The following is a 284,463-nucleotide window of genomic DNA, read 5'->3' as shown; positions in this document are numbered from 1 at the left end:
GCCATGGCCCCTAGGGGGAAGTGGACAGGCTTCCCACTGAAGGGGAGTTATTTAGCCTAGCAGGATGGCCGCTTTTCCTATGACTTTTTTCGGGGGATATTATACATTTGTATTTATATTTGAAAACTGTGCTTTCATTCAGTCTTCCTGAAAGACTTTACTTCTGTCTCCTCGTGCTTCACAAAGTAGCCCTTATGCTGCAGGCTAGATTTTCTGGAAGGTTTCTCTTATTTTTCTACCAAATAAACCATGGCTGCATTTTATTTTCCTCTCATCTCTTTGCTCCTTTTTGGCTTGCAAGGCCGTGGGGTACTAGGCAGGTCCAGAGTCCTGTGGTCCTACTTGAGCTGCTTGCTGGGTGCTTCTTTGCAAAGCAATTAATAGTGGCTGAGATGGAGAGTTTTGGGGTAACAGTGGGGCTCTGTGTCTGGGCTGTTCTAGTATTTCAGGTTTTATGGTGCACTGTTGCATTGTAATTTGGATAAAGATAGCCACAATTTGTCCCTTTGGTTTTTTAATTTTCTTTTTTAGGTACAACGTTTCCATGAAATAAGAACTAATTTTTCAATTTAGTGGAATTACACCCTTTTAGCTCCCCTGGCTACAAAATTGCAATGAAATCAGAACAAATTGTTCGGTTTAGTGGGATTTTATCCTTTTCTTTATGCTGGCTTTGCTTGTGTTAGGGATTCAGACACTGTTAAGACAAATGCTTAGTTTTCTGGGAAAAAAAGCACCAGGAACCCTCTTATACTTATTTACCAAATCTGAAAAGCCCACAGGGTGAAAAATGCATGTGAGGGTGTGAAAGTGGGGGAATAGAAGATTTCGTAAAAATTAATTGTAGACATCCTGCAGCCATTTGAGACCATCTCTATCCCAAACCTTTAGTGAGGGAAGTCACTAAGTGGAGGACACCTTTAGGTGAGACTGCAGGTAGACGTGGGACAGACACCTGGGACAGGGCTGGAGGGGAAATGGCATCTCCCTGTACTTGCAACTCACACTTCTTGGCGTGCTGAGAAGGAGCAAATTGAACAGCTGTACTAGAGCCACACTGCTATCTGCTTGCAGAGATTTTGAATGTGAACTTTGGTCAGTAAAGGTCTATTAAGGCATATAAATGCAATAATAGGATTTGCAGAGCTTAACAGTATCAGCACGGGCTGTGTGTTCGGCAGAGTAAAGCTTGTAGCTGAGTGTTTCTACCAAGTACATGTATCTGGCTTGACTGCTTTATTAAGAGGGCATTTAGGTCTATTATTTTGAGGCTGTGTAAAGTAACTGTGAAGTCCAAGATACCGGCTCTGAGCACGGGACAGGCACTGAGCTGTCTCCTTGCTGCCGCCTCCTCCACACGGAGCACGTGGCCGTCTGCCAGACCGGCTTTTGGACAGGATGTGTGGCAATAAAATATGCTTTATAACCAAACTCACTCGTTCCGGCTGTTGTGATGGGCTTTGGTGGGGCGGGAAGGGCTGCATGGTGGGGTCCACTCCTGCCCCACACATCCTCATCCCCCAGGTCCAGGCTTTTGCAGTGTTTCTGTGCGATGCATCCCTGGGGTGCTTGGGCTGGGAGCTCTTGGCACAGGGGAGCAATGCAAGTCCCCTCTCTTGTAGCTGTGTTGCCCAGCAAGGTGGAGACATCCTGGTTGCTTGTGTGACCCCAGTGAGGGGTTCTGAGGTGCCAGCAAACATGGGCACAGCACTGGTTTGGACACAGCATCCTTGCTCATGGCTGAGCCTGTCCCTCCAACTCCGACCCATCCTGGATGTGCACTGCTTGTTCAAAGCAGGGGCTCTGTGCTCCTTGCTGCTTTGGGATAACAGCAATAAAACAGGTTATTAATGAGGATGTGCTTTGCTGGGATCCTGGGAACTGACACCTGCATACAAGGAGCCAGCTGGGGGTGCTGGGGAGGGCTGGATGAAGCCCTGTATTTGATGAGGACACACTGCATCCAGGGCTTAAGGTTGGCCCTGCCTCTGATGAACTCCTTGTGCTAGTTGTGGTGTCAGGGGATTGTGAAGTGGTCACAAAAATTCTCTAGAAATGAGGTCCAGCCCAATACATCTGCAACCACAGACAACTAAGCCTGAGAAAACGGCAGGAGCGAACCAGCATGTGTGAAACATGCCCTGGTGTCTCTGTGGCTGTGGAAGTGAACACTGCACAGAAGAGCTTTTTCCCTTTAAATGCTAGGAGGCCATTAGGCTAAAACAGGTTAAAATGACATGGCTGTGGTGGTGTTCTCGTTTGCCCTAAAATTTACCCAAAACCCAGGGTCTGGAAGTGCACCAGAGTTTGTCCCCTGCTCAGGAAGGCACACGTGAGCATGGACACAGATGCACGCATGTAACCCCATGTGTGCCTGTGCCTGCACACACACAGGTGTTTGCACTCTGCTTCCAGCTTTACTGCCAAATGCTGCTTCCCAGGAAAACAAAGTGGCAGGGTTACTCTTGAGGCAGGTGTGAAACAGATGGCCACAGCGCTGCTACGGTGAGACGGCACCAGGCAGACACCTCTGAGGAGATTCCCTGACAGAGGTGATGAGCTGGGACCTGCAGCACTCAGCGGGCACCAAAATTCCTTCTTCACAAAGGACCTGAATCTGCAGACCCCAGCTGGGACAAGAGATGTGAAGAAGAAGGTCTAAGACAGTGCAGCAGTGAAGCAGCAGGAAGGAATTTGCACGGCTGTACGCCTGGGCAGGGAAAACCTGCTGCTTTGCCCCATGTGCCGAGATAAGACAGTATTGATGAAGGATGTGCTGGGGTAGTAGGTAGGCGAGGGCTGTATGAAAGCCCGCCTAGACATAAAATCAGTCTGCAGGGAAGGAAAGAAAGTTGCAACAATGTCAAGCTGAGCAAAAAGTTAGGAAAGCGCAGCCACCCTGGAGCAGAAAGGCTTCAGTGACAGCAGAGAGCAGCCAGGCGAGACAGAAAACAGAACACTGCCAAGAAAGTCTTGAGCCCAGGCCAAATGATTAACTCAAGTCATTAGCTGGTGGAGATGATGCTCTGGGGGTGTGCCAGCAGCGGAATGCTCTGGGCTGTGGTGCCAGGCGGAGCTCCAGCAAGGCTCACCTGGATAAAGGCACACCAGCTCCGTCCCTCCATGCCATGTCCTTGCCCAGCAGCAGGAGCTGGCTGTACTGCAGCAGCCTCATGGGGACCAAGGGCTGCTTTTGGGGCTGCGCGGGTGTTAGAGGGGCTTTGGTTTCCAAGCAAAGCTTCAAGGTGTTTTTTGGTGTTCTCTCCACCAACACTGCTCTCCTGAGGTCTGCCATGGTCTTCAGAGCAGAGAGGATGTGGGAGAGCGGCTGGTGGGCAACAGGGACTCTCACCCTTCCTGCCCCAAAGTATTTCCCAGTCCTGGCCATCTCCTGGCACTCATTCTGTCCTAGAGGGCACAGCCCAGAGCTTCCTCTCAACCTTTTTTTTGCCTACGTGTAACTCCCAGGTGTCCTCCTTCCCCCACCTTTTGTTTTGCTGTCTGAAGATCCTTGGCTTTGGGGTGTCTCATGCTGCTATTCCTCCTTCCATTTCCCCAGAAACCGAGGTCCCTCTGCTTGTCTCCAGTCCTTGTCTCCCCATTGCAGATCTGCTCCTGGGCTGTGGAAAGCATCTGCTCTACTCTGAGGATGTCATGTGTTGGGCCAACCTGAGCCCTGACCCAGAGCTGCAACAAACCAAGAACTCCACAGTCTCCCTGCCCATTGTCAAAGAGCCAACAGAGCAGTGAGAGCAGCCCCCAAGAGTTTGTTCTGTCCCATATGCTTGTGGATCTGTCCACAGGTGAATTTGTTGCGCAGCCTCACTGGGCATCCTTCCCTGCCAAGCCTGACGCAGGAGATGTCAAGGAAATTGCTGTGGGCTGCTTTTTGTACAGGTCTTCGAGATGTCCCCAGCCATCCCCTCTGGAATCTCTGGACAGGTTGCAGAGAGGAAGGCAGAATGATGGCAGGGAGTCAGGGCTGGGGGCATCCCACCCGGCCACTGACATCTCCGTGCTATTTGCAGGAAGCATCTGGCTGGGAAACTGCAGCCCAAGGGTGATGCTGAGGAATACATGTGTTGCATGGATCCTGGGAGATAGTTACTTGCCTAGGAGTGTAGAGCAAGACACAAATGAAGGCTCTTGGATCTGCTGCTCATCACTCATGGTAACCTCTGGGCAAAGCCGTGCTTACTAAATTTTCCCCCCTTATCTCCATTTAAATCAGAATGACTGTGTTCACTCAGCTAGAGGAGATCCAGTGGGGCCCTGAGCCCCACAGTCTGCTGTGGCCTCAGTCCCTGTGCTACACCAGGACTGGGAATATGGTAGGAGCTGTGTGAGGCTGCCACAAGCCGGGTGTTGCAAGGGGAATTGAAGCAGATTCAGTGCTTGCCCAGAATTTCCCAACAAAATGAATGCATCCAGGCCAGATCCCACCCCAGAGACTGGCTGTAGCTGGAATTTGCTGAAATTCCCCCTTCGCCCTTTCCAGCTCCGTAGCTCAGAGGTGGAAGGCAGACCACTACCAGACAGCCTGGGAGAAGCTGTCCCAGGGGCTCCTGCAGGCCATCAGGTGTTAAGGAAAGCAGCAGCATGGTCAGTGCTCCCTGAGGAGAGCCCAGGGGTGAAGGTGATACCCACATGGTCCATTTACATTTTCATGTGTTGGATTTCCCACAGGGAAATTTGTTCCTTCTGATTTCCACTTTAATTAACAACTGCATTATCGAGGTTTCTGCAGGAGTGAGTGCTCATGGATGCTTCATGCTTTATCCTGTGGTGTCCTTGGGGCTGGAGCTCCAGTGCTCCCTAATTGCTCAGGAAGAGGTTTAAATGAGTCAGTGCACACGATGCTCTTCCCTCATCCCCACTAAATCCCCTGCCAGCTTGTGCCTCTGGGAACCCTGGACCCTGAAGCATCGCTGTCTTTCCCATCTACACCACCTCTTCTGGTTCCTGAGGCTCAGTTCTGTGGGGGGGATGGCTGACCTTCCTGAATGCCACAGGGATGCACTTCAGAGATGACTACACTTTTCTTAGAAATCTTGCTGACCCCAGTAGAGGGGGGAAACTCACTACATTCCCCTTTCACAATGCAGGCGGAAAGCCCCTTTCCTCACTCTCTGATGTTCTTCCTGGGGAGCAGAGGCGTGTGAAGCAGCTGTGCTTTCACCCACTTGGCTCCCAGACAACTGTCATGAGGAAGAACAACCTCCCTTTCCTGCCCATGTAGTTGGAAGGGCTGTGGGCAGCTCAAGGGATAGGGGGCCCCTGCAGCCATAGGTGGCTAAGAGGTTTAGTCCCAGATAGATATATTCCCAACTCAGCATGCCCCTTTCGGTGTAGAGCCAGTTGAGAGCCAGCACCAGGCAGGAGAACCTTGTGCCAGGGAAGTGGTGGCTGGGGGCAGGCCTGCTTGCCATGGGGTGCAGGACCCAGCAGTGCCTGGAGGGGAGTCCCACAGCACGGGACTCCCAGTACCACTTGGTTGTGCTCCAAGATCTGTCAAACACACTGAACATGCAAGGAGGTGTGGGTTTGCTGCCAGGCAGCACCCCCAGTACCTCTTGCCAGTGGGTCAAGGCTCTGCTCTTGGGACCCACTCTTTGCAGAGGGCTCCACACCATCAGACCAACCCCCAGCGAGGAGCTGGCTCTGGGTTAGGAGCAGTTCTGGCCACCAGCAACCAGGAGCTGTCAGCCTCCCTGCTGTGACATCTCTTTGGCAGCACTCTGAGGAGATCAAGTAGAGACCAGGTTGCAGAACCAGCCTACATCCCCAAACCTGCAGGGAGCCCAGGGCTGATGGCAGATGCTAATCCTCCACCACCTAAACTCGCCTTCTGCTGGCTTGTGAGTGTCAGCAGGTGCTGACTGAAGTTAAGCCGGCACATCCTGTTTGTACTACTCCTCCTGCCCACCAGCCCCTGCCTGATCCCTTCCCCACAGTGCTGGTTTACCAGGGCACAGGAACAGACAGAGGCAATGCTTTCCTGATGGAGGGGATCACCTCACATATCAAGCTGGTGATGGTGCTGGTGCCAATGCACGCATACAGCACCATGTCTGGTGGCATGGCTGGAGTCTCCTCTTGCTTCTTACCATGGAGTGGGGAAGGGGCAGAGCCTCTCCTACTGTTGAGAGGAGCAGAGGGACTCACTGAGGTCCCTGGGTCCCAGCTCTGTGCCTTATAGCTGGGTAGATATTTGTCCACAGTGCTCTCCACTGAGGTGCAAGGACAGTCCTAAGCTTGAGCAAGGGAAAAGGTGCAGGCATAGGGACCCTGCTCCAGACTTTGTTCACCTGTGTTGTTAAATATTTCTGCTGTTGTCAGTGGGAATTTGTCTGTGTGCATCTGGTGCCTTTACATTTGTCCTGCCCCTGGGCCCCTCACAGAAGACCCTGACTCTGGCAACTCCAGCCCCCAACCCCCTACAGAGCAGCTGCTGACAGCAGTGAGCCTTCCATCGTTCCTTCCCTGGGCTGACAACCCCAGTGCTCTCTGCTTCCCACAAGGGACTGAAGCAGCCTGGTTTAAGGGACATCACTGCAGGTGGCACTGGCACTTGCACGGTGGTGAGTCACCATACCAAGGAGAAACAACCCCCGTCCCTGTGCTCCTGTGAAGATTCAAAGCGGGAGTGCTGGTCCTCGCTCTCGGCAGTGCCCACGCAGCGGGTGAGCTGCTGGCAGCCCGCACCATGCACACAGCCTCCACGGGGGATTTCTGCTCTTGCATGGAGAAAACCTGTTTACAGGAAGCTCTGTAGCTGCTTTTGGCCAAGAACTTATTTTCTGGGACACCTGCAAATCAGGTTGTCTTTTGGCCTATGAGATCTTGGCCCTGGAGAGGAGTGTGCTGACTGGGCTCTTCTCTCTCTGCTGGCTTTGGATATGCCCCCACACAGGCACCAGGGAGGGCAGGGGAGACCAGGCCCAAGCAATCAGATGGGGAGACTCTGGGGGGGAGACAGACATCACCCCTGTAGCAACATATACCCCCAAAATGGGGTTGAATCAAGTTCTACCCCACATAGCATCAGAGGGTTGAGTCTATGCAATATTTAATGTGAATGTCCTGGAGTTGTCTTGGAGAAGAGACTGGGAAATGTGTGGGGTGAGATGCCCCATGCACCATCCCAGGGCCCTGGGGTGCTTTCACAAGGTAAAATGACCGTGGATGTGCCTGGTCCTGACCAGCATCACCTGTGGCCTGAGTGCTGGCAGAGAGGGCAAGAGTGTTTGGCTACAGGGCTATGGAACAGCTGGCTGCAGGGAAAGCAGCTGCTGGGATGTTCGGGAACTGCTCAAAGATTAAAATCCAGCCTGTGGCAAGACTTGTTGCAAACTCCCAACCTTCTCCAAAAGAAAGTGAAAGTCATAGGCTGGAAGGATATATAAGCAGCGGGGAGCAGCAGCAGAGCACAAGGAAGCTGTGCAGAGCTCACCCCTCCTGCCCGGAGCTCCATCGCCTCCAGCCCATCCTCTGCCAGACTCAGCAGCAAAATGCAGCGGCTCCACCTTCTCTGCCTCAGTCTCCTGGTGCTGGGATGTATCCTGGATGGTAAGAGGGGACCTCTCAAGCTGCCTTTCTTGTGAAGGAATGAAGGGAGAGAATTCAGTTTCTTCTCTCTTTTGCATTTCCAGCAGACTTTTAGAGGGACAAGTGGCTGGGGCTCTATCACAGCCCTCCTGCATCCTCTTCTTGTAACCTGTCCCACAGGGACTTTGTCCTGCCCAAAGTCCATACAGGAGCCTGTGGGGCTCTGGGGCTGGGATGGTGTGTTTGGGAAAGGCTATGGAGCAATCCTGCCTCCCAGTGCCCTAGCCCAGCTTGCACACATTGGGCTGGGATTGCCTTGGTCCCATTCTCCCCAGTACACCAAGGGAACATTCCTGTCACCCTGTGGTGTGGGGCAGCCTGGAGGCAAACGGCAGGACTGGGAGCCAGAGGGAAGGTGTCTGGTAGGGCAGGGCCCATGTTTGAGGGGTTGTTGCTGTTGGACATGGGGGTTGCACAGGTCACAGCTGTCTGGTTGGGTGACATTAGAACCTCTGCTCTGTGGTGGGAAGCTGGGGGTGGCTCCAGACGCCTTGTGGTGTTGCACCAGACCTTGCTGCTGGGTGCTACAGACATCCGTGGGCGCTGCCAGCCTTGTCAGGCATTAGCAGTGAACACAGCATTTGCTGGGAGGGTGACTCTGGATCTCCTTCTCTGCAGGGAAGCGCAGACAGGTATGTCCTTCAGCTGTCACAGGAATGATCCGTGTGGGGGGGGCTGATGGTGGGGTGGCTGCCAAACCTATGATTGCTTCAGTAAATAAAGCTGAAGTCATCCCCAGCCCCTTGGAAATGTGTGTCTGTACTGCAGCACCCTGAAGAGGGGTAAATAAAGACCGCCGTGTCCTGCCTTGCTAGCCAGGGTGCAGGAGGGACACAGGCATGCCGAAGGGTTGCCTTCTGCCTGTTTAGTGTTCCCCATCTCCTTTGCTCTCTGTTGGAAGGGGGCAAAGGGCTCCCAGCACCGGGATGTGAGCACAATAAAGATGGTGCCTGTGTGCCCAGCCGGGGCAGCGTGCAGCAGCATTCCTGCAGGCACCGTCCCGCCGCAGCCCCTTCACCCTCCAGGGAAGCTGGGAGTGGTGCAGCTGACCTCAGCCTGCATGGTGGTATTTTTCCTCCTCCAGTGCATGGCGGGAACAACGTCCTGGACTGCTGCCTGCGGACAAGAGAGACACCCATCCCGCGGTGGATCGTGCAGGATTATCGGCTCCAGCTGGTGCAGGACGGCTGCGACATCCCTGCTGCCATGTAAGAACCCACGTGGTGATGGTTGAGGGGCAAGGCCTCGTGATGGCCAGGGGATGGACATTGCAGGGAGGCAGGGTTGGAGGCAGAGCAGGATGGAGGAGGGACATTGAGCTGGATTTGAGGGCGAAAGAATAGGGAGAGTAGCAGAAGAGATCCTGGAGGTCCAGAGGCTCAGTCAGAGGGGGAGCAGCTGAGGGGGGAGAGCATGGGACAAAAGCCAGGGGAGAAAGTCATCTAAAGGTAGAGATGGAGGAGGGTAGTGAGGTAGGCATTGGGTGAGAGCTTGAGCTGTTTTTGAGCATCCATGGGGTGTCCTGCTCACTACATTTACTTTTTCTCCTCATGGGCCTGGAAGATTCATCACCACAAAGGGAAAGCTCCTCTGTGCGCCCCTCCATTCCCCGTGGGTGATTCGTCTCCGAGAGAGGCTGGATGCCAGCTCTGCCCAGAGGGTAAGAACCATCCCTGTTCTCAGCCAGGCGTGAGGTCACCTGCGGCGGGGGTTATCCACTGCCAAAGAGGCTTTTCCAAGTGCGACTGGGCTGCTGGGAAGAGCAGGGACATGATCTACTGAGCCATGAATAATTTGTCTTGGTCTCCATCCCTCCCCCTTCCAACTGGGACCAGTCTGTCTCCTCAGCAGTCCCTCTTCCACCCCAAATAAATGCATCCCTGGGACTTTTGTCTACCCAGTGTCACTCTTTGAGCCTGGTGTGTGCCATGGCAAATGGCACCGGGAGCAAAATCCCTCCTCACTTCTGCCCTGCAAGCTTGGAGTCTGCTGCTTGTGCAAATTCATGGGGAGGGCTTGTGATGAGTTTGGTGGGTGCTTTGCAAGCCCTGACAGGTCCATCCCCACCATGGCTTGTCCAGCAGAGGAAGGGACTCTGGCCAGGCTCCCGCCCCAAGGAGCACACTAATACCAGTTGGGTTTTTCACTTCCCCAGGCCAAACACCAGGGCAAGTAGGTCCCAAAGAAGCCCTTGGCTTGTCCCAACAGCTGGAGTGGGACCAGCTCCCAGCCGTGAATCTGATACTAATGGAGCCAACCTGCTTCCACCTCCAGTCTCAGGGCTGACCCTCCTTGAGACTCATTCCAGTGTGTGGGGCTGGGCAGAGCCCTGTCTGCTCTCACTTTTTCACTCTGTCCCTGGTGTGATCCAGCAACCTGTGTCAGGCTGAGCCAGAAGCTGCTGGACTCCATCACCTTTGCAGTCTGGAAGCTGCTTGATGGACTGATCTGCGAGGTGAGCTGGGGAGTCTCAGACTTCCCTTCAGCACAGCAGCTGTGACCTCCAGCTCTAGCCTGACCTCTTTTTTTCCATTGTGAGCCACAGCCTGCAGTCCTTCTGCATCCCTGGGAAGGGTTGCCAGCACAGGACAGTGTGGGGATAGAGGGGAAGGATGGAGAGGTTCCACAGTGGCCATGCATTGTGCTGATCCTCTCCAAGCACAACCCAGATGCCCTTGGAAAATGCATGGCTGATGTGGTTCCTCTCTCACTCCTGGATTCCCTGCACTGTTTCCCTTCTGCCTTTCCTTTCAAGGGTAGAAATAGAGCCACTAATGTGCAGCAGGCAGTGATGTGGCTCTTATCCCCTGCCCCATGACCATGCCTGGAGGTCATGCTGCTAGGTCTGTTATTTGCTGCTAGGTCTGTTCATTGCAAAAATTCCATGTGTATACTGCTTCTTTACTCTCTTTTTTTATTTTTTTTATTGTGCTGTGATTTTGTTAAATAAAAAGAAAAACCAGCAGGTAGTTTTCACGCCTCGTGTTTGAGCCTGAAATGTTTGAGCCAATGTGGAATGTGTGGTGAGCAGACAGCACTGCCTACTGTGCTGTAGTGGCAAGGGGGCTGTGCTGGGATGTGGGGAGAAGGAAAGAGGGTTCATAGGGGTGAGAGACACAGCAGCTGGGCTGCAGGTCTCTCCTGGGAGTCTCTCAGCACAGTGGCAAAACAAGTGCCCTGTTCTGCACTGCTCAGCCAGGCTACAGGAGCAGGTCCCTGAGGAAAGGTGTGCAGGGATGGGGTAGGAGGGAGCATGCCAGTGTTGCATCATGCAGCCCGAACCACTTCAGTCCTGCCTGTGCAGATGCTGGGTTGGAGCTCTCCATCTCTCAGCTTCCACAGGAGCATGGGACATGGAAGAAGAGCTGCAGGAACAGGAGCTTTGTGTTTGCAGTAAAGGGAAACTGAGGAACAGTGTGATTGATTACTCCAGCAGGTCAGTTCTTGCTGGCAGCTGGGGTGCAGGTGAGCAGAAAGATGAGCTTTTGGGGCAATGGAGCCTGCTGAAGACACCTACTCCTGGGCACATCCATGGGTAAGGCACAGATGGCAGCCCCCCAGCTCCTGCCACTCATCAACAGTAGGCTGAGAGACTGTGGCCATTTTGCTCCTGAGCCTTGGGTCTGCTGTGCACTCAGACTAAGGTCTTACTGTCTCAGACTGTCCTTATGTCCCCTTTTGCCCAGGCCATGTGATGTTTGAACAAGGCTGTTCTGTCCAGCTGAAGCACGGGTGGAACACACACAAGTGGGATTTGTGTGTCCAAGAGGCAGGCACCACCCTCTCCTCCCAAGCACCACTGTGTGACTCTCCACATCATTAAATTAGTCGGGTTTGGTGCTAGCCAGCATGCCTGGGCACAGGTTGGGAGTGAAATGGACCAGGACTACTCCTGAAGGCAAGGGAGAGCATGGCCAGCAGCCCTCAGGGAATGGCATCCATAGTGGCGCAGTGGCTGGGCTGTTCAAGCCGGGGAGTGCCCAGGTACCTGATGGCTTTTTGCTGACACCTCTTGGATGCAAGCTTAGTCCTGTCCCTTCTCCTCCCCTGGTTGCCTGGCTCACTCAGTTGGTGGCTTGTTTTTCTTTCAGGTGTTCTCCCCTCTGGGGTCCTCCTCCCTGGTATCTGCCCACACTGCCCTGGGCTCGGATGTCTCTGAGCGTGACTCTCCCAGAGCACCAGCTCTGTCCCAGATCATTAACTATAGTGACAGCCCCAGAAATTCAATCTTGGGCAGAAGAAGGAAGAGAAGGAAGGCTGGTATGGGAAGAGAGGCCAAGACAAACAGTGTGAGTGGGAAACAAGGATAACTGGTGCTGGCTTGGACAGAAGCCTTCCTGCTGCTCGCTCAGTGACCTGTGAGGGGGCCGTGACTGGGGAGGGGGAGGATGTTTGGCATGGATCTGCTCTGAGGCTGAGCTGCTGCAGCTGGAGCGGGTCCCTGTGAAGGGCAGGGACTGCCAGAGGGGCTTAGCCTGGGGTGGATCAGATTCGTCCTTGGCTGCAGGCTACCATGACAAGGAGAACAGTGTCCTGGACCAGGGAAAATGAGGGAGAAGGGGCTTGCACTGATCTCTGGGATGCTGGAAGCAGCTTAATCTATTTCCATAAGAGTTTGAGGGATGTTTTGGCTAACCAGCCTGTAAGAGCACGGTTGCAAAGCCCAGGGTTCCCATCTCTCCTGGGAGTAGTAGATGTGTTCTCCTCAGAGCAATGCAGCTGCACACCATAGATCCCTGCTAGGTCCTTGTCTGCCATGGTTCTCAAGTGGATGTTGATCCAGATCCCAGCTCTGGCAGCATGCTGCTCTTACCCGCCAGGGGAGGACAGGAGGAGATGCTGCCCTGGACCAGGTACGTGATCCTCGCTCCTGTCCCTCCTCCAGCCCTGCAGCAGCCTCTCCCTCCAGTCCAGAGCCCAACTCCTCTTGGAAATCTGTCAAAACCAGACTGGTTCAGTGCTCAGTAAACTAGGGAGTGAGTTTCTCTGAATCAAAATGTCAACGATCGCTTCAGAAGGAAGCAGCCACTTTCCTTAGGGAAAGCAGCTAGTCACTGCCATGTCAAAAACATCGGTTCCCAGCCCAAAGCTAGTTTCAGTAAAGAAGTCCTCCTGTTTTTCACTCCCCAGACATGTTTTTTCTGCTCTTTTCCTACCCTCACTGCATCCTCAGGGATGGGTGGTGCAGGACCAGTATCCACTGCAGTACAATGCAGACATGCCCTCAGTAGCTCTGGAGTTACGAGCAGGGATTACTTTGTCTCTGGAGCATTGACTGAATCACCTGTAGCCCTTTATTCAGAGCTGGGACCTGTATTTCACATGTTGTGGAGTAACAAGGTGCTATAACTGCAAAGTTTTCACAGGGATCTGGCAAAACAGCTGCTCTCTTGGTGACTGTGCACAAGGCAGGAGAGGAAGGACAAGGCTGCATCTATGCAAGCAAACTGAGCAGGCTTTGGGTTGCTCCCTGGCAGCCAGCACTCACAGCTGGGATCATGAGAGCACTCATGTACATGGCATGGTGAAAGCAGTCTTGGATGCTTCACAAGCTGAGTTCAAGGGGCACCAGACACAGCAGGCACAATCTGCTGCAGTCCCAAGGTGTCTGACCTGGCACAAACATACCCAGCTGGGAGGTAGGATTGAAGATTCCGTGGCAAAAGTGCCCATCTGCTTCTCTGCAGCAAGAGCAAGGCACCAAGGTAAATGCTATGTTGGTCTCCCTTAGTGCCCTAATACCCTTTCCAGGTGCTTTACTGGAGCTGTTTTTGTCCCTTGCCTCCAAAGAGATGGTGTATGGGGGCTTCTTCTGTCGCCAGCATCCCCCATGTGTTGCACATGCTGCTTCTGGAGTGACTGGGAAGGAAGCGGCTGCATCCTCCCCACACGGACCTGCAGGCAAGGTGAGCAGCACCACAGAGGCTAAAAGCTGTTCTGCCTCTCACAGCCTTCGCTCAGCTTCTTCACAGGACTCCCGGCTGCGCAAGAGTCAACAGGAGTTGTGGACATGCCCTGGGCACATTTTCCAGTGCAGGGGCCAGTTGTTCCCCATTCTGGTGGTCTCCTCTCCCTTGGTGCCAAGGCAAGGGGCTGCTCTACCTTGGCACAAGTGCCAGATCCAGCTGGCAGGGGCTCAGGGACCTGTCTGGATTTATGTGAGGAGATGAGACCTGTGGATGGTTGGGAAGGGTGGGAAGCCAGGTGAGGAAAAGCCCCTTTAGCCTGTTCCATTTTATTGTTAGCTCTTGCCTAAACAACATGTGTGGATGATGGAGAGGATCCAGAGCTGGCATCTCTCATCCTCAGGCCCCTGCTTGCTCCCCCCTCATTTCCAGCATATCATCACCACTGCTGCTTGTCTGGACACTTTGTGCTGAGATTTGTCCTGTGGGAAGATGCCAGCACTTTTAGCCAGGCTGTGTGGTTCCGAGAAGGAGCTGGTGCCATTCCTGCCATGCTCCTCCTGCAGCTGAACTCTCCCTGATGGCATTGCCCAGCCTGCACCTCCATGGCCTCATCCCTAGGACTGGAGCATGGGATTTCCCTGGCCTGAGCTCCTGGAGTCAAATTGAGCCCAAAAGTTGTCTTATATGGAGACCTTTGTGCCTAGACAGAACTTGCCTCTGCTTTGTGTTTTGAGAAGTAGCAGGAACTACGGCTCATTGCAGTGTGGGCTCAGCCACGAGCCAGTCACAGCTTTGCCCAGGTCCCAGAGCTCAGAACACCCTTTGGAAAGGGAGGAGGGATCATCCTCTCTGCTTTCAGATGCACTCATCTTCTCTCTATGCACAGTAGCAGTAAAAGCTGGAGATAAGGACAAAACCAGGAGGACAAGCAAAGAGAACACTTAACCTGCTGACAGAACGCTCTGGAAAGTACCTGTTACCCATCCCTCCGGAACAAGCAGTAGGCAGTGACAGGAGGCTCGGTGCCATTTCTGTGGCCCTCCCCACCTCTCCCTCCTGTTTTCCTGCTTAGCTGTGCCTCTAGGTAAGGCTTTCTTCTGCTCTCCACAGTGCCTGCCCAGCCATAGAGGGCTGGGGGGAACCTATACTCCCTTCTTTTCTCAATTGCTCTGCAATCACAGCAAAATGGCCTGATTCAGGGCAAAACAGAGCTGTTTCTATCAGAGACTAAGGTGAGGGGTCACCACCACCTCAGACTGCAGGGATGGGACTTGGAGGGGCTAGTAAAGATCTGGTTAGCTCTGCTTGGGATGAGAGGGATAGCCATGGGGCAAGAAAAGATGAGAAGATTTTGGACCTTCTCATGAATCTGTGAAATTGGTGTGCAGCCCGAGGCTGGCTGGGATGCATCATACCCCTAAGCATGAGAAATCTTTCCTTGTCCATGGTGAAAAGGGAAAGCCAGAAGCTTGGTGATATTAAGGCAGACCCAGGGGCTCTTCCTGCAATCTTTCTTTAGATCTAACAAGCGCGAACCTCTAATCCTGCTGTCTCCCTCTGTCTGCTTGGCCCCCTGCTGCCCAGTTTCTGCCCAGTTTCCTTGCATCCTTCTGCCCTAGATAGATTTCACTGGCACAGTGACTGTTCTGTGCCTGTCCAGAGGATTTGGTAGCTGTGCTGTGTCAATGCAGATTTTCAAGGTGTGGTGTTTCACAAGCTTCCTGGCTTGGGAAGTTCACCTGCTGCAGCCTTTGGTCATTCCTTTCTCCAAAGACATTGTATTCTTTCCCACTTTCCCACAGAAAGCAACATTTTCTTTCTTGCAGATGTTATGGCTGGGAAAGCCCCTCCTCTGCTGGGATGTGCATGGACTGTCCCCACACTGCAAACTCACAACTGTGTTTACATGGACGCTCCTTAATCCTGTTTAAATTATCAAGCTGTGACTTTCTGCTCTCTGTGGGAGGGACAATGCTCCACAAATGCGAGCTGCTGAGGTGGTCTTTGGCAAATAAATCAAGTGCTTTCCTTGAAAGTACCTGCAGCGTATAGTTTCCCACCTTTTCATTTAGCTGACACAGCTTTTGGAAAGGCACCAGGCAGCGTTTACGATGATGGATGACAGCCACTGCACTGCAAAGAACAAGAGCAGAAGTGTCCCGGATACGCTACAGCTACAGATTCAGCCTCTTCTCACAGTGCTTGGTTTCATTTCCCAGCCACTGCATTGTCCTCTGACCCTGCCAAGGACAGCTACCCCAGGGAATTCCCAGTGTCAGAGCCAACAGGGCTGTGGGTTTCATCGCCTGCCTGGGGTGAAAGCAGGGCTGAAATCTGCTGTGTTGAACCCAGCTGCTTCTGAAGGCTGTGTCTGTACTGTGTAATGGCTCTTTGCTGAGCCTGTGGGATTCAGCTGGCTTCAGGAGGGCAGCAGGTCCTGGAGATGCTGTCACTCAGCTCAGCACTTCTCACTTTGGATAGGGAGGCTCTGTCCTGTTTGCACTGCTTTGTCCTCCATCTCAGTACAGACACTTGCAGCAGCAGATACTTTGCAGCTTGACAGAGGATGGTAGGAGGGATGCTCTCTACCTCTCTAAACTGCTCACTAGCCCTGCTGCCAGCAAATCCAACACAGGTGGTTTGTTGCAAAAAATAGCATCTCCTGGCATGACTGTAGAGCTGGTGTTCAAAACTGAGTTACTGCAGACTGAAGCAAAAAATCACCACAAAGAGCCATTTGTGAGTCAGCCTCATACCAAGAGGTGCTCAGGCCCCCAGCCCAACTTGGCAGCTGGTGCTGTGCTAATGGGAGAAGTGGGGGTTGTGTTGCAGCTGTTGGGAAGAGGAAAAGGGGATACATGTCCTGCAGCTTGCTGTCACTGCATCCCGGCACCATCCCCTTCCCTTTCAACAAGGCCAGCTGCTTGATTTTTCTCTGAGATTTCTCTATTGAGGATTTTGGACATCACTCATGAGTGGTCCTGTAGTGCATGAATTGTAAAAATCCAGATGGCACAGCTGGACTCTGGAAAGGTGTGCACACCCTTGGGAGGGTTGTGGAGGGCAGCAGTGAGTTTGATCAGAGGTCTGGATAATGTGGCCTCAAACAAAAGGCTGAAGGATCTTGAGTTAATCTTGCTTCCAGGAATGGATGACACGCTCTCCAAGTGCACAGATATAGTGAAGAGAAAGTGAAAAGAAGTACTGAGTTTAATTCTGATAAGTTGAGAAACCACAGGGGTTGGGCTTTGGGGGAAATTCCATTTAGCAGGAAGAGGCGGATGAAGAAATGCTGCATGTCCACTGCCCGAAACTTCTACAGTTATACCAGAGCTCGTAAGAAACTGGAAGTAGTGCTGGCTCTGGCTCAGCATAGCATGGGTTAGATGACCCCAGGCAGTCCTTCCTAATCCTTTTTTTCCGCCCTGTTATACTGTCCTAACAGGTTCCTAGGGGGTGAGGTGGAATTTCTCTGCTGTACTTCTGTACATAGTACATAGTACATACATAGTACAGCATAGCTGTACTTCTGAGGGCTACATGAAATCCTTCACTTCCCATGACCTTGGGAGCCTCTCTGAAAGGTGGAGAAGGGAGGATGGAGTTACACTCTGAAGCCCCCACTTACTTGTTGGATGCTTGATGTGAGGCTGCCTGTGGTCTCAAGAAACCCTTGGTCCTGGATGCAAACCCAGGATCTGACCTAGTGCCCATGCGACGAAGGTGCCTTGGGAGCATGGGGAGAGCTTGCCAAGCCAGACTGAAAGAAACAGATCTTGTGTGTCTTCCATTAGCAGTACCTTTGAAGTGGAGCAAGCTGTGCGGTGCTAATAGCAGAGTGCGAACCATCAGCAGTGAAAACCAGCGTTCTTGTTGTCACCATCTGGGCCACATGCTAGGCCTTGGCAGGCTTGGCTCAGTTTCACCAGCATAATTTGAGTTTGGGCTTGAGAAAAAAAAAGAAAGCAACCCAAAGAGATAACAGAAAAGAACTCTTCAGGGCGAACGTGGAGCCAAGGAGTTTAGCATCAAACGCCTTTTGAAAGCAGCTGTGCAGCCTTGCTCAGGGATAAATAAAGGCTGGTTTGAAGCTGGAGAGCTAGCTGGCAGAACACACTGTTCCCATCTTGCCAAACACTTCCCAGACCACCTGTCCTCGCAGGGCTGGGTTCCCCACAGAGCTCTCATGCTGCTGCATGCTCTGGTGGAGTGGATGGGTGTATCGCCAGCATCCTGATGCTCAGCCCAGGCTTGGTGCAAGGGCACAGCTCAGGCTCATCTTGAGGGGGAAGCCCTTGCAAGGCTCTTTCTCTCTCTGGAGATCTCAGAGAGATGGAGACCATTCCACTTTGTGGTATATCCTCACCCTTATGATGTTTCCAAGATTTGGAGTGGCAGGCAGCTGTGAGAGTTTGGCTGGCAGGAGATGGGCACTGCCTGGCCCCAGGGTAGTGCCAAGCAGAGGCCATGGTTTTGGGTTGGTGCAAGGTCTGAAGCACTGGAGTCAAGGGAGTTCTAATCAAAGCAGGCCCTCAAGTCTCTTTGCTCAGTGCTCTAACAGAATAAGGAAGGACTCAAGCAAAAAAATATCTGGAACGAGATCAGAAGCCAGACACTCTCCTAAACAAAGGAGATGCATGGCCTTGGAGGAGAAAACAGACATGTAAATAGAGACAGAGGGGGCCAACAGAAGGTTGGGTTTCTCTGGAGCTCATTTGTCTTCCTTGTGCTGCAGCTGTCTAAAGTAAATGCTGGGGGGCTGTGGTGTGCTGGAACAGGCTGGGGCCATTCATCATGAGCTGTGCCGGCAGTTGGGACAAATCCACGATGAGCAGAACCTTCCAGGTTTCCAGAGGGCTCTGCCTTACTTGCACCACTAATTTTGAGGCTGCAGCCTTTCTTGTGCTGCATGCAGGCAAAGGTAGGGAGAGAAGTACTTCTTGCAACAGGGCATTCACCCTTGTGAATGTGACCCTGAGGTGCTTTGTTCCAAGGACTCTGGCTGGGCTTCAGGAGGGTCATTGCCCTCTCTGTTTCCAGAACCCCTTCAGTGCACTCTGGGAAAGAATTCCTCCTGGTCCAGATCTTGTCCTTCATTGACTATGTCTGCTTGTACTTACACAAAAGCCTCTGGGTCAGTATTTTCCAGACTGAACAGCCCCACTCTGCTCAGCATTTCTCCCTCTTTTCCTGCTGCATCTCTCCCTCTCTTCCTGCTGCATTTCTCCCTCTCTTCCTGCTCTCCTGTTCTGGACAGTATGTGTGAAGGTGGATGGCAGGTAGTTCTGCAGGGATTTGATATGGAGCTGCTACAATGGGCTTTCTTTGACAGCCAGGAGATCAAGTCTTGGTACAGCTCTGGTGTGAAGAGGGTCTGCAGCTCCATGCCATGCTTGCATGAGCCATCAGGGACAGCACAGGCAAAGAGCCAAACAACAGAACTCCAAAATGAGACTTTTTCTCAGCTGCTTGCAAAAGAAAGCGGGAGGAGGCCACAGTGGCTGGGTTTTTGAGGGCTTCCCTGTGGAGCAAAGGGGCTGTACTGCTCCAGAACAGCATTGTCCTTCCCAGTTTTCCTGTGGGATACCCCTGTCCAAGGATTTCCAGGCAGAGGCTTATCAGGAACCGGAAAAAGCCATCAAAGAAAGTCATGCTAAAGTCTTCTGGGACAGAACTGCCGAGAGTGCACAGGGGGAGCTAGGGAAGTCTCTGAAGTATGTAAGATGTACCAGGCTGGTATTCCTAAAAGAGCACAGCAGCAAGGAATGGAAAGTCCCTGGCTGGCTCTTCTGTGCCTGATAAGGCAGACTGGCTCCATGCCCTGCTAAGGAAGGACTTGCTCGTGCATCCTTTCTTACTGGAAGCAGAGGGGAGAGTCATCAAGATAACAGCCAGAAGGATGGGAAAAGAAAAGGCATCCCACTCCAAGCACAGCCATTGTGTTAGCCAAACTCCTAAATTGTTGGAAAGGAACTATCAAACTGGGCAGCATTGAAAGCTACTAAGCCCCTGAGCTCCTCTCTCTTCTTGTAAAGCTACCCCTGTAGCATTAGAAGTGCATTGATCCCCTGGAGACCCTGAAGGTCTTTTAAATCCTCCTTCTTCTTCAGGGAGGCTGGCCCAGCACCCCTAGACAAACTTGGTTAGAAACATCCCCCTCGCAGCCCACTGCAGCATTGCCAGGGTCAGCCCAAGGGCTCCTGTTCCATGTGCATCCCTGAAATGCTCAAGTTGAAGTTTAAGAACAACAGCAGTGCTCTTTTCACACTGTCTGTGGATAATCCATTGAGGTCTCAGCACAGGGTGCTGGTGGGGCACAGCCAGGAGATGGACAAACCCACCACAGGTAGGTGCACGTGGTTCCCACACAAGCCCCACCTGGGGAAGCTCCTGAACTGGTGACTCCTGGGCGCTGGGAGCAGGTGGCAGGGAAGGATGGCTCTGGATGCCTCTGTGTCCGCTGATTTCTCTTACGTACCTAGTAGTGGTCTCAGCTGGAGAGAGAGACAGAGCGCGAGAGCCTCTGTCCTGACCCAGCACTGCTGCTCTTGGGCTCTTTCCTTCATCCTTTGCACTGTGAAATTTCACGTGATGCCTTTCACATCCTTTTATTCTTGTAAGAGGTATATACTGCCGCTCCTCTGAATGACCAACTAGGCTCATTAACCTGTTCTCACCTTTCTTGTTGGTGTCTGCTGACGAGCCCCACAGGGTTCTGGGGCAGCTGCCCTGTAGTTGCTGCCCTTTCTAAGCATCCTGCTTGCTGAGCCACACCTCACCCTACAGGGGGCTGGGATGAGAGCTACCAGCAGAGGTTTTCCCTGTCCTTCATCCCCAGGACGTCTTTACCTACCCAGCATTTCTCACATCCTGAGGAAGTGGCTGCAGACGAAGAAGCTTTGAGTGCTGTCTGGGAGGGAGCGTGCTGGTCCTTTGACCTCCTGTGCTACGGGAACAAGAGCTCTTCTGGCTCTCTGCCCTGCTCTAGCAATGCTTAACCCAATGTCCCTGACTCCCTGAAAAATCCCAGCCAGCAGAAAAAGGCAGCCACCCGCTGGGAAGAAGGAAGGCACCATCAGGTCTCTTCTTGTCTTTGTTCAAGCAGGCAAAGTCCAAGGCTAGCTGTCACACGGAGCCATTCCAGACTGTGGGTGTGTGGCAGCACATCCTGGAGATCCACGGAAACTGGCAGCAGAGATAAAAATACTGGAGAGAACTGTGCCTGAGGGCATCCAGTGGGGATGCAGGGCTCAGGACATGATGCACGAGGTTGGGCTGTTTTTTTGTGAGCTTACCATGATGGGTACTTCCAGTTCCCTGCAGTAGAGAGCCCTGGACCACATCTGTGCTTACTATTGGCTGAAAAATGCTGATGGGTCCCTCCCAACACATTTCAAGTATTTTGTGGTTTGGTTGCTGTTTGCGGGTTTCAGTTGGTTTGTTTGTTGGTTGTTTTGGTTTCTTTTATTTAAAAAGAGAGTGATTTCTGTGGATAGGGGTGCTTGGGGTGAACACGACAGGACTCAGAGATGGGCACAAAGTAAGAGGCTGCTCTGACAGATGCCTGCCCTTCCTCTAAATTTCTTGCAGCTGCTGCTGCATCCCAAACACCATTTCTGAAGGGACATGAGGGTTTGTGGACATGCTGTGGGAAGATGCCCCTTGTCACCAGCAAGCCCCAGAGAGGAGGAGCAGCCCCAGCAGAAGAGATTGCTTCCTGCCTGTGTCAGAGAGTTTATCAGACAGATGTAGCTGCAGCTCTGAGCCCAGGAGCACCTGGGTTGTGGGAGAATGACACTGCCAAGCTCTGCTCCACAGTGACAACAGGCTCATCCTTTTACTGTGGCCCTGCTACGGTCTCTGTGTGCCACTCACTGTCCTCCTCCTTCCCTGTGTACAGGAGTGGCAGAAAACTCTTCCATTCACTATATGCCTGGTCTGTTTAGATGAGACTGGGAGGGCTTTAGGGTCTAGTGCGGGTCTGAGTCTCTGGACAGCACCTGTGAGAATAACAGTTCCTGTGTGGCTTGGAGGGGCACACATGGTTGGCACATCCTGCACTTGAGTGCTGATGCTCCATCTGGTGTGCAGGAACCACAGCCACGGTGCTGAGTGCTGACACAAGCCATGGGAAATGCCACAGTGTTCTCTTCCCCCCCCTACTGTCCTAAAACCACAGGAAAACACTGTTACAAGCCTCCAGGCCAGGGTAGCCCTGCTTTGGTCATGCAACGCTTGTCTTTGCTGAAGCTGCCGTCTCAAGGAGTCTGTGAGGTGCTGGGATGGGTCCACAAGCCTTGCCTCCTCCCATAGCTCCCTTCTCACACAAACACAGAGAAAGGAGAAGGCATCTGCCAAACTCCCACCAGCACCAGCAGTGGCTGCAGGTAGGCAGTGGGAGCTGAGCACAGGTGACAGCCACATATGCCCATGGCTTATGGTGAAAGAGCTTGCACAGGACACAGCAAGCACGGGAGGAACCCAAAATCTCCATCCTGGTGGGTCTCTGCTACTCTTTTTCAAGGTTCCCATGCTGGTACATGAAAGCTAATGTCAGTTCAGAGCTGACATCACATCAGAGCCCTAGACACATTCCGTACTGCCATCGCCTGGCTTTTATCCCTCCTGGCACCCTCCTGGAATACTTGGATGGTGTCACAAGGCTGTGCATGGCCTCCTGTACCTGTGAGAGGACACTGAAAGCCACTTGGTTTGCAGCCAGGCATGAGGTGAGGCTAGTCTGCTTAGCCTGCCCCAGGTGCATGCCAGTGAATACTTCCCAGCTAATCAAGGATGTTTTCCAGTGAGCTCCAAGCCATGCACAGCTAACGTCTCACACCAGTGCCATTTACCTCTGCACTGAAATAAGCTGCTGATTACACAGCAGTAGATTAAAGGGCTTTCAATATCTTTATTGATATTTCTGGGTACAAGATACAAAAACTTAGCCTGGAAACTGTCTTCAAAGAAAACAAGAAGTGAAGGTAAATCTAAATGATAAAGGGAGAACTTGGCATCTTATCCTCCTTTTCACAGTCTGCTCAGGTTTGCAGATTACACAGCCCCGTGTACATCTCGGTAAATACAACGAAGGTTCATTTCCTTGCAGTGATACTCGCAAGCCCCACACCTTGGTCTTGTCCTCTGTCTTCTTGCACTGCCAATGGTAATTTGTCCTTTGCTGCTGATGGACTGTGTGGCTTGGAGAGGCTTGGCATGGCCACAGGCAGAGGGGCAGTGGGGAGTTGCGTTGTCTCCTTGCTGTTCTTAGCAAAGATGAGGAGCACAGGAGAGATATGAGACATCAACAGCACAGATTCCAAAGATACAAGGAAGCTGGGCTTCCCTTGGTGTGACAAGACCCAACAGCTGGGTGGGCAGCAGCCCCCTCTTGCCCCTTGTGGGGTTTCAGCTGCTGCCCATCACCCCGACATCCAGTCTCCTTGTCTTTGTGGGGCTTTTCTTACTTTCTGGATCTGAGCTGTGCTTTGAGGAAGGGTATCAGAATTATTATACCAGGGGAATCACAGTACTGGTCACCATGGGCTGTGCTGGAGCCTGTGCAAAGGGAACCCGCACTTCCCTTTGCAGCTGATGTTCCAGCAAAAGTGGCAGATCCTTTCAGGTTTTTATCTTTGAAGTGACTGTCTTCCTGGAGAAATGAAAGCATGACCTTTTGGGCATCAGCACACTTCCTCTGGGCTCCAGATCCCAGTTCTAACACTTTTATAGGTTTCCAGCCCTGCAGAGCAAGGAGCACTGCAGAGGTAAAGCAGGTCTGTAGATCACCTGTCAGGTCTTCACCGGGGATCCTCATGCCACAGCTTAGGGACTGCTGCTTTTAAAGGATTGTGATGCAAAAAGGAAGAGAAAGAGGTTATTTTCTGCAGAACTGGGCTCTGGAGCAGAGCCAAGCTCCTATGCTTATGTAATAAGAATAAGCAAACAGCAAAAATCCCACAGGAAGGGGAGGCCACTAACCCACAGCAGGATCTGAGCCACTAACAGCGCTGACTTCTTCCTCTTTCCTCCATCTGAGTCTTTGGTTTTTGCTGGGTTCCCCTCCTGCTGGGCAGCAGCAGGCTGCCTTTCTAGCAATGGTAGCACATGAGTTGTACTGTGCTTCCTTCCTTTCACCCATCCACTGGGCCCCGAACCCAGCAGCTCTCTGTAGCCAGGCTGCAGGCAGCAGTCTGATCTTCTCCACTGTCCCAGTGCCCCTGAAGACAGAGTGGTGCCCACTGCAGGGCATCAGGGCTGCACAGGTGACAGCAACTGAAGCAAACGTCCCCTTGTACTGGAGTACTCTGAGCATCATTTCCGGCAGGTTTTGGCCCAGGTCAGCTAGCCTGACTCCAAAAGCAGGCGTCATTCCCAACCAGAAAGCAGTCCTTGGCAGAGCTGGTTTCTTAGTGCAAACGTAGCTGGAGGGTCCTTGCCCCTCTCTTTGCAGGCCTGGGGGTTGGTTTCTGCACGATGCTTCTCCTGGGGCTCTCGGAGTGCCATGGTGGGTTATTGCCTTTACCCTGCTGAAGAGCAAGGCCAGATGGGTCTGCAGAGGCTCATCCCTCAACTCTGCACACAGCAAAAGCATTTCCCCAGCTCCTTCGGCTACCTTGCCTGCTCATGCGTCTCATCCATCTCCTGCTGGGGGATCTGAACAAGCACAAAGAGGATGCCCGGCCCCACAGTCCCTGCAGCCTCTTTAAGTCTACCACCAGTGCCCCATAACATGCCAAAACCCTGGAAAGGCCACTGGGAGAGAGGTACAGGTCCTTACCCTCAGTGCAACTCTACCAGAATTACTGAAGCATTGGCACCTTCATGCTTAGGGGATTTTCTCACCTGGCAGCACAAGCTGAGGGATGTGGATGACATCACCCTGCTGCAGGTGGGAGAGGACATGGCTCCCAGTTTGCTTCAGCCCCTGGTTTGCTGGCTATCTTGAGACCTCTCCTGACAGGGCCCAGCCCCCAGGGATCTGAGACAGGGCCTGAAGTAAGACCAAGGGGTGGGAGGGTGGCTGCTGCCCATGGCAGCCTGTCACCAGTTAGAGATGCCATGCAGAGGCAGGAAGCATTTGTTTGGTGGAAACCATTCCCAGAACTCTGACCCTACAGGGGAGGACCAGAAACACTCCCAGGACCTGGACTGGAAAGCTGGAATCAGGCACACATCAAGGCAAAGATATGACAGCCTCAGACATGGGGACTTGTTCATTCCTTGGGTTAAGAGCAGGGGTCAAACCCTCCTGGTACTGGTAAATCTCATCTTCAGGAGTGAAGTGGCCACATCTGATCTCAACTTGTGTTCTGCTGCCTGCAGAGACTGTGAGTTTCACCAAGGGATGAGGAAGCCTCAAGCCACAGGGGTGTACCAGACCCACACCATCCATGTTGTCACTGCTTCTGCCCTGTTGTCCCCATGCATCAGCACATGCCAACACAAGGGTTAGCAGGAAGCCCAGCTGGAAAGGGCCAGAAGGGCTTTTTACCTGCTTGGCTCATGAATCAGTGGCTATCACAATCTGTCACTGGCTTGCTGCCCTGAGCCACAGGCTGCAGACTGGCTCTCAACAGCTCCCTCAGATTCTATTCCCCAGTCACACTCTTCCTTTCATTTCCTAGTTTCCTCTGTGACTATAAATAGCCTTGTGAGGGACTTGTCAGCCCTTGTGGAAGAAGAGGCAATAATCTCTTCCTGAAGGAAGTGGCTAGGAGACCCAAAGGATCCTTCTCACCCAGGTGTAAATGATACCAAACAATGTGCCTGGGAGGAAACTGAGGCAGAAAGGGCAGAGGAAGCTGTGAGGAGCAGGGCTCCAGAGCCCTTTGTGGAGGGAATACAGCTGCTGCCATCAGTTAATTAATGCTTGGCGGGGGCCTGCCACTGGGAACCCCACTGCTGGGAGTTCATGGTGCTCCTGTCTGAGCACTGCTGAGCTCTGGGGCCACAGGCTTGCCACAAAAGCAGGCAGCATGCTGTGAATGGCCAAGAGTCCTGTTGGGGGTCTACAAGGAGTGCTTTAAGTGGGATGATTTACTGCTTCCCGTTTGGCAGCTTGGCACTGGAGATGGCTGCCATCCCCTCCAGCTACCCAGAGGTCTTTATTCCAGAAAATATTTGTTTTGAAAAAGCTGTCCTTGTCCCCCAGGTGAAAGTACCCACTGGGTGGACTGGAGGTCTGCAGGAGGATCTGCATCCAGCATCCTTACCCTTGGCTGGTGTTAGGAGCTGCTGATCCTGCAGCGGCAGGGGTTTTACCCTTCCACAGAACCTCTTCTCCACCCAGGACAGACACAGCTGAGATGACACACTTTTCTCTTGACATTGCCTAATTGGCTTGATTTGTCCATATTAAACATTTACCATCCACAGTTAGCTCCCTCATTAGCTATGACACATCATGTTTAACCACACAGCAATATTGCAGCAATGCCAGGGCCAGCAGCAAACACTCAGGGAACTTCTGCACAAGGATAATGCAGAGACCATGAAAAAATCTGTGTCTGAAATCAAACTTAAACAAGCCTGGGAATACTTCTGAGCTGGTAGAAGACCTTAGACAAGACATCCCCATGCACAGCCTTCATCCCTGCCTCCTTTATTTACACACAGCATAATGGCTTGTCTGTGGACCTGAGCACTTGCAAAGAGGAATTAACTTGCATTTGGTTCACAAACCACAGCCTAATTAATTCCCAGCAAAGCTTCCGGGCTTCACTCTGTGGCTGTGGATGTTCAAGGTGCTACCCAGGGTTAACCAGATGCCTCTCCTCCCCACCCAGGGTGCTCAGTCCCACCGGCATAGGGCAAGGGATGGGTCTTCCAGGACCAGGGAGAAACCAGGAGGGTGGGAAAGGAAAACAATTTCAGAAATGACAGAAAAAGCAAGATGAGGAGCATGCCGGGGTCCCTGCTACCCCCAGCGCCACGCTGAAGCAGCCTCAGGCCCGTCACCCCCAGGGCTTTTCCCTGAGGGCTTTCTCAGCCTCCTCTCACAGGGATGGACGCAATTTCTCCAAAGGCTGATTTTGAAAGCAATGTTTGCCATCTAGTGGGAAAACAGAGTCTGTGTATCTCACTTGCCTGCAGAAGGATGGGGGCTGTGGTTGTTTTGGCAGTAGTTAGGGGCCACACGCCCCCTTGCCCATAGCTGGGCAGCGGCTCCCAGCTGGGAGTTCCGGGGAGGAGGGAAATTGGAAGAGGTGTTGCTGGTTTAGCTTCCTGCGGGCAGATCGCCAGCCATAGATGCCTGCCTGAGTGTGGATCCCTAGCCCAAGCCCTTGGAGAAGTCCCTGGCTGAGCTGCTGCCCACTGTAAGTGGGGAGCTGAAAGAAGTGCTCTGTGGTAGGGGGAGAAGCACCATGTTCTGGATAAATGTTGCCTTTCAGGTCAGCAAGTCCCGTGGGGATTGGTGCCTTCCAGATTGGCATCCTCCCAGGCCTCCCTCTTCCAGGTTTGCATCCTCCTGGGGATCAGTGCCCTCCAGGTTGGCGTCTCCAGCACTCCACTGGCAATCAGCACCTTCCAAGTCAGCATCCTCTCTGGCATCAGTGCCTTCCAGGTCAGCATATGTCTGGTGATCAGGACTTTCCAGGTTGGCTTTCCCCTGAGAATCAGTGCCTTTAAGGCCTGCCGATCATCCTGGGGATCAGTCATCATCCCAGGAAGGGATCCTGGAGAGATCTGACATTTTTGGCACCTTACCACCTCCCGATCCATCAGCACAGAGGTGACTATGCTGGTGCTGGTGCCTAGAATTCATGCGGAGCTCAGCTGCTTCCACATCTGGTGGATCTTCCAGTGCAGAGCAAAGGCTGGGAGTTGCTTGGCTGTGTTGTGAACCTGCAAAGCCACATGAGACTCCCAGAGGCACATGTAACTCTGGTCCATCATACTCAGGATGCGGAGAAAAGCCCAGCTGTACAGAGCTCTGTCTGCCCAGTGCCTGCTCCATGCAATCCCAGAAACATGGGGAGCACTGGAGTGCCCCAGGTGGTTCAGAATTTCCTGCATAGGGCTGGGCCGTGCTGTCCATAACCTCTACTTGTTTATTCTGCCCATGCAGACAACACAGCTGATGTGGCAGTGGATGAAGGGGACCACAAGGTGCAGCTGGTGGGAGGAGAGTAGGTAGAGAGACTGCCCAGGGAAGCTCCCAAGGTGTGTCCTGCTCTGTTTTGGTCCTTGCAGCCGGAGGAGAAGATGGAGATCCTGCCACGGGGAAGGGAGGAGATATCTCCTCTGAGCAAGCGACATGGCAGTACCAAGGAGCTGTAGTCCTCGTGTTGCACAGCAGAAATGTGTGCATGGAGAGCACACAGCACGTGTCCCCTAGTGCTACCACACTCCAGGGCAGGAACACAAAACACTGGGACCTCTTGCTTGGACAATAGAACTGTTTCCAGTGGGGGGAAAAAAAAAAAAAGCTAAAAAGCTAGCAGGAAAATTGCAGGCTGCTGCTGCTTGGAGCAGTGAGCAGCCATTTCCCAAGAGCATCATGAGCAGCAGTGCTTGGGCAGAGCTGTGCTGCTGGTTGTTGTCTCCCAGCATCTCTGTGGCCACGTGCTTGGCATTTCCCATCTGTGAAAGACCAAAAGCATCCTAGAGGCAGGGAAGGGGCCAGCCCCAGCAAGCAAAGAAAGAAACAACCCATATTTGGAGGGAGAAGCTGACAGTGAAGTAGCAAGAGATGTCTCAGGTGTCTCCCTTCTCCACATCTGTTTGGGTGTCAGCACATCTGGCCTGGCAGGTGATGTCTTCTCTGTTTCAGGAAAGATGGGCAAGGAATTTTCAGGCCTGTGGCAGCTAGAAAGGGAGGCAGATGAAGAAGAGGGAGCATGGGGGCTCGCAGGGGTCTCTAATGGGTTGAGTGCTTGGATCTCTAGCAAGTTCCCAGACAGAGGTATCCACATGCAGGTGAGAGGAAAGCCATGGTCAGGGTGAATGCTCAGCTCTGCATTTTTAAAGCATTTGTGTTTGGATTCACTGCGTCTCTGGGCATGGTTCCTGCTATTCCTACTCTCTCAGTGTCTGGGCAGCATGAGATGGAAGCAGCTCCTGAGGGGGATGCAATCCTTCTGGAGATGCCCCACATTCTCCCCAGTACTCTCAGAACCCTCACTGGTGACAATTCAGGCTGTGTCTCCTCATGTCAGCTGTGATACCACTTACATGAGGACTGGATGCATGGGTCACACCCAAGATTTGTTCCCAAACACAGTCCTTGCTCTCTGCCCATGGGCTTCTCACCCTTCTGCACAAGTCAGCCCCTGCACAGTGAGCATCTTTGATGCTTAGGATGGTAACTGAGTGTCCAAACTACCTATCCATACATTCATCTATAAATCCATCTATCCCTTCCTCTCTCTGAAAACCAATCCATGCATCCATCTGTACATCAGCACATCTTCTTCCCTCAATCCATGCATCCTTCCTTACCTGCTGAACCCCTGACTGTGTATGTACCCTTTGCTCTCTACATCACCTCATGACACGTACAGATGTACGTTTCAGGGCCTATGTCTCCCACATTCTGCTGAAGCTGCTTTTACTTCTTTCCTTGGCTCAGGATTTGGCAGAGAAGGAAGCAGAAGCAGCCATGAGAGGTAAGTTGAGACTGTTTGCTTCACAGTCCTATGCAACTGGCCTCCTCCTCTGCAAAATGCGGGCTGATCCTGCCAGCGAGGCAGGGAGAGGAGGAGGCTAGTCCTGAGGGCTAGCTCAGAAATTTGGCAGGGTTGGTGGCAGTCAAACAGCCCAGGCAGAGCTGCACAACCGCCCACAACCAGTGCCCTGCTGCAAAGGCTTCTGCCAAAGCTATAGATTTCCCAAATAAGTCCCTGCATGAGACATGATCTGGCCACCCTGTGCTGGATGGAGACAATGGACATGGACCTCTCTGCATCTCTGTGCTGGAGACCTTCCCCGGTGTGTGGCATTGCCTGATGGAAATTTTTTAAACCAAGTATATCTGAGGCCATGTTCTCCTGCACTTTTTTACTGCTGGGCTTGGGCTGGTCCCTGTTCCATGCCAGGAAGCTGGACCCATCCCTGTTCCATGTGGATGCAGTCCATGGGCCGCTTTGACCTGGCACATTCTCAGCATATACAGGCCTGGCTTGTACCAGCTCCCCTGGCGATCTTGGCACAGCATCCACTTTGGGGAGGGTGGGATACAGCAGCAAAGGCAAGTTTGGATGTGCCTCTGCCTACTTGGGGCAGGGTGCGTCCAGGCAGGGCTCCAGCTTGCAGCAGGAAGCCTCTGCTTGCTCAGCGGCTGTGCGAGCCACCAGAGAGCCCAAGCCTTGGAGGAAGTGCCCTGGCCCCACAGTGGGACAGGGAGGTGCCGGCACTGGGACTGGTCTCATGGTCCCTTCCTGTTTTTCTTCTCCATGGCTTGAAGACAAAGTTGATTTTGGCATCTGGATCCCTCTCCTTTATTCCAGATTGCTGCTCACCCTGGCCCTTCCCTTGCATCTTCTCTGGTCCACTGGAAAGCCCTGTCTGCCCATGTCCAGCACCAGTGCATCCTCACCTTGGGCATCTGGGAGTGCAGCACCCAGCACCAGGCATCTTTATTACCCAAAGCACAGGGTTTGTGGCTTTCTTTGGGTCCCCAAGGCCCGTGTGTCACATTTACAGGCTGCTGGGGCAGGGAGCTGAGCCATGGGGCATCCCAGCAGGCAGCTGCAGTGCAGGCAGGCAGGACTTTGTGGTGGCATGTGGCTCCCTTGCCTGCTCTTGGTATCTCCAGCTGCCAAACGGGTGGCAGGTCATGCATGACTCCTTGCATTAGAGAGGAAAGGGCAACCACTGCCTTGATCCTCTCCACAGTGGCAGAGGGGTGGGATCTGGTGGTGATGAGAAGAAGCTTCCAAGCGGTACAGGCTGCCAATGCCATGCTGGGGACTGAGTAGAGACAAGGGTGACCATGACAAGACAAGGCTGACTGTGTGACACATCAGAATGTGGGTTGGATGCTGGGGACCACAGCCCAGCAGGGCACAGCAGTGTGATATACCTGGAGCTGTCAAGCTGTGGGATACCCCTGGGAGAGGGGATGTAGCTGCTGAGCCTGGAATGTGCTGAGTGTCCCAGTGCTGAGCCTGAGGCAGGATCTGGCTCCTTGCACCTCCCCATCTTGATGCCCTGCCCTACCTGTCCTGTGGAGAGCCCTGCTCTGGTCCAAGGACAGTGCCACAGCAGTAGCACACTGTAGAAGGCTGACCCCCATCTCTCTCATTCACGGTGTCTGTGCTTATGAGGGACACTGAGGGGCTGGAACCCCACAAAGCCAAGCATGGAGACCCCTGACGACCCCACACCCAAGGGCACCCAGTGAGGGCAGCAAGGAGCCTGTGGGCACATAATGCAATGCAAAAGGCACAGCCTGCCCCAGATCTCTCCAACCCATCCCACATAAGGACCCTTTGCGGGTGCCCCAGTGCAGGCTCCCTCTGCATCGTGGGTTCACGGGCAGCCCCAGGACCCGCGTGGGTCCCCACCCTGCACTGGCTCTGCTCCCTGTGCTCCATGCGTTGCTGCTGTCTGAATTTCCACCAAGCTCCATCTGGATCTCGTTGGGCTGCTGGCACTGAGCACCAGGGTCGGGAGGTGCCAACACATGGAAGCCATTAGAGGGGCCGGGTCGAGGTGCGGCAAGGGGGCCACATGCAGAGAGAGGGGGCTGTGCAGAGGGTCCTGTCTGGGCTGTCATGCTGGTGAGGGCAGGGGACATGTCCCACACAGCTGCCTGTCTGCAGCTTCTTCTGGCCCTTAGCCTCGGCATGGGTCTCTCTTAGCCCCTCCAGGCACCTGAGGAGAGGGCTGAAAGTTTGGGAAGTGCCTGTGCACCTCCTGCAAGGACCATTCCCGAGCTGGCACTCACCCCTCCCTTGGCACAGCATGATCTGCAAAGGGGTTTTGCCTGGACAGTGCCAATGATAGCATTGGCATATCCCCTTTATTGGCATCGCTGCTCCGTCCAGCCACAGCACGGGGGATTGGGGCAGAGGGAATGGGCAGGGGGTGTTCTCTTCCACCTGCTGGCAGCTGGTGGGGGGTGACAGGCAGGGATCAGCACCCCTCGGCTGGCACTGGTGCCCGGCACCCCCGGGAGCCTACACCCATGGTCCCCCTCAACACTAGGCAGTGAAGTGGGGCTGGCTCAGTGTCTTATCCCCATTTGTTTAGCAGCGCTCGGAGGTGGAGCTGGCCTGTCACCCTGAGCCTGAAGTGACTCCAGCTGACTCCTGGTGGGCTCAGGCAGTCCAACGCTCCTGGGAGCAGAGCCTCTCTCCTTCGGATCCATCCTGCAACCCCAGGGTGTTGGGGGCTCCGGCAATGTCCACAGCTGTGGGGTGACCCAAGAGGCGTGGGGTCCATGGGGGCCAGCAGTGGCATCAAGTCCCACGCGTGGGCAAGCGGGTGCAGGGAGCAGGGATCGGCCAGGGCTCACTACAGGATCTGAGCTTCTGCAGAGAGAGAGGACAGGGGGTCAAGGGGGACACTGGGGACACTGACCTGCCCCACATGCTGCACTCCCTGCCCCACATTCCCCCCATTCCCCCCCCTGCACCCCGACTCACTCGGTAGTGCCTTCAAGTGGGTGGCAGCAACCAGAAAGTTGGGTTTGGTCTTGTCCTTGCCATGTTTCCTCACCCGGAGCCTGAGGATGAGAGCAGTAGTGGCTGAAGACCCCAAGCAGCCCCCCATAGCATTTGGATTGCCCACATTCCCAGTGATTCTGCTCTGTGTCTCCACCCAGCTGTGCCCAACTCAGTTTAACCTCTTCAGTGGGTCAGCTCCAGGGCTACAGCAGGAATTGGTCACAAGTCAGAATAGGATTGGGATGGGAACAGGGACTGACAGCAGAGCAGGAGCATGGCATGGAGATCCCATGCCAGGATGAGAGAGGACCCAGGGACAAGATTCCCAGGGAGCAAAGGCACATGGAGGGGTGTCTGTGCTGACTCTGGAGCATGAGAATCCCCAGCAGGAGCCTTTGGGCAGATAATAAAAGCAGCAGCATCTTGAGGGGATTCAGAGAAAGGTCCCTTGGATCTGGGCTCATTGGAAAGAGCCCAGGCCAGGCTGGGCAGTACTGGTTGTGCTGGGAAGAGGCCCTGGTGTGGCACAGGGGCAAGGGGAGCATAAAACACCCTATAGGTCATCAAGTGTGTTTTGGCAGGGACCCCAGAGCAGGGCTGGGGGATCACAGGGCACTCCATGCTGAGGGTTCAGGATGGGATGGGATGGGATGGGATGGGATGGGATGGGATGGGATGGGATGGGATGGGATGGGATGGGATGGGATGGGATGGGATGGGATGGGATGGGATGGGATGGGATGGGATGGGATGGGGACAGCCCCTCCTTCTCGAAACCCAGCCTACCAGATGAGGATGGTGATGACAAGAACAGCAGCCAGGACAAAGAAGGCAAAGATCCCAAGGGACACCAGGACAGCCATCTTCTCCAAGGGGTCACTGTGATCTGGGACAGAGAGACTGTCACAGCCAAGGGATGCCACAGTCCCCCAGGGGGATCCTATGGCACGCTCCTGGACGCTCCAGCAGCCCAGCCACACACAGGCATGGGGCAAGAGACCCTTCCCATTGCTCTCAGCCACACGCATGCTACTCCTGCCCACCACCCCCAGCTCTACTCACTGATGGGCTCAGGGTTGGGAGCCTGGGAGGGCTCCTCAGCCAGGCTCTCCAGTCTGGCATCTGTAGTGGTTTCTTCACTTGCTGTGGAGGCCAGGTCTGGAAGAACAGAAGAGATGGAAACACTCACCAAAAGCATAGGCAGCACCCCAGGGACCCACAGAGAGGAGCGAGGAAGGGTGTCCTTGTGTCCCAGAGATCCCACGAGCCCAAAGGTGTCACCAAGGTGCTAACGGTGCTCCGCTCTGTCCCAAGCCTGTGGGGGACAATCTCCAAATGGCATCAGCACAGCTGTAGACTGACATGGGCTGTCTACAGAGGTTTTGTCCTCCTGCAGCTCTGCCTCCCAGCCTTAAGTGGCCTGGGAGTTGAGACTCGCTCTGGTTGATATTTGGGGGAATGAGTGCCATGGGGAAGGGACTTAGGAGGGGCTTTGGGGAGGGATGGAACAACAGCCTGTCCCTCTCTCACCTCTGACTGGTGTTGCCCGGGCCTCGGCACTCCACTCACTCCAATTCCCTGCATCCAGGAAATCCTTGGCACTGACTTGAACCACATGCTCCAGCCCAGCGAAGGCATCCGTGATAACCTCAGACAGATTCACCGTCTCTACCTGTGCCAGGCAGAGGGGAGCTGTGGGGCAGGCAGGAGCATCCCTCACTACCCTCCCTGGCCCCATGCACACCTCACTCCTCTGCGGGCCCTGCCTTTCCTTGCACACTTACCACGGACCAGGAACGGTGGATGATGGGTCGGTACTGGAGACGAAACCTTAGCTGGAAGTGGGGTTCCTTGGGCCAGGAGGAAGGGTACTTCCAGCTCACGTGGAGCCGCCGTGGGGCCAGGGGGATGGGCTCCACCACTAAACCCTCGGGAGGGTCCGGCTTAACTATGTGGGAGAGGACAGGAAGCCCTTGTCACTCCGCACTGCTGTGCACAGGGGTGTAGGGTTCCCCACTGCCACCCACAGGTAACTGCCCAGCGATGGACAAACAGTGGGACAGACAGATGGGCAGACAGGGACTCACTGATGGCCTGCATGGTGACGTCAAGGAGGCGGTAGTTGAAGCCCAGGGGGTTCACCTCGGTGATGTTCAGGCGGTAGGAGCTCCAGAACTCTGACCTGTGGACGGTGCAGGTGCCGGGGCGGGACGGATCCTGCAGGCACAGCCCCATGTGCCCGTTCCTGTTCCTGCAGACAGGGAGGCAGGGTGGTGACACGTCCTACCCACCCACCATGCACAGTTTCCAAATGCAGCCAAGAAGGAGCCATGGGAGACCCCCATGCCAAGACCGTGGTGGGGGAGGCAGCCCCTCTGGCTCAGCTGCACTTATCCTTCCAGAGTCTGGCATGTCCCTCTGGGCATGACAGAAGGGATCCCCATCCCAGCTCCACACTCCCCTGGGAGGGTCCCTCCCTGAGGAAAACCCTTCTCCCAGACTCTCAGGCTTAGGTAACTGGCTCCCTGAAGCTCTTGCTTTGGGGTCCCTGCTGAAGACAGCAGCAGAGCCTCTGGGATGGGGGCCAGTCCCTGGGGAGCAGGAGCAGGGTGGGAGTCAGTCCTACCTCCGCTTTTCTTCGCCTGTCAGCGATTTCTTCCTGCCATGGAGACAGATGGGAAAGCAGATGATTAGAATGAGGGGGCAGCACAAAGTGAACCCCACCACGACCCAGAAGAGGGACAGGGCTCCACACTGCAAAGCAGCCCCCCACTCCCACGTTGACATACACATGTGACAGCATGGGGGACAGAGCTAAAACCATGTCCAACTCTTCTAGAGAACAGCCTGGCAGCAGGAGCTAGGGGTCCCAGGGAAAAGAAATGGGACCCCCTTCCCTGCCTGGGGTTTCATCAGCAAAGACACGGAGATACTGATAAAAGCAGCTCCCCTCTGCCTGGCTTCACCCTCCCCCTACAGCCCCCCTTGCTTCCACTCCCCTTCCCTGTGGACCCCCTGATACTCCACTCAGCCCCCTCCCCACCAAGCCCTCAGCTCCTGCAGCTTTCAGCAGGGCTGTGCTTTATGAGCTCCTTTGGACTTCAAAGCCGCCCGCTAATTTGGCTTGCAGGGATAATTAGAAGCAGTGATGCTGTCAGGGCTCCTTTCATCCCAAAGCATGCCGGAGTGTGGAGGCTTGCAGATGACCTGCTTCTCTTTTATTGCCCCTCTGGTGCTGGCAGAGCTGTCAGAAGGGAGGGAGCCTGCCTGTGCCAGGTCCCCAATGTTGCTGAGACCCCCACTGAGAGCAAGCAAATGCCTGGTGCTCTGTTCACCCCAAAATAGAACCTGCTCTGGGGTGCAGCATGGTCCTTGGGGAAGAGCGATGGCCAGATGGATTTGGTGGTTATCCTTGGCTGTGACCCAGAGCTCACACCATAACTTCCCCAATCCATGCCCTGTGGGGATACTTCACCTGTATGTGGTGATGTATCTGGTGGGGAGGAAGGTCTCCACAGTGGAGGTCCAGGAGCAAGAGAAATTCTCATAGTCAGACGCTCTGCAGGACACAAAGGGGACTCCAGGCAGGTCTGGGGTCCGGGGGAAGCAGCAGTCAGCAAGGCGTCCCCCATCCTGCAGCCCATCCAGCACACAGGGATGCCTGTGTCAACACAAAGCCCCCTTTTGGCAAGCCCCTGGCAGGGGTGCACACACCACCCTCCCCCTGGAACAGCCCGTGCTACTCACGCCCCAGACGCAGGGACACAGTGTGCAGGAGGCCGCCGTCCTCGCCATGGCAGCTGTATGTTCCCATGGAGGCCAAGCTGGCACCTGGCAGCACCAGGGATCCCTGCTGGATGGCTGAGCCCTCTGGCAGTGCTGTGGCACCTGCTCGTCTCCACTGCACTGGTGAGCTGAGGAGGACACCAGGCAGGCTGCGTTAGGGGACAGGGATGGCAGGTCACCCCAGGCCCACCCTGTAAACCATCCCATTGGATAAATCCCTAGGTGTGCACGGAAAATACTTACCCAGCACGGACACCAGGGCATGACAGGTTCACGTCTGTCCCCAGCTGTCCATACTGCACTCCTGGAGGGACACACATCCTCAGATGGGTGTTAGCACTCCATGCCACCCCATGCCAGGGCTGGGGGCACAGGTGGGGAGCCCCTAGGGCTGTATCCCACAGTGGGCACTGGCTGTGGGGTCTTGCTTCACACAGATACCACCGTGGAGGTCTAGTAAGGACTGGTCCCAGTTGGGGCTGGGCAATGAGCAGATACAGGGCAGCACTGGCCACAGGTTGGCCATCACTGTAGTGTGTAGGGCTGTGTTTCATGTAGCCCTGGTAGGTCTGATCCTGTCTGGGGGGAACGGGGTGCCCTCAGGGTCCTTATGCCTGGGACATGGTGGGGGTGCTGTATGGGGGGCTTGGTGGGGGTCTCACCTTCCTCTCCCCAGTCTTCAGGGATGGCAAAGGAGGCTGATGCCAGGGTTGCAGCGAGGAACACCATCACCCTGCCCAGGCCTGGGATGGAACTGCGCATCTGGAGGAGGCAGGGAAGGGGAGGAGAGGGTGTTATTCTCTTCAGTGGGGCAGCTGGCATGGTCCACAGCCCACAGCATTCCTGCCGGGCCATGGATTCTGCATCTCACTCTCATCTCATCCCATCCTGCTGGGGACAGAACAGGAACTGAATCCCGGGACCCCAGCTGGGACATCTGGCAGTGTCTGTGCCACAGTCACACCTGGTTCCTGGCTCCTGAACAGTCCCCACGCCTGGAGCGGGCATGCAGAGAGCAAACACTGACCAGGAGCTTGGGGCTGTGTGGGTTGGCGGGATTAAGGGTTCTTTGCCATTGCAATCCTGTGCTGGGAGTCTTGGCTGGCTCCCAGCCCCCAGGTGGTCCAGAGACCTGTGCATGTGCAGCTGGGGTGGGAAGGGACCCAGGAGAAATTCTGGCCTGTATTTATGTGGCAGGTGACAGCAATCTGATCTAAACAGGCTAACACAGCCAGGGAGAGCAGGGCTGTGATAGCTCAGGTTATTCCAAGTCCCACATCACTGCCCAGGCCTGCACCCACTGTGAGGCTGGTCCATGTAGGTCTCCATTTGTGGGAAAATGGCCCTGAAATCCCTTCCTCCCACTCAAAGATCACCAGCAGGTCAGGGGTGAGAGGGGCAGGGGATAAAGAGTCAGGGATGTGCACCCAGCTCTTCATGGGTCAACCCCTGCCACAGACTGAGTCTCCCTGCCACCATGACCCTTTCCATCCCAACCTACACCACTGTGCCCACATCAGCCAGTGTCACCCTGGCCAACACAGCCAGCTTTGCCCTGTCCTGCCCTACCACCATCACCCTGTCCATCACAGCCAGCAGTGCTCTACAATATCCACCCCAGCCAGCACACTTTCTGTGCCAGCCAGCACTACCCCAAAGCATCTGGACCCTCCTGCAGAGTCCTGCATCAGCAGGACATATCAGCCAGTGTCACCCTGTTCATCCCAGCCACACCACCCTGTCTGTGCCAGCCAACATCACCCCAGGGCACCCATCCCAGCCAGCATCACACTATCCCTACCAGCAGTGCCACGCTGTCTCATTCAGTCAGAAATGAATCATTTCTCCCTAGAAGACCCCCCTGCCCACCCCTCACAAATGGACAGGCCTGTTTATTTACACCCACACCATTAGGTTCTGCTCCCAGCTGCAGGCAGGGGCTGAGGGCACAAAAGGCAGTGTGAGCTCCCTGCCAGCCCCAAGTGCAGGCATAAATCTGTAGGCATAAATCTGTGTCCCCCTGGGTTCAACAGCTGAGACACTGGAGGGAGGGATGCTCCAGCCCAGCAAAACACCCCAGAGCAGCAGCCGGCTCCCCTCCTGTGGTCGACTGCCCATGGCCACAGACCAAACCGCCTGGCAAAGGAAACAAGAGCTACAAGGCAATCTGCTGCAGGGGGGAAGGCGTGCGGCACCCCACATCAACCCCGCTCTGAACATGCCAGGCAGCCTCAAACACAAGCCCCAAACGTAAATAATTTCATGAGACTGTCATAAGCTTTTCCTACCAAACCACCCTAGAAATGTTCCCAAGAAATATCAGTTAAAAGGTCTCTGCCAAAACTATGCTGGTAAGTAACTGGGAACATTTGGCCTGAAAGTAAAATATTTTGGTGATGGGGAAAAAAAAAAAAAAAAGGAGACAAAAATGAGTGTATTAAGTCTCAAAAGCAGCAACCAAAAATAACTCCAAAAACCACGTGGGCCAGAGTGAAGGAATAGCTCTGGGAGGAGGCGGGGAAGGGGAGTGGGTGTATGTGTGTGTGTCAGGAAGAAGGGAGAGTGTGTTAATATACAGAGAGAAAAAATAGCTTTAAAATAAAATAATTTCTTCTCCTGACCTGTCTTTTCACTCAAACACTGCAGAGGGTATCCAACACGTCTCCATAATGACCCTAGTGGTTAAGTCTAGTTAGGGACCTCTCACCTAGACCCTAATCCTCGTGGTCCGTAACTCTAACCCTAAACCTAACCCTAACACCACTCATCCTGATGGTCAGTCCACATCCTCCACCCTTCATCACCCTTTGTCCCAGGGTCCTCCCAGAGCTCCCCACCCTCACCCCAGCACCCCATGAGCTCCCCAGCCCCAGAGGGCCACCCCTGCCAGCACAGGATGGGAAGGCAGCACCGAGCCCCTACAGACATACACTGACTCAGTAAATGACCCACACCAGCACTGCCAAAACCTATCCTTGAGAGAGCATCGCTGCAGAGAGAAGCAGCAGGGCAAGCCCTTCCTTGCCTGCCCAAAGGCCACAAACAACAGGGGAAAGAGCCACAGAGCCGGAGAAGATCCAGAGCCCTCGTCGGCACCAGGTGCAGAAGCAGGGCAGGGGGCCAGAGGCTGCAAGACAGGCTGCCCAGAAAGGATCCCCTTATTTTCTGACACCAACCTCCCCGGCCAAAGGAAAAACAGGTGTGCAAATGAACACAAGTGTGAGTGGCCAGGCCCATCTTCCTTGGTGGCTCCACGCCCCCACAGATGGGCACACAGGCAGAGAAAACATCCCTTGATGCTTGCACCAGCAGTGACCTGGGGACACAGAGTCCTGGCACAGTGGTCCTGGAGCCAAGCTGGGACAGAGGGAACAATCAGAGCTTTTCTTCTTCCCTTCATGCTAGTCCTGGCCAGAGAGATGCCTGCCGCCAGCCTGGGGCTGGGCGACATCCTGATGCCACGGCCAGGGTAGAGGGACCCAGCTCAGCCTGGGGGTGTGGTTTGGGAAGGGCAGCAGTGCCAGACCATGCTCCCTCAGCACGGGATGCTCCTGTCACTGGCATAGCCAGGGTCACCAGGCAGCCTGTGGCACCCGGGGATGTGAGCCAGAAATGCAAAGAGTCACTCTCCATCCCTCCCTGATCCTGCTGTTCTGCTGGGCACCACTTGAGCTCATGCAAAAGCTTTTGGGCAGTGGTGGGGAGAAATCCTGACACAAGCCCCTTCCTGCATGCAAACTGAAGTGCTGGAAGCCAAAATTTCCCTCAAAATCACGGCCATGTGCACTGGCACCGATGTCCATGTCAGGTGTGACAGTCCCCTCGGCACAGCTGCTCTGTGCCATGCTCTGCCGCGGCCTGGCAAAGCCCAGCACAGATTCCTGGGGGAAGCCAACTTTCCATTGTGCTCGGTGCTTTGAAAGACGTTGGGTTTTGTTTTCTTAGTGTTTTTTTGTTTTGCTTCATTTGAAGTCGATCTTCAAAGCAGATGGGCCACACACAGAGCTGGGATGGTGGGGACAGGGACAGAAGCAGATGACACTGTGCCTCAGGGCTGCAGATGGCAGCGTGGAGACGTGGGATGCTCCCCACGGAGCACAGAAAGCTGGGGTGCCTCCTTAACTCTTCCCAGCGTGGTCGGGGGCAGCATTGCTGCAACAGAGATATGGCAAATAACCCAGGAGCACTTGGCAGCTCTGCCTGTCCTGTACCAGGCCCTGATGGAGTCACCCACCTGCAAAAAGCAATGGGCAAAGGCCCAAAGCTGGTTCTAATGCCCCAGAGATGGCATCACTCTGTACTCCTCCTGCTCCTGAGCTGGGGGAGCATCCCTGGCCCTGTGCTACCAACCCTCCTCTCTGCCAGTGACTGCCATAGGAAACATGTCCTACGTTGAAATGCGGCATTTCAAAGCAGCAGGAATTCCTCTCTCCTTATTTCCCTGTGGGGTTGGGAGCAGTGCCTTGCTAATAATCTCTCTGCTCCTGGTGGGAGCACCATGCTCTCAGGAGCCATGGCATGGTCTGAGTATATCCCCGTGGCCACCGACCTGGCCAGGGACCTGGAATTGCCCCATCCCTGCAGCACCAGTGACTTCCATCATCGCTGCATGAACGCACGCCTGTGAGGTGGGGGAGCATCAACTCCACTGCTGGATGGTCCCCTGCAACAGCCACCCATCCCCTGAATGCTGCTGGCACCCTCCCTGGGTGCCCAGAGAAAGCCCAGCAGTGGATGCTGGAGGGAAGCATGTCCCCCACCACCTCCAGGGCCACCAGGGCCGTGCACCATCTCCAGGGCTACCAGCAGCACCTGAGGCAATACCTTGCCCACCTTGGGCACTGCAGGCGTGATGCTTTGTGCACTCCCCCCCGGTGCCTTGGGGACCTCAGAAAGGGCTGTTTTCCTCTTCACCACTTTGGTGGGGTGCATGGGCCCCCATGCCTGCTGTGGTGGGGGTACCATGCCATGCTGGGCTGTGCCAGAACACAGACATGCACAGCTGCAGCCAGTGCAACCCCAGCACACTGGAATTAGCCCAGTTAAACCAGTAAAACCAGTTGGAGTCTTTCCCTGTCAGGCCAGTGCAGTCCAATAAGTCTGGTGCACAGTCTGAACACAGGACTAAACCCAGCATAGTTCCGAAGCGGGGCTTAATTCAGAGCAATGCAAATATGGGATTATACCCTACTCAGCCCAGGAGAATTAAATCCCACTCAGCCCAGGAGGAGAATTAAATCCAGTGCAGTCTAAATGTGTGGTTAAACTCAGCCCAGCCCAGGAGTGGGGCTAAACCCAGCTCAGCCAGAATGTGAGGCTGGAGCTAGCACAGGTCAGACATGTGGTTATGCCATCCTAACGTGGGGTTAAATTTGGCACAGCTCAATTCAAACACAGGGTTAACCTCAGCATAGCCCAGTCATGGGGTTACACAGTTCAAATGTGGGGCTAAGCCAAATGCAACCCGGGAGTGGGGTTAACCCCAGCTCAGCCCAAACACAGGGATAACCCCAGCATCATCCAGGGAACCAGTTATCTCCACAGTCAGATACAATGCACATCTCCATCCAAACTACACCAACCCCCTCCAACATCCACTGGTGACACCTAGCTGACCACAGCCCCACTGGTGTCCAAAGCCAAGCCCAAACCCCTCCATAACCTGAGGGTCACCTCTCTCCTCTGTGGAGCCAGCAGCTGCCAGCAGCTCCTGGTGCTGGGGGGCCCCTACGCGCCTCAGCATGCCAGCAGCACCATGGAGGTCAAGCTCTGCTCTTACTCCAGCTGGGAAACTCCCACCCCAACGCCCTGATTTCCGCTCTCCTCTGCTCCATCCTGCGGGAAGAAGTCTCTGGCTCCCGGTTGTAACTGGAGGCATCGGCAAGGGCCAAAACAGCGAGGGCTCTGTTAGCAGCCAGCAGCCCTGACACTGTGCCAGCTGGCAGCGCTGCATTCCGAGGGGGGAGAGAAGGGGCGCCCCCTCTCCATCCCCATCCCCACACTCCTCTCTCCGAAGCCACGTGCCAGAGACATTCCTAAAAATAATCTCCCGGCTGTAAAGAAACCTAGCAGTGCTGTAGCTGTAGTGCTGGTGGGTTTCTTTACAGCTTGGAGATTATTTTTAGGGTGGAGGCATGGAAGTTGGTGGGAGGGGGTGCTGCATCCCACTGTCCTTGGCATATGGTTGCAGGACAGGGATGGGTACAGTGCTGGATCTGGGGACACGGGTGGGACCTGCCAGCAGAGAGCTGGGCCACCCTGTGATTACAGCAGGGTGGGAAAGGCTTTTTCTGTCCCAGGAACATTTTGGGATTTGGGACATTTTTCTGCTCCTGGGCTCAGCCCAGCCTGGCAGAGAATTCAGTGAACACGCAGCTCCCAGTACAGCGGAGAAGGCGCGTACCAGCCTGCAGCCTGCCCCCCAGGACCACCTGCATCTCCTAGAACAAAGTTCCCCCATAAGCTGGCCCTGGAGCTGATACAAGGGCGCATGCATCCATATATGTAGGGACAGACATATGTGTACATACCTGTGAATGCCCCAGGCACACCCAGCTCCTTCTGATGCTCCTGATGAACTCCAGCCTGGGGCTGGGAACTCTGATCAGGAGCAGGGCCCCACAGCATCCCCCATACACGATGCTCCCCCTTCCCTCCCCCTGCTCCAAAGCTGGCCAGAGCCCAGAAGCCATCAGGCTCAGCTCCATCCCTGAGGCATGAAGGCGCATGGGTCAGCCAAAACACAGCAGGGCCAAAATAAACAGCTCACCTTACACAAATGCTCCCCCAGCTAGCAATTTGCTGTCAGTCCTTGTGCAAAACAAAATCCCTTTTGGGCAAGAGAGGGATTTCAGGAGTCATTAAGGACCACCTGGGCAGCCAAATAAAGCCATCACCAAGGGGTGGCCCAAATAAAGCCACCACCAAAGGGTGGCCCATTAACCTTTTGTACACCACCAGCAGAGTCCCTGCGGGAGCGGAGCGGGGCAGGGGGATAGAAATTGCAGACCCCCGACAATGTGTGATGTGGGGATAATTGTGCCAGTCTCCTTCACCTGGTGGGATAACCATGACCTGCCTTCTCCAAGCTTGGAGCCAACCCTACCTGCTTTCACAGAATCATTGAATAATTAAGGTTGGAACAGACCTCTAAGATCATGGAATTTGCTATGTGGAGGCAGCTCAGGGGAGGCAGGAGGGTGCAAGGCACATGGCAGGAAGAGAGGCTGGGAAGACACCTCATTGGGGGCAGCATCTGTGCCCCCACACCACACTTCTTATCAATCAGATGGCAGTCCCCAAGCCAAAAGGAGTTGGAAACATGGCAAAAAGTGGAAAGACAGGGAAAACCTGGGGGCTGTAGTACAAGGCCAGAGGATGGGGGCTGAGCCCTGCCTAAGTTGAGAAGGTTGGAAAAACACCGTCCGGCTCATTTTTTGCTAGGGGAAAAAAAAACGGGCCAAGTTCTGAAAGATTAAGTGTGATCGTATCCAAGAGGGGGAAAGCAGGGCCATGCAATGAGTGTGCTGACACATCTCCTTCCTCAGAGCTGGAGAGAAGCCCCAGCCCAACTCGGGGCCAGCTCTGTTTACAGGCTCCTATTGTCTCTCTTTTTTCATTTGGATTCCCCCCCTCCACTGTTATAGCTCAGAGTAAACAAAAGCAAGCAGCCTCTCACTCCAAACATTTCAGCCATCCCAAACTTTCTCTGGAGGGGGGCTGCCCATGGAATTTTCCTCATCCAAAAGAATTTCGAAATGTTCCCGTTGCAGCCTGCTCTGACTGGAGGCCAAGACAGCTCCAAAATTCTTCACGAAATGCTTGAGTTGCCCTGTGCATTGCCACAGCTCCGGCTGTGCCCCAAAGCCCCCCGATGCACAGGGATATCCTCTGGCTTGGCCAGAGGGGCACAGAGGCACATCCCAGCCTCCATAATTCCCCACAGCTCATCCCATTCACCTGAAGTGAAACAGCAGGCCTTGGTGAGCCTGGATCCTACCTTTTCATATTTTAAGCTGATACTTCAGTTCTTATGCTCCAAGTCAGCAGTGCTGGTGCAAAGTACTTGGGTGCACTGGGGGGTATGCATGGCAGTGCACCTCAAGAAAACACAGTATTTCCCTTTGCAGGCAGCACCTCCATAGCACCAGGCAGAGGGTGCAGAGCTCCTCCTGGGAGCAATCAGTGGCACCTCGAGCACCAGGAGCGCAGTTTGCAGCGGTGATGCCTCCTCAGTGCTGCCGGGTCACCGCATGGGCAGGCGGACGAGGAAGGGATGGTGCGCTGCACACATCCCCGAGAATGGAGTGGGGGCACAGCACTGTGCCCTGCACACCCCTGGGAGATGGGGTGGGGAAGGGAGGACAAAAGGCACTACAGAATGAGCCGAGTGATGGGTGCCACCTAAAGTGTGCTGCTGCTCCCTGGCGCACAGCATGCTGTCAGGGTATGCACCCTGGTCCCTTCTGGGAGGTGGGACCCCAGCGTGGTCAAGCAGAGACCCCCAACAGCTCTCTTGGCTCTGGCTAAGTACAGATATGAGATGAAACCCATGAGACCCTGGCCATCAGGGTGCCAGCACTGTGCAGCCTGCTGGTAAAGGGGACATCGGAAGCAGACCCTGAAACAACTGGAAGGGGAAGAGCCCAGCTAAAAAGCCCCACAAAAAAGCCAACAGTTGCAGGAAGGAGCACCTAAAGCTCAGTCCAGCATGGATTTGGATGTCAATGCAAGCCACTGGAGTGGCCTGCCATGCTGAAGTTCCTTGTTTGCTTTCCAGAACAGTCTCTGAATGGGTGTCACTGGGTAGGTCGTCCTGCAGCCCAAAACACACCCCGACATGCTGGAGAACCCCCACATCCTCCCTCTCTGGGCACATGCAGATTTTGGGGACTGCAACCCCTTGATGAACATGCTGTCACCTCAGGAAGGCAAAACATTGCTGGTATCTGCTGCACCTCCCACCCACAGCATCCCACCCGGGATGGGCACCGAGCCCCGTGCCACCACAGCAGCACTGGCAGGGAGGAGATACCTCAGCTCCACGCTGGGCTGGAATCTTGCTGCGGGACAGGGCTCTGCCGGGTGCCACTGCTGCCTCTGCACCATCTCCCTGAGCCGCCTTGCTGGGTTCTCCTCCTCCACAGAGGTTGCTCAGTGGTTTGGCGTGGGAGCGGTCCTACCCCCCCACCCCCAGCAGCCCCCTCCCCTATAAAGGGGCCAGGCAGTGGCTGTGCGGGGAGCAGAGCCCCCGACACAGCAGATGGGGTTTGTAAAGTGAGGCTCCCCCAGGTGTGTTTGCCTTGGCCAGGGCTCAAGCCTGTCCAATTAGAGCTATAGAAAACATATCTTACAAAAAAACGAGGGGGGAAAAATAATCCTCTCCCCTGTGCTGGGGCCCAGGGTTTGGCCGGGGTTTCTCGGCAGGCCAAGCACAGGCGATACAGGCTCTGCTGGCAGCAGCCTGGGGAGGGCGGGATGTTTGTGGATATTAAAATGCACTCGTAAAGTAGAATAAAAGGGCAGCCTTGTTTCAGAATGAGTCTCCGAGGCTTTCCCCTCTCCCGTCATGCTTGGCACCTGGCCGGCAGCACGAGCAGCTCCCCCTTCCCACAGCCCCCTCAGCCATCCCCAGCTCACCCAAGGGCTGAGGTGCTGTCAGCGAGACCCCAGCCCTCATGGCGTGAAGCTCATCATCTCCAGGAGGGAGCAGATTTGGGAGGGCCCCCCTCTACAGCTACCCATACCGGGTCATGTTACGGCTGTGCTTCTGCAAAACCCACCCTTGCACATCCCTTCCTCAACGCCTCCGCAGCTCCCTGCTTTCCCTTGTCCACTGCCCTGCCTGCATGGAGCCAAGGCTGCCTGGCCCCAGCTGCTTGGCAGCAGCCACATGGCAGCACCACTGGTACTCCACTGCTTGGCCTCTCCCTGCCTCCCTGCTGGAAGTAAAATAAGCTGGATGGTCTTGTGGTCAAGGCTTAAAATTATTCACAGGCACCCAACACCCAGTGCCCACTCAGAATGAGGCATGCCATTGTCCCATGGGGCTCTCCACATTCCCAGGGACCCCATAAATCTCTGGAGAAGCCCTCTCCTTGGGATATGTCCCCAAATCCATCCCTGAAGCAGGATGCTGCCTCTCCACAGCATCGCCTCTGCCTCCATGCTGCCATGTCCAGCCCTGGAAAGTCACAGCAGCAGGCTGGGAAGCAGTTGCAGGCACCAGCCCAGCAAAGGTGGCCCCATCCTGGCCCACCTGCTCAGCTGGAGATGCCCAGCACACATCTGGCTTCACCACAGCCTTCTGCTCCCCTTCCTAGCTTGTTAAGGAGGGGACTGTGGGCTGCGAGCCCAGACGCACCCCCCCATCCATCCCTGACCCCATCCCTCTCCCTTTCCCCTGTACTGGCTCTCCAAGCCCCCGTGCCCCTGCCCCACGGGGACCCGAGGCACATCCCATCATCCCCAGCCGCGGCCCAAATGACTAACGCCCCGGCAAGCGAACCGGGTGCCGTCGGGGCGAGCAGGGCCCGTCCCTTGGCCGCTCTCCCTCCCCGCAGTGGTGAAATCACGTCTGGAGAAAGCCCGGGGACTGAGGCGCCGGGGGCCCCCCCGCTGCTTCCCAGCGAGGATGCTGCTCCCCGCCTGCTGGCCGGCAGCCCCCACTCTGCAAACCCCACATCCCAACAAAGGGGTGCTCCAGGCATGCAGCCTGCAGCACAGCTTCATACCTCATCCCCTCCTCCTCCTCCTTGCTCCAGATCCCACAGCAGCATCCCAGCTGTGGAAGTGGCTGTGAGATGCGGAAATGCAGCAGCAAGCCCCAGATGCTCATAAAAGTGCTCCCGGGGAGTGGGCAGGAGCCTCTAATCTCCCTCTAACTTCTGTAGACGCGCCAGAGGCTGGGGGGCAATCGGGGATGGAGGGGGTACCCCTCTTGCTGACACACCACCCCGCCACGGCAGAGCAAGCTGGCTCATGGAAGGAGCTGATGGCTCGGGCTGCCTGGGACCAGCCCTGGGCAGCAGCAGAGGGGACAGGGAGGGACGGGCCACCAGCACTCGGCCTCGACCTGGCGGGCGGCACGTGCCGGCTGCGACGGGGCGTGACTGCCGCGGCTCTGTGAGCGCCTCCGCCGGCACGGGAGCGCGGCTCCGCGTTAGGGTTTAATTATCCGCCTTCCTCCGCAGCCCGTGCTCTCCTCCGCCTGAACCGCCATAGGGACCCCGGGAATGTCGTCCATCCCCTCCTGGCCGGGGCTGCTGGCATGGAGCGAGCAGGGCTGCGGCGGGGAGCTGGCTGGGAGCACGCCGAGGCTGCAGCTGGGGGCTATAAAAAGCACGGCTGTGGTATGCAGCGAGGCACTGAGAGGGGAATAAAATAAAATCAGGTGGTGGATGAGTCGGGTGCTTGCTTCTGCACCAGGTCTGGCGACCGTGCTGCTCCCCATCATCCCTTCCCTGTTCCCTGCCCGGCTGACAACCTGGTGAGGCTGGGGCAGAGCGGAGAGCTGGGATTTGGCAAAGGGTGGAGGACGCACGGCTGAGTTGGCAGGGAGTGGAGGGGGTCAAGGCTGGGGAAACAATCGCTGGCTCGGGTACACGGGCTCCTGCCCGGGATGGAAGCATTGCAGCCACCCCTTGCCCAGCTCAGAGACGCCAGACTCGGGCATTCAGGTTTCTGGCAGCTCGTACTGGAGGATTAACCGTGCGCTGATTGACGGCCAGAGCTGCCTTTGCCAGGAGGAAGCCCCACCATACCCCAGCACCCGGATCCTGGTGGGGACCTCATCCAGAGGGGACAGTAACGCCGCAAGCTGGGGACAGAGAGGGCTCCCCTTGGGCCGGCAGGAGCTCCCTGCTCAGGGACGTGCCGTGTTTGCACATGTCTGAGCAGGGGAAGGTCAGATTAATTTTAAACTTGAATAAACAAGGAGAGAAGGCAATGCCAGAGCTCGCCCTTCCCAGTAGGGATGCCCAGCAGCAGAACATAGCACCCGCAGCACAGCTCTGCCCTGCCCAGGGGTTCACATCCCCCTAAGAGAGCTGGAACAGACCCACACCCGGGGGCCTCCCTTTTCCACAAGGAGCTCCCAGCTGAGTCAGTGCTGGCAGCAGGGAGAGCAGCTCCTGCTTAATTTTGCAAGATTCCTCTGGTCTCCACGGGGAAGTACCCACTCTGGGACCCCCATCCCACTGGGAACAGTACCAGGGCTTGCCTGTTCCCTGGCCACAATGCACAATGCGGTCTTGGGAATGAACAAGGAGGAGAAAAGAAAATGGTAAAATTGTTTGTAGGTCAAGAGGAAAATGGAAAAAAATAAAGTTTGTGTTTTTCATGCCAAAAGGAAAATGAAAACCAAAACATTTTGTTCTAAATGATAGGCCTTGTTTAGTTTTCAGTGGTTTTACTTTTTTAAAAAGGTTTGAGCTAAATCGAGCTAAATTTGTCTTCCAAACATTACCTTGGGGCAGGGAATAAAATAAATTGGAAAAAAAAAAAAAAAAAAAAAAAAAGGATAAATCAAAACATCTCATTTGGAAAATGTCAAGAGCAGAACTCCACGGCTTTTCCAGCCTGGGAGAACCGCAGCCGGGCGCTGAACCCAGCCTCAGTTCACAACTTGTGACAGCCTCCCCGAAGCAACTTTTTTTCCCGGAAAATAAAGCAACTACTGCACCAACTGATGGCTGGCATGGCTTGTGCCCTGGTGCCCGGCTCCCATCAGGGATGTCCCCACTGCCCATGCTGGTCCCCAGCACCTTCTGGAGCATGGAGAGACTCTGTTACAATCGGCAGCCATGCGCATGAGCCGAGTAAGAGCTGAGCTGCTCTCCAAAGCTCCTCTTTAAATGTCTTTTCTATTAGGTCAGCATTCCTGCGTCGACCAGGGAAGGTGGTTACGGCCGGCAGCCCGGCACACAGGCTCCTCGGTGCTCGCTGCTGGCTCTCCGACAGCAAGCAGCCTGCCCACGCTATTAAATTACTGAGAAAAATGGATCGTTTCAACAAAAATTAGGTGCAGGAACCTCTCACACAGTGGCAAGGCGAGCTGGTAATTGGACATTCATAGAACTGGCCACAAATGCTGCCTCTGGCTCCACTCAACCCTCCTCTGGCTGTGGTGAGGGATGGTAGAGAGGCATTTGCTGCCATCCCTGAAATGCTGCCACTGATGGAGATGCAGCAGCCACGTTAACAGCAGCAATGTGAGGTCCCCCACATACCCTAGGAGGGTTAAATGCTGCTGCACAGCCCCTCTGCCCTTGATAGGTGGGGAAAATAAGTCAAAAAAGCTCTCAGAGACCTTTCCAGGCACTGGAGGAAGAAAGTTCTCCATGCATGGCTCACCCACCAAGCACCCTATTGGGGACACATCTCATGGGGACATAGTTTGGGGATGCAGCAGGACATGCTGCCCCAGCACCATCCCACTCTTACAGCAGCACCCCAGGGGTGAAAAAAAGATGACCTTCCCCACAGGCCTTGCTTTGCTCAAGTCCTTCATCTATCCATCCCGGGCACAGCATCAGCACCACTACTGCTCCAGCTGAGATTGAGCTTGGATGATGAGCTTCTCATCATCCTCCCAGACTACTGAGTCCAAGCCTCAGTGCCTTGCTGAGCAGAGCTCTCCAAGGCATCTCCAGGGCAAACCACCCAGCTCCAGGAGCTGCCAGGGAACCCAATGCATATCTGCAGCCTCCCGTTGGGAAGGAGGAATGTGGATGTGCAGTAGATACTCTGAGAGACCAGTCTCTCACACTGACTGCTCCCTGTGCCAGCACAGGCACTGGGGGGGCCTCATCTTCCTTGTTATGTACACTGTTTTTTGGATGCTGGGGTGCAACGACTGTGGGCACAGTCCCAGTTGGAGAGGGGAAATGGAGCTGGGCAAAGGATCAGGGAGGCCAGAGAAAACAGACGCCTCCCCTGGCACAGCCATGCTCCAGCCGTGAAGCTGCAAAACTCAAAGCCAGGATGGGGTGGAGCAGCCTCAAGGGAGCCATGAAACAGCCCGGCGGGAGCTTTGCAGGAGCTAAAAAAATCAAAAGCAGCCGAAGCACCGAAGAACCCCTGGGGTTGCGTGTTGGCCCTTGCAAGACAAGGATGGAGCAATAGTTGGTTGGGTCCACCAGCTCCTCCTAAGCCTTGAGGCCTCAGGCAAAACTCATGGAAAGCAAAGACTCCTGCAGACCTCCCCAGCAGCCAGGGGCTTGCCCTGTAAGGAAGTCTGGGGAGGTGCCAGCTGGCCTGGGCACCCTGCGTGACAGCAGCTTTTGCAAAACCAAGCTGGGACACTGCGGCCGGGCCATCCCTGGAGACCTTTGCAGGGCCGTTGCAGCACAGCTGTTGTGAGCTCTGTCGCAACACTGGCACGGCACTGGGCTGGGCCACAATGAAGACCCTTCATGACAGCCCTTTCTGCTTTTCCCTGTCTATTTTTGCAGGAAGGTAAGAGCAGATCTGCGCCTTTCTCAATGTTACTGAATTCAAAAGGCCCTGATACCCATGCCAACCCTAGAAAGGGGCTGGTGATGTGCGGATGGGACTGTTGGTCTGCCCAGGATGAAAGCCTTCTGTCCCAAAGGAAGCGTATGGTGAAAGCACAGGAAGGCAAAGGAAACAGCTGGACAGGCCCAGCCACGCCAGCCCGGGGGCTCCAGGGATGCTGTTCCAGCCCCACTGACTCCCACATGCTCTTCTGGGAGGACATCCACATCCCTTAGGCTGCCAGCAGGATGGTAGGCAGCAGCCCTGAGGCTGGTCTGGAGCTCCCCAAGGTGGGACAACACTTAGCTACAGCTGAGCACAACACTCATCAAAGTCAGTGGGTCAGAAGATCCTCCCCAAACTGCTGCAGAGATGATGGTCCACCAAAGCTGGAAGCTTCCTCCTTCCCTTCTTCCCCTAACTGTGTCATCAGCACTGGCTTCTCAACAACGGTTGGCATTCCTTGTTTACACTTTGGGAGGTGAAATAAACCAGAGGATGCCCAAATGACTTTTTTTTTCACCATCAGAATTTCATTAGATGATGAACTGAGCTCTTCCACCTCTCCCTATACGGCAATCTCTGCGGGTCCGTAACAATCTTCATTAGGCAGATTCTATTTTGGCTGTCTCCATACTGAAAGGAATGGACCAGAGCTGAGTAGTCTCTGAGGAGCCTCAGGCTGATTTCCAAAGTGCTTTCAGCATCCTCCCTTCTCCTGGGCCATGCACTCTTTGGCTGCATGCAGGCCATTGCCACCTGCCTGGGCCAGCCCCATGTCTGACCATGTCAGATCTCCTGAGGTCCCTCCAGCCTCCTTGTCCTCCCCAAAAGCATCTTTAGGAAACATGTACGAGCAGGTGGATGTGATCTTCCCCTGCATATAGACTCTTCCAAAATTCCTCAAAAGCCTTTCAGCAATGACCAATGCCTGCTGGAGCAAGCCCAAGCTGTGCTGATCAGATGTGACCAATGTGACCACAGTGAACAGTCCTGGTAAGATGGAGGCAAATCAGGTCTTGACAAATTTCTTGTCCCTCTTCTCCTGGATGCCCCCAACCTAAACACCAGAGTGGGAGGAAGTATTTGTCAGCTTTTTTTTGCCACATCCCAGGCTTGTACCACTAGAGAGAAGGAATTGCACCTTCCAGCCCAGCCATCCACCTGTACCGGAGAGCTTGGCAGATGCTCCAGGGGGTGCTGTGACCTTTCAAAAGAGCCCAAAGTTCACCCTGTCCCACTCCCATGCGAGGATGACTCAGAGACCTGGGAAGCAGCCAAACTTGAGAGATAATTCCTATTTACACATTGATCCTTGACACTGCAAACCTGCTACTAATCTTCAAAGGAATTTTTATTTTTCCATGGAAAAGGTGCATGGGGAATCTGGCTGTTGGACAGACAACTGCAACAACAACTGCAACAACAACTGCAAGGCATCTGTGCCCTTCCCACCTTCACAACCTGGATGGGAGAAGAAAACCATCACTAGGAGGTGCAGAGAGGTTTGCTAGTAGGAACTTGGGTCATAGGGTCATGACATCCCCAGCCAGAGAGATTTGGTGATTTTCACACATTGCGATGCTGTTGTAACCACAGGAACACTTAGAAAAACCAAAAACTCTCTAAACATCCCAGCAAGCCACCTCAGACATCCCAGGGCTAATCCCTAATGCTGGCATTGTATCAGCATCCCAAATGCTGCTGAAGCCCCAGTGTGTTGCCTACAGGGAAGAGCTCCCATACCATCCAAACACAGTCCTTGACGATATCTTGGGCAGGGGCAGAGCCACCCTCTTTCATGCCTAAACAAGAGGAGGGGAAACAAGCTGTGAGAGATGCCGAAATTTTCCAAAGGGAGAAAAGCAGAGACACAAGCCGGCACCTGCCCCCTCCTGCGGGAAGCATCTAGCAAGGGGTTTTCCTCTAGAGCCAAACCCGCGGGAGAAGAGGAGGCAAGAATCCTTTGGCATGCTTAACCTAACGAGGAAGCTATAAATATAGCAGGGTAAACACCGGAGAGGGAGAAGAGGTCTTGAACTAAAAGCACAATGTTGGCACAAACCCACAGGGGAATAAGCTCTCCAGGAACGCATTCGGCAGGAAACCGGAGGGAGGTTGAGGCCTGTGTGAGCAGGAAGAGCCTGGAGTTGCCTTTGAACAAGAGCAGAGTAGAAAGAAAGGATTTGAACTGAGTGCTCAGCTAGTTCATGGCAGGTGAGGATGCCACGCGCTGTTGCCATCCGTGAGGGTTTCCCCACTCAGGATGGTCCAGGTGAGCCGTGTGAGAGGGGCAGGGGAGGCAGGACACCTTCATGTGGGGGCTGCAGGTGTGGGCTGCCTGGGTGCCCACCCAGCATGACAGCTTCTGATAAACCCAGCAGCTGCAAAGGGGAACTGCTGCTGCTGCTGCCACGATGAAAACGGCGGGGAGACTCGCTGTGCCGTGAGTCATTCATTCATCCTTCACAAACAGGGCCTGCACTTGGCCAAGCATCCTCCTCCCCCCGCCGCTGGGACAGCTTGCTGGGACAGGGAAAAAGTGGCTTATTAGATATAATCAAGTCAAGTTTTCCCCTCCCTGTGAGGTTCCTCTTCCTGGAATAGGAAGCACAAGGCCAGAGCTGCTTTTCTTCCACCTTCCTGCAGGCTCTGCCTGTAGCTGCACCCTCCAGGGAGCCCTCCCCACCACCCTATTGAACCCCACACTCCCTGTTCACCCACTGCTGGTGACACCCAGTCCTGAGCACAACCCTGCTGTCACCAGTCAGACCCTGTCCCCCACCAGTCCCACTTTGGCTGCCAAGGTCAGTTCGCAGCTCCCTGGAGAGCAGATATTGCCCCTTTCATTTCCTCCCAAAAAGTGCCAGGTTGGTGGGGCAGAGGGTGTATGGGTGATGAGGGGGCATTGTGGCCATATCTCATCCTTGTCCCTGCCACAGGAGGGCCTCCACGAGCTCCCAGCTCCCTGTGAAGCTCTTCTCCCTGTGCCAGGCTGGGATGCCATGTGCCTCAAGTCACAGCACACGCAACCTCGCTGCGACCTGCCCTCCTATAAACAGCAGAGTGCAAATGCACCACCTCCTGCTGCAAACACAACAGCCAGACATGGGGCAGTCACCTCCTGGCACACAAAGTGCTTGGCCAGCCCCAGAAGTCTCAGCTCTGGCTATGCCACCAATGCTACTCAGTCCAACACCATTTTGTGTGCATGGAAACACATCTGTGAGCTGCTGCAGCTCTGGGTTTCTTCCCATCCATGGGGACCAGGCACAAGGCACCCTCGGGAGTCTCAGTTTGCTGACAGGGATGTCCAAGCCAAGCTCAGCCCCATGGCCCTCTCTGATGGTCTTCACCAGCCCAGAGGCAGAGCTTGGAGGGGACCTGGTGGGTGGGTTACACAGCCAGCCTCTGACAGTGGTGGTGGGCACAGCCCAGAGCTGGGCACTCATCACGGCTGGCACAGGACAGAGAAGCTGGGATTGAGACAGCATCCCAGGGCAAGGAAGGACAAGGCAGGCAGAGCCCTGCCAGCGCCCGCGCATGGGAAAGCGCCTCTCTCAGCGCCTCTCCTAATTGGGAGCAGCTTTTCCCTGGACCCCCCAGGAGAAGAGGGGGCCCTGTCAGGGGGGCGCTTTGCCTGGCATTCCAGCCTTTCCAGAAAACTCCCTTCAGAGACAGTAGGGGTGGCAGTACGGAATGGGGGGAGGGTGGTCTGTGGAGGCTGGAGAAGGGGCTCAAACATCCCACCCCAGGAACATCAACCCCTCGAGCATCCCCGGGCAAGGCGGAGGCGCGGAGGGCGGAGAAGGGGAGCAGCACTGGGTACCCACAGGCAGCCGGGAGGGACGGGGAGGGCAAGTCCCTGGCAGCTGCTTTGCGAGGGGACACAGACACACAGACATCCACACACACCCGCACAACTTTCTCCACCCGGGCAGCAAACAGCTCCGGGAGCCGCCTGACCGCAGCCGCGCGTCCCTCACCGCGAAGTCGGGGCGGCGGCGACTCGTTCCCCTCGCGGGCCGAGGAGCGGGGTACTGTTCCCTACCTTCCTGCGTGGCGCCGCGGCTATGTGTCCATGGCGCTAGCGGAGCGGGAGCCGGGCCGGGAGCGGGAGCGGGGCCGGGAGCGGGGCGCCCGCACCGGGCTGGCTGGGGCCGGTAGCGCAGGCGGTGCGAAGCCGCCGGGGCTGCCGCCGCCGCTCCATTGGAGCAGGGCTCTGCCAATCTGCCGCCGCCACCCCGGGACGCTTCCTGCCTGTGAGCCGCCCCCCGGGACCGGGAGGGATCCGAACCGTCTGCCCGCCGCCTGCCCGGGGTTCGCGGTCCTCCCCGGGGCTCCCCGTCCCAGTCCGGCCGGAGCGCTGGGATGGGGATCCCACCGTGGCACATTGATGTGCGGTGCCCTCCGGAGCGCGGGTCCTGAGGCTCAGGGACCCCCCGAGAGTGCACAACCCTCGCCGGTGCTCTTGGAGGCCAGCACCTCCTGCGTTCACCAACCGTGCCTGCCCCCATCCCTGCATCCCGGAGGAGTGGAGGCAGATACGTCCTGCCTGTGACTCAGTTTCCCTGGCCCCTAGGCGGGCCGTTTCTTTGGGGTTTATTATTGTGGTGGTTTATTTGATGGGGAACATGCAGGGTTGAAATCTGGCCGCGGGGTTTGTGTCCCTGAGTTGAAGAAAAGGCTCCTTCCTCCTCGCAGCTTGTGGTGTGTGTTTGCATCCCTCTTTTGCAGGACACATCCACCACCCAAGCTGCTTTCTTTCCCTTGGAAATGGGTTTCGTATGCCATTTTATTGTGGTGAAAATTTTCAAGAGGAAAAAATTTGTTGAAAGTCTGCAACCGGAAACCAGCTGGTGAAGACCCACTGGGAAATTTCCTCTCCGGTGGCACCTGAGGCCAGGTCTGGTTTGGGATTTCACTGTGTGATGCCATCAAGGCACTGCTGGAGCCCTGGGATGGATCCAGTGTTTCCCTCCTCTCCAGACAAGCTGCCTGTGCAGAGATAATGGACACAACTTCCAGGTGTGTGCAGCACCCAGGCAGCTCTACTTCTGCTGAAAAAACAGAAGGCTCTGTAGGCTGGCAGGAGTGAACAAGGTCACAGACTCCCTCTGCAACCCTACAGTGACAAATTGATCCTTGCCCATATCCAGGCACGTCTCTGAACCCCAAAGTAACAAAAAACTACCTGCTGCTGTCCCATCCTATCTCTACAACAGCACAGAAACACACCCATGAGCTATCCCACTTCCTGTGTATCCATATGGTCATAAACCAGTGTTTCCCTTCATCCCAGCTCTCCCATGCAACCCCACTGTATCAGACTTCGGGAGAGGTGGAGGCTGTGTGTGAGCAGTGCCTGTACTGGCTGCACTGTGAGTGTTGTGCTCAGTCATGGCTGAGGCTTGGTGCCCACATCGCCCAAGGAATAGCCCAATGTGGCACATCTGCTTGTGGCTGGGGCTACTGCTTCACCAGCCACATGTGGCCAGTGCCATCCCGCCTGCACTACAAGAGCTGGTGCTGTGCCAAGGCTGGGGATGTCCCTCCTTGAGGCAGCTCACGTGGCCTCTCAGGTGCTTTGCAGGAGGGTTCTGGTTCCACCAGCCTGCACACATCTGCTCTCAGCTAGAGGCTCATGTGGATTTTGGGAGCCTGGGGATGTAGGAGGGGCTCATCCTGGGCAGAGAGAGGTTTCCTCCATCCAGCTCCAAACTTTCTCCTTCTCACCTCCTGATACTGCTCTGCTCTCTTCAGCCTGCGTGAGCTGAGGGATGCCGAGCATCTTCCAGGATCGGCCAGCTCCTCTGGAAGGAGCGGAGTTGGACGGGCTGCAGCACGCATTTGGCCCTGGGTCCTCCCCCAGGAGCAGACCCTGAGCTTTCCTCAATGCCTCGTGGTGCTCGCAGTGCACTGGGAGCTGGGCTGCTTGGCGCCAGCGCTGGCTTGGAGCCACGCGCTGCTTTCTCTGCCGCTGCAGTGCTGGAGAACTGAGCCGAGCCGAGGATTCGGGGAATCCCCTAGCTCTGCAGGGCTGGGGCCACCCTTGGGGGTGGGAATCTGAGAGCAGAACTTGATTTGGAGGGGTCTCTGTGCAGGGGGTTGGAGCTGGCACTGTCAGTGGTGTGCTGGGAGGAGGGATGCAGTGGGGATCTGGAATATGTTGGGCCACCAGCTCTGAGCAAAGCTAGAGAGCTGCAATGGTGGGTGAAGAAGGAGGAGGTTTGACAGTGATGTGGGGTCTGCCAGATGAGCAGGGCACTTCATGGGGCTGCATGCACCCTGGGGTCCTTGGGGCTGGACCTCCCCGGCACAGAGCAGCTCTGACATTGCAGCTCTTCCCCTGCTCCATCCTCAGGCTCAGATGAGGATCATGAGCTCCACACGGCTCCCAGCTCCTCCTTTCTGCCATGGCAAAAGGACATATTCAGGCTGTCTGCAGCATCCTGTCCAACAGCTGGTCTCCCTCTCAGCAGCCCAAAAGGACTGAATTTAGGCACCTTTCCTTCTCCTCTGAGCAGAGAGGACACGTGAGCAGATGTCTGGGGGTGATATTACACTACCATGAACCCATGCAGGACAAGCTGAACTGGGCCATCAGTCCACAGCTTCTTCTGCCTCGCTCCTGCTGTGTGCTCAAAGATGTCCTGAGCTCTTTTGCCAGGAGGAAGAAGTCACATCCATGAACTGGGCTTGGTGAAGGGATTGAGAGGTTTGGGCTCATGAGCTTGAGAGCTGGAGCTGGGCCAGACTTGAAGTGAGACGTGTCATGCTGATGTGCAGGTGCCCTCTCATGATGATGTGCTGAGGGACAGGGACACTGGTCCTCAGCTGTGCTGGCTGAGTTAGCACTTGCTGGATTTCTGCCTGCATGATGTGAGGGGAGCAGATGGATGGATGGAAGAGGACTATGGAGTGTGGAGATGACTGCATCTGAAGTCTGTGGTGTCCTCTCATGGTTTCTGTGCAGAGGAGACTGCCACAAGGTATGTCTCCTCAAGAGCAGGCCTGGCTGATGGTGTAAAGCCTCTCCCGGTGCTCATTTCAGTGCTGCCTGTCTGAGAATGCTCCACAGCCCTGTAGCCTGGGCAACGATGGGGCGCATGCCCTGGAAGCCAACCCCAGTGACATTCCCTGACATCCCAGAGACACGGGTGATCATTCCAGAGGCGCAGGTGCCTGCTAGATGCAGGGCATCTTGGGGCAGTGGGGCTGTGCCCTTCAGCACCAGCCTATTTGCCTTGTGTGGGACTTGCCCTGTGAAGCCTCCTGCTCAGTGGCTTTGCTCTGGCTGGCTTGGCATGTGTCCAGGCTCTGGCTGACGTGCTGTGGGCATGGCCCTGTCTGAAGTGCAGGCTTGTTGTGTGTTTACCCTGGCCAGCCTGAGGTGTACAGGAAACCAGAGAGCTCTGCTCCCTGGCTGTCACTTTATTTATTATGGTCACAGCTTGGGCTGCCAACACTATGAAATGAAGGTAGCAAAAACCCCAAGCGCTGCAGCACAGTTCTAGCCCTGCTCTGCTCTGATTCACCCTGCTGTCCTGGAGCTGGGAGCAGTCCTCGAGCGAGATGGCAGGATGCTCAGTGCTGTGCAAAGGTGATCCTGTCTGAGACCAGGGTGGATTTTCCCAGATGTGTCCAGCCACACTATACCAGGAGAAATTCTGATGGATGCCCAGATCAATGTCACATCATAGTCATTACCTGCATTAACATCTGGATGTCCCAGCCTGGTTACATCCTCCCTGGCTCTTCACTTCTGCTCTGCAAAACAGTAGTGAGCATTGCCCTACGTCTCCACAGCTGCTGCTCCACGGATTTTCATCCATCTCTGTGTCTTGGGGTCACCCTGAAAGGAGATGTGGGGAACACTGCCCAGCTGCCACTGCCATGTGCAGAGCCTGGGCTCACTCTCTGAACCCCAGTTTTTTGTTGCCCATGACTAGCAGCTTCCCACAGCCTGTTCCATCCCTGTCACCATGGCAGGTCCTCATCCTAGAGAGGACACCACGGTGGTGACTCTGGTTGCTTTAAGGGTGGAGTTGAAGGTTTGGAGGCTGCTGGGGACTAGGAATTCCTCTGTGTGGGGCTGGGGACAGGTGCCTGTGTGGGGACTTGAGCCATCCCAGCTGCTCCCAGCACTGTGCAGTGCAAGCATCCAGGAGACACCATGTGAAGCACTGCATGATGAGAGACACGGGCAAACTTGCAGCTGAAGAGAGAAGCAGAGAGAGGCGACTTATACACATAGCTATTTATAGGGACTGCCCTCCTGCCAGGACCTGACTGGCAGCAGCAAGGGCTGGGCTGGCGTTTAGGCAGCGCAGTCCAAAACCACCAGCCAGCAACCTGGGGACATGAAACAAAACCTCCCAGCCCTCAGAGGGCTCCTGGTCCCCACAGGGTCACATGGCTTGCTGGACTGCATTGCTATTAAAGGGAGAAAGTGCTAGTGAGCTGATAAACAGGGGAAAGTGAGCCAGCTCCTGAAACCATGGGCAACTTGGCAGCCCTGCTCCTAGAATAGACAGCCGGGTGCTGGAGCCTGCTAAGTGGGACCAAACACTTGATCTGAAATCATTGACACAGGGTTTTGAGTCACAGAGAGTTAAATCTACGAAGGGCAGAGAGAGATCTGCCTTTTAAGGAGGATTTAAGAGCTTGATATTAGTTTTGTTGTATTTAGGCATCTTAAATTTCCATGTTTTCCACCAAAATAAAGTCCAGGCAGACTTTCACTGAAGGACCATGGCAATATTTGAGTCTGACTTTCTGAAGACATTAAATTCATCGGGTGTGACAGCAAGCAAAAACCAGCTAACCAACCAAAACCAACCCAGAGAGGTGGAACATAAGAATTTATTTACAAAGGAAAAACGGGAATGTTCTGGAGGGTGGATTTCTCTCCTGTCTCTGGGCAGCATCACCCTGGTGCCAGCTCTCAGCATCTGGATGCTGCCTATGGAGCCCATCTCCTGGGCACTGTGCAAGGAGACCCTGCCCACAGGCAAGGCTCAGCTGCTTCCCAAAGCCTTCAGTGACGCTCTGCAGGCTGTCTTTTCTTTGCTCAGACCCGGGGATACACCAGTCACATTCCTGCTCCTCAGCCTCATGGCAGAGTAACTCTTCATCTCTCCAGCAAATCTCAGCAGAGCTGAGATGCTGCTGTTCCTGCTGATGCAGCCATCTCTGGAATCTGTTGACATCTGTGAATCAGGGCAGGATGGGGTCTCTTCTTCAGCACCTGCTCCTGGGGGCTGCTCCTGGTTTGTGGCTCACATGGGATGGGAAAGGTCTTTATGCTGACACGGAAAGTCACATTTCTCCTGCCCTCGCAAGCCCAGATCCATGCCTCTGGAATGTGGGTGATGCTGCAGCATGGAACACCGTTGGGAAATAAGGATAAGATGGGGAGACTGAGAGCCCTGCGCTAAAAACCCTCTGCCCTGTTGGATCCCCGGCTCCATCACGTAGTGGTTTTGCTGAAGGAGGAGGTTTGCCTCGGGGGCGGGCATGGGGCTGGTGTGCGCACATCCCGGCGGGACCAGCAGCCCCCAGGCCGGGCCACGGCGTGCTCAGCTGGGGCTGGGCGACTGCGGGGGGAGACGGAGCAGTCCCCGGCGAGGCCCGGGATGCAGGCGTTCTTGCCGGCCGCGCTGCTCGGACTGCGGCTGCCCTCTCCCGGCTACCGAACAGGACTGAGCTTCACTTCCCGGGCAGCATCCGCCTCCTTTGGGCTCCCGGGCTGCTGCAGACCTGCGGCTCGCAGCCCTCTGTCCCCTTTCCCTGCTCCACAGGACCATCAGTACGCAGCAACTCCAACCCGTCAAACTGGAGCTTCCCCGGGCGTTGTGTTTCCTCACTTTTGCTGCTGAGAAAGTCACGGCAGGAGCGGGGACAGCATCAGGCTTCAAATGGCCAAACGCTGCTCCTTTCCCTTGATGACAAAGCACGCTGGGATGTCTAGAGCCAGCCGTGCCAGCGAATCACAGAATGGTTTGTGGTGGAAGGGACTTTTAAGATGACCTTACTGCAACCCCCCGTGCCCTGGGAAAGGTCACCTTTCACTAGGCCAGGGGGTCAAAGCTCATCCAACCTGGCCTTGAACACTTCCAGGGGCAGGACATCCACAACTTCTCTGGGCAGTGCCTAACCAAAGATTTCTTTGTAACGTCAAATACAAATCTCTCTTTTAGTTTAAAATCATCCCCCCTTGTCCTGTTACTATCTGCTTTTGTGAAAATTTCTTTTTTATAAGCCAAGCTCCCTTTAAGCAGTGATGTTGTGGTGGCTTGTTCTGCAGAAGGTGACAGGTACATCTCTCCTCCATGCTCCAGGTTTCCTGGCTCCCTGGTGCTCAGGGGCCCAGCAGTGCTCAGGGATGCAGTGGAACCCTGAAACAGCCAGAACTTTGGGGCCATCTGTTAGGAGTTTTTGTTCTGAGAAAAACCAACCAACCAACCAACCAACCAACCAACCAACCAACCAACCCCCACCCTCCAACCCCCCAGACACAACCCCCAAAAACCCCCAACAACAACCGCCTGAAAAGCCAAAGTTTTGGAAGTAAAAAAGCAGGAAAACTATGGTGGTAAGGGCAGTGGTGCTGTGTGGACTGTGACAGGTGTAATTCTTGTCCCAGGCAGAACATGTTTGGGTTCAGGGGCAGGCAGCCAGCACAGAGGATGTCTGTGAGACAGAGATTTCCTGAGGGGGGCCAAGCCATACCCCATCCCCATTCAAAACTTCACCAGGATTTTGAATTTTGCTGATATATCCTCCAAGGATGTTCCTTCAGGCGACAGCTTTCCAATCTTTAAAAAGGGATAAGCATCCAGTGGGACCCCTGGGACAGAAGGAGCATAACAGTCCAGGACATCTGCCTCTATAGCACAGCATCATGAGAAGATGGACCTTGAGGCTTGAGGCACCGGGAGAAAAGAGGAGTTTCATATTTAACAGTAAGCATCCCTTGAGCAAGGTGTAAATGGAGAACAGACCACCCATACAAGAAAGGGAGCAACAACCCCCCCTGAACCAGGGGGAGGTGCTGTGGGCTGGAGATTTACGTGAGACACCAGGAAAGCCTGATGTTTCTTTGTGTATCACTGGATTCATGCTCGCTCCTCGTGAGAAGTGACATCTGTGGAGCAGTGGGTGCCACTTGCAGTGGCAGGAGCAGTATGGCAGGGGTGTAGGCAGGGAGGAGGGAGGCAGTAGGGCAGATGAAGAAGACTGTGACCAGAAAAGAGGGATTTATGCAGTATGTCAAAACCCACTATCTCAAGTAAGTCCCTGGAATACAGCTCATTGCTGGAAGCTGGTCTGGGCCTCCTTCTTGGAATCAGGATGAGAGGGTGGAGTGGGAGAGGCGGAAACACCCCTGCTTAGGGAATTTATCTGTCCCTCACTGAGGGGCTGCGAGAGCCTCCCCAGTGCAGAGTACCTGCTGCAGCTGCCAGGGAGCGTTCCCCAGGCGAGGGTCCCTGCAGACATCTCACAGCAGGGTGGCATTGTTAGCAAATCCATGGCCGTTCAGGGAGTCCTACAGGCTCGGCGGCAGCCGAGCAGCCCAGCCTGGGCCTGTGGGTGCAGTTGGTCGATTGGGAGGATCCTTGCAGCGCATCCAGAGCAGCCGTGCGAGGGCAGCACAGACCGCCGAGAGCAGGAGCAGCCGCAGGAGCACCAGGAGCCGACCAGAGCCTGCACAGCCGCTTGGCAGCAATTCTCCGCAAAGGTCCTTCAGGACCTTGCCCGGTGCTCCCCCCATCACCAGTGCTTGCTCGGATTGAGGGGCTGCTGCGATTCCTGCGGCTGGCTCAGGAAACATTTTATCTCCTTTCCCTGCGGTGCATGAGATGCAGTGACCATCCTGATTGGGTCCACTTCGCTCGAGATGTGTGTCACTTGCCTTAGGCTATGTGAATCCTGCTCATTCACTAGGGAAATCAGGTTGAAAATGGGAAAAGACATGAGAAAAGGAAGCCAGATGAGAAAAGGAAGCCAGGGGAGCCCTGATCACCCAGAATTTGCCCTTTGCACCAAAAGACCACATCTCTGCATGACCCTGGGGACAGGGAGTGGAAGTTTTTGCCACTTCCATGCTGGCAAAAATCTTGAGGGTGCTGGGAGGGGGTATCTGCTCAGCCCAGTGCCCCCTCAGAGCCCTGTGGAGGGAGGAGAGAATGCCCAGGATGATAGAAGCATCTCCAGTGCGACAGGAGACCAGCTTTGCTCCTAGAAGGGATGGGGAAAGAGTCTGGGGCTGGGGAAGGTGACAGGGCAGAAGACACGTGGGCTGTAAGCTGCAGAGGGAGCAGCAGGCTTTTGGGACCAGCAGGCAGTCAGGAGGGTGAGAAGGTAAAGGTTTGTATAGGATCCTGCTGCTGATCTGGCAGGTATTCCTCACTGGAGACACTGTTCATTAGAGACAGGAAAGCAGAGGAGGTTTTCCAATATTTCCCAGCTCCAGATGGTGTCTGAAGGACTTTTCTCCCAGGAAAAGATCCCCGGTGGCCACTGAAACTGGACTATCTGCATTTCTGGAAGGAGAGCCAGGACTGTGAGAGGATACCTCTCAGAGGCCATCCCCCTGCTCAGCCCAGACTGATCAGGACCCAACAGGCTGTGATGGGACTGACGCTGCTGTCCACATTTGCCAAAGAATACCAAACAAAGGCACTAAATTTGGGCATTGGATGACTTTATCCCTGACTCAGTTACCAGGAACCATTCGAGAAAGACCCATTCTCCCCACTATAACAGCAGGCAACAGCACCAGAGGGTTGTCCTATTCCGGAGCCCAGATAAGTTGTGGGTGCTCCATCCCTGAAAGTGTTCAAGGCCAGGTTGGACAGGACTTTGAGTAACCTGCTCTAGGGGAAGATGTCTCTGCCCATGGTAGTGGGATTGAAATGAGGTGGTCTTTAAGGTCCCTTCCAACCCAAACCATTCTATGATTCCATGATCCTTCTGCCAACTCGAACAAGGTTGTTCCAGTTTTGGAGGAGCCATTGCACCAGGAGATCATTTACCCATCAGCCACAGATAACCTTGGTACCTGCTCAGGTTATAGAGTTGTGTGGAATTGCAGCAACTCCTCTCTGGATTTGACCTTCCTTCCTTTATAGTTTCTGGGAATATTCCCTCTCTTCTGAAAAAGGGCTCTTGGGAATATGAAGTATTTGAGGATACGGGTCTGTGTGAATCTAAAAACATCTGCAAAGCAAATACCAGCCCTTCTCAGTGTGGCATGCAGATGGTGAATCACCGTCCTCCCTGCTGTGATGTGCCGTGGTCATTACACAGAGGCTCCTGCCCTGGCTGGTGGGCTCAGGGATGAGGCTCGGGGACAGGGCACAGGGCATTTCTGAGAGCTGCCAGCTCCAGAAAACATGTGGGCTTCTAGAAAGCCAAGTCTGATGGTACACATAGGCTTTGGATGGGTGAGCTGGGAGCACAACTATGGGCCCATGTTTCCACTGGCATCTGGAAGGGGCTGCAGTGGGGTCCCATGTCTTGATCCTCTTCCCCTTCTCTGCTCCTTGACTTTTTTCAACCCCCAGCTCCACTGAAGCATAAAGTAGTGCCCCATCCTGCAAAGCCCTCCCCTGAGGGAGCCCAAGCCAGCGGAAAAATAGACATTTGCCACTGCCCCTGTTCTTAAATCACAGCCTTGTCCATGCTAAAAGCTCCAAGGTGATTCACATGCAGGTATCCCTTTATGTGCAAGCGGTTGATCACCCCAAGTACCCCATGAAAACCAGAGCCACCACTCTTCTCTCGGGCATCTCGCTGCCTGGCATAGCCTGATAACTTTGCTCATCCCTAGGGTTTGCCAGGCACTATTCAAAGGACCTAAACGTGGGGCAAAAAGCTCCTACTGAGTAGGTACTCTCAAAACTCTGGCTGAGTGTCTGAGACTGGGGAATTCCCCTGTCCTCCCCTTCCAGGTGATTTGCAGATCACGATGACACCCAGGATAGTTTATTCTCAGCAATCTGATGCTTTCTCACTTGAACATACTCCCATGCTGAGGGAGTGTTCAGCAAAACACACTCCTGGAGGAGAATCCCCTGAGACTGCAAGAGTCCATGGGATTTATCTCTGCAACTTATAAAAGTTTTACTACAAATCTTCTGGCCCAAGCGAGCCAAGAGCTTGCTCCATAAATTACTATCAAGCTAGGGATTAGGAGCACTAAAAACAGACATACTTCGCAGCTGAAAATAAGGCACGGCACAAGCTTGAAGATTTGTTCTGCCTGGAAGTTTTATTGCACCGAAACTGTATGAGATAATGTGCAAGAAAGAACCGCTTAGCGGATCCATCTGCTTTTGGACACATTCGCCTGCTCAATCGCTCTGGAATGAGGCAATGAATCCGTGAAAGAAAGTGGAGTAAGATGGTGTTACCCAGTGCAGTTAAACTTTCTCCAGACAAAGAGAAGGGCTGCCCTGTCCCCTCCCAGCTCTTCTCTGGGGATGCTCTGCGGGCCAGGTGGTATTTGGGGTTGCTGACAAAGGAGTGAGCCCCACCAGTGCTGGTGCCATGTGTTCCTCTTGCTGGGCTGGTTTAGCCCACGGATGTAAACAGGCTTTGAGAAAGTATTCTCCTTCTGTTAAGGCTTGGCTGTATCTCCAGGAGTGCCCAACTTCTCCTGGCTAGGTGTTTGAGTCACCCTGTCAGCCTCCAACCAGCAGGCACACAAACAAATAGAGTGCAAAAGTTGTAATGCATGTAAGATTTGTAATGTAATGCAAAAATTATAATGTCTGCAAAGTTGTTCACAGAATCACAGAGTGGCAGAGGTTTGCAGGGACCTCCAGAGCTAAACTTTGTTTAAGCAGGGCCCCCTAGAGCTGGTTGGCAAGAACAACATCCAGAAGGCTTTTGAATATGTCCAAAGGTGGTAATCCACTGTCTCCTTGGTCCGTCTGCTCCTGTGGCTGGTCACTTGGACAATAAAAGAGTGAGTCCTATGTTCCAGTCTGTGCCTGTTCCAATTTGTACCCATTGCCTCTTGTCCTGTCGCTGGACAAGTCTCTCCCAGCTTTTCATCGTAGGAGACTTGATCCAATCTCTTCATCATCTTGTGGCCCTTTGTTGGACTCTCTCCATTATATCTCTCTTGTACTGGGATTCCAGAACTGGACACAGGATTCCAGCTGTGTTCTCACCACTGCAGCTCCCTTGACCTGCTGCCAGCACTTTCTGTAATGCAGCCCAGGATAAGTCCTTTGCAGCAAGGGTACACTGCTGGCCAGTATTCAGCTCGGTGTCCACCAGAATCTCCAGCTCGTTCTGAGTGTCCCCCCAGCATCCATCCATGCATGGGGTTGTTCGTCCCCACATCCAGGACCTTGCACTTCTCCTTGCTGAACGTCATAAAGGTCCTGTTGGCCCCTGTCTCCAGCCTGTGAGGTCTCTCAGGATGGCAGCATGATCCTCTGGCCCTCCAGCCACTCCTGCATCAGGACTAGAGGAGGGTGAATTCCTCCTGCACACTCCCAACCTGGATCAGGGGCACCTGTGAGGAGTGGGATGGAGTATTGTGCTGCAGCCAGCATGCAGCAGGGGTGAGGCTGGTTGGACCCCATGCATGTAAGGTGTGGGTTTGCATGAACAGTGGATTCCTCAGAGACAGAGCCATGCTGGCTGGTTGCATATTGAAGTTCTGTATTTTTGTCAGAGAACCTCTGGTGGCACTGACGGTTCTGGGAGCAAAGCCCCCCCCTTTAATCAGCCTCACTGGGGTCCCCATGACAGAGCGGCCTCCACAGTGTACACCTTAGGCCAGAGGACCCTGCTTTCACAAAGAAGAGCAGGAAAGAGAGCAACTTAGTGACTGCCTGTCTGTATGTCCCCAGTTCCTCTGCCACCCATGTCTAACTTTGCATCCCTTCAATGTCACTGGGGCTGAGCTGCTCCAGCAACAAATCAGAGGGGACAGCAGACATGTGGCTGAGACCCCAGCCCTCTAGTGAGGGTCAGCCCAGGCTGGTTAATATCTGAGGCCATGTTTGAAGCAGCTTCTGAGGAGCACTGAACATGCCCCAACAGGAGTTACCTGTCTCAGGATGAATTTGGGATGTGAACCAGGACACAGGGGAAGGTGAACTGAAGCAGCCAGGGGATATGCAGCTTAATTGAGCTGCTAACAGCTGTTAATTCTGTTAACTTGTCTGGGACAGAGACAGCCCTGTCCTGTCACCCTGCTGAATGTGAAAAGTGTGCTGCCAGCTTTGCTGGAACCAGAGCTCAGGAAATGTGGCACTGTTGGACTTCAGCTGGGCTGTGCTGCCCCTCAGTGCAGAGGAGCCCAAGTATTGATCTGTGGTGGTCCCGTTGGTCACATCAACAGGACACAAACATGCACCTGATGCACAACCCCATGTGCACCCTCGTTGTGCATCTGGGTGCTTTGTGCCATAGGGCAGAGGAGTAGGATGAGCCACCCTGCTCTGCAAACTGTGTGCATGTGAAGGGGAGGAGAAAGGCAGCAAAGGCTTTGCTGGGAGAAATTTATCAGTAAATCAAACCACAAGCCACCTCCCATCAAGAAAGCTGCCAAGCGTCCTGTCAGCTCCTGGAGACTGTGAGCTCCTCCTGCATGAAAATCCAGTGAGCAGCAGAAGGAAGACAGGTCTCCTACTCTCCTACTCTCCTACTACTGGCCCACAGACTGCCACTGTAGCCCCAGTCCCACAGCAGCACTCAACCAGCTGCACAGACCCCCATGTTGGCTACAGCACTTGCTGATGCTCCAGGGATCTGCAGCCTCAGGTGTGCCCAGGTGTTCTTCAGGGCCACCACGAAAGGGCCAGCCCTGGGAACACACCCCGCACTGAGACCAAGCTGTGGCGCACGGTGAAGCCATCTGTTTCCATCCTGCAGCTGCTGTCCTTCCCATTGCAATTTACTCGGCCTCCTATAATTTATTCATCCCAGGATGCAGCTTGTACATCTGCAGTATCATTACTGGAGATGCCATTAGCTTTAAAATTTTATAAACCTCTGTGCAGGTGATAAGTTGAAAAGTTAAAGAGGGTAATTGTGGCAGGAAAGCAGGGGTATTTGCTCAGTGTTCATCTCACACCAGAGATCCAGGCTCTGGAGGGGATTTGGAGGGAGATCAGCAGACTGGTGTGAGCGAGTGAACTGCTGCCAGCTCCCAGGCAGCTCATCCAGCTGTGAGCCCATCCCTGCTGGATCCATGCGCTGGGCAAGGGACCTACAGGCATTTCCACATGTTTCTCCCTCCCGCCTCCTCGGCCACACCATTTCCTCAGGTCAATGACAAGAGGGGCTGCACACCCAGATGTTTTCATCTGGATATGTTGCTCATGCTTCTGTGATGGACTTGACAAGGGACTGGCAAGAGTTAGGGCAATCCTGAATCATCTGCCTGCTGGCTGTTGTTCTGGATGCTTCAGGACTCTCCAGGGAGCTGGGAGAGCCTCCACCATGTAGATACTCAACACTTGCAGCATGCCTGGGTCTCCCAAGCTGCATGTCCTGCCTGCAGTCCCCTCCTGCCTCTCTGCTTCCTCACCAGGTTCATGTGCCCTCATTAAGGACCACAGCAATAAAGTCACGCTGGGCAATTTTCCTAGAAAGTTTCCACGGCCTGGGTGCAGGCATGCACCAAAGGTTTGGCAGGGAAGCAGGCATGGGAGCCTTCACCGAAACCCTGCACCCTTTGCAGTGAATTAAGAGCATGCTGATCACTCCTGGCAGCTGGAGGTCTCTGACAGCAGAGCTAGGGGGATAAATTCCCTCTCCCCAAGGCCAAGGGAGATATGTGTACAAGGATGATTTACAGGCTGCTCACAAGGAGTGTTGAGCTGGAAGGCTGCAGGGAGCAGGGTCAGTGCCAAGCAGGTTGGGGCATGGAGAAGTTTGAGGGGTAGTGGGAGGGAGTGAGAGCTGAGACTAGGAAGGGAGCAGAGGAGACAAGGTCCCAAAGGTGTCCTGCAGTCTGCAGACAGCTTTCTCCCTCCGTGCTACGGGTGAGAGAATCCCAAATCCCCCCTCTATCCCTGCAGCCCTGCTCAGTCTCCTGCAGCCTGAGGGCTTGGACACTGTTGTCTGTCCCCAGAGTATGGCCAAGGCACAGGCTGCTGTGAGCGCTGGGGACAGGGTTTTGCTGGCACGAGTCTATCCCATCTTGTACATCTTTTCCATGCAGGCTAATGAAAGCAGGCTGTAGCTGGGTAATTTGACTTCTACCTGTCCTTTCTGTGCACCTTGTCAGTCCCTCATAGACAGCATCACTCTGCCTCTCGTGGGTCGCTGTCCTGCAGGGTGGGTCCATCACGCACTGCGCAACTGCATTATCCAAGCCCTGAGTCCCCACCTGAGCTTTGCCAGCAGCTGGTGGCAGTCCAGGTTCATGTTTCCCAGGATGCTCAGCCAAAAGGAATTCACAAACCCTTGAGCAACAGGAGGGGAATGAAGCATGGGAAAGTCTGGAAGGCACATCAACACAGCTGAGACTGACCAGTTCCCAGCTTGTCCTGCTCTCCTGATATAGCCAGATGGCCTTTTCCTTCCCCAAATGACACCTACACATACATTAATTTTGCTGGTGCCCATCCCTCTTCACTGTGATTTTCTGTCTCTGGTTTACTGTGGGAAATTAGCTTGAGATGGGACAGAGAAGCCTAAAGTGGCTTTAAGTAGGAGGAGGGGCTCATTCTGCTGCCTGCCTTAGGTAGCCATGGGCTGTAAGCACCATCATTCCCACGTTCACAGACCTTACACTGTTGATACCAAAACAGCTCAGCCTTTCTGCCAGGTCTTACTCTGCTGCATAGTTCACAGCAAGGATCTTTTCCTGGTTTTCCCCAAAAAGTCCTGGCTTCCTGGGGAGAGACAGTGAACTCCTAGCAGAGCCTGGTCATCTTCTGCGGAGTGTAGTCCTCTTAAGGACTTTACAACCCTCATCAGCATGGATGATCCTGGACTTGACTCCATGCATCCTAGGAAGTCATGACAAGAATACAGCCCTGCACAACAATTTCTTCTGGAATGTGAAGACCAAGCAAGGCTGCACTCAGTAGCCAATTTTGGCAGACAAAGCTAGCTCCTTGCTCTTCTGCTGCACTGGCTTCCTTCCCCCTGTGCTGCTCAACTTCCCTTCACTGATACACCAGGATGAAGTCTTCTCTAACTGTTCCTGACTTCAGCATACTGCCAGGTAAACAGTGTGGAAATTAGTGGAGACAAGTAAATAATTTGTAAACAATCATTTATTCATTACTTTCCCCTCCTTTCCCTGTGCAAGCAGATTGTGAGGTGCCTCAGAAGCACTAGCAGTTTGGAGTGAATTCTCTTGTAAGGCATTTCCCACTCCCCATGAATAACTTATGAACAGATCAGAGTGAATATTAAGGGCCTGAAAATCCTGAGACTTGGGCTGCTGAGCTGAGTGAGTACCGCTCCAGCTCCTTGAGTAGACAAGATATCTAATGAAACAGCACTAAGTGGATTCACTGTGCTGTAATTAAAGGGTGTGCACATCTGTTAGTCAATGGGCTGCCTGTCAGGTAGGGTAAGGTAGCCATGCACCAGGGGATGGCATGCCTGAGAGATGTGGCCTGTGATTGGGATACCAAGTCTTAGCATTTACTCTTGGAGTTGATTCGCATTGCACAGTACTTCTACTGAGCTGTTGATGAGAGGCAAACATGACCCGACCAGCTGGACTGGGTTGATGTAGGAGGTTCACAGAAAAGTTTTCTGAATAGCCTCACGTGTCTATAAATTACCCAAGCATTGGTAGAAGGCACGCACGGAGGGTTTAAGCCCCAAACCGACAGAGAGCACGAGGATGTGCTGACTTCAAACAGTCCAAAGTTAAGCTTGCACTTGGCTTCAGTCAGGTGCTCTGTGATGGGCATTTATCCACCTTCGAGCTCAGCCTTTGTGGTTTTTTTTTTCAAAAGATGATTATAATTCATTCAGAGAAAGGTTCGCAATCCCCTGCTTGGCTCCTAAGGCAAGAATTCAGGTCAGTGCTACATGAAACGGGGGAGGTGGGCTATGGGCTGAAATCTCTTTAGCTCTTGCAGAGCTTGCTCTCAGCCCTGTACATGATATTCCTCACGTCCCAGGCCTGGCAGGACCCACTGCCCAGGGTGGTGCTTGTAGAACTGAGGGCTATGTTGATCCTAGGTACATTTTCCAGTGTAGGCCTCAAGCATCTCCCAGTGTTGCAGCAAGGTCAGGAGCCCTCATGGCTTGGGACATCACCAGTATCCTCTCTTGAGGCATTTGGCACAGTGTCTTTCATGCCACCATGTCTGAGACATCAGGCCTAATAGGGACTAGGTGATCTGCTGCCATCGTTATAGTAGCTTGGAAGTCCTGGATATGATTTAAACCAGGGGTGAATGTGAGGCACAAAGCTATGGATCCATGTTCCAAACACCTGGGGTACCCAGCGGATGCTGTGGGTACCCCCACAATGCCACAAGTCTCCTCTGGGCATCCTGCACCACATCTTCTGGCATGGTACAGGTCTTCCTGCACCCCTGAGCTTTGCCATGGCAGGCTGTGTGCAGGCAGCCCTACCAAGAGTACCCACAGAGCAATGCAGAGGTCTCCGGAGCAGGCCAGGGGACCATTCCCACTGCTGGGATGGACCCAAAGCAGCACACAGCTTGAGGCCAGCCCCACTCCCCCTTGCCGGATCCCCCATGCATCTGTAGTCCCTTCCCCTCCCCAACAGCCCCGTGCACCTGCACTCCTAGGCGGAGTGGGATTTATCCTGCCCCAGGCACTCGGTGCAAGGGGTCAGCCCTCATATAAACCTCTCCAGCACCGGAGCCCGGGCCAGCTGCCTTGCTCGCGCCCACAGGGAAAGCCTCTGCCCCTCGGGAGAGTTTTTCTATCAGTGCCTGAGGTCATTCCCCAGGCCAGCACCCACCCTGTTGGGTCCAGAGCATGACATGGTGGCAGCAGGGTGGGGATGGGTCTGTGCGCTCCTGGCCCCCGCTCCCCTCCCCACACCAAGGACTTTGGGTAACCCCCGGTACGTGGGAGGCGGCATGAAGTCATTCTGGTCCTCCAGCGAGCCCCTCCAGCTGTCTGGAGCCAGATTGTGGGATGTGTCTGGTGACTGACGAGACCTCAAATCCACATTTGTGAGAGATGATATCGAGAGTTTTAATTTTTTTATGAGCGAGTGGTCGGGGGGAGGCAGGGACTCCCAGGGCGGCTCAGAGGGGAGGCGGCAATGCATGCATGTGCGTGTGTGAAACACGTTTCATCCCACAGACCCCTTGCTGCAGGAGTCCTGCACAGATAAAACCAGCATCCCATCACCTTGGAGTGGCAGAGACCAGCTGGGGAGGAGGCTGGACAATGGCAGCGAACAGAGATGTGTCGGCAAGGCTCAGAGTTGGCTCTTGGATCAAACCCTCTGCTCAGTCTCTCCTGCACATCACCAAAGTCCCCTCTGGGCCTTGCTCATGGGGTCACTCCAGCCTTGGGCCCTTCCTCAGTAGATGAGTTCCTGGAAAGCTTTGTGGAGCTGGTCTCCTTTCCCAAAGGAGAGGCCACTGAGTGGAGTGTCTCCATGTGACTTCTTCAACATTCAAAGTTGGTTGAGATGCTGTGGCCACTTTCAGGTGCCCTGGATGCTCCTGGAGAAGCTGCTCTCCTGCCCTGCAGCCCCATGAACAGTATTTGGTGTGTGCTGATCGTTTCCACAGGAATACCCTGCCTGCAGATTGCCATGGTTTAATCCCATCTGACCTTAAATCCTAGTCCTCCGTGAAATCTCACCACACCACTGAGGAGCGGGTCAGTCACCAATGCTTTCCAGCTGGCCAGAATATTGCCTGGTCTTTCATCAGGCAAGAGCAAGGCAAAAAGTGACCCCAGGTGAAGCCATGATGCTTGCTTCCAAGTGCACTGTGTCGGACGGGATCCTTCTGGGAAAGGACCTGGAGAAACCTGTTGGCCAGGAAATCTTAGAAGAAGGCACTTGCGTGCTGCAGACCCAGCGTCAGTGGCTGAACCTGTTCCTACAGCTACCTCAGGTGACTTCCAAAAAGTGAGGAGCTGGCAGCCATATGCCGTCAGTGTCCCATGGCCAAGGTTGCAAAGGTGACCACCAAGGTCACACTGTGCCATTCATGACTGCAGGGTACTGCCTGGCTCTTTCAGTGGGAAGATCCTGTCCCTTCTTCCCACAGACAGTGGGGATGGAGGAACCTCTCCTCGAACTGGCCAGAGTGCCTGCATGCAGTGACTCTCACCCGGAAAGGAGGAGGGGGGCTGAGGCCTCTTTGTAACCCAATCTCGTCTGCATGGGCCCCTTTGTTGTTATTACATTTATTTATTGATCCCCCTTGGGAAAACCTTAGCGGTGCTGGACTTGCCGGGGCTTTATTAATGGGGATAGGGAGTGAGGGGAGGGAAGGGGGGGGCTGAACAGAGCCCTCAGACCATCTGTTCCCACCAAAGGGATGGAGCAACAATAGCCATGTTTATAAAACTTCTCTGCAACTCATTGTGTTTGTGAAAGGAGAGCTTCCACATCAAAGGCCATTTCCGCTCCCACTGCTCGGGGGCCCCTCCATCTTCCAACATCCTGCAAGGATTGCCCTGTCCTGGTCCCTTCTCCTCACAGCCCTGGACACATGGTGACGTGATAGGGGCATTACCCACAGAAGGACCACCATGACTCGGGACACCCCACCCGAAGGGAGTGTTCATCACCTGCCCATATCTGCTGGTCCAGGGGGACTTTCCAAGGAGGGGTTTCTCCTGCAAGCAATAAAACTCTGTCGTAAGGCATTGGATAGTGTTTGCCAAGCACTGGTGTTGGGAGCAACAATATGTCCAGTACTGGAGACCTGTCTCCTGGATGGTTTCTTTCAGTCCACTAAAACAGCAATGTTCATGAAGTTGCTTTGGTTTTCCTCAAATTTCAGATGTGGGAAAAAAATAAAGGAAGAAAAACAAAAAAAGGAAAGGAGTGGGGTTTGGCCACGTCAAAGCTGGCTGATGGGGTCCTTCATAATGAAACAACTGTGTTTGGCTTTGCTTGAGGCTTGTATTAGATTATCTGTTACAATCAAACATGAAATAAAGACCATTAAACAGCGATGAAATATTTTGACTGAACCAGTATGTTGTTTTTTTCTTCCCAAACTGATCTTTATGGACAAGATGAGGGTTTAGTTCTGGCTCAGATCAAAGCCAAATGCCTTCCTGGGGACTTGGAGTTGTCAGCCATATCCTGACCACGACTTGATCCTGCAGCTGGGACAGGCTGCTCTGGGGTGAATTTGCAGGCTGGAGGTTTGGGGCATATCCAGGCTGTCACACATCCCCAGCATGACCCTGAATGATGGCATGTCACCTCCTGGGACTGCATCTCCTTCCCCATTTGTTGGTGCTTTATGGCAACAATTGTCTCCATGGAGTGATTCATGTGTGAGCTGGTAACTCTGCTGGGGTTTGTGACCACTGGGTGTGAGGAACACAGAAACTTTCCCTAGGGATGTAGAAATATCTCAGTCCAGCTTTGGACAAAACTGAGACCTCTGGAAGGTGCTGCCAGCCTGCAGGAGGGGACTTTGGGAAAGGCTTCTCTCTGTGCCATCTATTTGTGCAAGGACCCGATTTCCAGCTGGCAGGACAGGCATCCTGACAGCACGCTGGTGCTGGGCAGGGTTCAGGCTGTCTCACACCTTTCAACCATCCCTTCCATCCTGGAAGGAGGAAACCTTCCCAGAGACTGTATGACGCCTTCTCAGGAAGCAGTCCAAGTCCCTGTTGGCTGTGTCCCCTTGGCCAGGCTGCTGGAGGAGACCTGAGTATGGTCCCTGATCGCTTTTGGCAGGGCGTAGGGAGCATGCTGCTCTCTCCCAGCACTTAGCAGCTTCCCTGGGAACCATGCAGGAAAGGAGGAGAGGAGCCCAGACTTGTGGGAGACACTTTTCATTTCATGCCTAAGCCACTACTCCACTGCTCAGCCACATGGCTCCATTAAGTCCCTTTCTGGCTGTCTTCTTTCCATCAATCACCCCGTCTCTGCGAGCAGCCCAGACACCGGATCTGGGTTATAAATAAGACAATCAATCAGTGATGCTATTAGATAAACAGAGTGGCAGAAGCCAAATTAATGCTTGGCTTTTTCTTGAAAGGGAGGAAAAAAAGAGTCTATTGCTTATTAGAGGACCCTGGTGTGGTCTGGTCTCCACGCTGCAGCTGAGCTGGGTGGGCTGTGCTTGGCTGCTGTGTCTGTGTGTAGAGAGGTTTGGGATGCTGTGAGTAGATAATTCATGTGGGTCACCCTGGCCGGAGCAGGGAGGGGACTGGGGCAGACTGGAGGTGAGCAGGGAGGTCATAGCACTTGGGCAGTGGTGGGAGATGGGAAAACAGTGGCAGGAGCTGCCCATCTGGGCAGTGAGAAGGTTCCAGGACTGGTCTGGTGGAGAGGGAGGGCATGAAGCTGCAGGCAGAGGTGTCTAGGGATCAGGGACACAGTGCCAGGACAGACATTGAGCCAGTCAGGATGGACGTAAGAAGGAAGAGCATCACTGCTCGGAGGCTTTTCAAACAACAGGCAGTCACTTCTGGAGATGAATCAAGTCCTTGTCTGGAGCCACCAAGGAATAAGATGGTCCAAGACTGTCATTTGTGGTCTGCTGTGACCATCTGTCACCTCTTGTTGCTACAAACCTCTGCCCTACAGCATTGTGATGGTGCCCGAGGCTGTTTTTACCCCCAGGGTCCCTACCTGCAGCTCCATCTCCTTCTCTGTGTGGTGGTGGCTGATTAACCCAAAGCTCCTGAGCTCACTCCTGCACCAAAGATATCAGAGAAGAGCCTTTCCTCGTGGTGGGTCCTTGTTGCTGGAACTGTCCCTCCTGCCGCTGGGGAAGAAAGCCCCGGAAGGAAGGCTACAATCTGCCAAAGGCATCCAGTGTACAGGAGACATAAGCTCTGTACAGGAGACATAAGGTTTTTCTGAATCAATACCCCGTGGTTTGGGGTGGACACCTGTATTTGCTGGGCTTGACACTATTGCAGGTTGAGGACTGGGGGAGTCTGGGCTCCTCCAAATCAGGCTGACTCTGCTTACAACCCCCACTCCTCACAGATGCTGCCCTTCACACTTTCATCCCAGCAACCACCTTTACACCAGCTCCTGCTTCTTTCATCTCCACCTGACACTTCTGTTGGTTGTGATAGAGGAGGGTATCTGCCCCTGAAGGACCAGGTCTACCCCTGTGCAAATAAGTAGCAGCCCTCCTCTGCCAACTGGCTCAATAGATCCCACCTGGCATTTCCATGAAGCTAAGCAAGCTCTTAGCTCAGGTCTGGCAGTGCAGCCATGGGTGTGCTTTCTCAACAGCTGAGCCTGCTTTCATTCCCCATTCTCACCTGTGACTGTGCCAGACTGATTCTCTGTCAGAGCCAACATGCACAGCACGGTACCCACTGCTCCTCCTTCATCCACCAAAGCATGAGACCCCATCAAAGGCTGCATGACGCATTCCTGTCAGCCTAATTTGTGATAAATAAGCTGGCTGTTATCCCCTGGGAGCTCCAGGCTCCTGGGAGGCTGATGTGGGAGCAGGTGGATTCTCTGACTATTGGGTCAGGGAGAATGAGGTCTCTGCTAGCACCCGCCTCAGGGAAGGATGCAGGAGGTGCAGTGATTCAGTCCCGTTCCACTGCTCAGCCCCTTGCTCAAGCAAGGGGGGTTTCTGCTTCCTCCAAGGCTTCAAGTCCAGGAAATAGCTCCTGCTTTCCAGTCACACGTCTGATCCCTCTTTCAGAGCTTGGGGAGCTCCGTGCAAGGCTGCTCTCGCATCAGCAACAGCCCAAAACAACACCTAAGGTGGGATTTACTGCCACATATGTGCTGGGAAGATGCAGGGACCCATTGCACCCGGGTGATATATTGGATTTCAGGTTATGTGATGCACAGGTCTCTCTGAGCATTGTAATTCCCTCTTTCTTCCTGTATGGATTTATACTGCTAAGTGGATGGATTTTCTGCTTGGCAGGGATGCTCCCCTGGGATCTTCCCCAGTTTGAAACATCTCTGCACATCTGTACATAATATTCCTAGGGCACTTAACGAGTGGGCTTTTACAACACCCCTTGCTTTATGGACTGCTGCTTAACGTGGCCAGGCACCACAGAGGGGCCGACAAACAGCATCCCGGAGCCAGCAGAAAGCCGAGTACCAACTCCAGGTGCTGGGTGGTGCCTGGGGCTCTGTGTGAAAGCCACTGCTCTCAGATGGCTTCTCACACAGCTGCCCCTGGCAGGGGGAGCACCACTCCCCTGGTCCCTGGAACAGCTTGAGAGGGACAAGTTTCTTCTGCTTAATAACCTGAGACAACATGCCTCTGGACCAGGTATGGAAATCCTGGGTGGAGATGAAGGCAATCTGTCTGTCTGGGGTGATTCCCCCTGGCAAGGGCTGGGCCTGACATTTTCATCTCTGCTAAGAACAGTCCCTTCCCCCTGCCCCAAAGAGCCATCTGCTATGGTAGATTACCCCAGCTTTTAGCACTGTGAATCCATAATTAGTGCATAATTAATTACCAGATGTTTTTAACACTAATGAAACATTAATAAATGACGGAGGCATGTTGTCTGGTAATGGAACATTAACCAGTGAACCAAGTCAGCGCTGCCGCCGGCATGGCCGAGCCAGAGACAGGTCTGCATCAGACTGAGCTCTCCCCTAAATAAAGCCCCAACATGGTTAAAATCACAGCAAGTGCCTGGTGGGAGCAAGTGACTGGCTTGGTGCTGCCTTCAGGCTTTGCAGAGCCAAGGCTGTGGCTCCTTCACCTCCATTCTTCCTTCCTTCCACCCACTCACCCATCCATCCACCCCATGCATGTGTGCATCCAGCCAGCCAGCCAGCCAGCCAGCCACACACCCCTCTCCCTGGTGTAGAGACTTAGTTGGGGCAACAGACAGGTGATTTTCTAAAAAATGGAGCTTTTCCCCCAGGCATTGCTTGATGGCATCTCTGCTCCAGGTGGTGCTCACAAGCAAGGCACATGGGGAAAGGACAGCCTCCAACGATGTGCTTTGCTGCATCCACTGCCCCCACATTGGGTCCTTGTGAGCCCTGCTCTGACAGAAGTTTAATTCACAGCATCTGGGCCAGTGACATTTTCCTAACATGAAATTATTAATCAGACATGGGAAGTGCATTAATTGTGACTACGTGCCACCTCCAGCCCCCAGGCTGCAGTGGAGCACAGGCAGATCTCTATCCTCCTGCCTGCCTGAGAGATGTCAGGGTGCAGCCAGAGCTTGGGGACACATGGGATCCTTCAGGGCCCATGAATGGGGAGAAGTGGCACCTTGCTGTCACAGCACAGGCGTCACATGGGGTGGTGACAACCATCCCCTTTCCCTCACCAGGGGCTTCCAGGGCGGGCATCCCCCTTGCACCTTCTCAGGATGTCCTGAAGGCCAGTTTTCAGGTCTCCCATCCCTCTGGAAGATGGGGCTGTGGTCTCAAACCCCAGGGTAAGCTCCAGGGGGTGTGTGTGTGTCCCCCTCAGCGCTGTTCCCATGTCCTCCCCAGCTCAGCCAGCACCACACACGGAAGCAGGCAGCCAAAACCTCCCGCTCCAGATGGAAGGGAAATAACACCCAGAGCCACCAGTCATCATGAAATGAACATTTAATGAAGACAGTCTCTCCTGGTGCGTGTGTGTGTGTGTGTGTGTGTGCGCGTGTGTGCGTTGTCTCTGTGTGAGCTTAGTTTTATCCCCTCTATTACTTTTTTTTTTTATTCTTTTTTTTTTTTTTTATATATATACATCTATAAAAAATTCAAATACAGCATGTCAACAGTGGGAATACTAGGACGTACGGTATTAAATACTGCGCTTGGGTCCAGGCAGGGCCAAGAGGAGGTGTCTTTACAAAACAGGACATCGGGCAGGATGGGGAGGAGAGCAGAGCAGGCACGGGGACAGCTGGGGACAGCGGGGGACAGCAGGGCACAGGTCTGCAGGGCTCCAGCTCTGAAGGCAACAGCAGAGCTATTCTGCTTTTGTTGTAGAATGAGACAAAGACATTAATGGGGATGATTCCCTGTATCCAACATGGTTAAAAGTTTGGGGGTGATGTTGGGATGGGGTTGGGGGTGGCGAAGGCTCCTGCAGGGTGCTGTGGAGGGGGAGGTGGAGGGACAGCTCTCCCAGGTGCTTGGCAAGGGGCAGGAGGGTTTTATTGGTGTTTCACTTCTCTTTTTTTTTTTTTTTTTTTCCATTAAAACCCTGCCAGCTCCCAGCTCCACATGGCACTTGTGAAAGCCACCAGTTCCCCCCTCCACCATCCCCTCGGAGGGGACCAAGACCCCCCCTGATCCGTGCACCCCTCCAGCTTCGCCACACGGTCGAGAGCTCAGGGGAGCGAGTCCAGTCCTTGGGGGACCCCCTTTTGCCATAAGGGGGTACACAGCTTGGAGCATCATTCCCCTCACCACCCCCCCGTTTTCATATCCCCTTTTCTCGGTGCGCTGCCGGGCGGGCGGCGGGCACGTCTTTGGCGTGGGGGGGTTAGCTGTATGAGCGGGGCCCTCAGCTGCGGCGCGGGGCCCGGGCTCGCTTCACTTCGCTGAGGAAAGGAAGGGGCACGGGGATGTGTCTCCTCACTCCGGGCTGGGAGAGGATTTTGCGGCTCCCCAGGGGACGGCAGCAGCTCTGTCCTCCTCCGAAGTGACGGCGAGAAGCGTGATACGTCCTCAATGTGTGCAAAATCGAAGAGCTAAGAGACTCAACCCGGGAGCGGGGCGGCGGGGCGGGGGCGGTGGCGGCGGTGGGTGGTGGGGAGGCGTCTGCGCTGGGCTGCGGTGGATGGACAGATGGAGATCTGCGAGCAGGGAATAGAAGGGTCACAGTCTCGCTCCGAACTCAGCTGTGCCCGCTTAGTGGTGGGACACACCGAGCAGAATTTGGCCTTCTTCCACAAGGGAAATTCAGCCAGGTACCCAAACACACCATTTCCACCTCCTCCTCCCAGGGCTGGGCCCTGCCCACCCTCCCCTGGCTGCATGCCACCACCTTTCCTGATGCCACCAGTAGTGTCACACATGAGATGACACTGTCAGAGGGGAGCAAAGAACCCCTTGCCCACAAGAGGCTTCTCTTTGGGCACCAAAGGATGCGTGGCATATCCTTTATCTCCCGAAAGTGACACGTGTGGCTGCTTCCAGGATCCATCCCTGTCCTTGGGCAGTATGGGGACAGTGAAAGGGCATTTGGGTGTGACACCCATGAGACAGCAGCCCTGGTCTGTAGAGGAGAGGGGCATTTTGTGGCTCTCCAGGCTGTCAGCTCCATTCTAAGCCAAACTAAGGACATTTTTGAGATGCAATCTGAATTTTCTGATCTTGGACAATTTTTCTTTCATCACTAAGCAAAGGCGTTAGATTTCCATATGGTTTCTTTGCCTCTTAAAAAAGTCAGCAGTGAGGATGGGAGAGGGCTGCTGAGAACAGGACATCAAAGACCGACCACCTTGCCAGCTTTGCTTGGGAAGCCATTTTTGGGATCTCCAGCCAAATATCCATCTGGAAAAGCAGTCAGACTGGGTGCATTTACAAAAACTTCAAGAAAACCCCAAACGACTTGTTCTCAATGCCCTTCACCCATAGCCTGGCTGGAGTATCCCCTTTCCAACCACACTAGAGGGCTGAGGGTCCCCATATCCCCGCCCAATCCCAGCACCCACCTCCTGCCTCTTATGCCTCCAATTTGGGAGATACTCACTAAATAAAGAGGACACTATAGGCAGCCACGACCAGTCCAGCTGTCCAACACACTGCCACGGCCCCGCTGCCCACCACGGCCCCCTTGTCACAGATCTTGGTGGTGGGTGGTGCCATGAAAGAGGAGGTGCTAGCGCTTGTTGTCTCTGCAAGGAAGGAGAGTGGACGGTGAGGGGAACTGGGATGCCCTGGGATTCATCCCATAGGAGCAGCCCTGCTCTCCAGCTGGTGTGGATAGGAGCTAGCCCCAAATTGCCCTTTTCAGTGCTATACCATGCTAGGGCTGAGGTGGAGGGCTGGGATGATCCACGGGCTGGTGTGATCCATGAGACTTTCCCTGCCATGAGAGTGGCTTGGAGTTGTTTGTGGCATCAGGTAGAGCTGAGCATCCTTCTCATCCCCATCCTGACCAGCTGAGCCACTCTATGCACCAGCTCTGTGGGATTTTAGCTAAAAGGTCATGATGAGCCACTAGTGCTCAGCAGAAAGCATCCCTCGCCCACAGAACATTTCAGACACAGCAGGCTACATCTGCTGGACTGGCTCACAGGGTTTGTCCTGCTTTGTACTGGACCAGATGCATTGTCTGTCCCTGCAGAGAGCTGCAGGACTGCAGGGAGTGCTTGAATAGGCAGTCATGCTGGGGCAGCTTTGGCCATATCCAGATGGCCCCAGTGTGCCCCTGGCCAGACTGTCTGGGCTGATGCTGGGAACCAAAGAGTGTCTGTCTCAGCATCTTTCAAACTCCATTGAGGTGTCACAGTGGGGCTCAGCCTTGGGGCTGGGATGTCCCACATCAGACCTGCCTGGCTGCACCAGGCTACAGGGAGGTGTGTGCAAGGAACACGCGTGTGTGTGAGGGACACGTGTGCCGGCACAGGGAGTGGGCAGGTGACATTGGAAGGGGCATTTGCATTTAGCACAATGCAGGTGGCAAGAGAAGCAAAACCAAAACACTGACAGCAGCGCTGCTGCAAGGTGTTCCTGGACTCCTTCTGGGGGTTCATCCACCTGGGAATGGTGGGGGGGCCTGCAAATCCCTGCTGCTGCCTCAACATCCAGGTGGTCTACCAGGTGCTGTTTCTAAAAGGGGGGTTTCTCTGCACAGGAGTCAAGGAAACCAGTGCAGGGTCTGCTCCATCCCTTCTGGGAAACGGAGGGCTGATAACACCCATTTGGACACAGTCCCAGCTCTTTCCTAGAAACAGAGACTTGTTAACTTAGTGGCTTTTATTTTGAATTGGCATCCCTTGGAGCCACTGTGAGGGATCGGAGATGTGGAGGGGGTAAGACTGGAGAGGGGAGGGAGGGCTGGAGGGGGACAGCACTTCAGGGAATAAAAACAGCAACAGCAACAACAACAATAGTGATGCAATGCCCAGCTTCATTGTCCCACCCCAGGTATCCTGGTGAGAAGGAGGCTGGACCCAGGTGAGCTGGGTCAGCATTCTTTAGGCCATGGTTGCACCTGCTGACAGGGCCACAGGTGGGGGCGAAGTACAGGGTGAAGGGCTGCTGCCTGCTCCCCAGTGTTTGGGGGCTGTCCCTGGCTGGGGACAAAGCCTGCATGGAGCCAAAGAGGGGATCCCTCAGCCTGGAGTCCTGGGCTCGTCCTGGATGAAACCTGTTTGTACTGGGAGGGGGCTCTTACCTGTGATCTGGGCCTCCGTGGTGAGATGCTTGGGCTCCTCTGTCCAGGGGGTGGCATGGACAGCCACGCTCCAGTCACTCCACGTGCCGATGTCATTGTCTTTGGCTGCCACCTGGATGATGTACTCCTTGCCAGCGTAGGCGTCCGTGATGGTATGTGATGTCCCATCTGACAGCTCGACCTGAGGGCAGCAATGGGGACAGGAGGGTGGTCAGAGGAGCCCCCGGGAGGTGTAAGACAATCAGTATATTTAGCTCGGCTAGAGGATGATAACAAGACTTTTGCAGCACTTTTGGAAACACGAGGGCATTGTGGGCAGAGGCACGAGCCCAGGACAGGGATGGACAGTGAGGGAGATGCTCCAGCTGCAGCTGCACGGAAGGTCTGGAGACCTGGTTCCACGCCCAAACTCACGGCGTCAGAGTGGAGTAGCTTCCTCTAGAGGTCACCAGAAACTAGCAGATGTGTGCGCGGGCTCCCTCGGACATGTTAGGGCAGCTGGGAGCTGGATATTGCAGGCAGTGGGTGGGGTGTGCAGCGTGCTTTCAGGGCACCACTGCCAGTGCTGGGAGGAGGCTTCCCCACCAGCAACACCTCTGGCCAGCCTGCTCCCGTGCCTGCTGGCATCCCGTTGTTTTGGCTTGCATCCCTCCAGCTGGGCCCTTGGACAAGGATCAAGTTGTGTCCAGACGTCTTTCCTAGAAACCATTCCCTCTGTCCTGTTGTCACCACTGTCTGAGCCACAGAAGATCCTGCCGTCCTCTCTGCTGCAAAGTGCAAGGGCTTAATCCCATTTAACCCTCCAAGGGATCTCTGATCCACTTGGAGCTCGGCTCAAGGACAGAGGGATGCAGGTGCTCAGCAGAAATGCACCCCCATGGCATGGACAAAAGTGAGCAAACACAGGTGGCTGACAGAGGGGGAGGGCTCAGCATCCAAGTCACCGTCCAGGGATGAAGCTGGACTTGGCCTCAGGGTCCTGAGGGTATGGAGGGGACCAGGGCAGGAGTATCTGGCAGAGGCTAAGTGGGATATTGCCCTCTACCCCACCTCTGAGACAGAGGACCAACATGCTGCCCATTTCAGTAACCCCTGTGGTGCTGTGTGTGGTGTGGGGGGCACACAGGGGACTCCTCATCTGCTCTGCACCCTGTCCAGACACATTTCTAATAAAGATGCTGCAGGATAAGGGGTGGTGCGGGTCTGACACAGCCCATCTGCAAGCACCAGTGCCCAGCCAGGGGCTCATGCTTGAGCAGAACACGTTTCCCTTCATGGGTGGGGACAACTTCACGGTGTTGCCCATGTGGGGTTCTCCACATCTCCCCAGCCACCCAGAAGAAGGTCAGGCCCAAAATCACCCTGTCCCAGGTAGCACCAACAGCCCAATGACCAGAGGAAGATCAAAACTTCTGCCTGGTCCTTGAAGAAGACGGAGAGAAAGGAGAGGAGAGGAGAGGAGAGGAGAGGAGAGGAGAGGAGAGGAGAGGAGAGGAGAGGAGAGGAGAGGAGAGGAGAGGAGAGGAGAGGAGAGGAGAGGAGAGGAGAGGAGAGGAGAGGAGAGGAGAGGAGAGGAGAGGAGAGGAGAGGAGAGGAGAGGAGAGGAGAGGAGAGGAGAGGAGAGGAGAGGAGAGGAGAGGAAAGGGAAAAGAGAAAAGAGGAGAAAGAGAAAGGGAAAGGGAAAGGGAAAGGGAAAGGGAAAGGGAAAGGGAAAGAAAGGGGAAGGGAAAGATGCATCACTGGGGTGCCCAGGAGGTACCTGGGCCAATGCACCTGTGGGATGAGGCTGCCCTGGCAGTGTGGCTGTACACACACGAGGTCTGGTGTGCATGCCAGATGGTCACTGCCATTACCCCACTGCTTGCAGGAGTACCTTAAAAGCAGGAACCCACCCTGAGAAAGAACCAGCCCGTTTCCAGTCCCTTCAGTGCAGCACGTGCAACACCCCAGCACAGAGGAAATCCCTTTGGCATGAAAGCTGCAGCCCCCTCCACGCTTTTACAGCCACTCTGGGGGATTCCTAACAGGAGGAGGGGCTTTCTTGTTCCAAGTGAAAGCCTTTCCCTCCCTATTCCCACTTCCAGGGCTGCATCCAGCCTTCCGCCCAGAATATCGGAGCCCTTGGGCTCTGCACTCCCAGCTGCTCCTGCCACCCGACCTGAGCCAGCAGGAGCCTCACATCTGGAGCACATCTGGAGGCAGGCCTGACTGGTCTCCCCACAGCCACCGGGAGCAAAGGGCCTCCTGCTGCCGGCGAGGCTTGAAGTGGTACCAAACCTCAGCAGTGCGGAGAAAGGTGTGTGTCCATCTCACTGCTGCAGGTTTGGGGGCTGGATGGGAGTCCTGCCTCTCCTTGCACCACCAACTCAGCACTGACCCCCACGGTGCTGGTGGGATGCAAATGGGAATGCCAGTGGTTTTCACTGCAGGCTTGTGCCAAGCTGAGACATTCCTAAGCACTTAACCATCAACAGCCAAAGCCCAAGTCCATCCCTACCATCCAGGGGACACTTCTCCACCATGACATGGGTCTCACCATCAGGTCTGGCCTGTTGGCATGGGGACAGCTACTCAGGGTGTCTGTTAAGGGGACCTGAGGTCAGAGCCTGCCTGGAAGGAGCCTGACATTGGGGAGCAGATAAACACAGTGACCCCAGTGGGGCTCCATGCAGGGTCTCCCTGAGTTTCCAGCTAGCTGAAGAGGCTGAGTCAGCCCTGCAGTCACAGATGCTGCCTCTTTTGTCAGAGCAACAGGGTCAGTTCACAGGTCTGGTCCCCAGCAGTCTATACCCATGGGGGGCTATAGGCAGGTCCCATCCTGGAGCAAGGCACAGACCATCCTGCAGGAAAATGGTTTTGGGCCATTTCACTCTCAGGTGAAAACTGAAATCCTGTGAAGTCTGGGTAGAGGGAGGATGGGATAAAAATAAGGAAGGTACCAGTTCCTCACATGCATCCTCCAACAAGGGGAGGGTCTTGGCTAAGGCACATCCCACCAGCCCCACCCAGCTCCAGCTCCCCTCAGCCCGGAACCAAAGCCCAAGCTGGACCAGCGTCCCCAGAGGCAATGGGCTCTTGGCACCTACCACTGCAGAGGAGGCAACTTCTGCACCCAGTTCTTACAGGGACAGACCTTCACTGCCCAGGCACCTTGGGATGGGTAGGCAGGAGACCCACGAGGTTGTGAATCACCTGGTCTGCTTGGCAGGGCACCTCCCTGCAGTGTGGTGGCACAGTGAGGCTCTCTCTGCCACCCAGACCTTGGGATCTCTTTGGTGGCATCCAATGTGGATGGCAAGGCTGAGGGAATCAAGTTAAATTAACTCCTAATGCTAATTAAATGAAACAAAACCTCACGGGCTGAGCTGCCAACTCCCTGCTGACTTGACTTGCTCTGTGCTGGCTGGGTGGTGGCTTGGAATTGGAGAATGAGGACAGGGCATTGAAAGATGCTGGGCTTATCCAGCTGGTGTATGACCCTCTCCAAGACTTTCAGGATCCTCTGAAGCCCTGGCTCCTCCCTGGCACCTGCACCAAGCAGACTAGCCCCACTAAAGGTCCTGCTGACCTGGCCAGGCTGCTTTTCCATCAGGAGCATTTTCTCCATCCCAAGAGCCCTCCCAGCCTTCCCTGGGGAGCAATTCCTGCCTCTTTCCACCCACAACCAACCGGCAGCTGAGTGTTTGTAGGTGGTGTGTCACAGGCACAATAGGGTCAAGTCTGTGCCTTGCCTGGGCAGGGGGAGCGTTCCCCCAGGACCCAGACTAGAGGATCTGGAGGACTTTCCTTGTGGGACCTGGGAGGATGTTGCCCTAAACTCCACTTTAACACAGCAGATAAAAAGAGAAAGCACAGACGACATCATCCATCTCTCCCCACACACACACAACCTCTGGATGCAGAACCTCTGAGCTGGACAGCCAGAGACACATCCAGCATTTGTCATGGTGGGGAGAAAGGGACTGGGTGGGTGCCCATGGCCCAACACAGAAGTGCCACAGCAAATGGGAAAGCCCACAGGGATCAGGTCCAATTAAACACAGACAGGGAGAGACAGAACAGGGAGAAGACACACTGGGGAGGCTGTGGGGGGACGGATGGACACACAGCATCAAAGGCAGAGGGAGAAATTCCTTAATCCATGTCCTCGCCACACAGAGACAAAAGTTGGAGGAAGGCTGTGCATGTTAATTTTTTTGGCTGGGGCGGGGGTTTGCGTGTCTCTGCCTGCTTTTGTGCACCTGCCAAAAGTCACTCCGGCTGGCTGTGAAGTGCTGCCCAGATTAATGAGGGATCAGTAGCCAGTGCAATGCAGAGCTATTAGCATTGTGGAAAAAAAAAAAGAAAAAAGAAAGAAAAGGAAAAGAGAGAGAGAGGAGAGAGAAATGAAAAAAGCCCTTGAATTCAGATGACAGCTTGCTGAGGACAGCGTGGGCTGGGATCCCATTCCCTGCCATGGTCACATACCCCCACATTCCTGCTTGGAAAGATTATGGAGCTGCTGAGTGCCCACCCACAGTCCCAAGTGCCAGGATGAGCACATGGGCCAGCGCCACATTGATGGGATGGGGACAGGCACTTAGGGCAGGCTGAGGGGAGGATTGCCCAGCACTTGGCTTTCCCCCTGTCCGTGCTGGTCCTCCCTGCACATGTGCTGGAGGCCACAGCAGCCATACACACCCCAACACAGAACACCCATGTGTGCCCTAATTCCAGTCCCTGCCTGCAGACTGGTGTCCCTGCCTTGCAGTGCTCGGCACAGCAGGAGTTAAGGAAGCCACTCCCCTCTCTGAGCTCTCCTCATCCTGCTCCCATGACCCCCAGCCCACCCTGTCAGGGTGCCCTGGCAGTAAAAAAGGTCACCGTGCTTTGTTCGCACCCAGGCTCTGCTCCTGGTGCAGGGTGACCAGGTAGCAATTACGTGTGAGCAGGGTGATGCACAGGCAGCTCTGAAGCCCAGATGGCCTTTGGAAGGGGATAGGGCAGGGGGGCAGGGAAGAAAACAGCCCTGGCAGCTGGGCTGGGGGCTGGTGTGTGTTGAAAGGAGGTGGAGGGGGAGAAGGGGGGATCAGAAGCCTCCTTTTCTGCATCCCACATGAAAATGTGCTTTCTGGCTCCCCTGTGGTGACAGTGGCTCTGTTTTCCATTCCTTGACACCTCCTGCTTTCCAGTGCAGCTCCTGGTGTGGGAAGGGGGTGCTCCACTGGCAATATGGGGATGAGGACCGGCACCCCTCTGTCCCAAGGCAGGGATGCACCATCTCTGTGTGTGACAGGACAGCGACCATGCAGCTGTCCCAGGTGCTGTATCAAGCCTAGATGAGTCTGCCTTCCCCAAAATAAAAGGAGCACCCTGGCTACTGTAGGGTGAAGCTGATGTGCTCACAGAGCCTTTGCCAGCCACAGCACACATAGAAGAAACCCCTTCTAAGAGCACAGCCTGGGTCTGCCGAACATCTGGCATTCTTGCAGCCTCCTCCTCTGGATGCTACTCGAGTTATACTGGATGATGGAGGAAATTGGAACTCGGATAGGGAGGGGACACCCCAGTGGGCTTGATTTCACAGCCACTTTTCCCCACAGCAAGAGCCAGATCCTGCCATTGGGCTGCAATGAGCTTTGCAGGGACTCTACACAAACAGCTGCTGTTTCAGGTGCCTTCAGTCCCTGTGAGTGCAGGGGAATCCCAGCAGGGCTTCCACCCGTCCTGGGGAACAGGATAAACCAAAAGCAGGAGTAATGCCCAAGCAAATTGCCCCACCACTGGGAAGTTTGGGATGGTCACTGCGAACAGCCAGTGCAGCTTGAGAAAAGATGTCACCATGAGGAAAAGAAATGTTTTGCTTTCTCCCTTTCAAAGCCATGCCTGGAGAGCAAATAGGTCTGACACTGATTACTAACAAAGGCACCCCCAAATACCTCCTCCTTCCACAGAGCCTCAAGAATCAGCTGGTACAAGCTCAGACAAAACTTTCTACCTGGACACTGGAATAATTAAAGGTTGGAAAAAGTGAATGATTCCCTCTTATTCTCTGCCAGCCAGGTAGTGGAAGAGCCACTCCAGCAGGGTCTGAGCTGTGCTCTCTGCTCTCCTGAAAAGGCTGTGGTGCTGCACAGAGCCCAGCCCTGCTGTGGGTCTGGGAGGGTGAGCTATCACAGAGCTCTGCAGTCCGGGCTGTGCCACACCAGATGCAGCTGGACAAATTCCTTTCTGGCTCAGAATAAACACCATCTTTGAAAGCAGCAGCTGTAACCACACCCATAATGGGAAATTTTCTCCAGATGTGGTGGCCCCCTCCTGCCAAGTGACAACTGTCGGAGGTCACTTTCGCTTGTGGCTATGGGGAAGATGGGATCAGGGGTGCTGAGGGCACTCAGCAACAGCTCTAACCCACTGGGCACTGCCATGCGCTGCCTGCGGATGCCTTCACCATGCTGATGCAGTGGGCTGGGGGTGAAAGCAGCTTGTGCATGGGCATGGCAGGGCACAGACACCTGCCTGGTGTGGTCTGCATGTAGGCAGGGAAAGTTAGGCTTGCCAGCACCTTCCTACCTCCTTGTAGCTGTGTGAGCATGGAGGTGAGGACATGCACGCATGAGTGCTCTGCTGCTCAGTGGCACCTTCACAGCTGCCAGGTGCTCAGTACTTTTAGGTCACCAGCAGTTTCCAAGGGGGCTGAGAGCACCCAGGCAATGCCAGCCAAGGGTCCTGAGCCTGCTCTGTCCCAGAAAAGGTGATTTCTGGGCATTTCCCAACCCCCACCCTCCTCTGAGACATTCTCTGCTCCAGCCCTGCCTGCCCCATGCTGAGCTGCGAGTGACACTATTACGGCCTCAGTATTTTGCTCCCACCTATTAATTCTTTGGATTTTTCCCCCCTTCTTTTTTAATCACTGACTTTGCAGCCAGGAGGGGAAGGGAGAGAAATGCTGCAATAAAAGCTACCAGGCGTGAAGTTGTAACCCAGCTTGCTCAGGGTGACCTCCCTGCCAAGGTTGCCTTGCAAAGAGGGGGAGTGCAGGCAAAGCAGCAGAAGCACGGGGGGATGCAAATGGGGACAAAGAGGCTCGCCCGCTGCAATGTGACATTGCCACCGCGCCGGCGGGGGACGCTGCCGTAGCAGGCAGTGGCACTTATTGCCTTCCTCCCCAGCTTGCTCCATCCCTCTCCTTGCCCCTCACAGGCAGGATATGCGGATTAGCTCACACTTTCAGGCTATTTCAGGCTGCTCCAAGGCAGGAACTTCCAGCGACAGCCTGTGAGATTCACCGCTCTGACCAAAAAATGTTGCTTTGCCCTGGGAGATGAGCCCGAGCCCACCCTGGTAGCCACTTCCGATATGGGTGAGGGAGGTCAGTCCAGGGGACAATGCCATCCTTGCACCAACACTAAGTACTTGGCGATACCCAAAAACTTTCCATTCCTGTCCCCAATCATTTGCCTGGATCTGAGCAGGCACAGATGTCTGCGTGGGGATTTGTTTTTTGCCCCAGCTCCTAAAATCCCGTGATGGTGGGAGCGTTGCTGCTCGCACTCCCAGAGAAGGATGCTTCCAGCCTTTGCAAATGCTCACCAACATGGCCCTAATGCTTCCAGCACAGAAGAGGAAGGAGAGAACCCAACCACATTATTAGCTTTAAATATCTCATGACCTTTTACTGCAAATCTCAAGATCTGAGGCGCAGCCTGCCTCACGGTTCGTTAACATTTCATGTTGTCAGCGCGGCCAGTGGGTTCAATTAGACTTCACGACGGCATCTGCAAATTGCTGGCAACCCACAGGAGGAAATCCTCCCTCGGTCTGGCCACCAGCTCTGACACTGAGTAAGAAATACCTTCTTGAGCCTTGCCACATTCCTGGGATGTGCATCGAGCAGGCAAGTGCTCAGCGCACGTGATCTCTCTCCAAAAACTGTGAAAAGGGGGGATCCTGCTCCAGAAAATGCCATGGGAGGGGAGCAAATTGGGTGCAAGACCTGCCCTGGGCTCCCCAGAGATGCTCAGGATGGTGTCTGGCCACCCGTCTGCATGTAGGGGTGAGCGTGCAGATGTGCTCGGGGAGATCGCATGTGTGAGTGCAGCAATCGCTGCTGTTGCGAGTTAACTGAAGGAGCCTGTAAAACCAGAAACAGGCTATTAGCAATCCATTAGGAAAGGGTATCCAGTTCCAGCCTAGGTAAGCCATTAGAGGAACATCTGAGAGCATTAGGAGAGCTCGCTTGGGGCCAGGATGGGGCTATAAAACAGAAGAGGAAACCACGCTAATCTGGCTTGAATTACAAACTTAAAAGCAGGAGAAAAATAAAGGATACCCTAAACATTTAATGTTTTATATTTAGGAGACAGAAGGGGAGATTTTGCCAAAAGGAGAGAATAAAAAACCTGTTTAGGCTACAAATATCCATCTCTCTTCTGGCAGCAGAGAAACCACCAGCCCCTCTTCCAGAAAGGGAGGAGTGTGATTTTAAAGTTGCTTGAGTTTCAGAGTGAGCTCGGTGCTGGTGGGGTGGAGGGGAGTCTTTGGCCACATGATGTGACACGGCTGCATCCCCAACAGCTGTGAAGTGCTTGTACCCAGGTTCAAGGGAGCTGCTGTGAGGTGGCACGATCCAGCACATGCTTCACTGCATGCCCATGTGGAAACATCATCATCATCATCATCATCATCATCATCATCATCATCATCATCATCATCATCATCATCATCATCATCCCTCCATGGTAATAATTCCCAGAGCACATCACTGTAATTCCCAGAGCAAACTGCAACAGGAGAGCTGCTAAGTGGTCTGGGGAAAGGCACTGCTGAGCAGGGGAAAGGGACGCTGGAGCTCAAACCCAATTTGCAAAACCCTGGGGAGGGAATGAGGGTGTCTCCCCCACTTCTGGGTCAGCCCCAGAGATTGCTTCATGGTGTGGGATGCTTGGGCCAGCCATCACCTGACTTTCTCTGGTGGAGGGAAAACTGCATTCATGGCCAGCTCACAAAGTGGTGGTCTCGATAAGATCCACTGCTCCCGCCACTGATGGCTTCATCTTCTGGTGCCAAGCCCTGGCATTATTAAAATCCTGAAAGAAAGAGCCTGGAAGAAAGCAGACACTGATTGAATCAGGCCCTATGGTATTCGACAGCTCGACATCCATCTGATCCTATTAGTGCTCATTCGGTCCTGCCTGCCGAGGTGCTGTGCATAAATCAGACCCTGCAAAGATAACAGGAGGTGGAGAGGTGAAAGAGGAGCTGCTTCTTCTGCCAAGAAACACCACGTGTGAGCAGGGCCTGCATGGATATTCTGTCTCTGGGCAGCCTCCAGTGCTCCTTTGTGGGTTTTCTCCTGCAGGGATGCTGGGCTTCCCATGGGGCTGCCAAGTACAGGCTTAAAACTCACGGCTGGTGCAGAGGTGGGCTGCCATGAGGAGGTAGGGATAGAGCTCAGCCTGTGGACCTTGGGCCGACAGGGATGTGCCAGAACATGAGGTTACCCAACTCCTCCGGACTGCTGGCAGGGACTTCTCCTCTCCCTACCGTGCTCCAAGCTGCCCATGGTCAGCATGCAGGTTGTGTGGGCACAAAAAGCAAGGGCTTCTCTGTGCCAACAGCCCATGGGGACAACAAGAGTCAAGATGGGGGGCAGCTTGTGACAAGAGACCTGCACCTCCACAAGAATTAAGACTCCTATGCAAGTGTGGCATGTGGGACCACCTCATCCTTTCTCAGGATGTCCCTTTGAGCTGTGACCCAACACCACCACTGCAGGACAAGAGGCATAGATGAGCTAGACTTGGCCCTACCAAACCATGTCCTCCCCTCTTCTGTCTGGATTTGGGGGAACAGGGACATCCTCGAAAATGACAAGTAATAAGTCAAAGAAAGAGTGCAGGGAGGCTTGGGCATACTCGCAGCATGCTGACATTGGTGGGGTTAATTTTGGGTACAAAAACCTGCATTTGGAGGGTGCCCAGCTGGGCTAAGCAGGCTGAATGTGCCAGTGGGGTCTGGGGTCAGAGCAGCTCCAGCTGCTGCAGCGCTGCCTTTCTCTGGTGTTTGGGAAACGATTGAATTAGGCATCGCAAATAATTCATCTGATGAATAGTGGCAGTTTTCCTCAAATCATCCACAAATCAGATTTTTCATTACCCAGCCAGAAGGGCAGGGAGTCAGAAAACAAGGCTGGCACCTCACTCACTGAATGCTTGCACTTGCTCACTGAGCAAATTATTCCCCAAACACTCTTCTCCATCCGTCAGTGATGAGGAACATGTCTCTTGCAAGGGGATATTGATTAAAAGCAGTGCCCACGACTGCTGTACCTTCCTGAAATGCTGGGAGGTGAACCCTTCCCAAGCCATCCTTGCACCCACCAGGAGAGCTGGCACCTTGAGCTCTCTCCGCACCTCAGGGTATCTCTATATAGAATAAATTAAGTTCTTACTGCCCAAGAGCTGCCTTTTCCAACTGGTGTGGCCCTGCCACCAGTGTCACTAACACCTCCATGTATTTCCCACCATCACTGCCTGTCTGAGAGCACTGATGGAGAGGCCATGTCATCCCCTCAGGGCTCTGCATTGAAGCAACTGACATGGCTTGACCCTGCAAATATGGTACCCCACACCCAGTGATGGAGGGACCAGGCACTCTGAGAGTGTTGAGGTGGAGGTAGCCCAGTGGCTATCCCACCATTTTTGGGTGCAAACCAGGGTATTTGGCTGGATCAGGCTGGGGCAGGGTAAAAACATCAGCTTTTTCCACAACAATTGCTCACCTTGGGAAAAAAATGATAATGTGTTTGGCAGTTCCCATTAAATCTTCCCCTTCTTACAGAGCTGCTGCAGTTTGAGCATTTCTTCCCCAGATGAAATAAAATACCTAGAGAAAACCAAAACCCAAACTCCCTTTCTTACCCCTCTGGATGCTCCATAGATGGTCTCCCACTCCTAGGAGGGAAGCAAAGGGCAAAGAGGCAAGCAGGAGAACCCTCTGATTTTCAGAGCCATCAGCAAATGCTGCAATCTGAACCACAACCTGTAGTGCTGCCTCATCAAAAAACTCAATCAAACACAAAAAGTCACCAAGACACCTTGCAGAGCCATGAGCCAAACCTCCCATCCCCTGTCCCACATGTTTCTCTCCCCAGGAAGAGCTGGCTGAAGGAAAATCCCACTTAGCTCTTTGATGCAGGTGCCCAGGGACCCAGTGCTGCCTCTTAGTTGACTTTATTTTTTTTTTTAGGAAAACTCTTTATTAAGAAAAGCACCTAATTGGCTTTCAACTGGCCCAGCTTGGGCACAGAAGGGATGCTGGATGAGCTATGCCACAGTAGCAGCACCTCCTCTCCAGCCACAGAATGCTTTCCCACACAACTTGAGCATACGATCAGCACACAGAGGTACAAAAAAAAAAAAAAAAAAGCCTGCTTGTTATCTTCCTGCAGTAACAAATGAAATCTTTCCTCCAGGCTACCAAGGACTTCACTGACTACTTTTTTTTAAGAAACAAGAAATAAAAGTAAGAAATACGATAACATCGCAGCAATAGCTCTGCGACTGTGCTCTGAGTTATGGTGAGCGGTATTTTATCTCCAGTTCAAAATCTAAATGTGGCAGAGGCGCATTTAAATGTGGTGACATTTATACTTTAAATGCCTTTTACATCTCGTTGGCAAGTTTTATATAGAACATATGTATGGAAAGTAGATAGGGGCCATGGATGAAAATGCGGAGCAGGGAGAGGCTGCAGAGCCATTTGTAGGCAGAGTGTGAGCCACAAGAAAGATGGAGAGGAAGAGAAAAGGAACGAGAAAGAGAAGGAGAGGAACAGGGTCCAGGTTGCCTGGGCAGTAAATATACATCTTTTTTGTCCCAGAACACTTGTTCATAATGCAGCTTGTTCCCAGTCACCAGCTCGCCCGTCTCCCTCCCATCCCAGGCAATGCAGCATCACTCACGTGTTGCCACTGGTCCAGGATGAGAGGCCGATACCGCAGGAAGAACTTCAGTGGGAAAGATTCAGGGTCAGGCCAGGATGAGGGATTTTGCCATGACACCTCCAGTCTACGAGGGTTATTGGGCACTGGTTTGGCCACCACACTCTCCGGGGGGTCTGGCTTTACTGGAAGAGAAGAAAAGAGGGTGGTTGGCAAAGCTTTGCATGTGGCATCCTTCCTTTATGCCCCTTGGCAAAGCTGACTGGGCTTTGCACCATGTGCTTTCCAAGAGGAGCAGCCAACATGCTTCCTTTTCCCAAACTAATTAGATGCAAATCACCTCTTGTTGTCCAGGTCAGTGGTATGGCTGTCCTGGCTCAAAATACCACCATTAAGGCGGTGACAGCACCGGAGACACATGGAAACAACTGGGCCAGGGCAGAGAGCATCCCTCCTACACGGGGCTAACTGGATCAGGGTGAGGAGCCCACCAAGCCCAAATCCTGCACTTCCCTTGCAGCTGCTGATTTCTGTGAGTCTGACCCACATTCAAGCCCACTTACCTCACAGTAATCTGGCAGAGTTTGGCCCTTGGGTTTAGGGCTGGGGTTTTGAGGATTCAAGGCAGTGGCACATCATATTTGCTAAAGGGGAAGGATTGCCCTAGTCACCTTCCACCCTCACTGCCCTTCTCTGCTTTTGGGATATGGGGATATTTTCTTGCTACCTGACACGTATTTCAGGTGAATATTAATTGGCTGTGAGCTATGCAATGTGCTTTGATGTTGCAGCTACTTCCAGAGTGCCGGAAGCTCATCACAGACAGGCTGTGATGAATGTCACTGCCTGTTGCAGAGCAGTCCTTGCTCCTTGCCAAAGGTTTGATCAAATCCTGACAGCTCAAACTCCCAACTGCAATAGCAAAGCAGAAAAAATTTGTGTATGCCCATGCTTATCCTTTAATCATGGACAGGAAGGAGCTGGACACAGGGAGCTGGGCACACAGCTGTGCCAGAGGTGGAAGAGGGCTCTCTGTGCACTCTAAGAATAGCAATGCACATGAGTTCTCATGTCCTGGGAAGGCCCTTAATCCCCTTCCAAGTCCACATGCAGGCAAATGGATCCCTCCTGACCTGAAAATTTCTGGATGGAACAATGGTCCCCTGGCTCTGACTGCCTCGAGTAGAAGCCTGTCAAGATGTCAGCATCAAAGTCTCCTCCCAAGGATGGAGGAGGGATGGTGGGGCTGTGGGGAGCCCCCTTCTGCCTGGCAGAGCTCCTGCCCTGCAGTCAGAGGTCTTCTCCATGCTGACTCCAGGGTTCACCTGCTGTGGGTGGGAAGTGATGTCCTCACAGGGGCTTTGCTTACCCTGAGAGAGGAAGGAGGTGGTGAGTGAGCTGCTCCCTCACTAGCCTGCCTGCCTGCAGCCCTGCCCTGTGCGTGAAGGGCATCCTTCCCTCACTCGGGATCAGGTGCTGATGTGTGGCCAGTCTGCTGCAAGTGGAGCCGCATGTGAGCTGGTCACTGCCACCCCTGCTCCAGAATGATGGTGGCATCGCAGCAACTGTCCCTGCAGCACCACTGCTTGCTCCTCTCAGGAGAAACCAGCCTGTGACGCTTTGAGAACACGCTTTCTTGTCCGCAGGTGAGGCAGAGAGAGTGCTGAAATGAAGGCACAGCCTGACTACCTTGGTGGGATGTGTTTCCCCCGAGACACAGCCCACCACTACCTCTCTCTCCCCAGCCTCCTCTTGCTCAGCACCCTGGCACACACCCTGCTTCAGGTCTTTATCACCATCATCTTCACCACCATCCTGGCTTTCACCACCTTCCCTCTGTCACAGCGGGTGCAAAGAGGGCTGGACAGCTTCCTCCTTCCCCATGTCACTTCATGCTCAGAGGATGCTCCCAGAGGCTCTGGGGGTGGCTGGTTAGCTGGTGAGCCTGACCACGGGTGCCTAGTGCCACCTCTTAGCTCCCACAGACTCCCTTCTGTGGCAGGATGGGGCACAGTTTTCCATTTGCAGCTTTATCCTCATCAGCAGGAACACTTTGGTGGGGCTGTGCTGCACTGAGCTGCTCCAGATGGCTCTGCAATTCCTCCACTCACTTTGAATCCCAGGGCTGGGGCTGGACATCAGCTTCCATCGACAGGGACTTGGAGTCCAAACGCATACGGAGAAGTATAAATCCAGCATTGGCTCAGCAGGCTGGGTTTGCAAAACAAAAGTCTGTTTGGCTGAACGAATGCAGATGACTGTGAGCTGCAGCTCTGCAGCGAGGAAGTGGGAAGGAAAGTGCTGGGCTAGGGATGGATGCAACGGATACTCCCTGGGGTAACACAGGGGGCCTGGCCCTGGGTTTTAGTACGCCAGCCTGAAGGGATGATTGAATTCAGTTGGGCATGGCAAGTGTGTTTGGGCAGCAATGAGAAAAACTACTGTGACTGCTACAGGAAGTCAGAAGAAAAAGTGCCCTGATGCTGAGGTGGGAGTCACCTGCCCATTTTGCAGGGATGTGACCCCTAGCCCCTCTCCTGCGAGCTGGACATTGTTGCTGATGCACGGAGGAAGGCTGCCCTGGCTTCATGTGTGTGTTCCTGGCTTCTACGAGCCTTCAAACAGCACTGCAGGTTAACAGGAAAACCAGGAGTCCCTGGCACCTCCTCATGTGTGCCTCCACCCACAGGACTCCTGCCCAGGCCAGAGAGCACAGCAGGGCCAACCTCTCCAAAACCACAAAGCCAAAACTGTACCTGCCATGTCCTTCCATGGCAGTGGGGACACAAGAGCCACAAGAGGGGACCATACATCCAGCAGCCAGTCCAGAGAGGATAAACCTATGTCTCTTAGGACAGACCTCATCTTGCTGTGCTCATCACGGGAAACACCTGGGCTAGTCCCACAGGGGCCAGCTGAGGAGTGAGGGGAGTGGGCTGAGTCCAGCTCCCCAGTTTCTGTATGACCTTGAAGGAGTCCTTTATGTCCTGCAGACAGGGATGAGTGCTCCTCCTTCCCCAGCCTTTGTCTGCCTCCATTCAGCCTGCACATGGTGAGGCAGGGGCTGTCTGGCTGTACATCAGCCAGCATAATAGAGCCCTGTCCTCACCGAGGGCCTGCAGGCAGTAACATAATAAAAGCAGTAATAGTAATAATAATAATGGATGATGGGCATTAGGCTGAGTACTGGTTAAGCGGCTATAAAACCAGATGTAATATTATCCTGCAGAGCTGAGGGAGCATCATCAGACATTCCTGGGAAGGGGACTTGGCCAGGAGGCTACTCACAGCTCTTCCCACTTGGTTTTTGGCTCCTGTGTCTAAGCAAGGGCTTGGAGTGCAAGAAGAGCATCAGAGAGCAGCTTCTCCTTAAGGCGCTGCACGCTCATGCTTAACTGTGAGTCTTTAGCTATCCATCGCCCCTGGCTGTTGTCAGACATGTCTCAAAATGAATCTGGCAGTTCAGAAAGGCAGCTGGGACCCTGTGGCATGGAGAGGCCCGTCGCCCATCCCGTCTCTCCAGCAAGCACTAAAATGGATCCCTTGCGGCCATTAAATATCCCCTGGCATTTTCCATGAGCAGAGGGATATTAAACTCCATGTCTTAGCCAAATGTCAGTCCAGGTAATTTAATTCTGCCTCCCTAAGTAGTATGAATTGAACTGACCTTCCGCTTAGGCAACTGTATACCTGTGTTCAAAGACTCCGAATTTCATACAGACATGGGCATCACGCAGCTTCTCTGAGATGCTCTGCATCTTCATCGCCCCAGAGCTGGAGTTGGAAGGATCAGATGACCTTCCCAAGGTCACACAAGGGCTGGGCAGCAGATTTGGGAAAGGCATCCACACCTGCAAGGCCCCATCCAAGGCTGCCTTCCTCCTTTCACTGCTGTGTGTCTTCTCATGTTTTCCCCCAGGATCATATGAGCAGAAAGGTGCTGAGGCAGGATGCCAGTGTTCCTGTGGGGTGGTGGTGTCCCAGCTTTCCTGGGGGTGCAAAAAGCAGCTCTTGGGCTGAAACACAAGTGAGGAAGGTGGTGTTGTGTCCTGGTGGGCCAAAAGTGTTCCCATTCTGTGCCAGCCATTATGAAGGAGGTGGCAGCTCCTGACACACCACCTCACTCCTCCCTGGCATCATCCTCTGCCTCCAGGTCCTCTCCCTTACAGTCCCTTTTCCACCTCCTCCCTGGGGCTGGAGCCCTGATGTCCGTAGGGCTCTGCAGGACCTCCTCCCCCTCACCTTTATTAATATCAATACTTTTGCAGAAGATGTAATTATGGAAACAATTTCCAGGAGCAAAATGAGGAGGAAGGCAGTCCGGATCTGCTACCAGTGGGAGATGGGGGCCAGAGGGCCGGAAAAGCTTTTCCAGTTATCATTGAAAATGACAATGCAGAGTGACCCTTCGCAGTGGCTGCTAATAACCAGCACGGCACGACTGCCAGCAAGGCATGTGCTCAGGACAGCAAAAGAAAGTACCAGTCATTTTCCACTCAATTAGAGACCATCTTCAGAGCGGCTGGGGAAGGGATTTTCTGCTGGGGGCTCCAGGGACAGAGAAAGGAGTGAAAAAGCAAAACCAAAGGAGATCACTCCTTTCCAGGCAGGCTTTTTGTGCTTGCCCAGGCTGGGTGGGTGGTCTGACCCAGCTGAGGGTCTTCTCCTGGCTCAGATGGTGCTGGGAGGGAGAGATTCCTTGCCCTGCACTGCTCTGTCCTTGGCTCTGGGTTACTCTGTCCTCAGCAGGGCAGGAGATCAGGGCTACATGGCTGCACTTTAACCTCCATGCAGAATGTATCATGTTTTTCTCTAGGCTAAGGGGAAAACACACAAGGCAGGCTCTGACAACCATGGCCCAGGGATTCCAGGAGAAGCATCACACAGGTCCTGGCTGACACTGTCTCTTCATTGTAGCAGGATGTGTGCAGATATTGCGATGTTCCCACTCAGCATTTTTCCAACGAGCTGAAGCGGCAGCTTTTCCCCGAGCCAAAAGTTTCCACCCTCCATCTAGCAAAGGAAAACCCAGCAAAACCTCCAAGATGAGAGATCATCGGGCCAGCTGAGATCCCCAGAGAACCTACTGGATGCTAGATCCACACCTCCAGCGCCCCCCATGCTGGGACACAGTCCTGGATTGCAGCTGCAGAGAAGACAGCTGGAAGAGACACTGAAGCTTCCACGGGGACCGCGGGCAACCTGGGGCAAAACCGCGTGGCAAAATGCAGCAATGCAGGGCACTTGTTTTAACACCAGGATGGCACGAGAAGAAGCTCCACTCGGGGTAGGTGGCTGTTGTTCAGCAGCAGCAGAGGCTCTAATGATCTGCTAAGCCTGTGACTGCCTGCTTCAGCACGCTGTCACCACCCTGCCTGTGCCACTGGTGCATGGCACCCATGCCAAGTCCTGAGGAGGAGAATTTCACAGTCATAGAGAATATGGAGATTTTAAGGCCACTGGACACTGAAGTGGTTATGGAAGTGGGCTGGTGCAGGACATGGCCCTTCCTATTGGCATCAGCCCATCACCCCTTCCCCAGGTGCCACCCTGGAGCCAGGTGATGCTGGGTGGTCTGACCTCTCACGGCAACTGCTGACACGTGTCCAGGCCCTCTGCACCCTTCCAGGCACTCATGTAAGAGGCAGCACCCTTGCTACGGGCTGGCCTGGGGCAGCGCTGGCCTCTGCTCACCACTCCTCTGACCTGGGCCAAGTTCAAACTGTGGGGCTGGATCCAGCTTTGTGCTGGTGTTGGGATGCCCGAGGCTTGCAGCTGGGTGTGCTTCCCCAGGGGAGCTGCCCTTGAGTGCTGGATGGAGGACCAGATGTTTGGGAAGCCAGGCAGGGCATGGGTGGGATACAGATGTTACAAAAGGGTGCCCTGAACTCCTGCAGGAGGGAATGCAAGGAACTTGGAAAATGTAGCTTAATTGCTGTCCTGGGACACGCAGGCTGGAGGTTACCTTCATTTTTAAGGAGTGTATCTTCCACAAACACAATTTCCATTTAAAGGCACCCGAGTGACTGAAATTCCACCACTTCCCTGCTAAGCTCCCTGCCTTGTTATCAGCATTCCTGATGCACTGATGAACACAAGCTTCAGGTATGGACCATGGCTGCAGACACACGGCAGGACAGTCCCTGCTCCAAAATTGTTTCCCTGCTCTGTTCAGAGCTGGTGCTTTGTTCGATATTTTCCAGGATTTGGAGTACAAAGGGAAAATCTGGTATGGCAGTGGAGCTCCTCTTATTGCACTCCAGCACTTCCAGCTTCTCCATGCTGGGATGCGTAGCACATTGGAGGCAAAGCCCAACCACTGGCTGCACTTCAGTGATTCACTTATTTGTTTTTCTGGTTCAGTACTTGCCACATGCAGCCAGCAAATTGTTTTTCAGCGTATTCCTGAACTCCATTCTCTCCTATTTTTCCTGTTCTTTGAGGATGTCACAGCACCAGCTGTAATCCGGCTTTGGATGATGGCAGAAGTTCCCTGCTTTGCTGTGTTTGGCACTGGACTTCTTGGTTCATGCCCGCCCTTCACAGTCAGAGGAACATCTCGGCCGTGAGTCTGGACATGGTTGGGAAGCATCCCTGTGGCACAGCCTGAGACACGGACACCCCAGGCCACAGGGCCTGCTGCTCCCTGCCCTATGTGGCACAGCCTCTGCTGTCCTGATGGGGCAGTGAAGGGGTGCAGAAGGAGGAATAGGGTTTTTAGGAGCATATTAGGTAAGGGCTGGGGGAACTTGACAATAGGAGAGCTTGATCCTAACTAACGATGAAGGGAAGGTAATGGGACATTTTAATTTCTCTTCCAATCCTAATTCCCATGGCTCTGCTTCCAGCACAAATACCAAACCTCTCTCTCTTTAGGGACACTCTGAGGGGTAAGAATGGCAACGCCATTTGGACCACACAATTTTCACAGCTCTCTGCCCTGACACATGGCAGCTGCTTCCCCAGCATCCCAAACAGGAAGGAACTCAGCAACCATGGGCAATCTGGACCACTGGGGGTTGGACCACGCATGGCCCCAGGCCACTGATGTGACCAGCATGGAGGCTGCCTGTGGGCATCCTGCCTGGCTCCCCCAGGATGCTCAGGCGCCACCAAGGCGATGAGAATGAGAGGGACACAGGGAGGATGCTTAGACCCCGTCTCCACAGATAGGCAGAATCTCCACTTGGAGAGCCAGTCGCTTCCCAGCCCCATCTCTCCAATGGACAACACTGTTTGCAGAGCAAGCCAACCCCAACACCGCCCTGGAGAGGCCAGTTGCTGCCGTGGAAGTTACCTATGGCGAACTCGTCAAAGGTGAGAGTGGTGAAGTTTTTGCCCAGAGCATTCGTGACTGTCAGAGTCACCTTGTACTTCACTGTCGAGAAGAGCTGGAGGTATCTGATGTGACACCTGTTTTTGGGAACGGCATCTTTCTCACAGACCATGTCTTTCGTGCCGTGTCTGGAAAGCAGAGGTGAGAAGAGCTGTTACCTGTGGATGCACCCAAGCTGCTGGAGGAAGGAGGCAGACTGTGCAGCTCTATCCCCGCTACGTCAATGGTCCCCATGCACCAGCCCCTGCTGCGGCCAAAGGGCTGCTTTCTCCTGACAGGGAATTGTGTGGGCTCCTGTGTATGAGGTTTTATCCCAACCCTGCACAGAGGCTTCAGTGAATGTCCTCATGCCGACCCCAAGGAAAGAACGGGACCCTGCTGGGGTTGGGTTTGTGTCTGCCCCTCCCACGAGAGAAACAAGGTCTCCTTTCTGATGGTGACACAAGCCCCAGAAGGTAAGGCATGGCACCAGCCCATATAAAGGCTGTGCCAAGACTTGGGCTCAGGGTAGGGAATGATGCCATGCCATGGCCAGTTCTAGGTGAGAGACACTGCTGCTGCCCAACCACAACCAGCTTACTGCAGAAAAGAGCATGGATGCGCCAAATGTGCCAAAAAACAGTGGGCACAACATCTACTACAGACAACTGGTGCAGAGAGGATGGTCTTGGGAAGCAAGGAAAGGACACATGGGAGATGGGGATCTTCCTGGTCCCCTCTAGGGAAATTGAAACTTCCAGTTTGTGTGTCCCTGGAACATCCTCCCCCAGGCCCATCATTTTTGGGACACCTATACCATATGCCCAGCACAGGTCGGACCCACTGCCCCAAGACTTCGTGGCTCTACTTGAGACCTGCTGCAGGCTGCAGGGACTGAAACTCACCCCATTGCACCCTTTCTTCCCAGAGACTTACATGACAGAGATGTTGAATGTGTTGGGGATGTAGGTAGGAGTGGGCAGGTGCCAGCTGCAGTAGAAACCCTTTGGGTAGTTGTTGGATCGGCACATCAGCACTGGCTCCTTCGGCGGGGCTGCCAGGGAAAGAGAAAGAGTAACTACCTGCTGAGCTGGGGTCATCGCCACGTTCTGAGCAAGGGGACGACCTCCACTCCCAGCTGCTGCCTGCTTGGGAGGGGAGAGTTTGCAAGGGGAGCCTGGCCTGTGTTTATACTGCTGGAAGTATCTGGGGGGTGTTTGTCCCATGTCTTCTGCTGAGGTCCTCCATGACACCTTGCTTTGGGTTGGGCTGAGCAAAGCTCACCTTCTCCTCAGGCAGCTCACTGCCTCTAATGAGGGATGGAGTGATGGAGAACGTTTGCAGGTACCAGGGAAAATTGTCTTCAAGGCTGTGACAGAGATGTTGGTGATGAGGAGGAGGTGTTTCTCTCTTGACCCCATTAATCTACTCCTCTCACAGCTTTCTCTGCCACATCCCTGGGGGGTGATAAACTTACTGAGGGATGATCCTCCAAATGATCAGAGGTCACCAAAGGGAGGAAGAAGGACCACTGGCAAGATGGGGAGAAACAACTTGAAACCAGCTGAGAAAATCCAGCTCTGCAGGAGGACTAACAGTGTTAACACTTTTGGCACGGGGCAGAACATCCCATCCCAGGGCCTCGCCTCCAAAGAGACATAGAGGCAACAGGAGACAGGACGAGAGCATCCAGCAGGAGCAGCCTTCCTCTGGCCTCGTCCGCTGATCCTAGAGGTTAGAGGCAGAAGAGGATTTTTAACCCAGTGAAGTGTTCACACTGCACTTGGCTTTCCTGGACGTATATGCAGTGCACTCTGCTCTTTGCAGGAGCATAGCCAGAGCTGCAGGAAAACTCTGCAAAAGGCTGAGGGACAGTGCATGCGAAGAATGAGATGTGATACCTTTTAGCTGATAAATTTTGCCCTTGTTGGTAAAATTCTTACCTGATCTGACACCGAAGTCAACTCTTCTTTGTACCCAGGAACTTGCATTGATTGCTAAGAGCAGCACCCTGGCACAGTGCCTTGCCATAAAATACACTCTCTGGGCTGGATGTGCACCAGGATTCCCCTTGGAAATGCCGTGTGAACCTGTGGTGTTCCCTCTTTCCTTTCCTTTGTTAATCCTCATCCCCATCCATCCACTGGGAATATCCCAGGATAAGCTCTTCTCTCCAGGCAGGGGGTTTGAAACAAACTGAGCAGACCTGGGAGCCTCAGCATCTCTTCAGCCCCACAGCCCAGGTGTCACTGGCACGACACACTCGGGGGCACATCTGAGGGGATGCAATGAGCTACAGCTGCGACTGGAGCCTACAGAGTCTATAGAGTCTACTACAGAGGGGAAACTGAGGCACAGGGTTTGCGCACCCTCAGTTGATAAGGGAGCCGAGTGCAGCACAGCCTGGAAGCAGGGAGAAAGGAGCAGAGGGAGAGGGAACAGAGGGGCCGGCGGGAGGGAAGGCTGTGCGGCTTCGCTCCGAGTGTTCCTTCTAATGGCTGTTTCAGCCTTCAGCCGACAGACGAAGGCCAGAGCCTGGTTAATGAGCCTCCCGGTTAAATTATTCAAGCAGGCCCTCCACATCAAAACAGAGTGGCTGATCGCAAAGCCAGAGACAAGGGACTGGTCCCTGCTACAGCTCCATCCTCGTCCTCCTCCCCGCAGGCTCTTTAACCCCTTCCCTGCCTCCCCTGGGCGAGGCAGGAGCAAACGCAGCATTGCCCTTTGCGGGGTGCAGTGGGGGGTCGGGAGGTGTCCCGGAGGGGCTGAAGGGGTGCAGGGGGCTTGGGGACAGCCTCTGGGTGCCGGGTGACCGCGTGGTGGCACTGTGGGCTAACAGCACCTGCTCGGCACCCGGCAAACCGGGATGGGGCTGGAAAAACTGCTTGGGGATGCTGGGAACACTGGGGATGCCACCGTAGGTGGCTCGCCCACTTTGCTGCTCGTGCTCAGCTGTCCCGCTCGGAACTGGGAAGCCGGGCAGAAGCAGGCGGGGTTTTTTCGAGCGTTCCTGAAGTCCTGCAGGCCTCCCCCCCCCACCTGCACGGCCCCAGAAGCTGCACTGCTATGCGCCACGATTAGTCCGTCTGAGGATAATTTATCTCCATTGTCTCCAGTATCGCGCCGGATCTGGCTCTTTGTGATGTCTGCTAATTCCTCCTCTGAGGAGGCTGGGGCGGGCTCACTCCTCCAGGTTCATTTTGCTGGGAGAAGGAGGGAGGGCTGCCCATACTGTCTCCCGCTTCCATCCCCACTCTGCAGCAGCCTTTGAAGATGCCCCATTTCCACAGCACTGAATGCCGTGAAAATCCGTTCCTCTGCTTCAAGGCTGGGCCCCAACTCCAACCCCAACCCTTTGTGTCCAGCACGCTCCACCTCTCACCCTCTGGTGTCTTTCAGCAAGCCAGAGGTGGAAGGAGAGACTGGGGAAGGGGGACAAAATGATCCTCCGAAGGGATGCTGCTGTATGAAGCCTGTCTCACCCCAGCCTCTGCCCTCTATTTCCGGGCAAACACAAGCTGTCCCACAGCGACACTCCTGCAACCTCCATCCCTTCAGAGAGCCGTCAGTGCCAGAGCCATAAGCGTCCTGGGAAGGAGTTGTCAGGCAGCTACCCCACTTTCCACCTTGATGGGCAGAAAGTTCACCCTGTGGCAGAATGTGGGGCCAGGACAGTGTGCCACGTGGGGCTGTGACCATGGCAGCACACGGGTGATCACGGCCACCACTGCCAGGCACCAAAGGAGAGGGCTACAAACCCCTTCTCAGCTGCCTTGCTGCATCAGGAGGCCTCTCTTTGCCCACCCAACCATGGTGTCTTCTCCAAGCTGGTGGCAGGGTCCTCATCTCCCTATGGAACATGGTAGCCTGCAACCTCGGTCCTCTCCCCTTCTCTCCCAGGAAAGGCACTCGCTGGCACAGCTCATGCTGCCCATCAAAGGCTCTTAAAGACAGCAAATAAAATTGCAGGCTCCAATCGATCCGGCACTCTGTAATGCTGTCTTTGGAGGTGGGCCAGCCCATCAGGCCGACAGAGAGAGCAAGAAAGGCAGTGGAGGAAAACAAAGCCATCAGGGAGCAGCATTAAAGGCTTTTTCTGCCCTGAGGTTTTGGGCAGTGCTTCTGGGTGTGGGGTGTCCTGCTCCAACCTTCTCCATCCTCCCTCAGATGACATCCAGCTCTCAGCACCCGCCCCACATCAAAAACAGCCCAAACAACATGTTGAGCTACTTGGGCACTTCTCCCTGGGCTCCTGCACACAGCCTCCCTAATTCTGGCAAATATTTACATCCCTGTCGCTTCATGGAGCTGCTGAACTCTGTAAAGGCAGAGCTCTTTTCCTTTCGCCACAAACAGCGCCTGCCCTCTCTAATCTGTCTATTAACCTCTCGCATGGCAGGGAGCCACTTCTCCCATGTGCTCTGCTGATGTCCTCTCTGAAAACCCAGCATGTTTAATGCCTGGCTCTGGCAGATTCCCAGAGGCTTGGGCTGCAACCAGCCTCGCTGCAAAAGCTCTGGGTGAGGGGAAGAAAGGCTCAGAGCTGAGCTCAGAGCTGAGCACATCCCACCTGGGCCCATGGCTCGCAAGCCATGAGATGCTCCAGCAAAATCTGGGGCTGCCAGCAGTGAAAGCTGGTGCCAGGGTCATCATCTCTGCAGATCCCTGAAAAGACCAGTGGCAGGGAAGGAGCTGGCTTTCCCACCATGCTTTGCATTCATTTAACTCTGTCTCTCCATCTTGTTGGAAATAGCTGTCACTTGGCCAGCTCCAGCACTTCTGCTCAGCTGGGGACAGCCCCACGAGTAGTCCTTGAGGATGAAACAGCTCTGGATACACCAGCACAGACACAGATTTTTGTTCCCCTCCTCATCTCTAAAGCCCAGTCGTCCTTGTACCCTCAGTCCCACTGTGCAGGGGAAAAGTGTGACCAATCCATTCTGGAAACCACTAAAAATGATCTACAAGAGCTTTTCCTAGCTCTGCTAGGTCATGAGATAATGGACATTAAAATCATGACACTTTTATATATAGAAAAGTTATTTTAGGTCACTTTTAGAGGTTTCTGAAATGGATCAGTTATAATTTTCCTCTCCTGCTGAGGGCTGAACGTACTAAAGATGCCTTGCTCCACAGGTGGAGGGATACAAAAAATAGCGCCAATAAAAGTTTTAAGAGGCCTCTCAAACACTTCTGTAGGAGGTATTTTTTCTGGTGCACTCGGGGCACATTCAGGCATTGGGCTGATGGGGGATAATGAGCCCGTAGTGTGCTTTTGGGGTCACCTGCATAACTCATCATCTCAGTCTTGGGCCAGCAAAGACTCCAGGGTCCATGACAGCAGCATGTGCTTGTGCTAGAGGTACAGCTGTGACAGCCTGCCTGCACATGGGCAGGACCCCCCTGCTGCCCCATATGGGGGGACAACACCACAAACAATGCTGTTGTGCAGCCAAACTCCTGCTGTTTGCACCCCAGTGCACGCGGCAGGACCAGATCATCACCCAACGATTTTTTTCACACCACAGGTGGTGGGTATGTACCAATACTTTAAAAAACCACCCAAGTGACCAAAAGCAAAGCTGCAGAGGCTTGGACAGCACAACAGGAATCCACCTGGGCAGAAGATGCCAGCACTGAGCACGTGGGCACAAGAACAGCAGACCCCGCACGTCCACACACGCTTCTACACAGATGCTTTTGTCATGCACATGCTGGCTGCCAGCACGATGTATTATTTATCCAACGCTGCTTTTCTAAAAGCCTGTTTGTGTATGAGAGGCTGGGAGGAAACAACAAAGAAAACAATGATGAATAAATCATATTTCTGCTGCCAGGTGGATCAGGGGAGCACCCGTCTGCTATGTGCCACCTGTGCTGGAGTGCAGCGTGGCTGTGGCTGGGGACGGTCCCTTCCATAGACCCAAATGTTTGGGTACAACTGTGTTTTGTTGCTGGAGAAAGGCAGGGAGGTGACGCTTTGAATTTGCTCCGATTCCCCTTGACCATCAGTTCTTGGATAAGTGTGAGGATGAGAAGGGGTGCAGAGGACAGCAGTGTGGGGGTACATAGGCAGGTGATGCTCCCTGTGTTCTGGGAACATCATGCTCCTAACCACCACTTGTCAAGAAGGACAAAGGAAGGGTTTGTTTTTGATTTGCTGGGTTTTTTTTGTTTTGTTTTGCTGTTGGTTTGTTTGTTTGTTCTTTAATTAATTCAGCAAAATTCATTTGAGAGAGAATTAAGAGAACTCAGGGGTGCAGGGGCCCAGGGTGTGATGGGTTTGTTCCTTACTGACCTCCTGAATGACCTGGGCGAGTGGTGGAGACAGGTTTTATGTCTCTCCCTTTCAGTCTAAGCCACCCTAAGCTTATCAAGTGGACATTTTCAGGAGAACATTCCTTTTCCTTGAAATTAGACACTGAAGATATATCCCTCTGGAGCATGAGTATACCAGCTGAACACCAGAGTTGCCCACATTCAGCCAGCACCTAGCCCAGTCCTCATACCCAACACTGCAGCACCTCCCCGGTAGCTCCCAAAATGGGCCAGGGACACCTGCAGCTGTAACCAAAGTCCCCTGACCCTGCTGCCACCTAAGAGCCATCTCCCCAGCCTCAAAGAGAAAGAATTTATTCCCCAAGAAGGTGCTGGAGAAAAAGGTGGACTCAGCAACAGATAAATTTCTAAAAGGCCCTGTTTTACACTGATTGGGGCTCATAAACCAAGCTATGGATTTTCTCATTTCCCTTGCAGAAAATTCAGTGAGCATGGCAAGAGGCAATGCTGTAAATTTTTGGGCAAGGCATTACTCATAGAGAAGAGAAGAGAAAGCCCAGCATCCCACCTTCAGCCAAAGTGGCAGGGCAAGCTCCCAGTGTGATCACAGGCTCCCTGGAGTTTGCTCCATCTTGCACTGCATGAGGCAGTGCTTTTTTCCAGCATAGCAGAGCTGCTCCTGAAACCTGATCATTCTTCAGCCTCCAGAAAATTATCAAGCAAACCTCACGGCCTTGATCTGTGAGAGGAAAGAGCAAGAGCAGAGGGGCTCTGGCAACCCTGGCATGAGGCAGGCTGGCTGTCTGGATTGGCAGCCTTTGCTGGAGGTGCTCCCCAAGGTGCAGGATGCTACAGGAAGGTTATTTAGGCAGGAGAAGCCATCTGGCATCCTGAAATGCACAGACCTTCTTGTTCCCACTCCCTCCAGCAGCGCTGGCGTTTGGCAGCATTGCTGTCCCAGGGAAATGCCCATCCTGCTGAGCACATCAGCACCCCAAGCCCAGCTGTGCTCCTGGAGGTGACTTTATTCCCGTGGGGCAGCATTCTAGGCTGGGTGCCTTAGGGAATGATGCGCAGCAGGGATGCTGGATGACACCACCCTTCACTTCACCCCACACCACAGCAGAAAGTCCCTTCTGACCCTCCGATCCTCCACCAGAAACCAAAGAGCAGCTTTGCTCTGAAACAATATTAAATATTGAACAAACGAATGAAAAACCTGTTATCTGGGATAATTGTGAGTAAATAAAACATTTAACCAAACCAAATGCAGCTGTTTCCACTTGGAGCCGGCACAACAGCAGGGAAGCCAGCTCAGCTACTCTGCATCCTCGTTACGGCAGCTGATTATTGTTTTGTGTATAACAGTAGCACCGCCAGTCCTGGAGCGGGGCCGGGGCCGCGGTGCTCGGTGTGGTACCCCTGGGATGGGTACCCCGGCAAGGCGGGATGCGGCAGCACAGCAGCGCGCCGGGCACGGGAAGTTCTCTGCAGCGCTGGGGTTTCCTCTTCAGCCCAGGGAGTTCACGGCGAGGCCGGCTTTCCTCCCCCAACACCTCTGCGAGGGGATTTGCATGTAACATAAACCATTTCAGAGCCAGGTCACCGGTTCGCACATAGCCCCGGGCAGTAATGACCAAACCTCGTTACCGGCTGCTCTGGGATTGACTGTGCCGGGCCCCCGTCCAGCTCCTGGAGACCTGGAGAGCGGTCTGGGGTGAGGGAGTGTGCAGCAACCGAGGGAAAAGTGCCGGCAAACGGGGCCTTAGGAGGCTCTGAGGATGGAGACCATATTCCTGCCCACAGCTCAGGGCTGGAGCATCCCAGAATGCCAGGCTGCCATGGGCAGACGGTAGGGAAGGGGGAGCAGGGGGCTGATGTGCTCTCAGTTTTTGCACATTCACAGGGCTTTCCACAGCTGGGATTTGGAGAGGAGAGCTTCATGCCCTTGCAGCTCCCATCCAAATGCTGGGCCTGTCTCTTGTGAAATAGCTGGGAAGGATGAAGGGCATGAATTATGTGGGATTTTCCAGTCCCTGCCAAAAAAATTTCTCCTTACAGGGGACTATTCTCCTCGACATGGGGCTGGGTGCACCGTGCCAAGGCAATCCAGGGGGAAAATGTTCTTTCTAACACATGGGTCCCCCAGCAACTGCTCCACACCCCGAGGAGCTTGTGGTTGGTGCATGTGGGAGCACATCACAGCCCTGGTCTCCAGGGAGAAGTAGCTGCCTCCCTTGGTTCTCCTTCAAAAAAGGCTTGACCAGAGCAGCCTGCAGTCTCCTGACAATCTCCTCCAGGAGCTCAGCTGGAAAAGCCATGGAGAGGAAACATCCCTGTCTGCTGAGAGGGAGGGCTGTGCCTTCCTTGTTTTGGTTGTGCAGGAGGAATGTAGGGTGCTCTCAAGGGTTCTTCAGGTATTGAGGACCCCAAGAGTGCCCTGCCTTGCACTGTGTGCAGAAGAGAACTCAGAACCTCCTTCTCCCTCTTTTCCCAGCTGCAGGCAGAAATTCCCTGCACAACCTACACCATGCAATGCCCCTGCCCCCTCCATCACCTTATTTAATGGCTGCAAGAAAGCAATCCATCTTCTCTCCAGATGGAGAAGACAGGGAAAATACCAGGTGTGATCAGACACAACTGGGACCATCAACAGCTATGTATCCTTGGCAAAGCTGTCCCACCAGAACTCCTGGAAGTTGTATATTTATCCAGGAGGAGCCTCTGGAGGGAAGCTATGAGCACTTTGTCATGCACTGAGCAACGAGCTAGCCACAAATATTACCACCAATCAACCAGCGGGGGAGAGTGGGCTGCCTCTAACAGGCAGTGGCTCTCCAAAAATGCCTCCTTCTCTCTTCATCCGTCTTGACATGCAGTCTGGATACATCCCCTTCTCTGCTCTCCTCTTCCCCAGTGAGGGAGGTACCTGCTGACAGAGAGGCCTCTCTCCCCACGGGGAATGGAGAGGAAGAAGTAAGAGATTTCTGACTCTCTGCAGGAGAGAAGGATATTTCTGGGCTTCTCCTGTCTGGGCAGGAGGAGCTGATGGGAGTGGTTAGTAAGCAGACATATCCCCTACCCACTTTCTTCTCGCACTAGCACTGGCTTTTGCATGAAAAGTTCCTTCCCTTCAGCATTTATTGAAAACCACCCTCTCCTTTCACCCACATGTTCTGCTGGGGAGTATGTTGCAGTCTGTTCTTCTACCCCCTCACAAGGCAGACCTCATGGTGTCCTTGAGCCTGTACTGACGCTTTACCTCAGATTCAGTCAGGACAGGGGACTTAATAGTGGGCATCTGTACCACACACTGCACAGGCAGAGCAGCCATTTGCTCATCCTGTGTTTGGCCATCCTGGTTGCATTTGGGTTTGCTCATGCAGGCTCAGCATCCCCTGGTCAGCAACTCACATCCTTGGGGCTGCCCTTCTGCCCCACTTGATCTCCTGGTGAGATGCAACTCTGCTCCTGGGGCTGATCTGCATCCTGTGCCTGTCCCTCAGCCCCAGGGGCCATGCTGTGAGTATATGAGAGCCCTGTCCCCCGTAATGCTGGTGGCTTTGCCCAGTTCCATGTTACTGTCGCAGTCCTGCTGGGAAACCAACTGCAGGCACCTCGCAAAAACAGCTGGGCTGGAGCCAAAGGAAATGCTGGAGTTGGGTGTAGAGAACTGACACAGAAGGAGCTTCTCCCCATGCTGTTCCCACCCCAAACATGTGTGAGTCCTCCCAGCAGCAGCCAGCCTCCTTTGGTATATCCATAGAAGCCACCTGGCCCACCCCACATGTGCTTCTGCATAATACACCCTGGAAAAATCACAGCACTGGGCCATAGTGGGGATGGAGCTGAGATGGACACCACAGGGGGTGGCTCCGGTTTGTGGTGCTATTCTGGCTGCTCAGGGATGATGATAGCCCATTAGATAGTGACAGACATTTGGGAAGATGCCAAATTTATCATAGGAAATGAGGTCTCCGCACCAGTCCTTAGCTACTCACTCTCTGGCTTTGAGAAAATACCAGTCAGAAAATACTGAGTAGGGGTGTCCTAGCTCAAGCCGCAACCCTCTCCTGTGCTGTTGGTACTTTGGGATGGAGGCAGGAAGAGCATCAGTCTCTGCAGCTCACCCAAAATGTGTCCTTCAAGCAGATGAAAACCAGAGGAGTGTGACATTTCTGGAGGCATTGGGCTGCCATACCAGCTCAGCTAACAGCACTGCTCAGCTCAGCTAACAGAACTGCCCAGTACCACTGCTCTCTTTACTAATGTCTGTATTTTTATCCTCAGGTCTGAATCAGACCCTGGCCTCATTCTTTTCTTAAGGCACTGGGGTACTTGGGATGATGTAAGTCACACAGCTCCAGACTACACTGCATTTGGAAGTAATAGCTGCATCCTTACTCAGCTGGCTTCAAGGAGGTCCCATTATCCAGCCCACCCGTAAAGAAATGGAGCTAAGAAAAGGCCCTTTGCTTTATGAAAATGATGCTCATCTTCCTCAAATCCTGGCTTGATGCTTAAATCCCCCCAAGCAGCAGAGGGCAAACCCCAGGGGATGTTTGTGGCATGTGCAGACAGGGCATCTCCAGCAGCTCAAGCTCTCACCGTGTGTGAGAGCCTATAGCATTTGCAAAACAAAACGTGAGGCACAAACCAATTCAGTTACTCACAGCGCCTGTTTCCACTTGCTCTAATCACCACCTTCGCAAGCAAGGTTGTTTCCATTTTGTTCCCCCCCTACTCCCCGCAGCTCCGCTCTGCAGCAAGCACCTCACTAAATTCCCTTAATCTCCCCTTTAGGTCATACGATATCTTTTAATTCTTTAATCAATTTTCCTCTGGACTCCCTGTAATTTATCGATGGTCTTTTAACAATGAAACCCCAGAAGCAAACACACCTTCCCTGAGAGCATCGGCACCGGATCACCGGCAAGAGCAGCCTTGTTGCCAAGTCTGCCCTGACAGCGATAACCTGGATGCTCAGCACAGCCTCTCCCTCCTCACGGAGGACAGCAGCCTGTCATGCATTCTCTGACTTGCTTACAACAAAGAAGAAATAACAAGCACTTATTGTCATATGAAAATATTGTTATCAGTGTTTTAATTATTTCCTGAGGAATGGTGGGAATGCCCAACACTGAGCTCTCCCACCGTGGGCAACCCTCTTGCACACTCCAAGCACCACGGCAGGGAAGGAGCTGTCACCCAGATGTTCACAAACCTTTTCTGGGCAGGATGAGGGGGCCAGGATGCTGGGATGGGCACCATGCACAGGTAGTTGTGGCCCTGCTGCTTCTTTGGGGAAACACCAGACTGTTCATGCAGTGGCACTGCCCAGCACAGCAGAAGATGCTTGGGAGACCTGGGGCAGAGGAGAGAGGAAGGCACTGTGCCCAGATACCCCACTGATGGTCTGGGACTGATTTCCGGCTGTGTTGTGGTCTCTGCAAGAGGCTCAGCAATGGATCAAGTAGTTTGGCAGGGAAGCCTAGGACTGCTCTTTCTTCCCCTCCCTTTCTCACCCTCTCCAAGGTCAAACAGTCCTGGACTCTCCATAAACTGTTGCAGGGGCTCCAGGGGATTTTAGGAGGCATTTGCTAGGATTTCAGCAGACCTGAAGCGTGACTTCACAGGGATGGGGGGGAAATACCCTAGAGCTTTGGAGAGAAATGTTATTAGAGTCACTGAAGGATTTTGCTGTGCTCTCTGAAGCGTTGCACAGAAAATTACAGGTGAAGAGCAAGCCCTGTGGTCTGGACCTCGCCAGCAGCATAAGAGTGCTGTAGTGTCTATGAGTGAGCCCCATTTCCCTGTCATGGACCAGGAGCACACTGCAAATGCCTCCTGCAACAGGGACTCTCCTCTCGATGCACACAGATGGCTCAGAATCCTTCTGAGATGAGGTGAGCAGCTGGGACAGGTCTGAGAGCCAGGGCTTGGCTGCAGATGAGAGCTGCAAGGATGTACTGGCAAAACCAGACAGGGCAGAGCAGTCTGGGTTTACCTGATAGCTTGCCATCCTCTACTGGAGCAGAAAAAACAGCTCTGACTGGGTTAATGCCAATGCATTTAGGTCTGTCCCATGGTGTATAAGTCACCAGCAGTACAGGAAGGAAGGCAACAGGCCTGGAATAAGTGGGGAAATGCTGTGGTGCTGCCAAAGTTTCGGTCCTTTCCAGCAGTGACATGAGGCTGAACCCGGCCAGGATCCAGCACAGGAAGATTTGGGGTTTGTCTGCCTCAGGGAGTTGCTAGAGGCATTGCATCAGTACCTGCCCCATGCCCAGAAAGTTGTTTGCATTTCTGGAGAGCAGATCCCACAGCAGCACCCATGGCTTTATGGCAGAGCAGCTCAACCATGGCCTAGCACAGTGAAACTCAAATGACTTTTGAGGTCATAACTCACACATACATCTCACTGGCTGTCCATCCTCTTTTCTGCACTAATATGGGGTGGAAAAGCAAGAACTGGGCCAGGACCCACTAGGCAGATGCACTATCTTTGTTTCACCCCCATGCTGATGCTTCGCTTGGACCCTTGAAGAAATTGCAGCTCGAAAGCAGCCGTCACTGTGAGCCAAATGGGTTGCAAATATGTTGGCATGTGCTGTGTCATCTGCAGTGGTTAATAGGATCCATTTTCCAAGGAAGGGGAAAAGGAAGAAGAGGAGGGGAATGCTTGAATCAGCAAAACAAACATTCACCACCCCTTCCAAAGCACTACACCCAAGGCAATAGATTATTTATGGAAGTTTGGTCTGGAGCAATAAGCTGCAAGGGCTTCTCACAACAATGCAGCTGGATTCAGATGTCAAACCAAAATCCTTAGCACTTAATACCTTCAAAGTCTGTACACAGAATGAATGCGTTGCTGGCCCCGTGGAGTTATTGTGAGATTTGTCTCTCATTTCACCAGCAGCCCTGTTAACATACTAATTCCTGCTGCCTCGGAACCGGGCAGGGGACCTCCCTTCCTGGTGGCACCTACACCATGCCCCAGCTCTGAACTGGTGCAGGAGTTGCCTGCCCATGTGGTATTTGCTGCAAGACTTGGGAAAAGTGATAAATGGGAGAAAGGCATCCTGTGCCACCTTACAGTCACCTTACAGTCAGTCATCTTACAGGGAAATGGAGGCACAGAGCAGTCAAGGGACAGCTATTGAGGATGGAGAGGCTGGCTGAGGATGGAAAGGCTGACTGAGGATGCCTGTTAAATCCCTCAGCCCAGAGTGCAGTTTCCTGATGAACCCCAAGTGCTCAGTCACCTCTGCAGGCATTTGAGCACTGCTGGGCTCAGCATCCCTGGGTAGCTGAGCTGCCCAAGCCCCTGTCTCCTACCTGGCCCCAGGCAAGGCTGGGAGATCCCTACTCGCCTGCCCGGCTTCCCTGCAGCCCAAGCAGATGTTCTGGGTCCTGTGTCCCGGGACAGATCCTGGCTTGATTTATTACTGGACGTGACTTCTGGAGTTTGTCAAAGGCACCCGCTCCCCCTCCCCTGACTTTTCCCACACCCTTCCCATTTTGTTTTACATTCACTTTGTGGTCTCCCCACCATAGCTTGCAATAAACAGAAACTCATTTCCAGTATAAACAACTGCACACTCTGCCCCAGCGAGCCGTACGACCCTGCCTTTCCTGCTCCCCATGCCTGTCTGCTTTTGGGCTCTGGGAAAACAGTCTCTTTCTTCTGCTTTTTTTTCACCCCCCCAGCCTCCTGGCCCTTTGCATTTTTTTTTTTTTGTGAGATTTATAACGTGCCAGCCAGAGCTGGAGTGGTCTATCCTAGTCCACATCACGTATGTGCTATTAAAAATAAAGCTACCAATAGATCTCGGTAAGGAAAACCACCTGAGCTCCTCCTGAGCTGAGGGTTTACAGGATGGGGATGTTGGCTCTGACATGGCCAAAAGTCTTTCAAGATGTGGGACGTCTGTCAAGGCAGGATTTAGAAGATTGAATAATGGAGAGAAGATGTGCAGGGCAGATCTTGCCCTCCCAAGCCCTGAGTCAGGAGAGATGCCAGCCTGATGGGAGCCAAGCCTGAGAACTTTGCAGGAATGCCATGTTGAGCTGGATAGTCACCTCTCTGAAGGGCTGGGCTGATGCTCTCAGTTGCCTTTATCTATCTTTAGCCACCTGGAAAGGAACTGGTTGGGTCAAGCAGTCTGTCTCCACTCTTGCCATGCTTGATGGGGACAGACAGAGACCTGGGGAAGGCAGTCTGAATCTGTCCTTTAAATGGGGTACACACCTGTGTGCAGTGTTTTCACAGAATCACAGAATGTGCTGAGTTGGAAGGGACCCACAAGGACCATCAAATCCTGCTCTTGGCTCTGCACAGGATAGCCCCAAGAATCCCACCATATGCTTGAGAGCATTGTCCAAATGCTTCTAGAACTCTGTCAGGCTTGGTGCTGTGACCCCTTCCTTGGGGAACCTGTTCCAGTGCCCAACCACCCTCTGGGTGAATAATCTTTCCCTGATATCCAGCCTAAACCTTCCCTGACACAACTTCAGGCCGTTCCCTCAGGTCCTGTCACTGTCACCACAGAGAAGAGATCAGTGCCTGACAAAAATGCATAAAAAAACACCGGGAAGAGCTCACAAAGGCTCAAGAGGATTCCCTGCCATTGGAATTCTTTATATCAGGGCCGAAAGCTTTCCTCGCAGTTCTGCTGCCCTTCAAAGAGGGAGCTATTCAGGGCAGTATCCTGCCCTGCAGGGGCCACACAGCAGGGCAGGCAGCACTCTTGGGCCCCTGCACCCTCCTCACATCCCACATCACAGGGATGCTGCAGGGGGTGCACACATCTGCCTTTTCTTTCCCATGGCACAAAGATATTGGGGTCAATCACCTTGTAATGCTTGGGGACAAAGTTGCTTGCTTGGCCAAAGCTCTTTGGTTGCAATTTTCCTCTCTATTACCCCTCTTTTACTCTCTACTGCCCTCCTCCTAGGACAAGCCAGCCCAGGACCACCAGTGGCCAGAAGTTAGTCATATAATTCTAGGCAAGGAGCTGGTCAAAGCAGCCAGTGGTTTAATTTTTGCTGGGAGATTAAGAAAAATGAGGAAATTAGGTGGGTTAGTGAAAATCTGAACCCAAGTGGTTTAGCTGGAGAGAATCCCAGCATTGTAAACTTGCCTCTAAGAGGGCTGGAAATATCTTTATCCCTGTTGCAGATGCTGTCTGACACCGTGTTCATACTACCACTGGCTGGGACTCACTGACAGCAAGGCTTGTGCAGCCCCAGACAGCTGGATTTTGACTGTGCTGCATCTCTGTTAGTTTTGTCCCATGTGGAGTTTTCCATGTAGAAATAAGCTCCTTGAGGGGTTGTGCAGAGCACAGGGGTGATGGTGAAGGGCTGCAGCACTGCACTGGGAGCTTCACATCTACAAGAAGGTCGCGTTGATTTGGAAAAAAACCCCACATGTTGGGGGACATGTGGATTTGGAAAAAAGCCCCACATGTCATTTACAGGGACATTAAACCTGAGTGACTGTCTCGGTGCAGAGTCTGAGTGCAAGCAGAGACTGTGGTACCACACAAGGCAATGGGGAGCTCCCAGCCACAGCTCCTGGCACCTTGACCACTTCCATCAGCCATTCCAAGCAGGTGAGTTTGCTCATCTTGCCTTGTCCTCAGAGAGAAGCTGATGCTGATCAGGTGTGTAATGCTCCCAGGACAGCCCAGTGGGTTGGATCCAGGATGGGCGGGTGTCTCTGTTCACTGACTCTAATCCATGAGTGTGCTGGATGGAGCCTTACACATGCTGCTGGATGCCAAAACCAGGCTGCGAGCTGGTCCCACAGAAGCTGTGTCCTCACAGAGGGAGGGGCTGCTCCAGGTGGTTTGAATTCCCTTGAGCAGCAAGTGACAAGAGATCTGGTAATGTGGATCCATCTTGGTGCAGCCCATGCTGTCTGTGCAGCAGGTCCAGCAGACGGTCTACACATATTTGATGGGAAAGCTGAAGGGCATGGGAGGTTTCCTCTGCAAAATGCCCCGTTCTCATGGAAGCACACAGAGCAGGAGGAAACACACTAAAAACTCCACATACAAAAATCCCTGGAGTGGAGAAACCCTTCTGTTATGTGCTGAGACCTTTTCTATCTTGACAGCTTGGCTGTTATCTCGGCATCACATCTCCGTTTGCTGATAGCACATGATGACACAGCTCCATGTCATGATGAGGGCAGCTGGTGTTGCAGGTGGCTGTACCCATGGCAGGAGAGCTACAGCCAGCGACAAGGAACTGCACAGGCCTGCCGGATTCCCTAACAACAAATCCATACCAATGGATTAGCTGTCTATGGAGACAGTTGGTAGCATTTCATCACCCCTTCACACCCCATTGATAAAAGAACTCCTGGTATGAGGGGTGGCCAAGAAACTGCTCTGCTCCTCTCCTCTCCCATGGACAAGCAGCTGAAGCTGTCCCGAGCTGACCTGAGACCCTTAGCCTTTGTGCTGTCCACCCAAACTGAGCATCCCCAGTGCAGTTAATCACTGCAAGCGTCGGGGCAGGAGACAGCCGAGGCCACTGAAGCCCCAGCACAGTTCGATGACCCTGAGGAGGAATGCAGCTGACTCACACCATGGGAATCTGACCTCCATGGAGGCTGTGCAGCTGGCTGAGATCATGGATATCCATGTCCTGGCAACTGTGGCTCCCAGCAGAGCTGCAAACAGTACTGTGTGCCCTTGTGGGTCACGGTGGGTCCAGCCTCTCACCTCACCACAGTGATCTTCTTTAGGCATCCCAGTGTGCGCTGCACATCGTGGCCCAGTGCCTGCTTCCCTGTCCCTGTCCCTGCTCAGGAGCATGGGCAGCAGTCCTGGCTCTCTCCAGTGTGATATTTCCAGCTAGGAAGTGCTCTGAGTGTGCCAGCTCTGCTGCCTCTGATTCTCCTCCAAGTGACCCACAGGGTACTGTTAGAGCTGCTGTTATGGTGATTTTTATTTAAATCAATGTCTTCTGTGTTATCCCTGAAGCGCTCACCACTAATAACCTCTCATCCTCTCAGCATGCCTTCCGTGGCGGTCAGCTTTGCTTTGCTCTGCACAGAGCTATGAGCCCTCAACACTTCTCTGCAACTCCGCCTCTGCCCATGCCTCCTGGGAGAGAGGCTGCTCCCACCCCAGGTGCAATTCAACCCCAGCAGCAGTCACAAATACCTACGGGACTCCCAGCTGGTATTTAAGTTTCCAGACATTGTGATGGGAGGAGAAAGCTCTGAAAAATCTCATTTCCAAAAGACTTTTTTTTAAGTGCCAGCCCCATGTGGGATCTGATAAGGCAAATCCCAGCGTATGGGTTGAATAGCAGGTTTCAGGTCCAGCATGTGGCTTTTGAATCCCAACATTTATCATTACTGTTGCTGGAGAGAGTAGGGGTTTCTCTGTCTGGAGTTTCTCAGTGCAGAGCATGGAAGAAGTCTGGGTCACCTGGTCACCTACACCAGCAAAAAGAGGCAGGGGAACACCCCAGGCTCTGATGCAGTCCTGCTAACCACACAGGGCACAAAGAAACACCCTGATTTACCAGCATCTCCAAATTAAAATAACAAATCCTTACCCATTTCATCTGAGCACATATAAGTCCTTTTCTACCTTAGATGAAATTTTTGGGTATAAGCATGGCTCAGCCTGACAACCACAGTGTGACAAACCTGGGGCTGGGGACTGCCAGGATGAGGCACAGTCCTGAGGTGACCAGACATGGATCCCCCATGGGCACATGCTGCAAAGCCAATCCTCACTGCCAAGCACCGTGCCAGGGGTGCTGCAGACCCCTGTGGGAACGGCCCCCCAAAATAAAGCACCATCCACCATCTCACTTCCTCTGTCTTCCCTGGCCGCCCTTCCCCAAATCCCTCCCCAACAGCTCCCCCCAGGCTGCAAAAGCCAAAACCAACAGGTGGAAAAAGTGAGGTGTAAACCCGTTGTTGTGATGGCAGATGGGCACATTATGGATTTCCCATGTCAAAATAATGGATCAGAACTCGTGCTGCCACCCTGGCTCCAGAAGAGCACCGCTGCTCCTGCCCATGGTTTATGTTCGATGAAACTGAGTTAGTAGCGTTTTTATCTGTCAATTAGGAACCATGAAACAGTTATTAAATAGAGTCAGAGCCCTCCTTGCAGCTCTCCTGGGCAGTGCAGGAGACACATAACAGCCTGTAATGAAGCATTAAGCAGCAGCAGTTTTGTTTCTGATAGGATTGAAAATGATAAGCCAGCGAGGCATGGCTGGGTAGGGGGAGCAGGTCCCCGCCTCAGAGGACACATAGTAGCAGCTGCTATGGGGAAGTTCAAGACTGAAATTTCTGCCCCCTGCCCCAAATAAAGTCTCTGCAGGACTGCCATCAAGCTGCATCTGCTTGATGGGGAAAAAGCAAGGGCCTGAATTTAATTATTTGCTTTTCCTGGTGCAGCCCTAGATGATTACTGTGGAGGCAGGAGGGCCTTCAGCTGTGAACAGCAATGTTATCCCAGCCCCAAGGAGAAAAAAGGCTGGTTAAGACAAGTTTTAAGAGACAGGGACTGGGCTGCTCATGGGGAGGGAGGTAACACAAGCACAATCCACTTCTGGGGGTCATCAGAGTCCACGGAATGCCCTCTCTCTGCAGATGCAGATGCCCTATGGCATTTTTCAGTATGAAGCACCCAAGCAAGGTTAGGATGCCTACTTGACCTCAGGAACTATATCGCCAGGATTTGACACAGGGAAAGGCCAAATTCTGGGCAGAGTGATGGTAGTCCTGGCATGGGAAGCATGGAAAGAGGCAGAGGTTCACAGTTGCAGTGCCAATGGACACATTTACCTGTCTCCTTCCCACCCTTGTGTCTCAGGGTTTGGTAAGCCCTTGCTCTGCCCTGTTAGCTCTGCAGCCACACCAGCCCCAGGGGGCTCAGAACAGCATTTTCTCACCCACCCACGGCGAGAGACCCACCACCTCCCAAGCCACTGCAGGCAGGGCCTGTCTGCACCAAGGGACCACCCAAATGGGTACAAAACAAACTGTCCTCCCAGCACCTTGCCCTGGGGAACACCACAGATCTGGCTATGCCAAAGGCTTTCAGACATCTGTGGCTGCTTTGCAGCCTGTTTGTTCACAACAGAAACAGGACAACAACAGCAGGGTTTTTTTGCTTCTGGTGATTTTAAATGAAAGGTTGAGTTTTCAGTGCTTTTCCTTTTGGAGCTCCCTCTGATTTAATTAAAAACCTCATCAGACCAAAATAAAATGAGCAAAATCTTGAACACAAGTGCTCAACTCTCTAACAATATACAACAAAAATTTTCATCTGGCTCTGACTTCCAGGGCATTTTTCCAAAGTTGCCAGTGAATAGCAAATCCCATTCATTTCTTCTTTCCAGGAAAACCACTTAGGAATCTGAAGATTAGCATCTCCCAGTGTAGTGGGGGGCTCCTGCTAGCTCCTTCTCCAATTGCCACCCTTCAGGGAGCAGGAGGGAAGTACACTGTGGTGTTAGGCTGGCTCACTATAAACCTACATCATCCACCCCTCTCTTCCCAGGGACTTTTCAGAGTTTCAGTGTTTGTAAGAGACCAAGGGACTCCCGGACAGGTTGCACCATCACACCACTATGTCCTGAGTCCTGCCATCACAGTATTCCCATGGCAGTCTTCAGTGCCTGGCCTCCAGGCTAAGCCCTGTCCTTCCCTTCCAGCCACAAAGAATGAGAGGGAGACCTCACCCTGGCAGAGATCTGAGCTCTTCCTGCATGGAAAAATGTAGCTAGAGTAACGAATTGCTCAGGGCTGCAAGGCAGTGATGGACAGGTTTCAGCAAGGCAGAATGCTGGTGGAGAGGATGCTGTGAGAGAAGTATGGAGGGTACAGTGATGGGCACACTTCCCTAGGGAAAGAGCCTCCTCACACATCTCCTGTCCTGCTGCATGCCCATGCCCTGGGCACGTACCACCAGCATGAGGCTCTCTAAACTTCACAAATAGACACAGACTTGCTGGGTATTCACTGCTGCCAAGCCATCTCCAATGCCTTCTCCTCACCAGGATGAAGGAGATGCCCAGAATATGGCTGAAGCACTTGTGCTGCCTCTCCAACCTGTCTGCAGAATAAAAGTGGGAAAGAACTTGAAACGGCAGGAGAAGCAACATCTGCTGTAAAAGCATAGGAACCCAGGAGACAGGAAAGGCACAGACCTGCGTCTGCACACACCAGGTCCTCTGAACTGCAAGCTGCTTCCTTGAGACAATGCTACCTTGGCCCTTTCCCATCCGTTGGGATGGATTGGTGCCCAGAGCAGGATTTCCATCTCTGCAACACAGTGGGATGCTCACGGCTGCAGACAGCAGGGAAGCTCCATGTCACCCAGGCTGAATTTCATCCCAGCTCCCACTGGGAGCTGTGTGCAAGCCCCTGGAGTGGTTCAGTACCACTGGAGCTGTCACACACAGCTGGGCTGGGCTGCAGAAGGGAAAATACAGCAGGGACAAGACAAGTGGGAATTCCTGCTTGTTCTGAGTGTATGAGAGGTTTTCAGCTCCCTTCCCACCCTGACTGTGCCTGCAAGGTGGCCAGGATGCAAGGCCACTCTGGTTTGCTGAGGAGAGGCACATCAGTATCCAGTACACCAATGTCAGAACAGGCGGGTAAGGAGCAACCCAAGTGGTTTTCCCTACTCTATCCCGAAGAGGATGCAAAATTAGGGCCAAAGGCAGCCCAGGGTCCTTGCAAAACACTTACCACCCTCACCTGGCTGGGAACCTTGGACTTTGCAGCCCTGAAGCAGTAGGATGTTTCCCTCACTGCACCACTTCAGAACAGAAATAGAGGCCCCAGGTGCCCCTCAGGGATGAGTATTTGCTTTTGGAAAGCAGCCAAGTGGCTAAACCAGGCTGGAGCCTAGTGCTGGTGCCACAGAACTGATCAGGCAAGAGACAAACCTGGAGCAGTGGCAAGGGCAGGAAGACCTGAGGGGGCTCTTTGCAGCTGTGGTGAAAGGGCTTTGCAAATGCCTCTATCCTAGTGTGAGCATCCTCCAGCTGGCAAGAGGGGCTGCAGGCTGACCTGCTGTCCCTGCCCGCTTTGCACCCAGAAGGGATTCTGGGAGCGAGGGGAGGGAAGGTGGGCAACCCCTCCTCCTGCACCTCCCTAGCTTCCCTGAAATTTGCCCTAGAACAAACTCTCAGGGATTAGCACCAGCCATATCCTGGTGAGAACAATATTAAGGGATTATGAGATTAGAAATACCATTTATGCCTAGAGGAATAACTCTAATTCTTATCTGATTGTCTACAGATGTCAGCAATCAAAGCGCCTCTTTCATGCAAAGCAGGGAGCACTGTTGGGGTGGTAAGTGAACATGACTTGGCCCCCTCCTAGCACGAGGAGCCAGCTTCTCCTGCTGATATGTGCCCCGGATCGTGTTTGGCGGCAGCTGCTGGCACGTCAGTTCCTTCGTGGGGAAAAGCTGCTCATCAGGAGCCCTGTGCTGGGCGCGCATCCCCCTCCTCTTGTGTCTCTGCTGGGCTGTGCACTGAGGGTAAACTCAGCTGTGCCTGCTGCTTGCAGGGTGCTGGTGGAGAGCCTGGGGGAGTGGGTGCTGCTTTGCTCACAAGCAACACCACCCTGAAACTCCAGCTGCAAGCTCACCACAGCCCATTTGCCACCAGCTCCTCCTGCCCATTTGCCACCTCTCCTCCTGTGGAGACACATGGGCTGTGTCTCCATGAGCCATGTCAACACTACAATGTGCAGGGTGCATGGCCCCCCTGAGTGATGCAAGGCTTTTCCTGCTCCCGGAGGCTCAGACAGCTTGAAAAAGAGACAAACTAATCAGGTCTGACCCCAAACCTGTGTGCTGCCCCACTGTACTCTCAGCATCTGCCTCACACCCCGTTTGAGGGGCTGGGATTGTTGGGGCTGGAGCATCACTGGCTTTGTGGCACAACTGCTCCTGGGCTGGCCAAGCACTTTGTGCCAGCTTGCCTGGGGAGGCAGCTTGTAATGGGGTGACCTGGGAGGCTCTGCCCAGCCATTAAGGAAGGTAAGTGCTTCTGGGCATGCTGTGCCAAGCTCCTGTCTGCACGCTGGAGGCAGAGTTCGTGCCGTTTGATGGCACATTATCTCCATTCGGCTCCTCATCAAAAGCTCTCTGTCAATCCCTCCTTCGAAGGAGGGCTGTGAGAGCTTTCTGTCCTTCATGCTAATGCTTACATGAGTATCTCCATCCTATCTCTCTTCTTCCTTCCCTTTCTCAGACCCAAGCCATCTCAACCCATTTTGTCCAATCTGCTTTTTCTGCCTTGCCTGTGCCTTGCAGACACCCGAGCACTTAGGCAACATGTCTCTCCTCCCAGCCAGGAGCACAGCACACAGAAAGCCAAGGCATCATGGAGCTGAGATGGAGCAGGGTGAGGAGCACCCTAACTGGGGACATGCAGCATCCTCCAAACACCCCATGTCCTCCTGTGCTGCAGGTTTTTCCTCGCAGCCCTGATCTGCACCACCAAACACCCGAGCCACATTATCCGATGAAAGAAACAGCAACCGCGCAGCTAAATCTGCAAGACAGGGATATGCACCTTCCTTAAGTCACTCACTTGAAGGCCATGGGAGAAAATTAGTTCATCTCACCTGACCTCCTGGGTTGCACAGGCCATTACGTCCCTCCATTACCCCTCTATTGAGCCCAATAACTCGTGTTTGACGGAACAATCTTTCAGCAAGGCAGCCAGCCTTGCTCTGCAGATAACAAGCGACAGAGGAGCCGACACGGCTTTTGGCAGTTTGTTCCAACGCTTAATCATTTTTTCTATTAAAAATATGAGCCTCATTTCTAATTCAAACGTGGTTGTGGCTCAGCTTCCAGTTATTGGCTCTAGTTCTGCCTTTGCTTGCTGGTTTACTACCCAGTATCTTCTCTGCTTGGAGGTAATTACCAAAAGGAGTCAAGGAATCTTTCCAGCTTCCCCTGAAGTCACTGAACAGACTATTTTAAGTCTTTCTCCTTTTGGCAGTTCCCCCTGGTCCCTTCACATCTTTTTTTACTCCCCTGTTTTCCCAGGGTCCTTCTCAAATAACTTCTTTGATAACATCACAGGAACGAAGCAAGGACCTAATATTGTCTTTGTTGTACATATGCAGCACTTGGCAGAGCTGGGTCAATCTTGGATCTAAGAGTCCCCTTTTTGGCCAGTCTGTCCCAACACAAACTCACAATTTGGGGCACCTCCATCCTGGCACCCTCCTGCAGGATCTGTCTTCTGTGCTCTCTGCAATTTTGCTTTTTCGTCTTAATCAAGCCCTGGAGGTGTGTGGCAGCACAGACCTCACACTGCCACCATTCCTGGGCAACTGCTCTGCTCACTCCAAGTGGGAATCATCCCTGCGTTTTCCTTGAGAGACAGGGAAGTGGGAGTAGGGGATGCTGCAAAATGATGCCTGCGACGACTGTGTCTCACGGTGTCTCACAGTGACTTTTTAATGCCCATGAAAAAGCCCACTGCTCTTTTCCACTTCTGGACAAAACCCATGATGGGCTGACACAGCAGTCCTCACACCACCACGGTAAAAATCACATCCATGAAGACTGCTATGGCAGCTAAAAAAGTGAGTGCTGCTTCCCCTCCTGAGCCTTTGAGGGCGATGGGAGAGTTGTTGGTGTGGTTATGCTGCTCCAGCAAAGCAAGAGGGGGTTTGCAAAGGCCATGTATCACCACTGACACTTGCAGCAAGGAGCAGCCTGGTGCTCCTGCACAGAACAACCCAGCAGCGTAATCACACCTGCTTTGCATTCATGTGAACAGCAGGACTGCCCACAGTACCAGCTCCTCCCTCCATGCTCTTTCCTCTAGGAATGTTGGGGTTTCTGTTTTGGACCTTAACTGGCCACTTAAGTCCAATGCTTCAGGTCAGCAGGAGGCAGAGGAATTCCCCTCTCCCAAGAATTTATGACTCTGGGAGCAGAAGAAAGCAAAAGCAAACCCACATGCTGGCCAGGAGAGGGGGGAGGGATGGGAGGAAGGGCTGGATGAGGAGGCTGTGGCAGAAAGGGGAGGTTGCCCATGGCTGACACATCCAGCCCGGCTACCTGTGAGCTGTCCCACTCCATGGTGTGAAGCAGGAACAAGCAAAACTGTGTGACCAGAGTGTGATGCTGCCCTGGGGTGGGCTGCAGTGGGTTGGAGTCCTGACATTGGGGCTGTCCAACCTAGCACACCCCATTTGGGAAGCCTTGTTAGGGTCAGGATGGTACTGAATCATCATACAGGTTTTTAAGCCAAATTCTGTGGCCTCATAAAATTCCTCCCCAATCCGTGTCTTAATTTCCCCTTCTGCCTTTTCCTTTAGACCCTGATGTTTGTGTTTACCACCAGGATTGGGGAGGAATGGGAGGTAGCTTCCCTGTATTCCCAATGCAGCACTGGAGTCCATGTCCCTGGATTTCAGAGAGAGCAAGAAAGAAAGAGGAGGAAGAGGCAGGTGAGGCAAAAGAGCCTTTCCAGAGGGCAGCTGCACCTGGCAGGCAACTCAGGGAGGTCAGGCACAGAGGGAAGGGGAAGCAGCTTGGGTCCATATGGACAGAACAGGGATGAACTCTGCACTGGAGGGCTGAGCAATTATTCCCCTAAAAAAGTGAATGATACCACATCAACTGCAAAGACATCAAGAGATGACAAATTCCAGCTCATCCACCATACATACAACATATTTCACAGATCCCTGCTTCCAGCAGGCACTGGCTCAGACCAACACAGGTTGAATGGCATCCAGAAAGCAGCCAAAAGGCAGAGACCTGCTTGCAACCCTGTGCTTTCCTCCCTGACCAAGAGGACAGGATGTAGCCATGACACGTAACAAGCCATGCCATGCAAGGCTGCTCCTTGGAACATGTGGACTTGGGGCATGCTCAGTACAAAGGCACTCACATTGTCCAGCTGTGCAGAGGAAGAACATCCAGGGTTGGGAATGCTCTAAACAAGACAGCCCAACATGAGCAAAAATGCAGCACCAAGGTCTGAGCTACAGCTCCAAACCTCCTCATGGTTTCTTGGCGTGGACCCATTGAGTGATCTCCTGTCCACCAGCGGTGAACCTACTCTTCCTACACACCCAAACTCAGCTACACAGGACATCGAGTTTCCCTGTGAACCTGACTGTGGCCCAGTCTGGTTTTGCGATCACTCTCCTCCACGTCTCCCATCTGGGGCAAACGGCAGCGCTGGGGAGCCACTGCTGGTCCCTGCTGACACAAGGTTCTGTGCACACACTGCTGGACTCTGCTCTTCATGTCCCCAGAGCAAGACCAAATTTCCCCATGTGGTTTGGCACATTGGCTTATCTTTGATCACTTGCTTTTGACAAACAGCCCTCTCCCTCCCCTGAATCACCAGCTGCCAGGCTGCCCAGGCTGGTACCCTGTGAGCTGGTGGAGAGAGGGGCACAGAGCCTGACATTAGCTGTGCTCGGCAGGCTGTGTATGGCTCCCGTCAGCACAGAGAAGACCATCCTGGAGAGAAAACAAGCAGCCGTCACCCTAGAGATGGTATCATAAACCATTTTAATAAGGCATTTTTCTCCCCTTCTCCACCACCCTAACTCATGCGAACACTGCCTTGTTCAGTTGGCAGAAAATGATAAAGACCCCCAGGGAGTGCAGGAGGGGGAGAAAAGGGACATCTGTTTAGAGCATTTCTACTGCATGGCTCTCCCAGGCTATTTCTATCTCTTCTTGTCAAAATTTATCAACTGCGTAATTGTTTAAACAGCATTAAAGTGCTTGTAGCAAGAGCAACTGGAAATTGTCCTGCAGTTGCCTCTGGTACTGATGCTGACAGCTCAGGAAGGGACTGGGGAGAGAAGGGACCCATTGGGCATGGGAACTCTCTGACTCCTTTTCCGGGGGGGGGTGACACCACCCTGTCCTGCTAACAGGAGGAAAATAATCTCACTTTATCCTGGTGCGCTTCCCTGCTTTCCAGGCCCAAAGCTCTGCTCCTTCTCCTCTGCTCCCTCTCCTGACCTGCTGTTAGCACACATTTAGTCTGCTAAATTATTTACAGCAGACGCATATTGGTTTGGGAAACCACAGCTAATGACAATGTCATTCACACTGAAGTACCCTGGACCTTGCCCTGACCCTGCTAAGCCCTTGGCTGGCACCTCCCTGCCTGCCTGGGCCCCACCGTCATTCCCAGCCACCTCCAGAAGTTTCAGAGAGAGATGGAAAAGCTTTGGATATTGGGAAAAGATGAGACTTTGCTGCTGCCTGCCATCTCCTCTCCTTCAGATATGAGGGATGTGGCTACAGAGGATCCACTGTGGGGTCTTCCCATCCCTGGTGAATGGTCTTCTCATGCCTGGCCTGGGTCCCTGAAAACATGGGCACATGTGGGCAGTGACAGGCAGGAGTTATGCCCTGTGCTGGTGACACTGGTGGGGTTTCTTCTTTCAGCACCTTCTGGGAAGCAAACAGTGATCTTATATAAGTACCAGAGGCATTTGGAGCTGTGGTGGAGAAAGGAAAATAGCATTCCCATGTGGAACATCCACCCCTTTGCTCACTGCCCCATGGCTGCAGCGACAGGGGGTGGCTGTATCCCGGCCTGTTCCTCCCCTCCCAGGATGCTGAAAGCTGCAGACACATTGCTGGTGAGCGGCAGGAAGCTTGCACCAAATATTTTGACAAGGGGCACTTAGGAGCAGCTCAAATAAAATCCTTCCTGGAGCAGAGGCCAGTGCAAACAGAGAACCAGTGTGTGTCCCCTTCAGTCCCCAGAGCAGTCACAGTCCCCACCCATGGCCACCCTCCCCCAGCCAAGGAGGGTTTGTCTTCTCTAAGCATCCCTAATTCCCGGCACTGAAGAGCAAGGGTTGTGGGAAGCTGTTTAGACTGGACTTAGGATTCTTTAATTATGGAGCTGTTTTTGTCATGTTAGGCAGGATAAACAAATCTCAGGAGAGCAGAAGGAGGCTGTGCTGCCATCCATCCTGGACATGGGATGGTGCTGCATGCAGCCTTCAGTATCTGTGCTAGGCAAGGATGGGGAGGGTTTTCCAGGAAGCTGCCAAGCCCCAAAGCCCTTTTTCCTTTTCTCCTCCAGCCCAGCTGGAACCGGGCTCCCTCTCAGTCCTATCCCATCAGCTTATTCCCAGCCCAGCTGCAGGAGAGGATGCACAGTGAGCCCCTGGGGCTCATTTCACACGTAGGTCCAAAGCTCAGGATCTCACATTCACTAAGAGGGTTCTTGCATCTTAAGCAGCCTCTCTCTGATGGACACTCCATCCCTGGCTCTGGCTGGTCACCGGCAACCCTGGAACTCTGCCACTGGAGGAGGATGGCAAGGGGGTGACCACCTTCTCCCCTTCTCAGTGCCCTTGTGCTGCATGATGCTCCTGCCATGACTCTGGTGGAGCCATGAGCTCTCCATAGCACCCAACGCAGCACGGGCTCGGCGGTCAGTGGAGTCGAGTGTGGGGCCACATCCCTTCAGGCTGGTCACACTGGCCACCTCCTGGGCATGCTCTCCCTCAGACAGCTGCTGGTGCTGCTGTCCTGAGCCGTGGCTACTCAGAAATGACATGTGATGCTCTGCTGGCCCCATCACTACATGTTCCTCGCCATCCCCAACTCCCCTGCGGGAAGGGGGGAGCCGTAAGGATGGGAGAGGGGATATTTTTATTGTTTCTGACACTGGCTGCCCCAGATTATCATGTTTTACGTAGCGAGCCAAGGAAGCATCACTCTGCTATGCTGCAGCTGGGCTGGCTGCCCAGCACAGCGAGGGGAAGGCGGAGAGGAGCAGCAGGGCGCGGGTGTGAGCGTACGAGTGTGTGCACACGTGGGCCACGGGGCACGGCTTCATTCAGCCCTTCCCGCTGCGGCATGCAGCCTGCAGCCCCCCGAACGGGGTGGAAAGGTCGCCTGCTGCCTGCAAACGTGTTTGTTTTTCTAGTCCGGCTCCTAATTCGATTAGGACTAATTGCATTTGAGAGCGTGGTGGGGTTTTTGGGTGGGTTTTTTTGGCTTTCTCCCTAAAGAACCGGGATAATAATTTGCATACTGTTACCCGGTATGCCTTTCCAGCTCTCAGCCGGGCCAAGACCCGAAATCTGGTCACAGGCAGCACAGCTCATCCATTGAATTTTCCCAGCCATGAAAAAACAGCACAACATGGGAAGGCCTGCACACCTTGTGAAATAGAGCCAGATTTCAATAAACGAAGCATACCTGCAAGCCTGTTGACACTCCCGTTCTGTGGCTCTCAGGAATCGGGGGGTGATGCCTGACTGTGAATCACCCCAGGACCACTGCACCTACCCAGCCCCCAGCACTGCCGGCACATGGGGGAAAAAACCCTTCATAGTAATGAACCCAACAGCCCTGGGGTGCCTCTCTTGATTCTGGAATACCAGCAGTCATTTAAATTTATTAGCTCCACCCTTTGGTCCATGTTCATGTCCATTAACATGTAGGTTTGGTCCATGTTAATGTAGTCCTGCCTCAAGCAGTGCTTGGGCACAGCCTTGGGGTTGCCCTTGTGCAGGACTATCCCCAAAGGGCAGGAGCACACTGGGAGGGTGAAAGGGATGAATCCAAGGGGCAGGTGCTGTTCCCTGCCAGCTGGCCCTGGTACGAGGGAATGGTCACAGTCATGTTTAACTTGTTGCTCCTGAAATAGCCTAAGTTTACATCGCCATGGGAAGGGATTGGAAGAGTTCAGAGGGGAAAAATCCATCAAAAGGGCTTTTTAAAAAAAAAAAACAACCAAGCTCTGGATCACAGATCGCTGGACACAAGCAAGGAACTATCCACATACACTCCCACCAAGCCCATGCTTCTTCCTCAGCATCCAGGCAGGAGCACCAGCCTGACTAGAGGCACCCTGATCCAAGGCAGAGGCATCTTCACCACTGGCTGCCAGAGCCAGCCAAACTTCTGCTCTCCCAAGCTAGCATGTCATCAGTGTCCTGCAGTTTTTTCCACCCAACCAACCGATGGAAGCACGCGGGCACACACCAGTCCCTAGCACTGGCTTCCTCCACTGTTTAGCCAGTGCCCATCACGGGATGCTCATGCCTGCCCTGGTGGAGCCAGAGGTGCACGTCTTACCTGGAGAGGTCATTACCTCCTTGTTTTGCTTCTTTATTTTGGATAGGTGAAACAGAAAAAATGTTTTAAAAATAACAAAAATAGATGCAGACTTGTAGTACAACCCTCTGGTTGCAGCTGGAGCCCAGCTGGGAGGAAAAAGACTTCTAAGGCAGAGAAAAGGGAGGCTCTGATTATTTATTAGTGGCCGATGTTTGATTGCTTGCTAATCAGTCCAGAGAACACTCAGGCTCTCCTGGCCTCCCCGCTCACATGTGGTTCCTGTTGCTTTGCCCCTTTCCCCCTCCCTCTCTCTGGTTTTGCTATGTTTGTTTTTCTGTTAATTTGGTTGTTTTTTCCATGTCATTTTCTGTCAAACCGCATGTTTTTTCCTCTTTCTCTCGCCAGCCGCTGCAGTGACAGACATGGAGGAAGCAGGCTGGCCTGGGACTGCTTGTACTCTGCCAGTCCCTTTCCCACATCCATGGCCTGGGAGGCAGCAATGCCCATGGGGCAGGGCTGGGGCTGGCACCAGGCTACAAGATGCTAGGCCACCACTGCGGCATGGAAGACAACTCCCCTGCCTGCATCCCGATCTGTGCCCCTGCTGCTGGAGGGGATTCTGCTGTATTTCCTCCCCTGTGCAGACCCCATCCCTGCTTGCACTCCACCCCGTCAGGCTGTAGCCTTTTTGGGCAGCAGGATCAATGATGAAGGTCAGATGGATGTCTCCAGGGCTTGGGCATCCCCAAAGCAGGACGGAAGGGCAAATGGGCAGAGGTGCTGGGCCAGGATAGAGATAAGGAGGTTAGAAAGGGACAGAGGGATGGGAGTGGAAGGAGGGTGCCTGCCCTGGCTGCCTCCCTCTCACCCTCCCTTCTTTGCACACAAGGCCTCCCCACTCCCATGTGCACTCTCCGGCTTCTGGCAGCCTTTCCGACGCGCGTTTCCACTCCTCTCTGGCCCATTAGCAGTATTTTTATAACATTCTGTAACGCACAGAGCCGTGTGCCAAACCTCAAGAGTGCATTATTTCCCAACGTCACTGTTATATCCACCCCCGGGCCCTCCGGCTGCGTGTTTCCAAATGCAGAGCTGTGGCTTGTGGGGGCAGCCAGGAGCCCGGCACCACACTCCCAGAGCCTTGCCCTCCCTCCTGGCCTGCTCCTGGTGCTCAGCCCTGGCCTCAGGCCAGGGATGCCTGGTGTGTCAAAAGACCATGTCCTGCTTCTGGCCACAGTTGGGCATCTGCTGTTCTCAGGCTGCAGGGCAGGTGATCACTGGACATAAACACCTGGTTGCTCTCCTGTGCTTCACCTCACACTCACCTGCCTGAAAAAAGGGGCAGACCAACAAATCACTGGTCAAAGTGCCCTGGAAGAGGTTTCCCCTGGAAAAGTGCCAGCTTCCCCCAGGCCAGTTGTGCTGAGGATTCACGCCTTGTAAGTGGCTGATCTGGGACCTTCAGCGATAGACAAGCCTGTGGGCCCTTCCTTCTCGCCATCCCTGGATGCACACTGTCCCAATGCATGTGCACCAGTGTTCCCATTTCTGCAGTGGGCGAGACAGCCCAGCTGCCCCCAGCCTCTGCAGGGTGCTGCTAGGCTCCGAGGCACATCCCCCATGATGTGGACCTAGGTGTCAAACCCTTCTCAAGGACCAGATGAGCTACCTGTGCCCTCCCTCCCGCCTGCTGAGCCACACTTATGAGACACCTTCACACACTTGTGCCTGCACCGTTATGTAGCATCCTGGCCCCTTCAGCATTAAATCCCCACCCCAGATATCCTCTTGTCCCTCCATAGCCACTGGCATATCTAACCACAGCTCCCTGCTCCTTGTGGGCCAGAGCCATTACAGATAACACCATTGAGAGTGGCTCAAATGCAGTCCAAACCTGGTGCTGAAGCTTCCCCATCCCTTCCAGGAGCTCCCCCTTTCAGCACAATCTGATCCCCTGTAGCTATTTCCTAAGCTGTGTTCCAATTCTCATACTAATCCACATTTTCTCTGGTTTAACTCATAATTTCCCATGTGGCATCATAGCAAATACTTCACTGAAGTCAAGACAGATTACACTGACCACATTTCTGGGCTTAGAAAACTGGTTCCCTTATCAAAGAGAGCTATCAGGTTAATCTGCTGTGATACATCCCTGGCAAGCCCCCCTTGTGTTTTTTTCCCATTTTCCATTTGTCTCCACGTCTTTAATTGCTCCCTCTTCCAAGTGCACCCCGCGGCCCCACTGTGCTATGGGGTCAGGCTGTCCGATCAGGACTTTTCCTTCTCTCAGGCATAGGAGACACGTCGCACTGGGTACCACCACTGACCTCTCAGCTGCTAATGAGCCTTGCTAATGAACAGATGTCCTCACATGGGGATGAGGTGCTCCCCAAGCGTTCAGGGCATTGTCTTCTTTGACGGTGCCTCCATAACAGTGGATCATCTCCATGTTTTATGCTCCCTCCTCTCCCTTAGCCTGTGCTGCCTTGTTCATCGCTGCTCAGACCCGGTGGGGTTCATGTGGTATCGGGCTCTGTCGAGCTTACTTTTAATCTCCCCTGAAACCTGTCTGCAGAACCAGCTCTGCTCTTCTCTCCTCGTTTGCTCTGCATTTATACGGCTAACCCCCCTTTTCATTTCCTCTGCAAGGTCTTGCTCAGCTTGACTTCTGGCAGGTCTCCCTTTATCCCTGTGCTCACTGACCCCCACGCCAGAGCTTGCTTTGCTAATTGACACCCTTTCCTGATCCTCGACCCTTCTCTGCTCCCTCTCCACATCCTTCCTCTGGTGTTGTATGCTCAGGAGCACCCCTGCGTTGCCTGGGGGCCACATTCCAGGTACCATCATTTATTTAATGAGGTCCCCAGCACTTCTCCACGTGCAGCCCCAGCCTCTCACTCTCACTGCAGTCGTCTTTCTTGTTGCCCCAGTAAAAGAGAAAAATGCAGGCACAGGCCTGTTTTCATTTAATTTCCCATGCAATTGAAATGAAATGAGTCCAAGATCCCTCAAATCCCAGGTTTGGGCTCCCAATGCACTCAGCTGCAGCAGCTATGCTACCACAGGGCCATGCTGCAGATCTCCCTCGAGTCACCCTTCTCCATCTACATGCCCAAGCCCATCTCCATTCCCTCCTGGGATGCTCCCAAACCCACTCCTTCGCGTGAGTCCACACACCTCCAGGGAATCAATCAGTCATGCCCAGCAGAGACAGGACATTTGGGGTGGGGTGGGGGAGAGAGGGGCTGGGAGTGCAGTGCTGGGAAAAGAAATCCTGCAGAGAACATTAAATTACAATCCAGCCAATTAAATTAATTACCACTAAAAGCGTCTCACCTGATTAGTTCCTTGAACAGTTAATTGTGTTAACAACACCAGACATGTGTTTATTTATTTGTCACCCTCTCTCCTGGGACCAGTGGCCCCAGCAGTGTCCAACTGGGTTTCTCAGCTGCCCAGCGCTCAGGGGGCTGTGAGTCTCCAGCAAGTGGGAACACACAGTAATAGAAAACAGCAGGATTTGGGCTCTAATGCTGAGCAATTCCCACGGGTCCCTGAGTGGATTGACAGGGATTACTATTAGCGAGCTGCTTAGCAGATGGAAGAGCCATTGCAAAATCACGGTGATGCCACAGCTGCAGAGGAGGTGGCTGGAGGCTGCAGACCTCTCCCCACTCCCCCTGTTTCCTGCAGACCCGGGCTGCAGCCCTCTGTGCACTGGCACAGCCTGAGACCTCTCCATAGATGGGATCTGGTGAGCACATGCCCAAGCAAAGGAGCTGTACAGCCTCCTTCTGCTGCTGCCTGCACCGGATCCAGCTCCTGCCTTTTTCCGGCTCTGAACTAGCTGTGAACACCTCCTGACCAGACAATGCAGCTAAAAAGCCCCTGACTCATTTGCTAGGCAGCAGCAGTGGCCATTTTGCCTGTCATACTCCCAACCCCCACACCTGCTCACTTGCCCTGTGCTGACTGCTTCCCCTCACCTGCTTCTCATATCATCTACCAGCTCCTTCCAGCACCCCTTCTCCTTGGCCAAGACGCCAGGATCCATCCCACATGACCCTAAATGAGTTGGACACTGAACAACATTGCTAAAATTCAAATCCCTCCTCTAGGTGCAGTGAACCCCTCATGCCTTATTTTCAGGGCTTACACAGACCCTCCTGTGACCCTCTGTCCCTGGACCATGGCCTAGGATGGAAACACCACCCCGGCTCTGATGCAAGGTGCAGAAGGTGAGATAAGGAATAGGAGAAGGCTGTTCTGTGTCTTCCAAACCTGGGAACATACACCCACCTACATACACCATGACACATGCCTGGATGGTGGAGCTCCCAGCTGGTGCATCACAGTTACCATCCTGCAGCCGGCTATGCCGGCTGGTGCTCCCAGACACCCACGGCTGCCAGTTGCATATGCCGTGCTGCAAAACACACAGTTGCTATCAGCTGTACAAACACAGCAGCCCTCAAAACACACAGCTGCTATCAGCTCTCAGCATCATGTGAAATATAGCACAACTCTTATCTCCCCCGCTGAGGCCCGTGAATCGGCACATCCCGTGCTGAAGATACGCAAAATGCCGAGGAACAAGCAGCTGTCCTCCAGCACGCCTGTGCAAACCCAGGGATCACCAACACCTTTTGGTTGCTCCTCTGAAACAACCACACTGCAGTAATGCCAGCCAGGACTTGTCCTTGCTGACAGAAATCCTCTCTGACTGCTCCTTCCATCTACAGAGATGGCTGTTGTGGCACAAGGCTGGATGGAGAAGCTACATCCCTTCTCAAATTATTCCTGAGGCACCATTTAATTTACTGGCTTTGATCCAAGGCTTGGGGCAGAGTGGCTGATTCCAGCAGGGATTAGTATGCCATGAGGACCTCATATGGTGGTGTGCAGCTATGTATGGAAAGTAGAGGGGTCAGTATGGCAGGAGAGGGGGCTGTGAGGAGTCAATATGGGAGCAGAGACTGCCCCCCTCCACGTGACATGCTGGGGTACTCACTTCCCACCTTCAGGTTGGTCTGGTATTTGAGGTGCCAGGAGGAGCCCTCATAGCAGGAATACTGGCCACTCTGTGACAGGTCAACATTCTTCAGGATCAGGTAGGACCCGTTCAGGTGGGACTCATCGATGTCAGTGCCGTTGACTGTCCAGGTCACAGCTGCATCCCAGTCCATGGAGCCACACTTCATGGTCACATCCGCACCTACGCGCTCGTACTGGGTGTGGCTGTCTGTGGGAAGGAAGAGGAGAAAAACAGGTGAGCTCAGAGCCTCTCAGCACAGCTGCCTTGGAAATAAGATATTACCATCCCATCCATTAAGTAAGAGAAGGATTGAGGCGTGGACTGACACTGTTGTTGGCCAGGGAAGTCCAAGTTCTTCTCCTGTCCCCAGTCATGATTTATTTTAGGCTAGAGTGGAAAAGTGATCAAATACCAGGGGATCAGTATTCATGGACCACCTCCACCCACAGGATGGTTTCCTCTCACCTTTGTTATGGAGAACACATGTCAGGGGTGCAAGTATGGCTCACCAGCCAAACACCTCCCAGCACAGCCAGGCACACAAGACATTGCCAGTCCTGTATCTAAGTGACTTGTTGCAGGACAAAAATCAAACACACACATCAGAAACTCCCATCAGAGATACAACAGAGCCCCAGGACTTGCCACCAGCAAACTCCATGTGTTCACTAGCACAGATGGGAAGCATGTAACTCTCCCTGCAATTCCCTATCCAGGAAACCAGATAGGAGGATTGCAACCTAACCATGCTGTGGAAAGGCACAGCTGCTTGGTGCATGCAGTGCTGTTTGTCTCTCTCTGGGTTTTCTTTTCTTTCCACAATAACATGATGCCTTGCTGAGCTGTTTGATGTAGCAGCTCACGAGTGGGGCAACACAGCTCATTGGGCACCAGCTGCCTAATTGAATTTTGTCAGGTTTCTGGACAGGAGCTGGAGCTGACATTCATTAATGATCCTTAGCAACTGAATATTTCCCGTGTTGCTACACTTGGCTGTGCTGAGCTGCATGTGGCAAGGATAAAACCATGTGAGTGTGTGTGCGTGACACAGGGTGAAGCAGCATGGAAGGATGAATGGGGATGAGGCTCCTTCAAGGCTTCATCAAACCTTTGTGCACAGACAAGGGTGGTTCAGTTCTCAAAATTCTCCTGGGCTTCAAAACCACGTTTGACAAGGTGCCTTCCAAGGAAACTAAGCAGCCCTGACACATGGGGAAAGTCCTTGCGAGGATTTATAGCAGCTAAAGTCACGAGACCAAAGCTGTCAAATATAGCAGTAGAAGATGTCACTGCTGAAATGACATCTCAAACCCAAAATGGAAAGCACTGTAACCTGAAAGCCATGAACAAACCTGTCCCCCTGCTGTTTAGGAGCACAGCACCACTGGAAGCAGGGCAGAGGAAGGAAACTGGAACAGCTAAGGTTGGAAACAGATCCCACGTAAGGATGGTTTAGTAGACTCAAACCCTTCACCCATAAAAGGAGACAACCAAGCAAAGATGTGACAGACACCTTAGCAATGGCGAGTGACATGAAGAGGACAAATAGAGAAGGACAGCTTGCTCTTTCTCCTAATAAATAAGGGGGAGCAAAACAAGCAAAAGAAAGTGGTCTTTTTTTTCACAAATTGTGATTAAATTACAGAAATCTATGTCCATCAGATGCTGTTGATGTCAGCACTGAAGGGGAGAACAGTGAGTAAATGAATCCATAGCACAAGACATGACCTAAAACACTGAGCTGCCCAGTGAGCCTTGGGATACAGATGGGAGAAGCACCTCCAAGGCTTCTCCTCTTTTTTCTCCCTCTCCAGATGTCAGCTCTTGGGTCCCATTGATAGGTGGAACCACATGGGCACGATCCAGCCGTTCCTTGTGTCTAAGCCCACATCCCATCTGCAAAGCTGGCTCTGGATGTGTGCCTGGCAGGTCTCACCCCTCCTGCAGATGGTCTGTCAGGACACCTGCTCCTGAGAGGAATAGAGCAACTTTGGGGATGTTATCCCTGCTGGGAAAGGGGGTGCTAAGGACAGGGACAGACTGGTTTGTAGTGAATAAGATGCTGGTGGAATGCCTCAGGACCATTTCTGACATTAGCCAAGGATGGAGACCTTTGGGAAACTGTGCTGATCAGAAAAGTGTATTTCAAGGGCCTTAAAAAAGCTGGGAGCATTTACTGACAGGCAGAAAGAGGGAAGAACATCTAAGATGAAGCATCTGTGTGAGGAGGGGTAGCTGGAATAGGAGCAGATAGACAGATAGGCAGAGGTGGAAGAAGACAGTGGATGGATGGATGGATGGATGGATGGATGGATGGATGGATGGATGGATGGATGGATGGATGGATGGATGGATGTGTGTGTGTAACCACAGACAGATGGACAGCAGGCTGGATGGGCACAGATGGGATGGAGGGAAGGAGGAATGGAAGGACAATGAATGGGAGCAGTGCTGGGTGGATGGCTGGCTATTTGAATGGCTCTGGAGGTGGATGGATGGTTGGATGATGAATGGATGGACAGACAGTTGACTAGGCACATGTGTGGATGGATGAATACAGATATCAGAGTTTCAGAAGGAATTCAAGCATTTTACTGAAGTTCTCCTCTAATTTCTTTTATTGCATAAGGTAAAGAGGTTTTGTCTTCCCATTTCCTGCTGGCTCACACGTGACCATTGACAATCCTGTCCTTACAATGGGAATTCTGCTTGGCATAGACACTGAAGACATTGCACCCCCCACCAGCCTGGCATGGAGAAAGGCTCAGTGCAGTGATGGACTCACAGACCTGCCTCCTTCACCTGGCTCCTGCCTGCCTGATGCCTATTTCCAAAGGATTGAGATGGGGGAAAGCTCTGGGATGCTCATCTCTACCTCTCAGGACTGTGGCTGAGAGTTTGTCTGTAACCAGTGGCTGAAGGACTAAGTTGGGAAGGAAAAAAGTCACCTTGAGTTATTTCCTATTTGTCCTTAAAATGGTGTAAACACACTGGCATTCATCCAGAAGGGCTGAGGGAGCCATTCCCGGAAGACAGGTCTTTGAAAGCGATGCTCCTTTCCAAGGCAATGATTTAAGGTTCCTGACGAAGGAGAAACCCTAAACACACCTTCAGAGGAGGCATTTCTCCCAGCAGAGTTTGCTGATGATCTTACTGGAGTAGAGACAGGTCCTCATGTCCTCCCTTGTTCCATGCCAGACGTGGGAGTCCCACCCAACCACAGTGATGTGCACATGGTGAGGCAGCCCCTTTGGGAAGGGGCACCATGGGGACAGCTCCCCTGGAATGCTGGAGCAGCCCTGTCCTGCATTGAGAACACCAGTTCTGCTTTAGGATGGGGATGGGCAGGGGTGACCAGAGCTCTACTGGGACCCTCAACTTGCTGCAGGCTGGGAACGGGCTGGAGCCCCTCCAGCCCACTCAGAGCTCCACTGCTCCCTTGAACAGGGAGGAAAGGGAGGTTTGTCCACACTCCTGGTCACTGGTTACACATGGGATCAATGACCACAATGGTGCCTGTGCTGCAGGGCCAGCCCTTTTGCATGGACATCAGCTGGTGACATGGATGGCTGAGGGCTGCAGCTTGGAAGATTTGAGCTGGACATGAGCAATAATCTTTTCTCCTGGAGAGTAACAGGGTACTGGGACAGGTACCCACAGAGAGGGTGGATCCTCATCCATGGAGTTTGTCAGGGCTCTGTTGACAAAGCCATGCCTGATCTGGTCTTCTGCTGAGGACAGACCTTTTCCAAGTGGAACACTGGACTAGACACTTCCAAAGGTTCCTTCCCAGCAACACAGATGTGATCATTGGCTAGAATTGACACTTCAAGATGCTGTCCTATCCCTATACCACCCTGCTTTTCCAAAGTGTGCTGCCTTTTGTGGTGGCTGGTTAGCATGTGGTATAACAGACAGAGGGAGTGCTCGGTAAGACAGCCCCTAGTACCAGAGAGCTCTGTAGGTCAGGGGGAGAAAAGAAGCCTCTCCCTGGATGCTTTGTTCTGTTACGGTAATCTACCCCCATTCTGCTTCCCCAGTCGGCTGTTGGCCGCTCCGCCCCCTTGCTACCATGTACGTTCCATGCCATAGAAAGCTCTCCACTCCAGGCTGCCCCCATTGGCCTCTGCCCCTCATCACTCCCCCAGAGCTCCCCCATGGGTCCCCGTTCCCTAGTGCCGCCTCTGTACTGCCCCCATGCCCTCAAACCATTGGTTCCTGGTGCTAGCCTCACTCCCGTACTTAGACCAGAGTTCTGCATTGTTCTGGGTCTTTTGCCTCTAGAACCCTTGTCGGGGTCTCCTCCCCCCGCCATATAGCCCTGAGGGGAGACACGGGGTTTCCCTGCCCCTGGTCAGCCTCGTTCCCCATGGGTTGGTTTGTGTTCCCCTGTGCGGGCAAGGACCCTCGGGTCCCGTGACTGTAACAGTTCCTCGGCAGAGCCCCGGCCATGCGGCTGGGGAAATAAACATCTCTGAAACATCTATCAAGAATCTGTCCATATATATTTCTTTTCCACGGGACTCCTGGTTTGATATAGGCGTGTTACAGTATCCCCACTGTAACAAAATGGTGGAGAATTGTGAGCAGAACGATCCCCGATCCCTAAGCGACTGATTTGTGTGAGTAAACCCTGGAATCTTTGGATGCCTCTTCTTGGTTTTGTTTTGCTATTCCATATCTAAACTATGGAGGAACCGTGGGAAGACTCTTGGCTTTCAGAGCCGCATATGGACATTTATCTTAAACTGAAAATGATTCTTGAACAACAATTTGTAAATTTTAGCTTGATTCAAGCTCAGAAAGAACTGAAACACTTCCTGGCATGGTTGTTTAAGAACTTTTTCTATGTTTCTTGGGATTTAATTCTTACCAAGGGCTTTTGGAAGACCGTTTGGACCCAGTTAATTTTTGAGTCAAAATACATGCCGATGGAAGAATATTTTCGCAAATATTATTTAATTTCCGGGACTGTTGAGCAATGTCAGCTGTGTCCTGGTGAAGGGAAGCCTGCCTCAGGGACTGTGTTACCCCGGCCACGTGCACCGAGTGCTCTGCGAGCAGCAGCGAGGCAGATCCCACGTGCGGGTGGAGCCACGCGAGCCACAGTGTCGGCGGAAGGAGGCGTGGCGGGACCAAGTGGTGCCCGCCCGGCCCCGCGCAGCGCGTGGTGGAGCGAGCCCTGTGAGCGCCCGAACGAGAGGGGCGGCGCGCGGGCGGCGGCTGGCGGCGGTGCGGAGCCGTGCCCAGCCGAAACGCGCGCTGGAGCAGGGCACAGGGGGGCCATCGCTTGGGGGGCCCGCCGAGATGCAGCGCCTGAAGCTGCAACCAGAGGAGGCGACGCACGGAGAACTGAGCAGCGCGGCCCGGCCCGGCCTGTGCGGCCCCCAGCGTGACCCTGGGAAAAGCACACAGGCACCAGCAGCCCCGACAGTTCCAACATGGGAGTGACCGAAAGAGAGAGCAAAGACGCAGTGAGACAGAAAACAGCAGCCACTCGGAAAAAGGAAAAGACCATAGTAGCTAAGAACTTAGGGATAGTGAAATGGTATAATGTTAAACAAAATTATGGTTTTATAACAAGATGTGATAACCAGCAAGACATATTCGTGCATAGAACTGCTATTAAAAAGAATAACCCTGAAAAATGCATCCCAAGCTTGGGAGATGGAGAGGTGGTGGAATTCAAAATCATACAAGGTAGAAAAGGGTTACAAGCATCGCAGGTCACTGGGCCTGATGGTGTTCCTGTAAAAGGCAGTATATATGCAAAAAATCGTAGTCATGTTAGACAATATCTCCATTGTAAAACCCCCCTACAGTCTCCCTTTCCTAATCCCACCTTTCCCTTTTATCCTATGTCCTATTACCCCCAGTGTATTCCCAATCCGTTTTTTCATCCATGGTTTCCCTCACAAAACCATGCCTTTGCCAATTGTTTCCCCAAAAATCCCTTTCCAATGCCGAGTGGGGGATGAAAAGGGGGAGGGAAGAAATTAGACCTTCTCCTGCCTCAGTTTCCCCACAAAGCATGCTCAGAGAGTTCTGTCTCCCTTCTGTCAGCCCTAAGGTGTCCCACAGAATCTGTTTGGACATTTAAAGACTCAGGAAGGAGGGTGGCTTGTTTTGTTTTGAAACTGTTCTTGTTATGTTTATCCAGTTGTCTTCATTCTCCTTTTATTAAAGTAAAACGGGTGAAATGTTGGGGTCTCCTCCCCCCGCCATATAGCCCTGGGGGGGAGGCACGGGGTTTCCCTGCCCCTGGTCAGCCTCGTTCCCCATTGGTTGGTTTGTGTTCCTCTGCGCGGGCAGGGACCCTCGGGTCCCGGGATTGAGCAGTTCCTTGGCAGAGCCCCGGCCATGCGGCTGGAGAAATAAACATCTCTGAAACATCTATCAAGTATCTGTCCACATATATATTTCTTTTCCACGGGACTCCTGGTTTGATATAGGCGTGTTACAGTATCCCCGCTGTAACAAACCCTTCACAGCGTAGAAGCAACAAGCTGCTCCTGTGGAGCTCTGTGGGAAGACCCTTCCTGTATCTTTGCTGCCGACTTATATTACTGAAGGTATCCGTGCGTTTGTGCGTGTGCGCATGTGTGAGCGTATGCAGCTGACCCTGATGAGCGGCTTCGCTTTGGAGACACCGTTTAGAGATTGATACACCCCGCACTTGGGCACAGAAGCCAGAGAGCCAGAGGGATAGCCATAACCTTTTGGGTCAAGTGACATCAAAAGGCTGTGATGTCGTCATAGAGGGGCTGTGTTGCTGCACCCAACCAGCAACATGCCTCTCAGCATCCAAGCCAGCCAAGGGCCACATCCTCTGTCAGGCACAGCACGGCTTATGACTTGAAGTCCCAGATCTAGAAAGGAGCCAATCATAATCCATAATGGGGGCAGAAATTACATCTTTATCCACAGCTCTGCAAAACTGCAGTGGGGGGAAGATGGGAGCCAGTAGTGGGATAAACACACACAGCTTCCAGCAATGAACCTGGGGCAGCTTGGTGAAATGAGCTGTGAGCTGCTTTGCTGCACTAAGAATGATGACTGACAGCTGGATAGGTCCTGCAAGTGCAACAGGGACCAACGGGACAGCAGTCCAGCAGAGAGATGTGGAGGGAAGATGAGACAAAGCAGCTGAGATGTGGGGCCCATGAAAACATATTTGATGCTTTCCAAACCCATCCATCTGGAAATCCAATAGAAACCTCATCCTCATTTTCCTCCTTAATGAATCCTGACCTACATCAAAACTGGAAGGGCAACAGCACAGGGAAATCCTGCTAAAAGCTGAGGACTGCCCTGGCATGCACTGTGCTAAAAAGGAGCAGAACTCCTCTTGGGACTTTCCATCTCCACTCCTCTGCCTGTGCTCCAGCAGAGGCTCCCACCCTGCCAGCATGGGCAGCTGCCAGCCATGGCAGGAATGCTGCTGGGCACTGGCATGTGTGGAGCCACGGATGTGGCACTGGGGGTCTGTGCCCAGACGCCTGAGGGGTCACTGGAACAGCGAGCAGAGGAAGTGGCGAGGATGGTTTGCATTCCTGGCACCAGCGCTCACCACAGCCCTTCAGTGGGGGTCTTTCAGCCAGGGTCTGTGGCAAGACAACATCCAGCAGACACACACATGGCCAAAACCACCCTTGCTGTGACAGCGATTTGTGGGCAGACTGGGACAAATATTCCCTCTGAGTGCTCTGCTGAAATGCACTGCAGGGCTGTGGCTTGTGTAAGCAGAGAGCAAGCAAAAGAAAGGCACTGCAGCATTTTTGGGGAGAGGGATGAGCACTCTGCAGGTTGCACAGCCTCTGGCTCTTTCCTTCTTGTGCAGATGGTGAAGCCAAAGCAGTGAGAAAGGCCAGGTCCCCGCTTTCTCTGATAGGACATGGAGCACTTCTGCAGTGGGACAGAGAATTACATATGTGCCTTTGGACAGAGGCCTTCACATCACCCCACTGGGCCTCGTATGTCCCTCCCACAGCTGAGAAAACAGCCACAAATAATTGTCTCAGCAGCTAATTAGCTGTCTGTGTACACAATAAATCATACATTTAATATTTACACAGTGCCAGGGCTATGCCAAGAGCTTTCCAAGCATATAAACCAGAAGGGTCTCTCACTCCACAACTTCCCATGGTAAATGAGATGAATCAGTCCACAGGAGATGAGCAGGGAGCCCCAGAGGATGGAGGGGGCAAGAGGACAGAGAGATGTCCTGATCAGCCTCCAGATGAGGATGTTCCTGGCCTCCTCCAGCCATGGGACAGGGTAGTGGCACAACCCTGTGGCCTCTCACTTGCTTCAGGACCCATGCCCACTGGCCTGAGCAGCACCAACTGTGTCCAAGGAATACCAGTGGCTCCACTCCCATGTACAGCCTGACAGCCCCTGAGGTCTGCCCTTCTTGAGATGAAGCAGTCCCTGGCCCTGGAGAGGGTTTCCTGACACCAGCTTCCCGAAGCATACCCCACTCTTGATCTCCTCACATCTATTCCCTGTGATGCCACTTGGTCTTTGCACAGCTTTTCTTACCAGCAGAAATCTTCCTTCAGGGAGAAGAAATTTCATGCTTAAGGAGGCACTTCTTCCACAAGTGATTTAAAACTGGGTACATCTTTTAAGGAAACAAGCATAATTAAGTGTCATTGATGCAGCCAAAGATATGGACTGTTCCAAGTTAATTTTGTCCATTAATGAAGAGTTGCAGAAAGCAGAGCCCGCATTTGTTTGCTCTACTTTGGTAAATCCCTGGAGTCAGCAGCTTTGCTCTTGACAAGAAAAAATAATTAGAAAGAAACTTTAATTAAGAGATAACAGATGGGTGCTAAAGGACTTGTACTCAATCACATCATGACAGCCTGGAAGCAGACCTTGGTTTACTTCAGGAGTGTTGTGAAGGAGGGACTTGACCCCTCTGATATGCTTGGCTCAGGGCAAGATCCAGGGCAGGAAAACCTCTTCCCTCAGCCTGGATGTGACCACAAATCATCCTCCTGTGAGCGTTGGCAAAGCTCTGCTGCCCCCAGAGAAGTTCTGCTCCAGCTCTTCAGCAGCCTCACCTTTCACCTCCCTCTGAAGCTGCATCCCAAATCCAATTGGTGATGTCCATCATGGCATGACAAGGGCCTTCGTGGCCCTTCTAGCTGCTCAACTGCACAAGGCTGGTGCCTCTCCCATGAGCCTTAATACAACATCTACTAGGTCTTTCTGAGGATGAAGGGACACATTTAGTATCAAATGTTGCATTGTCACAAATGATATCCAATTCATGGGCTCCCTCCTGGACTTGATGGTCCAGCAGTGGGGAGGTGTGATGCCTGCACTGCTATGAGCTTGACATGCCATTGCCCAGGCCGAGCTCCAGGTGACACAGTCAGGATGGCAGCACCATCAGGATGGTGTCACTTGCATGGCTCATGCACAGGGGCCAGCAAGGCTGTGCAGTGGCAGAGAATCAGCACCCTCAACAGAGAAAACACAGTGCTAAACCCAGCAGGAAACCAGAGAACAGAGACCCACTGCTGGAAGCAGAAGACACACAGTCTCACAGCAGAAGTGAGGGCCAAGTCCTTGCTGCAGGACTGGTTGAATCAACACCTTTGGTTTGGTCTGGTCTGAGTGGGATCTCACCAGGGCAGAGTGTGTCCTCCCTGTGCCCTATTATGTCTGTGTCTTCTCCTGGTACTGCTCATTTTCATCAGCCCCATGTTGGGACAGAGCCTCTCTTGCAGCTCTTTAGATCTGACATATCACATCAGCCCAGAACTCCACACTGGCAGTGCTCCTGGCTGCAAGCCAGAAGGACTCCGTGTCAGAGGCAGCCTTGTTTCCCTGCATGCCATCAAACCCAGCTCTCGCTGGGAGTAGTTGGAGCTGTACAGTGATGTGCTGCCCCAAGCACAACTTGACCCTGGTCACAGGGGACAAGCAAAGCTGAGAACAGCAACCAAATCCATCCTGCCTCTGTAACAGAGTCTCCTCAGCCATGCATGGGCAGGAGACCACAAAGGAGCTGCCCTTTCCTATGGCTTTGGGGTAGGAGTGAGCTCTGCCCAAGGATGCTAATGCTGCTGTGCACCCATCTGCAATGGTCGCATACCTCTATCATGGATCATGTTGTGCTGGCCCAGCCAGAACCAGGAGAAGATGCACCTCTGCTGCTACTTCTGCTTTTCTGTCTCAGCTGCTCTACAGCAGAGAGGTCTGGATTCTTTTGGGCTGATGATCTTGGCTTTTTGGGTTTTTCCACAGGAGGCTTTGTTCTTGCATCCCAGGAGGGGACCTGGGTTCATGTGTTGATCTGTCTTCCAGAAGATCTTGATAAGACCATCACTTGGATGTCTGTCCTAGCTCTTCTAGTCCAAGTGTCCTGGGACTCCAAGTGCTCTCCTTGCTGCAACTTGCTGAGCTGTGACACTGTTTTCATCCTAAAGCAAGGCTGAATGGGACCTTTCCCCCTTGGCTTCCTTGCTTGAGACGACTCATCTTGAGGAAGTGCAGTTGCTTGGCAAAGCAGCAACTCCTCCAGTTCCCTGCAACTACATTGGGCTGCTCCAGCATGTGGGGTGGTATGTAGGGAAAGGTGTTTGGAAGAACACAGGAAATGGCACTAAGGGGAACCAGCACACAAGCAGGAAAACCCCACCAACATCCTCCAAGCTGGGCTCACTTGAGCCTTCAACCTTTGCTGCCCGATGACTGGTGCTAGCACCACGGGTGAGTTAGAGGCTTGTTTTTTTGTCCTGCTTTTTCATGCAGACAGGACAAATAACTCCAGGCCACAAAAGAGTGCTTAGATCAGGCTTTTCAATGCCATTTAGGGAGAAATCAATACGATTCAGAATTAGGTGCCCAAATCAGAGCCATAAACACAAGAAAAGCTCATTGTTGTCCAGCAGTAGCGTGAAGACGCCTCTATTTACCAAGGTTTGGGGAGGTAGAGGTGGGGGCAGAGCCGGATAGAGACATCAGGGCGCCTCACTCCCCACCAACCTCAACCTGCCTTTCCAGCCCGGTGCACAGAACTCCCTATCCGTGTTCACCAATGCCCACGCGCCCGCCCTCAAATAACAGCCTTGCTCCGCTCAAATATACTGGGGGCGACCGCTATTTGTTCACATAACAACCCAGCTCCTGCTTCACCTCACTCAGGGCTGCGGATTAGTATCAGGCATTGTGCAATGTTTTTTTATTAGCACAGAATTATGGAAGTCAGAGGCGTAAAAGACCTGTTGGGTCCCACTCAGTCCATCCTCCTTCTGCCAAGACAGTATTGGTCCCTGCAGCATATTTACTATTTCTCCAGTCTAATTTTACATACTGTACAATCTGTGCAGTGCCAAGTTACGATCCCTGTGTGAGAAGCAGAGCTCTCAATTTCCAGGCTCTTGGGTGTGTAAAATCACAACCGCGATGCTAAATTAACTTTTTTTTCCCTTGCATTTAATCATTTAATAGCTCTAAAATTCAGCCCCTCAGGCTCTTTCTGTCTGTCTGTTGGCTTGGGTTCTGCCTGCTGTAGGCCAGTGGCTTGTCGCTTACAGATGTAATGCTCACGCCCCTGGGTGGATCGGCAGCAGCTGGGCTTGAAGCTGGGGTAACTACAACTTAACACATGAACTTCTGTGGCTTGAGGATGGAAAAACTCCTCTGCTTTTTTAACCACAGGTTCATCCTCCTCTTTACTGCTCAGCCCCACAAGGAGGAGGCACAGAGTGCACTGCACACAGGGACAGGACTCAAAAGCATCACGGAAGCTGGACTGAGAAATCAACCCCTGTTGTAGCACCCAGACACGGGGGACAGGGCATTCCCTGGGGCTCCCAACAGAAGCACCACAACTTTTCTCTCCACCTGTGTGAGGAATGAGACAACTCTTTGTAGAAATTAAAACAATTTATTAAAACAGAAAAATTGGAAAAATTGCAAAAAACTAACAAAATATAAAAATTTGGGATCCTAATGACTCAAGAGGTATGCCCCAGGAGCGCAGGGATTCAGGAGCTTTGGCTTAAGACAGCTCTGAACCTCAGGTAGAGAAAAAAAAAAAACAAACTTGCAGTTTAGGCTGGTCAAAAAGAAATCTATTTCTAAAAGCCCCTAAAAAGGGGTAGGTTTCTCCAGCACTGCCTAAGCAAGCTGGAGAGGAAGGGAGACTGAGAGTGGGCATGTCTTTTTGCTCCCTTTTATAGCTTTTGCTCCACCCACAGTCCGCCCACAGCCCACCCACAGCCCACCCCTTTGGTTCAAGGTGATTGGTGCTCTCCCTTTGACAGACCATCTCCGTCCACCAATGGCTCCTCCTGGTTAGAGGGGTGATATTAGTTGAGATAAGAGTCATGGAGCTTACGGGGGCTGGGCTGTTTGTTGCAACTGGGGTTTTTAAAATCTGCCTTGAAACCAATGTACAAGTAAAACATAAAAAAATACATCCAACACATCTTAAAACACTTGTAAAGGTATACAGTAAACACAGGAAGACCATAAAAACTTGATTAGTGTACCTGGACTGATGGGTTGATTTTAACATTCAATTTAAAAATATTAAGCTCAAATTAATTAAAGCACTTAATATGCAAAGACCAAGCACAAATAGGGATTTCATGTATGACAAGCTGTAACCTGTAACCTGAAGGTTACACCTCAGGGCTCATTTCTTCCCAAAAGAGGGATTTCTTACCCCTGCACCAAGACTTTTCTTGTGCACATGGCTAGAATAGCAGAGGAACTGAGCTGCTGCCAGGGCAGCACAGTGAAGAGGGTGGGAAGAATAGATGCTGATAAAATGGGAACCATTTTCCCAAGTTTGAGGGGCTTTTTGACCCAGTCACCATCACTCCTCCAAGTAACCCTTGCGTATCTGGAGCCTGGTGCTGATTTCAGAACAATATTAAAAATAAGGCACTCATCTTCTCTCCCCTGCAGGGGCTGTATCAACAACCAAGACAAGGCATTGGGATTTGCACTGGTAATAACGAGATACTGCATTTGCATTTGACACCTTTCACTCTGAAGGATCCTCAAGCAAAGATAAGCTTGGAAAGGATCACCGGCACGTGCCGAGCCATGTCACAGCCAGCAGAGCTGCAGCCCACCCATCACACAGAGTACCTGCTGGGTGCAAGTACCTCCTGGGGGAAAGATGGGCACATATCAGACCCATGGCATGCTGGAAAGAGCATTACTTACACCAGAGACACAAAATAAATAGCTGAGTATAGCTAATGGAGCACTACAGACCACACAAAAACACCCCAGGACAGAGCTCCTGGATCTTGAGCAGAGCTGGGAAGCAGGCTCCATCTTGGGGCTGAATGCAGCTGGGACTCTGATTAAGGGCTGGAAAGTGTATCTGAACAATGGACATCATGACTGCAGGTTTATGGTCCCCAAATGCTTTCTGAGCTGCTTGTGGGGGCCAGCACTATTTGGGAGCCCCATAAATCCACAGCCTGCCTGAGTATTTACAAATTACTCTGCAGTCGGAGAGCTTTCAAAGGTGGAAGTGCCTTTGGATTTGTTTCTGGGCAGGTAGGAGAGATGGGGTTTTCTGCACACTACACAGATGATTCCAGCAGCAGGAAATTGATCCATGAGAGAGCAGGGGACTGAAAGTGCACGGTGCTTTGGGGCATACAGACAGAGCCTTTGCATGCCTTCTTGTGCAGATCATAGCATCATGGAACGGTTTTGGGTTGGAAGGGACCTCTGAAGATCATTAGTCCAACCTCCCTGCCATGAGCAGGGACAGATGTGCACATACTACAGAATCATAGAATGGATACCTCTTGTTCATCTATCTGCAAAGCACAGTGCAGAAGCTCGCAGGGGATAACACCACCTCAGAAGAGAGAGGCTTGAGACAAGGACAGTAAGCCAGGAGCTTTCAGCAGGGTTGTTCCCATTCTTGGAAGGATCACAGAATGCTTTCAGAGGAGGAAGCATGCAGGTCCTTGAGGGACTGTGAACTGAGCCAGTTCCTGCCTAGCCTGCTCCCTTGTTGGTGCCCTAAGCACCAATGTCCAGCACCTTTTCCAAAACCTGTGAAGAAGATGCTCTTAACCAGCTGAGCAATTCCAAAGCAGCTCCCACTGGCTGGCTGATTGCCTCATCATGCAGAACCCTCATGGCTTCATCATGCAGAGCCTGAAAAAAACATGCTGTAATTTCCATTTGATATTTATGGAAATGCTTCTGGAAATACCTTCTCCTCCTCCTCCTCTTTGACACAGCCTTTCCTGCCTGTCTACCCACTGCCATTCCCTCTCCATACCACTTTTGTTGCCATCCATCTGATTAAACTCTCAAAAGCAGAGAGCAGCACTGCTTTTGGGAGCCCAGTCTGCCTTTGAGAGCATCTCCTAACCTCCAATAAGTGATGCTGCCATTTCAGAGAGCCCTCAGTTTGGTGTGATTTTTTTCATTCCCTGTGTTGGGGACAATGAGCAAATGTTCAGGAGCAGACATTCATTCAGTATAACTTGAACCAATTGCACATTATTTCCTAAATTTCAATGTTTAAAAGCTTTGAGTGTAGCAAAACAACAGCTAAAAGGCCAGTTATGTATCATTGACTGAAATACAAGTAAGTGTGCCCCACTCTCTGGAGAGCTCTTGAGTTTGAAGCAGAAGATTTTAGGGAAGTGTATTTTCTGAGAGTAAGAGTCTTCAGAAGCTCACCATGTCCAGAGCTCCAGTCATCTGAAGGCAGTACTGAATTACAACTATTATTAGCACAAGAGATACTTGAATTCTGGAATTTCTGTAAAACGTTTTGAATTCAGGTTCAGAAGCATTTAAAGGACTTGAGAAAATATCTTTGGCTCCAAGTCAGAAAAGCACTTAGGCAAGGCCTTAACTTTGAGCATGTGTTTAAGTACCTTGCTGACTTGGGGCTTTTAACCCCGGCGAAAAGAAATCAAAGAGGAAAGAAAAGCAAAGGAAAAAAATTCTGGTGTACACGGAAATCTCCAGACAAGCCAAAATAATAGAGGAATCTCTTCTGGAAAGTAAGAAAACAAAAATTAATAGCAATTTGCTTTAAAATTAAACACTAGAGGAAGCTTTCTGGAGGAGGGGGGAGAAAGACTCCCAGAACAAATGGAGTATTTCAATGTAGCCTAACGCCAGCTTCACTCTCTTGCCTCTTCAGCATTCAGAAATTATTTATTGCGGAAAAAAAATCCCAAACTAAACCCAAAACCTGCTTCCTCCTCCCATTTCCAGGCGAAGTGCAATGGGAGAGAAAAAAATCTTGGCTTCGGCAGTGAAAAAAACATCTCTGAAATGAGTCGGCTGTGAAAGACTGTCTCCATCAGGAGGGAGGAAGAGGATAAAGGATGAGGGAGTGAAGGGTAGTAATGAGGAGGAGGAAATTGCCCAGAGGCAGAAGCCTGCAAACAACCACATGCACTGCCTGCGAGGGGGGAATACGTGAAAGTCCTTAAGGAGAGAAAATCAGTGCAAATCTATGCACACATGCATACAACTACAAGCAGCGAGCGGCTCTTCCCCTACCTCCAGTTCGAGATCATGAATAGGAAAACTGAAGCACAGCAATAAGAGGATGCTCTGCAGCCCACCCAGGGAGAGCGGCTGCAGACAGCAACGGGAGAGGGGCCACGGGAGCGGGAATGGGCGAGACGAGATGCCCCGGCTACTCCCGGATCCGGTGCTTGCAGCCCCTCCCGCAGCTCTGGCATGGCCAGGGCAGGCCCAGGGTGCCATGAAGTTGAAAAATGCTGCTCTGCCTCCACCAGGGTAAAGGTCCAAATTTACAGATATTCTCTGTTAAAGAGGAAAAAAAGCCCCAAAACAAGCAAGTTCCTTCCTTCAGAGGAAAACAAAGGTTTTCATGTGTTTTAGGGTGTTTTTTCAAAATGTCTACGCTGAGTTGTGCAAATAGCTTGCAAAACATTTGCTTCTATAAGGGGAAGGGGGGATCAATTCAAAGGGAAGAACCTAACAATTTCTGAAAAATACCAAAAAGACAAACTTCAGCCTTTCCTTCCCCTATGCTTCATCTCTTTGTTATCTCCCCTGACAGAGAAATATGATTTTGTAAAACATTTAGATGTTGATGGGACTTAATTTCCAACAGGAAACGGCTCCCCTGAGGATTTTGCCCATCAGCTTTGCCCAGGACAGATTGGCAGCAAGCGCATCTCTCCCTGATGGAGGTACCCCTCATGGGAAGCACAGGGGATGGAGGCAGCTCCTCCTCAGCACTCACGCTGTCACACTGCCTGCAGCCCCCCAGGGATGGCCACCCTGTCATCCACTGCTTGGTGCCGGCACCCAGCAAGATGCAGCACCTGCCAAAAGGATCTGACAACACAAATGAGTGAGACGAATTAGGAGAGCATCATTCTCCCTGCCTTACACATGGAGCTGAAGTCCCCAAAGCAGATGAAATGACTGGCCCAGGAGAGTTGTTTTCATCAGAGCTAGGCTCTGGTTTTCCTCCTTCCCTGTGATCCTATGGCACCTGGTACATTGACACCAGGGTTTGGTCAGGCTCTCCTGACCCTGCTGAAATACAAAACCACAAAGCACTGAATTAATTTCAGCCAGTGCCTTTTTATTCACCTGGGACCCCTGTATGGCTCTCAGGATGCCTGCACTTGGGCACTGCAGGGGTGGCTTGTGGGGCTATGGAACAGCTGCTGCCGTGTGCACCAGTGACTCCCTCTGAGGCACCAAAGCAAAAAGCCTTCCATAAATACTGGTTACACTGAAAAACTCCTCAGGGCTAAGCAAGTTAAGAAAAATGGCGCAAACTCACTGGAGGAAGGAAAACACAATTAAATCACCCAACAGCCCGTATCCACTAATCCCTTTTGCTACCAGGCTTGACTTGAAGGTCTCTGCCAGCTGACACCCACTTTCCACCCCTCATCCAGCCCTGACACTGCTTTCCCAGAATCCTGGAAAGGTTTCTGGGCTCACATGTCGAAAAGAAAGCTCCCCACAGCCCTGGCTCCCAGCGCACAGTCACAGCCCAGCACATTGTGCAGGGACAAGCCCATGCCACAGCACAAATTAAAGGCACTGAACGTTTTCAGGAGGGCTCGGTATTCACCAGTCTGGGAGACACATCTGCAACATCAGGTAACAGCATTAAAAGAGCTGTGAGTGCTCGTGGCGGCTCTCACTGTGAAGTTCTTCATTCTGGAGCTGTGATTTAGGGCAGGATGAAGAATGTGATGGGATTAAATCTGTCTACCTAAATCCTGAAATTTTCCTTCTGGGTTTACATCTCCAAGTCCTTCTCATAGATCAATAGAAGGATGCTTGGGCCCATCTCTCTGGAGCTGCCAAGAAGAAAATTGCAAAAATATGGAGGAAGAAATGCATCACGGATACAAAAGCCCATAGACTCAGAGAGCTCCGTGGAACAGACTTGCTCAGATTACAGAGTTAAGGGGATCACTAACGCAGAGGTTGGGCTGTCCACTGGCTATCTTGCTCAGATGGGGGAGACACTTGCACTTTAAAGTGACTGATTCAGCCCCGCAACCTGCTCCAAATTTCCTGGGAGACAAGGCACATCCCACTTCTTAAACAGCACTTCTTGGTGGCCCAGGGGTGAACTGACCCTGCTGCCATGCAAAAGACATGAACAGCACCTTTGATAAGGTTGAGTCAAGCTAAGACAATGTCAATACCCAGAAAATAAATAAATAAATAAATAACAAATTTTGAAAGGAAAAAACCAAAAGGTTAGAAAAGCCCCGACCCTATACAGACATGCAGACAGATGTTTCTTCTAAAATGACATGACAGCTTCTGAAAGTCCCATGTTGCTACTATTCCCCCTGGGATTTTCCTTTCTGTCTACCATGCTGCCAATGCAGCAGCTAGGTAACTTTTGAAGAGCACCAACCAGCAGCGTGAAAATAGCTGCAGTGATTATGTTGCAACACTTCACTGCTTCCCTGAGCTGCAGCTCCCTCCTCCACTGTTGGAAGTACAATCAATGCTAATTAATTAAGGGCCAGAGCCTGCCAACCATGGTCGCACCAACTTCAGTGCTGCTTCCTGAATATTCAGGGATCACGCTCCATAAAATCAAGGATCAGCCTCCAGCAACCGGGGTTGAAAACAACAGAAGCTCTCTTTGCAAACCAGGAGGGATGGACAGGTATGTCTGTGTCAGAGCTGAGACCTGGAGGAGTCATCTGAGCCAGGGCAGACCCCAGTGAGCTGCAGCTGTAAATCAGCAGTTAGGCATCCTGCAGGCATCCCTAAAGGCTCTCCCCCCAACAGGAACCACGGAGTTGGCACAGCTTTTACACCCAGCCAAGGCTAAGAGGAGGGTGCTTGTGTGGGGCCAGAGACAGAGCATGAGCACCCTACAAGACAAAGGATGAGCAAAGCCCTTTCTCTTAGTGCCCAAAGTGATGTGCCCTGTGATGCGTCCTGTGATGCTGGGAGATGGGAAGGCAAGGGCTTGTGTCAATGGACAAAGATGGAGAGTCTCCCTGAGAGCAAAGGGGACAGGGAAGAGTCACAGGAGAGTGAATGGACTTCAGTGGATCACCAGTGGGAACAGTACTGGAGCTCACCAGCAGGTGAGCCTGTGGCTGTGGCTCCTAATCGTGCCAAAGGGCTTGTGTGATGCTCTGAAGGTGAGCAGTGGGGAATCCAAGCTCCTGATCTGCCCCTCCACTCTGCCACACAGAGGGACCCTCACACAAAGGAAAAACACACGACCCTGTGCTTTCCATCATAGGGGTAAAACTAATTTTCAAGTTTGCTGAGCACAGGAACTTATGCCATGAATATGACCACCAGGCTCGTGCCTTGCTGCAGCCTATGTAATGCTGCACGCCCCTCAACAGCAGGAGTTCCTGAAGGGCTCAACAGCCTCCTCCCACTCTTCAGCAACATCACTGGATTTTCATCCCTTTGCACCCAGACTCTCCAGTTGTCCCAGCAGCTGGCATAGGTTGTGGCAGGTCTCCAGGCTCACAGTTATGACCAGACATGGAGGTTTCTATGGGAAATTGCAGGAGAGGACTAGACAGACAGACATTAGCTTCTGTATTTAATGCACTCTCACTCCCATGTGCCTCAGTTTCTCCCTTGCACAGCATCCTGTCAGTTGGAGCAACCACACCACAGCACAGGCAAGCCACAAACTCAGCAGAGTCCAACCTGCCAGGGCTTGTGGTTTGGCTGGAGTCAGAGGCTCTCTGTGACTCATCCTACAAAATCTCAAGTTCGTGGCTATGGCTGGAGAATCCCATTGGGAGCACTCCAGGCTCAATTTACACTCCCTCTGGGAGTGGATTTGTGCATAAACAATGCAGATGATGAGCAGAGCTCAACCGCCTGGTTGAAGAATATCGTCACTTGGATGGATGAATGGATGTGGGGCTAACGAGGACAAGCTCTCGGCAGTGGAACCCTGTGTGTACACTCTGCACCACCCAGGTTTCCAGGAGGTGCTGCTGTTGTGAGCCTGCCTTCATGCCACTCACAACAGGATAAGACCCTGATCCCCCTCTGCAGCTCTGTTACCTCTGTGAGGGATGCTCCTCAACTTCCTTGGCTTTATTTCAGTTTGGATCCTGGAGGCAGCAGGTGTAGCCCTGCTACAAGCAGCAGAGACCAGCTGAGCACAGAGTGGACCTTTCTCCAGAGAACAGAAGTGCCCTTTGGAGGAGCAAAACATCCATTCTCCTCCATCTGTCTTCAAGCAGAGCTGTTATTCAGCAGCACACCCAAGGCCTGGACATCAGAAATGCATGCACACAAGGGCACACCTCATTATACCTCTGCAAATCCAGCAGGAATCAAGAAAGACAGGCCACATGCTGCAGCCCTGCTTTAGGTTGTGCATCCCAGTCAATTCCTCAGTGTGATGGTGCCAGCTCTGCTCTGCCTACAAATCACAGAGGTCTTGGCTGGCAGAAGTCCTATGGGCTCCTGGCCTTGCAGGTCAATACTCTCCAGCATCAGCTCTGTAGACCTCTGCCTGTTTTGCAAAGCTCCAGAATAGATGACTAAGAAGAGCCTGGCTACTGGCAGATGACTTAAATCTGCGAGCACAGGTCTTCTCCAGAGGAAATGCTGCAGGCTTTGCAAACTGAAAAAGCTAGGAAGGTCAAATGCGTTGAACCTGGGATGAAAAGCACTACCTTTCTGTCAACTGTGTGCACCCTGAGGTGAGGTTCTGCCCCATCCATAGGGAATTTTGAACTGAGAAGTGGATGTGTCTTGCCAGGTACTCTCTCCGCATGCAGATATTTTATCCCCTTCCCCTTGTGCCCTAAGTAGAGACAAAGCTGTTTTATCCCCATGCTATGAATCACTGCCATAAATCCCTTTCCCCAACACCAGCCTCCCCAGTATGGGTCTAATCAAGGGAAAGCAGTGCAATGAGGCTCCAGACTGCTCAGCTTCAATCAGCATGTGCTAAGAGCCGAGCCTAGATAGCAGCGTTTTCCAGCAAATTGTACACCAAGAGATCAATGGTTCATACAGGACTAACACTGCTGTAACCCCTCCTGCCTCCATCACTGTCAATTGCCTTGAGGTTTCACTTCACTTCTCCACCTGATGGGCCTTCCTGGAGCAGTCATTACAAGGTGACACACATCGCTTTTCCCCTCTGTAACGAGCCTGCCACAGCTCCTCCTCAATCCTTCTTCTCTTTCTCCTTTTAATAGGCCACAATTATATTGGCTTCTCTGCATGGATCCACCCCATTTAGTGCTGCCCAAGACTGCTTATCCTGAAAGATGCTCTTTTCATCCACAGCACAGACTGCATATCTTGCAAGTTGTTCTGTGTATTTTTTACACTCCAGCATCTGCTGGCCTGATTAGGAATCTGGTATTTCCCTTTCCACAGAAGCACAGTGTCTGCTCAGAGAAATTAACCCCACCAAGGACTTCGATTAAAGAGGTTTGTGGATGTTGTGTCCCAGCATCTGCACTCCTGATAGTGCTTCATAGTATCTTTGCTCTATTCCACCCCACCTGTTCTGTTCCACCCAGAAAATCCTCTCTGAGGAAGCAGAGATGATTATGCTTGTACTCAGTGTCTTGCTGCGCCTGTGTTCCCATTATCCAGGGCTTTGCTTGTTCCCAGATGTGTCACAGGTGGGCTGAAGACAGCAGCAAGTGATTCCATGCCCAACACTACAGCTGGATGTGCAGGACCTGAATGTCTCAGCCTTTCCTGACCTTTTGGTCCTTGGGTTCTGCCACACACAGCTGTATTGTGATGTGTCCAGGGGATGATTTGTAGCACCCTCTACTGAAGCTCTGGGCTTCCACAAGTGATGCCCAGAGCTTCCCCCAGGGCTGCCATGTTTTGCTCTTTGAGCCTGACTGGAGATCAGCTTTGCAGTCCCAGGGCATCCAGGACTTCAGACACTGGAAACTCTTCAAATCAGATAAACAATGAGTGGTACCTTCAGTCCAAGTTCTGTTGGACATGTGAGCTGGTGGGAGCAGGCTGTTCTGGAAATGTGAGATGTCTCACTCACTGGGATGGCCACATGTGACTTCCAAGGAGAGACCTTTCCTTTTGGAGCTTTTGGAGGCTAATTGAAGCCAAATCCCTGAAGCACCAAAGGTTTCCAGCCCACCCGTCACAGTTTTATGCGATCTTCCATTTCTGGAAGCCTTCAAGAATGTAAAGAAAGGGTGAGGATTGCTTCCTCCTCTACAAAAGGAACTCTGTGCTAGGACAGGACGCAGCCCTTCTTCAGCAGCCAGTGCTCACACAAAGAACAAGGCCCACGGTTATTCCCTCTGTCCTGGGGTAAACCTCAGCTTCCCAGGGTCTGAAAATTTGTGCAAATGAGATTTTGGCTTCTATCAGCATTTGGAGGCTCCCAGCTGCCGTGGCAATGTGTCTATTTACAACCACGTGTCCGCAGTGGAAGCCATGCTCCTGCTCCACACAGCAGGGCAATGCCATGGTGAGAAGGAAATACAAACCCTTCCTCTCAGCCTCTCTCCAACAAGCAGGCCTTGTTCAGCACTGGGTTTCAGCAAGGATTTGGTGGCAAGGACTCTCTGGCTTATGTAGATGGTCCACAGATTTAGTGCTGCCCCCTCTGCACAGCCACAGCCTGGCAGGTCCAGCCTCCACCCCACAGGTTGTGGCATCATTGCCCTATGTCAGCAGTAATCCTCCACTTGAAGCTTCTCTAGATGTCTGGGTGGACTACAAATCCCATTCCTCCTCCTTCATTGCCTGTTGATGTGTAATGAAGCCTAAGTGACTACTGAGACATGTTTTTTCCTTGACACTGGCAGAACTAATGAGTCCTGGCAGACTGTGATCCTCCTGGCAGTTTCTTCTTCTCACCACAGATATGAACTATTTTCACCAGTTCTGTGGGATCACAGGCTTGTCCAAAGTCTGATAGATCCACACTCTTAAGAAGTGTTTTCTTTTTTCTTTTCTGTCTTTGATTCTTTTACAGATTTGTGATCTGCTTCAATACACAGGACCTATTTTTGGGGAAGGGTTCCCTTTTTTGTTAGCATCACAGATATTGCCAGCTAGGTTTCCTTCCAAGTTCCTGGATGGCTCAAGAGGGGCAGATCTCCACTTTACTCCAGAACTCCATCAGCTCCATTTCAAACAACTTCTTCCATTTCCAGAAAGTGGCAAATTCAGTTCCAGCGCCTCCACATAGAACTGTACATGGAAAGCAGGCAGCTTCTTTGCTATATCCACAAACTTTGATAACTTGCAAAAGGCAAGACTTAAAAGCCCTGAACCACCAAGCTGTGCTTCCTCTCACCTAAGTGCCAGTCCCTCTATTTTTCTTCCTGTCCTTCTCTCCCACTCGCCCTTCAGGAACATCTCACCTCCTGCATCTGACAGCACTGAGCACAATGGGACGTCAATCTTACTGCTGACCTGTGGCTATTTTTCAAACACAGACCCTAGGTAAGAGCTGTGAGGTCTCCAGTCCCTGTCTGATGGGCATGAGCAGTACTCCCACAGCATGTCCCAGCAAGACCAGCCACACTGCACCATGCACCAGTGACTTTCTGCAGTGCAAAATTAACAGACAATGCATGGAAATGAACCTTCTTGATTTCCCAGCTCCCAGGGGGGAGGATCAAGCCTGGGATGTGTTCCCTACAGGGCTACCCTGCACTGCTGGCTGGCCCCCTGTGGGATGCTCGGCTCTGGACCCTGTGGAGTGATGAGGCAGTGGGCAAGGAAGCACAGGCACTAAAAATAGGCTGTTTGCGGTAGGGGCTGACCACATTTATTAGCAAGCCTGTGCTCTGGCTGACCACAAGGTCAGCTGCCAAGAGCTTGGCCGTAATTCACTCTGTGTCTGGGCAGGAAATCTACTTTAGCTCAGGGGGATGTCCAGTAATAGGAAAAGTTGTTCCAGGACCTTGGGCTATTTCAGCTATTTTCTTTTATTTTGCAGACAGAGAACCTTTCGGGAGATGCATCTTGTGCTGAAAAAAAGAAAAATAAAGCCATGTGCTCAGGGACAGAAAGAGGGGTAGAAATGGAAAGGGGAGCATGCAGATGTTTGTGCCTCTTTGGGTTTGGGGTTCTTCTTCTTGACAGGATCACCTTCACCAGGGAAGACCAGAGTAACAAAGGGGACCCCAGAACGTGATGGGCTCTTAAACACCCTAACAGCATGCAGCAGAGTCTAATGCATTGCAGCAGGGGTGTCCCTGCAGGTGGGGTTGCTGTCTCTGCTGCTTCCCTGCAGCTGTGGGTTGGCAGGGAAGATGGGGAGGCAGTGGGAAAACCATCACAGTAATGAATGCTCAGGGATGGAGTTGATGGACCTTCCTTGGAAAGGCATCAGAGGGCAACTTGAACTACAGCCAGGTTGTACCTCTGGCCAGCAAGGGATGGGCCAGCAGACTGGCCCCCAGCAGATGCAGTAGGAAAATGCTGATTCCCAGTGGGTGGCCATGAGCTTGGGCTAGCTTAGCTGTGAGCAGCAGTGAGCAAGGCAAAGGAGGCAAAGAGCAGATGCCTGCCCTTGAACGGCAGCCTTCAGAATGATTTAAACAGGCTCTGCTGAATGGGGCTGCAGTTTGGAGCGAGGTTGGTATTTTCAGCCAGCTGGATAATGAGAGCATCCAGAGTTATAACAGGAAGGATTAAAAAATGTAATTGCTAATGGGGAATTAATTGTTAATGGGGAATCATCATTGCAGGAGGGTGTTCCCAATGTGGCCCCACAGGGATCTGTTCTTGGCCAATTGCTAATCACTCGTCTTATCAATTATCTTGAAGGCAACATAAAACTGTTGCTGGCAAAGTTTTCTGGTGACACAAGGGCTGATGTACATAATGGAAAGGATGAGTCCATCACACACAGAGTCCAGAGCAGCTAATATATGAGCCTTCCCTCGGCAGGAGCATGTGTTTTATGCAGCCAAACACAAGTCCATTCATCTTCAGTGGAGTAATGTAGGTCAGACTCACAGAATGCAGGACGGTGTCCCAGGGACAACAGCACCGATAAGGTCTTGTCAGGAGCCACATGGAGATAAAGTGCCAGTGTGCTGTGCTGAGAGCAAAACTTGGCCAGAGGCAAAAGGAAGTGTCACGGGAGGTAGGAAGGTGCTGTGTAATGAGAAGAGGGAGTTTTTTCCTGAGCTGGCCCCAACCTGAGCCTGGAAGAAGGCACCACGTCCATCCTCCCAGCTCAGCACACACAGTCAGTCCCTTTGACCTTGCCTTCCCCAGTGACTGCCTGTGCCCTGGTAATTACAAAAATTCCAGACCACTCTGTTGCACACTCAACTCACCCTGGAGATTGCGTGGAAAAACAAACAAAAAATGACAGATGTTTGTCATGTCGCTTAATGCATGACTGAAGGACACTGTGATAGTGCCGCAAGGGAGAGGAGAGGAGAATGTACTAACCATCTCCTACACAGCAAATCCAGACAAAACTCCAAAATCAAAGTGACTAATTTAAGCATGCCAGGCAGAGGGCATGTCCTGGCATGGGTTGGCTTATGTGGAGGAAGCAGAGTACAGAAAGAGCTGGTCACATCTCTGTCAGCCAAACAATGCAACAGAGACAGGGTTGGGCAATTTGAGAAGGGGAGAGAGGTTTTCCTATCTATAGTTGGTTTCTCTTTGAAAAGCCAATTTGCATGGCTTTGCTGTGCATTTTGAAGACTATTTACGGGTCCAGGCTTTGTCTTTGCAGCAGCATTTCTAATGAGGCACGTGCAAACTGGAGCCCCCGGGAAGCTTTGCAGCAGAACCGACTGCAAAAGATTAGTGTCAGGGCTTAAGAGAGCAAGAAAGACGGGAGAGTAACGAAACAAAATCTCTCTTTTCCTCGGCTGAGGAATGATGGGGGCTAATTGCTTGTTGCTGGTGAGGAAGAGAGGAGATGGGAGCTTCTGCTCCTATCAATAAATTAACCCCGGCATGTGGCATCTGAAGTGCATTCATTTCCAGAGACTTTTATCTCTTTGTCTCCTCTCCTGGGTGAAAACATAATTATTGTTTAAACATGAGTTAATTCAGCAAGGTGAGGATCAATAAAGCAGAATTACTCCTCTTTTAAAAACAAAGAAATCTCAGTCTGGGACAGATGTGGACATAATTCTGGCAGAGCTGATGGATTGGGAAAATGCCTTTGTCGCAGCAAGAGACTGGGGAAGCAGAGCTCCCTCTTTTCAGGACTGCTGTAGGCATCGGGTCTAATAAGAACAGATAAGTCCAGCAACAGGCAGTCATAGCATTCAGCAGCAAAAGCTGAAATCACCCATGCATGTGCACTTTGTGGTCTGACATGTGGTTAGGCATCTCCACCATGTACACACTTCCCATATAAGAGCTTGGGCAAAACCCCAAGGCTTGTGCTGTGACCTCTCCCGGATCTTTGGAGGCACCCAGGCCCTGCCAGGGAGAGGGTCTCTGCACTGCAGGGACCCCCACCAGCTCTGCTCTCACACAGTGGAGGCCTTGGACAACCAAAGGTGTGAGTGTCACGGGAGATAGCATCACATCAGTGCTCAGCTGTCCCCACCACCTTCCTCCACTCTGAAATACATTGGCCGCAACCACTGCCTGAAGAACAAAACATGGGAAGGAAAACTGAGCTATGCACAACAACGGGAAGTTGATTAGAGAGCTAGAACACCTCTTCTATGAGGAAAGGCCAAGATAGTTGGTATTCTTCAGCCTGGAGAAAAGAAGGTTCTAGGATGACCTTATAGCACCTTCCAGTACGCAAAGGGGCTACAAGAGACCTGAGGAGGGACTTCTCACAAGGACATGCAGTGACTGGACAAGGGGTAATGGCTTTAAACTGAAAGAGAGTAGGTTTAGATTAGGTATCAGGAATAAATCCTTCACTCTGAAGGTGGTGAGGCACTGGTGAAGGTTGCCCAGAGAAGCTGTGGATGTCTCATCCCTGGAAGTGTTCCCGGACAGATTGAATGGGGCTTTATGCAAACTGATCTAGCGAAGGCGTTGCTGTCCATGGCAGAGGGATTGGAGCTTGATGATCTTTAAGATCCCTTCCAACCTAAACCATTCTCTGATTCTATGTGGAGGGCACAAGGCTCTCCCGTATGGTCTTCAGCCTGTTCTGCCTACTCTGTCCTCTCCCATTCTTCCTGCAGCTCCTGTCCATCCCTCCATGCCAGCTGGATCTGTGCAGATGGGGACAGCCCTGAGACTGTCCAGGGCAATACCCATCGCTGCAGCCAGTCTGGCCCAATCTGGCAGCCCCATCTAAAGCTGCTTATTCATGCGCTGGGGATGACACTCCTGGACATGCTCTTCCATTGCCCCTCTGCCCTTCCTTGAAGCAGGACACCCCAAACCCACTGCCAGAGCCAGAATATTAGTGCCAGCCTCAGAGTATCCCCCTGGGGCTGCCCTGCTGGATGTCTCTGGTCTCCCATCACACAGTGTCCATCCCCATGGGTAGCTGGAAGTTGCAGTCCCCAGCTGTGTCATGCAGGTGAAACCTGAGCAACCTGCCAGGGATGCAAAGCAAGGGAGCTCTGTCACCCCAAAGATCACAGGAACTTCAAATCCATTGACTTCTGAGCCCCTCCACTCCCTTCCCCCAACACTGGAGATCATCCCGGGCTTCCACATCCCAGACAGATGTCCCCTGTGCTCTGCCAGCTCCAAGGAGAAGGACCAAAGGTGGGCAGCAGAGGGGTTAATACATGAGCAGCCTCACCTTTACCAAGGCTGATGCTGCTTTTATTAATTCATGTGGCACTTTGCAGGACGCTCCAGTAATCACCAGGGTGCATATGAGAGCCAGGAGAGGGTGGCCAGGCTCTCTCCGTTGTGCTCATGCTCACTTAACAGCTTGTCACATCCTCCTCACTCAAGTATTCAGTGCTAATGCATCTCTTAAAGTGCTTCATGAGCTATTAAAGTCAAACGTGCCTCAAGTGCATGATAAATGGACTCTATGCCAGCATCTTCCCCCCACTCCACCGGGTCCCTGCCACCAGTGGGATTAATCCATCCTCCCACCCCATTCCTGCTGTGCTTTTCCAGCCCAAGCGCCCCGCTGGTGGGGGATGAGCTCTGGTGTTGGCTGGTGAGGAGAGGCTGCAGCAGGGCAGGTGCAGCACAGGGCACAAGCTTTGGGTCTCCAGTGTGGGGCAGACACTCCCCAGCTTCACCTGCCTGCAAGCAGCCTCTCTAAGCCCTGCACAATGGGGTGGGCAGGAGAGCAGAGCATACCTCAGTGTTTCTGAGAGGTGCCCAGGAGGGACACACAGTGCCTCTGGGGAACAGATTGAGGACAGTCCTGAGAGCGCCCTACTAGCCTTCCTCCAGCTCTTGTAATGTATTTTCTGACCCTGTGTCCTTTTTTTGTCCCCCAGTGAAGCTCCTGCAGATGGGAAGATCCCTGCCTCACTTCTCACACCCTCTTGAGGCACTTGTTGATGCACACAGGCCTCAGCAGCTTCAGTTTTGAGCTGGTGACCCAGACACCTCCCTCCCAGACACAGGCAGGCAAGGGAAACAGGAGGGACATGAGGACGTGGGAGGCTATGCTGCCAAACCCTTGAATCCTACTGGATCACAGAGCAGAAGGTGACAGTCACTGCAGCTCTGCACCAGCTGTCAGTGGCAAAATGCGTGGTCCTGCTTACTGGTGAGGAGCAGCATTTGTTTCTGTCTAGACAGCGCAAGTCTGTGCAACCCTGAGGTACTTGGCACTTGTGCATTTTGTGCATCTCCCTGTACAACAGGTCTGGGCTATTGTTCCTACAGCATAGCAGGAAGCAGCATGGTGCACCCAAAGGATGCTCTGCAAGTCCTATTGCTGGGTCCTTCAAAGCTTCCCAGGTAGTGGCCCTACAAGCACAGCAGGAATGAGCAGCTTTGCTTCTCTGCAGGAAGCATCACACCATCACAAGCAGCACACAGCTCAGCACCCAAATGCTTCGAGCAGGCACCCTGGGAAGGGGTAGTGGACCTTCCTGCAGCACCAGCCAGCAAGCTCCTTCCATGTCCAGAGGGTGGCTGTCCCCACGCAGTGCAAATGTGCTGCCAAACCCTGGCTGCTTTGTGTCCAACCTGGCAGCTTCTGGCAATGTAAACCCACCCAACTGGATTTAGGGCAGCTCAGCAGGGCACTCTGGCTGGGTTCCTCAGTTTCACAGAGCCCATAGATGTCTTTACTGGAGTTCATCAGCAAAATCCCCCTCTAAGATCCTCTAAAAGCAACTACAGACAGGCTGACTGCCAGGAAAAGCAGTGAATTCTAGAGGTTCCCCATTTTGTCCCATTTTTGCAGGGCTGGACTCCACAGCAAGATGCAACCATCCCTGATGACCTTCCTGCTCCTGCCTAGACCCAGGATCATGTGGGGTCCTCCAGCTCCCAGTGCCACCAGTGACTTTAAAATTTAATCTCTCTAAAGCCACCACTAAAATAAGCCCTGAATCCTCTGCCAACCTGGAGAGATGTGAGCTAGTGGTGGGCCCAGATATGTGGTGGCTGTGGGGATTAAGTCATCCCAAGGAGGTGAGAGCAGGATGAAGCATCATCCATCACTGTCATGGGGCAGGGCGTCATGGAGCTGTCAGGGGTGATTGGAGTTTGGAGCTGTCAGATTGATGCTTCCTCCCAACTCTTATCCCTTCATGGGTGGGCTGCATAGGGCACAAAAGAGTGGGGGAAGAGGTCCAAAGCAGTGTCCTGGCAGTAGGGACACAGAGAGGTGTGGGCAGGGCAAGGGGCATCAGCAGAGGGAGATGCAGGGTGCCCAAACCCCACAGTGATGGGCTGGAGGGGACACTTGTCATGGAGAGAAGTGATAACATGCACAGAAGCAATATCAGGCAGACCTGGAGGGTGGTCCCAGCTTTCCCCAGGAGAGAGGCTGGAGGAGCAGCATTCCCATTTCTCAGGACCCCCAAGACCTGGGAGGCGTGAAGGACTCACCCTGCTGGCTGTGCCTCTGGGCGTACACCACCACCACCACGGCGAGCACCACGCAGCAGGCTGACGGGACAGGGTTAGCCATCTGTGGAAACAAACACAGGCAGGAGCAGTCAGGGCTTGCCCCCAGTGCTGAGAGCCCTCAGCGATGGGACTGCAGGAGATGACTGTAAAACCAACTCCGTCACAGCCAAGGGGAAATTCACTGCAAAATGAGGCATTTTGCTGGCGCACGCTTCATCACTCAATAGCCTGTGGCCCTTTCCAAGGGAGGTGCCTGGAGGTGATGATATGCTTTGCACAAATGTTCTATCTTCCCCATCTCATTTTCAACATTTTTCTTAGGAAAGCCAGCCCCTGGTGCCGGGCTCTCCTTGGCAGATACAGCATCCTCCTAGGAGACAGCACTGCCTGCAAGTGGGTTGCAGAGGGGTTTTGAGGAGATGGGAGCACACCGAGGTAGTTCACAGCAGCAGGTGGTGTTTAGGACACGCAAGATGTTGATCTCAGCACAGACCTCAGCCTCAGCCACCTGCCATCAATATCTTGATGGGCCACAGTTGTTCCCCACCTCTCTGGGCTGGGAGAGGGGCAGAAGCTACTCCTTCCTGGTGAGCTGTGCCATGTCCCAGGGGATGCTGTGGTGCATGCAGGGAGGTGTGGAGGGGGTGACAGCTAAGAAAGCACGTAATGAAGACATCCTCCCTGCACCAAAAAGCCCCTCCAAGGGTGGACAAATGGCAGCAAAAACAAGGATACCCTGCACGGCCCTGCCAGGCTGGAGATGCTCAGTCTCTCATTTTCTTGCTGCCAGGGCTGGTAGAGGAGACCAGAGCCAGGAGGGAGCTGCTGGGGACAGCCATGGGGATGCGGGCCCACCCACCAGGAGGTAAATAGCACCATGCATGATAAGCAAATTCCACCTTCAAAACCATTTAAACCTCCCTAATCTCCACTGCCGTATCGGTAACGTGCACAGGATTGCCTTTTAATCTAGAACATGAGTATGGGCTCATTAGTCAGATGGCATCCATTTAAACCGAAATAAAGGGGGAGCTCTATTGGCAAGAGAAAAAAAATCCAGCAAAACATATTCCATTACCCAACACGACTGTTGCAGGAGCCCAGATGGCCTCTGGTTCACAGCAAGCCTTTGCAGGGCTGGAGGGGAAGACAAGAGCAGCTGGGTGGGATTTCATGAGCAGATTTCGGGGTGCAGCTTGGACCAGCCTGATCTCAAATGCCTCTCAGGGGCAGGGGTGCTGGGGGAGATAGTGGGTCTGAAGAGGACAAGGCTGGAGATGGGCAGAGAAGGGACCCACAGCCTTCACTACTGATTTTTGGGTGCTAGGTTTGGGCTCAAAGGGCTGGCAGCAAGAGCCATTCCCAGTGTCCTGGTGCTGCAGGGACATGCAAGCCCCAGACCCTGCTGCCAGCCCTCACAAGTCACCTTGAGCAAATCACTCTAACTGCCTCCCCCGTGCCTCAGTTTCCCCCATCTGTAAAGCAGAGATAATGAAGGTGACCTTCCTCTGAAAGCTGTGGGCAAGGATCGCTAAGTGGTGATTACAACATCCTTATCACTCCCTCTGTTTCTTCCCTCCTGCTCCTCTTGTGCCTGCTCTCCACTGCCTTTTCCATGCGTCCCCTCTGTGCATGCAGCATGGCTCCCCAGCAGCCACCCCACCTGTGCTCCAGCTGCCATCACAAGTGGCAGCTTGGGGAGTGGGTGATAGCTGGAACCTGAGGTAGGTGGCAATGCCACATGCCAGGGCACTGCTGGCATGTGGGACCCTGAGCAGCTTGGAAACCACCTGCAAACCAGGAGCCAACTCTCCCTATTTACTCCCAAATTTACTTTCCACTGAATATTCCCTTCCTACAGCTCTGGAAGTTGATGGGTGGCACCAAGAATTGAAGCAGGCAAGGAAACGGGGGCCAGAGCCTCCCTTCACCACAGTCCAGATATCCCCAGCTAGTGCAGCCACCCCATTTCTGGGGACAGTGGCAATGACAGGAGGCAGGACAGGACCCTCCAGCAACCAGCCAGCTCTTTGGAAAGTGTGAGACGTCCTCGATGTAGCCTTTGGCTTGGCTCAGTGCAAATACCATCACCAACCCTCATGCTCTACCTCCTGGCCCTGCCAGGGAGCAAAGCCACCTGCTGCCCTCCCCCTGCTGCTCCTCCCTCATCTCATCAGCTCTTAAAATAATTGCTGCTGCTCCTGCCCACGTGCCTGGGCCAGCATCGAAACAGACACAGTTATGTGGCAAGGAAAGGTTCCTGTCCTGAAACACTGATCGTCTCAAGGGATACAGGTGGAGTAGGAGAGAGAGAAGGACCCAGGTAAGATCCCTGGGGATTCTGTGGCATGACCAGGACACAGGCAGAGGCTTCCAATGACAGCACAGAGAATTCACCACTCAGCTGCTCTCATCCTGGAAAACCCCATTTCTTCTTAGAGATGAGCCCTGTGACCAGGCAGTAGCATAGCTATTTTAGTACAAAAAATCTAGCCAGAAAATCAACTTTTTCTCACTTGAATTGCAATTTTCCATGCAGTGTTTACTTTGTTTGACTGTTTTGCCCAAAGCCATGTTGATTTTTTTTTCCCCAAGCACATAAAAAACCTTTGCAATTTCTGCAGATGCTTCTAATGCAAATTTCTGCTGCCGTATTTGCTCACTTAACTATTTCTCTAGCAAAAGCCAGCACCCCAGCATTCGGAGTGCACAGGCCAGTGAGCAGCAGCTCACCAGGTGTGCAGATTCCTGAGCTATGTCCCGTGCCAGCAGGGAGCAGTTCACAGGTGATGGAGGGGAACCACATATATTACACAGAGAAGCCAACAGTGGGAAACTCAATCTTGTGCGCAAAAGGTAGATTTTCCTCCTGTAATGAATCATTTCTTGGAGGTGGAGAGGAGAGAGGAGCCTGGGCAGAAGGAAGGGTGGAGAGGGAACACATGAAGTGGTGGACCAGCAGCTCTGGAGCCATCCTCCCTGTCCCCAGCTTCCTGTTTTGGGAGAGATTAAATCGCTGATCTTTCCCTGCCTTGTCCTCTATACCAAGGGTAGTGAGGGCATCAGTCATGGTCACTCGCAGCAGAAGACAACTCAACGTAGAAATGAATAAGGTCCCCTCCAGCAGCTCTCAACCTAAACCAAAACATGTTTCCAGTCATGTTTCCTGAGCTGGATCAGGACTGAAGGGGCACAGCAATGTGACATTAGCTGCTGTGGTGGGATGGGGTGAGGACAGTGCCAAGGAGGCACAGCAGGAGCAAAGGGGATTGTGTATCCAGGCAAAAAAGTAGGATGACACTTTCTACTGAACAGTCCCAGTGTCCTCTTTTGAGCAGGCAAAGGGATGGATCCGTTGCAGCTGTCCCTTTGTATAATCTCCAAAGCTTTGGTAATGGGGTACCAACTGGCACCTGGAAACAGCAGCTCCAGGGCAGGCTTGTCCCTGGCTAGCGAGGAATGTGGGCTGCATCTCAGTCTCCCACCACAACTCTCACCTGCCACAGGCTGCTCTCAGCAATGATAAATAAATAAAATCTCATTCTAGAAGTGTGTGGTTGCCATGAAAGAAAAGTGGTAGTTTCAAAACCTAGTGTTTCCATGACAAAGTCTTCCGTCAAGCAATTCCCCACCAGGTGCTGTTATGGGGTCTGGCTCTGAAGTGGTGAACTGGGGGAAAACAAACTCTGTTTAGTTGTTTCTTTCTCCTGCAGCCTTGCCCAGAGCCTTCCAAAGGAGCTTTGCAGCACCTGTCCTGCAGGCGCCTGTGGCAGGCACCACGGTGTGAGTGCTCTGCCCACAGCGACTGTCGATGGTGTGGCACAACCTCTGCTGCAGGCATGGGCTGTGGATGGAGACACCTGTGCTGCAGACACTGTCTGTAGCTGCTACAGTTTCCCTGTACTGCAGACACCCACTGCGCATGCTGGGGTACACCTGTACGGCAGATGCCGAGCGTAGGTGGTACTGCACACCTGTACCACAGGCGCTGGCTATACGGTGGTACTGAACACCTGGAGTGCAGATGCTGACTGAAGACACTGCAGCCCACCTACCCTGCAGGACAGGTCACAGCCTGCCTCTTCCTGGGGTGTGGTGCTGTGCCTGTAGTGCAGATGCCGACTGTAGCCATTACAGTGCCCCCGCACTCACAGCAGGCACCTCCTGGGCCCCAGTGTTACCGAAGGAGAAACAACACCCTTACCAAAGCCACTCTCGACTCCTCAGTGTAGGCCTTTGCTAGAGATCCCAACACAGCTTCCCCCAGCCCCGGGGATCCAGGGTGCCTCCCACGGAATGCCATCCCTCCCCAAGGGCAGGGTGTGATGCTGGTGTGAGCAGTGAAGCACTGCAGCCGGCAGGACACCCTCCAGCCCTGGCTTCCCAGGGATTGCACCACTTGTGGGCAGCAGTGCTTGGGCACCCGAAAGCACTGAGTGCTGTCTCCTGCTTTCAGATCATCCCTGGCAGCAAGGCAAGGGAAAGGAGAGGAAAAAATAGTTGTCACTTAATGTCAGACACTTGCCAACAGCCGTAAAACCTTCCGGCCTTACAGTGCCCTGTCAGCACTAAACTCCTCTTTGCTGCCTAAGAGGAAAAGAGAAAAGAGGGACTTCATCATCTCCTTCATACATGCTATCAGAAAGCCTTATCTGCAGAGACAGAATGCCCAGTGCTTGAAAAGCTTTCTTAAATCTAATTTAAACCCCCACTGTCAATAGAGCAATTAGCACTGCCCTGCTGGACCATGAGTGCCACAGGGATGACTAGGGCCAGCTGAAACTAATTCACTCCTGGCTGTCACGGACCATGACTTTCCTCCCTCCACCCCCTCCCTTTCTGGTAATGAAGTGGTGACCCCAAGGAAGAGGATACCCTGGAAGAAGGAGCACCCCACAGCAGAGCTCCTTCATCACTGAGCTTCTACCATCCCAGTGAGCACTGCTGGACCCCTGGGTGGCTGTGCACACCCTCCTGCCCTTGTGGTCTAAAAGATGGACAAATGGTGGAAGGATGGTCCTTACAAAATGTCCCAGCTGCTTTGGTTGAAGGTGTGCCCCTGAAGGCAGCTGTGGACTTGCAGAGCTCTTGGCTCCAACATACCTGCTGAAGGTTGCTCCACCTTCCCTGGATGCCACTGGCAGGGTGTCTCTGTGTTAAAAGCAATGACCAAAGCTGCTCCCCATATCCATGGGGATGAAGAAAGCAGCTCTTCAGAAGCCCAGATGAAATCAGAGCTACTTTGCAAGGGGTAATGCACAGTTTAGGAGCTCCAGGGGTAGCTGAGATGGTCTGGGGAGGAAGAACCCATGAAAAAGCTCAGGCTGTTTGAGAATCTGCCAAACTGGCAAGTTGGCACCCAGGACAGGTAATTTGTTACTTCTGTGGATCATGGCAACATGCTCCCACTGGGGCAGGGAGCTGTAGAAAGACCAGCAGGGTGCTGAGAGTCCCAGGAGTGAGGTCATCACCCTGGAGCTCCAGGGGCTGGGGAATTCCTGCTACAGGAGCAAGGTGGGGTTCTCTCAAACCACACCTTGCTGCTCTTCAAATTGGTGCCCTAAAGCATCAGGGCAGTGCAGTCCACCCCTGTCCCTGGCAGGACAAGGGACACACTGGGGTGCTATGATTCCTCCGTGGCCTGAGGACAGGCAGGAGCGCGATGTCAGGAGAGCATGGGACATGTACAATCGATGGGAACCTCTCCAGTGACCCTGCCCAGCAACAGCTCCCAGTGCCACATCCATTGCAGGGCAGTGTTGCTGCCCATTCCCTGTTCCCTCTTGGAGCCTTGACGGGGGATGTTTCCCACAGCCCATACCTGTCCTCACACCTCCCACCACGTGAACTAGTTTTTCTGCGAGTGGAGGGCAGCAGTCCAAGACCAGCCATCTGCTCCAGCAGTGATAAAAGCCAACGCAAAGAACAGCGTACTAATAAAGCATTGCACGTCCTCAACAGTGGCACTGTGAGGAGGCACAGCAGGGCAGGAGGGGGCTTGAATCCCATGGTAGAGGAGGAACATTGTCCCAGGACTGTTCCTCAGGGACACGAGTGCCACCTGGGCAGGAAGGTCAGCTGAGCTGCCATATCCAAACCCCACTCCTCCACAGCCCACAACCACCCCTGGCCAGCCTCTGAGATACAGGAAAGCTCGGACCAACAATGGGAAATGTAATTTTCCCTCTCTTTTTACTCAACTTTCCTCTGCACTGAGCATTTCCTGGCTCCCTGCAGAGAGAGATTGCAGGAATCAATCGTATCTTTGCTTCTATTAAAGAACTGCCAGAACCAGTGCTTTTTGTCTGGAGCCTCCGTTAAAATGAGGTCCTGAGCAGTGTTCCTCCATAGATGGTGAAATGTCAGGGATAGACAGAAGAGATCAGACAGAGAAGGGAGAGAGACTGGAGATGGGTGATGTTTGTGGTTCAGGTGCTTCCCAGTACTCCTCTCCGGAAGCTGGAGAAATCACCTAAGATGGGCGTATTTGGGAGCAGATCCTGCTCATTCTGAGTTTCCAGGCTGTGGTTACTGTGGGATGGAGCTCTTGATGTCATGCTGGTTTTCAGTACTTCTATTCCCAGCCTCCACCCACAAAAACAGAATATTAATGATGCGGAACAAAACCTAAACAACCCCACAAAATCAAAACCAAACTCACATACACTGAGCAAACAACCCCAAATACTTCAGGAAGGTCCTGCTGTCTCATGCCAGGTTTGGTTTGTGCTTTCCAGACAAATGCTGTCAACATTTCTTATTTTTGTCTGCGGGGCTGCATTGCCCTTCAGTCCCCCTAGGATTTTGCTCACAACCCTGCTTTCTGCCTTGGGGAGACTGTAGCGAGCCTGCTTTATGAAATGCCCAACATCCCTGCAGATGCAAAGCTCCAGGGCAGAGAGAAGCATCCTAGTATTAAACTCTGGACTGTGGCATAGTCATGTGCTATCCAGAGCAAAACAAATAGGAAAAGGAGGACAGACAGGGCTTGTCCAGATTTCTTCTATCAGCTGGATGTCCACTACACAGCAGACATGGCATAGAGGAGCACAGTGTTTCCCACGGTTACTGCTAGGAGGGATTTTTGGGGTATGTCTGGCCACAGCAGCTTTAGCATCCCCCTCAGTAGCACCTGCAGACACAGGTTCCACAGGGCTTTGCTTGAAACATGAAGACTGCATCTCTTGCTAGCCCAGTCTTGCTCCTCTGGAGGTCTATTCTCTGCAGCTCCCATGCAAGGGGCTGGACACAGTGTGGGCACTGTGTCTGAGCTCCCTGGCACTGGGGTGATGTGAGGTGAAGAGCACGGCACTGCTGTGGAAGCACAGGGGCAACCAGGGAAAAAGTGCCAGCTGCCACCCCAACCCTGCAGCTGCTGTCACCCTGCAGGACCCCCTTCCTCCAGTGCAGGCAGGGCCATGCTGGCTTGGCCCCAGTAAACCTCCTGGTGGTGATGTCCCCAGGCCAGGGAAAGCTACAGCTCATTCCTGAATCAACACAGGCATCCAAGGACTGAGGCCACAGCACTGCTGCTCAAAAAGCAGGACAGGTTTGCTTTTTGCCAGCATGCTGAGACAGAGCTAGAGGAGGATGAGAGCCTGAAGTTGTGTTGCAGGGGCTCAGGGACATGAGCAGGTTTGGAGTGAGGAGCAGTGGAGGAGACCTTGGCAGATGTGTTGTCCAAGGAGGGAAGAAGAGGGAAGGGCTTAGCAGCACTGTGAGAGTAAGCGATGGAATACCCAGAGCTTCTCCGGCATTTTAATTTTAGCTTGGCTTTTTGTTTGGGCTTTCTTTTTTTTTTTAAGTTGTTGGCACAGAGGAAGCCACTCCAATGACTCTGATGCTGCCTCCCCAGAGACGCCTCAGGATCATGCAATCATAAAATCCATAATTTAGGTTGAACAAAAACCTCATCGAGTCCAACAGCAAACCTAACACTGCCAAGTCCACCACTAAGCCCTGTTCCTAAGTGCCATATTCACATGTATTTTAAATACCTCCAGGGATGGTGACTATGGCTTGTGTTGCTTTGTTTCATCTCTCCTCCATGCCTGCAGCACAAGTTGGCAGGAGGATGGGGTTGGCAGGACTCAGGCAGCTTCCAAGGCCCAGGGAGAGAAGCAAACGCTGTTGGAGGCAGACAGGGGCTCAGGATGCTGGGAACTGTGTGGTCCCCACGGGTCCCTGCTTGCTGTCCTTCCCTGTCCATGTTCCACAGGAGCTGCTGGTGTCCCCACTAATGCCTCTAATGCCTTCAGACCACCAAGTGGCCTGGGGTCACTGGCCCACAAGCTGCTGTGGGGACACAGGCCAGTGCAGGCAGCCAGGACATATGTGACAGTGAGGACATTTGTCCTCCAGCTGCATATGGGCTGCCCCCTGCCTCCTTCCTCACTGCAAGAACGCTGCTCAAAACCTGGCCAGGAAAAAGCAGACTGGAGAGAATTGCAGACAGATGGGGTTTGGTGGTCATTGATTCATCCAGTTCCATCACCCCACTCACCCCAGGTGGTTTCACAGGTGCCTAGTATGTCCCATGCAGCCTTCTGGGATCTGTGTCCATACGTCACAGAAGCACCCAGTTCTGGAAGCGAGCAACTGAGGGGGGGAAAACTGAGGCATGTGGGTTTTCTGTAATACTGTGATGACAAGTGAAAAGGGTGGCACTGAAGGGAGGAACTAATCCCACCCTTCAGTGAGAGCAGCCCATGTTGTGTCCAGTGATGCTGGAAGGGGGCTTTCTGCTGCCAGCAGCCTCTTTGGTAGGCTCAGGGATCTGCCCCAGAACTGAGCCTAAGGCTGGCAGTGGGACTGGGGTGATGTGCCTGCCCTCTTCTGCTTGCAAACACCCTCCTGGGAAAGCAGTGGATAGAAGTGACCTCTTTTTGCTCTTACCCCCCAAATGGCCCTACTCACAGGCCAAGCCTCACCACATGGCAGCAGCTGTCTTGGCACCACTGCTGCCTCAGTCTACAGCAGGACCTCACTGGCCCCTGCCCCCTTGCCCCCTGTCAGCTTGGCATTGCCTGGATGCAGCTGGTGGAAGGGGAAAAGCAGCCATGAGAGGCAGAAGCAGCATTGCTTAAATGGGCTGCGGGCACCCCAAAGCCCCAGGCTGGCTCTCCTCCCCTGGCCTCCAACTGGTGCCTCTTTGAGGGGCTCTGACTGCCACAGCCTGGAGCCGGCAGAACTTGTGGGGTGAGATCAAGGGGCTGCTGAGGACCCCTCTGAAAACCCCTGGGGATCCTTGACCTCCCTAGGATCCAGCCCCATACCTTGCAGACAGTGTTTGCTGAGGGAGAGCAGAGGATGAGGAGGGAGAAATGGAGTTGGCTAGACACAGCTGTGCCGAATAAAAGTCAAGAAAGTGTCTTGCCCAAAACTACAGGGAAGTTTAATTATCAAGGACAAAACACCATCTGTGTGTGCAGACTGTGACCTCCTGCTGCCCCCGGGCTTTAACAGCTCTTAAATTAAAATGTTTGTTAGGGTGTATTCCCTGTCTGACATCAGGGAAGCAGTTTCACTGGGACAGAGAGGAGGATGCACTGAGACCCGTGCTGGGGTGGTGTGCTGGGCTCGATGGTGATGGGGGAAACAAAACACCCTTTTGGAAAAGAGGATTCCCTCCAAGCATGGCTCTGGCAAGCCCAGCATCGCTGCGTGTTGCCACTGGCAGGTGAGGCGTGTGTGAAACTGTATTTGGGTCTCAGCCTCTTTCCAAAAAACCAAAGCCAAGAGGATGTACACTTGGAGGAAGATTTTGCCATGTAAAGCCAGCAGAATTAAATGAATACTCAGTAAAGAAGAGGTTGGATTAAAATCCAATTTGTTTTCAGCCCTGCAAGGGAGCGAAGATGCGTACCGTGGTACCAAGTCCCAGAACTGATCTAGGGATGTCAAACCATGCAGTTCCTTTCTTTTTTTCTTTCATTTATGGGATACAGCACCCAAGGTGGACACACCATCATCTTCCTACCTACCAACACTGAAAGCAGTCTGAATCCAACCTGGCCATATAGGAGAAAAACAACTCACCTGGGAGAGGTCCCACTTTGCAAGATCCCAGAAGCTTTCTTCTCCATCCTGCTGCCAGTATTCCTGCAGCAAGGCACTTTTTCCACTAGTAAACCCTCAAAGCCAAACACTAAATATGAATGCATTGGCCTCTGGGATCTGCCATGAAGACTCACATTCAAGGAACACAGATCCAGGCCTATATTCATCCTATGGCAGTTCTAGGGGCTGTGGGTCGGGAGGTGGCCATGCTACCAGACTCCAGGAGTAAGCAGGGGAGTGCTTGATACTCCTCTTGCTTGGTCCCACACTCCCTACACAATCACCCTGCCCCACCAGCCAGGCTCTCTCTGGGCTCTCAGGGCCCTCCTGTCCTTCCAGGCCACAGAACCAGTGCCTATCTCTCTTTTATGCCCCTGTCAGGTCAGCCCCTCTCCAACTCTGCACCAAGTTCATATGCCTTAAAACTATTGGGACATTTTGATCCTGTGCTCAAGACAAGTACCAGTATCAAGTCTCATCCTGTGCATCTGCCTCTCCTCAGGCTCCCTCTCCCTCCAGCAAATGCCCCATCTCTTCCACCCCTAAAATCACACCATGGCTTTGCTCCTGCTCACCTTTGCAGGCAAAGCAGCCAGGGTATGAAGAACAGCCCTTGCAATGCCAAATTTGACTTGGAAATCCCTTTGCCTAGCTGCACCCCAGTGATCCCCATCCCAGGAGGTTGGTGTGCTTCAAACCTCCTGCCTGGAGCCTGCACTCATTCCTCCCCTCTCTTGGGGGCCAGGCAGCAGGCAGGAACCAAGGTGCCACCCCTGCCTGGCCGGCTGTCTTCCACCAGGTGTGGCAGGACAGATGTGAACCACGTGTGCCTTTTGTCTCAGGACCCTTCCTGGAAGCTCCAGCACTGAAGGAAGAGAAAACCATCAGCCAAGAGCAGCCATGGAGTCCCCAGAGGCCTCCAGCCCCCTCCCACCCTCTGGCTCCACTCCATCCACTGGGGCAAGACTCTGTTTAGGGGAGGGCTTGTTTTTTAATTAGAAAATATTCATCAGCATTTAAAAATAAAATAATAAAAAAGTGTCAACCAGCTGGGGCCGCGAAAGCTGGGGCGTTTTTGGCTCCTGACCAAGCACTTTGATAGAAAGGCTTTTTGGAAAATGCCGTAGAAAACATTTAATTTCTCCCAAGGCCTGCATATGGGGCTCATCACTTGCGCATATTGCACAGGAATATTCATGTGTGCTGGCCTCCTGCTACAGGATGATGAGGGTTCACCGGTGCAGCATGCAAAAGGGGCTCCTTCCCTTCCCTTCCCTTTATTTTTTTTTTTCCCTTTGCAAGAAGAAAGCACAGTATTTCACTTTCAATCCCTGAATATTTGTCAATGGCAGAACAAAGGAAAAACTGAGCCAGAGTCAGGTCTGCGTGTACTCATCAGCTCGCTGCGCTCACCACAGGGTAGAGCCACAGATGAGCAGCAAATGTGGGGAAACAGATTTCTACCCCTGGTTTTGCTGCTTTCTGGTTGCTTGAGCCCATTCTGATGCTGCCTGGATGGAGAGTGGGAGCCTGACTTCCACTTCCCTGGCACAGCAACAGGTTTCAGTTCACATCCCAGCTCTCCATTCCAGGGACATGGAGCTGGCTCATCCTGGACTTGCCACTGGGTATATCCATTAGCTAACACCCTTCTGCAAAACTCAGGAGGACTGAAAATACTCCACTGTGGCCATAGAGCAGAGCCTGACCCAGCAAGGGGATGACTGGCATGGCTTGGGCCCTCATCTCCCTCCAGTGTTGCTGGCTCCCTCCCTTTACCCCTCAGCTTCCGTCTCAGCAGGATTTGCTTTTCTATAACATGCCAGAGAGCTCTTCTGGAAGGACCAACTTCACACCGAACATCTTCTCACCCTCTCACTGGGATGCTCCAGCAAATGCTCCCTTTTTCCCCTCGAGCCCCCTCTTTCTGTAAGTCCCCACCTCTGCCTCCTGCTCTGCAGCCTGCCCACGGTGTCTTCTTTAACCTTTTCTAAATCATTTGTGCTCCCTTTCCCCAGCTCTGGTTGCACCCCTCAAGCTGCTCTCCCAGCACAGAGTGTACCAGCCTTGCTGGAACAATTCTGACTGGCCTGAAAAAAAGCTTCTTCCCAGCAGAAAAAACTCAGTGCACTAATTAGGAGAAACCCTGGACAAGGAGAGGGGGTCAGAAAAGAAACCATCTGATCTGACTATCTCTGTGGAAGTGAAGTCAAAGACAGCTTGGGAAGAGGGCACAGCTCCTGCTGGGGTTGCAGAGGAGTCTCTGAGCAGAGCAGCCCCTTTGTGCAGGGCTCAAATGGTAGTTCTTGCAGACACTTGGGAAAAGTATTAATAAAAAATATCTACTGAATCTTCAAAACAGGAATCACACCAAATTAGTGTGCACACAAGTGTGCACACACACACAGACTTTATTAATTTTAATTTTTTTTGGGAACCTTCCCCAGCTGGAGAGGAAATTTGATACCAAGTGTATGCCTAGATAGGGTCTGCAAGATCTACTATGGAAAAAAAAATTAAATGGAAAAAAAGAAGTCCTTAAATCACATCTGGAGCACTGTGCCCAGTTTTGGGGCTCATGTATGAGATTGGCAATGCTAACCTCCAGCAAATCCTTGAAGGGTGGTGATGAGGCTGAGGTACATGGGGATGAGGACAGGTTGAGAAAACAGGGGTTGTGCAGCCTGCAAAGTGATGGTTTTGGAGGGATCGAACAGCAACCTCACAGCATCTACCTAGAGATTACTGAGATGATGGAAACAGGCTGTTTTCTCCATGGTGGGAAGATGAGAGACAACAGGCATGAGCTGCAAGAGCTGCAACAGGAGAGGTTCAGGCTTGCTATAAGGAAGGCATAGTCTCATGACAGTCACCTGCTGGAAGATGAACACAGACAGGTTGTAGGACCTAAGCCTGGAGGTTTTCAAAACCCAAACAGGTGAAGTAAACTGGTTCACACTCAGTATTCACCCTTCCTGGGGCAGGATTCTGGACTAGAGACTTCCCAGGCCATTTCTTACCTGGTTGGACAGATGAGCATGCCATTGCCAAGAAAAATTAAATATTATGAAGTCCCCTACAAATTCTGATGGGGATGGCCCTGCTCAGTGCTTGTTTTAAATATTGGAAAGCAAAATCTGGGTGAGCGCTTCTAACAAGCCCTCTGCCTGGAGCGGGACGTAGACCATGGAGACCAACAGAGACTGCGGGACTGCAACGTGCCAGGGCCAGATCCTGTGCTCAGCTCAACCCCGCTGATGAAATGGAGACCAAGGAGATGGCCGTCTATCCCTTTTCCAAACTTCCTTCTGCGGGGACTGCCTTGCATGACACCAGTAAGTGATTAACGAGCGGCCAAGCCCGTCAGCACGCAGCCTGCGTGCATGGGCGCTTTGCATGTGTGCGCACCGCTCCCCGGGACTTGGCGGGGAGGGGAGCTGGGGAGAAGAGCGCTGACAAGCAGATGATTAATTGAAATGCAAGCGGGAGGAAAAGCAATGTCCGCTAAAACTATCAGGCGTCGCGAGCATGGGAAAGGAACTCAGAGACGCTGTCTCCATCTCTGCTCCGCACGCATGGCGCCTCCCAGATCCAAGCTGCTTGCCAGTCCTTTTCCTGGCTTCTATTTTTGCAGGTGCAATTTCATATTTGAAAATAACCATGCTGCACACGCACATATATATATATATTTTTTTTTTCCTTGCCGTCCCCCCGGCTCATTGCACACGGAAACGGCAGCGATGGGAGAGCAAACCTCCCAGTCTGCAGCACACGGCAGCAATTAGGCATCCAAGTGCTCGTTACCCCACGCCTCGGGGTGAAGGCGCCCACTGCCTGGGCTCTTCACACTGTCTGCACCTTCCAAGTGGTGCAGGCTCGAAAATACACACATAAAGTCACCAGTTTATGCTAAAATAATAACAAGAAAAAAAAAAAAAAGGAAGTGAGGAATGAAATAAAAGAGTCTGAAAGCTCATGTCTGGCTCAGCTCCGAACTCAAGAGTCCATAAATTATATCCCAGTGTTGGAGCTGGCCTGATTGCACTATCGGCAAAAAGGGCAAGAAAGCTTCTGTTCCTCATCTGACACAAACAGGCTCAGCTTAGGTCACCAAATAAATAGAGTGAAGATGTAATGTGGTACATGCTGTTCCCCTGAACCATGGCTGGGAAAACCAGAGGGGGAAAGCAACAGGAAAGGCATATACTAGGGGGAAGTCTGAAGGGGCAGTGAAGGGATTTTGTTATGGTGAAGGTCAAGGACAGAACCCTGGAAATATCCTGCCTCCAGCCTCTTCTCTGAGGAGAAGGACCAAAGAGAACACTGAAGGGTCTTTCTGTAGAAAGGAGAGGATCCTGAGCTTCAAAATTTTGGGATGGAAAATCAGGGATGCGCACTTGCTGATGGCTTCTTGATGTAACCACAGTAGAGATGACAAACACCAGATCCTTGTCTGAGTGAGCACTGAGCAAGCGAGACTCTACCTAAAACATGACCTGAACGTGGGCTGCTGGAGTGTGGTTATTACCGGGTTTGCTTGGCAAGCTGATCCCCAGCCAAGACAACTGGCTCGAGAAATTAACTTGGTGAGTTGTTCAGCACTTTGCTGCCCAGGTAACGAGTGGACCTGTAGGCGATTGCATTGAAGGACTTCACAAACTGCTTGTACCGTTGACATAGTTTAACAGACTGCTGTTTATGAGACAGAGCAGTATTTAAAAGACACATTTCTCTCAGAGCCGCACATAAAATTTGATAGCTAAATAGCTGTAAATGCTACTGAAGTCTGACAACTCAAAGAGGAATCAAGGGTCTGTCATGCGGAGTATCCGCCAATACACCCGGCCCTGCAGAGCCAGTGAGACTTCCAGTCTCATAAAACCTTTTTTATATTGGAAGTGAGAATTTGTGCAGCGCATATGAACTCTCTTTTATTGGGCTGGTGTGATGCTGAGAAAATGCAGTTAAAGTTGTACAAGTTCTCCTTGGAGCGCTATCGGGGCGCCTATAAATCAAAAGCTTTATCCTGGAATGGGTTTACTAAATAAACCTTCTTTAATTTGGGCTCGTGCTGAGCAGCAGGACCACAGCAGGAGCGGGTGCCTCCCCTTGTCAGTGCCCATTTGCACTGCTGGAGCAGGGACAGCCCTGAGTGAGAGGTCTCTGGCACGTCTCCCAACTCTCGGAGCCAACTGGAGCATCCCAGCCACAGAGCATCCTCCAGAGCCTAGCACCATTCTCCTCGCTCCTCTCATGGGAGTTTGACCCTCCCAAAACACCCGCGACCCCCCACAATGCTCCCTGCTCACAGTCCCAGCCCAGCTGCTGCCCTGAAGCCGGTCCAGATCTCCATGCCTATGCAGCTGATTCACAGAGCTCCTGGGAGCATCCTGGGTTGGAAGGACCACAGACCCACCTTCAGCACCCAGTGGAAATGGAGAATTTCCGAACCTTCACAAAGGCCTGGACTGCTTTGGTTGAGGAGGAAGATTTGGGCCAGCTCCCTTATTCCCCAAAGACTCCTACAGCTGCATTAATTATTTCATCTTAGTCTGGCTTCCTCATTAAGCTAACCTAGACGGCCTGTGGCTGAGTGACAGTGAGCCAGTCTGCAAGAGCCCAAGCCAGCAGTGCTGGAAACCATGGGCTTGATGTGATTTACGTGGACTAATGTTACACATATCTCAAACAAGCAATCTTCAGAGGACCTGAGGCTGCTGTCTGCGTGGAGGAAAGCCCATGCAGAGTCGGCAGCACAGCAATTGGACCAAGGCTGGGTATCAGCCCCTCACCCTGCACTTAGCCAGCAGGGTTGAGCCTGATGGTGGGAGCAATTCCCTCACGGATGCCCTGAAGGCACAGAGAGTGGAAAGCCCCTGCACTGCTGCCAGTGGACCTAAGTGTGACACAAAACATCTGTGTCAAAGCAAGGGCCGGGAAGCACAGCTCCTCCGGCACCGGCCACGGGACAGCCACTTCACCCCACTGATGTGGCTGTGAGTTCAGCTAATTTTGGAATCGGGCTCCCCTTGGGATGTCTGGCTTTTGTGGGCTGTAAGAATGATGCTTTGGGGCATTACACAGATCCCCTTTTTCAAATACTGCCAAATCTGAGGCTTTTGTGTGAATCCACTGTATTCTGCCGCCTCTGCAAACAAGTGTATAGAAATACAAGACCTCAGCCCCTTGGAATCCTCCAGGGAAAATTCAAAGCAATGAAGAAATATGAGTTGTTTTTCCATGAAGCTATTGCAAAAAGAAAAAAAAAAAACCACCCTGAAAAACCCACATTACTTCAGCCCAGTTTTGCCAGCAGTACAGGTCTTTTTCCCACAGTCTAAGGAATCAACACATTTTCAAATCACTCCTGCCTATGGTATTGAATATCAGAAAAAGATTGCCTTTCACTCAGCAGCTGTTTTGGGACACTGAAAGAAAAGGCAAGCAGTCTAAACTTAGCAAAATATGAAGAAAGCCTTCGATGCAGTTAAAAACTAGTCACAGGGACTCAAACAGGAAAGAAAGGGTCTGCAAGGGGGGCATGCGAAGTGTTTCAGGGTTGCAGCATCCTTCCACAGCCCAAATCTCTCATGGTAGCATCTCAGCACTGCTCCACTCCTACAGCTCCTTGTAAAAACATAGGGACATGTCCAAATTTCCCCAGGAAAATCAGCACTTACCTCCTGATTTCCAGACCTTCAGCCTTTCTGACACATAAATGCTCTGGCATGTCTGTTCTGCCAGTGGGGAGTGGGCAGCTCCAAAAATAAACCAAGCAGCTCAGTGTATTAAGAGGAAACCCAAGAGATGTAATAGCAATAGGGGATGGAGGATTTGCTGAAATAAGTTTGCCCTGAAGCACTGGAAGGAGAGAAGCCTTGGTTTCCCACAGGCTTGTGCTATTTAATACCCCCATGCACCCAGCAATAGCTCCAACCTCCTCCTGTGAGTACTGTGTTCCCTGTCTCATCCATAGGGATGCGGCTAAAACCTCAGAGCTTTCCTGAAATAAGGGCACGGATCTGGGCGCTGACTCCAGTGGCTTTCTCAGTCTGTCAGACCTGGGTGCCATCAGCCAGCAGGACAGCAAGCCTTCATTGGAGAAGGCTGGAAGTCCAGCAGTCACAAGAAGGAGAGCTAAGGGAAGAGAGATGAGGAAGCCAAACTTGGCAGGTATCAGCGCTCAAGTTGGGTCATACAGCACATCAACCATGGCTGGACATCCCCAGCGATACCCTTGGGCAAGGGAGCAGAGCCAGGCACTGTCCCATCCTAGACAACCCCTGGTTCCCACCTGGCCCCCACAGAGCCACAGAAAAGTCTTAATGCCACCAGGTAAGCAAACAGCAATGACCGCCAGGCTTCTAACAAAGACAAACTGCCTCTCTCCTTCCTCCCAGATTGCAAGCAGATGTGTGCTTAAATTACCTGCTGGTGACTGTGATGCTTAGCGAAGCGCTGTGGTCTAGGAGCAGAATGAAGAAAAAAATGTGTGAATAGAGGGAAGGGAGGATTAGCAAGAATTCAGCTGGCTCTGGAAGGGCAAAGTGTCAGGAAACAAATGTCACTTCCATTGCAAAACGAGCGTTCGTGGCACAAGGGAAACCCTCACATTGCCGGAGTCAGTGACAAAATTAAGAAAGTTTGGGGAAAGGCTGCAGGGCTGTGTCTGGGCTTCCCAAAGGCAATCGCTCGCAGCCCACAGCATGCTAGAGGAGCAGCCCTGCCTGTGTTACACGGCTGTGGCTTCCTCCTCCAAAGAAACTCTTGAGGCCTGTGTACCCAGCTGCCTGGGTACACCCTGACTCCAGACTGCTTGACATGGATCCTGCCAGTGTTGGCTCCTGCGCAGGTCTTCCTCCTGTTTCAGGAGTCTCCCCAGTGATGCCATGGGAGTGCCCATGAAGCTCCTGTGCCCAGGAGGGTGAAGACATCCAGGTCCCATCTTGGAGGGGCTAAGGACAATGATAATAGAGAAAAGGCCTGGAGATATATCCCCATCATGCTGGTCCTCTGTGATGCATAAGGAAAATGGGCTCTGCACCAGCTCTGCCCCTACTCAGAGCCTGCTTGCACTCTTATCAATGACAACTATAAGATGTTATAACTACGGGATGCTGCCCAAAGCCTGCAGTTTCAGGGCACATCATTGCACCAAAGTAAGACTCCAAGCAATGAGTCCTTAGAGGGCTGGGATGTGGGTGCAGGACAGGACAGCCCTGACACCGTGCTTCTTCTGTGAGGGCAGCAGGTTGCTGCAAGGATACACAGTCTTTAGAAAAGCATCCAAGGAGATGCCCCATCTCCCAGAAGTGTCCTGCACGGCAAGACAACGTTCTGCAAACTGAGCCATAGAAATCAAGCCCAACCTGCTCCCCTTCCCCCTCGCTGCTCCTGGCTTGCTCTCTGCCGAGCCCTTGTGGGTCACACGTGGCGTCCCACTTCCCAGCACAGCTCCACCGGCTGGAGCAAAGAGCAGAGTCAGACCCAAATTGCAGATTAGTGTGTTGGGTTCATGCACGGGAAACAAAAGATTGGAAATCTCTGAAGTGCACAGCTGGAATCCACACCCTGACCATGTTTTTGTGAGATATCACGTACATTTTTAAAAGCTATCTGGAGAGGGTTCTGCTTTAAAACAGTCTGGCGGCTGCTGCACTGACACCACCTCCTGTCACACTGACCAGGACCTTCAACTGTTCCCCGTCCCCCACAGGCCATGCTCATCTGTAGCCTTCAGCCTTAGGTTATGAAATTATTCAAAGAAAGGATTAAATGTCCTCCTCTGCATTTGTTCAACACCAGCTGTGGAGGGAGGGTGGGAAAGGAAGGACATGTGACCCAGAAAAATCACTGTGGGATACTACCTGCCAACACCCTGAAATGGTGGTCCCCAGAAGCCCTGGTGTTTCTCTCTCCATCATATGTATGGCCTCACAAGGTCACTGCAAGGGGAATGCCCACGAGCAGCCATAAGATACTCACGTGGCACCATGAGGAATATGGACTGTGGAAACACTTACCTCCCCCTCACGCCACAGATGTGGTTTCTTCTCCTTTCAAAGCTCCCGCAACAGCAACCATATGATGAGATTCTAAACTATGAGATCTTTCTTTGCCATTTTCCATGTTCCAGGCTTCCAGGCTAAATGTGATCCAAGGTAATATCAAATATCCTTGTAGGATTCTTAGGTTCTCTGTTCTTCAACACCACTGATCTCCAAGAAGTCCTCCAACATGCTTCAGGAGTCTAAGCAAGGGTTTAATTCCCCTTAGGCCTCTGTTTCTTCCTTGTTGCCTCTTCTTCTCATCTCTCACATTGTCTGAATTGCAAGCTGACCCCTCAGCTTAGCTCTTCAGGATGTTTGCTTCACTTTGATTCAGAACCTCTCACCTGTGAGCACTTTCTGCCTGCACCGCCAGCCAGAAATGGCAGTTCTGCCTATGCCTGCTCCTTTCCAGGCCTCCTCTGCCCCAAAGCATCATCCATGATAATTCTGCAGCAAGCATTCCCTCCAGGGAAACATGTTTTGCTCCATTCAAACTGACTGACCTCGGTAAAGTAGCAGCTCGTCCATCCTCCCTGCCCCTTTGTTTGGTAAAGGAGGATTGACGTGAGACATAGCATTTCCAGTTAAAGTAATTAGTTTAAAGGTCCAGCATGAAATTAAATTCCAGCATGGTGACATGCCACAACCAGCCTCCTCAGGAAGGGAATGCTTTGGGACCCTCTCCAGTGATGGTTCCTTAGGGACTGTACAGAAGGTGCAATGTGCTGATGCCAGGATTCAGCCCCGACAGCGCTCTGTGCACTTGCCTTGATGGAGCATGGAGCAGGACACCACATTCCATTTGAAAAAACACTCCCCCATCCATACAGTAAATAACAGAGCAGAAATACCCTACAGTGCAGCCACAGGCTCACCCCACACGGGGAAGAGCCAAGCCAAGCCAACCTGGCACAGCAAAACTGTGAGTGAAACCCCCTTCCAGCGAACACAGGGCCGAGGATGAGATGCTGAAAGAACGTGAGTCATTGAAGGAAGGCGCCTGCTTTTTCCAGCGCATGTGTGGAGTTACTCTCACCTGAAATCAGTTTTTGGACAGCTAGCGAGCGCATTCTGTTTCAAGTCAAGTATGCCTCGGTCGCTGTCCCAGGCAGGGAGTTATCTCAGGGTTTATTAATGGGGAAATCCACTGCACTGACATGCCTGAAGCACTGGGGTGAGAGCAGTAAGGAAGGAGAATCAGCAACACCTGCTCTGCTTGTCCCTAGGGAAATGATCAAAAAAAGGGCAAGACCATTGCCCACAGCCAGGGATGCCCAGAGTTCTCTGGATGGCTCCAAGCACAGGCTACCCTCCCTCCCACACCTAGATGGGAAACCCATTAAACACTGCAAGCAGTGAAGCCTCCACTGCTCCTCCCTGGAGGCATTTTCACGGTCAACTTGAGGAAATTGTTCCTGATATCCAGCCTGAATTTCCCTTTGTTGATTTTCAGTTGAGCAGCGGAAAGGTGGGAGCTTTAATGAGACAAGCGGGGCCGCTGGAGGGGAAGGAGCCGTCAGTTTGAGCAAGGCAATGCACAGAGCTGTGGTTTAAGTGAAACAGCTATTGCAAAAAGCCCAGAATCCTACAAACTTGGGATGGAAAATGTCTATTAGCTTTCCCAATGGACTAACATGAGATTGTTCTCCCATTTTCTAATGCTTCTCCCAGTCCAGCTATTTGATTGGGACCAGAGCTCTGCAAAAATATGAAGGGCTCGTTCATTTTTTTTTTTTTTTAAAGGAATTGCTGTATGTGGAATAAAGTGTTGGACTTTATGGACAGATTTTCTTGTTTCACCAAGGGCAAAGCTTTTGCTGTTTTGCCTCCTCACACAACTTCTTCTGCCCTGCAAACCACCACCCCCCTCCAGCCTGAACTCCTTTGGTGTATGAGTCAGAGGGCATAATGTGCACAGCAGAAAGTCACTAGCAAATTGTGTTTGAAAGTAAGAGGGCTTTGGGGTGAGAAAGAAACACAAAACTGCAGACAACTGCTTTCTGGAACATGACTGCTGCTCAGCAAGGTACCTCATGCACTTCCTCACATGAACACAGCATTATGTTGCACAGCAAACCAGCACCGGGAGAAGTTTAATGGATGTGAACCCAATGCCACCCCTCACTATTTTTTCCACCTCTAATTGAGGAAAAGGCTTTTCATCAGCCTGTAAGACACTGCAATGCTCACAGGAGCACGCCTGGGATGTACAGATGTGTGAGCAAAAGGTATGTAAAGGAGCAATTGTGCAGTCCAGTGGGTTTGGCATGACATCTGTTGCTTCCAGCAACTGGGACATCAGGACCTAAAAATCTAGCTTGAGAGATGTGGTTCAGCAAGCAAAGAACAATGGTTGGGTCCAGGAGCACTGGGCCCCTCTGCCTCACACACCTAGAAAGCGTCAGGACTGTACAATCATGAATCCCAAAAACTGGCTGCCTGCCTTCCAGGCCAAACAAAGTTCCCAGGCTGTGATGCACCATTGCAGCCAGACCCCTTTCAGTGGGCAGGGCTTTACCCAATATAGCCAGACACCCCCACAGAATCATGGAAATAGAGGCATCACAAGAACACCAGAAGATGTTTGCCTCAATTGCACACTTTTTTTTAAATGTCAGATGACTGCACAGCAATAGAAAGGCTCTTTTCCACCCTATTGTTACAGACTTGTAAAGGAAAAGTGGCTGCAAGCTCCCCGGAAACATCAGGCTCTCTTTTCCTGAAGACCTGCCACCTATAAGGTTTTACCAGCAGAAAGGGGAGCAGACTGCTCTTGGTGGTGCAAAGTGAGGGGGTTTAGGTGGGCAGGAGCCCTCCCACCCCTTGCACCCATGCTGGGCCAGAGTAGAGCATTGCCTTCCGAAAACCAGCACCTGACTTGCCTTGCAGAGAAGGGCAGAGGGATGGCACCTGCACATGCTCTGTCCAACAGTAACACCAGGATTTGGAAGCTCATCAGGGAGCACATTAAACCTGAGCAGGTTTAACCTAAGGTTTCCCTGCTGTAGCTCTCCCAGTGCCCTTTGGTGTCACAGTAATGACCTTGCAGGATAAGGGTTCAGCACACTGGCTGCGAAAACTTCAGTAAGAGAGATCCACACCAAAACATTAGAGAAATCCTACCTCACCCTCTCTTTTTTTAGCAGCAGGACAAACCTAAGTGAAGAGCAATGAAATAGAGGTTTTTTTCCCCCCCATGTACTTCCTAAGCATCAGGCAAGAGAGCACATTGCATGGAACATTGCAAGTCTGGGATGTGGCAAGGCACCAACTACATTTTGTGTGTTGCAAAGCCACCTCCTCTGTGGCAGCTTTCAAAGCATACACTCCGACCTTGGTAATACCTTTTACATACTGAGTCACTGCTGGCATGGGAAATACCAGGAGAAAAGGGCTGGGATTTCAAACATTTTAATGCATGGTTGGGTCTGCTGAGAAGTTGGACAACCCCAACTGCCAGCCTGGCCCTCCAGCCCTCTGCCACTCTTTATTATGGGCACAAGGCAATGAGATTGAAATGATCTGAGGGGATGTAAAACACTGTCTAGGCAAGAGGAGGATGAGGATTCAAAGGAGGATGAGACACACACTCTGCTCTGTGGTGATGAGTGGGTGATTCCCCATTTTTTTATCAGCCACTTCCAATGGAGGATGACTTGGAACAGGACAGCTCCCATTTTTCCTCTTACAGAAAGAATCAGAAGTTCATGTCCTTTGCCTGTGAAGGCAAACATCCCAAAAATGAGGGGAGAGAAGAGAGGAGACTCAGCAGAGGCTTTTTTACTGGAGGGAGCAGAGATAGATGGGCAGGCGGATAAGAAAAGAGAGGAATCCTTTGCACATGACATCCTACTCCATCTGGTCCCTTCAGGCTGACCCTCAGCCTGAAGGTTCATGCCCCTGAGACACTTTACCAGATACATAATTTGATTCCTCAACTCTCTCCCTTCTCCCAGCAAGGGAATAACAATTTCCTATAGCCCCGATTTGCTAAATAAAATACTCCTTGATGGCTCCTCGCAATAACATTTGCACAGAAAACTGACGTTCTTCCTCCTCCCATCAGCCCTGACACTGTTTGTTTGTGAGTTAATAACTTGAACACTTGGCTGAGCTATTGATCCCTTCTCAGAATGATTCTTCAGTTCAAAATACACACAAAAAATAAAGGAATGAGATTGCAATGGCAAAATGGACTTGGTGCTTGCATGTGGCCCCATGTCACTGGCATCCCAGGGGGACTCAGGTCCTTCCCAGAGGCTCACAGTACCTTCTGCAGACAGAACCATACAAAGCTGGATTTATTTCTCTCCATTGTCAAGGAAGAGATGTTGTAGCTTGCAGGTAGAAAGTTTTCATGACCCAAAATTATAATTTAGCTTTAAATATTCATGACCCAAAAGGGGCTTCAGAGAAGGATAGCTGGTGCAGGTAGGTGTCCGTGCTAGAGACGTCCAGCAGCACCCCTGCGTGGGTACCATCACCTGCTGTTACAGGAAAATACTTCAGAGCCCCAATTCCCCAGCTGAAGGAGAGAGGGTAGGTAGGCTGCAGATCAGTCCCTCCACCCAGGGCATGGTGCTCTTTGGGCTTTTGATGTATTAGACAGGACCTGGCATTCCAAAGGCAGAGCAAAGGCCCAGGTTTCCTCCATTCCCTCCTGACAGCACTCCTTTGGAGTAGATCCCCCTCCACCACCCACCCTAACAAAACCTGATGAAAGGAGACATTAATGTCACTGCAATGCCCTCGTCCTCCTTAACCACTCCTGTATCAGCAGGGCATTGCACCACCTCTCCCAGGGGAATCCTCCCCAGCCGTGTTTTCCTTTGCAATCTGTTTGCATACCTCTGGCTAATTGTTCTTCAGAGTGCTCTTTTCAGTGTAGATTTTCATGGCAAATGATCAATTTTTCCCCAGTTGCATTTTTTTTTTTCCTTCAAAGCCTTTGATGTCTGGGAAAATAACAGGCAACCTCAACACACGGCTGAGCATCAGGCGAGGGCTGGGAAGCACTAAGCGGAAATGCATTTAGTTGTCTGGGTCAAAAACCATTTCCTTTGTTAAATGATTATTATTGTTCCAAGAGGATTTCAGTGGGAATTGAGGGTGCTTAGATAGATGGATTCACAGGTTTGCTGAGCTTCTATAAGGGTCTCTATATCCTCCACCATAATTCTACATCATAACTTCCAACACCAATAACTCTTCTATGACTCCCAACAGATATTCCTGTGCCTTCCAAAGCAATAACTTCTCAATGAACTCCAGACCTGCCAAATCGACTGTTTTCCCCCCGCGGACGCCTGCTTTTTGGCCCTTCTCACCGCCCCCCTGGGAATCTTGACCCATTTACCTCTCCTTCTGGTTCCAAGCCCAGCGCAAGGGGAGATGAGATCAGAAAGCGATCTGCCTCGGACGTCAACAAATAGCTCTGGCACTAAAAGCTTTCAGTCATGTCCCATTTTCCTGACTGCTCTCAGCAGCCGAGGATCCAGATCTGGACCTGCTTGCACTTCTGAGCAAATCTTCCCTCGTCACATGCTGCCCTTTCTCACAATACTCATTTCTTTCCACTCGTACCTGAAAATTGCTACGAGTGTTGCAGGTCTCCCCTGGAAAAATTACCTATGTTTTTCACTGGGGCTAAAGAATAAACAATCAAATAAGAAATAAATTGTGATGCATTTCTCAGGTCACCAAGCCTCCCAGTTCACCCGTAAGAGCATTGTGCCAGGCACAGAGACACTGAGCTGCTACCTCTCTGTGCACTTGATCTTAACGATGTGTTAATTAAGCTAAGGTTAGAGCTGCTTGTTACCTTATTATTTTTAGTTCTATCACAGTAATGCTCAGTGGTCTCAATCAGGAACAGACTTTTTTCCCTCCCTCTCTCCTTTAAAGTAACAAATTATTTCAAGATCCAGTAAAAATAAATGCACACAAGCAGGCTCTGCTCTTTTCCAGGGGATTTTGCTCTGCGAGGGAAGAAAGATTTCAACAGTGTGTTTGAATCAAAAATGAACATATGCAAGAACGGAGGAATGACATGCATCAAAAGTTGCCCTTTTTTTGGTTGAAAGAGGGTTTTTTTTAAACAAAGAAAAACCCCAAAAGACTAATTTTGCAGCACTAGGTGCTGTGAACAGTCCGTTCATGCTGCATGGTGAATATTGAGCGAGCTACAAAGCTGCCCAAAGGAGGACAGAGGAAGGATAAGCAATTTGGCTCCAATTTTGGGCTCTCCAGTTTCTATTCCACTCACAAATTGCTCCAGCTGCTGGGGCCAAGTATGGCCAGCCTTGTCTCAGGTCATCCCCACCCCACAAGCACACAGAAAGCAAGCAGTGCTTCTGTATGAACAACCAAGATTTAAAAGACAGCACTAAATTTGCTGAAAAGCATGTTAAAGGAGCATGCCCTGGAGTAGATTCACCCAGGCCAGGCTGCCTTCAAATGGGTACAATGAGCTGCCAGCTCTCATCAGACCCATGATGAGCTGCCATAGGCACTTAATGTGGGGAGGAGGTATTGGAGGGGCAGGAGCTCTGTAAAACATCCTAGTCCGAGATCAAATGGAGTCTAGGAGGGAGAGGTAGCTGGAGAATGCCACAGAGGAAGTTCAGCCCGGTCTTCTTCACACCAGAAGGGACGCAGGTGCTCATCCTCAGGGGGTGACGCTGCTGCCCTGGGAAACTGGAATAGCATTCCCCATTTCCACTCCCTCCCAGTCAGGGAGAAATGAGCCACATAAACCAAGAATCACAGAACCACTAAGGCTGGGGAAGACCTCTTATCTCATTGAATTCAACCATTAGGACCTCTCATGTAGGAGGATCCAATGCTTCTAACACTGTGGGCACCTCTGACCACCGTGGCTGCCAGCTTCCCCTTACAGGTGTCCTCAGATGTTGGTGTAGGAGCCCTGCTGTGAGGACAGGCTTGTGTCACACTCCCCAGCTGCACTCCAGTGCCCTGTGGATGACCTGGCTCTTTAAAAGATGCCATCCCACCCACACAAACTGATTACCAGGAAACAATTAAGCTGATGACGGACCGCAGGACCACCATGGAAAAAGTGTAAAAGGGAGCCACTTGTTCCCACAAAGCCCAGTTTCTGCAGGGGATTTGCAACCCAACTTCACATCATTTTTCAAACAGGAGTCAGGACTCCTCTGGCCTGGTTTTCAAACAAAGTCAGCCTATGTCTTTTCTGGTTGCTTCTGAAAACAACCCAAAAATGGAAACTAAGAAACCGTTAGTGCTTCCCTGCCCTGTGCTGAAACTATCACTTCCCTCTGCATTCAGTCCTGCTATCCTCAGGAGGAAAGAGCTGGTTCTGTCCCCAGATTTAACCCTTGACTTCAGAAAACTTCCAAAAGGGAAAAATGAGCACCTCTTTTGGGGATAACCCATAGGAAAATGACTTTGGAGAGGCTCAGTGATGCTTTAATGGATAACAGAAGAAATGGCTCTGGGAACTGGGGTGAGAGAGGACCTCTCTGTCTCCTAAAGCAGCAAGTCCCATTGGTGCTGGTGCTCCAAAGAGGCCTTGCAGCACAAAGCAATGCAGGCAGACACACAGCAACTTACTTGGAGGCTCTGGCATCCAGGCTTCGAGCAGGAAGGCGCTGCACAACTGCACTAATTATCTGCTGAACATCTGTCTCTCCCCTACTATCGCGGGGCCGGAGGAGTCCTCCTGCATAGCTGAGGATTAGCGCTGGAAAAGATTTTGTTGACTGTGTGATTTTGCATAGGAGGGGGAGAGAAAAAAATCCTCAGATTCCTTGGAAGGGGTGGGTGTTTCAGGGAGAATCTCTTGGATGAAGAAGGGAAATTTGTGGTCGAAATCAGAGACCTTCCGGGAACAAGAAGCAGAGGCTTGCCCTGATGTGGGCTGAGGGATTTAGTCCCTTGCTCCAAACTGGGTGGAGCAGGAGCTTTGCCCCTGTGGTCCCAACACTCCAAGTAACACCAGGGCATCTATTACAGTCCAGAGGGTTCTCCTGTCACGGCACCCAGCCTGCTCCACCGGCAACAGAGGTTAATCACCAAAGACCAATCTGTCAGTGGCTTTCCAGGGACTGCTTCACTTCCCTGGGACAAAGGGGGATTCTCAAGTTCACCAGTGGCTCCAGCATCTAGTGATAAAAGTAGTAAGACTTTCAGTTGCAGTGTGGTACCTAGGGGAGGTTGTGCATCCTTCTCACTGTCTTGGCTGGGATGCAGTTCTCCCAAAATCCCTCTATATCCAGGGAGAGAGGCAGAAGCACAAAGGACCTTGGACAGGCTCCTGGCATAAATCACCCCCTAATAAACTGAGGAGCCTCCTTCCTGTAGAGGCGAGGGAGGGGATCTGGAACTGCAGGAAATGGGACTGGGTGGTGGGAATACATCCCTGATCTTCAGCCTGTAACCCACCAGCTTCAAGAGGAAAAAACTGCCCAATTTCATATGACATCTACCATCCATATTAATGAGGTTTGTAGAAATCTGTGTGCAAAAAGCCTCACAGAAGCCTAAAAACCAAACCTGTGGTGAAGTGAAGCAAATTCCCTGCTGTTTAATTAGTACAAATGTCTTGTGAGCTGGGAACATGTTTTTTTTTTTTTCCTTTCAAGACTCTCAGGGGCCAGAAACTTGCACAATAACACAAACAAAACGTCCCTTAAAATCAACTGGTGCTTCTGGCCAAGCAGAAATGGTTGGGATTTCCAAATATGGCCCATGGGAACAACAGCCCAGGCATTCTCGGGAAGCATCTCAGAGCCTAAACTGTCTCCCAAGAATAAAATCCTTCAGTCCAGTGTGACAAAAGAGCCATTGCATGACAGTCGCTATCGCAGCAGCACGCGAATTAAGCAATCAATCAAGCGAGCAATGCCTGGGAAAAGAGCAGCACACAGGGCACATCCTACCAGCAGCGGAGCAGGGCTGGCCTGGTTGCCTCCCATCACACGTGGGCTATTGTATCCCTTCTCCACCAACATCACAGCAAGTGGGGGTTTCCCTTTGGTTTTTGCTTTCTAATCCAAGTTTGGGGAGCAGAACCCTTTCTTGGAGAGAACACAGGTATCCAGCATTTGTTTTGGACTCGGACGCCGTATAAATCAATGGTTATTCTGCGGGGATGTGACAGAGCAAAAAATCAGACGTAAAATTTGCCAGACGGCAAGAAATGAGCTAGAAATTGTTGCCGTCTCTCCTGGGTCAGGGAGGGAATCCTGTCTCAAAGGCTTGGGATTGCATGTGTGCCGCCAGCTTCCCATAATGACATTCCCTGGAGCAAAAAGGGAAAGAAGACTATTTAAAATCACCCATGACTTATTGTTTTCCATCTCTTTTAACTGGTTCAGAGGACACGGCCACTGCCCATGCACCGATTCAAACACCAGGGTATGATTTGTGGAGCCCAGCTGTGCCACCCTGAGAGAAGGACTGAGCACCCAGAGGCCCAGATATATTTGCAAACAGATCGGGCAAATGGCTGCATGTTTGTAAGTGTATTTTAAAAATCAGATCCTGTTGGCAGGCAACTCTCAGACAGCAAGCAGGGCCAAATCCCATGAATAAATTGCTTGGAGCGAGTAGTTTGACGCGCGATTATTCATAACTAATGCAGTCCTAGTAAACAGAAAATGGAGGCCAACTCTGCCTGTATAGACACCAATGACCTCATCTATTTTCATCCTATTCACAGAGTAAAATAGGAGCAGAAGAAAGTTACCACCATCCTCTAAAAGGGGAAATGGAGGTTTTTGGAGAAACATATTCCCAACAGCTCTGGAGTGCAGTGGGAGTCTGGAGAGCAAGGACCCAAGCTGAACTCAGAGGCAGAGCAGAAATTTGGTCCCACCAATGCAAAGACACAAATAAAGCCAACCAAATCCTTCTCCCATCTCTGATCAGCTCTTGCTCGGCATTGTGAAGAGCACAGCTTGCCTGAGACAAGAGGAAAGCCGGAGCAGCAGAGGGGGCACGGCACCCCTAGGGTACCCCCGCAAAGGTGGGAGCTCTCCTTCCACTTCCCAGCCAGCATTTCAAAGAAGGTTATGTAGAGTTTTTTGGAAGCAGGCAAGCTGCAGTGCAGTCCCCAACCTCTCCATAGTGAAGTTCTAAGCAAAACAAACAAAATAAACAGGGAAGTGAAGAGGGAGCAACAGGCTGCTCCCCCACCCAGCTCAGCAATTGCAGGCTGCTCAATGCAACCATCAAACAGTGGTTACAGCAAGCACAAGACACAACTCTCATGGTGTTTTCATTCAGAAAAAAAAACATCAGAAATCACTGCCAGGGCATACTGTACAAAAAAAACCCACCCATCCTGACTGCAGATGGGAAGGGACCTTCATGAAGTGCAGGTCTGCTAACGCTGATGTGGCCGCCAGAGCAGCAGCTGCTTCCAAGAAGCCGTGAGGCTACAAACCAGAGCACAGACGTGCTATTTCTGCCACATTTCCTATGTCCTTTAAGAATTACATTTATTTCAATTTGGGCAACACGTAGGAAAACTGTGAACACGGCTGTGATCATTCTTCCCTTGTTTCCTTTCCCAAACAACACAAATTTTAAAGGGTTTTGCTTGCAATCTGCTTTCACCCTGAAGAGGCCAGCTCAGCACCTCCAGAATTTACCTTAGGGAAAACTGGAGCCATTGACCTGAAGACTGCAACATTCATCTTGAGCACAAAGGGAAATACTTCTGTAAATGACAAAGAAAATTTATTATGCTGCTTACAAGTTACAGCCCATTAAAAAAATTGCCCTGATTTGAATCATTGACTTTTCAAAATAAATACTATTCTTTTATCAATAAGCTCAAAATACAAATTAACCACAAAATCCTTTGGAAAAAAAAAAAAACATAAAAATTATTTCTTTACACATTAATAACATTTATTGATTTAACTACAAGCATACGTCCACATCTGTAATTTCACCATATTGCACATCAATAATACTCTACACTTTTTTCATATTAAACTGTTCCCATGAAACCAAACTCCTAAGTATTCCCCTAAAAAGGCCCTTGCTATTCAAATGCAAAATGGTTACATTTCAAATTATTAGCACTAAGAGCATATTTGGTTATGCAGACTGGCATTAATGATTCATAAAGTGAATGGGGCAGCAATGTGGGCATGTCAGAAAATAGAAACACTTTTATTTGTAGCAAAACCATGGGAGTTTTCTCTGTCTCCTTTTGCTATCACCTTCTTCATGTCTCAGACCCCGAATTTATTAAGCACCCAAAGCAACCTGGACTGAGCTTGGCACTGCCAGCTCTCTCTGCCTTGTGGTTTTGGATGAGGCTTAGCATGTTATAATCTGTTTATTAATGCTTTGAAGAGGGGCTGATCAATGAGGAGGAAAAACTGGCAGATGATAACACTATTTAGTCTAATAAAGAATATGATGGATAGGGGAGACCATCAAAGTGAGTGGCAGTGCCAGGCATTGAGGAAGCATGGCGTGATGACAAATGCAACACACTGCATGCTGAAAGGGAGATTTTGAACTAACCACATACATTGCTGCAGCCCAAATTAGCTGAAAACAGGCAGCAAAGTGATGTCAGCCTTTGCTCTGTGGCTGCAGCTAAAATGGCAAACAAAATGTTAGGTGATATATAAAGACCCAGGACTATATGTGACGCTGTAAATCAACTATATGCCCTGACCTGGAACATTCTGATTAATCCTGGATATCCTGCATACAAAAAAAAGTCAAGGGTAAAGAGTATCTGTTCAGAGACAGGCAATAAAAGCAATGAGATGCAGAGAAAGAGTGGAGCCTGAGACTTTAATTTACAAAGGAGGTGGATAAACAGGAAGAGAAAGGAGGTGTAGAGAGCAACGAAAGGGAGCTGATAAATGCTCCTTGAATATGGGAAGGGCGGGAGAGTCTACAAACTAAAAAGGAGACTTCAGGATGCTTTATTGGCACAAGTAGCACCTGGTGCACAGCCAGGCCTGTGCCACCTCCAAGCATCCCACAGATCCACAACCAGGGACAGCTGAGAACAAAAATTAAGTGCTTTGATTTCTAAGAAGACTCATAGGTGTGTGGTGGCACTGGGAGTGGGTGAAGGAAGAGCCATGCTGGGAAAAAGAACACCAAGGTCTGGAGAAACGCCACCACAGTCAGCACAAGGTCTTATGAATGAGATCTGTATCCAGACAGGAAAATGGGACCTGGCTGGACAGAGCCAAGGGTCAGCCCATGCTCTGCAGCAGGCAGGCTCTCCTGAGCACCTCTTTTGCATATTTAGGTATTTAATTAGATATTCCTCTCTCTTCTCATGTCTCCCTCAACCCTTGATGAGGAGCACCACTTGCAGCACATCATTATGAATGCCACATCCATACAGCTCTCCAGGGCAGCTGCTGCCCACGGTGGGGAACCTGAGGCAGAATCTCCAGCTTTCCCAACATCATTGGGATGCTCCTCAACACTGCGCTCCTCATGTTCACCAGCTGCATCCTAAAAGCCACAGTGCCATGGGGCAGATGGGCAGACACAAATCCTCGTGTGTCTCTCCATCTCTCCCCTCCCTGTTTTCTGAGGTCTGGTGATTTCCCAGCTGATGAACACATTACCACCTCATTCGACAACGCCTCCGAGGCACTCACGTTTCAGGCCCCGGTGAGAAAAAGATGAAGTATGAAAATCCCTTTCCTTTCCAATCCAGTCCTCCCAGCACCGGCCAAGGAGCAAATACAAAACGCCTCGGAAAACACACAAAAAACACCGGATGTGAGAGGCTGTGCCGAAGTCGCACCATCTGCAGGTGTCAGGGAAAAAGGTCTCCTGTCTCCCACGCCAGGCTGCTATCTCCATCCCACAAAGCCTTCCCATGAGAGGTTAATAGCCAAGGATGATCCTTTCCCTCCACTGGCTTGTCAGTGAACTGGACCAGGTGGAGAAAGGGGAGGATTCGCTTAGCCATGCCCATTGGCACCAGTATCTGGAGATGATACCTACTCTGGAAGCCTTCAAATACATCCATGCTGACATAGAGAGCTGTACATGTGAGCCCCCACCCAAATATCACCTCGCCATTCAGCTACAAGCATCACTGGGGAAAGCAGATTCTCCTCTCCCTACCCTCAGAAGTGCAGCAAAGGAAGGGACAAAGGTCAGGGCAGGAGTTAAACACTAACCCCCAAGGCACCTCCTGGTGACATCCCTGTCAGCAAACAACTGTATTTTTTTTTTTTTTCAGATGTGCTGCAGCATGTTAAAAGCCTTGAGACACAGCAGGAGCTTGTCCCACTTCTGCAGCCAGTGGGTCCGAGCCCCTGTTTTGGGGTATTGTTTAGGAAAAGTGAGACAAGCATCCACATAGGTGAGGGAGAGAAGGCTGGTCATATTCCAGTATAAGGGAGCATGTGGGACAACCTTCATCTTCATCTAAGATCCTTGGGAAAAGGCTTCAACTCAGCATCTCAGGCCAAGAGAGACTGATGCTTCTCAGGAAAGGTCACAGTCTCTTCCCTGAAAGGCATTTTGGAAAGGGAAGGGGATTATAGCAGTTGTGGCACTGTTCCTCCCTTCAACACTCTCACAAGCTCAAGCAGAGCAAAAAACCCCACAGCTCTGCTCTACACTGGTGTTTCACCCCATAAATAGAAATGGGCTGATCACACCAAATTCGTGCAGGATTTTGTGGAAAGCGCAAAAGAAAATGGGACAGAGGTTTGTTTAGTGGTGACAGCCCAGTCCTGCCTCTTTGACATTTGCTCCAAACCAGTGAACTGCACAGCATTTGAACTTTTGTTTAGACAGATAGGCCTGTGTATTTAGAAATCCTTGAAACTCATCCATCTGCAAAGACAGCAACTCTCCATAATGCAAAAGCTCTAACCGGGATGCTGAGCTCAGCAGATCTCTCTACAAATGATTCCTATTAAAGTAAAAAATTACAATGCAAGCGTCTACTTAACAATCCAAGCCTGACCAAAAAAAAGAAAAAAAAAAAAAGGAATTAAAAAAAACATAATATTGTTGTGCCAGTTATCTTTATAGACCACTGAGGAGCTTAGGGAACACCCGTTCTCCATCGCCTGCCGGGTGCCCAAACTCCCTCAGAGGAACGCACCCTCCACTGCACCCAGGACCATCCTGATCAGGATCTGCTCAGCTCTTCAACACCTCTAGAAATGGAAGACCCAGCTTAATTGCCTGGCAGTCGGTTTGGATATCTACCCATCTTCCCCATGAGGATCATTTCTCCTGGCACCCAGCCTGAAACCTCCCACACTGTGTTTTACCCCCACAGCTTATTGCCCCAGGGACACAAGGGCTGGTTTCTCCAGGAGATTTTTGCATCTCTGAAAGTTTACAGCTTTTTTGGGCTTTCTCTTCTCCAGACTGAACGCTTCCAGACCATGGCCTTGGGGATGTGGGACATATATAGGTTCCCAACCGTTTTGTACACCACCAGCATCAGCAAAACACTGAGAAACTCATCACAGGTGATGGGTGCAGCCACACACCAGCAGTGGTCCTGATCTCACCAGCAAGGACAATGAGGCACAGCTACCAGGAGCAATGGAAAAACAAAAAAAACATCCTAACTAAAAGCCTAAAGACCACCTGAGGCCAGAACGAACTGAAGAAGAGCCCTCCCTGTGGTTTCCCCAGATGGGCCAGGAGGGTGGGACGTGCTGAAGAGACCCCGTTGGCGCCACGTCCTTTCTCCCTCTCTGCACACCATGGCAGCAGCAGAGTGCTCAGCTCATAGCTCCCTGCCCCCCACAAAGCCGAAACCAGCAGATTATCACGTTAACACTTCAAATGTTTAATTTCCTGCTCCAATTACATTGGTTTTGCAGCAGGAGAGGCAGGAGGGGGGAACAAGTGAAAACAAGCTGGGTGTTTTCAACTAAACCCAGAGCGACCCCGAGACCACCAGGCTTTCCCTTCATCTCCACAGACGGGGGGTCAGTGCTCAGGCTGACAAGGTGGCTGGATGTAGGCGTGGGAGCCACCTGAGCACCGACCTCTCAGGCCAGCAGTGCAGTCCCTCTCCATCCCACAGCCAAAATGAAAAGATCCTTTTGTTCGGCGATCTCCACAACACTGCAGAAACATTTGCTGCACCACAAGAAAAGCAAGACAGCTGGTGTTGGCAGAGCAAAACGGTACCCAGCTGCAGAGAGGGGCTGAGGGAGCATCAAGGAGAGAAAGGGAATAGAGCAGAAGGAGGGCAAAAAACAGTGGGAATAGGGAGGGGAGTGTACCCGAGGGCAGGGTAGCTATGGAGTGAAATGCGGAGGGGCGAAAAGCACTGAGGAAAACTGAGGGAAAAGGAAGGTGAGAGCATGTAAAAGGGAGACAGACAGTAGGGAGAAAGGGGGAGAGTGCAGAGAAAGCAACAGTGTGGAGAAGGAAAGAGGGAGAGTGAGGTGGGGAAAAGCACTGAGGAAACACCAGGCTGTGGCGGCATGCAGGCTCCCGCAGAGATGCCTCTGCCTGGACACTCCCCTTGCCACATCCACCGGCTTGCTCAGTACTCCCCAGAGGAAAAGAGATCTGGAGGAAAAAAGATATCTCAGCCCAGGTGACTTGCAGGAGAGCAAGTGGAGCTTGAGTGGCTTTCAAGAAATATTAAAAAAATAAACTCCTCCATGAGCACTCACTCAGCCTGAAAAGTCCCAGAGGCTGCTTACAGGAAAGAGTGGGGCTCTGGGACTCAAAATCCCATGGAAAACACCCAATTACCCCTGGTGGGAAGGCAGAGCCCATCATGCTCAGCTGGGCTGGGTCAGGGGATCTTGGTTGCCTGCAGAGCTGGGGATGCTTTCTGCTTGGAGCCCTTCCAAGGGGTCATCCATGGCTGCTGTTATTTATAGCTGGCTGAGTGTGCACACCCTGCACTGAGCTCACCCGAGCGCACAGGGAAGGAGGTGAGAAAAAAGGATTGACCTTGGGGTCAAGGCCAGGAATAGCTGCCAGTGGGCAGAAATAGCTAGTGCCATATTCGGCCCTGGTTCTTCGAGAGCTCCTGGATCGGAACATGGTGTTTCCAAGATTTCAGCTCCGGTCGAGATAGGATTGATTTCTCCTTTGGACTCATGTTCCCCCAGCAAGACCCCTCCATAGCCGCTCTCCAGCTCCAAAAATCTGCCGGGTGGATGGAGCAGGTGGGAAGGGGCAGGAAAGCAATCCAGCGGTGGGGAGGGGATGACTGACCTCTGGAAAATGTGCTGGAAAAGCAAGGGAGGCAGGTCGCGAGGAGGGACGGGTTTCAGCACCTGCTGCGGCAAAGCCTGACGCTGACCTGGGAAGGGGCGACGCAGGGGAGCAGATTCCAGAGGATTTTGGCAGCGTGCAGCTATCAGCATGCAGCTCGATGACTCCTTTGGGTGCCTGCGAGAATCTCAGCACATGAGATCAACGTGGACGGTGTGCAGGCACGAAGACCATCACGTGTGTGCCTCCGTCTTCCCTGGAGCCTGTGAGCGCAGAAACCACCTCCACACCCACACGTGCGGGATGTGGGCACCCTCCCCGTCCCTCTGATGGGATGCACGTGCATGGATGAACACACGTGTCCTTTCAAACATGCCAGCACAAAGCCTGGTGCAGACCAACACATGCAGCCCACATGCAAAGGACTTTCCTGGCTGCCCTGGCGGGAGCCGCCTGTAAATGCCCTGAATCCCAGCACACCCACGTTGCTTCATGCTTGGCTGTGCTGGAGCATCCTGCCCTTTCAGGTCAGGGAACAAGGGCTGAACCCTTCTTGCTAGGATCACTGCTGGTTGTGGAGAGGTGAGAGACCATGAGAGTGGGAAGGTCAAATCCTGCTCCCTCCAGCACCAGCACCCAAAGCTCAGGCACTGCCAAAGGCAATCCAATACCACATCCAGGGGCTAACACTGATGGGTTAGTGGAAGATGAAGACAGACAGGGGAGCATGGAAGGGCCTGTACTGAAGGCTGAAAGCAGTGAATCACAGGTGAGCCGTGCTAGCTTGCTGGCTACCTGGCCTGCAAAGGAATCGCCTCAAGTTCTCTGCAAAGACAAGATCCTCACTCCCTACTGATCAAACAAGACATTTGAGAAACTCTTCTCCCAAATACTCTGTGTACTGCCCTCCCTGGAGAGCCTCTAGCCATCTCCACGGTGTTGAGGGAGGGATGCTGGTGTGACTGCATGACACTCTCCCTACCTGCTCCAGGACAAACACGACATGTTCCTTTGGCAAGGTCTCCCTGCCACTGACACAAGGCCCTCACCCTGTTGAGCACAGAAGGGCTGAGATGCAGAAAGAACTGTCTCCTGGCTTCTTTTCTGAGTTTTGGATATGGAGGGAAAACCAGGGCCCATCTGGTCCTGCTCCTCAGCTGGACTGCCACAGCACAGCACTAAACCGGTTCTGTGTGCTCCTTCTTCGCAAGAGCTCTGGAGGATCCATCAAGCACCGCTGACCAGACCACTGCACAACAGATATCCCCAGTGTCAGACAGGGAGAATATACAATCCCTTGCTCCATTAAGAGCCTCTTCTTAATTTTCTGATCTGGATGCTGTTCTTCCCAACCCCTTGCTGCTTTTGGGTACTAGCTGAGTGAACTGTGAGGAGCTGGGCAGGGCAAAGCCGACCAGGTAGGGAGGCAGCCCGGGGAAGGCACCCAGCCTAGGGGGATGTGTAGCATCAGACAGCTCTCACCAGGTGGCAGTAAGTTGTGCTCACATGGCTGGGGAGTGAAAGAAGAGCCGGAGAAAGCAGAGAGGAAAAATCAGAAAAATAAAACATGCTCTAAGCAAAACGTTGGGTAGAAAACACACAGCACTTGTCGAGACTTTCCTGCCTGCTGTGAAAAGGCACACAAATGCAGGCTTTTCTGAGGGGTGGCTTGCACGGGGCTGGAAGACACAGTTCCTGCAGGTGTCACCCACCACCTCCAGCTATCCCATACTCCTGTGGCATCTTCACACACAGGTGTGCAGTGTCCCACTGGATCCACATCCTACAAAGTGGCTGAGACGTGGAGCAGGGAGCTGCCAGGAGCACAGAAGAGGTCTGTAGCATGCACCAGATAGGGGAATTCCTCTGTCCAACCATGCCACACCAAAGCCGTATGATCTAGTGCGTGGCATTCCTGCCCATGGCAGGGAGCATGGAACTGGATGATCTGTAAGGTCCCTCCAAACCCAAAGCATTCTGTGATTCTATGAGAGCCCCCTCCTCAAACCCATCCAGGAGCGGCCGTATCCCCTTGAAGCTTCTCCTGTTTGCAACACGCTTCTAAGCCCAGACCACGTCAGCCCAAAGCCCCGGAGAGAACAGGCTTAGCTCCAGAAGAACCGTGCCCTAGTGGGACCGGGACAGGAGCAGGGAGGTTTGTGCGCGTACATCTGGAGCACAGCCAGTCCCGGGAAGCCCGTGGAGACCTCCCTGCCGCTCCAGCATGCAAAACTCAGCATCTGGTCTCAGGGTGGGTTGCTGTTTTTTTGGTTTGGTTTTTTTTTTTTTTTTTTTTTTTTGGTTTAACAAACTACTCTCCAGCCATGTAAGGCGAATCCCCACCGTGCCCAAATAAGCTGAGTATTTTTGGCTGCTCTCCCTGCAGCCTTGGGCTGGCCTTTGGGAAATGCATACCCTCCGGCCCTTCGTGCCCTGGTAATTGAAGAGGCTGCCTCTTCTCCGCGCCAGAAAAGGGATTACAGGACACGCTTAAGGGCTTGAATTCATAACCTTCAGCGTCCCCCGGAGCTGGGGACCCTCCCGCCTGAACCGCGGCAGCGGCACCACTAGCCGGCAGCACTGCCAGCATGTCCATCCCAGGCATCCTAAGGGCCGGGCGAGTATTTGGGTTTCAAGCTGGGACAGAGCATGCCGACCCTCTGGGCTGCTCGCAATTAACAGCTTCTGAGGCTGCACGGAGACAAATTACTATAATTTAACAAACAGACGTTATCTTAAAACGAGTGCCTTACCCAACACCTATTGATTCCTGCTCCCCTTCCAAAGAACTCACGGCAATTAAGTTGTCACATCTCTAATACCCACGTAAAAATGAGTCAGCTCCAGTGTCTCCCAGAAAACCTTTTCCGTGCAGGATTACAAAACCCAGCTGCCGAGTTTCCTTTTTACTCCTGAATTAGCCAGAGATGAAATTTATCTTGGTGGTAGACAGGAGAGCTTTTATCTGCACCCCTCTGGCTGCCATGCAGCTCACACACAGCTCATGTTTTACCTTTCCTCTTTCAGACTGCCAGTGGTTTTGTCCTTCATAGGCAGGGCATCAGGGAAAGCCGAAGATTTGTGGGCTTGCAACCCCTGCACAGCTGTGGGTTCTGCTGTCCCATGGGTGGTCCCTGCCCTGCTGGGAGTGCTGCTTGACTGGGACACAGGCTGAGCAGCCCCAAGTGCATTGCATTGGCATGCTGTGCCTCAGTTTCCCCACTGACACAGACTGAGAGTTTGTGACACTTTTACCAAGCAGAGAAGCAGCAGCGTGAGTCCCAAGAACATCGGTCCCGGTTTGAAATCCAGGGGGGATTTCCTTGCTGAGAGCAGCTGAGGTGAGTGTGAGAACTGCTTCCTCCTCCCTCAAATGGCCAATTAAACTGCTGTTTTAATACTCAGGCTGGGATCACCACCATGACACACCATGTTTCTCTTGCTCCACAGTGGAACAGCTCAGGGGTTTATATGCTCAGGCAAGGCTGCTCCCCTGCACCCTCCCAGGGACCCCATGGAGCAGCCAAAATGCTTCAGAGAGATGGAGGCAAGGTGAAAAAGCCCTGGCAATTCAGTAGCATCTCAGAGTAGGATTGATTCAGTTCCAGAATAGCCAACGGTGCCTTCACATCCTGAGGGTTTGCATTTCCAGCACCCCAGACCAGGTCAAGAAGAGGATTCCTATCCCACTGCTGCTCACCAAGAGACAGGGGAGGGCAGATGAGGGATAAAAACAGCACAGAAAAACAGCAGCAGGGTAAAAAGCCAGAACAAGACTGTGATGCCAGAGATTAGGAAGGGATCTTTACAGAGACTGGGAAGCTAGACCTTAATTACATGCCACGCACTTGGGCAGTGAGCCACCAGCTGCCGTTCATTTCACCGATGCAGCGGATAGATTTGATAATCCCTGTCATGTAGTGGGGATAATCTTCCCCTCTCCATCTCTGGACACTTATTTCACTGCAGGGAGAGTTGCAGCCAGCTCTGCAGAGAGCCCTGCACCTGTGTGCAGAGCCAGGGAGGTTTAGGGGTGTGGCTACAAGCACCCAGATGGGTGCTGAGCCCTGCAGCAGGGGTGCATGGCCCTCCCTGTGGGTCCCCAGTGGGAGCATCTCACCCCAAAACCTCCTTGCAAGAGGGGACTCTGTCTCTCACCGGTGAAGCCAGTGTCATTTATTGATAGTGTCCCTGTGAAGCAGGCAGGGACTGAACGAATGCATGAGAAAGGCTCTGCAAAGCATCATAAAGGCAAGAGGAAAAGCCACGCTCATAAAACACCAAATGCCAGGAGTTAATAGGGGGCACCAGGAGTGCCACAGCTCTCTCCTCTGCCCTGGGAAGACCTCGAAGGAGCTCAGCTTTGCAATTGTTTTACCCATGGCTTGAAACCCGACTATCCCTCTCTTGTTCCTAAGAGGACAAAGTGGCCCCCAGCAGCAGGGCTGGGTCCCTACTGGGGCAGGCATGGATCAGAAAGCCCCCCCCCAGCCCCCAGCTCCCATCCTCTCTGGAACGTCAATCAGGCACCTGCCAGCGCAGCCAATTCACTTCCATTTGGAAAATGAAAGAAATAAAATGAATCGTTTGCTTAATTTGAAAGGGTGGCAGGAAGCAAAAATGCCTTGGGCTCGTGCCAGCGTGCGGAGCTCTGCTCATCCGCAGGGTTGAGCTGGGGCAAACATCAGCCTCTTCCCTTCTTCTGTCTGCTGGGCCAAAGAGCCCCTGTCCGCTCCCAGTCTGCTCCCACCAGTCCCCATGCTCCAAAACTGGGCAGCAGCTGGCAAGCACAGGGGTGCTCACAGCAGTGATGCCCCCCATAAACTACATCTGAGGGCCACGGGGACCAGTTGCCCTCAGAATTCTGTCCCACCACTGGAAGGGTGAAACTACTTCCTCAGGGGCACCTGGGGTTTGAGCTTTTCCTTTTTTTTTGCGCTTTTGACCTCTTTGACTCCTGCTGGTACCCTGCACAGCACAAGGCAGGAAAGAGGGAGCAAAGGTGGAGATGGAAATAACAGCAAAGTACATGGTAAAAAACCTCCCAAAAAGCCATGTCTCTGCATCCCTATGGGCTCTGCTCTGGAAATGCACAACCTCCCTGCTGCCCCAAACTTTCAAGATTTTGGGGACATCACAGGAAATTCTCCCTGTCTCAGCTGCACTCAACTCTGGGGCAAACTTCTGCTCACCAGAGCTGGCCTCATCCTGGTGCTGCAGCCCCACAGCCTGTAGGATTCATTCCTGCTCTGTCCCAGGAAAAGCAGAGAGAGCCACCAGGAGAGGACCCCGTTCTCCAGCTGACTCTCTGAGACAGGACTGAACACTAGGCTGTGTCCTTCCGCCTCCCCAGTGTGTCCTACTCACATGAAAGACACAAACATCATCTCATTGCTTTTTCCCTCTCCACCCCCCTACTCTCCCCCCCTCCCGAAACAAAGGCGAATCCCCAAATCCCAGCTCCTTCCTGCCAAAGACACGTGCACCTGCAGAGCAGCTGATGCCAACATCCAGAGCAGAGCCAAGCACAACAAATGGGCTAAAGAGCCCTCACTGCACAGAGACCAGCTTACAAAAACAACGGTATTTCACCCAAACTCTATTAAACTGTCCTGGGTTATTGCTTCGTTTCCTTTCCCACCACTGAGGATCAAATGAGATTTCTGTGGCTACACAAGAGATGCTCTCACATCTCTACCTTCAGCTGCCCCTTCTGTGCTATGTGCAGGGTGAAACTCACTGTGGGGTGGCACAGCTTTGCATGCAATTAATTTCCCTTCCAAGATGACTTTTTCACACTGGAAAAAATACAGCCAGCAGCACATTCCCATGCACAGTAACCCAACGGGGCAGCCAAACCCACTGCAAGAGCCTGGAGAGTCCTCAGTGCTGGGGCCTCCTTGCAAACCCTAAAAGATGGGGTTACACAGGCTTCAGAGCCAAAAGGGACTGGTGTGATGCTGATACCCACCAGCACAGCCCTGACACTCTTCACCACCACAGCACCAACCCTGATATTTGTGCAGCAATTAACAAGGTATTAATCAAGGAGCAGGACACTGCTCCCTTCCCCTTCCCTGGGGAAGTTTTACCTTCAGCATTCTGGGTTTTCCTCTGGCAGACTTTTAAAGCCAGCTGCAAACTAGGCTCCTTGTTTACAAGTCAGAGGATTTAAGAGCCGTGCAGGAGATTCAGGGCATGGCTCCCATTAATTTCACCACGTTTTACACATCTAAGCCTTAGCCATCAGTTCCTACCAAAAAAAGAGGCTTGCTTTGAGGCAAAAAATAGACGAGGAAAATGAACTTTACTTCCAGAGGCTTTTCAAAATAGAAATATCTAAAATGCAGAAGTTCTTGCAGGTACTTGCCAGGCTTTGCAAATAGATAAGGGCATCTGGAAACTAAAATCTCAAAAATTTCCACTGCCTGCCCTGTCCCATAGTATCTGCACACACCCCCCCACACAAGCTCAGCCATCAGCAGCGTCTGGAGAGGAAACGCAGAGAAAAAGTCCAAGAAGTTTAATGAACTGTCACAGCTTAACAAACTAATCCCTGCTTATGCTCACCTCATCCCAAATGAGAAGCTGGGGAAAGAAAAAAAGAGTACAACATGAGGCAGCTATCTCTTATCTGCTCCATTGCCCAGCAAGGGCAGAGGATTGAGCAGAGGCTCCTGGGTCATGGCGAGGCACTGCCTGCTCCTCCTCAAGGCACGGCCAGAACTGAGCAAACACCTAACAATAATTTCCCATGAAGAGTTTGCGTCTGCTTCCCAGAAAAACTTCAGCTAAAGGTAAGAAATGTGCGTAGGAGCAGTGTGGCTTACAAAGCCCTCATGGAAGGATGGCTTTGAATTTGGACATGAGCATGCAGTGGGTGCAGAAAGTCCCCAGTGCTGTTTGTTCACAGCACTGGACTTGCCCTCTGCAGAGAGCAGGACGGCAGCTGAGCAAGCAAAGGTGGAGCCAGAAACAAAGGACAAAACTGAGGAGGAGGCGTTTTCCTCCTGCTTCCACTGAGCTCTGGAAAGATCTGACAGAGGTTCTGGGGAGAGCCCTGTGTCTCCAGGAAAAGGTAAACCAGGAGCCACTGGCACATCAGCTGTCCTCCGTGAAGCTGCAGGTAGCCAGGCACCAGTGTCCTCATGCCCACAGGGCTGGGTGTCCCACCAGAAACCAGAAACAGGGATGTGAGGCAAGTTCCTCCTGGGCGAGCTGCTGCTGAGAGATGTAAACACTTGCTGGCAGGAGGCACTGAGTGAGCATCTCACAGCAGTGCAAACAACAGCAAGTAGCATTTTCCTGGTAAAGCAGCACCCAGGCCTTCAATCAAAGCTCAGGGCTATTTTTTCTTAGGCCCTTTACTGAGCTATCAAAAGGCTTGACCTCTCCCATCTCCCTTCTAAACACATACACAACTGACTTCTTGTCCCCAAAATCCTTCCCCTCCACATGAACAGCTTCCTGGCCATTCCTGGAGCAGAAAGAGGAGAAGCTCATTGTGTGAAATATCATCCACTCCTGACCAGCAGCTCTGATCTTCATAAAAACCAGTGCCTGCACACAGCATCACAGTGTCATAATGTGGGCACTGTTTGAGAGATGCCTGCAGGACAGCTGGTACCAAACTGGAAATGACTGCAGTGACACCCAGGTGAAGGTTTAGCTGAACAGCAAAGCCTGGGTGCAGATGCTAAATCAGTTGGTAATTCTGTATTCCGGTGAGAAGGTGGGATTTGTCTGGTTTGGGTTTTTTTTTTTTTTTGTTGTTGTTTTTGTTTTTTTTTTTTTTGGCTTCTAGGTAATACTTTTCTGACATGGCAAAGAAAACCCTGGTTCCATGTGATGATGGCTCGCTTTAAAGTAGTGGAAATACCACATCTATTGTCAATCCATCTCACACGGGTGACATTTTGTCTCCCCTTTCTGTACAAGTTTATAGGAATAGCTTGAAAACTTTCAAGAAAAAATAGAGTGTACAGAACAGCACAAAAAGGGTGGAGCTGAGGAAGCTGGTGGTGGTCCCTCGGGCAGTGGCGAGGAGGTAGGAGGTTAGGTCACATAGCACATATTTGCTTTTCACATCTTCTTCAAGAAGACATCAGTGGCTTCAGCTCAGGCCCCCAGCGCTGCTAACACAACACCCTGAAGAAATGATTCTCTGCAGGAAAGCAAACAGGGTGAATGGGATCTACTGCCAAACCCTTACATCTCACAGTGGGAGAGAGGGGAGACCAAGAGGAAATGAAAAACAAATCCCGGAGCCAGGGATGTGCCGAGGGGTGGCTTCAGCGTGGTGTTGTCTTTGTCAGGCAGGGTGGGCTCTGCGGGGGTCACCGTGGGAGGAGGGGATTAAGCACTCACATCCAGACACGGCTCTGTAAAGGCAAGGGAAACGGGCAGATACTCTGTAAACCAACAGGAGAGCAGGGCAGGTCTCACCGGGGGGGTTGTATCCCCGTGGGTTCCACAGCTGGCGGAAGCACTGGTGGGACCTGGAGAAGTTTACGTGTTGGTGGCCTCCCTGGCAGCCAGGCTTCCCACAGACACAACCCTGTGCCAAGGGATGGTGCCTACCTGCTCTGCTGCAGCCAGCCTAGAAAGAGTGAAAGGGATGAACACAGAGAAAGAAAGGGAAGGGGAAGAGGTGAGGTGGTAGCGTTAAAATATAAATTAGATGAGACAGCTCTGTACATACTTTTAAAACTACCCAGATAGAAAGCCACATGTAACCAGGTCCCCACATACCATTAGCACATCACTTATTAACTACCTGTTAATGAAAGGCCTGCAGATAGCACAGTCCCCTCTCCTATCACTACAATGCTTTTCAGCCAGTCCTCCTTCTCTTTCCAATTTTATTGGAAGAAATTCCTCCAAAAGCTAACATCCGAGAGCTGCACCTCAATTTCTAGGTTCCTTTCTTTCAGCCAAAGCTTTAAAAGCAACAAATACAAGCAAAAGCAGCTCCACAGCAAATTTCCATCCAGTCTTTTTTCCATGCAGGACTTGCTGTGCACCAGTGAAAGCCCAGAGCCCCTTTGGAAACTTGCATGTAGCTTCTCTCTCCAGCTCTGCCCACAAACACACATTGAAACCTCTTTTTATTTTTTATTATTTTTTTTATATCAGGAAAATTATTTGCAAACTGAGCCCTAGCTCCCTAAAAACATGATATGTCTCTTGTTGTTTTCTGAAGAAGATTCAATGGGCCAGCAAGCTGTGTGCAGAAGTATTGTGTTTTCCCCCATAACCTCCGTGGCTGACTGCCTCTTGTGCTGTGAATAAGACTCCTAGAGAATAATTCTGCACTGACGTTGCAGAATACTACTGCTAATATGTGTGTCTTCCAAGGATGACTATCTGTACTGCCCTCGTGTCATTTCAGAGAAGCAACTTGCTCTCAGGATCCAGCAATAATTTCAGCAAAACCACAGGCACAAGAGATGCAGTTTTGGACTAAGAAAGCATCTCATCACTCCGCTATTTATAAAACTTTTAAAATACATCTACAAACATAAAAACACCACCCCCATGCTTGCACACATACCCCCTTATTTGATCAGACCTCATAAAAGACCAGTTGCTATCTTGGAAAGTAACTTCCTCGGGAAGACAAACTGCCTGTAGTAAATCCCAGGGCCAGCACGGGCAGCTGCCCCAGCGTGCTGTCTGCGCGGGGCTCGCCACTTTGTGGAGTCTCGGGACAAATGGGGCAGGATTTGAGCGCTCTGCAAAGCAGGAAAGGAACAGAGAGAAGCCATGAAAATCTCACAGCGCCTGCTAGCCTGAAGATGGGCTTCATGCTGGGGTTTCGGGGTGATGGGAGTCAGAATGAAAAAAACCCACAACCCATGGATGTCAGCGGGCTGTCAGTGTCCCGGAGGCACCGCCATAAAACCAGCACGCAGGGAAGGGCTCGTCTGGACAGCGGCAGGGCTGGTGACAAACAAAACAATGCGCCGGGTGACAGCGGAGGGAGACAATGCCCCTCTGCGCAGGGAGGCTGTCAGCAGAGCTCCTCCTGCCCCGACAGCCTGGCTGCCAGCGAGCCACGCCAAGCGGGACGGCAGCGACGGCGTGTGCGCTCAGGGGCGGCACCCCCGCAGGCGGCTTTCCCCCTGAGCAGCCTGGGGCCGGCTGCACTGTGGTGCCGTCGGACCGGCAAGGGACGCCAGCGGAATGACGGAGGGCCAGCCCCAGCGCTCGGATGCTCGGGTGAGCCTCCCCAGGCTCGCCGACGGAAAGCGCGCGGAGCGCGGAGGGATGCCTGTCCCGGATATTCGGCGCGGGGAAGAATGCGGAGTTCTTGGAGCGGGCATGGCCACCCGCAGCTGTGCAAACAGCCCCGCTGAGGAGGTGACTTACCTTGTCCCCCGACTGAGATCGCAGACCGCCCGCTTCCAGGAAGCCTCTTCCCTTGCCCAAAGACAGGACAAGCAAAGCCGAGGGCTGCTTCCCAGCGGAAAGCTGCTGTCTCACAGGTCAGAAAGTTAAATGAGCTGGCTGGGGTTAGGACTGAGCACTGATAGCCACCATCAGCCTGATCCAGCCCAGTACGCAGCAGCTGCTCCTTGATTTTAATTTATCCCCACACTCGAGGTGAGTTTCTTTGCCAGCAGAAAGGCAGCAGCAGTGGCTGCAGACGAGCGGTTTTGCTGCGCTGCTCGGGTCTCAATGCCCCGCTGCAGCATCTCCCCAGCGCTGCAAGCCCAGGAGGGATCCCGCATCCAGTTGGACGGGCAAGAGGAATGCAAGGCCCCGATCCAGGAAAGCACATACTGATCCGTCAGCACCCGAGTGTTCCTGACCCCTGTCTTCCAGAGGAAACTAACTTCAGATGGCAAGAGAGGGAGGAAGGGAGAGTGATCAGCACCAGCTCTGCGGAGAATTGGATACCCCAGCACAGGCTGGTCAGAGGTCACACTGGAAAATGCCATTTTGGAACCTAAATGCAATCCTGAGTGTCAGCAGGTCCCAGCATGGTCTCTAAAAGACCATCACTGGTGCTGCAGGCAGTAGAGAAAGAGAAAGGGACAGCCAGTGATTGGAGAGGTATGGGCCATGCTCCTGCCTCCACCACAGCTTCCCAGCCCTACCCTTCCCACCTTCAAATAGGGAAAATACTACTTTTCTCCTGTTTTGCCTCACTGGACTACCTGCTGTGGGTAATAGATGGAGTCTGTAGGCCCTACAGTAAAAAAAAAAAAAAAGGTGGAAGGGTTTTGAATTCCACATTTCCATGGATTTTTCAGAGATGGGGGTGAGGGGTAGTGGGGGGGGTGGACAGCACAGTCTCTAAATCTTTATTTCCTCAGGCTCCTTCAGCCTGTTTCCTCCCCAGCTTTTGTGCTACTTCAACCAACTTTTATTTTTGGAAAAATAAATCAGAACAAATGGCAATAAATACAGGCAGGCTTAGAGGGAAACGGCTGGGATTGCTCCGGATCCTGGCTGCGATCTGAACAATGCTGAAACCCCAGGGCCCATTTCTGCCCAGTGGCAGATGTGGCCCATGGTGGGAGATGTGGACCACAGTGGCAGCTCCACCAGATGACCCTCCTTTCCTGGGCAGGGAGAAGCTGGTCCAGCCCCAGCTGGGAAGGGGCTCTCCCCAGGCTCCCAAGCTCGGTGTGACTTTTTACTGCATGCAGCTATTGGATCCACGTGGGCAGAGGAGATGAAGAGTCACAAGGCTGTCCAGGAGCCGCCACAGCAAGGAGGTCATGGGGTGTTGTGGCTTGGCCCTTGGGATGGAGCCTGGTCTGGTGGCAGCAGAAACCACCAGCTGCAGCAGGCTGTGTGGATGGGGGCTTCCCTTCTCAATATCCCTGGGAGAAAGGGGGATGCTCTGCAACGCTCATGTGAGGCTGAATTCAGGCTTTTCAGTGTTAGGACCAGGGATGCTGTTCTATCACAAAGCATTAGCTTATCCAGAGCACGTCAGCCCCCACAGCCAGACAAAATCCTACTTCTCTGAGGGCTCTCATTATCACATGAATCTACATCTATGATGTTTTCCAATGTCTTGGCTTTGAGAGCTCTCAAACCCTTGCAAATGGTAGCTAGCAATGGATGAGAACCTCAGGCAACTAATGCCTATTGATAAAATGTAATAAATATTCAAGCTAATCAGAAGGATAAAAATGAGAGAGGGAGGAGGACCCTGCAACACACTAGTTGTTGCCTGCCTGAGAACACCATCTTAAAATGATCCAACAACCAAGCCATCACAAATAACCACAGCTACAATCACACCAGTCTTTCTTCTCAAAGCTCTTTTACAGCTTTGAAGATCCTCCAGCAAACAGCGCACTGAAGTGTGTGCTAAAGATAAAGGAAAGAAAAAAAAAACCCAAATCCCAAGAACACAAGCCCTTTGCTCAACTGCAAACCTGACCACAAGGAGACAGCTGACCCATGAACCCGACACCAAGCAGCACATGAGCTGATGGCCACCCCTTGCTGATCACCATAACCTCAGCATGTGTTTACTTCACTCCCATCTGTGATAATCTCTCTGTTTGTCTTCTCAGCCTGGACTGTGTAACAGAAGCTGACAGGAAAAGAGAAATAAGTCACAGCCACTACCCTGAGCCCACACTACTGGCCACCACTCCAATGGCACAAAATACTTGTATTTCCCAAGGAGAGCAAGATGAGTGAAAACAGGAGAAAGGAATAAGCCAGGCCACACAGAAGAAAAATGGTCAGGAAGAAAGACGGACCAAAAAAGCCATATTCTTAGGATGGGTTTCAGGAGACAACTCTGACAATCATACTTTACTCCTGGAATAGGTTGCCCATTGAAGTTTTGGAAGTTCCATTTCTGTAAGTGTTCAAGGCCAGGCTGGATGTGGCCCTGAGCAGCCTGGTCTAGTGGAAGGTGTCCTTGCCCATGGCAGAGAGGTTGAAATGAGATGATCTTTAAGATCCTTTCCAACCAAAACCATTCTGTGATTCTATGATACCAAAGTCAGGGATTGTCTCTTACCAGATCAGCTGGTGTTATCCCTGCCCTGGGGCCATATATCCTTCATCACAGAGGGAGGTGAGTGCCACCTTGGTGCTGGCAGACTCACCTGAATTTGTTTCCAACAACAAGGACCAATGCCACCACCATCCCCTGCAAAAAGTCCCACAAACAACCCTATTGTAGCAGAACAGAGGGTTAAAGTTGCAATTACAGAATTGGTAACACGGTTACCCAAGAGAAAAATAAACCAATTACAAAAAAAAAAAAGCCAAAAACACAATTCCAGATTATATTTTACACTCAAATTCCTCCTTAATTGCTCCAGTGTCTCAGCCAGTTTGCAGGGGAGGAGTGGGGACTGGCAAATTAGCTCCCCCCAGGGCTGCTTCCCCCTGGGGAGCTTTCCCAATTTACATTCCCATTGTGTTCTTTAATTAGTACATTCCTACAGCTTTTCTGAGAGTCCCAACACTTCCAGGGCTGTGACAGTACTTTATAAATAATAAATCGGAGGGAGTATTCACTGTACCCTGCTTCACTCCTCCCAGTGTCCCAGCCGGTGTCTGGCAGCTTTTGCAGGGACCACACACAGCCTAGAGCAGCCCACCACTGCCAGCCCTAGAGGCAGCCTTTGGTGAGGACATCAATAACCTCTTTTCATCCTCCCACCTTGCAAAACGTATTTGGGGTCCTGCTTCCTGCACAGGATTCTCCCAGAGGAAGAATTTGGACTTCATGACATGCCCCTAATGGGGTGCCAATGCAGGTGAGAAGGGCTGAGAGGAAAGCTTGAGAGAGGTCCCTGCAGCCCTCCGTCTGACCAGGATGATGCCCAGAGGCAGCAGTGGACCAGCCAGTCTTTATGACATATTCAGGTTCCACCTGGAGGCCTCCCAGACCCAGCATCAGCAAGCACGGAGCATGCTGCTCCTCCACACGAGGACACGAGGACACAGGCAATGCCCTCCAGCCCAAGATTCCTAGCACCCTAGGGACACATGAACTTGTCCTTAGGGACAACAAAAAGGGGAAATTTATTTATTTATTCCGCAGCCTGTGCCTGTGCCAGGAGCAGAGCCCAGGACTCCTCGTCAGGCAGGAAAGCCTCCAGCACCTTCAGCCTCACAAAGGTTTCACACCGATGATCCTAGAAACCAAATGGCAGAAGAAGCCCGAAGTAAAGGGGAGACAATGCAGCCAAGCCATGAGTCAGAGCTGCAACCCAACGTTTTCCCAGGTCTCATTAGGGATGATTTATGAAGGCTGACACTATCGTTAACCTCTGACCATGTCCCCACTGCCTGTAGGGCATTTCGCAGCTTGCCTGCGACTGCCCAGCAGCAGTGGGGAGGGGGCAACTGAGATTTTACCACCCCTGTTAATGCAATTAGGTGGTTTGAAGTAACCCATTGGATCATCTTACCTGCAGCAACTCGGCCACTCCACTTGCTCCCAGGACAAGCCCTGCACATACTGCGTGCTTGCACACACGTGCAGCACTGCTTGGCACAGGCATCGGGCACTAATAACCTGCCATTTGCAACCCCATCTGGTTCTGACATGTCCATTATTCAAAGGCTTTTGGCAAAGACCTTGGGCAACTCATTTGCAGAGTCCGGGTCAGTTCACAAGCTCATGAATTCCCAAACTATTTGCTGGCCGTGCTGGTAGCCAAGCTGTGAATAGGTTTCTGGCAGATTTGAAAGGAGCCAGTGTTTTCTGAAAACACCTGCCCTCAGAGGCTGCAAAAGCCCACAGATTTCCATTCCTGCTTAAGATGCATATCCAGCCCTCTGTAAAGCTGTAGTAAGATGAAAACCTGACTTGTCTGCCACTATAGAGAATTCCCTATTTTTTATCAATCTCATGGGAGATCGAGTGACATCAGTCCCTGAGCCAGGGGTGCAAGCCTCACCTCACCTCACCTCACCTCACCTCACCTCACCTCATCCTTGCCTGCCCCCCAGGGCTGGAAACCGAGCAGAGGAGAAGCATCTCCTGGTCTGGAACCATCCTCAGTTCCTTTGCCCAGCCCCTCTCATCCCACAAAGGTGCAATTGGCTGACTGCTTCAAACCAAGCCCCAAACCCAGTGATGCCCTGGGAGCACAGACAGCAGTAGCCTTGGATGCTCCTGGTCCTACAGCTACTGCATCAGGATAATACACCAGCTGAAGCACGAGGATAGACCTGGAAAAAGCACACTTGGCACCTTTATTTTCAGCCCATTCATATCATGCTTTGCTCTCCCTTGACCCACTAGAGCTGCAGACAACTGGGGTTTGCTGCCTCTCACGTGCAAGGATGCAGCGAGCTTTTCCCTCGTGCCCTGAGGCTGAGGTTCCACTCTCCTCCCAGCTGCTTCGCTGGGGCAAATCCTCACTGCAGTCTGTTCAACCAGTGGGCAATCCCTCCTTGCTGCAAACAGCAGCCCACAAGGCTCCCGGAGATCAGGCGGCATCGCACACCCGCTCGGAGAAGCAGGAGGCACAGACAGGGGAATACGAGACGTGATTTACTCGGAGACAGCTCTGTGCTTTTGGCAGGACTCGAGGGCATTTGTTTTGAAGCTGTGTTTACATGCCTTTGATCAGACGTGTTTAACTTTTCTGGTGCGTGACAGCAGCAAAACAAGTTTGAGACAAGGATAATGAAACACATTGTGCGCCCGTACATGTAAGCGGCTACAACAAGGCTGCACACATCAGCAACTCAAACTGGAGGTGGGGGCGGCAGGGGGTGGGTGCCAAGACGGGGAGATGCATCATGATGATGCCAAACCAACAAGTTGAAAATATAAAAAGAAAAAAAAAAAACCACTAACCCAGCAACAACAGCTCAATCTCAGCTCTTGGAATTGGCCACGTGAAGTCTGTGAGGAGCTCGGGTGCAGAAGTAAAACTCCATCCGATGTTGCAGGGAGCTTTTCCTGAGCAGATAAACTGCTCTCATCGTGGGTCAGGGGTTGCTCTCAGCAGCACCACAGGGCACCTCAGGTATGGAGCAGCCCCTGCTTTTTCCAACCTCTGAGGTTCATCAGCAACTCTCAAAGTCGAGCGCCATCTTTTAAGAAACGCCGGCACAAGAGCAGAGAGCAAAATAGGAAGGCAGCTTCCAGAGATGCTCCTAAAATAGCTGCTCTCTGAAATGCTATAGGCACACCTGAAATGCTATAGGCACAATTAGCAAGGATGTATCTACGTGTGTATAGACCAATAACTGGATCATTGAACACCCAGTCATCATTTTAAGCCTCGTAAGGCAGTAAAAACTCTCTCCCAGCATCCTAAGGAAAGGCAGAGAGTACTGCCGGCATCCTTTTAGCACAGGAGAGTGCAGGGTCGTAAACGGGGAAATGTTTCCAGGCACTGCAATGTAAAGAGACCCACACTGAACTGCGAATGAAGACCCTGTGAGGCAAAGCCTCAGTACAGGGCTGATCCTACAGAGATGTTTGGATAAAATAAAGCTATTTTTGAGCTTAAAAGAGACATGGCGGAGTGTGGATGATCCAGCCCTCTGCTAAGGAGCAAACCCAAGCATCTTATCCCTAGTAGTATGCTTAATTTACTAATGCAGAATACCAGCAGAGAGTCTTTATAACACAGTCCCATGCTGACCATGCTCTGGGATGAGAGATGCCACCATCTCTTTGTGCTTAGCGCAGCAAATGAGCAGAGATGTTGGCACAAGAGGTTTCCTAATGGCATGCCACCTCACTACACAACCTGTCAAGCCAATGCAGGCTTAAGCAGTGGATCTTAGTTGGCAATAGTGGGGGAAGTGAATACTCAGCTGTGATAAATATTTAACGTGCTTTTAGTCCTGAAGAAGTGTAGCACTGAGGCGATCATCCTGTAAGTGAAAACCAAGGCTGATTAATGGGGAAGGTACTCCCATTTATGGGAGGTTAGGATCAATCCCAATTCTCAGCTATTTGTTGAATCTTTAATGCTCTTTTTCGATAGCAGAGTTCCTTGGTGAAGGGCAGCATCCTAATAAGGCTGCTTTAACAGCAGGGATGTTAAAAGGAGTATAAATAAAAGACCCTTTTAAAAATAAACAATGAGGTAAAAAAGGAAGGTTTAATGTGGTCACTACTGTGGGCTGGCTTGGAAAAAGCAGTTTTCAAGCCCCCACTCTTCTTTGGAGTCTGGATTTACTTCTTTTGGAGTTTTCTCTGTCATCTCAGAACTGAGCCCAGGGTTAACCCTCAGGCCAAAGTTAAGCTGTTGCTCTGGGAGGGAGGGGCAGTCAGTAGCAGTCCAACTGTCCGTGTCTGACCTTTGCACATCCTTCATTCCATGCTGAAAAGGTCTCCACCTTCTTCTACACCTCAGCCCTCTTCTCAGTTTCACCATCTCATGCTCTAATTCTTCTCTGGCCTAAGCAAGGTGCCCCCATACCACCTTCCATCTCACCAGTCACAATTAATCCCCTGCCTCTGTAGTTATATCAGCATCAACCCCTCCCCCCCTATGCTCTCAAACACTTCTTTCTCCAGAGTGAGTACCCAGGGTGAGCAGGCAGCTTGCACTTACAAGGCATTTGCCATCTCCCATCAAGGAGAGCATCCCCCTTTGTCTCTTTTGGGTTTTCCATCGCATCGTCTTCCGGTACCCCCGCACTCCCATGCTTGTTTCCCCCAGTAAATCTCCTGATTTTCTCACCATCCAGTAGGACCAGCCTCGCCTTCATCAAGCAAAGCTCTCCCTGCACATCTCTGCTCACTAGCCATCCCTCCCTTGCTGGCAAGCAGCACGGAAACAAGACCACAGACATCAGCCTTGTAATGAAGATGAAGAGCCACACAGCCTTGCTGGCCCTCTCCATCTGCCCTCACCTTTCCGGTTGCATTACGCCTTATGTTGTTTCTTGTCTGAAACTAAACATCAGCTCCTTCCTGGCTGTGCTGTTACTCTCACCCCAGCCTTGTGCTGGGGATGTTACAGCATGAAAGGGAGGGGATGAAAAGTGAGCCGGGACAGGGGACAGCAAGAGGCAGTGGGGGAGAGAGTGTATTCACAGCAGCAGTGACCAAAGATGCCAGAGCCAAGTGCAGGCTCCCTAGAATGACAGGTGCTGGTACATCCCTGATGAGCCACTCTGACTCCATCAAAGCATCAGCTGGAACAGATGTGGCTGTCTGAGCTGAGAAAGGGTGCTGGCTTCTCCCCAGAGTGACAACTGGGATGACAAGACAATGTCACCCACAGGCAGAAGGTAAGAACCTCTTTGGCCCCTAAAGCCCTCCCTCCTTCTCCACACTGCAAGGGGACCAACCTTTAACATCCCTTCTCTCCCTCTAGCCCTGCATCTGCTGTGGTGGAACAAAAATGTGGTCCCTTCAAAAATGAGACTGGCCCAAAAGCAGGCAGCATGGCCAGACAATTTTCCTCCAGGGCTGCAAGTGCTGGAAGAATGAGGGAGAGGACTGCAGCCTCTCACAGCTGTACACCATGCCACACACACAAGAGATGTGCACACACAAGGGATGTGCACAAACAGGGGATATGCACAAACAAGGGATGTGCACATCCCCTTCTACTTCCACCACAGACCATTCCTCATTAATCATCCTCCAGGATCATTCAGCATCTTTCCCCCCAGTTGCCATCTCCACTGTAATTGTCTTTCCTTATCCACCACTGTAAACAGGGATAATGAATCAAGAGATGAGGTTAAGCCTCTGCTGGAGATTAACCTGCCGTTGTCCTCAGTGACAACAGGTGCCAGACATCTGTCCGTGCCCTGTGACAGTCCTCAAACACACTTCTCTGTGTTGCCATAAGACTTTCAGGGAGATAATATGAGACATCCTCCTCTGCCCAGCTTTAGCAAGCTGTCCCAGGCCTGCCTTGTGCTCCTAGCAAAAAACCCAAGGAAGCAGAAGCATTGTACTGTGTCCCTGCAAGGTGCCAGAGACAGAAGCTGGGATGCAACCTGCTGGCATTACAGGAAAAATCAGCACCAAAGAACCAGCCAGGCCCTCAGGTGGACAGCGTTATACCCGATGCCCCCATGGACTCTGCACACCCACCCACTGCCAAGCATCACAGTCAGATTCACCGCGTGGCAATGCCAAGCAGAGGAAGGATGCTCTCATCCCAGGGAAGGCACAACCAAGCCCTAGGCTGCAGCCAAACTGCCCAGGTGCTCTGGCTTCTCGCCCTAAACCAGGATACCCTTTGGCTGAGCCACATGCTTGGGAAGATGATGCCTGTGCAAATGTTAGAGACAGGGCTGCTTTTGTTTACAGGCTGCTGGCAATGGCGCTGCACACCCCACATCCTCCCCTGGCCAGGAGCAAGCTCCAAGAAAGGAAATTACACAAGCCAGAAGGTTTGATGGAATGAACCCATTGGGTGGCTTGAAGATAGCTATTAATGGAGAGCTTTCTCTAATTGCTTTTGTATAATCTGGGGCTGCTAGGCGGAACTGGGTAATAAATGAAATCCAATTACATTTTCTCTCAGTATTTATTTTATTAAGTAGAATTCATCAGCTGATGAAGGGCCCCTCGAGGTAATGGCTCATGACCTAGTGGAAGGCACTTTTTTTATTATTATTATTTTCCCCACTTGGGGAAGCAGATAATTCTGTTTCCCAGTAAATGCAGACTGTCCCCCCCTGCACTGTGGGAAGCACAACAGGTCCCAGGGCAGCATGGATCCCACGGGGACCCACACTGTCCTCCTGAGTGGGATCCCTGCTCTGACTGCTGGAGTCCCAATGAGCACAATGGGTGATTAAGCCCCAGCTTCAGCATGCCAGCCAAAATGGAGATGGATTTACAGCACACAGGTGGTGTGCTCCAGAGGGCTGCAGAAGGGGCCAGTCCCACTGGGAATGCAGCAAGAAGCAGTGCCACTCCACGTCTGCTCCCCAGGAGGCTGGACTCTGGTGCCAGCGCTGTTTCCCTAGGATGAGTCTCCTATGCAGGGCTCAGAGTGTGGGCTCAGTTTGGCAGGACTACGACTGACCAGGCTGAGAACACTGTGAATACCAGTAGCCCAGATCCATCACATCCAGCCCCATACTCCAGCACACCCATGAAACCTTGTATCTCTCTGCAACACAGCACCTCAACCACCACCTGCTGGTGGTTTAAAACCAGTTACTGTGGTGTAGACGCAGTTGCTGCCATGAAGGCTGCCCATCAAGGTCACCACAAGCACTGGTCCCACAGGGAGATGCCCAGCCAAGCCTTGTGCCACTATTAGCATGCTGGCATCAGCAGGTAAAGCATGTCAGGGATTTCTGGTGGTGGCAGCAGTGCAGGGCACTCCAGCTACCAAGCAGGGTTTGCTGGAAGCCGTAGCACTGCAGCAGAAGAGATCCCAGGTCGTGGCACAGTGCCTTTTCTGTGGTACGAGAGGCAGCAAAACCCAGTGTGGGTCAGGAGAGGTTGCTCCAGGTGTATCCTTACAAGCTCTAGCCAGCATCCCTCCCTGTGGAGCGGGGATGGTCACCAAGGCACAAGACCCTTCCTCCTCCTCCCTCCACACCAGAAAGCAGCAACATGGCTGGGGTCTGCCAATTAATCACAGGGTCTGGTGCAGCACTGTTGCCCTCTTGCTGGAGCCCACAGCAGGGATTCCTCCAGCAGGAGCAGGCAGGATGCCGTGGGGATCTTGCAATCATCTGCTGGGCTTTTCACCATCCCTCTTGCCATCCAGATATTGACTGACGTTCACCCTTGGCTCCCAAACCCAGCGCCGACAGCCGCAGCTCACCCAGCTTTCACTGCCATCTTGTCATACAAACAATTTATCACCCGCTAGTGAGTGCTGTTACAGACGACAGACTCCAGTGTCCATTAATTAACAGGAAATACTGAGAGAGGCATATACACATGCACAAATCTGTCTGAGAGGTTTCCTACAGCATCCACCATGGATGCACCCACGCGCTGCCACAGTAAGCACAGCCTCTGGGAGCCACAGCAGATGTAGCCAGCAGCAGCCAGGCTCAAAACAAAGAAAAAGCAGCATCATGAGGAGGAAAACCAGCTATGGAGGTGATAGAGTAGCATGGTTTTGTTCCTGAACAGTAAGAAACTACTCAGCTTAAGGGATAAAATAAAAGGTGGTGAATTGAGAATGGGGAGCAAGCAAGCCAGCCATGTCCCAGCTGCTGAGAGTTTGGGGTGAAGGTGACATCACAGACACCTCCAAAGGGCTTGCACAGCCTTTTGCAGAAGGAACAGCTAATGTTTTGCCTACCCTCTCACTAGGGATGTGGTGTTCTCAGCTGCTGCACCCTGCTTCCAAGCCTTCCAAGGCTCCATCCAGGCAGGATAAGCCCAGTTCCCCATCAGGGCAGCAAACCCAACAGCCTTACACATCCCAGACCACAGCTCAGCAGCACTGAATGAATGCCCGCCAGAGCCTGAGCCCTCATGCTGCTGGGCCAACTAAAAATAAATGAGGTGTGGGATCACAAAGAGTCAGCGCCAGGTTTTAGAAGTGCTGTGTGTTGCTGGTTTTGCTGCAGAGGATAAGGAAAAAGGTTTTCAGAGGGCAAGGAAAAAGTGTTTCAGAGGAATCTTCTGAAACTTGTCTGGCTTTTTGATTTGGGAAGAAAACCTAAAACCAGTTGGAAAGGAGATCTAAACATCGTGTCAGAATCCAGCTCTTCATCTTTTTCACAAGTGGGCTTTCACCTTTTTCTGTGAGGCTATTTCCCAAGCACAACACAGAAACACAAGCTATTTGTGTTGATCCAAAACTATTTTTCACCAAATAAGTCATTCATCTGAAATCTTTCTCCCCAGCTCTGCTGCAGGAGAAGCTCTCTGCTCATGGGAGACCACGATTTATGCTTAAATGACCATTTGTGACTAACAGGTTAGATTCATCGTGAAATGCATCATCAATAAATCAGTCAATCACTTCTGCCTTCAGCTCAGGACTGAAGTCTGGAGTAACTACTCAGCACTTTTGTCAACCTTTACTCCAGCAAAGTCTGGGTAAGAGACCTCAGGATTTAGCCTATTGATTGCTTACTATTGTTTGTGATGCCCTGCATGCTTTAGACATGCTCCCTTCAAGCAAGATTAAATACCTGACTTGTGGCATTGGGATTCAAGGGAAATTATCTTTTACAAGCACGGGGACAAGTCAAATTGCCCTGTGCAATGGTCCATACTGTGGTGCAAAGGTGCCCCTGAATCCCCCCAGTGCTGCCAGCGAGTTGGGCGCATGGCAGTGCTGACTCTCCCTGGGGCTGGCGTGTTGAGCCCCACGGCTGTAGCACATTTCTGCAAGTTAAATGCAATTTTGGCTGTGGCTCCCGAGCCTCTGAGGCTCTCAGCTCCTCCGGTAGTGTTTTGTTGCAAGAATAATAGAGTGACAGCTCCCTGGCAGCTTTGAGTAGCATCCCCAGCTCAAAGGCACCCTTAATACCTCTGCCAAAGTCCAGCCTCTTGGTTTTTACATTTGTTTGAAGTTAAGCGGATCCTAACTTGGGTGAGTGGACACAGACGGCGCTGCTCAACCAAAGCCAAAGAATGTCTCGGACACTCCTCTGCCCAAGGGCTGGCGCTTGTCCCCCACACACCATCAAGGATATTGAATGTATTAATACAGAGAGACGTAAGTGACCATCCTGCCCCACCAAAGGGCAAGCCTGGGATATGTGCACCCTCCACAACCATAAAGCAAGGAAATACAGCAACCATTTGCAGGGCAGAACACCTCCTAATAACGCTCTGAACACCACCTCCTACCAGGAACCCCTACCATGGGCTGGACTTTTCAGGGATCAAGGTTTCTTGGAAGGAAGATAAAGTCTCGCTTTCTAAGGATACTTCTCACTGCTGGCACCACCCTGAACACAGAAAAAAAAACCTCAACAACTAAAAATCTGCAATTTCTACAGGAAAAAAAAGAAAAAAAAACAGCCTGCAGAAGGACCTGGCAATTTAGGTCAGGAGGGGAGAGGGGGGAGAAAAAGGAACTTAAAAACCCGGGATTTACAGAATCCCAACCCAGACCACCAGCTGCTCTCCCAACCCCATGTCATGCCCATGTACCATGGCATACTGATTCCCAGGTTTCACCCACAAATCCCACTGTAAGGCAAACTGATTTCTGATGCTTGTCCCGCCTTCTTTTATTTCTGCCAGACCTCCCCCTCTCCTCTGGGTACTTTTCCTGCTGCCGTTTGTTCCTGTCCTTTACAGCTCTGCCTGCTGTCACTCACATAACCTTGCCTGTTTGGTAATTTGTGGCAATAAAGTGTCACTGTGGGGAAAAAATACAGCGTCGCAGCAGCATATAAATCTCTGATCCATAAATTGTGCTGCTCCCCACCTGCATGCCCCTCCTTTCAGATGTAAAGTGCAACGATTTGGGGCAAGAGGAAGAAAAAAGAGCCAGTAATATGTGATCTTACTGAAGGGCAGCGCTGAGGTGTCCTCATTGGGGGCTATAATGAGTGCTGAGGGACTGGTGTGTGCTGTAAATTGCCCTGGAGACATGAGCCTCAGTGGAGGCTTCCTGGAGCTATCCAGGACTTGAAAAGGGTAATCTTAAAGGGGGAAATAATACATTAAACATTGCTAAGGAGTGCTGTCTACCTCCTCTTTGAACAGCCTCACTGGTGCTGAGCACACAACCCTGGGAGTGCTATGGCCATAGAAGGGATCCAGGTGTGTGCAACTGAGCCCCTCCCTCCTCTCCCCACCTACATGTGGGATCCTGTCCATCTGCATCACAGCTGAACAGCTCCTCCAGTAGATTCCCAATTCCAAGCACTCTCCCTGGGCATTAAGGGGGACTACAAGGAAGTAGGTCTGGAATTTTCCCTTCCATCTCGTGCAGCAGGTGCCCACTTTACACACCTATGCCCTCCACCAGGCTGAAATAGTTCCCCGTGGCTCAGAGCCAGGATTCAGTGGGGCAGGTCCCACCCCAGGCAAATGCACCTCACGTTTGTGGCCCCATGGTTTCCAGCTTTACTGTGCAGAGTACCAAGCATCCACCGCCAAGGCCCTCCAGGAGCCATGAGACCCATGGCATCTCTGACACCCTCTGAAATGGCTTTAGAGGAGTTCAGCCCTTCTTGCCGACGGTTATTTCTTTGAACTGGAATACACAGCTTGCCTCCATCAGACACCTCCTCTACTGAATTATCATCTTGGTTGCACTGTAGAGCAGCATCCTGGGCCAGCTGTAAAATGTCACCTCCAGCACTACTGCAGCACTCTCCCAACCCCAGCTGCTGTGCCAGACCCAGCAGAGTGTCCCACTCATTCTCCCCTGGTTCTTGGCACATTGGGGTCTCATCCACCATCCGTCACACAGAACAGCAGGAAGACTTGCATTAAAGCCTTCTCCTGACACCAACATCTTTCTTGACATCTGTGGCTCACCTGAGCAGCTAAGCAACACTCCTGTGAATATAAACAAGCAGGAGGGAAAGTGCATTCACTAGACAGATAGCTTGGGAAAGTGTCATCACCCACTGAAAGCCCATATGTGGTTTTGTAGCAAAGGTATTTGCTTCCTGTCTTGCCCACTCATCAGAGGAATATACGAGCAGAACTGAGCAGCACCCTGGAGACAGACTAAAACCAAACGGAGAGCAAACGGTGCTCGGAGGGCTGTGCAGGAGCTGTGCAGGCAAACACATTATGGACACCCTGGGGAAGAGAAAGCTCCTTTCTCCCAGCCTTGGGAACAGCACGCAGCCAGGATCCATCACGCACCTATCCTGCACCTGATCAAGGCAATGTGTCAAATATATTAAAGAAGTCAGGTCTTGGTCCCCAAACCTGCCCATGGATGACAACTTCCCTCCTGGAGTCACAATTCACTGAGGCCTCAAAAGAAGCACTTACTGTGAAATTCTCCAGCTCATTGCTGTGGTTTGGTGCTGGGCTGGGACACAGGAACACTCACTCTGTGCCAGCACAGGTCCTGCCAGCTGCCTGCCCAAGCCGCAAAGGGATCAGCAGCAGGCAGCACATCACACAGCCCTGAACCACCTCAAGACACTGCCCTTAGTTTTGGGACCCCTGAGAGGAGTCCCAGTGTTAATTAACTAGAGAAAATTCAGCCATGGCCACTGAAATGTCTGGGGAAGCTGTTGAGGAGACTGAGCCAGGCTTTTTGCAGCAACCCATAGCAAGCAGGTAAGTGGCAGTGGGCACAGCTGAAAGGTTCCCACTGGATGCTAGGAGAAGATTCTCCCTCCTTTTTCTACAGTCAGAACCAAGAGAAAACCAGCATAGCACCTTTAACAGCAACACTCAAGGTTAAGCAAGAATGAAGCCTCTGCCCTTCTCCCATTCCCAAATTCATAACTATTGTGACAGAACAAGGTATCCCAGGAGATGGAGGATGCCCATACTTAAGCCATGAACCCCTAGCTCAACAGCCACACTGTTTTGATGTAACATCCGTGGCAGTTCTGCTTTGAAGCTCCAAGGGCTCTGTAGGTCTATGCAGATGCAAGAACAAGATGAGGGATTGCTGACCTTATCTGAGTCACCAACTCCAGAAAAAGACCTCTCAGCCACTTCATTCTTACTATCTAAAGATCAGGTCCCTACCTGGAGGAAGGACAAAGCCTACCTAGAAGCTGTACTGCTTGGGGCTGCGCCTGGAGGGGACACACCTCAGCCACCTTCAGATCCAAACACTGCTAAACGCTCAAAAACTGCATTATCAAGTGACAGCAGCGGAGTTTTGGCAAGACATCTGTCCATCTATAAATAGAGCTCAACTGTGTGTCCTTATCACAGGGCTTTGATGTGTTTGGGGAGGATATTTTCTTCCCCTTCACCACCAAGTCCCAGGCAGCACAGATAATGGGCTTGAATCGATCCAGCTCAAGTATTACTAAACTTCCTACCACTGTGGCAGCATGCCAGCATCAAATAGGACAAGAGAACATGTGTCTGTTCAGAGCCAACCACAAGGAGCGGGCAGAATATTGCTTTAGACTTAAAAAAAAAAAAAAGAAGCTGCTTTTTTGCAGATCTGTAGATCAATCTACAATGTATTTGTATTTTAGAGGTTTAAGAAAGTCAATAGAAACAAGATATATCATAGCTGCACAAGAAGCTGAGAAGCTGTATTTCTATTTATGCTGCTACTGGCACTCCAGCCACTGGTTCAATGTCCTGCTGCTTCTCCGGCTGGAAAGTCAAGGGAAGGGGCTCCCTTCACTGCTGCAGCTCAACAGTTGGTTTTGCCAGGACAGCTCAGCCCCATGGGGCTGGTTGGGGTCTGATATACCTGAAGTGTGTCACCACTGCACCTTGTGCCCTGCGGGCAGCAGGAGGGCAGCAGGAGGACACAGGGACCACTGGCAGTGGCCAGGCTGACCTCCCACAAAGTGCAGCTTGTCTCCTTACGCCTCTGTCCGCACAGGCTCAGCACACAAACCGGCTCAAGCCTCTGGGGATTCTCCCAGCAGTGCTGAGACAATCCCTTGGGATTTGTTTCTCAAGCTGGTGCTGCTGCAGAACTGCAGCAGCCTGACCTCTACCCACTCATCCCCAGGGACATGAGAAGTTGGTCCCCTCCTGCAGACACATCTGCCATGTGCCCACCATTCCTCTTGCACCATCATGGCATGACTTGGCCTTGCATAGACCCCTTTGGCATGCCTCTGGCCCCCTCAGCTCCACTGCAGGGCACTACAAAGCATATTCAGGATTTTTTTCTCCCTTTTTTATTATGGTGAGTCACGTAGCATGCCTTACCAAACCAGACCTGTATCACATCTGCCTCTCCCCAGATCCCATGTAATATGTCAGCCATTAAATGTGCAGTTATCCCACATCTACAAATCCATGAGAGGCTCTTGTGCTCTCATGGGCAGGAGTGCTCACATCCCTGTGGTGGAGCCTGTCCTAATGAGCCACCAGGAAGTGGATCCCACTGCAACTGGCCACATTCATTTCCCAGCCTCCATAAGGAACAAAACCCCATTTCCTGGCTTCCACCTTCTGCCTCAGAGGGTGAAGAATAAAGTGTACATCTGGATTGGAAAGAGTTGGCTGTACACCGTTGGTCAACAGGAAGAAGTCCCTGGGCTGTGGGATGCCCAGCTCCAGACATCCTTCTGCCCCAGAGCCCATCCAGGCATGGAAAAACAGGTCAGCCTGCAACACAGGAAGCAGAAACCAGCTTTCTACCCTTCCTACACAGCTAAAACTTGTGCAAACGCCTGCCACACGTCCCACCAAACCCTTTTGGAGAGGAAGCCAGTGATGCAGGGCAGGGATCGGCAGCTGACGCACCAACGCTGGCAGGAGTACCAGCCTGCTGATGCTTCTCCATCCCCTTCCCACCTCTCTGCCAGGCTCAAGCTCCTCTAGCAGCACATCATCTGGACTGGGCTCTTACTCCTCCACTGCCACACACAAGCAGGCATCAGGGGATGTATCATTCCACAAATCCAGGGAAGAAACAAGCAGCATTAACTGGTAGCACGTGTGTATGGAGACGCCTCAAACCCTTTTTTCCCTTGCTCCCATCTGCTCTGCTCTGGGCCACTAAATCCAATTCAGCAGCGCTCAGTGCTTGTACCAAAGCTGCGACACATTTGTCAGATCCCTGACTAGACCCATGGCTAATTTTACAATGCTAATTTATCTCACCATATTATATCGCTTTCATTTCATCCCCCCAGGATCCCATTACTGCCAGTGTACCTTGTAGCCAGCATGTAACAGTAATTGGTATTATTAGCAACGTACCCTGCTCGAGCTGCTCTATTTGCAGAGCTGCAAGGAGTCCCGTGGGTAGGCTGATCTACCTCGAGGATGGGGAGGAAAGGAGTCCTTGTTCCATGCCACTCCACGGATGCCACCAAAGACCAATGCCAAGGGCAGGGTTTTGCTACTGTAGAGCACCTCTGCATGCCAGACCCCATCCCACTCCCCATTGTGACTCCATCAGGTGTTGCCCACCACTGGGTTCCTTAACCCTGACCTTTTACCTCCAGGGCAAACAATCACCTGTGCACACAGGGAGTATTTCTGTCCTTGCTTGTGGCTCAAAGTATAAAGGATTCTGCTTATCCAGGGTTAAAGGGGCTGAAAAACAACTCTGGGAAGGATGGTGCAGGGGTAGAGGGCACGGGAGCTGCACTGGGAAAATTCATCATTCATGCTATTTTGGCCAACAGTTTCTCCTCTTCGGTGAAAGCTATTGCTTTCTAGGATCAACATAATTAAAGCCATGCAGTTTTAGCAAAGTGAGAGGCTGCACTCATCAAACAGTGACAATTCCCACTTAAGATGTCCTTGTCTGGCATTTAGAGACTTGTTAAATTTTAATTCATCATTTTAATTTCTCAGACACAGCACCAGCAAGCACTGGGCTTCCCCAGCACAGCTCTGCAGGGTTTGCATCCCTGAGTGTGGCAGCTCTATCCCCAGGCCCCTTCCCTGCTGCACCACGGCTCAGAGAACATGATTCCAAACCCCTCCTCAAACAGCACTGTGTTGCCACAGCCCCATACTGAGCACATGCAACAGGTCTCAGAGGTGGGGCAGCCTCTTTGCCCACGGCTGCTGCTGGTGGGGGTCTCCTAGGGGGATGCACTCCTTTTCAAGCAAAGCCCATGCACCTCATCCCTGATGCTGCAGCCTGCCAGGGCAGGAGAGAAAAAAACCCATCAAGCAGACCTGAGAGCTCCAAGCTGTGCTTGTCTGCAAGAGGTGACACCTCACCTCCCACCACAAAGCTGGGCTGAGTGACACTTACCTGCTCCAGAGTGGTTCAGCCATGACACAGGACCCCTGCTACTGTGGTTGGACTGCAGATCTCTGAGTTGCCCAAAGGGCTTTCAACTGGGAGAGCTCTTTATGGAGAAGTTGTCCATGGGCAGCCCATAACATGGGCATTTTCCAGGCTATTCATCCACACCTGCCCCTCCACATCCTAAATAACCACTCTCAGCATCTGCCCTCTTTACACAATAGCCAAAAGGCTGCTCACATGCCAGAGCCAGGAGCAGCCTTTTGTCACACCTCAGTAAGCACCATCCTCACCAGAAGACATGTCCTGCAGTCCCAGAGAGCACACCAACTCAGGACAAGTTGGGTGAGCAAGATTTTTAACCCACCTCTTACCTCTCCACCAGTCCAGAGTCCTTGGGGCGTCCCCAACTTCTCATAAACGTCTGGGGGATTCTTCTGGCTGCTTGACCAATCCTCACCGCTCAGATCTGGGATTTTCTTCAACAAAACAGAAGAAACAACCTGTCAGGTTACCTGGTGAAGCTCTGTCACTGCTTCAGGTTTAGGAAACAACCAAGGTGGGAGAGCATCTGTTTCCCAGCCCTGACAGCTGGGGGTAACCGGTGCAAACACGAAGCTAGTTAGAATAAGAGCCCTCCCACAAGAGCGTCACAGTCCAGCCCCAAAGCACGTATTTGCTTAATTATTTCGATTCAGAGACATGAAATGGGAGAGGGGAAAAAAAACCCTGCAGCTTGGGGCATCTCTGATCTTCTTTAAAGACAGACAACAATGCTCCCCAGACAGAACAGCACAACAGCACCACACTGTCAGCCCAGCACCAAGGCATTCGCCCACAAGGTCTTGTGCTGCCTGAGCCCTAATCCTGAAAAGCCTCACACACGTGTTAAACAGTGCAGGGAGAGGCCACTCCGGCTGAACCTGGGAGTGTGAAGAGGAAAGCATGCCTGTACGGCTTTGCAGCACAGACACCAAGGACTGGAAACAGGAGGAGGACTTTCTGTGCTGCATCTGACATGCTGCCTGGTGAGATGGAGTCACAGGCATTAGTGTAACCAGTGGTGCCCTCCTTTACAGCAGGAAATACGCTTTTTGTGTTAGACAAACAATTATCAGTCAAGATCTGTGCTCATTATCCAGCTCTTGTGGCTGAGGCTGTGTCGCTCCCCCTGCTTCTTTTTAAATGCTTTGAAGAGGAAGAAAAAAAAAATGTCTTATGGCTCTGCATTATTAAAAATCAAAAATAGGAGCCAAAACCCACTGGCAAGACAAAGTCTGGGAGTCACTCCTGCAGAGATTCTTTCCCAAGGGTGACAGTGATTCCAAGTCTGGAACACCACCGGCTTTAATTAGCACCCAACCCTCAGCTGATGAGCTTTGCCAGAGTTCCTCCCAGGACCTCATGCAAAGCCTGGGGAAGCCAACGGGAGGATGCTACAGAAACCCAAACTACAACCCCTATCTACCCCCTGCCTGGCTACAAAACCTAAATAAATAAATGACCCCCCGCCCCCCCCCCCCCGAAACTCCACTGGGCGCCTGATGGCGAAACCCTCATTTGCAAAGTGCTTGGAAATAATTACAAAATCTTCCCAGAGCTTACAAGGAGGGAAGTGGACTGTTTGTCATGCCGGTAGCCACGGTGTGCCACAATTTATCATGCTTGTCAGGTGTCAGCCATGAAGAAATTTAACTCCAGCTGCCCCAAGCCCAGCACCCGCAACACCCCATCACTCAAAAGCTGCTCTGCCAAGCACCCCAGAGCTGAGGAGTGACTGGCAAGAAGGGGAGAGGGCTGCTCCCTACCAAGCCTTCTCTCACTCTTCAATACCTATGTAAATCTTTGGTTATTTTTTTGAAATGTTTTTGTTGCAGGTGTTGGGTTTTGTCCCTACCCACAGATGAAGTGGAACAAAGGAGACCAGGCTACAGCAAGAGATGAGGCTCGTTTGTCATTACCTGCCAGAGATCCTCCTGGGCTCTAATTCCAGCTTGGCGGGGACCTGAGAAGAGAGACTGGGCTTAGCCCTGAGTAACCTCAGGGAGGGAGTGCATTATTATGGCTACAAAGTGCAAAATCCCAGTGTCTTTTCTGAGAGGCATCTCTGAAACCTGTGCAAAAGGACTGACATCCCCTGCCACCTCTGTGCCCTGTGCTGATCAGATAAGCCAGCCCTGCCACAGGTCTAGCAGCCCAGCATTCCACAACGATGGAAGTCAAAGCACACCTTGCTTTTTGAGTAGTCCAAATTGAGGTCAAACTGGGTTTTGGAGGAACTCGGCATGTCCAAACCAGGTGAACAGCTGAAGGACCTGATTTGGGTCGTAAGTTATTGCTGAGCCAGAGGGAAGATCTGTGAGCTGTGCTTCCCCATAATCAAGGGACAATCTTCATCATGGCTCTGGTGGGCTCACCTAAGGAGCAAATGTCATCAGCCACAGAGCAGGGACAAGTCCTGGGTCAGGTCCCTGTAGGAGGGCTTGCATCACTGCTGAGCTGACCCCTCATCACCAGGACTTGAGCTCTCAGCAATGCCATGGTCAGGGCGCTTCATCAATGTAACACTTGCTTTATGGGGCCAGTCTGGGCTGCCCCACTGAAATACTCCTGTTTTGACCATTTCTGTAGCAACAAGCTGACTTAAGAGGAACCTGCCTGCAAAAGCACTAACTTTTTAAATGGGTCCTTGCAAAATCCTGGAGGAAGCCCAGCACCCATGGCATACTTGCATGTCCCACATGATGCATCTGCACGGCACAGCAAGGGCTAGTAGAACCCACTGAACCACTTGCTTAAAAGAAAAAAAATCCAAACACACATCATTTGCCAAAAAATCTTTCTCTCCAACACAAGCTGAGGCTACGTTGATCGTGGATCCATGGATTTTACTTGCACCAGCAGAAGGGGCCCAACATTTCCCAGCAGCAAGGCATCCTGTGCATGAGCTGGGGGGCACAGGTTTTGCAGTGCTGTGTGCTCGAGGCAGCGCAGTTGGGGCTGCGGGGAGCTCCCTGCACACGCTGTGTGTGACACACCCACACACGCACCCGCACAGTTCAGAGCCTCGCGACTTGGCGTGGGGAAGGTGGATTTTTGTGGCGTCAGCAGCAAGCAGATCCCTGACGCCTGGCTCGAAACCTTCTCCAAAACTATCAGGCCCAGTCTCACAGCACAAAGACACTGGAATTTCTTCAGCACAAATGCAAGAATTTTTCTGCTGGTTGTTTTTTTTTTTTTTTAATTTTATTTTTAACTGTGGATAAACTAATGCCTTCCCCCCCACACCCCAACCCTGTTCTGAAGGCAGCTTAAAACTCTTTGCTAAAATTTTCCAAAAAAATTCAGCCGGAGGCACAGACATGTGAAGTTTCAGTCCAAATGGTTAAAGGCTGGCATAGTTTCAAGCAACTGAAGACAGGGGCTTATAATCAGAAGTGTCAGGCAGCCTTAATTATATTATTTCCTGAAGGAAATAGTTTTCCCTGCCGAAGTCCAGGAGTTATTAAAAAAAGTTGACCTCACTGGAACCAATCAAGATGGAGACAAGAAGCCTGTGATGGATTCTTAAGGCAGGCGTGTTCTTGCATCTGTATTTTCAGGGGTCCAGGATTTTAGGGCAGGTGTTCCCAGACAAGCCTGGCTTTGCGACAGCTGAGAGCCAGGACCCAGGATGCAGAGCCCCCTCCCATCCATCCTCATGGAGTGCCCTGGGCAGGGGCACATGGGAGCCCCGTGCACCTGGAGAGGGTGCTTGCCTGTGCCCAGATCAATTGCCTTGCTGAGGCGAGCGAGGAAAAACAGCCGGATGCTTTGTAGCTGTCAGGAACACACAGGCTTTTTGTCCATGTCTTCCTCTGTGTCCATAAATAAAAGTGACAGCAACTTTATTTAGGACTTCTTCCAGTTAAGAGGGGATGGAAGAAATGTGAAAAATGAAACTGTAGCTCAGCAGAGGCAGAGGGGGAAGTTCCTGGAGGCACAGCTCAGGCTGTGCCACTGCTGCAGCAGCCTGGGGTGGTGGCAGCCCTCACTCTCCAAAATCAGCACCTCCTCATGCCCATCAGTGCACTCTTCTCCTCTGCCCTTCCAGGCACAGAAATCCCAATCCCAGTCCCAATCCTACACTGCAGCCCCTGCCTCCACTCCCCAGTGCTAGATGAGAGGTTCAACCACCTGGAGTGAGTCAGGGGTGGAATAACCATGTCTCCTTTCTTCCTAAAAGAGTCTGAAACAACCCCCAAATAATCCAGAGGAGAAAGTCACCTGTTCCCTGCACATATGCAAAGATTGCACTTGTAGCACCAACAGCTGCCCCGAAAGGCAGCTCAGTCCTGTGCAGCTCACCAGCATGGCTGAGCAGGGAGTGCAGCATCTCCACCAGCATCCACTACCACAGAAAGTCCTGTCTATTTTGGCTACAACCTCCAAGGTGTATTTTGCACTTGATGAAAGACATCCTTTCTATAAAAAGCATGGGAAGAGACTCAGAGAGCAGGAGAGGAGGGAAGGCTGATCTGCAAGAGGGCTGAGCATGCTGCAGATGCAGCCCCAGGCAATGCCCCAACAGGAGAGAGCACAGCTAGGGCTTGAGCATCCCAATCTGGTCTCCCCCAGCTCCCTGCAACATCTCCCAGCAACACAGCACCTCGTGTATCTCAACGGTATTGCAACACGCTGATAACACAGGCTCTGTTTCAACCTTCATCCTGCTGCCTCCGGAGCTGAGCCAGAGTTATGCCACAAGCCAAAATCCAGTCCCCACATGGGGGATTGTGCCAGCTCCCAGGTGCTTAGGGGCTTGACTGGAGCTCGTCTGGAGCTGTGCCATGCACTTGCACACAAACACCAACACTCAGGGCAGGTGTGTAGGAAAAGAACCCCCTCCCATCCCCGGGGATGCGCCCACCCCATGCAGAAAGGTTTAGGGTGGAAGTTGTGTGCAGGTCCCCAGGGAGAGAGGCTGCCAGTGACCTCATGGGTTTCTTCCACTGCTGCCTTCTCCACTGCCATGAGTCAGAGATTAATGACAGGCCATTTGTCAGCACCGGTGGCATCATTGCCAATCTCATTTCTGAGCAGACATCTGACCTCGCTTGCCTCCCTGAGACCCGTGTTACCGCATGGCTCCAGCAGCCTCCTGACAGCTCCCAGGGGAAGAAACACAAGGCAGGGAACTGGGCTGTGACAGCATGATCCTGAGTCAGGATGCACAGACAAACACTTCAGCTCAGGAGGGGCAGTGTTTGTCAGCTTGTCCCACTGCCCTAGCCTCCTCCCAGCTGGCACCCAAGAAAGGGTCTCTCTTACCAAGCACTGGAGAAGGGAGATCTGTGCCTAAAGAGGATGGCATAGACAAAGCAAGCCTTGCCTGAAACTCAGGAAGGAAGGGGGAAGAGGATGTGGGGGACACATGACCTTTCCCCCAAGCCTGCAGTGTCCTGTGTCTCTGCCCACACTACCCAGCCAGCCAGAGGGATCAGTGTGCAGTTCCACCTGTGGCACCCAGAGCTTCTCCACAGTCAGCCATGACCCAGACTGAATCTTAACCCAGATCTCACTCAATGAAGAGACCAGATAAAATCCAGACACAGATCCACCCTTCACTCCTGAGCAGAGCTTGTACCCATGTCATGAGGTGTAGATGACCTATGCCACAGGGTCCAGCACTCCTCTGTCCCAAACCAGACCATGTTGTCACTGTACAAGTCCACTACGTGGCTGTCACTTGGTCACCACACACAGCTCTGGTCCTCACAGAAAGGGAAGAGTGAGACAACAAGAGGCACAGGGGAAGGAAAAAACAAAGCATCTTCTGCATCAGGGCATTCCAAGCACAGCAAGGCTTTTCAGCCTGGGGAGAAGGAGGAGGCAGGACTTAGCCACAGGGCCTTGGGCTAGTCATGCTGTGTTGGCCAGGCCGTAATGTCCACACTGCTTCCTACTAAACAGCAGAAAACAAATGATTTCCAGAGGAGCAGGGAAAATTCGAGAACAGGTCTTCTGACAAGTGCTGGTCCTGATGCAAGCTTTACCTCAACACAGCCCTCAGCCTTAGACAGCCAGATGCATCCCCACCAGGAGGGATGAGACAACCACCAACACAGCTCTTCTTCTGTGCCAAATCAAGCCAATCCCAGCTCTCATACTTTTCAGAAGGAGAACAAATTAAAATGATGTGGGACTGGAAAAGACCCACTTGGTTAAGATGAAGAAATCAGTGCCATTAAACGTCATTAGAATGATATGCCCAGAAAGCTTCATAAAAGGAGATACCATATGATTGAATGCTCTCCAGACCCTCATTTTACATAGACCCAAAACATCAACCCAGAGCCTCTTTTAACAGCCAACTCTCACAACGATCAGAAGGTTTTAGGTTTTGTTTTGTGATGTGTTGGTTTTTTTTTTTTTCCTGAGGAGCTTTTGGGTCTGCAATTGAAACTACAATTCCTTTAGTTCCTGGGGGGGTGAAAAATAAAAATCATTTTTCATTAAGCTGAAGCAAATGGCATTTTTGCTTGTCAAAAATATTTGACACAACTCTGACAGACTCGACCAGACATATAAATAAAAGATTTAAATCCTTCTGCTTCAGAGCTTAAGAAAAACCTGCTGTCAGTCCAGCGCTAGTACAAGCTCTCTCCTACAGGTCACACTCCCTGGGGGCTGCCAGCACCATCCTGGCACCAATGCTAGGGTAGAGGGCAGGTACCAGCCACACCAGCCCATGTTGTCCCTCTGCAGGCTGCTCTCCCTGAGACTGAATCAGCCTCCCCTGGCTCAAGCAGCACGCAGCCGTCTCCAGCGGTGGGGAGGTGAGCAGCATCGATCCCTTCCCTCTCCTGCCACCATCCATATCTGAAAGCAGCATCGACCGAGCAGCACTGGATGCAGTATTTCCTTAGCCACCTGGGCTGTGCACTAGCAGCCACCGAGCCTCCTTCCCCATCCGTTGTGTCAGCGAGGCGGCCACAGACGCCGTGATAAGACACAGAGCAGTGTCGGAGCCCATTTCGAAATCTTTCTATCCTATTCAAGCCAGAGAGGCTTATGTGTATGGATTTATACTGTTTGCCCCAATATTTAGCTACTGAGCTGACTAATCTGTGTGCAAGAAAAACCCTGATGGCTCAGAGGCTGAGCAATCTACATCATTCATCATTTAGATTAGCTATTGTCTTAATCCTCTTTAAACTACTGTATAATACATAAGGGAATGGATGTCCTATATACTTGGGATATGCAGAAAAATCTCAGGCTGGAGCTCAGAAACTTGGACAGAAGCAAGAATGACAAATCCTACCAAGCCACAGAAGAAAAAGGAAACTTGTTGCAACCCCTGACAGATGGTTTAACTTCTTCTTGCTCTCTCCACCCCAGCAGCCTTTAATTATTTCCTAGCCAGCTTCCCAATTACTTCCCAGGCAGCTTCCTAAAGCTCTTCTACCCTGTCCCTTCATTACAACCTCATTATGAACTGTGGGCCCCAATCTGCAGCAGCCCATGCCATGTGGTCTTGCTGCTGCCCCAAGGATGTACAGCCCTGTGCCCTGGGAGCTGGGACATCCCACTCCAGCATTGGCTGTGGCTGTGCTGCCCTCAGAAAGGCAATGGCTCTGCCCAGCCCAGTGCCACGCTTTGGGCCATGCCTGGCAAACAGGTAGGCTCAGGTCAAGGATTAAAGCCTGCTTGGATATCCAGGATCATGCCACGCCTTGCTGCAGTGCCCGGCCAGAGGATGAAGAAAACCAGGTTTCTTTATGGCAACAGCAAAGATTTCAGGGGCAGAAGGAGGGACTGCAACAAGGCAGTGGCAAACAAGGCTCTAGTTCACTGCCTGCCAGAGCTGAGGGAACTAATAAACAGACAGATGAGCTAAATTGTCTTCTGAACCTCTGTATCAGTATTCACATTACAGAGGCTGCTTCCAGCAATTCCAGCGTATTAATAATAAATGCTACATAATTACAGCAGACTTGCTTTGTCCTCTCTTCCTGTTTACTGTCAATGTCTCTTTAACCCTTTGCAGCCCACAGCTGGCTCTCCACTGGTACCAGACCCTCCACAGATGGCACAGCCCTGGCATCACTGTTTGGTGTCTCCCCCAGCTCCCTCCTGGGCTAGTTGGGGCACAAGGGGAGGTGAAGGAAAGCTCAAGTACTGATAGCACTCCATAAGGATCACTTTCTACCTGTCAAATGCCTGACAATGTTGCTGCAGGGCATGAAAAAGGTGTATTTGAGGCCTCAGGAGCACCCTCAGGCTGGGATGAGTTGGGGACTGTGCAAACAGCATCTCCAATATGCAGAGTTGTAACAAGTCACCAAGAGCCTCTTAACAGCAAAGAGGGTTTTTGGTCTCTCCTGGATTTAATCCCCTCCAGACTTGCAGCTGGAGCTGCCTTCCCTACACAGATGTTTTTGGGGTATCTCTACCCCAGCCCATTGGGACCCTTCCTGCTGCACCGAGGGTCCTTGGGCTGTCAGCAGTGACTGCCAGCCAGGATGCAAACATACACTGCTGGGAGCTGCAAGTGGGCTCTGGAGCAATCCCTCCTGAAGGACACGTTTGTGGGGAGGCATAGGACATCACCCACACAGATCCCAAGTCTGGCACCTACGTAGGGAAGAACAAAGTTTTTGGATAATCAAGTTTCAAACCAAACACCCCCAGTGTTTGAACAGCGGCCACATCCCCCATTCTCAGCAGCACCACAGCCCCACACAGCTGCTCTTCCTAAGTCTCCTTCCTCGTAGGCAAGCTGTGCCAAAATGCCTGCCCTGTCTGATCATTTCATGAGCTGATCCAAATGAGAGTTAAAGACCCTCTGGCACTTTTCTCCTGAATTTTCAAAGTGTTTCATCCAATGTAGCTGCAAACTGAACTCTGGAGCCTGCTTTACTTCCCACAGGTCTGTCTCTGTGAGTATTTCTTCCTCAGTTGCAAGCAAAAAGCATCAAAACTCTGGAGAAGGGCCCACATTAACAGTGCAATAGCAGTTTTTATCTGAGCACAGGTTTAATTTGCACCTTTCAGGCTAGGCGTCTCTTTTCCCAACCTTGCAGGGAGGCTGCCATGGCTCCTAACATGGCTTCAATAAGGGAAGAGAACAAATACCTCAAATGGGATTTCTTCAAGAAACCAGCAGGCAAAACAAAGTATGCCTGCCCTCCAGTGCAAATTAACTCAGCTTCTGACCCGACTGCAGACCTTTCCAGACAGGAGATCCACTGGACAGCAAATGAATGCCAAACAACTCAGATGCAAATCTCTCCCTGCACAGAGAGCCTCAAATGTTAAAGGAACACTTGGCTCAAACAGCTGGGCATTGAAAAGCCTTGAAATGGAAAAACACAAACAGCTCAAACCCAGTTACATCACTCACACAGGGAAGGCGAGGCTGGTGTGACATAAGAACATCTATCCCTCAGACACCAGTATCTCCCACTCCACCTGGGACATGCAGAGCATCCCCCAGTGCTGACACCTTGCCATCGTTATCCAGTGGTTCCCACAGCTGCACAGATACAGTTTGTATTTTCTGTGCCATCGCCTCTGCCAAGTGAAGTATAGAAGATTTTTTTTTCTCCCTGCACACAGACACATTTTTGACTTCTCAGAGAATGAAACAGTAACCAGTTGTTCAGGAATAAGCGCTAAAGAAAAAAGAAAGACAGCACTTCTGTCCTAAAATGAGTACAGGCTCCAGGAAAAGAGAGACAGATGGTAGAAGGCCTGGGAGCAAGACACAAGGCAGGAGTCCTCTGGACACTTACATGGAGCATGCATGCCAGAGAAGGATGGAGCAGAATGGGGATTGGGAAGAAATGGGATCATCATCGTTACATCCAGCTCTTCCTTGGAGGACAGTGCCATGAAGACTACTTGGAGAGCAACACAGTACACAGTTAAAGCCAGCAGATCTTGCCAGGGTACAAGGAAGGGCAAGTGCGTTCCTGCTGGGTGGCTCTGGGTTGATTGCATCTCTGCTATCTCTTCACTCACTGCCACTTTTGGCAAGGCAGCTCCAATTTCTCCACTGCAGGAACCTGTGCAAAGGGCACTCAGCAGGCTGGAGTCCCCCCACACCATCCTGCATGGGATGGTGCAGCCAGCAGAGCAACAATCCACATCGACAGGGAAGGGAAACCCTCAAAGAACTGCAAGGAAGATGACATATGTCAGCCCCAGAAAGGATGATCCTGAGCTGGGCTGGGACACATGCAACCTGTGCTGCTGGAGGAGCTCCCACTTGCAGGGGGAAGTGATGGCCCTGCCAGCCCCTCACAGCACCCACCAGACACACTTGAAGCCCCCAGCACTGCTCAGGTGGCTGTCACAGCAGGATTGCAAGGGTGGGAGGACACTGAAGTGCCTGGACTGATCCCTGCTCAGTGATGCCACAGGCTAAAGCAACATTTGCCCCAGGATTATCAGCCAGCACTCCTAGATGCAAAGACAGAAAAGCATTAGTGTTCTGAGGTCCCAGACTCATCTCCAGGAGAGCCTGCATCCCAAACCCCCTGCCAGGGCTGTTGCCCTGCTTTCTGAAAACACCCATGTCCAAACCCACCCCCCAGATCTTGGGATGCTCCTCAGCAGCTGATGACAGCATGTTGTAGACTGTGTGAGCCTCCTGTGTCAGCCCCTCTGCAAGCCATTTAGAAAAGAGACAGCAAGTTATTAATTACTTAATTATTAAACTGCTAATTGATACTAAGCTCTGTTAGCTCTAGGGGAAACAGAGGCAGAGCTGTGCCCCTCACACGATGGTTCACTGACTGCAAGTGCAAAATGAGGGGCCTGAGATGCCCAAGAGAGCTGAGGGCACAGCTGAGGCACTTCCAGCTCGAGCTGCACACCCCAGCCCAGAGATCTCTTAATATTTTACTTCCTCCATCCCTGACCTGCCTCCAAGCACTGTGACAACCAAAGATTCGAACACTATCCCCAGTGCAAACCCACCATCCACCAGTGCCAGTGATTGCCTTCATCAGACTTTTTCTATAACACAGCAATTAGGGGTGACAGCCCCAGGGCTCACCCCAAATAAAGATTTCTGCTCTTGGAGGAGATGAGCAGTTTTCCTAGCACCACAACCCAGCAGCACTTCAAAACTACAAAAAGCCCCAGGTTTGTCTGGTCCTGTGCAGACTCCTGCATCTTGCAGGGAATGAGGAGATGAAGCAATGCAAGAACCAGCCCATGCCAGGCAGGTAGGATCGTGCCATCTGAGATCCTAGAGCTTAAAAAATCCCTCCTGCCACAAGTTCCTTAGCTCTGCCTTCTGAAAAGCTAGTAACACAGTGCAGAATTACCTCCTCTCTTAATAAGTAACAGGTAATAAATAATAAACCAATAATACTAGTAAATATTGAATTCCTTAATAAGAGGCAGTAAAGTTCTAAGCATTTCACCCCTTTGCCCCAACTTTGAAGCACATGGGAAGTTCTTCTCTTGCAAGGGAAGCTCAGCAGTTGCCCACTTTGGACAGACCTGCCTTGTCCAGGGGCTCTGCTGGAGCAGGACCAGTTCTGCTGGGTTTGGCAATCAAGCAGCTGATGCCAAGGTTTCCATCCATCCACTCTCACACTGCCCTTCTCCTCTGGCAGCTCAATTAAGCCTAACGAATTACATCCAGCACAAGTCATGAGCAAACACAGGAAGACTTGGCGACCGCAGTGCTGTGCAAGCAGAAGGTGAATAAATAAAATTGACTCAAGTTGATAGAAGATGCCAGTTCAGTGGTAGACTCTGTAGTGAAGCATCTGTTTGGGTGACTTTGGCTCAAAAGGGGACAAAACAAAAATGGCACAAAAACAAATTCTACCTTTAAATGGGAAGAACTCCAGAGAAGTTTTTTACTATTTCAACATCTAAGTTTTATATTAAAAAAAAAAAAATATATATATATATATATTTCTAGTTACCAGAATGGATTTAGGATCAGAGCTATAGAATATTGTATAATCTGACCCAGATCTCAATCTAATGCCATGCAGGGGGCACAGGACCAACCAGCTCAGGTACAGAGGCTCTGCAGGTCAGGGCTGAGCATCTCAAAAACTGGACTTTTTCCCATCTCCCATTCTTGTTGCAGTGTTTGACATGGGGACAAGATACTTCTCTGTGTTTGACTGGCTGACCCCAAACTGGGCCGTGGTCTGCTGCTCTGTCCCTTGGTGCTTACAAAAACCACCCCATTTCCTGCCTCTCCCTACCCATCTTGAGGCTCAAGACTGCTGTGATGGCCCTCAACATCCTGCTTCACCTTCCCTTCCCCAGGCTGCACAGACCCACTGTTCCCAACTGCACAATTTCCTAACAGACAAGAAACCCTTCCCAAATCTAGTTGTATCCAGTTGTAAACAACTGTCACAGTTTTCCCTTCAAAAAACAAAGAGCCCTGCTCCATGGTGGTGCAAACAGTCACCATTTCAAGACAGTTTCCCTCCTCCCCTCCCCTTCCCTTCCCTTCCCCTTTCAATTTGAAGTCAATTACAGGAAGGTTAATGGGGCAGAGAGGATGCCAGTTGGCTGGGTAATGATGTCAAAGCACCTGGCATTGCCTGGGCAACAGCTAGGCAGCAGGGATGCAAATGAAGGCACAGGATTGCACTTGGTCCCTCGAAATGAGCTGATGCAATTGAGCGTATCAGCATTAATGAACATGGAAATAACGAGAGAGCACCCAGAGAAACAAGACACTGATGGGGGGTGGGGGCTGTGCCCACAGCAGGGAGATACGGTGACAGGCACCATGTTCTGGCTGTCAATGGGAGCAGCTTCCACGGTGCTGACATTCTCCCATGGCTTCACCCAGATGTGCTTTCCGTGGGTTAACGCTGTAGCTTTGCACACCCGAGACCAGATCATGTTGATCTGCTGAAAGCTCCCCTCGTGCGGCTCCTGGCTCTTCTCCAGACAGCCCGTGACAGGAAGAGCAAGAGGGGAGATCATGTGCGTCAAGAGGGCACATCTCACAGTGACCTGATAAACATGGGGCCAAGGCAGCAAAGACCCAGGGGCAAGAGGTGCACAGGAGCAGAGGGGCTTGAGGGCACTTCAGTGCAAAGAGCAGCGACCTGCACAGTAGGAAGGCTGTTCCAGCAGTGCAGACCAGACTCTCCAAAGCTTGCAGTCCCCACATCATCTGCAACTGATATTTTGAAGTTTTCAGGCAGAGGAACAGGAGCTTCTGTATGGGATGTTGTCTGCCAGTACAGCATTTGGCACAGTGTGCTTCCATGGACCAGGTATAGAGCAGCACACCAGAGTACTGCAAAGCCTCAGACACCAGCAGAAAGCCATTTCCGGCTTTGTTCCACCATCCAACTGCTGTATCTTTTCCTTAGTCCACAAGTTCCATCAGGTCCCCCTCAGCACATTTACTGCTTGGAAAACCTTCACTCCAATCCTATTCAGTGCTTTTTTATCCCTGGCCTTTAAGCCCACCCCATGCCACCACTCTCCCCCTTTCCTGACACCACTCAAACCCCAGCACAGCTGAAGTGAAGCAGCTGCCTTTGGTCCTCATGCAGAGTTCATCCATTCCTCCAAATCCCAGTGGCATAGCTGCTGGTGCCCCTCTCGTGCTCACCCTCTTCACAGTACACTCCCAAAATATGCTCCAGGGTAGCAACAGCTCCATCAGTAGATAGAGCGAGGTCCCACAGATGCTCTGCTGCCCCAAGAAAAGCTGCGTTAGAGGGACAGGGAAAGGCTGACAGCATTTCTCACACCAGTGACTAGCAGAGCTTGCACAGTTGAGATGCAGCTGTGCAAATGAGACCCCAGCAACCACCCCCCAGCCCCCGTGATTCCCCACAGGCGTGAAGAGCAGTATCAGGGACACAAAGAAGCCGACGCCACAGGGAAGCACTTGGGTCATGCATCCATTTACAAGGTCATCGCCCTGTGCCTCTTTAAAGTACTTCACTTTCGCCGGAGGCAAGTCAAGGTGACTCGGACAGACCGTGCTGCCCCTACCCCTGTTCCCACCGATGCTGCCTGCAATCCCTGCCCTTGCGCTGCGAGCCCCGGGAAGCCCAGGGCACTCTTCTCTGCCCTCTGGAAATGGCCCAGCAAAGCAGCAACCCCGGCCATAAAGAACACTGGCAGTGGGTAGGAGCAGAGCAGCCGTGGGCTCTGCAGGGACCAGAGCATCCCTGGCCAACCCATAGGCAGGCTCTGTGCGACCCAGGGCTGGCCTCAAGCAAACACCTTCCAAGCATCCTCCCTGCCCACCACAGCGGGACCGGGCATGTCTGGGCTCACAGCAGTGCCATCCCAATGCCGGGTCTCTCCTGGTGTCTCCACATGTTGCTTTTAAATGTCAGCACTAAAACCAGCTACAGTGAGGGAATTAAATGGAGGAGGGGGAAGGAAAAAAAAAAAAAAAAGTAGAGAAAGACGAAAGGGAGAAGAGACAGCTCTGCTAATGAGTCAGCCAGAAGTCTCAGAATCCATTTGAAACACGTAGGGCTTAATTTAACTTAATGGTTTTGTCAAACATTGGCACTCTCTTAAAAGCACAGGAGAGCTGGTAATCCAAATGCCAGTGGCTCTGCCTTTGCTAGTCACAAGAAAGCTGCTGTTCCAGTCCCCAGATAGATCCATCTGGTTTCATGCAGGCAGCAAGTACAGCCCTGGCTAATGCAGTCATTCATGAGGGTAGTTCTGTATTTACTTAGCACCGGCAGCAGCTCTGACTTTGCCCAGAACACAAAAAATAAACAAAGCCACTGCATTTCTGAGCTTGTACATGTCTTAAGGCAGCTCCAGGCTTCTCCTGAAAACATGGCTCTGTCAGGGGAAGAGAGATTTGCAACTTTCCCTCGGGAAGACAAAATGAAATCTCTGACCTATGTGGACTTTGGAAAGAAGTTGGAAGAAAAAAAAAGAATAGCAAACTCTCTGCTTACAAGCAGGCAGAGAAAACCACGAACTGAGCTGAAAAAGCTGGTTCCCCACCCAGAGCTGCTCTCCCTCCTCTTTGCAGCAGCCCTAGGTGAAGGGCCCCCAGCAAACCCTGTGAGATGGAATGGGGCTCAACCTCATGGCAGCCCTAGCTCTGCTGCTGTCAAATGCCCAATTCCAACCTGCCATGTAAGATCATCTTCCTTTTGCAGACTGGGCCCATCTTTACACACAGTACGGAGAAGTAGAGGGTGTTTAACACTCCCTGCCTGCCCTGATGCCCAATTCTGGGAACAGACAGGGAATTTGGGACATCTCATTTTGGTTTTGTCCCCACTCTATGGGTACCAGCAGATGAATTGTAACACCAGGCACTGTGTGATTCAAGCCACTGAGACACGGACACACCAGAGACAGCCACCAGGGCACTCTCCTCTTTGCAATTTCAACAGTCCAGTAAGGTCAAGTTTACCTATAGGGTCTTGGGAGGAGGCTAAAACCTCGCTTTTAACCTTGCAACCATCTGGACATCAGTCACTGATGTGCCCTCTGCACCCACATTCTCCCATGCAGCAGCAGCCACCACAAACTGGTGAGACCAGAGATGCTGCTGAGCTCTGTCACCTCCCCAGCCCCATATGCTCCCAACAGTAGATCCCAGAAATCTTCCCTTTCCTAGGGCAGTCTCCACTTCCCAGCACATTCCTCAACCCTCACTCAGAGGACTACCTCTGCCATGTACCCCAGGCAGAGGGTGGTTCAAAGGGCCAGCACTAAAGGAAGCAGAGGGCTACAGAGGGAAACAAGCCCTAAACTCCAGGGGCATGGGCACATTCCCTGCTCCACATAGTGCAGGTGGGGAAAGGGCTCCAGGAAAACTCAGGGGGGGCAGTGGAGGCTTTTGAGCCTCTGCATCCCCTTAAACCTCCCCCTCCATCCCAGGATCTGGATTCCTGTTTGATTTAAGACACAAATGGGATCGAGTTTAAAGGTCTCAGCCTGGCCCTTGACTCCTTGGTGGGAGTCTTTCCACATCACAAAAACACCAGACAATTCAGCCTGATTGACAGCCTTTCAGGCAGAGGGGCCCGGAGCTGAGGGAGGGGAGGGGGCCGTGGGTCAGAGCTAAGGGGGGGCATCCAGAGCAGTGCATGGGGCTGGGAGAGCAGGGGATGGCTGTGCGGTGGGGAAAATGTTCAAGGTTTCTGCCTCCACAGGAAAAAGGTTTTTGGGAAAGGCTGAGAGGCTAGAGCATCCTTGAGGAAGTATTAAGCTCCATTTAATACAGGCAAAATCCAAATTGCAGATAGCACACGCAAGGGAAAAATAGAGATTTGGTAGAACGCACTCTTCCCTGAGGTGAGGGGGATAGCAGCACACACCAGAGAAAGCAGGAAGCTGAGGACAAAGTGGAAGGGCGACCCCAGGCTCACAGAGAGGAGTCAGTGACAGGCAAGAGACAGGAGATATCAGGGATGGAAAAAAAAGTGAGCAAAGCCAGAATTCAGTGACCCTGGGCTTGGCCACTGGGGCTGCAGTGAGGGCTGAGGTGGCAGCACAGAAGCACACACACACACTGACATGTGTCATACTCTGCCTTGGGCCCCATGCCTGCTCTCCAGCTCTAGCAAAACCCAGCCCAGTGAAAGGACTTGACCAAATTACCCCTGCAGCAACAGGCAGGACCCCCAGAATGGCCAGTAGCAAAGATTAAGTGCTTCCTCACCTCCTCCACCCTTCCACTCCTCACACCCCAGCTCAGGAGGGCTGGGCACAATGGTCAGCTCCCTCCAACAGGGCTCTTCCCCATTCCAGGGCTGATGCCAGCAACCTTCACGGGTCTGCAGAGCCCAGGCTTCTGCTGTATGTGGCCAGCCCCTTCCAAGCCCATTCACCTTGCTAATTTTGGGAGAAGGTTCCCTTGAAAGTATTCTCCTCACCTTGCAGTCTCGGTCAAACCCATGTTTGCCGGCCCCTCTTCTCAAGAGGACACTTCTGCAATAAGATGAGAGTCATCACTTGGGGAGACCAGGCAAGAGAATGTAAGAAGACCACAGATACTTGTCATGCATTCTTATTTATGCCCCCTTTTACACACAGGAAACCCTTTCTCCTACCTTTTTTTCCCCCCTCCTCTAAATAAAAGAGAAAAATTTTAAGCTGGTGCTTTAAAGCACAGCAACCGCCATCCCATCTCCATGGCTTGCCAAGAGAGCAATTCATCCTCTGTCTCTATTCTGCAGTAGGTAAAGCCCCCCCTCTCGCTTTTGTTCATCTCTCCGCTCTTTTGTCTGGCCCTGAAAGCGTTGATCACTCCTGCATGAGGAATGTGAAACTGATGTGATGTGATAGGAACAATGCTCCAGCCCCGCTCCTTGCAGCCACATCAAAGTCCCCATTTGCATGGCTTCCCCTTGCCTGCCTGTCTCCCTCTGCCCCCGGCCGTGCTCTGGCTGCTTCAGCGCCTTCATTGTCCTCCCAGCTTCGAGAAGCAGCCTTGGCCTCCTGCTAAAAGGCACTCGATGGGCTTCCCATGCCTGCCCATGGGAGATGGGATCCACGGGCAGCATCTGGCTGGCAGGAGATGTGACAGTCACAGGTGGCACTGCTGACTAGGATGCACCAACATCCTGTTGCCTCGGTTCATCCTGCTGCTGTCTGGTACCCGTTCCCCAACGGATGCTTCTCCCCATAGCACTGCCAGGCTGGGGTGGAAGGTCTAAAAGGATGGAGAGGTAAGGAAGACAGATCCAGAGGTGTGGGGCAGTGGGGCAGTGCATTAGCATAAAGATAAGAACATTTCTCAGCCAGTGAAGGGCACAAAGGTAGCTCACACTGAAAATACCCTGCCCTTGCAGTATCTGGGGGAGGTAGAGCCCTGCCTGTCCTTTTGGTGTAGAGGGAGAGACCAGGAGCCAGACTGTCAGTGAGGACACAGCCTGACAGCTGGACACCACCAAATCTGTAAGCACCTCCAGCCCACGCAACACCCTCCAGCACTGGCAGTGGCACAAGGCCCAGTGGATGCTGCAAAAGCCACTGGAGCAGCTGGATAAACATAGCTCTGGGTCCAGGCAGCCTCCTGCCAGGCTGCTGAATACAGGAATGCTGTCACCAGGTAAAAATCCTGCTGCTACTTTGCAATGGGCAGCTACAACCCAACACTAAGCAACACCCTTCCCAAAGCACACTTCACAAGGAGTCCAGCTTGCCAGATTCCATCAGGTCAAAGGCTTTAACCCAGAAAAGGAGGCTGCTGAGAGAAAACAAACCCTCCAGCAAGACAGAGAGCCTGTCCCCCATCCCACAGCAGCTGTGGCTCCATAGCAAGCCTCTGATGACATGACAGCAGCTGGAAAGTGATCGTTCTACACCTCCCCAAGGCACTGTCTGCCTCTAAGTCTAGTGGGAGCTCCAGGCAAGCAAGTTCCCTTTGCCTTCAGAGGGCATCCAGGTGCCTGCTGCCAGGCAGAGAGATGCAGGCAGCACCTTGGCAGGGAAGGGGAAATCCAGACACCGCCTGTGCCAGCTGTGGGGCAAGGGAGAGGCTGACAGGGAACAGGACCAGAGGAAAACAGCAATGGGGCCCCAAGGAACCTCGTAGCAGTGCTGGAAACAGGAGGGACACTGATGTCTCTGCAAAACTGAGGTGCTGCTGGTACACCCCACAAGCTGAAGGATTTAATTTTTGTCAAAGAGGAAATAAACTTAGTTTACCCTCGCCACCAGGGCCCATGTAAAATTGATCTCCCATCCCTCTCATCCTGAAATATCGGGCTTCCATTCAGCCTTGACAGCAACCATAATGCTGAACTGGTCTGTGCCACTAACCAACACACATAGATGGCCAGCATCTGTCTGCTCAAAAGCAGAGGCTTCCAGGTCCAACCATTTCCAACACAGCATGCAAGATCCATCTGAATCTGTGAATCTCCAATCAAGGCTTTGAGCCCAAGCACATCTCCAGCTTGCACCTCATACAGAAGATCAGTGATGAAGAGGGACTCCAGGTGTTTTGGCTTCAAATGCACAGAAAACATAAATAAACAGTCCAAGAGCCAAGCCTGAATCATCATCATCTACCCAAGCAGCCTCCCTCATCTTGAGATCCACTACCTCTTTCTTCAGTTTTTACCTGCTTTGCTTATTCCTTTATAAGCTTATAAATGATAAGCTTTATAATTTGCTTATTATTTTCCCCCTATTCGAGTGCTTCTGCTCCTCATTTCTGGCTGGAGCTCAGCAGCCTGCCAAGGGACACAGCACTGGCAACTATTCCTGATTTATACTGATGGAGAATATAACTTCCCTTTACTAAAGTAAATAGAGTCACTTCCAAGAGGCAGAGCACAATATTTTTTTATTAATGAGCATATTTCTGCCTCAGTGCTCACCAGGGAGGCAAGACAGTCAACGTGGAAGAACTAAAACCCTCTTCCTAACACTCTGGGTCACATTTGCTACACAAAGAGTCTGCTGTTGAGCATTACACCTGGCCAATGTCACTCTTGTTTAGGAAAAAAGTCTCTGCTAGAGGAGCATCTTGGGGTGTGATTAAGGAGGATATTTCATTCTGGCACTCAGACTTTTCCCTGCCAAGGTGGTTTACCTTAGGATGACACCAGAAAGGCTGTTTTGCTGTAGCTGTCCCCACACACTAAACAGAGCCCCCAGCAGTTCTGAGGCTCCTTCCTCTGGTTGGGGGAGCACAGCACACCCTACCATGCTGCCCACTCCTCTGCTGGAGTCCACCTGGTTATCCCCAGGGGATAAAGCTCGGAGTCCCCCGTGGTAGGCTGAACTGGGCTGGATGCCCACCAAAGCCCATCTATCACTCCCCTCCTCAGCTGGACAGGGAAGGTAGAAAAGACAACAAAAGCTCCTCAGTCAAGATTAGAGCAGGGAGAGATCACTCACCAGTTACAGTCACTGGCAAAGCAGACTCAGCTTGGGGAAATTAATGTATTTTATTACCAATCCAATCAGAGTAGGGTAATGAGAAATTAAACCAAATCTTACACCACCTTCCCCCCACCCCTTCCTTCTTCCTGGGCTCAACTTCACTCCCAATTTTCTCTACCTCCTCCCTCACAGAGGCTCAAGGGAATGGGGATTAGAGGATGCAGTCAGTTCATCACACGTTGTCTATGCTGCCCCTTCCTCCTTAGAGGGTGGAATCCTCAGACTCTTCTCCAGCTCCCGTGTGTGTTCCCTACCACAGGAGTCAGGCCTACACAGACTTCTCCAGTGTGAATCCTTCTCACTGGCTGCGGTTCTCCAGCATGGGTCCCCTGCACAGGGTCAGGAACAGGCTGCTCCAACGTGCAACCCCCACAGGGTCACAAGTCCTGCAACAAATCTGCTCTAGTGTGGGCTCCTCTCCACAGGCCACAGGTCCTGCCAGGAGCCTGCTCCAGCACAGGGTCACAGCCTCCTTTGGGCATCCACCTGCTGTGGTGTGAGGTCTTCCATAGAATGCATGTGGATCCCTGCTCCAGGATGGATCTCCAAGGGCTGCAGGGACACAGCTGCCTCACCCTGGTCTTCACCACGGGCTGCAGGGGAATCTCTCCTCCAACACCTGGAGCACCTCCTCCCTCTAAGCCTTCACTGTCTGCAGAACTGTTACTCTCATATACCCTCGCTCCTCTCTTCTCTGGCTGCAACTGCTATTTTCCCCCCCATTTCTTAAATGTATTATCCCAGAATCTCTGCCAGAGTTGCTGGTGGGCCGAGCCATGGCCAGTGGCAGGTCCATCTTGGAGCTGGCTGGCATTGGCTCTGTTGGACACAGGGGAAGCTCCTGGCAGCTTCTCACAGAAACCACCTCTGCAGCCCCCACCCCCACCACCAAAGCCTTGCACACAAACCCGATATATCCCCATGCCCCCAGCCCTGGAAGGAAGGCAACATCGTTCTTTTTTTGGTAGCTATAATTCTGCAAACATGTAATTTTGCTCAGAGCCTGCAAGGCTCTGCAGGGCGGGAGCCTTGTTCTCATGTTACTGCAGTGAGCTGTTGCAGAAGAGAACACAGATAAGATGCTGTACACCTCTCCAGTACCCGATCTCCCCAGCCCTACACACAGCTGTGAGCAAGATGGGGCAGGTCCCACTCCATCAGAAGGGCCCTTGCCAATGCTGCATCAGGAACAGGGAATAAGTGCTTTGTGCCAGTAAGGGATACAGTGATCCCCACACCGTGCTCACTGGGCGTCACCCTCTAAAAGTGGGGAAATGCTGCAGAACTCCTGCCCCTGTAAGCAAGGCTGGGTTTCACTCCTCTCCTGGGGGTCCAGGACCAGGAGACATTGGACCTTTTCCTCTACTCTGCCCCAGTGATTCTCAGAAGCTCCTGACCACCTCCAGCAAGTGATGCTGACCCCATTGGATGTTGCATCTGGAGGAAGCCCTCTTGACTTACCTTACACCAGCATGGCAGCCTGCTGGAGATCAACACCCCTAACCCTCCAGCCCATGGAGAGCCAAAAAGCAGCAAGACAGTTCAACAGACACACCTGGCTCACTGCATCCAATTGTCATCAGAGGCCTACACAGGTGAAGAGATCTTAAACATAGCTGGACAGATGTTGTTTCGGGGCTTCCTAATTTTCTGTCTCTAATTCATTCCTGGTTTCTGCAAGACACAGTTAATTCTTGACCAGCCACCACACATGCATGTTTCTTTGCTTTCAATTCGCCCAGCAAAATCCATTTACCCTGCCTGTCTCATCCGGTTTTCATCAAGCCTACTGAATTCTCCTCCAGTGAAATAAGCAAGCTTACTGTAACACCCTCTTTTGTAAGAGCATGGCGAAAATGACAGTCTTTCTGGTACCTGACTATTTCCCTTCACAGGAGCTAAACATTGCTTGTTTTCAATTGTGAACGGTTCTGACTTCTTAAAATGCATGAAAGTACCAAGGGAGTCAATTCAACTGGGAAAGAAGTTTCTGAAAGAGAATATTTATTTACCCTGCAGCTTCCTGTGGAGAAGTTTAGGCTGGTAATTTACTAGCCAAGGCTGTGGGGGTCTGCAGGTGAACACGAGGGGGAAGCAATGCAATTGAACATCTGCCTTGTCCAGAGGCAGCCATAAGGAGCCAGAGATCAAATTGTGGTTTAAGGTGCCTGGTTCCAAAGCCCCACTCAGTGGGTCTGCGGGAGGCAGGGCAAAAGCTCCCTCAGCTTACACAGCTTTTTTGACTTTCGGTGCCAGAGCCACAAGCCACCTTTGGATCTTGCAAAACACAATTCCAGTCCTCTCCAATATGTTTTCCACCTCAAGGAATCTCCTTAGGGTTTCTCAGACTGAAATTGAGGCAAAAAAGACAGAACGGAAAATGCAGACGTGTTCCTCCCATGCCCCCTGCTCCTTCCTTACTGCTTTTTGGGTGGCACACACCCATGGCAAAGAGGCTACAAGACACCAAAGCCCTGTGATAAATGCTTCCAAAGGAGCAGCATGTGAGTCAGAATGACTCTTTTACCAAAACCAGCCAGAGAACCAGGTCAAGCTGTTATCTGCAAGCACCTGGAAAACCCACACTGTTAACTTCTGCCCTGACACCAGCAGCCTCAGAGCAGCGGAGAGTTCCCAGGGGAGCACACCAAGGAAGGAGACCACCAGAGAGCTCTCCTCCCATCCCCACTCCTGCCTAAGCAGGACAATTGTACATCTGGAACCAGGCAGCTGACGGGAACCCAGCATGGCACACACCAAACTCTGCAGAAGGAAACCTGGCCCCATTTGCAAAATGCTTGAAGTCTGATGCTTTCAGCACAGGAAACACCTAAACTCCTTACACTTTAGGATTTAATTTCCCTCCTGCAGTAGCCTGGAGTTTTCATTTCTCATCCTCTCTTGTTTTGGTTTCCTTACACTCTTTTCACATCCTTGCCTTTCTTTTTTTTTTTTTTTCTCTTTTTGGCAGCTCCTCAAGTTTCATTCTCTTTTCCAAGTTACACAAGATGAATTTAAGACTTCTGCCACTCCTCCCTACTCATTAGCAGACATAAATTAAAAGCAGAATTAAAGAGATTACTTGCAATGCCACTTGAGACACCTTCAAGCCTCTTACTGCTTTGCCATGTACTGTGAATTCTGACCCACCAAGGGACTTTACATTCAGACCTTGCCAAGTGTTTATCTACATCCTGTTAGATAGTTTTGGGGGAAGAGCTCTCATCCTTCTCAGAAATAAGGTAAGATTCAGACTTTGCTGGAAGTTTTCCATTCCTGCATCAAGTTTTGTTGCAAAAAAGTTACCACCTGCTGGGGTGTATTGACACTAAAGCACAGATATGACCCACTTGCAGGAAAAAAAGAAACATGCAACAAATGACTATTTGGTTTTTCCATGGAATTTGGACAGGATGTTACCAGACTTGTACTGGAAACAGCTACCACGTGCAGGGCCCTGGTCAGCCACAGCCTCCCACAGAGACCACAGCTACAGTGAGCAAGGGAAAATCACTGCACACCAGCCCACTGCCAGGACCAAGTTTGATTTCTGCACTTCCAGGTGACAAACAGCTGAGGATCTGACGATTTTTGTTGCCATGCTCAGCTGCACCTATCACCTCCCCTCTGTGACCGTGTGTGTCAGGGAAGAGGCTGAGAGAGATGCCAGTTTCTCCATGCTCATGGATGTGCTGACATTTGCATCCAGCAGCTCAGGGACACTGTCTGAGTGCAATCACAGTTATTTCTGAAGTCTCATGTGTTGTTCACAGGTACAGCTTCTGTTGTTAAAAGCTCAGTTGGCACAAACCACAGGATACAGAACTTACTGGGTCCTGCCTGTCCCACAGCACCATTCACACCCTGACAGTCACACACAGATCCAGGCAAGATGCAAAACTGAGCTCAAGTGCCCCAGGGATGGAAGGCAGGGCGCTCAACCACCTGTGGGAAAAGAGCAGCAAGAAGAACTGAGCATGTGTCAGGAGATATTCTACCCCAGCTGGTCACCGGAAAGGGACTGGGAGTGATGAGGACAGAGCACAAAGCCAGCAGGTCAACAACTGTCAGCTCAGAGCGCCAAGGCACGGCGAGCGCACACGGGCCATCGCTGCTACGTAAGACACCACATGCCTTAATCTCTCCCAGGGGAGAGAACCTCGTCCTGCCCAGACTGTTTGTGTACTCAGCTAATTTTGCTGCCTGACTTTCCACCTACTTGCTCAGCAGAAAACCGATCCTCCCAAGTAATCATCACTATTTCATCCCTACCCTCGGACCCGAGGCCGTGGCATAAGCAAAACCCTGCTGCACTGTATCAGCTGCACAGCCAGTGTCACAAGGGCAACTGGCTCTCCTTGCTGTGTCCCCTTTGCTGAATCTCCTCTTCCAGGCTGAGCACCGTGTATGCCAGCACTATCAAATACTGCAGCCCACTTGTTAACCTAAACGAGCCTCCTATATCCTAAAATACCATTCCAAATCTCCTCTGCGGCTCCTACACACAAGTCAGACTGTTCAAGCACAGTAATATAATTAAGGGGAAAAAATGCCCTGCATACACCAGGGAGTATCCTGAACAGCATGAGCTTAATATTAGCTCTTTCTAGAGCGCAGTGAGACTATTCCTGGCTGCTGCCTCCAGTGCTGGTGTCCACACTTGTGAAAAAAAGAGGTTGTGGAAATGGAACAGCTTCCAAAAAGAATTAGGAGAATGAATTGGGAACTGTAAAGCCTGCTGTGCAGACACAGGCTTGAGCGCTCGATTGGTTCAACTAAGCCAAGAGATGATCACGAGAGGACTTAATCACCCCCTGCAAAAGTGCAGGGAGAAGATTTCTGCTGGCAATGGGACTCTCCTCCAGAGCCGCCAGATTCCACACAGTGAAGGCTAAGGAGACAACTCAGCTTGTGGGTCACTGTAAGAGGGCAAACTAGGCTGAGGTGACAAGTATTATGCCCAGGTTGACAGCTCCAGCTGCAAGCCACTCCACCCATTAGGGTAGAAGCTGTAACAGAGGAGGGCAGATGAATGCTGGAGATGCCCTCGTCCCCGTCCCTGAACCAGCCAAAAGGATGGACCAGAAGCCAATGTGCACCACAACACCAAGGCCACCTACTGACAGCCCACCCTGAGATGTCCCTCTGCACCTTTCTTTATCTCTTCATTTCACACGTAAGAAACTTGCCAGAGGAGAAGCCCATGTTCTCAGAGTCAGGCCAATGGTCATTTGGAAAAAGAGAAAGCAGATTATGTTGCTTTTAAAATGCAAGTCAGCTATCCTCACTGGATCAAGGGGAGGATCGCTTTGGACAAACCAGCAACCCTAAGAGGTCAGAACAGGCATTCCATGTCTTTCTCCATCACTTTGAAGTCTCCCTGTTCTTCCATTCCTCCTTCCACATTGAAACCAATTTTGTCAGGGAAGCTCTGCATCAGACACAACTCTACTCATCTGCAATGCCAAAGCCTGGTCTTCACTCCTCCCTCCAGCTGCAGCTCACTTCACCTTTAAGGCAAGGCTGCCCAGGATGCCTCTTTGAGCTGAGTAATAACTGGCACGGATCTTTCAAGCTGGGGCTGTAATCCCATTTCAGAACTACATCCTGGAGCTGAACATGCATGTGAGAGAGGAGAGACATCACACCACTCCATGTGGCGACAGGAACAACTCACTGGGAGCTCATCTTGCCCCTCAGACTGGGGCATCCTTTGCACTGTCAACACCCCTGGCACCAGACTACCTTTTTTTTTTTAAAGCAAAGGGACACAGTTATTTACATTCCATCATTAATTCCCCTAATGCCCTGAAGAGTATTTACTGAGGTTAGCCAAGCATTTGAGATGCTTGCAAAGTACTCTCAAGCTTTCCTTAATAGCTATTTCTGTATAGTCATGTTTTGTTCCCAATCTCCCACACATCTCTTTGGGCTTTTTCAGTCTTGCTAAAGACAGGTATAAAGAGCTGGCAAGGATCTCAATCATTTGAGATAGGAAAAGAAATTGGTGAGAAAACAATTCTATTTAATGGACCTATTGTCTCCCCTCTATCTTCTTCTCCCTGGCAGTACTGTGAAAAACCCTTTCTCCTTCAGCAGCTGGAAAGGCTGACATCATACAGCTCAGACACTTCCACACCGTAACCTAGAGATTCATCCCGTTGTGAGCTCAAAAGCATCCACACTCCCCTCTGGCATCCAGCAGCATCCTTGCAGAAAAGTTTTTAATAGCTGTCCTTCCCAGGCCCACAGAAATCCACATATGAGCATATTTCATTTTCTTTCCCTCACTGCTGCATGTCTTCTCACAATTTTTTTCCTTTCCTGGTTCTTTCCCTGATGCAGTTCTCCAGGTCACTTCACACCTCCCAGACCCTCCCATTTTAAATTCCACTTTCTACTTCAGTTTCCCCAGGTACAGAATTATTAACCTAAAAATGCAAGAGGGCAAGATATTCTGGGGATATAAATCTTCCTACAACCTCACAGCGAGAATCCTGTCCCAGGCATTTTTTTCCCCACAAAAGTCCTTCACTGTTTCATTACAGCTTTCCCATCACCTTCTCCTGAAGGCAGCTAGAACCAATAAAAGTTCTTTGGTCACCAGACTTCTGTGTGCTTGCAGTGCTGCCACTCAACATCAGCGGGGTTAATGCTGAGCCATCTTGCCCCCACCATCCACTTGGAGCTGCATCTCTGCAGCATTCCCAGAGCCATCAGCCGGGACAGCAGCTCCAACACCACTCACACAGTGAGAGGCCCTGCCTGGAAAGATTTAGAGCCTGTGCAGATACAGTAGGAGGGGAGGAGAAAAAACAAAACAAAACCAGGTCTGGAGAGAGGAAGGCAGCTAGTTGCAGGGCAGCGAGCAGAGCATGCTGTGTGCTCCCTCTCCACTGCCTGAGGTGCTCTTCTGCAACCATTCCTGCCTAACTGGTGGAGGTTGGAGCACAAGTGTGGCTTCCAGGCACCACTGCAAAGAAACCTCCGTGAGGAGGGAAGGGAGACGTGCAGCACCAGCCAAAAAAGGCTGTTGTGGTTTTGCAGGAACTCTACCCACCCTTCACCTTCAGGGACACTTCCTCCCCTTGCCACAAGTAACAAGCACAGATAATTGAAGGAAAACATCATTTCCCAGAGCACTTCTGATCTGTATTATCCATGCTCATTACAAGCTGTGAGGTGCATTCTGGTCTCCATCAGCTCCAAGCAAACAGGAAAGTGCAGCACAGGGGTAAGGGGCAGAACTGATGCTGGGAATGCACAAAAACCAAACCAAAACCACTTAATAGCTCTTGACGGACTGGCAAAGACACATGGGCTTGTGCTCAGGCCAGGATATCAAACCCCTAGGGCATTTGCACAGCCCAGGTTGCTTCCTTGAGCTTATGCAAGAGAGTGGATTTAACTGGGCAGTCCTGGGGCATCAGACACAGAGTTAAATTCTCATCTATGGACTTGTGTGGGTTTTGTCCTGCCCTCCTTTAGGTTGCCTCCTAACCCTGGCAACAGTACCTCACTGGTCAGTCTAACAAAAAGATGACTTGGAAAAAGGAAGAAGTTTTTCTTCCTTTTCAGTCATTTTCTTAAGCTTTGGGGGTCTTTTTTTTTTTTTTTTTTTTTTTTTTTTTTTTTTTTTTTTTGCCATTGCACATGGAGTTAGTTGCTGCTAACCTTTGGTTGCTTCTACTCTGCTGCCATGGCTGGTTGGAGCCTCCCAGGAGGTGACAGGACAGACACATGAGACCCAGGCCACTCACTGTCTCACCACAGCATCTCACAGCTCCTCCCCACTTGGAGAATTTTCAAAAAGGTGTTCAGGGACCATGTTTTGCCAGCTCACTGCAGAAAGGCCCTATGCTCAGCAAAAAGGCATTAGACAAGCAACAAAAAAGTAGATAAACAAGAAGACTTAGAGAGGAAAAAAATTTGTTTTGGCAGCACATTCAAGGTCCCTTTCTCCAGAAGAGCCATGGAGATCCAGAAGGGATGCTGCACACAGCCCCTGTACTAAAATCAGACTGCATTATTTCTTAGTAGCATTAGTCTCAATCAAGGAAGCAGAAGAGGCCTGGCCAACCTGGACAGAGGGTAGCTACTTATGGAACTAGCCCCAGCACTGCTGTTTTCCTCTGAGGGATGGTGGGATGCACAGATCTGGAACCATCACCCACCTCCGAGTCATCTCCTGCAGCTGCTGTGACAAATGTGGGGACAGATGGGGAAAGAGTGATGGGAAGCAGAAGTGACAGGCTGCAGTTACACACCACCTTCCTTTAAACAGCCTCGCTGCCTGCAGAATCAGGCTCCTGCTTGCATTGTATTCACTCTTACCCCAAAACCATCTCCCACTCACTCAAACCTCACCTCCCTCCTCTCTTCAGCCCTTCTTGGTCCTTTTCTTCCTCCCCTGCTCCCATCAGGGTCAGGAAACTCAGGTTCAGCATCTTCCATTTGTGAATTCTGTGATCTATACCATCTCCAGCCTGGAAAATAATAAGATACTGGAGAGAATCCAGGACTGCAGGAAGCATGTCTGCCTTGGAAAAACAAGAAACAGGGGAAGGAACTGGGTGGGAAACTAGATGGGCTCTTCCTTCAACTGGTGACCCAACCCCTCTTATCCAAGTCGTGTGATTTATCTCTCTCCAGACCATCTCTGCAGGAACCAGGTCCATTACGGAAATTAAAATGTGCTACTGCCAGCAGCTGGCAAGATCAAACCCTCAGCACGCCTGTCCCCTCCAAGCAGGGATGGCAGACACCACGGAGCTTGCAGCCAAGTGCAGGAGAGAATGTGCCAAGAGAAGCTCCTGCACTGCGCCCCGATGGGCCACCAGCTTTGAAATCTGCTGGCCAGTGGCACAACTCACTGGGCCTGCCAGATGCCAGTCTGAAGCTGGATTCTGGCACAGCCAGGCTTCCAGGAGCAATGGGAGAGTAAACTCAGACCTGCCATGCCACTGCTTGCCACCCACAGCACAAACACATCCGAGGTGTTAGAGGGACATCAGGATGCTTCAACACTGAGACCAAGTCTGTGGTAGGGGGAGAAGAAAACCCTTTCCCTTCTCCCCACAGCTTCCCTTCCTAGGGAAGTATCCCCAGGAAGAATATGCCTGAACCAAGGAAGGATTCACCTCCCAGGACAAATAACTAACACAGGGGCCTGGTGGCTGCAGGCGCTGCTAGAAGGTGCGACTAGACAAGAGATCCTTCCCTGAAAGGAAAGCTTCAGCTTCACTCACACAAGAGGAACCCTAGAAGAGGCAGCTTGATGTCTCATTGCCTGCAAACAAGGTCATTATTGTTCCCTAGAAAAAATCGTTTTTGCTCATGTATTTCCGAATGATAACACGAGACCATTCAATCTTGAAGACGTTTGTGCTCTGAGCTGGTGACAGCTCTGGAGGAAGCACAGGAATAAATGCCTGGGGAAGCGTATTAGAAGGGCTCAGAGCTGGCAAGGCAGGCACAAACTTCTCCTGAGCAAGATGAGCTCAGTCAGGCATTACTGAGTGAAACAAGAACAGAGAAATGCAACCCATGCTGGGAGGAGACAATTTTCAGGTGCCTCTTCCCAGCACCGTGCAGCAGCATGTTGCTCCCTACCCCAGCACTCCTCATTCCAAGACACTGAAGACATCACTGAGCAGCCCAAAAAAACACTGCAAAGGCAAAACCTCACAGCCACAGAGCAGCACTTTGCACACACAAGCAGCCATAGGAGAGGGAGAGCAGGTTTGTGAGCAGAGAAATGTTGGAATATATCATGAAACAGCCCATGGATTTTTGTCATAAGAGGCAAGGTGGCCTCTTATGTCAGGGAATAAAGTCCTGAAGGTTCAGATCTTTATGGCTACATCAAGACCAGGAAAGAAAGGAGCCTTACAACCAAGGGGCCTTAAAACTCCCACTGTTTCTTTGATGCAGAGAATGCAGATGATGTGCACAGACCCTGCCCTTAACAGCAGGATGAGGTGTCCTTATGCACTTAAGCACCAAAAGAGGAACTGGTTCTACATGAGGTTCTGCTGGCCTAAGGTCTTGTACAGCCAAAGGGCAGACGAGAAACTACCAGCTTTGATGGGGGTATCAGACAATTTTGGTTTTTAATGAATTTCCTGCAGACTACTTGCTGGTACTTTCCATCACTTAAGACAAAAGAGTGGCAGTTATCAACTGGACAGTCAGAGCACTACCATGCCAACAATCAGCCTAATCCCTCTGATTAGAAGAGGATTTGGAAAAAAACAGGAGGGGAGATTTGCTTCCTCCCTTCCACAGCATTTCAAACAAACCCACTTCGTGCTGTGCCACGAGGTAACCTTTTACCAGGCTTCACCCAGCCCAGCCTAGACACAGCAGGGCACTGAGCACTCTATCTGGGGCCAGAGATCTAAATTCTTAAGTGCCTCTGACCATGTCCTGTTAAAGGGATCACAGCAATCCCCACACCGCAGCAATATCCTCCTGCACATCACCTGGGAGAGCCCGGGGTGACACCACCCTCGGCTGGATCTGAGCCCTGACCTCCCAGTGCCCTTTCAAACCCTCTGCACTCTGCTCCCTGCATTGCCACGATACTCTCGCTCCTGGGCACAAGGAACCTGCCAGGATTGCTGATCAGCTGAATGATCTGCTTAAGAGGAGCAGATCAAAGCACACCAGCCAGCTCCTTTGCAGCCTGTGCCATTTCTGTCCTATGCCTCTCAGTTCTCAGGGAAGCAGCAGGGTCAGCCAGGTGCAGGTAGCACTGTAGCACAGGCTTACTCATGCCTGTCCCCCAGGAGCTGGAAGATGCTGGAGAAACGTGGCAGCTTTGCAACCAAATGCAAATCCGAATCCCCAATCCAAATGTGGGGAACAGCAGAAGGGAAAGCAAAAGTACCCTTTGGCAGGTCCCTTTCTCTCAGGGAAGGTCACTTGGGCCAGCAGATGCAGGGAGGCATCAGAGTGGGGCTCTCCATCAGCTGTTGACAGCACAGACACTTCATCTTCCGCCAGCAGGAATGTCTGGGCAGTTCTGCATAAGCTCCTTGGGTACTCTGGACCATCACCAAGTGACAGTTCATCCTCATTCTCCCATCCTTGCCAGCCTTCTGACCATCCACTCCCTAAATAGCTCAGATCGTTTCAAAGGGATGGTACAAGGAACAAGAGGTTAAAAAAAAAATCTTCTCCCTCCCTCACCTGCCTGTGCAGCATCTCAGTCTAAGGCTGTGGGTCTAACAGCCTCCTTCAGTTCAAGGCAAACAGAATCCTGTGATTTTTAAGTGACCATCTGTGACCCAGAGCTGCAGCATGGAGAGAGTGCATACAGACCTGCATCTTAAGTAGACTGGATTTTATATTACACTTACACAGAACAGACAGCAGAGAGATCCCCCAAAGACTTCACAGCCAGATGTAACAGCAATGTGCAAGGCTTAATGCCATGCAGGGAACATGCTCTCCACTGGCTGCAGCCTGGCTGCTCAGACCCTGCCTCACCATGGGGACCACAAGCCGGCAGATCCTTTACTTTTTCCTAAGGCAAGAGCTACAGCCACTCAGTTTTTGGCTACCCAAAATAACGTAGGCACACTGCTACCGAGGCTGCAATGCACCACATCTGCAGGCTAGCTCCTGGTGAGGGTTATCCTAACCTGAAAGCACCAAACCAGCCTGCCATGATCTACACAGGGAGCAAGAGACTGCACTCAGCTGAGGAGCAACACCAAAACACTCCCATCTTCCTGAGGATCACTCCCAGAGAAGCATAATAGGCACATGGCAGAGCTGGGAGCACTGAGCATCTTTCCTGCTGGTGTTTCCCCTCTGGATTAAATGCAGTTCACCCCTGCTCTGCAAACATCCCTGCATATCACTGCCCTGGCCAAGAGCTGTGTTCTGCAGCTCAAGGGCAAGCAGATGGTAGAAAGCCACACTTGCAGCGGGAGCAGAGCAGGAAGCCTTCGAATCAGGCTACAAATGCAATACAGCCATGCTGCTCCAACTGGCAAGGCCTTTGCCATGCATAAGTAGAGTCATTGCCTCCCAGCACCTGCACATTGCCTTTAATTTTCACATGATGACAGTAACTAACACCTCATCTCCAGTTGATTAAGGCTGAATGATCAATCTACTGATCAGAACCTTGCTCCATCCCCAGCACAACTTTCTGCTATGCCAAAGTCACTCCTGGCCCTTTTCTTCCTGATCAAAATGGGACTGCCAAAGGCTCAGCAGAACTGGTGCTGCCAGTTCATCGGTTCTCTTTCTGAATTTAAAGTTGCATAGAGAAATCTATGAGGTGTTTTTCAGGCAAAGATGTTGACATTTTATTTGCCCAGTATGAGCACCCTCAGTTGCTTTATTGCAAAGATGTAATTGAACAAAGCACCAAGAACAGGAAGGAACAGGGAAAACCTCTGTGAGGTGCAGCTGGGACGTGCTTGATCCTACTGCTGTCACACATCAGTGCTGAAGATGTACAACCAGATTACTGTCATACAGCATAAAACCTGTACCTGGACACGCTTGACAAGGCATGTCTGGGCAGAGGAGGGATGCCACGTGAAGCTGGGGTGCACAGCATCACCAAGGCTCCTCACAGCACAGAGCCTTGCTGGAGGGCACCTTGCAGCTGCAGGTACACAAGCACAGGCTTTGCAGTGGTGGAGTGTGAGGGATGAGTTTCCCACTAAACCGTGAGAGCAGCTGAGCCCCCACAGAGGGAGGGAGAAAAAGCCAGCTCAGCCAGGTCCTCAGCTCTTCCCAAGAGTGGGTGTGGGTGGTGTGGCGATGCTGTGGGTGATCAGGACTTGCTTTCCTGAATCCATGCACTTAGACAAATTCACAGCAGAGGGCAAAAAAATAAAAATCTCTTTACTTTTGAGACTGTCAGAGGCTGGGGTTACATAGTGCATGCTCACGCTGTTGTTATGCCGTTCCTCGCATGTCCACTACTGTCCACTACTAGGGACAGAACCCCAGGATATTTGGCTGCACTGACCAAGCCATTCCCAAGGAATAAGCCAGCCTAAAGCACGCAGCAGGAAAGCACTGGGGCAGATATTTTGATTCACATTTGCAAAGGCTTTTGACAGGAGCAAAGAAAGAACATTTTAAGCATTCCTTTCAGCCAGCACGCATCCTGGCCCATGAGACCTCTCCTAGGGCAAGGCACAAGAACAATCTCTTTCAAATCAAGGGCCCCTTTGTCACCCTGCTGCAAGCCATTTGACCTTCAGAGCCAGAAGGAAGCTCATATCACAAGTGGTCTGATGGGCCCGGGTTGGGAGCGAGCCCAGGCACTCGAGAAGGACCACAGCCCGGCTGCCAACCCCAGCATCTCAGCAGGGAGATAAACAGACCCTGAGCCTGAGCATTCAGCTCTGGAAACACTTGTTCCGACTCAGCACATTTCCTCTGACAGCCAGACGCAGAAGGTCACTCAGACCAGCTTTCCACGTACAAGACATATCCTTGCCAAGAAAGAAAAAGTCCCAGGCCAGGCTGTGCCACAGGTGTCCAGAGGAGGTTTAAGCCTTTGAAACAGACCTCACTTCCCCAACAGCATCTTCACATTTCTTTTAAATGCATCAATCCCTACTGCCCTCCCTGCTCTGAGGAGAGAGATTGCACATCCCTCTTCGTTCTTTCACTGCTCTCCCTGCAATTGCCCCACCTTAAATATTTGGAGCTCTATTCTCTTCCCCTAACTGCAGAGGTATTTATTAGGAAGCACAGGACTTTCTGAATGATATATGGAGACAGTGGATCCCACAAGAGCCAGCAGAGCTTCTGCCCTAAAATTCACCAAGTACCCTGGTGAAGCATTTTGAGAACTGCTTGCTGTAGACAAGCTCTCCCCCACACCAGAAACCTCGACAAAGTGAGAGCTAACATGAGTTGCTATTGCTGTGACACCTCTGACATGCGGCTGCCAGGGACTGCTCTCCCCATGGACTGTGCCTCCTGCTCTGCACCAAGATAAGACCACAGCACCTCCAAGCCATTGCAGAGTCCAGCCAGCATCCAAAATGCTGTATCTTCTCCCAACCTTCAGATGCTGGGCCCTAGCAGAGGATCTCAAGCCAGTTGAAACTCTAAATGTGTGCCTCAGATATCAGTGTATTTACACACAGGAGTTGCTTGTTGGTGCATAAACAGAAGGGACACCGACCCCCAAGACAGGGTTCATCCCCAGCAATCACCCAGCTCCCTGCACTTCCACCCCCCCACTACTGCCTTTTGCCTGGTGCAAGACAAAAACCAAATAGGGGCTAACACCAGCCCAGCCGATATTCTCCTTCAAACCTACCCTGCAGTGACTGAAACCATGACAATAACAACAGTTTTTACAAGAAGACAGGAACGAATCTGAGCATCAGGCACCAGCCAGACGGAAGTCACAGCTACGTGGGCACCGTGGAGAGCTGATCTTGGATGGTGCCTGGGTCAGCATGAGCAAGGCACATGCTGGCTGGCATGCCAGTTTCTCCAGAAATGGAAAATGTGTGACAGATGCATCATGTTTGTGTAGCAGAACTGCTGCTGCCGCTCCCACAGAGCCCTGTCAGTCTGCTTGCACACAGGCACACCTCAGGTCTGTGTGTGTACCCTTCCCAGCCTACCCAGGCAGCGAGGTGTTACAATACACATTTAACTAATTCAATTACTAGGAAAAAAATAATAAAAAATTAGGGCACACAGCCTGTGATTAAGAATTTCTTTCTCAACACACTGGCAACACGCCTGCAATTACTGAGCCCTTGATTCTCTAAATTCCCCGGAGATCAACAGCACCTGATACCAGCATGTCCTCAGGTCTTTCATAACCCAGAAAGCCACTCCCCCACCCCGCTGTTTCAACACTGGTGAGATTTTTCACACCTTGCAGCTCAGAAACACTTAAACCTCGGACATCCAGCCCGGCAGGTCACACCAGATTCGCTGGAGTAATTGGCAGCACAGGTGGGCTGCAGCTGACACAAGCCAGGGCAAAAGTACTCTCATTAAAAGCAGCAAAGCAAGACCACGCTCAGTGCGATGGGAGGAAAATTGCTTCCCACACCGACTCTGTCGAGCCAGCCACCAGGAGCACTGCAAAGGCAAAAGCTAGAACAGCCCTCCCGCTAATAAGATCCCCCAGAAATGGGAATGATGGCCAAAGTAGCTGCGTGAAGGCAGGGCAGGAGGCTGGGGAGAGCCAGATGGCTGTTCCCAGCCAATAACCCCAGGTGCCATAGGGTTAAATCAATGCGTGAAGCTATTAAAGGGGGTGGAAGTGTTTTAACATGGTTGACTGAAATTCCTCACACTTTTAAGTCGACAAGGACCCCATTGGGGCTTAATGGGCTAGCACAACCCGTCCCATTACAGGTCGTTAACACGCACAGGAGCCTTGGGAAGAAGGGCAATTAGGGTTCCCCACTAACTCTGCAAGAGGGACTCCCTCCCCAGCTTTTAATCCCACCGATTGCAAAGAGGGATCCAGAGAAAGACCATCCCCTCCTCTAGCCTCTGCATTTTCTCCACGTGGGAGGGGCACACACATCGGAAGCTTGCAGCAGGTTGAGCTCTGAGCAGGCTGAAGGGGCAGAAAATTGGCCCCAAGAGCAAAGCACAGTGCAGAAAGCTGCCAGCCTCCTCTGCTGAAGGACATCACTCTGCCCCACTTTCCTTCCTCCAGACTCAGGGCTGAGGAGCCACTGTCCATCACACACCTAGCAGCAAGAGCAAGGAGATACCAACAAAGTATCTGCGCAGGAGAAGCAGTGGGCTGCTCCCCAGAGGCTACGGGGCAGTGCTGGGATGACTGCAGCCCTCAGTTTCTGCCATGTGGCATATGGTATTCTCAGCCTAGAAATAAAGTTAAGACTTCTCAGGAACTTAATAGGTATACATTGGTTATTTTCCACTGTCAAGAAAACAGTAACTAAAGCTGAGGCAGAAGGAAAAGCAAAAAAGACTCACTGCATTTCTACCTAAACTACCAGGTTACAGCACCTTGCCCTGCTCTTCTCCAGACATTTCTGGGGAGGGCAACCAGATCTCTTGGTATGGTAGGGTGGGAGCCCCGAGGCTGCAGACCTGGAACTAAAAATGGGAGAGAAGTGGCCCCCAAATGTGGCTGCCAGCTTCTCCCACACAGCCAGCTCTGGGGAGGGTCTGAAATACTGATCTGCTGAATAGACTTTACAAATTTGGAAACAAGAACAATCCAGAGCATCAATGCCTTGCTCAACCCAGAGAAGAGAACAAGCTGGGAAAGGCTCTGGGTGGCTGCAAGAAGAGTTGTGGATGGGAGAGAGAGACCACCCATGAGGGAGAATGCCTGGAACAGTCCCCAAAAAAGTGAAGAAAAATCCTACAACATGGAGTGCAGACAGCCTTGGACACGATTATTTGGCAAATAAGGATTTTACTGTGATGGAACTGATACATATTTTTTTCCTCCCTCCCATAAGAGGGTCCAAAGCTCCCACAGAGAATATAATAAGAAATAAGCTCAAAGGGTCTGCTTTCCTCAAATACTTCTTCCTCTGGGCTTCCAGCCCTGTCCACAATCTAAACATCCCCAACACATGCAGCCCATCAGGGCTTTGGCCTCTCACAGGTGGTGTTCCCCTTCCTTGCCTGTCCCAAGGGTGGAGTAAGATCATTGCAGCAGCACAATTCACCACAGGCAGTGACATAACTCTGGACTTGCATCAGTCCAGCCAGGACTCAGCTCCAGCTCCTTCCCTTCTCCTCTGTACTCAAACACCTACCAAACATTGACGAGACCCTGCTCACAGCCCTTTGGTGGCTGTGTGAAGTAGTTGCAGCAGTCTAAGTCTGACTTCTCCTGTTGACACCTAGCTGTCACTTCCAGTTCGGCCCAGGACAAGCCAATTTACCAGTTCTCTCTCTAGAAGTCTCCACAGCAACTATATTCTCACCCCGACCATCATCTGCTCACCATGGTACTTCCCTGGCCCAAGGACACCACCTGTAACACCACTCCATCCCTATGACTGCACCCAGCTCCTCCAGGCTCCCACTTCTGGCCATGCCCTTCATTGAAGCCACCTTTCCTCGGGCAAACAGGCCCTGCTCAGACCTCACCACCCTCCAGCTGCAAGTAATCCCATCTTTGCATCCTCCTCCAAGCCCCTTCCCAGCATCTCCTTTCCCCAAAAGTGCTGCTTAGCACCAGTGGCATGGCTCCTGAAGATGCCCATGGAATTGCCCAATATTTAGCAACAAATCACTTTGTACTTTGCTCCCATCATCCTAGAAGGAGCCCCAGAAAGATCTACAGAAGTATCACCCCAGCATCAGGTTTGTTTTGGTGCCTCAGAAGGGACCAAGCAACTGCTGTGAAGCCACTTGAAATGACCTCTGCCCCACCCACACCAGGGCTGGTCGGCACCAAAAGCAGAGTTAGGAGCACAGCCTAGCAGAGTTCCCAGCCAGGAACAGTTTGCAAGCTGCTGCCTTATTGCTGCCTCTGGCTGGGCAAGGGCAGAAATACCTGCAAACTGCACAGTAGAAACAAACAAACAAACAAACAAATAATCCCAAGCAATTGATTTCTTGCTGTCCTCTTCTTGCATGGGGACAGATCCAGCTGGAAAGGACCTCAATCACACACCTTATGTCTTATACCCCTGGAAGCCACCTCAACAGGCAGGACTGGAACAAGCAGCATTAGGACATACCCAAGCCCCTTCCATAAATCCAGGAAAGGAACTGGAGCCCCTTGGAGAGAGGAGTGCTTGACCAGGCAGGAGCCACATCTTGCAGCAAACAATTTAATGGTGAACTACTGGCAGAGGTGGCTCAGAGAAGCTGTGGCTGTCTCATCCCTGGAAATGTTCAAGGCCAGGCTGGATGGGGCTCTGAGCAACCTGGTCTGGTGGGAGGTGTGGCAGGGGTGTGGAACAAAATGATCCTTAAGGTCCCTTCTAATCCAAACCATTCTCTGATTCTGCTCTGCAAAGACCAGGGTAAGCCCAACCTGCAAAGGCTCCAGTGGGTCTCATAATGCTGTTTTCTGACAGAGTTAGAGCTTAAAGATACCACAAGGGCATGGGCTTCCTCCCAGCACCCCACCTGACCCCAGAAGATGTTACCTGGCCTCTTATAATCACAGATGTTCAACAGAGAGGGAAATCACAACAGGGCAGTTGAAGGGATCAGGGACACTGTTCTAACCCTGCTTTTGCCTTGCTCACATAGGAAGCACAGCTGAACAGGTACCTGGTCAGGTCTGTTCCTCCTGCTGCCATCATGCTGCAGCGCTGCCTGAGGAGTGCAGACCACTTCCCCGCCTGATCCACCATGCAACATTTGTTCTGTGTTTCAGGCACTGGCAGGTCTTATTTGTAAGATGATGAAGCGGTCTGAAGCCTTCCACACACATGCCAATTAGATGCTCCAAACCCCAGGCTCAGCGGAAGCTCAGGTGCGTGGTGCGCCATGCTCAGCTCCCCGCGTCAGTCGGGCTCCTCAGTGGGATGTCTGAGGAGCGCTTGGCACAGCATCCGCTGCTTGGTTTCATGGTTCACAAGGAATTGGCTTAAAATGGGGAGGGGGTCTAGAAATAAAAGTTGAGGGGTTTTTTTGTTTTAAACAGGGAGGCCAGACGTGTAACAGTCTCACAACTTTGAGCTGTTTTGATCCAGCCAGCCCCCTCTCTGCTGAGTTCTGTCAGGAGACAGGCACAAAGCACCAATTAAAGACGAGTTATGCTTTTTCTGTCAAGCAAAAAAGAAAGGAGGAGGAGGGGGGAGAAGATGATGGGAAGTGGGGAGAAGAAATCCAGCCCTGGAGTAATTTTGCTTTCAAAGCAAGCTGTCAAGGCAGCCCCCTCTCCTCCCATCTCCCTTGGAGGAAGAGCAAGGGAGCACCCGCGTGCCGGCTGCGGACGCGTGGCATCAGTCATCAGACCACACCATCAGTCACTTGGCACATCAGGCCGAGCCATGCCCTCGCTTTCCCCTGGGACATCCGTCAAAGCCTGTGACAGGGAGCCAGAGCAGCAGGTTCGCCGTCAAGATGAGCTGAGCACAAGCCCCACCAGCTCTGATGACAAGAATCCCCACTTATGGGCAATTAGACTGGGAACAAAACAAAACAAAAGCAGCAAGGACTCTAGGGCACTAGCTAGCATGTGTAGCCACAACATCAACTCCATTTCTCCATGGCAGAAACATGCACAGCGAGCACAAGCATGCAAACACTGCCTCTTCTGCCATATAGGTTACCATGTTTGAAGGCTCCCTGCACAGCCAGCAGCTCTCCTGGCTTTCAGCAGAGCTCAGGACAGAGAGCTGAGAGCTTCCCCCATATATTCCACACCACTGCCTGGTGCAAACCAAGGCTAGCTGCCTTCGCAACATACTGCCAAGGAACCACAGCAGCAGCATGGACACAGCAAGCTCACCTTGGGCTAATACTACTACCTCTGAATCTACCTTGAGCACTTACAAGCCATTCCCAGATCTCATCCAGCAAGCACCAGTCCTGCAGCTGGACAGATTAAGAAGTCTACAAAGATCCCTCTGGGCTTTATTGTTGTATGAGGAAGATAAATTGCAAGCACATCCCCTTCTAGGGTGACAAAGGACAGGGATTTAGGCAGCACACAAGCACCAACCCCAGCTTTAATAACTTATCTGTTGCTTTAGCAAAGTACCCTTTGCAGAGCCCATTGGTACTTGATTAGGGCATCAGCTTCACTCCCACTTCTTCTTTCCTGGGCTTTCTGAAAGCCTGAGCTAATTACAGCAGTAAAGTCACCCACGGAGGAGATAATGCTCACTCTCATTTCAACAGGGTGGCACTCGTGCTGGGCTGACTGCTCCCAAGGAGGGGATACCCTCTGCCACCTTAGCAGGGCCCAGTGTTCTGGGCTGGATCCATCCCACAGTCAGCCCTGAGGAGGAGGGAAGAGCATCTCTACCCTGGTTTAGGTCTGCCTGGGCTGGCTGCACACACTCCCAGCTCGCTAGCTAGCGAGTGCCCTGCTCATTAGCATGGGGTCACTCAGCTGCAGCAGGGCACAAGCACCACTTGGCTATTGCAACACCGCTCACGTCCACTGCAGTGGAAGTGTTGAATTTCTTTTAAGAGCCCTGAAGATCTTGGTTTGAATTTAAGAGAGGAAAAAAAAAAATCTCACAAAGAATTGCAGGATCTCTGTAAACATACCAGAGGAAAAAAGAAAGCGAATCTTTGAGCCTCTTGACCTTGACAATGTCCTTATAATTACGAGACTATTTATTTTCAGTTAAACCCCAACTATTGAACAGACAGTGTCAAGTTGTTTTTTTCCTGAGCAGGTGATTATCCTGCCTGACTAATCTAATGAAAATTATCAGGAGGCTACTGACCTCCTGCTACACACACTAAATAATGCACAAAGCTTCAGGATCAGACAGGCAAATCATAACCCTGCCTTATCTTAATCACTTTCTATACAGCTCCAGGCCTGTTCCACTCCTGGTTCGCTGTGTTAGCCAAATGCTATCTCAGTGGAAACCACAGCAGAGCCAGCACTGAGAACTGCACAGCAAAAAGTTACCTCCTTAAGATTTATTTTTGTAGAAGCCAAGAGCTGCAGAGGCAGATATATTTAGTCTTTAAGCTGCTGTCTGACTCCTGAGCTTATAGCATGAGGCAGTGGTCCCCTGGCACCTGGCTTTGGGAAAAGCAGTATTTTCCCACTACTTTGATGGAGGGCACAAGAAAGGTAAGGTCTAAAAAACAATGTGCACAAAGGGGCTCATTGTTCCAGATAGGTAAAGCCACCTTTCCACTCCATCCTCTCTGAACCTTGTGTCAGCCTCCCCCTGCAAACAGGGCTGCCCACAGCTTTTGAGGATGGCACAGCACAGCATGAGGACTAGGGCAAAGCAAGAGGACCCAACACTGTGGATGCTCTGTGCCCAGCTTGGGGCCTGAGGATCTGCAGCAATCCTGTCACACTCCTTGCAGCACCACTCTCCTTCAGAAGAGACAACTGCAGCAGCTGGGAAGGGGTAAAAGACTACAAATATCAATTAAGAAGCATAGAACTAAAGAAGGAGACATTAAAAAAAGGTTATCACACACTCCCCACACAGCCTCAGCTCGAACAGCACCCACAGCTAGACAAACAGAATGCCTTGGGGAGACTTCAAGCCTAAAATAAGTTTCCACTTGGGAATCCACAGAGAATGGTGGAAAAACACTGCTTAAGGACAAACTGACTAATTTTTATACCCCCAGCTCCCCAACATGAAACTACAGCTACAACACCAGAGAGAAGACACCCCTCTTACCCATCCAGCCTGACCTTGATGCCTCATCCTCAGCACCCATCATATGTGGTACTTCAGACCTCCTGGTACAGGAGCTCCCAGATCCCCTCCCATCACTGCTGCAGCCAGGAACTTCACCTTGCAGCCCTCACAAACTGCTGACAGCCTCAGCAGCCTGCTCCTGCCCTGCAAGGCTCTCCCCATCCACAGAACACCTGATTTATCCTCCCACCCTGGGAGCCTTGAGTCACTTTTCTCCTGCTGGGGAGGTGCTAAGCAAGATGTGGGTGGACAGGATTCCTCATATTTTAAATGGCCATTTCTTCCCATCTTACGACCTTTCAGAAGAAGAGGAGCAGTCTCTTCTAAAGTGAGCAGAAAAAAAGCCCAAGGTGGTTTTAGGCATGACAGAAGAGGGAGCAAGAGAAAGCATAGAAAGGGAGGCAGGAAATAGCACAAGATTCAGCTTTGGGAAAATACCAGCTAACACATGAAAGGAAAATGATCCATAGCAGAGATATTCAAAGGGAAGCAAAAATCTGGGAAAAATTAATGTCCACAGCAGCAATTGTTGGGGGGACAATGATGAGGCAGGGCTTTCAAACTGAGCAGTACAGAGGCAGAGGCTCTACCCAGGGCAGATCCTAAATCTGTTGATGGAAGAATTCTGCACTGCTGCTCTGTGGACATGGCCGTGCCCAAAGGTGTCTCCAGAGAGATGATCCTGAGTCCCATGGAGCTTGGTCACACCACCGGGACATGGTATGGTTAAAAGGGTTAACTGTCCAGGACACAGCAAAAGGAAAGATCCTTTATTTTATGTCTCAGTTTTACAGAGCTGCCTGTTGCTGAGGCATCTGAGCTACTTCTGGAAGGAGTTAGAACAATGAATAAATTCCTCCATCTCCTAGTCTGGGTGACAAGAGCAACCTCTGGCTCCTCTGGGCATTGAAGCCAGCTCTGTAATTGCTTGTGTCACAAAGCCTTGCTCCATCCACATATCCTAACTTCCCTGAAAAGCCAAGGTGCAGGTCAGTTTGTGTCTCTGCTGCCTAGCAGCTGCTTAGTGTCCTCCACAGGCAGAGCTGGGGTTGCAAGAGGGCCATTGGCTGGGTTAAACTGGCAGCATCCGACTGAGTTATGGGGGACCCTCCTGAAATGCCATCCTTGCTGAAAATGCTGCTCAGGGACAGCTGAGACAGCTCCCAACAGGCACCATGCAGGGTCTGGTGAGTGTAAAGTGGAAGATGAGAGCCTGGCAAATCCAGTGAGCTACAGCTGTCTCAGGACTGACTTTATCATTGTGTCTGGTCAGGGAAGAGGCTTGCACAAGAGGAAGGGATGGAGTTAAAACCACGCTGCACAGAGCCCTCAGAAATGCTCCAAGGACTAGAGCTGGAGCTGGCTGCTGGTGCTGGGACCAAGGGATGGCTCTGGCTCCAGCTTCAGCACCTGCAGCCACTCCTGGCTCCCTATTCCAGAGCCAGGAAACAGGCACTGAGCCTTCCCACTCACACAGTGGCAGGAGGTTATGACACACAGGTTGTGACTGCCCGGGAGGGACTGTGGCACACCAGAGCTTGCAAATGCATGTTCTGGGGAGGTTTCTCCACTCCCCAAGCTGACTTCCAGCTGGAGACACGTGCCTGTGCTTGTCCCCAAGGCAGACAGCAGCAACAGAGGCATCCTCTGGTGCCGCTCCCCACCAGGAGAGCATGGCAAAGTGTTGGAGTGACAGCCCCCAGGGACACGGGAGCAATTTCCTCACCGCACGTACAAGGACAGCGCTCGCCTTCCTTGCTGAAACCCAGTGGGTGAGATGCTGATTAGTGCCACTCATCCTGGCTGTCTCAAGGCAGACACCCAGCCTGATGCATCTAAGACCTAGGTCAGACGCAGGCTTAGGGAGGAGGAAGGGTTTGCCTGCAAGCCTCTACCACTGCCCTCTCCACCCCAACACAACTTTTGCAGTGCGAACCTGGCTCTGTCTGCTGCTTTTGAACACCTACTGCTAGCTGAGCCTAGAATGGCCTGATCAACAGGGAGAAAAAGGGAGCTAAAATCTGTTTCTCTTCACCCATCCACCAGCAGAGCTGTTGCTCCAGTGCCCACATGTTAATGCCAGTGATGGGAGGCAGGAGGAACCCAGATGGACTCCTCCAAGATAGGGATGGAGCAGAGTGAGCTGTTGCTGGGCCAGCACTTAGGAGAAAAGCATCTTCAGCTTGACAGCTCAGCAAATTTGATCCAAAACTGGCAAGAGAGAAAAAACGTAAAGCCTTTAAATGTCATCTCGGGTTTGACTGCCAGAAGAACTACAGACAGACAGACAGAAAGACAGACAGACAGACAGATAGAGAGACAGATAAGCACAGTGCTGCACAAAGAGCCGGATGCCCTGCTTTGATCTACTCAGGTATTTACTAATGTGTCCTACAGCTGGCAGGAGCTGTTAGCAACTCAAGAAATTTGGTTTTCTGCCACCAGCTCTGCTCTGGGACCTCAAGGAAATCCCAAAGCCTCTGAAGGTTTCTGTTTCCCCTCTTTGCAGGCAATGATGCTTCCCTCCAACCCCTAGTGGCGGCAAGGTTAAAGGCTGACCCTGGTAATGTACTACAGCAGGCAGCCTTGGAGAACCCTCCAAGACTAAATGCAGATGTGCAGTGAGTCAAACCTCTGGTTTGGGTCCTACGCCCAAGGACAGGCCAGATCAATTCCTTGGGAGAGGCAAAGTCAAAATCATCAACACGTATCCTTTGCTATTGGCTCTTCTGACCTGCCATCATCTCCTTCCCTCTTCCGGCAGCACCGGGGAGATACCAGGTCCATTTGCGCACAAATGGCCTTCCCCTGTGCATAAGGCAGCCCTGCTTCAAAAAAACCCCACCATTTCTGGCCTTACCGCAGGTACAGATGTGCCAAAACTTGGAAGCACAAATGCTGCATGCCCCTGAAGTCAAGGACCCACCATGGCTGTTGGGGAAGTTCCTCTTCATCCTCGCTTTGCAGATGAGTAAGCTAGGGTGAACCTGGAACTGCTGATCCAGAGCAGAGAGGGCCGGGGCAGAGCAGATGTGTCTGTACAGCAAAAAGCACTTTGCAGACTGGAGATGATCAATGATCTCCCTTCCAGTCCTCCTCCCATCCAAACAAGCCCCAAGAACGTGGTGTGCCTCAGCATTGCTGGAAGATGTCAGCATGTAAAAAACTGGAGCCCAGCAGGCAGGGTGTGCCAATGGGGATGATTGATGGCAGCTTTCTGGACTTCTGAAGGATGGACACCTTCACTGGGAGTCACCAGGTGCATGCCTGGGATGTCCTCAACACTCAGGTTTCACAGAACTCAAACTGCAGCTTCTGGCCAAACAACTCCAACTGCAGATACAAAGGAGGAGCCTCCAAAATGTTCAGGAAGTTGGGACATTACAGAAATGCCCCATCAAAAGGTCAAGGGGTTCCTGCTAGGTGGCATAGCACATCTGAGGCATGGCCAAAAATACTGTCCAGCCAAAATGCTCCCTCCTGCACAGATGTCAGCATTAGCTGGTGCTCCGTGCCCTGTCACAGCACTTACTTTCATGCACAAAATAAAAACTAGACTTGCCAACATACCCAATGGGCCTGTCAAACTAATCACGTTAGGAGGACTGGAAACACACCAGCAGCAAGAGCTGGCCCCTGCTCCACAGCCCTTGCAGAAATCACGCATCCAGGAGACGGAAAAGCCTCTGTCGTTCCCGTAACCAGGTCAATAAAAGCACAGACAACTCCATCCAGAGAGAGACTTTTTTCACAAATCACAAGAAAGAGTGGCTTCAGCTCCCCCAGCTGCAAATAGGTAGGCAGGCACAAAGAGGCAGCACGGAAATGTGTCTGTGCAACACGTGTGGGCCATCGGCCACCCCGCACATGGCCGGGATATGGGGCAAGAGGAAACCGCTCTGAACCGAGCCGGGAGAAACAGCGACGGCAGCTCGGTGTGACTTCTCCCACCCCCACCAGCTGGGCTCCCAAATCCAGCAGCCTCCCACCCATATGTGTGTCTGGCAGGCTGGGGAGAGACAACAGACTGGGCAACGATTTCAAAGCTGAGAGGTCCCAGGCAGATTTGAATGGCCTCGGATTCACGGAGTGACAATAACCCCCACTTTGGGGAGAAAAAATACCCAAAATGAACTTCATCCTAGTTCCTCAAGAACAAAGCAGTCTTGTCCCCAAACCCACAGTTATCTGTGGGTGCACTTTACTGTAACACTGTTATTTCTGGAGCTCTTAGTTAAGTGAGAAGCCCAGAGGACTGGACAGAGCTTTTTTTGATCGAATTTCAGAGCAGCAGCATCCTTTTGTTGTCTCTCCTTCCTTTTAATGTATTTATTTTTCAAGCCCTTAGTTCAGTAGCACAGAGGAGGGTAAATCACACATTGATGGTGAAGTCTAGCACAGGCTGCCTCCTCTTTGCATCTGAGAACCACACGCTAACCACAGGAAAGGATGTGTCCTCATTATCACCAGCATTTTTTAGGCCCTAGACAAAAGGACTGTGGTGCAGAGTGTACCTAGAGCAAAAGCAGATATAAGGCTGGTTTATTATACACGATATTGTTTGATTTCACAACCGAATCTCACGCCTGGCCCTGAGGTACCCAACTCAGGCTGCTTTTCCAGGCAGGAGGGCAGCAGTGCAGATCACCCCTTCTGTGCTGATCAGTTTGTGATGCTTCAGCACACGCAGCAGCTCCCCATCCATCACCTCTAACACAGCACCCTAAAATGCTGCGTGCCCCCTGCAGCACTGGGACCCCGTGACAGGGGCACAGGGAGAGCTGTGTGGGTCAGTCCTGCGTGGCAGGGTCCTGCAAGTTACTACACCCAGTCTCCAAGTTATTTGCATGTGTACTCCAGAGTCTGGGAATGCCACGAGACCAGGAGCAGCAGGAAAATACCAGGCTGCGACTTTGTGAACAAAATGAATTCATTGGCTTAACACCCACGTAATTAAAAGCAGGTGCATCCCTCAGTAGCTGTTAGCATGGAGGTGTGCCTGGTGGTGTGTTCACTTTTGGGGAGCTGCAATACCACCTACAAAAGCAAAAGGAGTCCCTTTGCAGAGCCAGGCTGCTCATAGCACTGATGAAACACACAGGGAACATCCTCGCCCCAGGATCTATTTTATTTCCCATTGAAGCAGGAGTAACAGTATCTCCTTCCTGCCAATGAGGTCTGAGCCACCCACTGCTTCTCTCTCCTGGCAGTTCAGAGGGCTCTGACAGCCATGGGGACCTCAGCCTTGAGAGAGGAGAGAATGTTTTTGCTCATTGTTGCTGGGAATGGCAATGGGCCCTGCTCTCCACACTCATCCACCAGCCAACTCCCTAGCTGTAGGTGGCTCCTACTGGCTCTTGGCACCACTGCTGGGAATGGGCAACTCCCGCTCTCTCGTCTCCTCACAGGGCAGACTGAACAATGGTTTTGATGGATGAACAGGCAGTGGGAGCAGCCCCAGAGGGAGCAACCCCCAGCCCCGCCTCGCAAGGGGAATCAACCACCCACCACCCAGGTGTGGTCCTGCAGAGCTCCAGGCTGCAAGCTGCTTCCAGTATCAGGGAAAAGCCTTCCCAGGAGCCTTTCTCTCTTACCCAGCACTTCTTGTACCGCTTCCCGCAGCAGTTCCCCCTCACGGGGTGTGTTGCATAGTATTTAAATACAACCAGGTCTGGGCAAGCCAGATTTCAGCTGATCCCATGTCCCCTCTGTCAGGCAATGCTAAGAAAGGAGTCATGATTCCTCCACCACCTGGTAGTACAGCATCATTTAATGCAAACTCTCACAGCCTTCCTCCTCCAGCCTCCCCCAGGCACAGAGCAGCAGAAAGTGATACCTGCCCCGGGGAAAAGAGAGGAGATTTCCCACATAATGGGCACCAGTATTAATTCTTCCAACTGCTGCAGCGTTCCTTTCATTCTGTGACTTTATGAACATCACTCGATGTTGGCAGCAGCCCCAGAGGGTATCACAAGTCACCTGAAAGGAAAAGAGCCTCCTCAAGTACCAGCATCTGGGCTGCCTCTGAGACAGAGGGCGGCAGCTCTGGCCGTGCATGGCCAGACTGACCAGACAGCTCACAGCCACGGCACTGGATCAGCCATGCCTCAAGAGGGCTTTGATGACATCTTTAGGGTGTCATGGCTAATTAGAGCCCTGACTATACCCTCTAATTAGGTAACACTTTCAGACAAATCACCCTGTCCTCTTCAAACCACTTCACACCTCCAGATACATCCCTAATTGACTTGAAAGTTGACTCCGCACTTCTTTCCGGACCTCCTTCCATTTCACAAGGCATTTCAAAATAAATAAACCCCTGCTCCTCAGTCCTGTCTCAGAGCCCAGCTGGGGAATTGCCCTCACATCCGCACAGGCATGCACCTGCACGACCTGACACAGAACCTCCATCACAGGCACAAAGCAAACGCTCTGACGCAGCAGCAGCATCGTCCCCCTCTGATCTCCGGTTTCTAGCCATCCTAGTGCTACTTTCAACAACAGTCAGCAAAGCTTTTTCTCACAGAACAGGAGTGTTTTCGATGCGTCAGTGTCCTACTAAAAATACTGCCCGGGGGCTTGCAAGAGAAGCAGGGCTCCAGCAAAGGAGCCTGGTATCTGGCAACAGAAGGCATTAGAAAAAACCCTAACCCCTGAGAACTTAATATGCCAGAATGTTATCAAGTGCCAGCATTTCAATCCAGAAGCTTGATTTCTGTTTTCATTAAGTAATGAACAAACTGAAATGATCCAAATGTTTTCAGTTTCCCAATAGCACAGAATTTGAAGTAGATAGGCAACCCCCCCCCACCATCATAACTGCAAACATGCTGAACAAAAACTACCAAAATTCATAGAAGATAAATATTGAGCCCTTAAAAGCCTGCTATGAGAACAATGTCTCTTTATTTGCTTTCTGCAAGGTTTGTTATAACAAGAGAGAAAGACTCCAGTATACAGTGTTTTAATATATATACACACATTCACAGCTGGAATAATAGATTTTAAGGACTGAAGACAATATTACAGCTGGATGTATGCAGAAATGCATAAACATATCTTCAAAAACATATTCTTTACACTCTACCTAGATATGTAGATGGACAAATATATAATACACACACACACACACACATACACACTCTCCATGTTTCAGATCGATCAGAACCATTCATTAAATCAGACTCTCTAAAGTTTTTGCTGCTTTGGGAAAACATGACCCTGAGGAGACATCACGCATGAACTTAACAACCAGCAGAAAATGAAACCATAACACGCTGCATCTTGAAAGCCAGCCCTGAATCTAAGTTAATCCCTGCTCTGGACAATGCCTCTAGAGAGGCATTAAAACCATGCTAAGGTGTTTTCCTGGATTTCCCAGATTCCCCGGAGATTCCCTGGCACTCTGGCTGCATCCATCTCCTTCTCACTTCAGAGATGGTTCCGGCTGAGCACTTCCATCCTTACTCCTGCTGCTTCCACGGTCAGTGACAGAGAGACCCAGTGGAGCAGCATCCGGAGAGCTGCGTCCTTCCCTGGCAGCAGGACGATTTACCGGGACAGCTCGTGGGGTTTAACACTCACAATCCTACAAAATGTGCAGGGGAATGATGTACGTGCAGGGGGATGATGTACGGGGCTTGAAGGGCCAAGAGCAGCTTTGCATCCTCCTTTCCCCATCCCCAACAAAGGAATTCCAGCAGATCTCGTGCCCCCTAGTGTCATCCTGGCGAACGGACTGACACCGGGCACCGCCAAGCTCCGGGTACCACCTGGCCCAGGCAGTGCCCTTGCTTATCCCACATCGAAGCTGCCACCGTGTCCTGCTGGCACCTAGAGCACAGGGAAACGCCATTCCCAGCAGTTCATGTAAAGGACAGTGTAAGCTTGCTGTCCCTCCCCAGCACCCTGGGACACCCGCACCCCCCCAAGTGTCCCCATGACCATCACGGTGCCTCCTCTGTTCTGCTCTGGAGGAGCCCCGGCAAGATCTGCCCCTCCAGCAGATAGCCCACACAGTGTCCCTGGAGAAGGGCCAAGAGGAGGAGGCAGAGAGCATCTGCAGTGGACACTGTCCAGAACACAACTCCTCCTAAAAATAGATAGACCCTGGAAGGGCTGTGCCCTTCCAGGGAATGGGAATGCTCAGTGCTAGGAGCTCAGGGTTTGGCATGATAAAACTTCAAAGTGCACGAATGCAAGGCACTTTCTCACCCTGTTTCATCCCCATGAGAGCACCTGTGGCATCAGGCTCTGGCTATGAGCATGAGAAGCAACACGCAAAAATCAGCCCAGAACCCAGCATCCCTGCGTGCCAGCCTGCTCTGACCAAAGATCCAGCATCTCCTTGGAAAATGCCCATGCTGACTGCAGCACTAATGAATGCAATGGAGAGCAGACCCCACACACAGAGCACCTAAACAAGAGCTGTGTGCTGGAAAGGTGCACAGGAAATGTGCATGCACGTGCCTCAGTTTCCCCATCTGCCCAGCTTACCTTCTCTTATTTTCCTCATCCCTCCTGTTCAACTATTAGTTCTTGTGGGAAGAGGCACCCATATACCTAGAATGAATATACCTAGACCACTGTCCCCTTCCAGCATCTGCTAGCAGCATGCAAGCAAACCTCGGTAACCCATCACCAAAATTTGGAGGAATTCTCCCCAGGGCACTGACCTGAGTATGCTGCTTTCTTCTGCAACACCGAGCAGGGACTATAGCTTAGAATAATGGGGAAGTAACTCAGTTCAGTGCTGACAAAGCATCACAAGCCCCAGCGGGGTGGGAGGGGAGGAGGTGTCCTTCCCTCACGCTGCCATGCCTGGTATACATCATGTTTAGGGCCAGGCATACGTCACCGACACAAAATGGACAAATTGGAGGGATTTCAGAAAAACGAGCGACAAAAATGATCAGGAGGCAGAAGGGATTGATTTACAAGGGGAGATTAAAAAAGCTGTGATCAGCCTAGCTGGGCTGAGCAAGTACTGACTGCAAAAAGCAGTTGGATGTTAATCTGCAAATGGGATGAAAACAATCTGGGAAGGAGTAATTTAGCATCTTCATCAGCATTGGGATGAAATGAGGGGGAACTCAGGGCTGAGTGGGCAGGGAAAAAAATCCCAAATCAACCCAAAAACTCCTTTCCTAGTTATGCATGACTGTCTCCATCAAAACACTCAAAGTCCCCAAAACTCACTCTGCCTCGGACAAGGACCCTCGGGAGCAACTGAGCCTGTGCATGCACACACACACACACACACACAGACATGCACACACACAAAAACACACTCAGGCACACACAGAGCCCTTTCCCAGCCCTGACTCACACTCAGGAAAGCAGCAGGGCCGCCACGATTGCCGGAGAGGATGGAGGCTTCACGCTTGCAGCGAAGCAGCGGAGAGCGAAGGCTAGAGCTGCCGGGAGCAGTGGGAAGGTCCCTGCAGAAGGATGCTTTTGCACTCCCGGGTCTTCACAGGGGAAAGGTGCTGAGATGGCTTCCTGCAAAGTGGCAGGAGTGAGCTCAGCTGCAAGCACTGAGATATTTACACACAAACAGCACATTACTCAGCAACTCCCATTTGTCAGGCATAATGGCAGCGGCAGCAATAATAAACGACAGAGCTGGGAGACAGGCTCCCCAGGCGCACACCCAGCCCCAGCATGAGCTGGAGCAGGATGCATGCCTCCAGCTTGCAGGGAATTAACTGAGAGTGGCCAGGAGCTGGGGCTTGCACCCACAAAACTCCTGCTGCTGGCTTCAGAAACTCAGTCACGTCTCCGAAAGCTGAGCCTTGGCTGCACAGTTATTTGAATGTGTGTGTGCATCACAAGCTTTGTGGCTTTGAGAGGTACAAGGGCTTTTCCCTTCCCTAGCCCAGGAGGTGCTGAGCACTTTTCAAGTGGAAGGGGATGCAGAGTCCTGGCAGGATGGGGTCCTCTTGGGGTAAATCAGACCAAAGATAATGTATGATCATTAGATCATGGCTTGGCCTGCTCTGACAAGAGGCTCTGATAAACTTATCTCGAGGAGCTGTCGCAAGGAAGTCTGCCAGGCACGGGGCTCTCATTTCTAAAGCTCTGCCAGTCTTGGGAAAGTCCACACGCTGCAGTGAACCCCAGAGACCTCTGGTCCCAGGACCTGGTCCCAGCGTGCTGCCTGATCAGACACGAGCATCCCTTGCACGTCTCCAGACACCACAGCAAAGCTCCAACTCCTCATGGAGGGGCAGGGCAGGGAGCCGAGAGCAAGAAAGGCTGCTCCCACGTATTTGCACATTTTGTAGGAAGCAGCCAGTGTCAGTGCCTCGCTGCCTGCACACACGGCCAGTGGGACCGGCAGCAGCATGTGCAGGTCCCGTCCCTCACACAACGTGGTGCGCTGAGAGCGGGCAGAGTCAGTGAAATTTGCTAAATCCGAGCAGAAGTCAGCAAGTTCCCGAGCAAAAAGCAATCCCAGGAAAGGACCTCCTCGACCATCCCGCAAATTAAAACACAAAGAGATGGGGGAAAAAAACTGAACAGCTTTGCAGGCAATCCCCTTTCTGTAACCTGCGCTCTAAACAGACCCTGCACATGAGTCCGTAAGCGCGGGGTGGGGAAGGATAAGAGAGTGAAGAAGTGCCGATTGTTATACCAAAAAAGTTTAGTGGTTAAAGAAACAACTGCCAAAGGAGCCAGGGAAGCTGGAACATGCAGACCTGGTTCTGTCCCCAGTGAAGGCAGCACAAATTGGCTCACGAACCGATTGGAGTCACAACTCGTTTTTAAGATTGCAGTGGGGGAAGTCACCAAGATGTGGAAATGTCAGGGAGTTTTGTGCAGCATAGGGATCGGTGTGTATTATGCAATTCTGGAAAGCAGCCCTTGTACTCACGCTCGGGATGAACTGCCTGCCTAGCCCAGGGAGAGCAGTTCCCCAGAAGCGCCATGCAGACACTTTCCTTATAAAATCACACTTCGGAAAAAAAAATTAAAGAAGGAAAAAAATATATAAAAGAAAATCTGAACTGCCACAGCAGAGAAGAAGGCAGGTTGCGCCTTCGGAGAGACGGAGGAGAAGCCTGCTCTCCCGCCCAGGAAATCCACGGGCTCCGGTTTACAAAGAGCCGCCCCGCAGTCCCGGCTCCAGCCCCGTGCACTGCCGCAGGGAGGACTCATCCCTCCCAGTCCTCAACCTGGTGCTGGCCACGAAGCCCTCCCGGCCGGGCAGAGGACGGGGGGTCCCGCCGGGCAGGGGACGGGGGTCCTGCCGCCGCGCCCCGATGCGGACCCGCTGCTCCGGAGGGTGCGGCGACTCTCCGGCCCCTTGCCCCGCATCTCTCCCCGCCGGGAACACGCGCACGGTGGGGCAGGAAAGTAAGTTGCCCAAATTGTTTCCTCCCGGGGGAGGGGTGGACGCGCGGCCCTCGTCGGGGCGCGGACACGCGCGGGCGCTGGAAAGGTGCGCGGCCGCGGGGCGGGAGGGTACACCAGACCGGGGGCGAATGCGGGGGAAGAAAGCGTTCCCCTCCGCCCTCCTTTCCGCCTCCCTCGGCGGCGGGCACCGCGGCTCGCCTCCGCTGAGCCCCGTGCCCGCACGCCGCCTCCCCCGTCCCGTGGGTGGGGGTACACCCCGTGCCGCCCTCCGGCCCCGGCCGCCCGGTACTCACGGCGCCTTCCTTGCCACCGCTCCCGGCGCTACCCCATGCAACCACCGGCTGCTTCTGCACCGGCTCGGGGGCTATAAGCTCTTTTAAACTCCAGCACATAACCCATGTGACCGCAGAAGCCACTGGTAAGGAGCGCCGGGGAGCCAGCGATGAGCTCAGCCCGCACCCCCCGGCACAGCGCCGGGGACGCGCTCCCGGCCCCGCCGCGCCGCGCGCACCCGCCCGCACACACACACACACACACACACACACACACACACGCACACGCACACGCAGCGCACACACACACGGGCTCACAAACACAAACACACGCACGCACACCCACACCCGCACCCCCACAGACACACGCCGGTCCACGCCCCTGCGGACACGCCGCCGCCTCCTCCCTCCCCACGGATGCTGAGCCGGAGGGAGGCACCGCACACACGCGCGCCCCACCGACCCCCGTGCAACCTCACACTCGTGGAAGCACCGTGGGGACGGAGCCCCGCTCCCTCCCCCCACATGAGGAGCAGCAGTCCCTGCAAGTCCCCCCACTGCCCCAGAGATGCAGCCCCGAGCGTGGCCACCGTGGTGCACACACACGGTCCTGCACAACGTGCCCTCCACAAGCACAGCCCCTTCCTTCCACCAAGAGATGCAGACCCAAGAGAAGGCACAGCGCTATCATTTCCGTGCACACCTCCGTGTGCATCCTAGCACACAGCCCACTCGTGAGCACCGTGCTCCCTCCTGGAGTGCCCAGCAGAAGCGCCACAGGAAGGTGCAGAATGTCATGAAAGCACCTCACTCACCCCTCTTGCACTCGTTGCACAACCAAACACCCAACACACGCGTGGGCTGTGCTCCCTATCACGCAGCCATTGCCGCCACACCTGCACCCACCTTCCCCACTTCAATAAAACCTGCTGGTGTGTGCTGAACAAACACACCCTGCCCATCCATCACAACCCCTGTAGCATGTGGGATCACCGCGTTTCCCATCACAGGTAGACAGAGAGCTGTCACACGTGTGGGTGGGGTCTGCAGGGCAAGGAGGACAGATGTCCCCTTGTGCTGTGCTCAGTTACTCCTGATGAGGGAGAAGCCCCAGGGGTGGCCATACAGCTGGGCCAGGTTGCCCGCTCCAGCCATGACACAAACAGAATTGGGAGTGCCAGGCTGAAATGTGCCAGTGGGGGACGGGAGCCGGGTGTGAGGCTTTGGTGTGCAAAAGGCTGGGACAGGCAGGCCTGGCCGGGCAGGTGCAGGCGTGTGCTGCTGGGGCACGCCAGCAACACGTGTGAGAAGGCAGAGCTGGCAGGCAGAGGGCTCCGCTGAGAGCTGAGTTATGGAAAATGACTCTTTCCAAGGAATTGCTAAAATTAAAGCAGCAGTGAGGCCAAGCAAGCAGGAGCCAATGGGGAGGGTGAGCAAGGACAGCCAAGCAGCCTCAGGGCAAGGAAGGGCAGGGTGGGCAGGAGGCCGAGGGAAAGGCACCCTTGCAGGGCATCCACCCCCGCCCCTTGCCAGCTCCTGCCAAGTGCCCAGGCAATTGCAAACACCTTGTGGGTGGGGTTTGGGGACAGGCTGACTGGCACGCTGGAGGCACTGTTAGGAGGATGCCATGGGGCAGGGGGCCTGCAGGGAATAGCCTTTCCCAGCCACATCCCCCACTTGGCTGCCAGTGTGCAGAAAAATACCTCTGTTTTCCCAGCCTGGAAAAGACAAATGCCCATGAAGAAACAGCCTGCACCCTGCCAGGGGCTAGTTGCCAGCAAGGGGCAGGGGCCAGTGGCCACAGAGGATTTGGGGGAGCCCTGCAGAGCCCTGTAACTCATTATGCACATCCTCTGCCCTTATCTCCAGCCTGGTGACTGTGGCAGGGCTGGGGTGCTGCTCCCTGGACATCAGCATTCAGGTCAGCTGTAAGGGCTGTTCCAGCTTCCAGATATCTGAGTGTTCCCAGCTCAAATCTCCATGACTCAGGAAACAACACATGTGAGAAAACTCTGCACAGAGACTTGGGAGAAATACTCCCATTGGCAGGTTCCCACTTTCCCTGACATTCCAGGACTTCTCCTGGTCTGAAGAAAACAGCAGTAGTAAGAAAACAACAGCAATTTCTTCCTGATCTTCCTGTTAAAGTAAAACCCAAAAAGGTAATCTTTGGGCAAGCCTATGAAAGTCATTCTCTTTTGCTTTGACTAGATAAGTGTTGATCAAATCAAAGCTACCACCTCTCCTTGCAGTTGTGGAGACAATGTCACACAGGCAGAGGAAGGGGGCTGGGTGGGAGCCACATTTTGTCTAGTTTGTCGTTGATGCTGCTAAAAGACACTACTAATTGGATGGAAATAATGATGTTTTGTCTCAGATGAAAGTGCACAATAAATTATCAATTTATTGTTTTATCCACAAAGAATAACCAGCATGTTGGGACTCTGGGGGAATTTGTGATAGCAGGTCCTAGAAAAAGAACAGAAAAAACACCAGGAGGGAAAACTAAAAGTCAAAAGGAGATGTCTCCAAGGCTGTTCATCAGGTTGTAGCAGAGCTGGGGAGTGACCCTGCTGCCCAGAAAGTCAGGACTAGATTGAATAAGTCACACAATGGAAGAAAAGGAAAAAAAAATTCCAACCCCTTATTCTCCCTCTCCATCCCTCCCTGCTGTCAGCCAG

At 52.1% G+C, this 284,463-nt stretch overlaps 4 protein-coding genes across 7 annotated transcripts in view; 2 read left to right on the top strand and 2 right to left on the bottom strand.

Moving 5' to 3' along the window:
- The window catches only part of CCL21 (C-C motif chemokine ligand 21), a 3,128-nt gene extending 1,697 nt beyond the window's left edge, over nucleotides 1-1,431 (top strand). The window contains exon 4 of the mRNA XM_069002144.1: nucleotides 1-1,431. This exon is cut by the window's left edge and continues 268 nt beyond it. The gene's annotated coding sequence lies outside the window, so the exon portion shown is untranslated.
- A 6,016-nt stretch (nucleotides 1,432-7,447) lies between these two features.
- Nucleotides 7,448-10,538, top strand: CCL19 (C-C motif chemokine ligand 19). Its single transcript, XM_069001897.1, has 4 exons — nucleotides 7,448-7,569; nucleotides 8,693-8,816; nucleotides 9,172-9,268; nucleotides 9,764-10,538. Exons 1-4 carry the CDS (start codon nucleotides 7,512-7,514, stop codon nucleotides 9,782-9,784), a joined length of 300 nt encoding a protein of 99 aa, XP_068857998.1. The 5' UTR covers nucleotides 7,448-7,511; the 3' UTR covers nucleotides 9,785-10,538.
- A 20,836-nt stretch (nucleotides 10,539-31,374) lies between these two features.
- Nucleotides 31,375-54,571, bottom strand: IL11RA (interleukin 11 receptor subunit alpha). Its single transcript, XM_069001333.1, has 13 exons — nucleotides 54,465-54,571; nucleotides 36,580-36,679; nucleotides 36,161-36,221; nucleotides 35,879-36,045; nucleotides 35,607-35,721; nucleotides 34,758-34,790; nucleotides 34,219-34,382; nucleotides 33,916-34,079; nucleotides 33,662-33,803; nucleotides 33,194-33,289; nucleotides 32,918-33,017; nucleotides 32,111-32,190; nucleotides 31,375-31,996 (listed from the first exon to the last, which is right to left on the bottom strand). The coding sequence occupies exons 2-13, from the start codon at nucleotides 36,677-36,679 to the stop codon at nucleotides 31,980-31,982; spliced, it is 1,239 nt and encodes a 412-aa protein (XP_068857434.1). The 5' UTR covers nucleotides 54,465-54,571; the 3' UTR covers nucleotides 31,375-31,979.
- A 23,550-nt stretch (nucleotides 54,572-78,121) lies between these two features.
- On the bottom strand, nucleotides 78,122-281,904 carry CNTFR (ciliary neurotrophic factor receptor). Of its 4 annotated transcripts, none has more exons than XM_069001406.1 (10): nucleotides 281,804-281,904; nucleotides 229,323-229,427; nucleotides 164,919-165,000; nucleotides 135,474-135,704; nucleotides 102,024-102,141; nucleotides 101,070-101,236; nucleotides 93,794-93,957; nucleotides 81,850-82,030; nucleotides 80,200-80,344; nucleotides 78,122-79,300 (listed from the first exon to the last, which is right to left on the bottom strand). In XM_069001406.1, coding segments are annotated over exons 1-10 (1,293 nt in total). In that variant the 5' UTR covers nucleotides 281,903-281,904; the 3' UTR covers nucleotides 78,122-79,299. The 4 variants fall into 4 exon arrangements, with proteins under 4 accessions (XP_068857507.1, XP_068857508.1, XP_068857509.1 ...); XM_069001407.1 differs by lacking the exon at nucleotides 281,804-281,904 and adding an exon at nucleotides 245,811-245,855; XM_069001408.1 differs by lacking the exon at nucleotides 281,804-281,904 and having other exon boundaries at nucleotides 229,316-229,376.
- Nucleotides 281,905-284,463: the final 2,559 nt, after the last annotated feature.

The sequence above is a fragment of the Aphelocoma coerulescens genome, assembly GCF_041296385.1.
Source record: "Aphelocoma coerulescens isolate FSJ_1873_10779 chromosome Z unlocalized genomic scaffold, UR_Acoe_1.0 ChrZ, whole genome shotgun sequence".
Lineage (NCBI taxonomy): Eukaryota > Metazoa > Chordata > Aves > Passeriformes > Corvidae > Aphelocoma > Aphelocoma coerulescens.
Note: the sequence above shows the minus strand (reverse complement) of the source record. Positions and strands in the feature narration are given on the sequence as shown.

What these genes read in the sequence shown, in the direction of transcription:
- CCL19 (XM_069001897.1), top strand. Translation starts at nt 7,512, where the DNA reads ATGCAGCGGCTCCACCTTCTCTGCCTCAGTCTCCTGGTGCTGGGATGT. An exon ending in TGCGACATCCCTGCTGCCAT is followed by an intron (nt 8,817 to 9,171) that starts GTAAGAACCCAC and finishes TGGGCCTGGAAG; the next exon opens with ATTCATCACCACAAAGGGAA. An exon ending in ATGCCAGCTCTGCCCAGAGG is followed by an intron (nt 9,269 to 9,763) that starts GTAAGAACCATC and finishes TCACTTCCCCAG; the next exon opens with GCCAAACACCAGGGCAAGTA.
- IL11RA (XM_069001333.1), bottom strand. Translation starts at nt 36,679, where the DNA reads ATGCGCAGTTCCATCCCAGGCCTGGGCAGGGTGATGGTGTTCCTCGCT. An exon ending in TGCCCTGGTGTCCGTGCTGG is followed by an intron (nt 36,046 to 36,160) that starts GTAAGTATTTTC and finishes TGTCCTCCTCAG; the next exon opens with CTCACCAGTGCAGTGGAGAC. An exon ending in CGTCACCATGCAGGCCATCA is followed by an intron (nt 34,080 to 34,218) that starts GTGAGTCCCTGT and finishes TCTCCCACATAG; the next exon opens with TTAAGCCGGACCCTCCCGAG.
- CNTFR (XM_069001406.1), bottom strand. Translation starts at nt 281,902, where the DNA reads ATGTGCTGGAGTTTAAAAGAGCTTATAGCCCCCGAGCCGGTGCAGAAG. An exon ending in GACCAACCTGAAGGTGGGAA is followed by an intron (nt 102,142 to 135,473) that starts GTGAGTACCCCA and finishes TTTCCCTGGCAG; the next exon opens with CCCCGCCGAAGGAGCCAGTG. An exon ending in TCCTGGACCAGTGGCAACAC is followed by an intron (nt 82,031 to 93,793) that starts GTGAGTGATGCT and finishes TGCTGCCCTCAG; the next exon opens with GTCGAGCTGTCAGATGGGAC.